The sequence below is a fragment of the Cynocephalus volans genome, chromosome 3, assembly GCF_027409185.1.
Source record: "Cynocephalus volans isolate mCynVol1 chromosome 3, mCynVol1.pri, whole genome shotgun sequence".
NCBI lineage: Eukaryota > Metazoa > Chordata > Mammalia > Dermoptera > Cynocephalidae > Cynocephalus > Cynocephalus volans.
The window spans coordinates 137,565,226-137,813,778 of NC_084462.1; the positions used below are offsets into that span (position 1 = coordinate 137,565,226).

Genomic DNA, 248,553 nt, shown 5'->3' on the forward strand with positions numbered 1-248,553 from the left:
TATCAGCTAATTCCCAGCCTTTGTTCAAAACTTCCCCAATTGTCCCCCAAATGTCTTTTATAGCTAGTTTTTCCAACCTGGATGCAACCAAAGATCACACATTGCATCTGGTTGTTATGTGCCTTTTGTCTTTTTTAATCTGGAACAGTTCCTTCTACATCTTCTCCTGGCCAGTTATCTTGGAGAATGTCCCTCTTTCTGGATTTGTCTGATTGTTTCCTCATGCGGTTGCATTAAACATTAAAACAAAAAAGTATAGTGATCTGTGGTGTGTGCCCTCCCTCCTTTCCATACAAATGTATGTATTATATATTGAATGTTATATATATGTTTATATTATATTTATGTAGGGTTCATTCGCTCCCTCCCACCTCACATACCCTCTTTTCCTCTCTCAAATAATCATAGTTAATAATAACATCTATTGAACACTCACTATATGCCTGGCACTGTTTTAAGGAATGTAAGTGTATTTACTTCTCATAATAACAACGAGGTAGGTTTGTTACCAATAAAACTGAGGCACAGAACAGGAAGTGACTTGTAAAAGGTCACAGGACTAGCAAATGATGGGACCGGGTTCTGAGACTCAGAACTCTTGCTCTAGAGCTGGCTTTCTTAACCACAAAAATAGAATCTTACCAAAGACATTTGTTTTAACTTATCTTCCTAGGCCAATACATATAAACTTGACTCATTTCTTTTTGTCCCCAACAATTTATAAATATTTTCAAACATACGGAAAGGATGAATGAATTAAACAAACACCTACTCACTACCTATATTCTACTCATCCAATTAGCATTTTGCTGTGTTTTATCACATACTAATTTACCTATCCCTCTATTCATCCGTCAAACTATTACATTTTTGATGCATTTTTTTTCTCAACTATAACTCACTTTAAAAAATAGGTGCAAAAAATTCATAGTATTGAGGTTCAATCATTTATTTAGACCCATTCTTCTCCAGAATTGTTACAAACAATGCCGAAATTACACTTATACATTAATATACTTTATAGTAATGGTGCTTTTACTTCAGTAAGGTAGATTCCTAAAAATTGGTTTACCAGGTAATCCAAAATAGGATATGCCTAACTTAGTAGATACTGTAGGATCGCTTTCCACTAGCATAATGCCAGTAGCAAAGTCTCAGAAGGCCTGCATATCTTCTTTTGTCTTATTACTGCTAAAAGAAATATGAACTTAAAACACACAGACATAGAGTTCTCAGGATGCTTTATGGATACAAAAAATATCTAGACATCCTGGCCCCCACTGGATATCATCAATGTTTAAAATTTTTCCTATTGAAACTATTCACCCAATGAATACTAGCTCAAAAGGCAACAGATCCTTAGTGTCTTCCTAAATTTCCTGGCAGAATTGCTGCCTGCTCTGGTCTCTCTCGACGCTATGTTGCCTCTCCCTAGACCCTCCTCACATTGATACATACGTATGTACGTGTGTGTGTGTGTGTGTGTGTGTGTGTGTGTGTGTGTGTGTGTGTGTGTGTGTGTGTGTGTGTGTGTGTCTGCCAGGAGCATACCTTGGGCTCCCTGCAAGAAGCTGAAGAGACCATGCCTCTTCTACCTTTGCGTCCTCTATTTGCCTGGCACAGTGATTTAGACTCAGTAAATACTTCTTGTTGAATGAATCAGTAAATGAATGTAGGAGAGAAGTCCAGAAAAGCAGATAGGGGCCAAATCCTGGAGTCTTTGCATGCCAGCCCAAAGAGGCTGGAATGTATTCAGTGACTATTCAGAAACCACAGAAAATATCTGAGCTGGAGAGCAGGACGATCAGAGCTGAGGCAGGGATACAGGACTAAGATAAGACCCAGGTAGGAAGCAAAACAGGCTCACAAACTGTTCTTGAGAATTGAAGATCTAAGTTTACAATGTAGTTTTTGTAGGACACTTTCTAAATTTAATTTTAGTCAGCAGACCTGAACTCATGCAGCATTTTGTTTTGTTGTCATTTTTTTTTTACTTATAGTAGAAAAATTAGAAAATACAGAGAAACAAGACAATAATTCTCAGTAATCTTACCTTACAGGGAAAATCACCCGTAGTTACCATTTTGGTATAAATCATTTCACACCTTTTCCTATAATATGCATTATATATGAAATTTTATTTACATATTAAAAAGTTATATATACATCATGTGGACCTTTTTGTTAGATAAAGACACCATCTATCTTCAACATTTCATCTGAGGACCTGAAACAGCGCTCAGTATATATTTATTAAATAATTGAATGAATGATAATTATTCATTGTGCAGACATTTTAATACTTTTGCTAGTTCATAAAGCAAATAATTAAAGATAACAGTTCTAATGCCTCTATATCCAATTTATTTCTTCTGTTTCTTTTATCTTATCACGTCTAGAAGAAATATGAATTTAAAATACACAGAAATGGGCTCCTCAGGATGCCTTATTGATACCGACAATACCTAGACATCCTCTTAAGCAGTGTTTTATAAATATGGCACCAATTTATCTGGAGTTAATAATCTTTGAAACATCTGAACATTTGAGTTATCTGACCAAAAATATTATTCACTAAGAAACACCAATTTCTTCCCTTCCCAGATTCTAGGGAGGAGAAGAGAAAAATAATGTTGAGAATGTTAATTTATTTGATAATCTGATCTTTTACTCATAGAGTACCTTCTGGTTAGTCCACCATTGTGTACTCAGTGCCAGTACTTGGTGTACTCAGAGTACTCAGTATACTAACTGCCTAACCCAGTGCCTGGCACAAAGTAGGTGCACAATAAGTATTCTTCAGACGAATAAGTAGAAATACTGTAAACATAGACATAGTAATATCTCCTTTATCCTTTAATGAAAGGATATTTTCATTCCTCTTCCAAGTGATCTGGATATTTAGCAGTTGTTAGCCACTTATTAATTATCAATAATAATTGGGTACAGGTTCATATAGGAAAAACCCACATTTAACACAAAACCTTATATTTAGCCGATGATATTACTCCCCTTACTTTAGAGTCATGACCTCACTCTGAGGAATAGTGAGGCCTCACTGGTGGGTTTTATCTCCTCCCTTCCTCATTAGGAAAAAGGCCCAGAGGTAAGGGAAGTCACGGGAATTGTTAACCTACAAAAACGAGGAGACTGGTAACTCATGTCATGCTCATCTTTGTTATGTCTCAGAGTATCCTGAACAGTGACAACTCAGAAATTAGCTGTCTTTTCCTAGGTCAGTCTGTTGTAAGAACTACACTCTTCCAGTAGGTGGCACTATTTTCTTTCATCAGCATAAGTACAGTTCTTTACTATTTTTGCCTCAAGAGGTGTTTTCTTTGTTTTTGTTTTTAGTTTTACTATTCATTTAGTAAGCTGCAGATGACAACAATAAGTTAATGAAACTGATGTTTCTTTCACTTTCCCTTACAAAATTCACTCTTGGGGCTTTCAAAAGCCCTAAATAGGGAACATCTGCTTTGGCTGCGGCTCTTTTCTGGGTGAGGCACATACATAATTACCGAGGTAAGACCGTACTCTAATCCCCCTCCGCACTTCCTTATTTATAGACGTTAATTCTAAGGACTAGCTAATGGATAGTAATGTCTTGGAGAAAACGATCTATCAAGACTTTCTGCCTCTACAGTGATAAAACAAACCAAAAATAAAACATTAACTCAAGAATTCTTGTTTTCTAAATAGGGCAAAATATTCATTAAATTATGCAGATACCTTTCCTGGATGGTTAATAATAAACTTTTTTTATTCACACACCCTATTTTAACGGTCACACCTAAATTTTTGCAGCTCCACAAGACTTTTCAATACCCTACCAGATGGTTAGGTGCTCTCACATGTCTGACACGACCTAATGACTGCAGAAGTAAGAACTGAGATTCCAGGGACATATGCTGGAGTTGGAAGACGGAAGTGTTAATTAGTGGAAAGATATCTTACATACTTTATATTCAAAATACTGTATTACCGAGAGCAGGGCAGCTGGGTCTGAAGCATGCGCCTCACTCATTTCTCAGTATTCTTTTGCAAACAAAGCCTCTAGTTGCTGGAGAAAATGCCTCTGAAAACGCGGAGATAGTCCGGATTTGGTCATCAAGTCCTCCTTTTGAATATTCTATTCATATTGGAAGGTACAGCGATGTTTAGATTTTAGGGTATTTTTAACCAATCCTTTACTTTCGAGACTAGCTGTGGGCACTTTTCCAGCCCATATTGCGCCGCTAGGCCTCGGCGCCCACACCCTCCTATCCTGGCCTGCGCCGCGGGGATCTCTGACGCCCCTGCGTGGCCTCGGCTCTTCGCACTCTTGAGATTCAGGTAAAGGCTGCCGGCCTGGCGACTCAGACGTGCTGACAGGTGGCCTTGCCCCGCCTCCCTGTCGCCCGGGACGGCGCTCGCCCCAGCTCCAGACCCGAAGGCGCAGCCCGCGCGCCAGGCGTAGCTCCCGAGCAGGTCCCTGAAGTCAGGCCGCCTCCCCAGGACAGAGCGAGGCGCCGCAGGGCGCGGGGTCCGCCGCCAGATTCCCCGCAAGAGCAAAGGGCATCCCGCGCTCGACCCGGGCCGAGCGACGGAGGAGCCAGGCACTTCTCGCGCTCCTTGGACAAGGGCGGCACGGAGCCCCGCGCCCAGGAACGTCCAGCCCAGCGCCCTGCCCCCCGTCCTTTTCCGCCCTTTGCGTCCGCGACCCGCAGAACCCGTCCCGGCCCCTAGCGGCAGGGACTTCGGGTGTCTGGCACCCGCGGGCCAAGCCGCTCTACCACCCCGGGCCCCAGCACGGCCGAGGGGTCACTCAAGCCGGCGAACCACACTCCTAAGGACGAGCAGCGGGTGGCATTACCGCCCCTGCTCGAGCGCTCTCCGGGTCCCTCCTGCCCGGGATCCGGTGACTCGAGCGCCCCGGCCCCTCCAGAACACGCAGGCGGCAGCGGAGAGGAATTCACCGCGACCCCTCCCGTTCCCCAAACTTCTTCGCTCTGTTCCGCGGTTCCTCCAACCCGACCCCTCTGCGCCATCCGGCTCCTCCCACTCCGCTCCCCTCCCCCGTTTCTGGTCCCCACTAAGGAATCCGTCCCCCCCTCCGCCGCCGCCCGCGGGGTCCGGGGATCCTCCCCCCACTCCCCCCGCGTGCGGCCGCCACCGCCCGGGTTCCTCTCCCCCCGCTCGGGCGCTCCCTGCCAAGCCCATGATGTAATGGTGTATGTTAATCAGTAGCATGTGGGGAGCTCCGGCTCGGGCGGCTCAGTCCTCCGCGAGCCGACACTGGAGGCAGCAGCAGCGGCGGCCGCGGCGGCCCCGACCCGCAGCGCCCCACTCTCCCAGCGCCGCCCGCCCCGACGGCATGGCCCGCAGCCCGCGCTCCGGGCGCCCCCAACCCCGCTGAGAGCCGCCGGGCCCGGACCCGCGTTGGGGCCCCGAGCCGCCGAGATGAGCCGCGCCGAGGTGAGCCTTCCCTCCCTACCGGCAGGTCACTGGGGGTGGGGGATCCCCTTCCCGGGGGCTTCTTCCTCCGAGCGAGAAGTTCTGGGAACCGGGAATCGGGATGCTGGGAATCAGCCGCCCCTCGAGGGCTGAACCGATGGGCTCTCCCCGTTGGCGGCGGCCACCAGAACTGGGGGGTAAGACCGGGGGAGTCCCCGAAACCGAACTTTCTTCTTTACGGTCGTTGGGGGGCGTGTGCCGGCGCCGCCGATCCGCATTCCTGGCGGAGCCGCCCTGCCAGCCGGGGAACCGCGCTGCGACTCGGGCTGTCCCCGCGCGCGGCATGCGCCCCGGGGCCGTGCCGCCTTTGGCCTGGGACGCGCGGGCTGGGCGCTGGGCCGGACTGACCCGCCCGTAGGCGGCGGCGGCGGCGGGGGCAGGATGTCTAAGGCACACACGCACACGTCTGATGGCTCCGGGCGAAGCGGGCCCTGGGAGACCTCCCGGGTGGGCTGGAGCGGCGCGGCGCTGCGCGGGGGAGTCAGGGCTCCGGGCTGCGCCGCCACCCGCTGGGCGCTGAGCTTTGGGTGGGGAGAGTTTATTTTTGTCTCGAGCTGCTGCCGCGGCTGCTCACGGCCTAAATCCAGAGGGGCGCCTGGCGGTGGAGATGCTGGCTGTTGCTGTAGATGGAGCTGCAGCCGCTCGGCTGCTTCTCTGGGAGGAGGAGGAGGAGGAGGAGGAGTGGGAGGAGGAGGAGGAGGAGGAGGAGGAGGAGGAGGAAGGAACTCGGGCTGCCGCTGCCTCCGCCTCTGCTTTGCATTAGCCCCCACCCCCACCCCCGCGCCACTTCGCAGCCGCATTGCAAGTTTTCTGCTCGGGGAAGATCTGTTGCTGGTGCTGGCTTTCGCAGGCACAGCCCCCGAGGCCACCCCGGGTGGGGCGTGCGGGGAGCACCAGCAGCTCGCCGCGGCAGCAACAGGAAGCCGCAGGGTCGCCTCCTGTACCTGGGAAGAAGGCTTCTCGCCATTCCCCGAACTGGAATAGCCCCTCTCCCGCATCCGGGTGCAGAGGGGGCGGCCGGAATTCGGGGGACCCAACCTTCCGCGGGACGCCGCCTCCCCCGCTCTCGCCCCCCTCCCCGGCACCCTGTGATGCACTCGTCCCCCGGGCGCGCTCCTTCGCTGGCCGAGGTCTCAATGCAGCTATTTCTCTCGTTCCAGTGGTGATCGCCGCTCGAGAATGCGGGTGTGAAGGGTCCGAGCTGCCACCCAGCGGGGAGGAGACCCCGGGACGCCGGAAATCACCATCCCGGAGCTGCGAGAAGAGGGAAAAGAACATTCTTCATTCAGTTGTGTGCCTTGTGGGGGATTTTTCTTTTTTAATCGTTATTTTTTTTTAAAAAAAGAAACCTCTCGGCGCTACTGTCTGTCACCGTCTCTGGGGAAATCAGCCCGATCCACCGAACGTAACTGAAAGTAGACGAGAGAGGCAGGGGCCGAGGCAGTACCTGCAGCGTCCGGGCACCAGAGCCACCTTGGAACAGGAACGCGGCTCCGGCGGCCGCGGGGCTGCGGCTCCGCCAAACTTTGGGGCGGGCGGGGCGGGCTGGGGCGCCCAGGGGGCTTTGTAAACGGCAGGCGGCCCCCTAATCATGATGTTTCGCGACCAGGTCGGGGTGCTGGCGGGCTGGTTTAAGGGCTGGAACGAGTGCGAGCAGACTGTTGCGCTGCTGTCGCTGCTCAAGCGCGTGAGCCAGACCCAGGCCCGCTTCCTCCAGCTCTGCCTGGAGCACTCGCTGGCCGACTGCGCCGAGCTGCACGTCCTCGAAGGCGAGGCCAACAGCCCCGGTAAGTGCGCGGCCGCCGCCGTCCCGCCTGTCCCCCGCTTCCCCGCCTCGGGCCCGGGCCCGCCCCCGACAGCCGCTCCGCCGGGACCCGGACGGCGCGGGCCCCCGCGGCCCTGGGCATCTCCCCCCACGCCCTGATCCCCGCCGCCCAACTACCTCCGCTGGCCGCTTTGGGGTCTGGCCCACTGTGAACTCCTTCAGTCCATTCCGTGTGGTAGCTACGGTAGCATGAATGATTGATTTTTCTCTCATGCTGTTTCCTGGGAAATAAGTAAGTCAGGTCACGTAGAGTCTGGATTTTCTGGGCTTTCCCCCTCCCTTCCTCTTTTGGGCAACGTGGCTCGCTGGATTTCAGCAACACATGAAGAAGCCCGAGACTGCCCTTCAGAAGCCAAGCTTGGATAAGGCTGTGTAAGAAATACATGAAAATCCAATTTTATTATTCGTGCTTCCCCGTGGATATTCTGGTTTTAGAGTTTTGTCTTCAGAATAATATGTAGGTGACGCTGCAGACTATTAAAATGATATTTGCAGTATGTATGTTTATTATGTGGTTACACTTACCAGTCATGACGTTATCCATATGGATATGGATCTTGTAAGAATGGTTTTTGTAGAAACAGCAGACGTGAATTGGGTTCCTTAATGCTTTTTGTTAGGAAACTTTCCTGAGTGGAACAGAATTGTTTCATATGACCCTGCGAGTTTTTATTTACAGACACCTCGAGTAGTATGTAAAGTGAGTATACTGTGAAGGTCCAGCAGTTTGCCATTTGCTAGCGTGGGTGGTGACAGACCGAAATTATATCCTGGGGGGTAGGGAAAGGCTAGGGAATGGGGGAAAGGCCTGATGGTTGTGATTTTGGACAGGGGAAATTCTTCAGTTCAGGCTGCTGCGGGAGGGTGCACAGAGCCCCCACTGTTTATGCAGAGAAAAGAATGCGGGGTTCTCTTCCAGCTGGTCCATGTTAGAGCTGCAAGCCTGCAAGGCTCGGCAGAGGTCTGGGCTGCCATTTGATAAGGTCCAGTCCAGGGCAGCAGGGCCTAGGAGACATTAAAGTGAATGCGCCCTCAGAGCAGCAGAGGAGGGCAGGTCTCCTTCTCCCTCCTCTTCCCTGGTATGGTGCTCATGATGCTGAAAACACTAGAATGGGATGTTTCCATATATAGAATCATAGGGTGGAAGTGACTGCTGGAAATCCTCACAGTCCTTTTCCTGACCACACAGGACTGCACCCAAAAGATCCTGCACTGCCAAGTATGGAGGGCCATGCTGAGGGAGATTCCATTCATCCCAGCCTAACAGCTCTTACTCGCAAGGGTGGCAGTGGCAGAGCCCCCTTTGGTTGAACTGCACATTTATAAATAGCTGAAGGGCCATCCTCCTTTATAAGGGTGCAAAGCATAACTAGGGTAACTGGTGATCCACTCTCTTTGCTTCTGTCCTTAATGTCAACTGGTAGCCTGGTTCACCTGCTTGGTTTTGCTTTCTCAGGTTTGACAAACAAGGTTATATAAACTTTTGTATTTTATGGAATGTAGAGTATTTAAGTACAGTCATTTATGTTGAATGCTTGACATCAGTCTTGTAGGGACTGTTTAAACTAATGATAATTCACCTTTAGGTTACTCAAATGTTGGAGCAACATTTTTTCCCGTTGAGTAATGCAGAGGACTTTTCCCAGCATAGTAACCATCAGGTTAGTAAGTATAGCAATTAGATGTATGGTATGAAAAAGAAGTGGCTTAGGTTTAAAATACTGTAATTTAATAAGCCTCCCCCTCCCCAAATTGAACTTATTTGAGTTTTGTGAAATTGCTTGGTAAGTTTTTCCCTCAAAAGTTTTTTGCAATACTTATTTGTATAAGATACTTACCTGTTTGTGCTGCTAAATGATATAGATGTACAAAATATAAAACCATTATGTAAGATAGCAGCTACTTTCTGGATTAATCTTTCAGCCTAGACATTTTGCCTGCATGGAAACCTTTGTACTTGTTTTGTTGTGTGACCAGGACAGAAATTCACAGGAGAGGTCATATGATCGTTTGATTTACTTTTGAAGTAGGGGGATCGTCAGGAGCATCAAGTTTTGTCATAGCATACCTCAGTCTGTGAGGCGGCTCTCTACATATCTGGAAGCCAGCCAAGAACCAGGAAGGGGACAAAAATACCCACTTAGCAAACGGAGTAGATGGAACAAAAGTCCAGGAGAATACTTCAGACCCTCTCTCAGAACACATTTCCTCTTATTCTAGATACAATCCTGACTTTTTTTTAATTGAAAAATAAGCCATAGTATATTAGGGGTAGCACATTTAGAATGGGGAAAGGGACTGCTGTAAGCAGCAGTGAAAAGTGACCCCTGAGAGCCTGATAACTAGGAAAGAGACAGAAAAACTATAACTTTAAACACAGGAGTTGGAACATAAACCCTGAAGGCTTGGGAATATTAGTGTAAGAACTCTCAATCGATCCTGCAGGCATCACTCTATAACAACATAAACCAATAATTGCTATTTACCATTAACAACAGTGAACTATCAAAAGGATGCATTTTTAAATATACCCTTTAGGAAGATAGGGAAATGTTCAATATACTTTGGAAATATTTACGCCCAAGGTAATTAACCTCCAAAGCTCTTTTAGTGTGTAAAGCTCTTACCAATTCAGAAAACTAGGCTGTGCAGAATGACTCATTCATTGGATGGCTGAGATTTCCTGTACCAAAGTCATCCTGTATCACTTTATTTTGTAATCATCAATTAAAAACCCACACATACATTTCTTCTAGTGTTTAGAGATGTTAAAACTTGGTAAATGGGAACCAAATTCATATCTGGGCTTGATCTCAGTATAATAAAGAAAAAAAATAGTATGAACTTGACTCTGTGTTTTACAAGACTGACATTAAATAGAGAGATATCCTACACATTAAACATGGATTATTGGAGATCCATGGGAGATATTTTGATACTAACTTTTCATTCTCTTTAATTTATTGAGAATCTAGTGATTCACTTGTTCATTCTTTGCCTCAGGTTCATGGTCATTGGAGATCCAAAGAAAATGGTTGAATCAGTTCCTTTAGGTTTATTTGTGTGTATTTTTCTTTTTCACTCCATATTTGGTCAGCGGGTAGGGTCATGATCAGCTAAGCAGAGGCCTATTTTCAGAACCTTCATAACCTTAGGTAAGGGCCCCTCAGCTTCCAGTGCAGGTTAACATTGAGACTTCTGGCCAGTCTCTTTGGAGATGACCATTTGCAGAAAAAATGCCAAAAGAAAAAAATAAGGGGAAAATGGCAAAAATGGAATCCACTGACTTTACCTGCAGTTCCCAAAAGAAAAATAGGTTGTGTGGCATCATTTATTTATGATTTTTGTCATTTGGACTTGAAATGTATTTTTTAGTGGAAACAGTATAATAACTGGAGATTCACAAGTTAATTCACAAAGACATTTATCCCACAAAATGGGGCATATTTTGTGGGGAAATTGTGTATATTTGTAGTGAATACATGGCAAAAAGATTGTTGCTATACTTAAAATTAAATACAAGAGAAAGGATTATCTTTAATGGTGGTGCTTAAGACAAAAATCATTGTGGAGATGGGTGAGAACTTGTGAGTATATGAGGCTACTTCAAAAAGTTCATGGGAAAATTGTATTAGACAATAATAGGAATCTTTCCATGAACTTTCTGAAGTACCTTTGTATTTGCCATCATTACAGGATGAAGATGTTAGTTCTATGATTTTTATGGTTTTTGGTTTCCATAGTACAGGTATGCCATCCTCTACCCTGACCTGCTTTTTTAGATCACAAATGGAGTTAAAAAGAAAGCATAGAAGAGGTTATCGTGATGATATGGATAAGATCTTGTTTGTAGCTCTTTCATCATTTATTCATTCAACAAACATTTTCTGACTGCCTCCTATTTTCCAGTGTTATGCAATGGTAACTTACTATATTCCAACACCTGGTACCTGATAGATACTCTCGGTGTTGAGTAAATGACTAATACAACATCATTGGTGCTGAAGTATAGATACAAGAATAAAAAGTATGGGGGAAAGGTACCCAGGAGCATTGTGAACCTAGCAGCTTAATTGCCTGGGGGAGTCAGGAAGGACTTCACTGAGGAGGAGATATGTTTGAGTTGAGTGCTGAAGGGTGAACGGGAGTTGATCCGAAATGTAAAAAGGATTGTAGAGAGTGAGAAAGAAGGCACTTTCCAAGCATAAGGAATAGCGTTTATAAAAATATTGCTTTGTGAAAGGGACGGGTTGTGTGCAGGAAATGGTGAGTTCAGAGTAGCTAGAAGAGTGTAGAATGCTCTAAGAGGCGGAAATTAGAAACAGAAGCAATGGGTGTGCAGAACTTTGCCAGCTGAGGAATTTAGAGTTGATCCTGCAGAGATAGTAGAGAACCCAAGCAGACTTGTAGGCAGGGTCGTGCTGAGAATGAAGAGGGAAGAAAAAAGGAATTAAAAAATGAAAGGGGTGTGTGTGTGTGTGTGTGTGTGTGTGTGTGTGTGTGTGTGTGTGTGTGTGTGTTTGTACATTTTGGGGAAAGAGTTTATCTGGTATGTGCATGATCCTCTGAGAGGCAAAAATGGGAGAAATGAAGCAGTTTGGTTCAGACAGTTTCCGTTTGTCCATCTGGTGGCATCGTCATCCCAGGGCAGCTTGGCTGCTGTCAGCACTGTTGTATGGGGAGAAGGAAGGATTGAGACAAAGAGGAAAAGGAGGTATTGTCCAGGAGGCCATTTATTTATGTCCAAGAGAGGGCATAAGTTGTAGTGGATTCTTATAGATTTTAAAATCAGTCAGGCTGGACTAGTCAATTAATTTCTGAGCTTTCGTTTTCTCAACTGTAAAATGGTGATGATAAAACCTTGTTTTTGCCCAGAAGTTACTTATTAATGATCCAGCAAGGATCTTTCTATCCCTCAGGTTTAAATTTGCCTCTAATAAATATGGAATTGATATAAACAATATTTTCCTAAAAGACCAGAAATTTTTTCACGTGAAGGATTATCAAGAAGAGATTGGGGATGACTTGGCACCCTGAAAAGATATGAGTCTACTGGGCTCCACCTTCTACATTTTAGCTCTTTGTTTCACTCTCTATCATGTTGGGTCCTGAAAAAAATGCAGTCCTGACCCAATTTTCCCAAATAACTTGTGAACCCTTTTTTTTCTTCAGTTGGTGAATGTGAAAAGAAGAAATCATTTTGTAGAATGAAATATATAGGGGTTTTATATATGAAACTCTTTTCTCTTAAGATATTGTCATTTTCTTTGGGTTGGTCTGGGATGACTGCACAATTTGCTGATTGTAAATTCCAGCAGGTCATGTACATTCATACTCTTTGTTGTGAATAACTTGGATTTGGTTGTTTAACTTGGGTGCTCAAGGGCTTCAGCGACTGAGGATGTGTTATAAACAGGCCCCATCAAAGCAAGTAAAAGGCAGACAAACTTCACAGCAGTCAAATTGGTTTGTTTATGTTTAAATAAACAGACGTGCAAACGAGGGCAAAATGAGGGCTGGAAGAGCTGAGAAGTAACTGAAACTCCGCAGCCTATCCTGCAGAAGTGTAATTCTAAAGAGAATTGACAGCACCAAAGAAGAAAAATAGCTTCTCTTTGGCCTGAGGAGAAATTTACAGGTTTTCCTCTTTGGATGAAGTACCATGTATAACTCATTGCTAGAAAGGTGTGGTGCTCATAGAACTCTTTTTCATATAATCACTACTTTGAGTTTGTAGCCTGTTCCTTCCTTTTCATCCATCCCAGTCATTCCTTCCAAGGCCTTACTGAGCTCATCCAATTCACATAGATTAAGATGCAGAATGAGATGTCTCCTCTGAGCTATTTTTGCTATTTTTTGCTTCCATGGAAGCTGCCTGAGGCAGGATTCTCCCAAAGAAAGCAGACCTTTCAGAACAGGAGCCAAGCTTTCTCTCTCCGTTAGTTAGTGAAGGCTTGGGCCTTGCTCTGAAGCCTGCACCCCAAGAGCCAGCTGGGAGTTTAGAGGAACTAGCCTGCTTTTACATAGGAGCATGTGACTCCTGGGGACTCAGAACCTAATTCTAGGGCTTTGTTCCCACTGCACATATCAACATTTAATACGGTTTTCTTATCTTAGTTTACTAAGAAAAAAAAATCAAACAATCCAGTGGGTTTTTTTACACAATAGGTAATACTATTATAATGGTACCTGGCAAAAAGTATTCAGGGAGAAATTGTGGGACCAAGTTCCTCAGCACATATAAATTCACCAAATACCCTGGGAGAAAGTTGGGTGCTCTGTTAAAGGGTGGAATAGGTATAATAATTCTTCGCAAGGAGCTTACACTTGAGTGGTGGAGGCAAAACAAACCTTTATGTAATAATTAGACTATAAACAGTTGCTAAATGTTATGGTTCTGATTTGAGAACAAAACTGGAGTTGAGTGAAGGGGAGAGAAGAGGGTGGTTTGGGTAGTCCAAGAAGGTGAATGCAAGAAGGGAACTTCAGTGTGTCATTTGAAACAAGTGCTTTAGGGCTCACAAGATCCTTGCCTTTTTAGTACGTCTAATGCCAGTTCATTAAGTAGACTACACACATAAGGGGACTCCGGGCATGTGCCATGTAAAGGGCTGAGTTCCTGGGCCTTTAAAGGATGAGTATGAATAGGCTAGAGAGAGAGGAGTATGACACATGTTGTCCCATAAGGAATGATTTCTTGGCGTGTTCGTAGGTCAACCCAAACACTTTTATGATTCCTAACTTATTTAAACGTAGGAAAACAAGATACCTGGTCACCTAATATTTTCACCCCTCTTAAGCATCTGTACAATTATGAGACTTAATAATAATTCTCCTGGCTCCTCCCACTAGGATACTTTTGAAGGATAGTTTGATTGGAACCAGTGTTAAGCAATAACATCTAAAACACAGAGGAAAAGATAAAAGTGTCTTAGATTAACCAGTTCTTCTCAAAGTTTAATGTGCATACAAATTGCTTGGGGATCTTGTTACTGAAAACTCAGATTGAGGAGGTAGGGCTGACCTCCTGCATTTGTAATATGCTTCCCGGGGATGGTGATGTTGCAGGTCTGTTGACCACACTTCAAGGAGAAAGAACACAGACTATTAGAGGTGCGAGGTAATTTAGAGGTAATTTGGTGCTGTGGCTTTCAAGTTTTATGGATGTGTATCAAAAGATTTTTATTTGCAAATAAAAATGTACATGAAAGCTTATGGGGAGTGGATGCCCCACCCCCTCAACCCTGACTATTTAAGCAGTTTGAAAATCTGAGGCCAAGCACAGCAGTTTTCCTAGCTTCTGGAGCAATACATGGGTTGACAAAGCTGTGGGCAGCAGATCCAAGATTGGAATGTGCCACTTTGCTATGGGTTAAATGTGTCCCCTAAAAGTTCATGTACGGGAAACTTAATTTCATTGTAACAGTGTTAAAAGGGTGAGAAATCCTATTATGGTAATTGAAAGGTGGGGCCTTTAAGAGGTGATTAGATTGTGAGGACTGTACTCTTGTGAATAGGTTGATCCATTCATGGAGTAATGGGCCCAATTCTGATGGCTTTAAAAGGAGAGTAAGTGAGCAGGTTAGCTCTCTTGCTCAGTCCATTCTCACCATGTGACACCCTGTGTCTTTGTTAAGAGACCACCAAGAAAAAGCCCCTCACCAGATGTGTTCTCTGGACTTTAGACTTCCCAGCCTCCAAAACTGTAAGCAATAAATTTCATTTCTTTATAAATTACCCAGTTTCAGGTATTCTGTTATAAGCAACAGAAACGGACTAATACAGTCTCCTCAGTCAAATGCTCTTTCCACCATCTCAGCCTCTGTCAACCTATTGGAACCCTCATTTAGGGACAGGTTTTAAGTGGGCCCAGAAGGCTCCAGTGTTAGGATGGGGATCACTTCTCTTTTGCCCACCTGAACTTGCTGCTATGAGAAAGGTCATTTCAGAGTCTCTTTTTATAGTTTTGTGGTAGCTTCACATGCAGAGCCAAGCAAATCTTCCTTAGCTCTGGTGGCACACCTCTTTGGAGGCCAGAGCCAGAAGAGGGACAGGACAGGATGCTTCTGGTGAACACTCTATGGTCAGTCCTAACTAGTAATGCACACCAGGCTCTCTAGGTGCTTTTAGGCCAGTTTGCCCTGGAAAATCCCCACAGGTGGTTTTACTCAAAGGCTATCTCAGGAATGCAAGCGTGTTTCATATAATGGAATCATAGACTTAAGAAAATCTTTTCAAGTTTTACTTACACATATAAGCACTGAAACAGGTATGGTTATTACTTTTGTAGTATGACCACTCATTAAATTATTTGAGCATTTTATATACTGCTTTCAGTAAGAATTCATTCCCTCGTTCTTTGAACCATCTCTCACAGCCTGCACCAAGTCTGGGATTGAGGAAGGCAGGACTGGGCTCTGTTGTAGCATTTCCCTGAGGTTTTTGGACGTGCCCGTGCTGGAATTTCCAGGCATTCTAATGATCTGTGTCCCATGGAAAATGAGGCTCCAGGAAAGATTCTTTTTTTTTTTTTTCCCCTGGTGCTATGGACTGTAAAGTTGAGCTGGAAAGAGCAGGAATGTTAATTCCAGAGACCGGATGGGAGAGATCTCTTCCTACTTCCCCAGCACACTCCAGTAAAGCACAATCATTGGAATTTCTGAAGCGGCTTATCCTGATCTGTCAGTAGAATTCAAGTGTTTACGTGCACAGCATGAATACATGCATGACATTGACTTTCACTGTCTACATTTCTGTCTGTGCATGTGCACCAAACATGTGATTTAAACAGTTAAAATGTGTGACTAAAATGGCAATGCTGAACTACTTTTGAGTTTTTGAAGAGTGGTAAAGGAATAGGGGAAATATCAGAAGCCTCAAGATAAGTAATGTTGTCTCAATTTGAAAAAGAGAAAAGGAGGGAGAAGGTATGTTGTGTACATTGTAAAGATCTGTGAAGTTAACATAGGTCCTGTGCAAAATACCAGAAGCATATTTAAAACATGATTTGTGAGCACTGGGACGAGGAAATAGGAACCCGCATGGGAAGAAAGGGCCACAGAGAATGAACGTCATTCTTTCTGATGGGGGAGTGGGCAGGGAAGCGAGATAGCATTGACTGAGAGACTTCTGTGTTCTGGGCAGATCACAGGAATTCTGATGGACATCCCATATCTAAGTTTCAGCATGGCCTTTGCCAGAGCCCCTATGTCCTTATGAGTCCAGTGGAGAAATGGGGCAGGCAAGAGTCTAGTTGTGTGGCTTAAGAGTGGCTTTGGTGACTGACAGGTCTTGCTCTGGCTGCTGTCAGCCTGAAGGGAGGTTTCTGGTGCTATGTTTTGGGGCTCACGTGTTCAATGTTATTAGTCTTGTTGACAGAGGATGACTTCAGCTAGAGTCCCCAAGAAAGCAGAGCCTGAAGCAAGGGTTGGTGTACAGGTGGTTTATTTTGGGCACAGATCCTAAGCGACAGGAAAGGGGGCTAGGAAGAGAGAAATAGGGACGGAGGAAGGGCCAACACAGGCCAATGTTATCAAGTTGGACACTGCTGTGGGCGGCTGGAGCTAAATCCATAAGGATCCTCTGAGAGCTATGCGGAATGTGCCTCTCAAGTGGCAGAGGACAGAGGAGGTGGGTGTGTATCCACTGGTTCCCCTCTTCCCTTCACTGGGTTGTGCCCCCAGTACTGAGTCCTTGCACTTCCAGGTTTGTACATGTGTGAGTGCTGAGCCGTTTCTGCATGTGTCTCATGCTGTGGTGTCAGAGAAGCCCCAAGGCAGAAAGCTAGAGAGAAGTGGTACAACTGAGGCAGGGTGCCGTCAGGTTGTGTGAAGCTGCTGGTCACAGCAAGGGCTGCAGCATAAGCTGAGCTGAGAAGGTGTGTTTGTCAAAGCTATGGATGAACCCAGAGGGATAACTGATGGCTTGATAATAGAATGCTGATCAAAATATTTGAATATAACAGGGTGGCATATTAAGCACCAAAGCAGAGCTCCACATCAACATCCCCTAAACCTAAGTTAAAGGAGGCATGGCTCCTCTAACTTAGCACACATGAAAAGGACTTCTGGCTTTTAGTAGACTAAGAGCTTAAATGAATAATATCACAATATGCTTGCCCCCAAAGCCACTAAACAGAACAAGTCTGTTCTGTTGGCCAGACTGTCCTAAGAGTCTGGGGTGCAGTTGCGGGTATGTACTGTGAGGGACAGGGACACGTCGGGCTGTGACCAGAGAAGAGAGGATTGTGGGGCACTTGAAAACCAGGGTGAACTGAGAAGATGAGCAGAGAATTGTCATTGGTTAATTGGAAGGTTGGCTTGGATCCATGTGGAGGACAGTGGGTGGAAGCTGCAGTCCATTTAGCCCAAAGAGAAGGAAAACTTTATAATGATTAGAGCTACCTGAGCAATGTGAGTGAGCTAAAGAGGCAGTGGCTTGGGTCTCCTCGGGGTGCACGAGCCTTAGCATTGGGCCGTCACAGGATAAGACTGGCCCCTATTTATTGAGCACCTGCTGTGCGCCAGGCACCCTACTGAATCATTTGCATACATTATCTCTTTTCTTCTTCCCACAAACCCTGTGAGATGAGGCAGGTAAGAGCTACCATGATTCCCTTCGCCGGGGACTTCGGAACCACTGTGTGCCTGCACTGTAGGGACTCAGCACCTATTTGTTTAGAAAAGAATCCGCAACCTCTTGGATGACTTCCAATGTTCCTTCTGACCTTAAGATTCTATAACTTCTGTGAATCAGGAATAACAATAAGAAACCAAAACTTTGGAAGCAGAGGAGAAAGAGAGACAATATGAATGAATGAATGAGTAAGTGATTGAATAAGTGGTCTTAAAAGTCTTCTTCAAATTATTTCCAGTGTATTCCTCCTGTACTTCTTGGCCTGTTTGGACCACAGATTTGTGGCTTTTTGTTTGTGAAATACACCTATAGAGTGTTTTTCAGTTCTTTTTTGAAGTAGGCAGTGAGGTCAGAGTAGGTCACCATGATGAGTAGGGCTACCACGTATAAGAAAAGATGTAATGAACTGAATTAAATCTTGTTTCTTTTAGGTTACCCAAGAGCAGTGATAAACCCTAAGTGTGCCAGTCATTTATTACTGGTAACTCATAGGTGTGGTCTAAATCTAAATCTTTTTTGTTCTCTCCACGTAGTTCTAAAAATGACCATAGGACACTCTTCCTATGGTAATAGTTTCTTTTCTTTCTCTTTGAACTTTCTGTGTGTCGAGCAGACAGCTACACGCACACACAAACACTATATCCATTACTGAATGGGTAAATGATGCAGTAAAGCAGAACTAGTGGTTATGAAAGTTAAATGCAAGGTATTGCAATAATTAGATAATGTACTTATCATCCAGCACACAGTAAGTGCTTAATAACTGGCTCTAAATTATGTAATCCCACAGAGTAGATATTATCCATTTCACAGATGAGGAAACTTAGGTTCAGAGTGGTTGAAAATGTGCTAAGGTCACCAACATGTTTCTGATCCAAAAGCCCATATTGAGTCCTTGCGTGACTTCTGAAGATCTATTCCGGTACTTCGGTAAATAAAAATGTTGGTGTTTAAAATAAAAATATATTTAACCTTGGAAGACTTCTTTTCAGCCTGTCCATTTAAACATCCCTCTTATTTATCACATTTTAATCTTAGGTAGCTTGATATGGCTTGGCTTCTTTTTTTCCACTGACTTTTTTTTTTTTTAATTAAGTGAAAGGCATTGATTCAAACATTTCCCTTCCATGAAGGGAGATTCATAGAATGGATGCTTCTGCTACCTCTGCATGAATGGGCAGAACTTGGGGAGGGAAACAGACTCTGCAAACTGCAGAGAGGAAAGACTAAGGAATGTGTTACCTAATAGCACATGGCATTCTTGACTTTGACAAACTAGGAATCAGGATCAGGCAAAGCACCAACTTAAGGGCTGTAAGTTAAAATGAACTCTCCCATCGTTTGTAAGTGGGAAATTTCTGAATATTAGTTTAGGAAAACATGTTACAATCGGTATGAGACTGAGTTCTACTTGTTTCATTTTCTAGCAATATAAAATTAAGGAGGTGGAAGAGACCTTATCTACTGCACCCCTCTGTTGAAGATTTGAGAAGACTGAGGTGTACTGAGGTCTGCTAAGGGCACCCGTTAGCAAGGGAAGGGCTGGTGTTACGTTGTGGTTTCTCAGCCACCTATGACCTAGACTTTGGTGTGCCACAAATTCTCATGGCTGACTTGGCTGCCACATTGAATAACTTTTTGTGCTGGGAATGAGAGATGCTCTATTTACCTGAATTTCAAACACTACATTCATTAAAATGGCCTTCTTGAAGTCATTTCCAGGCACTCCTCCTTTTTATTTCTTTACTTACAATAAAGGACAGATTTGTTTTTATTGGACAATGACCAGTCCTCACTTTGAAACTGCAGAGAGTTATAGTGTAAGGAGGCTTGGCTTGATGTTAGCATCTTTTAATCACAGTTCCAGCAATGTCCTCTTGGTTTAGGCAGAACCTCACTCAGCTACTCTGAAATTACCCTAAATCCCAGCGGAGACCTGGATCTCATTCATGACCGCCCACTGTCTGTGGGAGGAGGTTTCGTGAATTCATTGGTTATGCAGTTTCTAACTAGGTGTTTATTTGCATGGTGGTGTGGACCAATCAGGAGTCTCCTCACCCACTAGTCTCCTCCTGAGAATATTCCCTGACCCCTCAGGACTTGCTAGCACCCCGCATGTACCTCTGTGCAACGGTAGTCACAGGGTTTTGGTCTTGTTCACCATCTGACTGGACCACGTCTTAGTCACTTTTATCCTGCAGCACCTAATATCATGCCTGGCACATAAGTGATCTTAGTACGTTTTTGTTGAAAGGATGAATGAATGGGTACAAAGACATCTATCATAGCCCCAGTCTACAGGGGTTTATCATCTAGGTTGTGAGAAAAATCTAAGTGCATTAAGATTTAATATTAAAACAGGACATGATGAAAATCCTCAGGCTGTTACCAAGAGGTATGTGATAAAGGCCGGATGAAATAGATGCTGTTACTTTTCGGGCCCTTGCAGAAGACCTGGGTTGGGTCTTGGCATCGTCACTTGTGAGTATATTGTTACCTTATAAAAATTATTTAGGTTCTCTGAGCCTCAGTTTCCTTATCTGTGAAATGGAGTTACCACTACAGAAGTCACTTAAGAAGGCTATTATCAGGATTATGTAAGTGGAAAGTGCTTTATAAGCTGTATCATGTTATGCAAAAGCGGGCTGGCATTATTCTCAAAGGACCAATTGAAACAATGGATAAAAAATGCAAGAATGTGGGCGTTTAAAAGGTCCCAGAAAAGATAACCATGGTTTCTTTTTTAGAGCTTTGCTTTGTTAGCAAGAGCTGAAATAAACACATGGTTCTCCTGATGAACACCAACCACCACTGGGCCGGACTGAGGTCTGGATCTGATGATTTAATTAGGACTTTAAGCTGTATGATCTACAGTCCCTACAGACTAGCCTGTCTGTAACTTGTCAGTTAGATCACTGAGTATAATCTCTTAAGTATGAAGGACTCAGATGTCAGTGCTAAAGAATTTCTTTTGGGGAAAGTTACATGAAATGTTATTTTGTGACCGTTGTACCCCTGATAAATATTTCAATATGATGTTCCTGGAGCCATCTAAAGCATGCCATAAGGATTCAGTCCATAAATTGGTGGTCTACATTCTTTAAAAATCTGTGGTATGTGTTATTATCCAATTTAACAAACACTCAGTGAGAAACCTTTGAGTATTTTTGTGTCCCTCAGCTAAACAAGAAAATAATTACTCTTTGCTTTTTATTCTTTAATATTATTTTCACCTTTACCTTTCATTGAACACGTGTTAGCTGGAAAGGTTGCTTGTCCGTGTTCTTTGTGGTGGTTTGTTTTTTTTTTTTAACAAGACCTCCCTATTTTCACATTTTCTTTTTTGTGGCAGAATGAGCTGTGTTAGCACATTTTCCAGAGTATTGTGATATTTGCAGATGATCTGAGCATAGTTAAAATATTGAAATTCTGAGCTATAAGGTCAAACTTGAGCCTCACATATGATTCTGATATTAAGCTGCTGGTGGATTATATGGAAATAATTGTGGTGTATATATGTTTAGTTTTCAACATTTTGATAGGAATAATTTGGACAAGAGTTGCTGCTGCTGGTTTTTTGTTTTTTTTTTTTTAAAGACTCTCCTACATTCTCATTGAGAGAGGGAAAAACTACCAGCCTTAATATAGGTGGTGCTTGGGTATTTTGTTGAACTCCACAAGAGTTAAAATGGCCAGTGGTATTCATCAGCTGTTCAGTCCTTGAATAGAGCAGATGTGTTTGTGTGAAGGCAAAGAAGGAGGTGCCTCGTCATCCCCTGAGCTCCCACACCGCGTCTGCACTTCACTGGCTCAGTATTTAGCACACTGGATTGAATTTACAATGTAGTTGAGCTACTGGTCCAGGGTAAAGGAAACTACAGAGATATGATCACTAAATGCAACACGGGGTTCTGGATTGGAAAAAAATATCGCCATAAAGGATGGCATTGGGACAACTGGTGAAATTTAAATGTAGACTTTCTAACAGGGGATAATATTATATCAGTGACAGATTTCCTTATGTTATAATTGTACCTTGGTCACATCAGGAAGTGTTGTTATTACTAGAAGATGGATGCTGACATCTTTAGGAGTAAAGAGACATAATGCCTGCAACTTACTCTCAAATGGTTATATGTAAGGTGACAAAGATAAAGAATTAGTGAATCTTGGTGAAAGGTGTATGAGAGTAAATTGTGCTGTTAATTTAACTTTTGTATATTTTAAAAGATTTTTTTAAATAAAAAGTCAAAACTTCAACCTTTTAATTATGTTTTTAGAGATCCTGCCCTGGAAAGTTGGCTCCAACAAGGCAGGTCCTGTGCTTTATCATCCTTGAATAAGATTGCCAGAGAATTACAGGACCCCAGTTAAGTTTGGACAGAAGATACATCACAAATAATGGGGCGTACTTAATTTGCGGTATATCTTCAATTCAAATTTAACCTGGGGTCCTATCTTTTTATTTGCTGAATCTGACAACCCTGTCCCGAACCAGTAGTGCCCCAACTAGCAGCAGAGTGAGGGGCACATAAGAAGTGTTTATCTGATATATGGAACTAATGACACACCTTTTCTAATTCTCTTCTGTAGTTTCCTATCAGATAAAACCTAGTGTGTCTGAACATGGAACTGAGACTTTACCTGTAGTTGGATGTAATCTTCCCCTTGTCTTTTTCCCTTTGACTTTTTTTTTTGGAGGGGGGAGGGGACTGATTTGAATTATCTCCATTTCTCTGTAGTTGATAGAGTCAGTTCCATTACATTTTATATTAAGTTACCCACATCCTGACACTCCTTGACAGTTTTAAGATCTTCTTCTAGCACACTTGAGTAGAATGGATACTGGAATCTATTTTGACAGCTGTTGAAAATCTAGGCTGTTGTTACAGGAGGTTAAAGAGGTTATTTCTAACACTGGTATTACTCAATGAACCTTTTGAAAAGGTGTGTGCACTGTTCAGGGAAGTTGTATTTTATAGAAATTGAATGATTTTGGTTTTCACAGTTAAATTATCAAATGTAATGCTCTTAAGAATTATACACCTAGTAATATTTTTCATTAATTTTCCCCACTAATGTGGTGATAGTACATTACAATGTTCTCAATTACCAGTGCCTTCTAAAATGCAGGTATAGGGTCTTTAAATACAGCTACTCTATTAAGTCTATTGCCAGCTGCCCCATGGATAACCTTCCCTGTGAGAAATTTTGTAAGGAATGAATATTTATAGTATTTTGTTGTTGAGCTGCTAGAGTGGTCTATGAGTGTAACAGGTGGCTTCAGTTGGCCTGCGTTCATTGAAATTTGATTCAGATAAAGCATTGCATTATTTTATCATCGGAATTGTGATCATGTGCTAGACTGACTTCATTTTTGGCAAATTGCATTTCAGTGTGGAGGTTTGGGTTTAGGGTGGGGGTGTCTTGCATATGCAGGAATAGGAGAGCTTTACAGATAAGACACAGCAGCTGAGAGATGAAACATCCAGGGTTGTCTTTATGCAGCAGAGCAATTTTTATCAGAGGAGCTGTTGTTCTCCTGGGCTTTAGGTTTAGGGGCAACTGTTCAGATTAACCCTTTAGACTTGAATTTTCTTTGATCTCAGGTCCAAAGCATTGAAGAGGGCCCTGTTAAATTAATGGTCGGTATAGTGCTTAACACATAGTAGGCATTCAAAGTAAAATTTGCTCAATGGAATGAACTAGGTAATTATGTTTGGGTTATTATTTAACTTCAATATGATTTAATTACTTGAAAGAGAAGATCTTTCAGTTACTTCCCTTTACCCAATTGCTTGGCAACACAATTGTTAACATGTTTTCTGATTAAAATAAATGTTCCGATCTAAGTTTACACTAGATGAGATTATAACATAAAGAATTAGAAGCATTAAATTGATGAAATGAAATTTGACACACAAGCTATTTCTGAGAAGTCTATTTTATTAAGTATACTTTCTCCTGTATCTGAAAAAATTTATCAAATTGTGCAAATCAGGTCCTAGCAAATTAGGTAGAGGAGTTTTTTAAAAAGACAAAATTCTTATAAGAATTACATTTCTATTGTAGAAAAATTGAAAAAAGAAAGGAAATCACGTAAATAAAACCTATAATCTTATTTTTCATTTTATTGAATATATTTAGAGTCTTCTTTCCTACCATGTATTTATTATTTCTTTTCACAGAGATACACAAAATTAGGATCATATGAACATATTTTCCAGTGATTCTGAGGGACACATATATTATGTGTATATGTTGTTTGGTGAAAAAATATATCTAAATTGCCTTTCTAAACTTAGTATGTCGTTAATATTTTAATGCATCATCATAAATTCTTTTACAACAGTATTGTGACTGTGTAGCATTCCATGGAACGGCTGTGCCATAATTTGTTAAACCAAACTTTTACAGCTGGACGTTTCATTTAGTTTTGTTTTGTTTTTTAAATGCTGTGATAAACATGATTTAAAAACATGATTATTACTTTAAAACATGCCTATTACTTGAGGATTTATGCCTGTAAGTGTAATTTATGGATCATACTCATGTATTTTTAAAATTTTACATTTATAGTAACCTTCTGAAAGGTTAGGTCAATGAATGCTCCTGTGAACATTTAAGTATATTACTTCTTGTACACTCTTTTCTACAATGGATATTGTTAAAAAACAGACAAGAGAAACCCTTGCTCATTATTTTCAGGTGCATTTCTTTGATGATACTTTTTTATATATTTATGGTCCAGTTGTAGCTTTTATCCTTTACTTCTGTCTCCTTTTCCATTAGAACATTTGTTTTTTCTTATTAATTTATTAGCACTCTTTGCCATATATTTGGGATTTTTCCCATTTTTGTATAGTGTGACTTGATGTCTGAAAGTTTTAAATTTTTATTCAGTCTATTGGCAGGAAAAGGATTTTTGAGAGGAAATGTTGTTTCTGTCAAGAGTTTACCTTCTCTCCCTGTGTAGTATCATTTAGCTTTCTAGAAAGAAGAGGTAGCTGCTCAATTTTAGTTTAATCCTCTCAGAAAAGTTTTAAGTTACTAAAATTTATAAGTTTATATATTAAGAATTAGAACATTTCTGTATTTGCCTTGTCTGTTTGACCAGTATGTCAAAGAGCTCAAATTAGTATTTTTATCCTAGGAAGTTCTCATTTTGGAGTCTGGTCTCTTTTATACCAACTTAAGACACATTAGAAGTGGGACAAGAGTCAAAATGATAAATGATTCATTGTGTGTGAAATTTTCTAAAGACGAGTAATTTACACACTCATCTACCAGGAATGCCTAGGGATGGGGATGTGAATGACTGTGACAGGTCATTCAAAGCTGATGGTTCTCTGATTCACAGACACCCACTGGGTCAAAACGCCTCATGTTTTCACTCCACTGTGTCTGAATTTTGTAGCCATATGTGGTAAGGATACTTTGGTTGGATTTTTCATGTTGACATTTTTTTGGTTCATTCTTTATCAAATTTATGTTATCCATGTAAGTAGCAAGACTGAACTACTAAGCAAAATTATTTAATAAACCAAGCAACATTAACATCATTGGAGCCACCACTGATTCTCTATGTGCGAAGCATATATGTCCTTCCGGGAGGGAATAAGGTGACTTGTGTCATTCATTCGTTCACTCATTCACTAATTTTTATTTTGTGCCATTCAGAACTCCATTTTTTGTAAGAAAATATATATTGTTTTAGAAGTTGAGGATCCAGCTATATAGAAGACATAGTCCCTTCCTTAATATTAAGGCAAAGTCCATTGCTTTGATCTGTTTTGTGCGATTTGTTAACATGACTTTAATTTTCACGTAAGGCAGGAGTTCCCTCTGATCAACTGCTCTTGCCCTAGATGCCTGCATGGCTCAGCTCTTCACGACCTTCGGGTCCCTGCTGATATGTCTTCTTCTCAGAAAAGCCTTCTCCCCTATCCTCTCTGAGCCCCTTACCCTGAATCATTTTATTCATAGCATTCATCACCACATGACATATCACATTACGTATTTATCATCCGGACTCCCCCCTGAATGTTAGGAACACACAAAAGGAGGGTGTTGTATTTTGTTGACTACTTTTCCCCCAGTATCAAACACAGTACATGGAATATAGCTGGCGCACAATAAACATCTGTTGAATGAATTAATTCACTGAATATTTGCATGCTTATGATGTGGCTGGCACTGTAGGTGGTGATAAGTGCTATCAGAAAAATAAAGCAGAGGAAAGTGACAAAAAGTTCTTCAAAATGTCTAAAGAAGGGCCTGGATTATAAAGCTGGGGAGACACGGACAAGGGAAACTTCCTTTCCCTTTTCTCTCTCCTGGTGTGTTTGAGTCATCCCTCTCCCCTCCTTCCTCGCTTGCTGTGACCACTCTGTCAGGTGCACTGGGTCCTTCTAAGGAGTGACATTACATTCTTTCCACGACCTTCCCACTTGAGTGGCATGAAAACCCAAATGTGGCCAAATCATTAGCTGTGTATTTCCTAGACTACCAGGTAATGGTGCTTCCCAGTGCCAACTCCTTCCCGAAGTAGCCAAAGGCTGCCTTAGGGTTTGAAAATAGTCAAATGTTAGTAAACGTTCAAGAATGCATTCATTATAATTTTCTTTTTCTGCTTTAATAATCACATGAACTTAAGTTCTCTGAGAGATGAATTTTAGAGACATTTAAGAGTTTTAAAAGTTAGAGTTCCTTATTTCAGACCTTTTATTTCCCTCAGTTGCTGAAGTGAGTTGTCATTCAAGCCTTCCAATATCTGGATCAGGGTCTGTCAAGGGCAGCACCGAAAGAGGATGGATGAGGGACTGTTTTTGGCTATCACTGTGACCGGTTTTTAGCACAGGATGACAGGGACACCCAACATCCTGCAGTACAAGAGACAGTTGTGTGCAAGAGAAATTGTTCTGTCCAGAAAGCCAGTGGTGCCCCCAGCAAGAAACACTGATTCTAGCTCTATCCCAGTGGTTCTCAGCAAGGGTGGTCCTAGCCTCTAGGGGGTACTTTAGAAATTTGTGAGTGTATTTTTGGTTTTCACAGGATTAAGAGATGGTTTTCTATTGGCATTTAGTGGGCAGGGCCAAGGATGCTAGAAGTCCTGCAGTGCGCAGGGCGATTGCCCCACGTGCCACTCGACTTTCGAATGTCCGCCAGGCAACAGAGAAGTGAAAAACTGATTGATAATCATTGGTGCCTAGAAACAACTCTGTAAGCAGACAGTGTTTTTTGCACAATTTAAATGGAGGAAAGCCTGTATTTTGTTTTGCTTAAGACTTTCCCAAGAGTCATTCCCCATGTTGGCATCATTATTTGTGGTTTTGAAATTGGCATATCAGTCCACATGCACAGCTGGTCCATTTGTAGTGACTGTAGCCGGGGGGCAAGGATCTGACCACTGCATTATGTCTTCTAGAGATCTTGTGCCTGGACATTTACATTGTGTAATGTATATTACATCACTCTAAGTTATTTCCCTTTTATTTCTCCTTTGTATTACAGCTAAGTCGTAACACTGATGTATTAAAATTATATGCAGATTAGGTTACATGATCTGTGCTTCATTTCAGGATTGCAAAGGGGGCATGGAGTCTGATGGGGTTGAAAACCTTGGCTCTACCCTAACTTTGCAGCCATATTTCTCACCACTCTGCTCCAAGAACACTGTTTCAGCCAAAGTGACTTGCTCTGTGTGCGTATTTTCTTTTCCTCCATGTGTGCCTTAAGCTCAATCTGCCCTTCCTGCTCCAAGTTCCTCTCATCTCCTCCTCTACAAATCCCACCCAGCCACAGAGCCCGGTTCCCCGGCAGCTTTAGGAGGTCGTCTCTCATCATTCCTCAACTACTGCAGTTCTGTGACTTTCTCATTCTTTGAACTACCCTAGCACTTGTGCGAACTCCTCATTTAACACTTAGCTACAGCCTGGTAGAATTAAGTATCTCTTTACATTGAAGTTGTCTCCTCAAATAGCTTAGTTCCTTTTGGATGGTAATCTTGTCTTAGCTTCCTTCTCTCACATACAATGTCTACAAATGCTTTATAGATAGCAAGTTCACACTCCTTGTCTGTGCTGTCCTGTCTTCTTTCCTTCCCCAAATGTGTATCCTTTCCTATCTGTCATCTTGCTAATGACAAAACTGAAACATTTTCATTATTAAGACATTTTTAAATACAGAGAAATCAAAGAAGAAAAGAATAATCATCATTGATCCTGCTACCCAGAGCCCCACATTGCCTACCATTTTAGAGCATTTCCTTCCAGCCTGTCTTCTCTATTTTTACATATGTTTTAAACAAAACAGGGATCATGTGCTTTGTATAGTTTGTATTTTGCTTTTCTTTCCACATTTTGCTTAGTTTTATATCAAAGGCATTTTCCTATGCCGCTAAATAGTCTTAGAAAACATGTTTATATAAAACATTTTATGGAAAATTTTAGACATACAAAAAATAGAATGATATAATAAACCCCTAAACACCCACATTGAGCTTCAATAATTATCAGCATTCTGCCATTCTGAATATGCAGTTTGTAATGGATGCATATCATTCCATTGTTTGGATGATACATAATTTATTTAACCATTTCTCTGTTATTGAAAATTTAGATGATTTTTAGTTTTCTGTAATTATAAATGCTTATGTTTTTGTCCTTCTGTTCATAGTTCTTATTCTTGCTTCCTGGAGAAGCTAATTAATTTCTTCATGATTAAGTAATTCTTGATTATTATTAGTTTCATATTCTGGAGTGTTTAGTGTAGTTCATAGCTATGGCTGGTTTCTTTGTCATTTTTCTTTTCTCCATTCATCAAGTATTTCTTGTATTCGCCAGAATGGGCCTCCAACGAATTATAATAACAAGTTATGCTTTTCTATTCATGTTTTAGAGAAGATAAAACTGAAACTGGCAATGTAAGAAGATGGCATTTACTTTCTAGATAATTTAAGGGTCAAGCCAAGAAGTACTGAGAAAATGATTTCAGGAGAAATAATGTCTGGTAAATTATAATCTTTTCCCTATGGAAAATTATTTTACAAATGTTTATTTTGATGGAAAAACAGCCTCCTTTTAAAGGCTGAAATAGTGACCATCTATACTACAGTGCACTTGAAATCAATATGTACAAGTGTTTTTCTCTAGCTGATTTTTTTTTTTTTTTTTTTTTTTTTTTTGTCCTTTTTTCGTGACCGGCACTCAGCCAGTGAGTGCACCGGCCAGTCCTATATAGGATCCGAACCCGCGGCGGGAGCGTTGCAGCGCTCCCAGCGCCGCACTCTATTTCTCTAGCTGATTTAAATTTATATTTTAAGAAGTATCTTTGGTTTTAAAAACACCCCAGCATATTTAAATAGAGAAATGCATTCAGCTTCTCTTTTAAAAAGGTCCTTTCTCAGGCAGTAGAGAGAGGTGGTTTCCTTAGATCTGGCCTGGTGTGAGCTATGGGAGAATGAGCCACGTGGTACCTTGTGGAAGTGAAGGAAGGATCGCTGTTGCCCTGTTTCTGATGGGATTTCTTCTGCAGTACCTGCTGAAATTTCCAGACCAAATCATAATCAGGAAGATGACTCATGTGCCTACCTACTCTAAGAAGATGTCTTTGTTACTTCTATTACACAAGTAAAATATGGTTGCTATTTTTACAAAAGTAGATTTTCAAAGATGTATGATATAAATGTATAACTTAGAAAGTAAAAGTCTCCTATAACCCACAGCCCTCCCGATTAGATAAATACTGTTGCAAGTTCTATATATGATCATCTTGATTTTCTCTATGCCTATCTTAGCATACATTGTCTGTATAAGGTGCAGAACAAAAATGCGACTTTTAAAATTGCTAGTATTAATTAGATAATTAGTGAGTGTTCAGACTACATATAGTTTCTCCTGGTTAGAGGTAAGATGATAGGTACAAAGAACAAGACAGAATTTGTTAGGTATGGAAAACTAGCAAAAAGGAAAGCTTAAGGAAAGGAGGGAGTAAAAACCCAAATTTTTATCATTATTCAGAGGTTAAATTTTTGTAACTGAATCATATCTAATAGTTGGTTGTACTTTTTCCCTTGGGAGTACATTAAAATAGGGACTATGACAAGATGACTAAATCATGAATGAATTTAAAGTATTAAACTAGTCACAGCCATACTAACATATCAGCAACTTGTTGGAGTTAGTTTTTGCATTGGAATCTAAGTGACAGGAATGTGCATTGCTAACATTAGAACTCTTTCCTTTTAATTTTGGAAACACTGCAAATAGTGCATTTCGCAAGGCCTGTGTCCAGTTTAGGGCCAACCATGTATGATTAATTATATTGCTATCATAACAGGAATTTAAATAATGAAGACAGTGAAATTTTTGCATGTGAAATCCCACTTCATTCATTCATTCAAAAAATACCAGCTCTGTGCCATGAGTATTAGGAATACAAACGTAAAACTTGCCCCTGTCATTCTCTGGTGATTTGCTAACACTTTTTCATGCATCTGGAATACCTTCCTATCTTCTGTCTGACAACTTCCCTCTCATCTTTCATGTCCCAACAGAAAGGTCACTTCTAATGTCTAGGCTTTTTAGCTGTACAACTGTCTTAGCAAATCCCTTGTTGATGTTCTCACATTTAAACACATCTCCACTAGAGCCCTATCTCATTGTCTTATAAGTATACAACCACACAGATGTTTAATTCCTTGAGGCTGGGTTCTCTCATTTTCATAGCCCCAGAGTCAGAATGGGCGCAGGGTTAGTACTAAGTATTATTTGTTAAATAAGTGATTTGATGAACTAAAACAAATCTAGTAAGGTTGACTGAAATCTTTACATTCCTAACTACAATGTAAGGAATCATGGAATAGCCTTAAGAGGAGAAGAGGGTCATTCTAGTGTCCCTCTTAATGTAGATTTTTAGTGTGTATACCGGATACTTAGATACTTAGATTGAGTAGGGCACTAAAAGTGTTGAATGGGGTTAATTGGGAGGAAAAGATTCAATACAACGTATCTTAATGGTACATCTCATTCAAAATTGTTTAAGATTATTAACCTTCTTATGTGGGCATTTCAGGAAAACATAAGAAAAAGATCTTTGTTCCTTGGAGCACACATAATTTTTATTTTTACTGGGAGGGTACTGATTTTAACCTTCATGTTAAATGTTCCAGAGTGATTTAGAAATTAGAGTTTATGAAAGGTAAAGAAATAGTATCTTTTCAACCTAGAAAAATGGAATCAAGGTAGCCTCACTAGTGTATCTCTTCCATCTATGGAATTAGATTCACTGGTCTGGAAGGGAGGGATTTTGGTCTTATTTACTTAGTATGGTTGCTAGATCATGGTATGTGGTGTGGAGAGATGTGTCAGTTATGTCTTAGCAGGAAAGAGATGGTGTCTTCAAAAGAGGGAATTGAGAAGACTTAAATAAAGGAGCTACTCACAAAGACATAGGCAGGTTTTAGGGAAATCAACAAGAGATGACAAAGCAGCTCAGAGTAAACAGCAACAGAAAGCTATTACCACTCCTAGTCCTAAAGAAACAAGGGAAAAGAGAATCTATTAGAACCTTGTAAGTGGTTTACCTGTAGGAAAAGGCCACCTTTTTTAGGAGCCGAGGCCTTAGGCAGAAGATTGCAGCTACTGCCAAAGCAGCCTGGCAGGAAGAGAGCCAAGGGGGTGACTGTGCCAATCTTTCTCTTTTCCCTCCCCTCAGTTTCCTGCTGGCCATCCCACTGGCTGACCCAGATGAACCCCAAGAGAACAGGGAGCCAAGAGATGTAGTTGGAGGGGCAGCCTCCCAGGGCACAGAACAGGGTGGAGGGTAAATCTGGAGGCGCAAATGGAGAATATCTAGCAAGAAGGGAAGAATTCAGGTTCTGAAAGGTAGCCTTCCCTGTTTATAGCATACTTGTGTACTTTGAAAGGTTGACTTGTGTGCTTCATTTGTTAGGATTTTATTGCTTGTAGACAGACCCCTAAATCAGATGTAATGAAAGGGAGCCTCACACAGAAGTATTTTGTTTGGCGTACACAGTGTTTTCTTGAAAAAGGAAACAAACAAAAACAAAAGTGTGCACGGGTATTGGCTTTGGGGATATTCACATCCAAATCTGAGTTTCATACTTCTCTTGAAAAATGGAAGATTTGGCAGCACTGTTCCTACAGGGGAACAATTTGCTAAGCTCAATAGGAGCTGCCCCTTCAGACAGCTAGGGACCCTCCACTTTGCCTCAGTCCCCAACACTCCCTATTGTGGTCTTAAACCCACATTTCTTCTGTCTGGTCTCTATAGACATTCAAGTTCATGGCCTCTGGCCTCAATAAGGCAGTTGAGAGAAAGAAGGACAGATGAGTCGGCTTAATCTAGAAAGAGAGTGAGCTCTGTCTTGGAAGATGTGCTGCTCCACAAAGGGAAGAAAGACACAGGGAGACTAATCTCATTCTTGGGGCCATAATCTGAAACTTTGACTAACCAGGAGGAGGTTTTGCAGAGATAAATGAAGTTCGATTTGATTCTTTTAGGTTGGTCTCAAAGTTTACCTTTAAACTTTTAATTCTTTTCCATAAAACAAAGATCGCTGAATGGAATAGATTCCAAACTTGTTTCTTATTTCAGTGAAAGGCCATGCTAGAGAAAGAGAAAGGCTGAAGTGGGGCAGAGGGGACTTTGAGCAAGAGGGGGATTGAGGAGACTCTGGAAATGGGGAGATGAACCTTTTTACTCTTTGGCCCCCTCTTTCTCTTATGAGACGGCATTCTCCAAGTTGATCCTTCGTGCCTCATGACAAGTGAGCACATGTGGGGTCTGAATGAATGAGCTCAGAGGAATTCTCCTGCTCTTAAGCCTAAAGGTTATGGGGCTCTAAGTTACTTTTTAAAATTCTGGTAAAATATATGTAACATGAAATTAATCATTTTAACTATCTTTAAGTGTACGGTATAGTGGCATTAAGTATATTCACACTGTTGTGCAATCGTCACCACCACCCATCTCCAGAACTTTTCATCTTCCCAAACTCCCCATTTGCCCCTTCCCCCAGTCCCTGGCCACCACCATTCTCCTTTCGGCCTTTATGATTTTGAGTGCTCTAGGTACCTCATATAAGCTCTTTTTACATGCAGTTATAGTCCTGGGTCATGAGAAGGGAAGGGAGCCTTTGGAGTTTATTGTAATTTTAGAGCTTATAAAATATATGGGAAAATTTTTTGAGATAGACCTTGATGGGGCATTGCCTGAACCCCATGGAACAGGGGAACATCTCCTAAGCTTGTCCTTATTTCTTTAGAACAAATTCCTAAAAGAGGAATTGCTGGGGGTGATGCATATTTAAATTTTTGATAGACATTCCCAAATACTATACCTGCTTTTAAGACTTTTAATTTCTATTGTCAAATTGCCCTTTATATTATGGAGTAATAACCATGATTTGAAGAAGTGAGGACTCAAATAAGAATATATATAACCCAACATAAAGGCAACCTGTTAGTTGTTAATGACAGAAACATTACATTCTTATCTGCTGGCACTGTCCATTATAAATAATCTGAGCACTGTAAGTTTTTATTTTTAACTATAGGTAAGATAGCTGAGGCCCACAAATTTTTCATTAAAAAAAAGTTTTTTTCTAAACTATGAGATTTTTTAAAAATACTGTACTGCTTGGATTGCATCAAGAGAAATGGGCCCTATTGTCTGTGATGAAGGATTTGGTGTTAGAAGAGCTGAGTTCCAATTTTTGCCTGACTTTCTCTGACTATATGATCTTGGACAGGTCGCTTGGCTTGTCTTAATCTTCTCATCTATTCAGTGAAGAAAATGCCGTAATTGACTCATAGGATTATTGTAAGAATTAGATGAGATAAAACCTTAGGTGAAAATACAAAGGACTTTGTAAACTACAAAGCGATATACAAATATGCTTATATCATTAGTAACAAGAGTAACACTGTTCCTGAAGTTTTCTAGTATAGTTCTTTCTGATTATTCTTCATATTACAGGTCAATTAGTTGGGTGGACATCTGCTTAAAACTCAGTGCTTCTTTTCTTCTTAAAACATTGGGATTTCTCCACCTGAAATAAAAATTTTGGAAGAATTTATAAACTTGGAGTCTTAGGCCCTGGAGAGAAGGGACATGTATTCCTGCACACACCCAGATCATTAATCCTACTTTTAATTCTACTCCAAACCTTGTACCACATCATTTCCTATTGCCAGACTGGGATGAGTAATGACAAACTTTTGGCAGATCAAATTTCAATTTTAGAATTCAGGAAACAAAGCTGTGTCCTGGCCTTTATTTCTCCTTTCTAAATTATAGCTAAATGTCCCTTTTCTGTTGGAGGGCAAGTTAGATGCCTGGTTTCTGCCAAAGCAAAGGAAAACCAAGCCTCTCCTCCTTGAGAACATCACTGTTATAAACTCAGGCAGTGTGATGAGGCAGCTACTTAAGAAATAATATGTCAACATGAACTGCCCCACACCTGAAATTAGGATCCTTGAAAGGTATCTTCCAGGGTTTTGTTGTTATTACTGTTGTTTTTTTTTGCAGGGGGTGGTGGTGGTTATTTTTGGTTTTTTTCTGTTTGTTCCTAAAAGATCTTTATTAAGTTCATCCAGTACTTCCATTGACCCAGCTGCCTGGAATCCAGTGACTGTCGACAGGATACAGTTTTTCTCAGAATTTGTTATTCTCCTGGAACCACACTGCAGTGTCTTTGTGATTGAGGTAGCCAGCAGGTAACCCATGCCCTTAATTTTCTAGACTGAAATTCTTTTTCTTTGTTGTCCAGATCTTTGAGTGTCTCCCAAGTAACTGTTTAGGATGTAAAGGATCTTAAGAGCTTGCTATTGAGAAATGATATGGGTCCTGCCTGTGGGAGCCACCATTGAAGATGAAAGCTCCTTTTCTGGTGAGAATTCAAGGTAGGACCCTTTGTTTTCCTAACAGAACATCAGCCAACAGCACTGATATGCTGCACTTAAAATGCTCACCAGCAACCTTAATCCTTCCTTGAGGAAGACAGTCTGTAGGGCAGGTTAATCATCAATGATTCTAGGTTCCCCAAGAGTTACCATTTTTTTATATTAGCACCAGAAAACAGCATGCTTAGACTACATGAACTCAGCTATGCATAGATATGCCTTCACTGAGATGCATTTCAGTATTTGGGCTTTGGCTTTTACCAACAGTTGAAGGAAGAAATGGCCACTTGGCTTTAGCTGAAATTGCCGTTTTTTGTTTCTTAGCGTATTTCATGGAGGGACTGTACCATAAATTCCTCTTTGAGCTTAGCAGTATAAAATGAATGGTCCTTTCTGACAAATCCATCTGCTTCCATACTTATGAAATTGAGAATCTGTAACCTATCGTGTTTCCTTTTTCGCTTTGGTTTCCTAAATCTCAGAGCCAAAATTAGTGCTTCAGTACAATGACTTTCATCTCTGTTTCCTGGTAGTTATCTCCCCTTTCTTCCATGTGGATTAGCTCTTCTTTTCTTTTTTTCACCTATCCTGTACATGTGTTTATTTTAAGCCATTTTAAATCCGTTATGGAAGTAGGTAGAGACCAGCTTATAAATAAAACGGTATCACCCGTATTATTGTCACAGTCACATTATTGATTCAACCTTGGTGTTAGTCTCCTGTTTCCCGCTGAACTTCTCCTTTATCCTTTTTGATTCATTCATACTTGGATGGGGATGAAGAACAGGAGTGTGAGCAAAACAGGAATACAAGCCTCAACAGAGACCCGGCAACGCTTTGAGGTATAAGTTTATAATGCCTCCTATACAGATATTTTCATTTTCATGTAAATCAAAGGGCTAGCACTTGAATTAAGTACAGTATAAGGGTTAGAGTAATTAGTTAGTGGACTTTGTTGTGGTTACACAGTGGACTACATGGCCGAGGGCTCTCCTAGAGGCTCCAGTGTTAGAATTTATAAAGCACTTTTTAATTGAATTTTGTGTCTGGGTGAAAAGAGTTGCTCTTTTAGGCAGAAACTAAGGCTGATGACTTGGAGAGAAGACTGACCCCTCAGACACTTTATGTCACTGTCCATAAGAACTGATATGGTGCTGGTCTTGTAAGACTATAGTCTTGCTAGAGGGACTTGAAGACTTTGGGGTAAAATGACAGTGCTAGGTCACTGGAGAAAGAAGAAAACTCCAAAGGCATCTGGCAATAATGGTGGAGAGAAAGTTGAGGAAAACAATATAGAAACAAAGGGGAAAACAAGAGAGAGACAGCTGGATCCTGGGATCCAGTTCATACCAGGGACATCCTCTCTTCTTCTTTCTCGCTGGACCCAGAGAAGGCTTCTGGTTTAGAGGGGGGTGCAGGACTGGGTGGCCATAGATTAGGTAACAATTATGGAATCAGTGCTCCCTTTACTTGGAACATCTTTCAGGGTCTGGATCATTCCCTTACGATGGAGTGGGAAATCACTATACAGAGGGGAAGCACATCAATGTGGTGCTTCTTTATTTTCATCCCAGAATAATTTATTTGGCTATTGCTAGAAAACAACCACCACCACCACCCAGGAAGGTACAGACTGTGTGTTTCAGGGATGAAGATACTTCCTTTTGTGTCTGTTCTAGTCAAGCCTCTTCTGCTTGTATGGGATAGAAACCAGCGTAAGCTAGCTTAAGGACATGGAGGTTTATTGCAAGAACACAGAAACATTCTCACGGGAGTGACATGAGACTCCCCTGGGAAGAAACCTTCCCAGCCTCAGGGGAGCTAGAATAGAGACGCTTTGGGGATTCAAGACAGACACTTTGTGTCGCTTTCTCTCTCAAGTCATTGTGTCTGCCAGCCTAAATGTCTGGGTCCTTGTTGCTTTAAGTGCAGACTTGGGACCTGTAGCATGGACATCACCTGGGATTTTGTTAGAAATTCAGATTCTCAGGCCCCACCCCAGAGCCACTGAATCAGAATCTGCACTTTAACAAGACCCCCTGGGATTCTTTTGTACATTAGAGTTTGAGGAATGCCAGTGTAGGTCCCTGGCTACTTATAGAGTTGTTCCCTTTATTCAGGTGCCCAGCCTAATGTCATTATCTTGGATGAGAAGGGTGGGCAGGGTCGTGAACACAGCATGGACACAGCTGGGGCTGTGGGAAAGGGAGGCCACCACAGGCACATCTCACACAGTGCTGAAGACCATTGCTGTTGTAGCATATCTATCGGGGCCATGGTGGTATCCAATTACCACAACAAAGTTGATAGAGAAATCTAGGGATTTATTTAAAAACAAAGAAAAGTAGTTATAGTGCCATTACTACTTTGAAATGTCACTGTTTTATTTATTTCTTGCTTTTCATTAGCCCAGAGGTAATTAAACCTGAAAACAATGTACAATATGTATAATTTAGGCAGTTTTATGAATATGGATTTTTAATTCTGATGTGAGTTCTCCAGTGATTTAACAATAGCTAGCTCTTGCCTCAAGCTAGCAGAAACAGATCAGTGCCAGCACTTACAAAGCCTACGGTGCCCAGCTCTGGTTGGAGTCCAGTGTGCATAGCTCTGGCTCCCACTATGCCCATTAGCCTGCCTGTGAAATTGATTTTTTTTGAATGGTTGTATAGGCATTTGGCCAATGGGATGATTGAGAAGATTAGTCCTGATTTCAGTATCACTCTAAGAATAAGTAGTTAGACCATTCAGGACCACTGTATGTGGGTCATTCATTCATTCTAAGGGACACCTAGGGTTCTTCTTCTACATTTGGTGCATTCAGCATCCTAGAGGGCATTTTTTTTAAAAAAAAGAAGTTTTCTACTTCCAGCATTTTACTTGAATTCTTTGTTCGCTTAGCCTGCCCTTGCTGACCATAGTTGTTTATAGTATTATCAGCCATTTGCTCCTTGCTTGGCTGTTCCAGTTTTTGGTATTTCAAGGTGCTATTCTAGAAAGAATAGTGGATTTCCACAATCCCTTTAACTAGAATATCTCTTTAAAGCATATTGTAACTTTTTCTCTGAATTTATTGAAGACATACAAATTAAATGTGTATCTTTACTGAAGCAATTCAGATGATGGGAAAGAGGCTCTTGAATCAAGAATGAAAGGGAGGACCAAGGATGGTGTTAAGTACAGAGAGGTTTAGAACCACTCTTCTGACCTACAAAATGAATGTCCAGTGCTAGGAAAACCCACAGCTCTGATTGAGAGTTGATGGCATGTTGGTACAAGATGGAATTTTATTTCTGGGACCTCACTGGAAAACCATTATTTGGTCTTCAATCTTTTGTAGTTCTGAAATTTTATGAACTCTCATTAGCATTGTTTATAAATCCTAGATGAAGAGAAAAAGGGCTCCCTGCCTTAAATTTATGTTCTATCTACTAAGTACTTTTAAAGTTTGAGTTTCCATTGTACTTCTGATCTTTTAAGAATTATGAAATCTGGGCCGGCCCCGTGGCTCACTCGGGAGAGTGCAGCACTGGTAGCGCAGAGGCCGCAAGTTCGGATCCTATATAGGGATGGCTGGTGTGCTCACTGGCTGAGCGTGGTGCAGACAACACCGAGCCTGGGGTTACAATCCCCTTACCAGTCAAAAAAAAAAAAAAGAAAGAAAGAAAAAGAAAAAAGAATTATGAAATCTATCACCCATACAAAAGAGTATATAATATTTATGTACCATTAAAGATTGACGAGATAATGCCCCTGTGCGTACCACACAGCCTGAGAAATAGGTACATTACCAGTGCCTTTGAGGCTGTCTCTGTGAATGTGCATTTCTTGACTACTTTACATTTGTACATTGCAGTGTTTTATTTGTGGGCGATTGTATCAGTGAGTACCAAGTCAGAGTGGCTCAGCCATTTTTACCTTATGCCCAGATTCTTTTCAGATTCCAATCTGTCTGATATTGGACTTCAAAAAAGTTAAATTTTACCACTTAAAACTGATCTATAACAAGCTAATTACCCTGCTTAAAAATAATAGTGTTCGTGGTTTTATTTCCCCTGTTTCACTTGACAATGACAGCAGTGGTGGCTTCCCTGAGCACATGATGAATATCTGTCAGCTTGAGTTTCTGCTGTAGAGAAGGTGAGCTGCCTGTAAGCTGAAAATCCACCCAGGCACTGGAGAAAGCGAAAAACCAGTAGAGCATAACTAATGGAAACTTTCTTTAAATCATCAGCATTAAATCCGGATAAAGTGGCAGTATTTCCTGGGTGTGTGACTGGGGCATTGAAGTTCTACTCTTTCATTTCTGACATGGATTATTTGTTGCTGCTGAAGTTCCAAAGAGCCATGATTGGATGTATATATTTAAAAAATACGTGCTTTGGTGAAAACCAGAGTTTTGAAAAAGACAGAGTAAAGGACATTCAGTAGTCATTAAATTGCATCATTTAAAAACGGGCAGGGAAACCTCATAGTGATGCAGAGACATGACAATTCTCAGGAGGCCCCATGCAGTGCCTGTCCATCCTGCTGAAGGTTTGGGCTCAGGGCCAAAGGCACTGACGCTTTGTAATGTAATATTAATGGCTATAATCATTTCTATATTGCTCCACTGTTGGGCATTTGATTTACTATAATTAATGTTGTCATGAACATCTTTGTGAGAAAAACTGTATTTTTTTTTTTTTTTTTTGGTGACTGGCCGGTATAGGGATCAAACCCTTGACCTTAGTGTTATCAGCACCACGCTCAAACCAACTGAGCTAATCAGCGAGTCCAAGGTGTATTTTCTTAAAATGGATTGGGGCATTAAGCATGCATACATATATATATTACTTTAAAAAATATTTTATAGAATTATCACTTTCTACAACAGATTTTTTTAAGGAACCCATATATTTACAGCCTCCTTCTTAAATAGTTAAAAGCAAGTTATTCTCATTCCTCTGACCGTTCTGGTGGAGACAGACTAGAGTCTAACTTAGAATAAAACAATAATAAACCTATTTCAACAGGTGTTTGCTAGGTGCCCATTTTTAGGACTGTTCTAAGTACTAGGAGAGTGAGGAAGTTGTAAAAAGAAGTTTAAGGAGCAGTTTCACCTTTTAGCAGATATGAAGCATGTCCTTTCTATTGGAAGGAGAAGAACTCAGACATCTGTGCTGGTGTGTGCTGGTGTGCATGTGTGTTGCACTTGTTTTTGCAATGATAATTCCGTGCCATGGGCCTGCTTCATCTGGTTTCCAGTAGTGAGAGTTCCACAATGGAGAGCACCCTGCCATCCTGACTGGCCATCACAGATTCATATGGCATCAGTGTTTACAAGCTGTTTGCAAAGTGTTGCCTGGCGCTGCTTAATCTGTGACATGTGCCTGCGTCCCATGCACCCCCTGTGGGAGGCAGCATTGAGATTGGGGAGGGAGTTTGCCTGCACCGTCAGGCTGGGGGTGAGGCACAGTGACCTCCAAAAGATGAAGGGACAGGCCCTGTGTGGTCTCCTTGTTCTAGAAGCCATCACCAGACCTTCAGCATTCCTTCAGCACCTTTCTTTGTCTTTTCATAATATCTGTTTTAAAGATTTAGTTTTCAAAGTCCAGGGAGATTTAGAAACTTGGAAAGTTCTTAATTTAGCAAGCTGCATGGTATCTGGCTCTTAAAAGTTTTTGGCACTCTGCTCCTTTAGTTTGGTGGCTGGAGAGAACCTCTGGGTTGGCCTTTTTTCTCCCTGTGGAGATGCTGTGAAAGGTGTATTGTGGTCAATACATCTTCTCTTATCTGCCAACTCTGTCTCTGGTGCTCCCCAAGAAGAGAAAGAACCCTAGTCTACCTCAGAGGGAAATTCTTCCCCAGGCTGTGTGATCTTTCTTGCTTGGTGGGGAGGCAGAGGTAGGGATCAGAGAGTGGGGTTTCCCACAGGGCCAGCGGAGATTCCGCAGGGCCCGAGGGAGTGACTCTTACCAGAGCAGCGATTACCACTAGACTCAGGAACATGAGGCCTTGCCAGAACAGGGCATAAGGGAGAGGCAGGATTTTAGTTATTTCAAGGTTCTCAGGATGGCAAGTGGTGCCAGCGAGGGAAATAGGGTCTAGAGCTGAGGTCCGAGAATGGAGCAGAAGAGCATGCGTGGACATTCCTGATGCGCAGCTGACAGGTGGGGCTGGAGCTGTCTGAGGAATGAGGTTCCTCGTGTGTGATCATGGAAGGTAGATTTGGTTTTCATTTAAGAAGAGGCACTGGCTGAGGCTGTGAGAAGAGAACTGAGTACTGGGCAATGCCCTTGGTCAGGAGATAGGAAGACATGTAAGGAAGAAAGAGGAGACATGAAGTTAGAAGTATAATGCCATCCTGAAAGCCAGGAAAGGGCAAGCACTTTCAGTCAACAAAAGTGACTTATCTCAGTCGAGAAGTGAAGAGAGCAAATCATTTGAATGGAAAAGACCTGAATTTGAGTCCTGGGCTTTGCCACTTAACTGTGTTACGTTAGCCAAGTTACTGAAGCTTTTTGGACCTGAATTTCTCGCCTGCAAATTAGGGATGATCATAATACTTTCCAAACCTGACCTATTGTAATGTGGATCAGAGAGCTAATGTATTGGAAAGCACTTAGTACACTGTAGTGTCCTATACAAATCTTAGAAAGTCTGCTTTGAGTTTCCGTGTCTCAATCCAGGTCCTCGTGTGTCATGATAACTATTCATTTTTGTTACATGTTGCCTCATTTCAAAGATTCCTGTTATATCTATGTTTTATCATATTCTCCCAAATATGTATTGAAAGGAAGTGGGGCATAAATAATAGGAAATAGCTTGCCTCTGTAACCCCCGGGAAATATTGGGAAACGCTAAGCTAAGACCGGTACGGGCAGGGAGGATGCCACTTTTGTTCAATACTGGACATGCTGTGCCAGCACATAGTAGGTGCTGAGTTAATAATTGTTGAATGGATATTTTGCTAAATTCCGTGAGCAATGGATTTTGCATTTACACTAGTTGGGAAAGGGAGTTATACTCAGAGCAACCCAACATTGTATTTTTAGTGAGAGAAGAAGGCTATGACTTTCTTAGGTGAAAACATGGAAAGAATCATAGATTTAGAGGTAGAAGGGACAGCAGGAGAAGCAAGGACACGGTCTTAGTATTAATCCCATTTTAAAGGGGAGATGCCTGCACCCAAGGGTGTGGAGTAACTGTGGCTGGACAGTTAGCAATGGAAGAGAGGGATGAATCCAGACCATTTGAGATGATGTTAAAGTTACTTAATAAGAATAAGTAAAAGGCACTTTTTACAAGTCAGAATACTTTTGTTGAAAAATGAATGAAGGTAAACTATTTTATTCTTGGTACCTGTGGTAGGCAGAATAATGGTCTCTCAAAGATGTTTATGTCCTAATCCTCATAACCAAGAAAATGTTATGTTTCATGAAAAAGGGGAATTAAAGTTTCAGATGGAATTAAGGTTCTTAGTTGACCTTAAAATAGGAAGATTATCCTGGATTACCCAAATGGGCTCAATGTAATTGCAAGCGTCCTTATAAGTAGAAATGGGAGGCTGAAGAGTTTATGTCAGAGAGATGTGACATGAGAAAGACTCAACCAGCCATTGCTGACTTTGAAGAAGGAAGGGTCCATGAGCCAAGGAATGCAGGCACCTTCTGGGCTAGAAAAGGCAAGGAAATGGGTTCTCCCCTACAGCCTCCAGAAGCCCTGTTGATTTTAGTCCAGTGAGACCCATTTTGGACTCCTGACCTTCAAAACAGTAAGATAATAAATGTGTGTTGTTTTAGCCACCAAGTTTGTGGTCATTTGTTACAGTGGCCAATAGGAAATAAATATAGTGCCAATATGGTCACCAAAGTGAGGCTTTGTCTACTCCTGATGGTCACCTCTGAAGAATAATGTAATTTTTGGAATCCAGATGCTTTCACGGAGGGCTAATGGATGACATCTGGAGAGGAAGGTGAATTTAAGAGGACACAGGTTTGAAAGAAATAGCTGTAATTGACTAGTGCATCACTGCAGGCTCCTCTTGGCCACACTGTACTTTTTCCCTCTGCCACGTGGTTACTCTGAGTGTACTCTTCTTGACTGTCAAAGAAAGTAGTTGCTTAAGGCCTTGATGAGTCAGACTGACAGTAAAAGTTAGCAAAATCACTGAGAATATCTTGTTGGAGTATTTAAACTTGCTTTCAGGATCTAAAATGTTATTGAGGCGTTGAAATAAAAGTAAAATCTCCATCTCATGGTTTTCTTTTCACAATAGACATTTATTGGCTCTCTGAAGGAGAGCTTTTAAAATTATGCTTTCTTCTTTTATTTGCACTGCTGATACTAAGTCAGAGCATTTCAGGTGATTAGGTGATATATGCTGTGTTTCTAACTTTCAGCTAGTTAGTGAATTCCTTTTTGTCTTTTGATGTTTCTGCAACTTGGTTTTTGTTTTTAATTATAAGTATGACCCCTCTCTTCCAGAACTAGATCATTTTCTTCTATTTTGAATATTTAATAAAAGTTTTCAAAATAAAAGTTTTTGTAGCATTTTCTCTTCCTAACAAGCTAGGGCTCATTTCTTCAAATTAGGATGAAACTGAAATGTGACCAAATCAGCATCTTCACTGGAAGTGATGAGAATGTATTTCTACAAAAATATAAACTGAACTTTACAATGTAAAGGAGGAACAAAGTCGTCTGTCAAAAAGCAACTCCAGGCCCCAGAGCTCACAGAGTACCCATTATAGTCATCCCAGAAAAGCGTTTTCTTTACCAGAGAACTTACCAGCTAGCTCAGCCTGGCACCACAGCAGGCTGACACTAGCTCTTAGTATTCTCTCCACTCGGGGTCTGAAAAGTATTTATTTTTTGGTACATTTCTCTGATCTTTGGTCAGTGCCTCTATAGCTGGACATTGCTTACAGCTAAATGTTTTCTGTAATAAAGTTAATTTCTGAAACTTAATTTTTTTTTCTGAGCCAAGTTGCTTGTAACACTAAGTGACTGTTGATAGTCTTGCTACTGTAAACGTTCATTCTGATATTTTTTAAAAAGTCAGACAGGACAATTCTCCTGTGAAGTAGCAGATAGTCAATGATACAACAGTTTGCATTTGACACAGTCGTACAATAGCTCAGCTCCAGTGCATTTTTTAGGGGTGAGTGTGGAAAAAATAAGCAATGAAAAGCACTCCTAGCCAAATGGAAAAAGAGATAGTTTTGATTCTCTCTCTCTCTCTCTCTCTCTCTCATTCACTCTCTCTCTTTCTCTGAACAGCAGGTATGCCCAAATCTGTAGAATTAAAATAAAAAGCTATCAGGACCCATGATAGGTTCAATTTTTTCTAAGGTTTTGACTAATAATAATGATCAAAACCCAGCAGGTTGATAATTAGAATTTATAGCACATTTAATTTGTACATTAAAAACTATATTAATTGTGATTACGCAAGGCTATATATAATAATGGCATAGAAATATTGTACTTTATAAAAGAAAGCTTTTGAATCTTGGCTGGGCACGTGTCTTAAAGAAAAAAGCTGAAAATTTCAAAGATGAATTAATGAAGAAGAATTCATCTTAATAATGCCATAGCTCTCTTCCCTTTTTACCCGGAGAGTCCCATTTATGAATAGTAAGAGCAACAACAGTGATGCACATATTCCTTCTTTCCCCCACAAATGGGCTTTGCGGCTTGGCAGAGCTCTGTTCTGGTGAGGGAGCAGCACTCAGAACACCGGTGGTCTCCTGGAGTGGGCAGAAATTCCCTGGGCAGCCCCCGGTCCCAGCAAACTGCTTGATCAACCTTTACATAAAAATCATAGCCTACAGAAGGCATTTAAAGCAACTCTTCCTGATGCTAGCCTTTTCCCCTCTGGTTTTCCCCTCTGGGCTCCTGTGACGTGAAAAAGAGAACCTGACATACTAGATTCTGCTGACATACTGAGTCTGATGGGAAATGAACCAGTAGTAAGTGCTGTCATTGCTAATGGTTAGCATAGACAGATCTATTCACCCTATGGACAGAAACCCTCCGATCGTGCCTCCACCTTGATTGAACCCAGATCTGCACACCGTTGCTGAGGTGAGCTGGGTAGGCAGTGATGGGTGCCTTCCACCGCTGGAGCAGGGTTTCTGTTGGTTTTCAAATTGCATTTATGAATAGCACAGGGTATAAATTGTTACTTAAAAAGTCGGTTATTTCTGTTTGCAAAATAACAACTAAAAGTTTATGTGGAATTTTTTTTTTTTTTCAAAGTAAAGCCTTTTTTTTTTTTTTTTTGGTTTAGGTTGCATATAGTTAGCCAGTTTCTTCTAATTTTTCCATTTCCTTGATCCTGTCCCTTTAATGCCCATATTTTCATGACAGAATACCATCATTTCTGTATTCGCTCAAGTATGATGAACTCATCTGCATATGTCTCCAAGTCTTCGTAGAGTCATTAGACGCTCTTTCCTGCTCGATATAGTTTAGGCTGTTATTAATTTTTATCTCTTATTTGAAAATCTCATCTTTCTTTGAATGTGAATGTCTTCATTTCCCCTAATGCCTATTCAGTCAACTCTAATTGCTATTTCTTCAATCCAGGGTCATCTTCATTAGTCTAATTAGTGTAGAAGCCTGTTTCCTAAATGTGCTAATAGCATGAAAATGACATATTTCCATGTCCTTTGTTGTGCTGTGCTAAGAAACAGACAAAGAAAAATTTGTACAAGACTGAAAAACATCAGTCATCTTGAATGGTCCATTCCAGGGAGTTGCACACACCCTTATCCACCTGGGTGTCAGGGGTTAAAACTGGCACAGAGGATGGTGGGAAGACTACCCGAGGCAGTCAGCAGCAGAAAGAGCCACAGTCCTCAGAGAGAGTAAAAGGCAAGGAAGGCAGATTTGCTCACTGATTCCAACAGGAACAGGGATGCATGCAAGAGCAGAAGGCCTGGGTCAGGAGCTGGGTGGAAATCGGAAGGAGGTGGGAGCAAGTTGGGATGAAATGAAGCCGGTAGTGGGCATTGCTGCAGCTAGAATGGGGTGCCCGATTTACCTCTGTTGGTAAGTAGGTTCACAGTGTGCAACATGCCTGGCTGGTTTAAAGGGCTGGGGCTGGTTGTGAACAATCATGATGAATAAAAATGTCTTTACAATGTAACCAATGGTGTTCACATATTGTTGAAAAAGTCACCCTCTCTGAGCTATTTGGACCATTATGGTGCAACTATTATTCCCAGGCCCTGGTTCAGGCCATTTCTCTGCACCCCTGCCTTACAGATAGATGATGAGATGAATAATTTGTTTGCACTTGATCTGTCTTCCACTCCTTCTTTATAAGGTTATTTCACCTTGTTCCTTAAGTTTCACATAGTATCGCCCCAACTCCACCAATTACACGTCGTAAGACAGTTTGTACCTTTAAAGCAGAACTTCTCATAATGTGGTCTGGGGAACTCAAAGGTCCTTAGAGCCCTTTCAGAGACTCCCCAAGGCCAAACCTATTTTCACAATGATACTAAGACATAGTTTGCCTTTTTGCTCACAGTGTCTCATGAATGTACAAAGTACAAGTTCATCCATAAGGTTTCAGATTCCATGTAGCAAGTAACCTTTAAGAAACAACCAGTTGTGGAGTTTTGGTGTCTGCAAAGAAGAATGTCCACAATATTCTGAAAAGGCTATTAAAATACTTCTTCCTTTTCTAACTACATTTCTGTGAGGCTAGATTTTCTTCTTATACTTTAACCAAAAGAGCATATCAAAACAGATTGAATGCAGGAGGAGATATGAGAATCTAGCTGACTTCAATTAAGAGAGACATGAAAGAGATTTGCAAAAATGTAAAAACAGTGGTTCTTCTCACTGAAGTTTTTTTCCTAGAAAGTATAGTTATTTTTCATAAAATATATAATTGTGCAAACATATAATGCGGTTATTTTAAAATAAATCAATGCATAAATATTTTGAAAGTTTCTTGGTTTTAACTTGTAATATGGTTAATCTGGATAGATATAATGCACATAAAAATTTGGGGTTATCAATAATTTTTAAGAGTATAAAAGGATCTAAAGACTAGAAAGTTTGAGAAACACACTCCAAAGTAAATATTTGCTTGAATAATGCAAAAGTTCAGTTTGTTTAAAGACATATGCATACCATAAACTCTGACATTAATAACAAAAGTGACTTGTAAAAAGCCCTTGTCTGGGCCTCTCCTTTCTTCTGTGCCAGTGGTTGGTGCATCTTCTTTCTCTTTCATTCCCTTACACACCAGCTGAATCCCCATAATTTGAATACCTGATGTAAGTCTTATATAAGCATGTGGGAAACATTTAATTACTATTTATTCTCTTTTCATAAATGTTTCAAGTTACCAATAATACTTTAATAAAGCAAGCAGTTTTGCCCTTTTTGCCTAAGGGACACAAAGCTCTAATGATCAGATTTCATTGATTCTAAGTTATTTCTCCATTAAAATAAAAGCCAAAGTATCGGCCCCCTAAGAGGAAGATCAGAGAAGGCCCATTATTTCTCCTAATTTAAAGAGAGAAGTTGTGACATGGACAGTGGCTGTGTGATTGTCTGATAAAGTTCTAGAGTGAGAGGTGAGAGCAGGGGTGGGGTCTGGTTCTCTTGAGTTCAGCTCGGTCATCTCAAAATATACCATTCTTACTGTGTCACATTTCTTTGGTAGAATGCCCACTGTGTGTTCGAGAAAGATTAACTACCAAAAGGGTGTGTTAGACACCACGAATCTAGTGCAGAGAGAGGTGGAGCGGAAGTCAAGAGTCCTGGCTCCCTCTCTTGGACACCTTGGACCTTGGACAAGTCACTCAACCTCTCAGGTGCTCTGGTCATCTGTCAATGAAGACATACCCACTTGGGTAGGTGGGGGGTGTCATTATAGTTTACAATGTAATTTTTTGGTACTTTATCTCATTTAATTCTCACAGCAAACCTCTGGAGTAAGTAGGGCAGATGTCATTACTTCCATTTTGCAGTTGAGGAAATAACTGAGATTATGTGATTAGTGAGTGATAACACTTAATCCTATTCCTTTTCTTAACAACACAAAACCTCTGCCAGTGTTTACATGAACCACAGTCTCTTGGCCCATGAGAAATACATGCTAAGAGCACAGGAGATGCATTTGATACCTGAAGTCGGAATTCTGAATTATTTCATATGGAAATATTGTTACCTGTGGTTCTTCACAATTGGTGATAATGTACATACTACATTTCAGGAGCATTGTGGGCTAAGTACATATTTGTGGGTCAACCCAGGCCCCTGATCACACACAACTTATTTGTAAATGGCGTTTTAGAACACGAAACATTCTGTAATTGAGTACTGCCTGTACTCCATTTTAATATATATCATTTTTATTTTGCGACTTCCTTGAAATAGATGGTATTACTAGCATTTTAAGTATTGAAATGTTACTTAAAGTGAAAGCAATAGCTTTTAAAATATACTATTTAAAAAAGCTTTACTCCATTATTTTATTATATATAGGAGCCTCTGCTGTCCCCACAGAAGGCAGATTTAATTATATAGTAGGAGTGAGTGGGGAGAAAATTCTCTTATCAGAAATTTCCTATATTAAAATTTCATTGTACTCCATTTCCTTTTAAGTAAAATTTACTTGTCTTTTTAAGTGGCTATATAATTTATGGTGTATCCCCTGTGATTCTGTATAAAATCATACACTATTTCTAAAGGTAGCAATAGGCAAATAGCTGCCTCTATTTAAGTTTCTTCTCAAGAATGAAAATATAAACCTTCCCATAGGAAAGATTATAAATTGCCTTCCTCCCTCTGCTCATGCACATTTTATATCTGTCTTTATTGTTCTCTTTAAAACCATTCAGTGTTACTCCACTTTCTTGTATTCTGGGGAAAGAATCTTTCCATAACTGTGGAATTAAGTGGCAATGCCTATTTTTTCTTTTGATTCTTTAGAACTTCTTAAGTCTTTCATGAACAGGCACGTCTGCAAAAAAGATCACATAATAATATACTATGCTTATTTGTCTTTTTTATTACATTAGAAGCCTATTTTGCCAGTTAGGACTTCGTGTCATTGTATGAAGCTGTGTATGTCATGGCATCTGAGTGTGGCAGGCTCCCTCCTGGTTGAGGCCCCAAGCTCCTGGCAAGATGATAGCTCAAATCATCCAAAACAAATTGTTCTGCTTTTAGATAACCAGATATAGTTAACAAATCTCCCTTATTAGCACAGTCCATCACTTGATAATATGGAAACCTAACTGCTAATAACTCCTTTGGTTAAGCTACATTTCTACAGAATTAAACTTACTATCATTGACTTATTAATGTAAGTATTTTGTTTTTACAGTTCAGAGCTTTTTAATGCCTATTTTGTCACCAACTTTAGTTTATTTTTACTCCGGTTTTCTGAAGTAATAATGGATATTTCGAGAATTCTGAATTTTCAAAAAAATGTAAAATTTCATCTTATAAAGTAGAAATGGAGAAATAATGTCCTTTAATTGCAAAAGAAGAATTTTGAATGTTAGCTAGTGAAAGCTGAAGAAGCCAGGACTGCAATGTGTTTCCAGCTGATATACCTTTAAGGGTAAAATTTATCGTTGTTTTACTTATGTGTCAAACAATTTGTTCGAGACCCTGACGAATAGCAAAAATATATTTACAAACCAAGGGATTTTTAAAGGTTTTGAAATTAAATATTTAATTAATGTGGTGATGTTTAAATATGGTAATATTCTTTATAGTACTATGAGAACAAAGGAGGGAGCATAGATGGATCGTTCATTTTCTTGAGATAATACTTTCCACAGGATATATGTGGTATTTCTTTCTCAACTATACATGAAAGGATTGTGTCTCCCCAAACACATGGACTCTTTCAACAAAAAATAAATACAACTGTGCATTAAAATATGAAAATGATTAATAAATTACATTACAAGCACATGCAAACGTGAATTACTATTATGGTAGTAATTTCATTGAAAGCACTAAGCCATTTTCTTTACTCAACGATGTGAGTTTAGGTTAGAATTATACAAGGAAGAACCTAAGGAAGGAAGACTTCTTTCCTTTTTTTTTTTTTTTTCAGAGAAAGTAGTATAGGAAGATGTTTGAGATTTGGCCAGTTCCCTAGAGGCTTTACATTTTTTGTCTTCTATAAAGTTGAGAAAATGAACTAATGTCTCATATTCCATGTTCTGATACTGCATGCAGTCATTCTGATCAGTCCATTAGATTTCATGATTAATATTAAGAAGTCATTCAACCTCTTTTTCTATTGGAGTTCTGACTGCCACTGCTGTCACATCATCTACAGAATTAATAGAGTGGACCTACTGATGATAACTTTAAACTAGACCTGGATCACCATTCAACACATGTTCCCATGACAGTTCTTTTCTCTGCAACTCATAACCATGCCTAGCTTGTACATTTCTTGAAAGTTGGTACCCGATTTTAACCATGACGTAAACTACGTTTTCACCAAGTTTATTGATAACTACACTGTGTGGGAAAGAGACTCGAAGCCTTCCTGTCATCAAGAAAGATGACACCTTTTAGGCCTGGCCCTGAGTTATTGGAGGAGATTAGTATGATAGAATTTGTTCTTGAAGGAGCCATTCATTTATTACCATGTTTTTCTTTCCCCCAAGGGGTTTGCAATTGACTGTGCCCAAACACTATCAATCTGTTGGTGAGAAACATTGTAAAAATACAAAATTAAATGCTTTCAACTTGGGTAAAGTGGCTTCTAGTACAAATCAGATTAAAATTGGCATAGAGTTGTGTGGTATTGCTGATATATTTCCAGTGGTGTGCTGCAGCCTGCTCACACCAGCTCCCATGAGCCAATTGTGCACAGATTTTCCCAACTATACTTTCAATGGAGTCACCTTGGTAGTCTGAAATCAGCCATATTAGGAGTACGAGGAAAGATTTGTATGATCTTTTTGTTCTGCTTTTTCCATGAACTTTTGGAAGTACCCTCATATTTACACCAAGGAAATTGGCACGTGCTACAGATCCTTCCCTCCACCCTCTAAGAACCAGTTGTCAAAACATTTACCAACACAGTATTGCTTTAAAACCAACAGATAAAGAAATTTTCGGTTTTTAGATTTTAAGTAGTATCTACTGAGGATCGATCACAAAGGAAATATCAAGTGAGGTTTTAGACTTTGAGAAATCACAGGTTTAGCCAAACTACCTCCACCCTAATATTTATCAAATCTATCTTCCCTTCAAACTTGAAAATAAACAGGAGAACTTAAGCTGAAGCTAGAATAGATAAATATGTCTTTGAGTATATTTTTAAATGTTTGTTTGATTTAATAGATCCTTCTGAGGACAGGTCTTTCTCCAGTCTGGAGGGTTATTAAGTCACTAAGATGAATTTCCTCAGGTCTGCTTCTTGCCTGGTACTCAGAGAAGTTGGCCAGTCACTGACAAGATGCTTTTCCTTTCCCTCTTTTCTTGTTGTTTGTTTTATTTTTAAACTAACACTTGTTCTTCAGGAAATTACTTACTCAAAGACGTCTTTTGTGGGAAAGAAAAATGTTTTATTTCACTATTTATTGGCTCGCTATAAAGCAATGTAATTTCTCCTAAGGCTAACTATATAGTAGGGCTAGCAACACGTAAAAAAGTCATGTCCTTAAAAATGCTGAAAAAATATATTTTTCATATAGAAAAGTAAGGAAGAGCCCCTTTATTGATCAAATATGTCACTTCAAATACATTTTGAGAGTAGATTTATAGAATCATTTTCAGTGTGAAAACAACTGCCATCAAATAGGTTTTTAACAGTGGTTTCAAAGAGAATGAATTATAAATGGGAAAATTGCTGAGAATGATAATCTACTTACTGATATAATTCATAGGTAATTATTTTAAGTTAAAGTGCTAATTAGCCCAAATCAGTTTCTGGTATTCGGATAAGGCTGTTATCAAGAGTTTGAAAATGATAACAACTTTCTTCCTACCCTGTGTTAAATTATATTTAAAATTATTTGATCCCTCAGAGGCAGGAGGGGTAATCTTGAGCTCCTGCCTTCTCATTTACATTCTTCTTTTCTGGCTGTGTATCTGTAAGATGCATCTTAGCACTCGGTGCATTTTACATAGCAGGTGTTCTTTCCCTACGTAACATATACTTGGAGGGAATGACTAGAACAAGCTTAATATAGAGCACATTGAGAAATCAGGGAAAGGATCTTTCTTTGGCTGGGGATAACCTTTTTTGTTTTAACTGAAAGACAAAAACAGGCAGGAAAGTCAATTAATTTTTTAAAATACTGCTTTCCTTTGGACTTGGAAGATTTTATTCTTCTTTCATTGATCTCAGGAGAACTTCCACCAACTAGATGACCTTAAATTTAGCATTTCTTCCACTAGCCATCCAACTAGTACTGTCAGCTACCTTTAGGTGGGCATTACATATATTGTATACATACATATATATATACACATATGTATATATGTATATATATATATGAGCCATATATACGTTGTCTCCTGAGGTCGGCATTATTATAATCCTCGTTTTTCAGATGTTGAAATGGAGGGTTTGAGAGTTTAACTTGCCCTAGGTCTCACAGTTAGCAACGTAGAGTCAGAACTCATCTGCGCAGGGGCCTAATATCAGTGCCCACTTCACAGGGTTGTTGTGAGGATTAAAAGAGTAAGCAATTGGAAACTGCCCAGGACAGTGCCTGGAACAAAAATAAGCACCATGTAAGTCTTAGCCGCCATCAGCAGCAGCAGCAGAAGCAGTTCAGTCCCCAAATCGGTGCTGCTATAAAATGCCCTGCATAAAACGCCAGGTGAGCAGAACAGTAGTGGCATTCCTTCCTCCTCCCATGGCTGTCGTCTACCCACAGGTTCCCAAAATGAGGCAAATGATAATAAATGGCAAAGATGCATATGGTGCTGGCCCTACCTTGCCAGTTGAGAAACAGCTTCTCCAGGTATAAGGTAGAGGGTTTGGGACTGTTTTTAGGTTTGAGCTCTTTTTCTTTAAACTGGAATTAAACCAGGTAGGAAAGAAGTCTTAAGGAATATGTGCCAAAACTATGGTGTTTTCTGAGCAAACTTATTTATAATTTAAAACCTGAACCCGGAAAAAAAATCCTCATTCCATTTATTTCTCGTTATGAACCACTGGAGTGTGATGTCAGGGCAGGTGGCAAGGAGAGAGGAAGGGCTGACCTCTGAGGGCTGTTGTTCAGGCGTGACCTCTAGGCAAAGGTTTGGTGCATTTCAACTGCCAGATTTCCTGTGTGAATTTCTAAAATAGCAACTCTTAAACTCAAGCAGCACAAAACAGAGTAGTCTTCCCTCACTAGCACTCATTGCAGAGTGCTATGTGAAGGAAGCCCATGTGGTTAAAGCCGAGACGGCTGCTGTGAAGCAAGCCCATGTGGTTAAAACTGCCTGAAAACAAGTGTGTTTGCAGAATGCTTTTGTGAAGTGCACCAGCATTCCTAGATCCAGACCAGACCCTCTCTTTCTTTACCAAAAGAAGTAGTAGTCCCCTCTACCCAAAGAAAATAAATGTATCCCCTAACATTTATAGGACATCGATGTGTTGTCTGAGAGAAAAAAGAGGAAATCTTCAGAATTTGAAAGCATGTCCAAGCACAACTAGCCTTGTTTCTGTTACACCAACAAAACAGGGAGGAGAGTGTTTTGGGGAGAAGCAATTTATCTCTCAAAAATAATTTTTATTCATTGTGTATTTTTTGTGTTATCCATAATATATGAAATTTAGGAATAACGAATATTTCTTCTATAAGAATTTTTCTCTGGAGAAAGGGAAGTATTTTGTTGATTAATCATGTATAAAAATGTGCTAACTATGCATAATCCCGGGATTTTGATCAAAATAATTAATTTTCTTAAATGGAAATAGTTTTATGGTAGTGACATTAGGATAGGGCTTGTTAATGGGGAAAGAAGCATTTGTGTTTATACTAATATTATGATGTTTTTGTTTAAATTAGAAATTAATCTTTCTGGGTTTGTTATTCCGTTATGTCAATTTTCATGTTTTATTGAGAAAGCAATAATTATAATTGTATCTCTTCCATTTTGTGTTCTCATTATCTAGTTCTTCTTAGAGAAAAATTTTCTCAAATCACCAAGCAGCTACTGGAGGGACTGACGGTTCAGGGTCTGTCAAGGGAGGCAGGATGTAGGATTATGGTGGGCCTCAGATGTAGGCTTGTGATGTTATCTTCAAATAAATTTATACATAAAGTTGTACTTTGTGCTAAAGGCATTGACTTGATAAATATAAACCCATAAAATATGCCACAATTTGGGTTATTCTGCCTTCGTACTGAGGAACTTTAAAAACGGAAATAGCCCAGGTCTCTGCAGACTGAGCTTTATTGATCTGTTCTGAGTGCAAAGGGTGGTGATTCAGGCTGGGAGAAGACTCCTGCCCCTGGAAAAGCATCTGGACCAAGGAGTCTCAATCCTGGCTGCCTCTGGCAATCATCCTGGAGCTTTAACATTAGTAATTTTTGGTCCAGTCTCTGAGATTCTGATTTAACTGGCCTGTCATGAAGCCTGGGCATTCGGATTTTTGCTCCTGAGATGTGTGTTCCATGCATCAGCAGCATCTGCCTCACCTGTGAGGTGTGCAAGTACAGAACATCAGGCTACACCCAAGCACTACTGAATCAGAATCTGCATTTCAACAAGATCCCCAGCTGGATTGCTTCTCCCCAAAACTCTTTTCCCCTGATTCATTGGTGTATCAGGAACGAGGCTAGTTGTGTTTGGACATGTTTTCAAATTCAGAAGATTTTTTTCTCTGAGACAATGCATTAGACAGGTATGCTTTTCATAACCCTCTTAGGCTGACAGGCCCAAATGTCACCTGAAAATGGAAGTGATTTAATTCTGTAGCTGAATAATTAATTGATCCAGAGACTGCTAGAACCCATTGCATTGTGTCTAGAAAAGGTCTTTTGTTGTTTTGAAAACGCAAACATCACTGCTGCTGAGGTCATTTCTATAAAAGCTGAATTTGTTGAGTATGGTGAGGGTCACTCAGGAGCCCCATGAATGTACTGTAGATTCTCAACTCAGCAAATTTAGATGAAGATAGAGTGAAGAAGTTGCCCTGGATGTGCCATGCTCCTGGGTCCAGTCCTTAGTGTGATTCACCAACATACCTGGAATGGATCCATCTCATAGGGGTAGACTCAGTCAGTATCCCAGTTCATGAGGCAGAAACAAGCTGTGGAAGATTTACAGTGAGAAACAGCATTGCCGCAGGCATTTCTCTCCTGCAGGCAGGCAGACCTGGATGAAAAGGCGAGTCCTAAGCAGAAGGCTGCTTGGCGAGCATGGGATCAGAACAGGGGAGTTAAGTGAATGGAGAGAGTTGATGCTCTAGTTTTTCTGTCTCCCCCACTGGCCTGCCAGCCCTGTGAGCAAGGACCTGTTCTGTTCGCTGCTCTTCTCTCAGCTCCCATGAGCACGCCAGCCCTGCTGCGGCTGGCACGGTTCCGCCAGTGCGTCCCCCAGCAACCTCCTTGCTCTGTGTTCCCATGGCGGGTCAACTCTGTTTCTTTTGAGATCCTGACGGGCTGGCTGCTCTTTAGTCCCATGAGGCATCTTTGCTGGTCTATTCCAGGTATTGCTTCTATGTTTTATCTCTCAGAAGGCCATCTTATTTCTCCCATTTCCAGCTTCTTGGTAGGGCGTCAGCGTAATCCTCATGGACTTTCCAAACTGATTGTAGTACCCACAAAGCCCACTTCCATTTTTTGAAGGCCCAGAGCAGGTAGGAGAGCATTTACATTCACAGCTAAGACTGATCCAGATGAGTGGATATTGGGTATGGGGTAGGGCCCTAAATCTGTCAATATAACCAATAACTGTGATAACAACTCTCTTAGGAAATACCTTGGATGTTCATGAGAAAAAGGAGGAAAAGCATAAAAGATTATTCCAAATTAATAATTCTTGGCCACTGGAAAAATGATGGATAATTCTGTTGGTGGAAACAAAGAAACTAAAAGAGGGATCAGCTGTGGGGGGAACAAGGATGATTTGGACTTGCCGAATTTGAGGTAAGATGGGCATTACATAGAAATGTTCTGAACACATTTGTGGGATGACAACATGGGAGGTCCTGGTTACTACTGCAAAGCCTCTTTGAGAGTTACTTGGCCTGAAATGTTCTTATTCTTCCGATCCTTCCTGAAACATCAGAAGAAAATGGACTACAGCTGCCCAGGGCTCCTCTTCCTCTCACTTGACGAGGAAGCAAATGAGAAGGCTCTTCCGGTTTTCATAAGAATTTAGCATAAGAAGACAATCTAATGGATGGTATCAGAGAGGAACTGGTTTGATTTCACTCACTCCTAATTGATTGCCATCATGTCCACTCCAAACACAGTGTGCAATGTGGGAAGGAAAAAAACATCAAGCACCACCGAATGGCACTGTACTTCTCCTCTGGAACCACCTTCGTAGACTCTTATTGCACAAACCCGTCTGAGCCAAGGAGCCCAGGTATCACCAGTCTAAGACCTTTTGGATACCACCTGTTTTGACATCTGTTTCAATGCTAGCAGAATGATGTGCTCATCGAAGTTTGGAAAAAAGCCTACAATTGTGACCTAGAAAGTGAATGTAGTTTTCTCTGTGAGTCACTTGTGACTGTTAATAAACTTTCAGAACCGAACAAACTGGCAACAACAAAAAAAGTTTTACTTGTATAGTTATACAATTATCCTCAATTACTAATTTCAGTGATGAGCACCACAATTACTTTATAACATAAGGGAAAGCCTGGGAAAAGAGATTTTTTACGGGGGGGGGGAAGTAACCACAAATGACTAAAACATGAAGTATATAGTAAAGATATACAGTAATGTTTTTTTTTAAGTATCAGAAAAATAAATACAGCCTTTTGGGATGCTTTACAAATGAAAGGACTTTGTCGACTACTAGAAATCTTTGGAACACAATTCTGAGTGATGGCAGTAGTCAGTCTGTAAGCTCTACAGGATAACTAAGTCATGGATTTGGTTTCCCTGTGTTCTCTAAACAGTATACTACAACTGCCAAGACTGAGCATTTCTTTTTTTGGCATTTAGCATTTTTTGGTGGATGGTTCCTCTCCCTGCCCCCCTACATCCCAGAAAAGGTTTTCAGGAAATTAGGCAACCCCCAAAATTGCCAATGGGGGCAATTCTATTTTGCTAATTCTATAAATATTTCTGTAAACTTGACTCCAGCCAAACATAATTTGGGCAATTGGAGTAATGGGCTTTCCTGCTGTTGCGTACATTCAGATCGAAAGCTCTCTGACTTGCTGAGCAATTACACCCACGTTTCTGCCTCGCAACGCTCTGTCATTAGTCTTCCCTACACTAGGTGTGAGGTTGTAGGGAACGTAATGTAAATATTGCTGTTCTGAAATTAGCGGCGTGAAAGTTCAGCAGTGAAAATCGCAAGAATAAGTCTCCTGCCAGAACCTGCAAAAGCCATTTTGATTTGTGAACCCGGATACGGCTTGTTTATTGACAAACTGTGGTTCTTCTGATTGTCAGGTGAGATATACAAAATGAGATGTTAAATCCCTTCACACCTCTTTAAAAATCTGTCCTCATGTTTGCAGGTCTTCTTGGAGAAAGGGCCCCATCGTTAAGTGGTTGCCAGTTTGAAATGTATAGTACAGTACTCAGAAAGTACCTACGGAATAGAGCTGCTACACATTAAATTCAAAGACACACCATGGATAAATACCATGCAAACAGTAACCAAGAGGGAACTGGAGTAGCTGTAATAATAACAAAATAGACCGAAGATAAAAATTGTTACTAAAGTAAAGGAAATTAGAGATCTTTAATTTATTATGAAATGGAAGGAAATAAAAACATGAAATCTTTGAATTCCCCTGTGCAGCTTTGTTCATTGGGAATGTTCGGCTTATGACTAACAGTCACTCTTGCCTTAGTTCCCCTACTTTTTTCCCCGTTCCATCCTTCCATACATCTTACCTCTAAATTACCTCTAAATTATCTCATTCCAATTTCATATCTCTTGACTTCTGCTTTAAAACTTCCAGTTGTTTCTGAAGCACACTAAACAAAGTCTGTATTTAGCACCTGACCATGCTTGGTATTGACTGTGGGTCATACTTACTGGATAGCAACATAGCAGCACTTCTGCTAGTTGTGTGTGAGCATGTGTGTGCATGTTTGTGCATGTGTGAGTGTGTGTCTGAGTCCCTTTGTTCTTTTAGACCCTAAGTTCTACCAGGTCAGGAAAGGTAGCAGCTCTGCTTTTATTAACATCCTATTTTAGCACCTGTTATAGGGTCATTAATACATGAAATGTTAGGCGTTGGAGTTGATCTCCTCTCCATCAGAAATTCACTTTCCACAGGGTACCATATTTCTTTCAGGCTAATCTATATTTTAATGGCCTCTAAATTGTCAGTTGAGATGGCAATTAGTTCTAATTTAGTGTTAATGCTATGAACATAGAGTAAGAAGCTAATTGATATGGCATGCTACCAACTAGAATGTTATGAACTAAAACTTCTTATCTCTTGCACAAGAGTGAGTGATCTCTCTTATCTCTTGCACAAAGGTGCCATATAGGAAGAAGAGCTGCTTTGCCTATGGGGGTTCTATACCTTGCGGATGCATTGCTGATTGCTTGATGATGACTGACTGCTTTGATTTTCCAGGTTGAACAGCTCTCCCTTAAACCTACTTTTGGAAAATTGCTCTAAAAACCTATATGGCGTATTTGGTTAGCACATTTTTGTTTTCATATGCATTTGTGAGGAGCTCCTATGGAGGCTAAAGGGTATACAAAGCAGGAGAACATCTATTCTCTATGTTCAGCACAGCTAGATTCTAGTAGAAACTGCAGTCCATTCACTGAACCGTACTTAATAGCATAGGGAAGACTTTCACGTATACGACTTCATTTGATGCTTGTAGTAATTGAGACCAGGGCAGGAATTATTACACCCATTTTAGAGCTGAAGCAACTGAAGTTTAGGGAGGTCAAATTACTTTGTGATTATTTGGCTGATTGAGTGGTAAAGCCAAGTCAAGGACTTGAATCTTCTGACTCCTGCACTAGAGTTTCCCCCGATTGCATCTTATTTCTCTGATGTGTTATCCATATAACCTTATTGTGTATTTCTAAGCAATTGCTATTCCCTTACAAATTCAGAAAAATTACATAATTATAACTCAACTAACTCCACCTTTTTACCTCTCCACCCCCAGAACCTTGAGTTAACATATTTTACTCCAGTACTTACTCTGTCCTAGCTCAAGCTTAGAAAAACTGTCTTGGAAAAAGAGGTGAAAAGGACAGAAAGCAAAAAGAATCAGGTCGAGGGTACTTCTGACTTTTTTTCCTAAAGAATTTTGTCTCGGTTGCTAGCCTAGGATGTCGGATCTAAGGTTAACCCAGACTAGTTTTTCAAAGAGGCAGCCTGTCACTTACACCTGCTGCTCCATGGCTTGTCCTATCCTGGAGTAGCCTACCAGAACTTTCTTTGGTCCATTCATTAGAGTATCTAGCACACAAACAGTCTTAATCCCTGGTTTGTGTGTTTGTTGACTGTGATTTACCTTTTAGATAGATTCCTCAGAAGCTCCACCAGAATGTAGACAGGAAAACAGAAACATGAAAATCTAACGAGTCAGCTCTGCTTTGTGTTAGCAGCTCTGTGACCGAGTGGGTGGAGTAGAAGTCATTGTCGGAGATGAGATCTGTGGCTTCCCCACCAGTTTCTTTCATCCTTCTTTGCCCTCTTCTGGTTCCTTTAAACCCCTGGGAGATGAGAGGGCTGAAGTTCTATTTGTGTCTCTCCCTTAGTTTATTTGTAAACTGCAGGTCAAAAAGTAATATTATGTATAAAACCTAGTTCAGACAATTGCTCGTTTCATGCAGAGAGAGGGTTTTAAAGGGAATCAGCTGACTTCCTGACTTGCTGAATGAAGTGTGAGTTTTAGTTTCTGTCCCATTAGGAAATGACATGTGAATAGAGTACTTGTATAAGCAGGCTTTTATTTTTGTCAATGGTTGGAAATTTGTGAAAAAGAGAAGAGAGGTCTGTTTATTTTAGCATATCAAGATTCCTTTCTGTGACCCAAAGGCAGAAATGGGTATTTCTGAGTCCTTTGGTGGTCTTGGGTCCTGAAATCCCATTTCCTCTCCTCTCCTTCTGCCCAGAGTTGTTGAATTGCCATAGCAACATGACTCCTTCCCCACAACCCTGTAAGATTAACTGGATACAGATTTAGCAGCAAGTCAGGCCGAGATCAAAATCCAAATATAGGGCCCTGATCACAGAAAATGGGAGGCCTGAGCCAGGGCTGCTCTGCAAACCTCCCTCAACTGCAAGTGAAGTGACAGGCATTCTGCCCTGCTGGCTTAGGTGGTGCTGCGCTGAGACCCCATCAGCCATCAAGAGCTTGACTGCCACTCCGCAGATGGGACTGCACTCAGGAAGGGAGTTGGATAACCGCATGGATAAAGAATACTTAGTGCAGCAGTGTAACCCTGTAGCAGATAAAATTGCTGGCGCTCTGAAAGTCAATCATGAGACTGTTGGGCAAGCAACTACAGAGTTAGGCATTGAGTAGGTGCTATAGGAATAAATGTGCTCTGTCACCAAGAACGCTTTCTAAGGGGGTCTTTGGGATGGTGTGAACGGTGATAATGATAATCATAGCAGCAATTGTTCATGTTGATTGAGTACTTGCTATGGACCAGGCATTGTTCTAAGCACTTTATTACTCATTTAATCCTCCTAACAACCCTTTGAGCTAGTTGCTGTTATTTTACAGATAAGGAAACTGAGACACAGAGAAGTTAATGAACATTATGTAGTTCTTCAACATTATGTAGTTTGTAAGTGGCTGAGCTGGGATTTGAACCTCTGCAGTGTAACTCCTGAAACCAGGCTCTTAATTCTTGCATAGTGCCTCTAACACATCTTTACTTATCCTCTTCAGAACTCACAAGTAGAGTGGTCAAGAAGAAACCTTAACTGTATTTTTTATTTACTTAACATGTATATTGTTATAGGTAGAATTGTGTCCTCTCCCTGAAATGTTGAAGTCCTAACCCCCAGTATCTGTGAATGTGACCTTATTTGGAAATAGGGTCTTTGCTGATATAATCAAGTTAAGATGAGGTCATTGGGGTGGGCTCTAATCCAGCGTTACTAGTATCCTTATAAGAAGAAGAAAATACCATGTGAAGAGACACACACAGGAGGAATGTCATGTGACACAGAGGCAGAGATTGGAGTAATGTAGCTACAAACCAAGGAATGCTGAGGACTGACGGCCACCACCAGATGCTAGGAAGAGGCAAGGAAGGCTTCTACTCAGTGTCTCAAAGGGAGCATGGTCCTGCTGACTCCTTAATTTGGGGCCTTGATTTCAGACAACTGGATTTGCTTCCAGAACTGTGAGACAATCAATTTCTGTTGTTTTAAGTGACCCAGTTTGTAATACCTTGTTATAGCCACCCAAGGAAGCTAAAAGTATGTTCTTATTGTGCCCACTTCAATTAAGACTGAGGCACACAGAGTGATACATGAACATTCTGCTTTATCTCTCCTTTCCTGTCTTATTGCTAACTGCTAACAACAATTTGTCTCCTTTCTATGCCCATACCTGTTAGTTTTTACATAATGGGCCTATATTACAGGCATTTTCCTGCAACTTTTTTTTAAAGGTTACTGGTATATCTTAGAGATCTCTATGTCTTTAACTTTACAAAAATTTTAATTGTGGTAAAATATACATAAGATTTTCCATCTTAACGATTTTTAAATGTACAGTTCAGTGGTGTTAAGTGCATACATGTTATTGTGCAACCATCACCACCGGCCATCCCCAGGACTCTTTTCATTTTATAGAAATGAAACTCTGTATTTGTGCATTGAAGAGTAACTCCCCATTATCCCCTCCCCCTGGCAACCACCATTCTACTTTCTGTCTCTATGAATTTGACTACCTTAGGAGCCTCAAATAAGTGACATCATACAGTATTTGTCCTTCTGTTTCTGGCTTATTTTACTTAGCATAATGTCCTTGAGGTTCATCCATGTTGTAGCAAGTGTCAGAATCTCCTTCCTTTTTAAGGCTGAATAATATTCCATTGTATGTATGTACCGCATTTTCTTTATCCACTCATCTATCAGTGGATACTTGGGTGGCTTCCACCTTTTGGCTATTGTGAATAATGCTTCTATGAACATGGGTGTACAAATATCTCTTTGAGATCCTGCTTTCAGTTCATTTGTGTTTATACTCAGAACTAGAATTGCTGGATCATGTGGTAATTCTATTTTTAACTTTTTGAGGAACGACCATGCTGTTTTCCACAGCAGCTGCACCATTTTGGATTCCCACCAACAGTGCACATGGGTTCCAATTTCTCCATATCCTTCCCAGTACTTGTTATTTTCTGGGTTTTCTTATTCTTTTTTTTTTTTCGGCTGGCCAGTACAGAAGTTGAACTCTGAACCTTGTTGTTTTCAGCACCACACTCTAACCAACTGAGCTAACTGGACGGCCCTGTCTTTTTTTTTAATAGTAGCCATTCTAATGGGTATGAGGTGGTATCTCATTGCCATTTTTTTTGCATTTCCTTAATGATTAGTAACGTTGAACATTTTTTCACATGCTTATTGACCATTTGTATATCTTCTTTGGAGAAATGTCTATTCAAGATCTTTACCATTTTTAAAATCGGGTTGTTGTTATTGTTATTGAGTTGTAGGAGTTCTTTATGTATTCTGGATATTAACCCCTTATCAGATATATGTCTAAGTTTTTAGCTGTTGATTCTCTCTCCACTAGCTGAGAATGCATGGTGGGGTGGGGAGGCATTGTAGTCCCATGTCAGGCTTCTAGTGATAGGTTGTATCAAAGGGTATTTCACTCTGGCAAATTTCCTCCCAAGGGAAGCTGCATACATGAGTCAGAGTTCTCCAGAGAAACAGAATCATAGGATGTGTATATGTGTGTGTTGGTGGGGAGTGTGTATAAAATAAGAAATTGCCTTATAATATGTATGGTAAGGAATTGATTATGAAGGCCAACAAGATCTGCAGGGTGAGGGCTGGCTGGTTAGCTCACTTGGGAGAGTGCAGTGCTGGTAACACAAAGGTCAAGGGTTCGGATCCCTGTACCAGCCAGCCATCAAAAAAAGAGTAAAATAAAATAAAGATCTGCAGGGTGAGTCAGCAAGCTGGAGAACCAGGGGAGCTAGTAGTTTAGTTTCAGTTCAAGTTTGAAGGCCTGAGAACCAGGGAAGCCAATGTGCAGTTCCAGTCCAAAGGCCAATAGACTCAAGACACAGGAAAAGCTGATGATTCAGTTTGAGTCCAAAGATAGGAAAAAGCCAAGTCCCCCTTCAAGGACAGTCAGGCAAGAAGAATTCTCCCTTACTTGAGAGAGGATAAGCCTTTTTGTTCTATTCAGGCATTCAACTGATTGGATAAGGCTCACCCACATTAGGGAGAACAATCTATTTTAGTCAGTTTACTGATTTAAATGTTAATGTCTTCCAAAAATATCCTCATAGATACATCCAGAATAATATTTGACCAAATATCTGGGCACTCCGTGACCCAGTCATGTTTACATATTAAAATTTATAATCATAGAGCACTAACCAGTGATGCTTTCTTCCTCTGCCTCTGCTAATTAGTTTGAAAATGAAGAGCATCAAAGTTTTCCTGTAGGTTTTGTGATTTGGGTTCATAATTGAGCTCATTCCTTTTGCATTTGGAGGTATGACCAGACAAAGCAACTCTAGAGGGCTCACAGTGATTGATTTGAGGGCAGATGTTCTCCATAGCACTGTACAACCTCAAAGAGGGAGTTTTCCCTTTACTGAACCAATGACAATTTTTATAATGCCAGGTTACTTAAATAATGACTGAAACTTTATAGGTGCTCATATAGCTTTTCTAAATCTCTTCTGGTTTTGAGACTTGAGCAATTTTCTTTTCCTTTCATAACCTCACCACTTCTTGCCCATTTCCTGGTCCTGTATGAGCCTAAGTGAAATCCCTTGGGACCTCTCATTGTGAATATTGCTACTTCAGAATTCTGACTTTGTGTATTGATGTTAATACCATAGTAACATTCTTTGAGCCCAGATCTCAATTTTTCATTCCAAGAAACTTATTTGTTGGTCTAAAGCATTAAAAACTTTTGTGTGTTTTTGGTAAAGAAGGTTCTTACTGTTTTACCTCTTCAATTGTCTCAGCTCTTCTTGGGCACTAACTATCATTATTTTATTTAGAGTTACTATATACTAGGTAGTATGTTAAATGTTGGGCTGTGGCACTGAATTGTACATACACAGCCCCTGTCCTCATGGAGCTTACATTCTAGTGAGCTCTGGTGAGCTTACTACCTAGTACAATAAATATGCACTGCCTCCTCCTATCCCACCACAAAGAAAAACTGAATAATTTTAGACAATGATAAGATGACATACACTAACAAACCATTTACTATTAAATACATAAAGAAAATATGGCAAGTGATGTGATAGTGACTTCGGTGTACTCTTTTTTCTTTTGAAAAATCTCAACCTAGCAATCAGCTTGTTTTTCATTATTTAGTTCTTCGAATAGGCAGTATGTGTGTGTTTGTGCCTACACAACGAAAATCAAAAGCACAGAAGAATATGCAGTGAAATGTAAGTTTTCTCCTGCTAGCCACCTGTAGTTTCTCTTTCCAGAGTAACTACTGTTTCTTATATATCCCATTATTTCCTATATGTCTCTGTACAAGTGTACTTAAAAAAGTTCATGGAAAAATAGAATTGAAAGATATATATGAATCTTTCTATGAACTTTTTAAAGTACCCTTGAATAGATGTATACAAACATATATACAATTTGTATTCTTAACAAAACCTCTAAAACTTCAAGAGATTAAATGCTACCCACTTGTTAATACTTCACTTTTTTTCACATAATAGTCTATCTTGGAGATCAGTTCATATCAGTATGTATATAATGCCTTTTTTTTTTTTTTTCTGATGGCTGCATGGTATTCTACCATGGGAATGTGTGCTGGGAGGCAGTACAGCATAGAGACCAAGAGCCTGGGGTCTGAATCCCTGATTTACCACTTTTTAGCATATCTTGGGTAAATTACTTAAGTTCTCTATGCCTTACTTAGCTTTCTCGTCTAGTACAGGGCTTATGATAGCACTGAGTTTCTACGGTTGGTTTTAGACACATAGAAAGTACCCAATGCATAGAAAGGACCTAAGTCTGTTACTATGGATGATAATTTATTTAAGGAGGCCCTACTGATGGACACTTAGGTAGTTGCCAACATTTTGCTATTAGAAGCAACGAGAGCAGTGAATAGTCCTGTAATATATATTATTGCACTTATGTATAAGTTTATATTTAGGTTAAATTCTTAGAATTGCTGGGTCAAATGGCTAGGTATGTACATTTAGGTTGTACCAATCCACAGTCCTAACCACAGTGTATAAGGGGGGGTATGTGGGGTGAAGGCAGGGGGCTTCTTTAGTTTGGGTGGTCAAGGAAGGCTATTCTGCAGATATGACATTAAGATTAAATCCTAGATGATGAGATAGAGCCAGCCACCCCAGTAAGATCTGGGGTCACAATAGCTGGGGCTAATAAGCTCCAAGGCAGAAATGGCCCTTGAGTGTTCAAGGACTAGAAAGCAGGCCAGTGTGGCTGAAGTCTGGCAGGAGAAGGATGGTGCCAGGCTGTGAGTAGGACAAGAAGACAGGGTTTGTATAGACCGTTCTTAGGACTATGTTCCAAGTGCAATGGAAGACATTAGAGGGTCTAAATGTTGGTTTATAAGATCACTCTAGCCATGGGGTAAAGTGTAGATAGTTGGGGGCAAGTGGAGGGAGGCAGGGAGATTAATTAAGAGCTACTGCAGTTACTCGTGCCAGAGAGCGTGGTACTTGGGTGCCTAAGGTGATAGTGGAGATGGAGCAGGTGGAGCCTGCTGACTTTGCTGATGGATTGGATACAAAGGACTTGGATGGGGGCAGGGGGAGAGAGGGGACTCAAGGATCGTGATACCCTTTTGGCTCTGCCATTTACTGAGGTGTGACCTTGGGCAATAATCTCTCCTCTCTGTGCTTCACTATATTTTATCTATAAAATGAGGAGAGTAATTTCACCATTCTCCAGTGGTGGTTATGAATAAATGACTTAATATATGTAAAATTCTTGGTAATGCCAAGTAAATGCCAGCTATTATTATTTATTGAGATGGTGAAGACCGGAGAAATATCAAGTGGAGATCTTCTTGTCTGTCTTGTCTGTATCCTTAGCATTTGGAATAGTATTTGGCACATAGTAGACAGTCATTAATATTGTTGAATAAAAAGAATGAATGAATAGAAATAGGAGCCATGGGAAGGAAAGTGGGATTGAGTGATCGACAAGGAAGGCTTTACATTATCTATATTATATATACACACACACATATATTCAGAGTGTGAATACACTCACATGTTATTTATAGAATTAAAAATAAATTTTAAAAAAGTTTTTAAAAATACAGTGACAGTAACATTCTTAGCAGTGTCAGCAGGGCTCTCGGGAGAAGTTGCAACCAAGAGCTAAGGTTTGGGGGTCCTTAGTTCTTGGTCCCTGTGCCCTGCTGTGCACTCAGGGCACATCAGTTACATCAGTGGAACCCAGAACCTTGTTATTCAAGAACAGTTGCAGAGAAAAATGAATCTCATTTCTTAATAGTTCACAAATCTCTTTTATAATTAGGAGCAGTGCCTATAAGACATAAAACAATCTGAAGAATTATTCAACCAATGAGAAAATTAGCTTCAGCATTGCAAATTAAACCACGAGGACCTGAAATTCCAATGATCCTATTACAGCATACAATTGCCAAACGTTCATTTATTCACTCCAGAAATGGTTACCAAGCAACTGTGTACCAGGCACAGTTCTAGGCACTTGGGATACACCAAACAATAAAACAAGGATTTCTACCCTTGTGGAGCTTATTCCAGTGGGGGAATGTGAGGAGACAGAGAATAACAAGCAGCACCTAGCATAAAACGAGTAACTCACAGAGTATGTTAGAGCTCATAAGTGCTATGGAAAAAATAAAAAGTCAGGCAAGCTAAGGTTGATTGGAGTTTTGCAGAGGGTTGTGTGGTGTGAGCCTCATTGAAAAGGTAACTTTTGAATGGAGATGTTAAGGAAATAAGGGAGCTTTCATTTGCACTTGAGGGGAAGGTTGTTCCATGCACTGGGAACACCCATCACAAAGTCCCTTAGGTTGGGATGTACAAGGAGGCTGGTGTGACCAGGGTAGAGTGACCAAGAGGGAAGGTGGTGGGAGGCAAAACCCAAAAGGTAAGTAAGAGGGAGGGGTAGCAGTTGGACACCTGGAATCATATAGTAGTAGACTAATGGAAGGCCTTTGGCTTCCCTTCTGAATGAATTTTGGAAACATTGCAGGTTTTGAGCAGAGGAGTGATATGATCTGACTTCCACTTTAAAAGGAGCACTTTAGCTGTTGGGTTGTGAATAAATTTTAGGAGGGCAGGTTTGAAAAGCGGGGAGACCTGTTAGGAGGCTGGTAGAGTAAGAGAGACGATGGTGACTCACACTTAGCTGATAAAGCATAACAGGGGGAAAGTGGTCAGGCTCTGGAGGGATTTTGAATGTGTCTTGAAGGTAGAACCAGCAGAATTTCCTGACGTGGGAAACCGGGTGTGAGAGAAAGAGAGGAACCTAGAATTGCCCCTAAGTTTTTGGCCCAAGCAATTAACAGGATGGAGATGCCATCAACTGAGATGGGATGGGCAATGGGCTTGTGGGGGAAGTGAATCCAGTTTGGGACATGTTGAGATTGAGATGCTTTTTATATCTCCAGGTCCCAGTGTTGATTGCACTTGGGGATATAAGTCTGGAGTTCAAGAGAGAGTGATCAAGGGTGGCGATAAAAATTTGGGAGTCGTTTGCATTAAATCCCATCTGTGTGACACAAGATTGTATGAGCTCACCAAGGGAGGGAGGGTAGATAGACAAGAGGCCAGGACTAAGGACTGAGCCCTTTCAACTCAAGAGGCAGGGAGAAGAGTAGAATTAGCAGAAGAGGTTGAGTCCAAGCCACCAGTGAGGCTGGCAGAAAGCCAGGAGAGTGTGGAGCTTTAGAAGCCAAGAGAAGAAGGGGCCTCGAGGAGGAGACCATGATGGGCTGTGTCCACAGCTGCTGAGAGGTCAGCCAAGAAGAGCTTTGCCCTCTTCCACGTGGGGAAGAGGACCAGGAGTTGGCACCATGTGTCAGCACAGAGGAAGAGTGAGAAAGAGGCTGTGAGGACACAGAGCTCGCCAACAGCATCCTCGAAATAAAAAGGAAGCATCGATCAGTTCTGGCTTCTCAAGACAGAAATGAGCAGGGGTGGAAGGTACTTTTGTAAGTGACCAAATGATGTTCCTGTGACCATTTTTTGACACTAGTTACGTTACATTGCTTCTAAATGGTCTTTTGGGATCCCCGGCAGATGAAATTTCTTTCCCCTTTGTTTCATGTGCCTCTCAGGATCTCTTGAATTCCTGAAATTTTTATTAAGAATTCCTCATACACCAATAAACAAAGTTCAGACTCCATAGCCTCTCTGCTAACACGTTGCTCTTATATTTATGGAAAGTCTCCAGCTCCAAAATGGGTCAATTATTGTGCAGAGTTCCAACCTTGTTAGCTTTTTGCCAAAATGGTCACCGTCCCGTCCGTTCTTCCTTCCTGGAAGTGATATAAATCTCTAAGTCTATTTTTGCCACAAGGAGATTATGGCACAACATATGGAGTCCTCACACTCCAAGAGCAGAAGAAAAGTCTTGTCTTTGCTTAAGCAAGCCTCTTGGTGAATGCCACAGGCTCAGGGCAACTGTGAATCCTTGTGATTCAGGGGGGCTGCCCCAGGGAGCTGCAGCACACAGAGCAGCTGGTCTTGGGAGCTTTCTAACCTGATGTTCCCATGAATGCTGTGTGTGGAATTTCCCCCATTTGTCATGCTGAGTTGGCTCCTCTACAAATCCTATACAAATCCCTGTGTACATTAATATTTTACCTTGAGCCAGGGCAATAGAATTCTAGAATATTGGCATGCTGAGGGTGAATATTTAGGGATGGGTATTGTAAACCTCTAGCATTGCGAGTATTCCCTGTCATAAACAAAATAAATGTGAAAGGAGAGGGACATTATGATAAATTTTCAAAAAGGCTGTTTGTCAGTTTCCCCCTTTTAAAGGCAGATTCATCCATAAGTCCTTGGTTTAAAAGCAGATTCATCTATAAGTAAAGCAGTTTCCATTACTATTCTTTGAGCAACAAGAGAGGGTTCTCTAGGACATTAAACCGGTCATTTATTGTACTGTTTCAGGATACAATGTATTTTGAGTTATCATAGAATCTTGAAACTAATTTATATTATCATGGAAGCTATTTGCAATACTTTCTAGCCGGGCTAGAAATTGTAAAGTTAGTTTTATTGTCTGGATCCAGGGTCTACCGATGTTCTAGGAGAGTGGACATTTGGCAGTTCTATTTTAAATGATGTTGTTGAGAAGACATTTCTCCCTAAATTAAACAGGTTGATTTTGCTTTTTGGCACTTACTATTTTTAAAAATCTGACTAAGTTTAGGTTTATTACACATAGGGCACAAATCCCATTTGTCTCACTAGACGCCTGAGTAGGGTTGGCACTCTAAAAGGAGAGGACGTGGTTTAGCAGATCTGTGGACCATGCCACTTGGTACTTATTGACCCTGACAAATTACTTTAATCCCTCTAAGCTTCTGTTTCTTTATCTCTATTGTGGGAGAAATAGCCTTCATGGCAGAGTTATGTGAGAATTAAGTAAAATATTACATGTGCAGTTCTTAGTACTGGGTCTGTTGCACGGAGGCCTGGAAGAAGTGGCAGCTGTTACTATTATTGCTGCTGCTGTTGCTGTCTCCTCTATAGCCTGCAGTCCTGAAGATGTAAGAAACGTGGTGGTTGAGCCTTGGTCAAGTATCTCAGCCTCTTTGCTTCTCATGTGTCCTACACCCTTGTCTAAAACATCTCGCCTCATCTAACCCAACCAGGGTTAGGGGGAGGGGACGTAGGAGGGGGGAGGAGGGAAACCAGCCTCTTAGCCACCACCGGTTGGGCCCTTGAGGCTGTGGCAGGCAAGCTGGCCTGTTAGGGTGGGTGGAGTTTCCCTTCACCTACTTTTGGGCTGGCTACTCTCACACTCAGCATCTCGCAGCACTTCTATGTCAAGCCTCCATCCCATGTTCAACCATGTGGTTTGTAGAGTGTTTCCCCTGTGCTTTGAGATTTCAGACAGGGAAGCTCATATCATTCTGCTTTTGTTTTCCCCGGATGCTCGTGGTGCCTGCTACGTGCCTACCTCCATTAGATGTTCTGAATGTCAAGTCAGCGTTGATTGAAGCACACACACTCACATGCTTCCAGTTCCTAGGTATTCTATGTCTGTCTAACTGACAAGGATAGACAGAAGAGATCTTACATTTTACTATTGACAAACTACTGCCTTGTAAAATCCCAAATCCTTGTTAATTCTACTTATTTTCAATAGGATATGTCTGGCCAAAAAGTCTCCGTGGATTGCTAGTTAAAGCAAAATATTTGAGTTTGATAAAACATAACCTTGAGATTTTGTGTGCAGTGTGCCTCCAAATCCCCATCTGCAAAACTGCTGCCCACGCAAGTCAAGGAAGAGAGGCTTCTCTTGGCCTTCCCCAGCAAAACAAAATAAAACCCATGACCACGGCCTCTACTCCTTCCTCAGAAATGTTTTCTCTCTCCCTTCTTCCCTCCCTCCCTCTCTTTCTGTCTGTCTTGTGCCATGGAATTTCCATGTTTGACTCTGGTTTTGTAAATCCGTTTCATAACCGTACAGATCTGAAGCCTATCTCTGAACTCTCCTGTCTGTGTTTGGGATATAAGAGGTCCAATTGACACAGAATCAATTATTGATTGATTTAGAAGAAGAAAAATACAGAATCGCAAAGACATTGTGAGAATTTACATATCTCATTTTGGTTCATTGTTTCTAAGACAATCCTGTCTGGGACTCGCTGCTGAGGAAACCTGTTCCCAGCGGTGAGGGCTCCTGTTTCAAATCTATACTGCTCTGGTTTAACTGTGGAGAAGCTGGCAGTTTTGTTTGCAGACTTTCTGATTTTCATTAGCAGTCTGGTGGTAACAGCAAGCTTTAGCTGTTGCCTCCTGTCATTGCTCTCAGGAATGGTGCTGAATACTCAGAGGTGGCACAAGGCTTGGGGGTGGCAGCGGCTTCATCAGCATGCCCTCACCCCAGCCCTCAATTGTCACAGCAGCAGGTCCTGCCTCCGAGAGTGAGAACATTGCTGATTAGTGTGCCTGGTGCATCGGGCAGGCTGTGGGGAAATATGCCATGGTACATCTCTCTGCTGATTTCCCAACAATTACACTCCCCCTGCTCCCTGCTGGCCTTCCCCTTGCACACAGGCTACGTTTTGACTTCCATTATAGAGAATTTCCTTTTGGTCTTCCACACTGGGATTCTTGCAGGTTTCTAACTTCCCTCCACCCCTGCTCTTGAGCTTCACCTCTCTCCCATTCCCCCTTTCAGTCCTGCTGAATAAAAGCTCAGCTTTTACTTCCTGATGCTTTTATCCTCTCATTCAACAGTCTGTTGAAAAGAAAAGTATGTGCTCGCAGGGAATTCCACTTAATAAGGAATTGAAGTCTCTAGGCCTTAGTTTGTTTTATCACCTGTAAAATGGGGATAATAGTATTACTCTCACCTCATAGGGTTATTGTCAGGTTGAACAAGAGAATACATACCAAGTGCTCAGAATAATGCTGGGTATATGGTTATCACTCCATAAAGGCATTGTCGTCAGTATTTCCTTCCTCACCAACATTTCTAGGCATACGCTGGGTCTGCAAGCAGGGACCACCTGTACTTGTGATATTTTGATTATGTGTCAGGCCCTACAGATCACAACCCAAGTCTCCTCTGAAAGTCATTTAAATTTCTCCTTCTAATATTCTGGATTCTCAAGGAATCATCTTCTTGCCCCTTCTTTTTTGCACTATTTCACTACACTCATTCATTTACTATATTAGATTTTACATTTTATAAATGTTACTGCATTTAACCCATACAACAACACTATGAAACATGGGGCAATTACACTCTCCATTTCACATATGATATACATTTCAGATCAGAGAGAGTACATGTTTTACTCAAAATAACCAGCCAGTAAGAGGCAAACTTGATATTCAAACCCAAGTCTTCTGACTCCAAGTCCATCATAGTTTTTTTCTATGTGGAACCATTTTTTTGTGGAGGACCAATGACCTTTAATTTTCTATCTGGGCTTTTTTTTCAAGAAGTCAATAAGTTTAAAGCTCAAGGAAGGTAGATATTTGTTCTAAGTCTCTCACTATAATGCACGTATCCAGTCTTCTACCAGCATTATGGCTTAAACCAACTTACCAGATTTCTTTCCTGACATCTCACTGAGGGCAGGGGACTAAGATCATGATAATGTGGATAAGGCTTTGTCTAGGCTGGAAAAGTAACCCTAAGGGAGTACAATACTAGGGGACTTATTCAATGAGGGGGGTCACCAGGTATACACTGGGAATTGGAGGTGGGTAGAGGAGACACAAAAATGGGAGCTGATGTTGCAAAACTGACATAAACTGTGCCCTCAAATTAGTCTGGCTTTGGCTTTCCATAGAAGCATCCTTTTGAATCCATGTGGCTCTGTAACTTCTCATCCCTGACTCTGTCATCAACCTCCAGGCAAATGCTTTCCCTATTATCTGGATAGGATATCAGTAAGCACCAAGTTTGTTCATTTGTTAGTTCGTTCATTCATTCATTCATTCAACATTCATTCAGTACAGCTGTGTGCCTGGTACTGTGTTAATCACTGAGATAACAGGGATGAAAGATCCTATGGAGTGGATGATCGAGCTTTCCAGTTCCAGCTTGGGGGGTATGAGGAAGAAAGGGGAAGGAACAGAGAGTCAGAGGAAGAGAAAAGCATTCTGAGTCAAGGGAAAATGAGCCCGCTTTAACCAAGCCTACAAACCCTACATTTCCAAACATGGTGTCATCAGCCTGTGAGCATAAATAAATATTGGGAGATGCGTCACACAGTGTCACTGGTCCACCAGAACCCCTGAATGACAGAGGACTCGGCAGTGATCCCAACATGTGGGGCAATAATGGTGCTTGGAAAGCCCTGAACTACAAAGGAAACTAGATCTCTTTCCTTAAAGGTCCAAGGCGATTTACTGACTCAGCTGCATCTTTAGTTCCTCTAATATTTGGATAGGAAAGCAGATATTCAATAATAAAGCATTGAATCAGCAAGGAACTTGCTAAAAATAATTAAGACGGGCTGAGCCCGTGGTGCACTCGGTAGAGTGCTGCGCTGGGAGCGCGGCACTGCTCCCGCCACGGGTTCGGATCCTATATAGGAATGACCCGTGCACTCACTGGCTGAGTGCCGGTCACGAAAAAACGACAAAAAAAAATAAAAATAAAAAAATAATTAAGACGACAGACAAGAGCAGGGAAGATAGAACCCACTCCAAGAACTCCATCCCCTGTTTACCCTTTACTTCTCTTCTTCAGCAGTCCTGATTTTGAAAAAGAAGAACTACAGGGAAGGGGAAAAAAAGGAGTACTCCCTTCAGAATTGTTTACCTTAATTGAGGAACTCCATGAGAAAGTGCATGGTTGGTCTAACTCCTTGCAAATACACTGACTGTGCATCTTCTCAGCCCAGTTGTTGGTAACAGCAAGTGTCTGCCTCATGCCCTTGATTGTTTGGTTTCAAAATCCAAAGCTCTTCTTTTGACTTTGTCACTAAAGCAGACATTGGCAAATGTCAGACCTTTTATGGAAGTACCAGCCTTAGGCTAGGAAGCCTCTTAGGCCCAGAGATTTACAATGTGAGCTCTCAGTGGGTTGTTGTTATGGGTTCCGGCAAACATTTTTGAATATCCTGGAAATGCCTTGACAATGGGTTTAGATATTTTAATTTCTATTTAAGCCACTAGGCAGAGGCTGGTATGCTCTTTGAAGTTTTGTGGTGCTATAAGACACTCAAGAAATATGTGTTGCAAAGTATTCCAGGTATGTTTAAATTGTCAGTTATTGCCTATTCTGTTTTGACTTCAAAGGATGTTTTTGTTAAGGAGGTCACAGCGATTTGACTGACTTCTTTACTGAAGAGAATAGTGGAAAACTACCTTCCTCAGATTTGAAAAGAAATTAGTCACAGGGGTGTTTTGCACTTTTAGCTTAGAGAAGAGAGGCCTTTCCATCAGTGGAAAGGAGAAAAGAGAGGATCTAGTGGAGGGCAGGCCAGGCAAGGGGCTTCACACTGGGCCGGGAAGGAAGGCAGGCCCAGGAGGGAACACTGAAACAAAGTCTCCTTGTGGGCAGCTGGAGAAACAGTTAAAGGTCATTTGGGTGATCTGGAAATTTGAGAGCAAGCCACTGGGAAGGCCTCTTGACTACCAGCTGTGATTCAGGATAGGCTAAAAGCAAAGTGTATCTTTTGTTTAGGAAGCTTTGGCATTCCACAGTGTTTTCACACACATCATCTCAGCCCTTACTGCTGGGGAGAACTTATCATTGTCTAAGGTTACTAACTCATGGTGAATGCAAATCTTCTCAAAGACAGGCACTTCTAATCAAATTTTGGGGAGGATACCATAGTTGTAATAGAGTAAAAACAGCCGGGAATTACTGAAGAAGGTTCTAAATTGTACCTAGTTTATTAATTTAAATGTTGATGGACAACAGCTAACTTTTCTTAGGCACTTACTACGTACCAGGCACTTGGCTACACACTTGACATAAACTAATTTAATCCTCACAACTTTTTTAAGTAGGTGGATGTTTTTAATTACCGTATTACACGAGAAGAAGAAGGCACAAAGAGGCTACGTGCAGTTAGTCACACAGCTAGTAACTGGAGGAGTCAAATTCGGGCAGAAATTCCTCAGTCCTGACCTTAGCCCTCCCTTGCATTTCTCTGCCTCTGTACCATACAAGCCCTCTGCATGGACCACTGGAAGTTCAGGGTTTGCTTATAGTGTTTAACTTTAGTTCTAATGGACTTAACGTTTTTGTAAAACTGTAGTAAGTTCATCAGTATGATTCAGATGTTGGATTAAACACATGAGTGGTGTGCCGAACATGTGATGGGCAACATGAGAGGATAAAATAAAAAAGAGCATAGGCTGAGAAGCCTCAGAACTGAGGGTGAGCCTTGCCTTCAATATCAGTAAATTTGATGGTGTAGGAAAATCCCATCACCTCTCTGGGCCTCAGTGTCTTTATTTGCAGTGTGACTGAGTTGTACCAGATGAGGATCTACTGTCATCTGATAATAATACACTCAAATTGTAAGAAAAGCTAGCTGAAACTGCTACCTAAAGTTTTTAAGTGTCATTTAATTTAATGGATACCAAAAGTTGATGGTCTCCTAATATGGATTTATTATTTTTAAGCTAACTTACTTATAACTACTGCAGTTTGAAAAATTATGCAAAATAGGTACAAAAATAAATTTGAGGGCTGAGGAAGGGGAAAAATAACTAAAAAAATAAACAAACAAATAGATAAATAAATCTGAATAGGACCCAAGGATTTAATGTAAAAAAGTTAGTTTTACTTCTCTACAATAGCCCCCACCGCACCCCTGGGTCCCACTGCTCAGACATAGCTACTGTTAAGTTTTCTCCTTTCAGAAATTGGAGCCATATATAGGTATGCAATATATCTTTTACATGAATTCATGAAAGACTTTGCTAGTTTCTTGAAATTTTATCTTAATTATAAAAACAATGCATGGCCATCTAATTCTTGTTTTTTTAAAAAAAAACTTCAAACAAAGCCTGTTTTTAAAAAAACATAGACCTTAAATTTATGCATATTGAATTTTCCTTCCACTAAAAAATGAATAAGGCACTCTGCTGGAGAATATATTTGAATTGTGAAAATATAACTGTCAACATTACAGAAGCATAAAAGTATTAAAATAAGCTTTCATTTTGTTTTGGATCTTTTTAAAAATGACAACAAAAGTCATTTAAGACATTTTTGCTTATAAGTATTTTCTTGTGATTATTCAGGTTTTGAGTTCCAGAATCCTTCTCTATTTTTCTCTGAATTTTGACTGTTAAGAAATGTTATGTCTTGAGAAACATCTGAAGACAGTTTCCTGTATCTTTCCTTTCTGTTTGTTTTTCATATAGTTGGTGGGATTTTGTTACATAATTCCATGATTCCTTTGCTTTCCAAAATAAATTAAAAAAAAAAAAAAGAAGTGTTAGGGGCTTTCCTAAATTAGCTGCTTTATACTTCATCCTTTATATTGTTAGTCTATATCTTGTAGATAATAACTCTTCCTATAAAGACCAAGTAAATTAAACCATATGATTTTGAGCCAAGAGTATCCCGCATTCTACGTGGTAGATAAAATGAGTGATTCTGGGTTAGTTTTCTCACATGGCCCATCTTTTCGGTGCCTTAGAGTCATAGAGGTCCCACTTCCTAAGTTCTGTTTAACATTATAAATGCTTCTATTAATTCTTGTGTCAGGAGTCAAGTCTTAGTGAAGAAAGCCGAATTAATATTATGTGTCAATACAGGTGAGAGCCAGTTGAAGATTTTTTTCAGTATACCTGTCCAAGAGGAGGCCTAATGGCTTCTCTGCTGGAGCTGCCCCAAATAGAGGGCACCAGTACGTCCCACACTTTGGCACCAGAAACACCCAAAGAGTTGTGCGAACACACATTGGTGGGCCCTGTCTCCAGAGTTTCTGATGCAGTAGGTCCAGGGGCCTGAGAATTTGCAAGTTTCCAGGTGATGTTTCTGCTGTTGGTCCAGGGTGTACACTTTGAGAACCACTGGCCTAACACATCTGGAAGCCATAGCAAGAGAAGAATGGATGACCAGTTTGGCAGAATTAACCTATTGGCTTTTGGCTATTGAGGATATATAGCCACCTCTGAATTTCAGCTACTGAAGGCAGTAGCATGTTTCTCCAAAGATGTGGAATGTGTGTACACATTTTTTTTTTTTTGTCCACTGGGATGACGGATCTTTGAACGCTCAACACAAAATAGTGCCCACATGTGCTTTGAATTATAAGTCTTGCTTCTCCTTATTATTGTTTTGTTTTTCAGATTTTTAAAAAGACTGGTATGATCAGTTGTATCCTGCCCATTTAACTACTATCCACGTTTCACTTTTAAAATGAAATCATACTTCTTGCATTTAACTAATGGAAACATATTCACCTTGCCAAGCAAGGTTCCATTATCCCTGAGACAAGTTTCCAAAGGACTGGAAACTCTACCCAGTTTTTATACAAGAAACAGAATGAAATGTTCAAATTTATGTTACTCTGATATATATTTTCCAAGTTTTAATATTTAAGTAATACCTATTACACTGTATCTGAAGACACTCATTTGACTCTGTAAGATAAGCAATTATATCTGGGATTTCTTTTCATCTTGTTTTAATCTTCTCAGGAATTATTTAAGTTTATCTTATTTATAATTATTTAAAATAATTAATATATCATCATCATCATCATCTAACATAACGAGGGGTCATCATATATGAACCATTGCTAAGTGATTTACAGGTGTAATATCGTTTAATTATCACTACTCTCCAAAGGAATACAGTTATTTTCTCTCTTTTATAGATACTTAAACTGAGGATGATGAGAGATGAAATAACTTGCCCAAGTCCCTGGCTAATAAGTGGCAGAACAGATCTAGGCCTGGGTAACTCCAAAGTCTAAATGCTTTCTGTCTATGTTATCACTCTTACTAAAACACACTTTTTAAAGAGTTTTCTGTGCTTGGCCCCATGAAATATTGGCTCTGCCCCCAAAACCATTCAGTCTAAAATAGTCAACCTTACTGAACACATAGTAAAAGCATAATAGCTGAGCAAGCATTGAAAAAGGTATTAATTGAATATTAACATATATTTACTCTGCACAGAAAAAAAATTTTATGAAAGGAAAGTTATGTTTAGTGAGCTAGGGTGAAGGTTATTTAATCTATCTTTCCCTTAAAATTGGGGTAAATCTCAGGGAAGAATGTTTCAGGAACTCATTAAAATTGAAACATGAGGTCTTAGTAAAAATTAGATTGAAAGGACTTGTTAGGTATGGGATTTATTTTGCAGAAGATTTTGTTGTGTGAGTTGAATGAATTTGCCAGAGCGGGTAGGTTTCAGCACTGTCCAGTAGAACTTTCTATGAAAATGGGAATGTTCTATAGCTGTAGGGCAGCCACCAGCCACATGTGGCCATTGAGCACTTGAAATATGCTTAGTGCAGCTGAGGAACTGAATTTTTAATTTTATTTAATTTTAATTCATTGAAATAGACACATGTGGCTAGTGGCTACAGTACTGAACAGCATAGGACAGTAGAAAGCAGTAGGAGGATTAAATAGGAGGCTGGAATGGAGGCTGACAACCCTAGACCTGAACTTGGCTATAGAAAGAATCTTTTGTCAGGACTCTGGAAGGGTACTTGTTACAGCACTATGAGGAAGCTAAGGGGCAACTGGAGGACAGATGGGGTTTCAGCGATGAGATGACCGTGACAGGCACAAGACTGAACAGAGGGAGGATGAACGAAGGGCGAATTGAGACTTCTGTGGTGGGGAACGTGGTGGGATTTGGCAGCTGACTGATTGTGGGCTAAAGGACAGTGGAGGCTGGCAGCTATTTCAAGGTTTCCAGCCTGGTAATGAGGGAACAGCTCCCTTTCGCAGTGTCTAATTTGTGTTTGGCAGAGGGACATCTAGCTTGAGATACCTTGTAGACAGAATGTGTATCCTGAGGCTGTATCAGAGCAGCAGGTTGGTTGATGGATCAGTTTAACATTTGCATGGAGGTGGTATTTAATTCACATGCACAGATGATATTCAGAGTTGTGTGTTTGAAAAATAGTAAGAAAGTCAGTGTGACTGGAATGGAGTAAGCAAGGCAAAGTGGTAGGAAGTGAAGGTGGAGAGGTGGCTTTGCAGGCTGCAGGGCCACCAGGAGTTGTGCAGGTCATGTAAAACTGTGGATTGTGTTCTAAACATGATGGGAAGCCTTTGGAAGGTTTGAAAAGGAGAAAGAAAGAGTTTCATTGAAGTTTGTAAATGACCACTCTGCATTACAGTATAGAGAGTAGTGAAAAAGTAAGAGAGGGAGGGAGCTGGGAGTGAGGTTGTTCCAGTACACCAGCTGATAGATGTGGTGGCTTGGACGAGGACAGCAATGGTGGATGTGGAGACAAGTGGTTGGATTCTGGAGACATATTTTGAAAGCACTGTCAACAGGATTTGTTGTTGGATGAGATGTGTGGTGTGAGAGAAAGAGGGAAGTCGGAGCTGGTTGTAAGGTTTGGTCCTAAGCACTTGAGGGGTATCATATATTGAGATGGGAACACTGAAGGAGCACCAGGTTTTCATCCAAGATTGAGTTTTGGACATGTTAAGTTAGAGGTATCTGCTAGACATGCTAGTGGGGGTGTCAAGTGGGCAGTTGAATGTGTGATGCTCGAGTTGTCTCATAATTTGGTGAATTGTGGTTTATTAAGATTTTGAGGGGAAGGAAGAAGCCAGAAGAGATGAGAAGCTGAATGACAGGGTATTCAAGAGTGGGACAGAGGTTTGAGGAAGTGGGAAGTCACAGAATCCCATTTTGGAATGGTTGAGTTGACCTAGGAGAGGAACATGCCACTCTGGTTATGGTGTTGTTGAAACTGAAAAGGTGTCTTTTGAAGGGACCAGCATAGCATGGTGGTTGTCACAAAAGCCCACACTAGGAGGCTTTGGTATAGTCCTCAAAGAGGGGAGAAGGTGGGAGAAAGAGTGGGTGATAGAGAATTTGAGGTTTAGTAGGGTGTCAACACAGAAATGGGGTAAAAGTCAAGCTGCAGGAAAACTTTGTCATAGTGTAAGTCAATTGGTGTCTGCTCCTTGTGCATGAAGGTATTTTGGGGCCATTTAATCAAAATTGCATGCCTCAGGGTTGAATAACAGAGTGGGAAGTGTTGATTTAAATTGTTTTTTCAAGTGAGCATAAATGTCAAAATTTAGGAGAACTGTATTCTGAAGAAAGAGTCATTTATTTTAGAAAGGGGAACTTTTTTCTACTTTTTCTCACTTGCCTATAAGTATTTGTCACACATAATCATCTTCCCTACTTTTATAAATGTAGGATTTCTATCTTATTTCATATTTTTTTCTATGAAAATGGCCAGTGTTGGTATATTTGGTATTCGCTACTACTCTATTTGGACTTTTAGCCATTAGAATATTAACTTGAAAAAAAACAAGATTTTCTATTATTGCTACTGACTTATAATGTACCAATAGACAATATAAGGGGTCATGGAAAACTCTTGCTTAGGGAATGGAGATTATTCCAGAGAGAATTCTCTTATCTTCCCACTTACCTCCTCCTTTCTAGTTCACTAATCCTCTCCTGACAAAGTCAACAGAAGGGGGGAGTGAATGAAAGTGAATTAAATCAATCAGACTCACAACTTGTTAGCAACTCTGATAAAAGACTTGGGATAGAGGGTTTACATATTGTTTATAGATAAACCTTTACACGGTTTATTGATTCACCAGTCCGTCCTGTTCCTGAAGCTGCATGAATGAATTCTTTCCATGAGATCTGTATATAGAAGAGGATCCCCGTGTTATTGACTAGCGATTTCTCCTGTCTTGTATTTGTTGGGATGGTCCCATTGTTGAAGATCTCAGGACATTAAGCAGTAGTGACTCAATTTGGTCCTCTTGCTGTTTCATTACAGTAGCTCCTGCAACTGAGCTATGGTTATGCCTTGTGGGTTGGCAGTAGGAAAGAGGACTTCCTTCTGACACTTGTGCTCAAACAGCTGTTTCTCTTTCTCCCAAAACATCAGTTTCCCCAGGCCCCAACTGGTTCTTCCCTGCTGAGAAGCCAAAATATGCCAAAGTCACTGCTTGACCAAGTTCATCCTGTGAGTGCAAATGACTCTGATGCCTTTTCCTCCCACCGAGATTTTCCCAACATAAGCTTTTATCCTCTTTGTCAAGAGCTTATTTTGTCATCTTGCTTCCCATCCCCTATAAATACTCTGTTTTTTCCCCACCAGACTCATAGAACAGAGGCATGCCTCACATCAGATGCTTGCACTGAGCATTCTTTCAAGCGTTTTTTACTTGCTTGACCTTTCAGTGATTTTCTTTCATCCCTATCAAGATCTCCATACTGAGGTCCTGGAAGGTCAGAGTAAAGTAAAAGATATTGACTGAATGCTTTTTTTTTTTTTCAGAAAACCAAGCACCTCGGTTTCTGTATGTCTGCAGAGGTTACCCAGGTTGGTCAGTGACCCTGGCCACGTATCTTCTGCACTCTTCCCTGCAAGGGTTGGAGGCCCTGGTGGCAGGAAGGAACTATGAGTAAGAACAGCCTGAGTGTTAGGACGAGCTCAGATTATCTTAAACTTTTTTGCCTTTCACTTGGTTTCAAATTCCCCAGGACCTGCTGTAGTGACTTATTTCATTGCCTCAGAATACTAGGGGTTTGGAGCTCTTTAAGTCACTTACAGAAGGGACTCGTGATTATGGTGCCTGTCAATTTGCTTCTTATTGAAATGCCTTTTACTGTAATGCTCAAAGTGAAGAGGAGGTGATGTGGCCACAAACGGTGACATTGTACAAGCACGCTTGACTGTCCGTTGGGAGTTCAGCATTACGTTAGTCATTTCATAAAGTGAGCACATTCCCTACTTCTCTTCTGTTTGACAAGTTCCATTCTCATTGAACAGATTTTCTTCATGGGAGGTAAGCTTATGCTTTCTAAAGATGAATGAGTGCCTTGCAACTAATGGTTGGTATGTTAGAATTTAGACACAAAAGAGTTCATTCTTTTAAAGAACTTACAAGTAACTATGCACTACCCACAAGACATTTTGAAAATAACCTCTTCTGAATGATTAATATTTATATGTAGTCATGCTGGTATCTTATTCTGAGATTTCCATGATATAAATATTGATGCAATTTCCTTTAATAAAGGAATAACATATATAGTCATATGCCACATATCAACGTTTTGGTCAATGACAGAAGGCATATAGGATGGTTGCCAGAGCAATAGGCTGCACCATATAGCTTAAATGTATAAGAGGCTGTACCATCTCGGTGTGTGTAAGTACACTCTGATGATCGCACAATGACAAAATCACCTAACGATGCATTTCTCAGAATGTATCCCTGTTGTTAAGTGACACGTGACTGTGTATGATCTCAAGTAGTAATATAATCATCACAGAGTAATGCCTGACCAATTTTTATTTGCCCCCTGAAGGCACCCCAAGTTTGGAAGGGCCACTGATGTTTTATTACAGACAAATAGGCTCCTTGACTATGGCTCTTATATAGACATCTGAGGAACTGCCACAGCAGCCATCCTGTTGCTGGCTTTACTAATTGCATTCACCATCCAGAACATTATTGCTTCTTAATTCATCTAGCTCCTCTTTGCCCCTCTTTTCCAAATGAGCATTTAGAAGATGAATTACACTCGAGTTAGCGTTTCTCCACAAAATCACACTGCAAGTTGTAGAAAGAAAGCCAGACATTTGTGCTTCTGCACCTTATCTTAACTCCTAGCCTGAGCTTACACCTCTTAGGATCTGTATCCACCTCATATAACTGTCTGGAATTCTCCCAAAGTCCCTTCTTTCAATAGACCAGAGAACTGTGGCATCTGAATGTATCCTGACCATATAGTAAAAATGGTAAAAGAATTATGTGGCCAGATCCCTAACCTTTCCATTCCTGTGCTTTACAAATTAATAACAGTGATCTACAAGTGAAAGAATGTAGCTAACCAGTGTCATTTGGGATCTTCTGAAGTAGTACGGAAACTCAGCATTCTTCAGACCAACTTGTGGCATGCCAGCACATTCCTCTCCGATGAGGTGGAGGAGAACTGGTGGCCGGGCTGGGATTTGTAGGACTGGGGTGGAGAGCTGCTGTTTAAAAATACATTTAATTATATTCCTTCTCTGCAGTAACATTGATACCATTTTTAGCCCATTACAAATACTGTGATTTTCATTTAAATCATGTCTATTATCTTATTGACCTAGTTTTTATTTTGTAATCAAAATGTTCTATTTCTGGATAGCTTAGCCCAGAATCTTTTTTTTTAAAGGTTATGGACTCTTTGTGCAGTTTTTTCCTTCCATATCTGTATACAGATGGGCTGCATCTGTGTTCACACAGTAAAAAATGGAACTGTACTGTTCTCTTTAAACAAGTGGGTTTTCTCTACTTCATCTCGGACTCTTCACAGGGACACAGTTGTCAGGATGCCACCGGACCTCACATCTGGTAACTTTTTTGGTGAATGGATTTTGGTGGGAGAGTTAAGAAATCCTATTTCTATTCAAAATGAGAGGTAGAGGTCCCGATTCTCTCTCTCTTGGTTTTTGTTTTTTGGGTTTTTTTTTTTTTTCCTTCCATCTTTGCTCTTTCTCTGTCCATCTGCCGTTCCCTCTTCTGAGCCTTCTCTCCTTTCTCCCACCTCTCCCACCATATGCCCTGAACCTCTTCCAGCCTTGTATCTGTTTGTGCTCTCTCACAACTTCTTGGGTGCTCATAAGATCCCACTTATTTTAGTCCTTTGCCTTTTCTGCATTTCTCTCCCTCCTGTTCCCTTCCTTCTTTCCTCCCACCTTCTCTTTCTTGCTCTCAGCAATATAGGCCCAGCTCTCCATCTCCTGCACTGGCTAGAAGCTCACCCTGGGCAGAGCCCCACCAGAGAAGTTCCTGGGGCTCTGTCCCATCAGCTGTCCTTTACCACTGCCTAGTCAGGGCCTCAAGACCCCTGAGGAACTTCCCACTTTTCCTCTGAGGCTTTCCTTTAGTAACGTTTCTCACCATCCTTCTTGACACATGACAGCAGCTTGTGTTTTCTCCAGGCGATGGATAGCATCAGAGAACTTTAGGATTCACTGTGACTGGCCATCTTACTTTGCAGGCCAGGAAGCAAAAGACCTGAGAGTGATTTCCCCTCACATTCCACCCCATCTCCTGACGCCTGTTTTGGGGTTCCCTTCTCACCACCTCTTTCTTAACCAGGAAGTCTTACAGGTGCTGTATCTGGTACCTCTTAGTGCTCATTACTTTCAATCCCCATTAGCCCTCTCAAATACTGTTTGGTTTAGAAGTATTTTAGAGTAACTGAGTCTTCAGTGTATCACTTTACGGCCTAAAGAAGAGACAAAAGATGAAGTAAGAGTCTCTCACTGGATTGCTGGGGATTTTCTCAGGAATGATGTTTTGCTCCAGGTCATTTCTGTTGACATATTCGTTCCAAAGAACCGGTAGATGACTATGACATATAATATTCAAGCTCGAGCTCCTTCCTGCCTAACTGGAGTCTCCCTTTTAATCAGGAAACCACATTGAAAGCTGTGTACTGAACTCTGCCCAGCATGTCAGCTTGGCCAGGAAGGACAGGGAATTCCTACTGGTAGCAGCCACTGGGGACTTAGGGAGTAACTGGAGGTCATATACGAGCTTAGCAGGGCAGATAGCAGCAGCTCACGGTGCCTTTCAGCTCACTGGGGTTGTCTTTTTGTTTTCTACATTCCCACTCTGGTGAGGTCAGGCAAAACCCAGGGCACCAGCCCCCTGGACCAGTGACCCCACACTTTGGGATCTAACAACCAAAAAATTGTTCTTAGTTGAGGAGGCTCAACAAAGTGTTAGCTTTTATCTAGGAAAGTAAGGATATTAAAAACAGCAATGTTAAAATTGTTATATAATGTTACAATCCTTTTATAAAAGGAAAGACATTTTAACCTCAGAAGTAGGAAGAATATAATCTTAGAATAAAGGATAGTCCTCTATCCTGTACACGTATAGCTTCAGGAAAAACTCATACTGTATTATTTCAGACTTTTCATGTGTAGCCACAGGCCAGCAAATATTGTAGTCACAGAAGCAGTGTAGGTCTGTGTTACTCAGGAACCACCAGCCACTGGCAAGTCCCTGCTCCTCTCTCAGGGAGAGTACAGAGGATCCGTGAAGAAGGTGGTATATGTGGCTGCTCATCAGTGTCTAGCATATCCACAGTCAATGCTTGCTAAATGACGTTTATTTTTATTCTCTCTTGGATAGTTCATATAGCAGAGAAGTACATTAGTCTGGATGACTATTTCAGGTTGGATTTCAAGGCACACTGCTCTTGGCCTTTTTTCATTGGACACTAGGATCTGAGCTTCAGCTTTGCAGACCTGAAGCTTGATTTTACCCGTTACCTGATGGGTGACCTGGAAAGCCTTATAATTTCCAAGCTCACAAGAGGCTAATCCATAAAAATACCAGTTCATGATTTAGCAGATAGAAGATATGCTTGTTCAAAGACCACACTGATGGATCAATCTGCTCACATCCCATGTCCTCCCCAGAGGCGGGGAGAGGTGGTGTGGATGCAGGGTGGCAATCATGGTGTCCACTTGCCTTGAGGAACACAATCCAGCAATGGGAACTGGTTGACTGGCCTTATTCCAGCAGTGTTAGAGAAGAACCGTTTTACTTCACTGACATTGTTTTCTCTCTCTCCCCTTTGGATCTCTCTTTGCCGAGAGGCAGTAAAGTCTAGTGGTGAGTGGCTCAGATTTGGGAGCCAGAATGCCTGGGTGCAAATTCAGGCTTTACCTCGTACTAGTTCTGTGATATTTGGCAATTTATTTGACCACTCTGTCACTCCACTTTGTCATCTGTAAAATGGGGACAATGATAACATTTGCCTCATAGGTTTGTTTTGATAAGGAAAGGAGTTAATACACATAAAGTACTTAAAAGAGTGTTTGACATATAATAAGTAACCAATAAATATTTAATATAATTGTTACTAATGTTATTGAGAAAGCTAGTTTTGTGGCGGACTTGGAGAAATGAGTAAGAATCAGACAGGCAGAATCGGTTAGCTTCTTACCGTTTAACTTTCCCTATGGTAGAATTCAGCTCTGTACTAACCTTTGGTTTCCATTTGTTACCCTTCATTGTCTCCATGGATCTTCCAATTATATCACTCTGTCTAGATTGTTTTCACTGATTATGTTTTCAGTTGACTCTTCCCTTTGATATGATGCTGTCAATGGCTTCTCTTTCCAAATATACCTTTGGAGAGGCTTCTATTCGTGGTGTGTGGACCTGTCAGCTTCTCTTTCCTAGGTCACTACTTTTTTTTTTTTTTTTTTTTTGGCCTTTGCTCCTTGAGTTTGGACTTTGACTTACTAGCTGGTGTTAGGAGAAGCCCCATAGCTCTTGATACACCAAGCATGAACCTGTCTGCTAGATACTGAGAGATGCTGAGACACTTACACAGGTGTTCTTCAAAATAAGCAACAAGAATAATATCTAGCTGATTGTGTGACTAGCTTTTTATGTGCTTTCTCATATATTTTGCCAATTCCATAGGGCAAAGCAACAACTGACCTGATTTTTTTCCATTTTTCCATCCCCTGGAGAAACTTAACTATATTACAGTGGAAGCCAATGGCAGATTGACTGGCATTCAGGATGCCTTTTGTAGGAATGTGTGCATTCTATCTTATCTGGTGATGTGTCTAACACCTGTAGTGTGATCATATTTCAATTTCCTTGATAAACTTATAGTGATAAATCATAGTTAATATTGGCCATTAAAATATTTTCCTATAAAATATTCCAGGTACCTTAGCACTGAAGCTAATTAATCCACCCACCACCTATCTTTGGTGTGATGAGAAACTTTAACTGATAATCAGCTCAAATTTTCCTTCTGTAACACTGTCAATGTACACATTAAAGACTTTTTTTCCCCCTTCACAGCTCTGTTGCCCTCCTGTCCCTCGAAGGACAGGTTTCCTCCTTGGCTCTTTCCTCACTTTCCAGCACAGCTGGAATTAACAACGTGATCAGGCTGTTGTCTTTTTTGTTCATTGCCAGTAAAGAGATGCTAGGTTTACAGGGAGAAGAGGAGAAGACGGCTGGAAGCACTGATGATTTCTAGCTTTGTAGTAAAGGTTTTCTGCACAGAAGGGTTGGAACCTACTGTCAATATTGTGCTGGGTTTTCTGCTAAGGCGCAGACACCTGTCTGGTCTTGTACAGTGGCACAGTTCATGTAAAATGACCACCAGACTCCAGCCTAGGGGCCAGCTGCACTGGTAGGACAGGTCAGCAGTCCTGAGCAAGTGAAAATTTTAAGAACTTCATATAAGGACTGTTCAGAGCAGCCAGGGAAGAGCCAATCACCTCTCTGCTCACCCCTGGAAGTGAGGATGTCCTCTTTGGGTTCTGCTTTGTAAATGCTGATCTGGATAGTCTAAAGATTACTTGGTGGTGAGATTCCATTCATCAGAGCTCAGGCTCTGCCGGTGTGAAGATATCCTTAACAGTAACAGAGCAGCTCAACTTTAGGATCTTGAAATCAAGAATATTCTTTAATTGAAATTTATGAAGTATGTGTGAGAGGAGCTTAAAGAAAGAATGTAATCATTTGGTATTCCAAATAATTATAAAGGTCAGGGTAGGGTGGCAGAGCCCCCAGACCTCCTCCTGTGGGCTCAGCGACCCCTCATACTACAGATGCTGTACTGTAGCCTCAGCCAGCCCAGAGTTTCAACCCTCTTCTCTGAGCAAATGATTGCCAAGTCCCACCGCTAGCAAAGTCCCATCCTGAGCCCAGGACCCATATATCCAGAAGCTTGTTTGACATACTGTTCTGAGTAGCCATCTGACCTAGTCACAGCCAACCTGGGCAACAACAAGAGCCTCTTTCTTACCCTGCCATTGTTGCTGACCTGACTTCCCTGTGCCATTTGTGATAATCCACAGTCACTACAGCTTAGCACCTCAGAACCACTCTGATTGCCACGTACACCTGGTCTCCAAATGCGGTCATTCCATCTTCCCGGTGTTCCTCCAAGCCTCTGTACTCTGCTCCCATCATAATGTTCTTACTTTTCTATGCTCACTCTTATATCTTCTAACATTGCTGTTGTCATTCATTAGAAATCAGACTGAGAAATCAGCTCTATTACTGGTTGGGCACCCCTTGCAGAACTCAGGTGTACCACTGGCTGGGCCCCTCCTACAGAACTCAGGTGTACCACTAGCTGGGCCCCTCCTTCCGAATTCAGGTGTACCACTGGCTGGGCCCCTCCTGCACAAGCCATGGAAACGGGCCAGGCTGGTGCTCAGAACAGGATGACTCTGGGCAAGCTCACGGCTTCTCTGAGGCTCAGTTTGCATACTCATGAAGTAGGGGTGCCTGGATCACAGGGTACTTGAGGGCTTAATGTCATGAGGAAGGAAATAGACTAAACTTGGGATCCAAGACTATATCCTAACTCTGAATGTCTATTATATAGAAAAGAGATGTTTAGGATTGTCGTGGCTGCTTCTTGGTCCCTTCCAGAGGCTTTTCCAGCCTTTTTCATGCCCAGGCACATGTTCACATTTGTTCAATGCACCGAGGTAACCCAGTATCCTGGGCCTTGCTTGGCTGCTCAAGGGCTGAGGAGATCAAAATCTCCGCAGGCAGGTAATGCCTTCCACACGCATCGTGTGTGGGAACTCAGTCTCATGGCTCCTGAGAGACCTGCCATCTTCCCTGGGGGGCAGGGAGGGTCCACTCATTAAGGTCTATCTGTCTTCATTTCTTCCTTCTTTCCTTCTTCCTTTCTTTCTTTTGCTTGTGTGGTTTGGCTTTTGGGTTTTTTGGTTTTGCTTTTTGTATTTTGTTGTTGTTGTTGTTTTGGTTTGTTTTGCCCTTTTATAACCCTTCCTTCTACCTGAACTGTGAATAATTATCTGATGAATCTTTATTCTTTTTCTCATCCTTCAGCAAACATTTACTGGGGTTATTCTGCTTGGTGCTTTGGAGGAACAAAGGTGGGTGGACATCCATCCCCGCCAACCTCCGGGGCTGGTAGTCATGAGATGGAACATGACACCTAAAAATGAGGAAAAACCCAGGAGCCCAGCTGTTAGAGCGCAGGGTGACTCTGAGCTCTGGGAATTCAGTTTGGAAACTACCTGTGCTGCATCTTTGCCTGGCCCACCTTGGAGCCCTGTATAAAGAGTATACTGAGATGGAGTTTAGGGGCCCTGGTGTCCTCACTGGGGGGTACTGGGCCTCTGGAAATAAGTCAAGATGCACTACTGTGTTGTTCAAGGATCACCTTGTTTCCTTTTGTCCTCATAGGAGCATGCAAAGTAGATATTACTTTTCTTCTCCCCACATTTATCTGAGAAGCTGGGCCATTTGTTGCAGGAAGTGATGGGCCAGGGACATAAGCCCAGGCAGTTAACCACTCAACCCTCCACTTCTCTCTAGGTTCATTGGCCCTAGCACAGAGTTTTGCCACAAAGGGTCTTCTGTTTGCAAAGAACAGGAGAAAGTTCATTCTAATACTGAGGAGTGTTTCTTAGAGAGTTTGTGTGGAGCAGGAGCCCAGGGGGCTACAAGTTCCCAGGAACAGGAAGATGGTAGATGAGGACAGGTAGTAGACAGACCACCTTGATGCCACCAGTGGTGAAGAATCCAGTCATCACGACCCATTTTCCAGTTTGACTTAGACATCTGGTGTGCTCTGGGTGGGAAGACTGGAGGAAACATCAACTTAAGAGTTAAAAAAGTTTAGAGTCTTATTATGTCTTTTAAGAGCAGCGCCCTAGAACCACATTAACATAGCCATTTTATAAGGTGAGACCCATGCATAATTTTCCACCAGCAACTTCAAATGGCTTACATTAGACTTGATATCCAAGCATATTTCTCCAGTCCTTTTAGCCACAGAATTATTTATCTGGTAAAATCTGAATTTCTGTGGGTGGACATTGAGAGCTCAGTTAAGCCAATCAATTATACACTATTCAAATGTCTTTTTAGTTCTCAGAAGGGCTTCCCCCCCATGGACTTGATCAGTGAACTCCTGTCTCATGAGTGCTGTGAACAAGGTAGAGTGAGAGGCACAGCAGACTTTGAGTCAAAACACCAGAGTTTTAGACCTCAGGCAAATCACCTGTTTTTTCAGAGCCTCAGTTTCCTCATCTGTCAAGCAAGTTTGTAATAATAATGGTAGCTTTAAAAATTTTGGAAGTGCTTTATAAATAAGAAAGCGTGATGCAAATCTTATCTTTGGTTTATATGCATTTTAATATCTGAGATAAGGATATAAATTTACTTACTTTGACAGATTAAAATAACATAGAATAAAAATTCTTTTTCATACCTATACTTAATATGTATAATGTGGAATCTGTAGATTTCTGTGGTGTCTTTTTATTCCTGAAGAGTTTAAAGCTCTGCCCTTTGTGAGTCTGCCAAATTTATAAATCTGTGATTGGTTATCCAGGTGGTTAAAACAGAGTGCTAATGAGCAGACCACTGAAGTAGACCCTTTAGGAATCTAGCCCAGAGTTTTCTATTCTGTGAAGATAGCTACCGTCCTAGTCAGTGCCAGCATTTGGATCATCTGCCTATGCGTTGACCTCAGTCCTCCTTGAACCTCTTAGTGTGGGTCATGGATTCATGCCTTGTGCATGCAGGTTGGCTTCATACCAATGCACAGCCACAGATCGCACCCAAAGATTCACTCATCTCTTCCCAGATGTCTGCTATTGGTTGCGAAAATCTTGGAGGGAGAGTATGGGTGACTGACCCCGTATCTGTCCCCACTAATGGAAAAACATCTCCAGATGGCCTGAAGCATCTCTGTTCTGAGGACAGTAATTTGCATTAATAACTGTTTTCCGGCAGCTGAATGCTGATCCTCTTAGAAAGCAGAATTCACAGGCGTGCAGGCCAGGTAACAGGAGCATATTATTGAACTCAGTGCCTTATCCACTGTCTGGGAAAAGATGTGTTCAGCAGCATTGAGATCGGCAGCTGCCATTCAAACAAGGAAGAGCCAAGAGCAAGGGACTGGGGCCAGAGGAGGTGGTCAGATCTAGCAGGCAGAAGGGAATGTCAGCCACAAGGACACTTATCAGGGTTTTTCACTGCAGCCACATGTGGCAGTGGCACCTCTTCAAACATGCCTCTGGCAGGTGTTTCATCACTAGGTCATAGATGGGAAACCCAAGCATAGTTAACTTAGGTGACCTATTCAGCCCAGAGAGATCAATGGCTGATTGGAATGATACCTGTGGATATTCCACTCCATTTAGTCAGAGACTTGACAGGGGTGGAGAGCCCCAAGAGCCAAGGCTGAGTCTTTGCCCTTCCTCTCGTTTCACACAAAAGAGTGTACAATTATTGAACTTATTGGTGGAGACGCCTACTGGCTGGGACATTTATTGATGCCCTACATCCCTCACACGGGAGGGCCCTCCCGACCATTCTCAGCTCCCTGGGCACAGGGGGTGGAGCTGCTAACACTCCATGCCATCCCCCAGAGAGGTCTTGGACACCAAAGGGGATGCCCTGGCAAGTTCTGCCAGGATTTCCTGTGCTGCTGGGGCAGCAAACCAAAGGTCACAGACTGCAGACGCACAGCCTTTGTTGCTCAGTGGAAGTCCCAGCCCACAGGGGTCCAAGTTAATTAATCACACTGGGAAAACTACGCCATTGATGTTGGATGTAGCAGGATGAGAGAGAAGTGACTGAACTAAGCTGCCTCGAATCCTTCATGGAAGTAGACAGGATATAAATAATAAATCATAAATAAATAAAAATGCAAGAGTTAAATAAAGGCCCTTAAAATATACCATTCCTCACAGCTGCAAGTATTTCAAGGTGGAATTATCCAGTACATACTTGACATTGAGACTGGATCCAACCTCAGGTACCTTTTATCCAAATATTTCTATCCAAGCCCTATATAGTAACAATAATAAGTAAAATGATAGAGGTCTAAAGTACCCAACTGGCAACTAAGCTGATTTTTCAACCCAGCCAGAATTTTAGGGATTCAAGTTTTTAGTCAAAGGATCTTAAGACACGATATGAACCTCCACAACACATGGAGCACTAGGGCCATCAGATAAGTATATATTTTGTCTTTTGGTTTTTCTCTGTTTATCATGACTACTTTTTCTTTTTGTCTTATTTATGAGGGGATCTATCCAATAGTCTGTAAGATAAAAATTGAGCAGACAAAATTACTCTTCAAATCCTTGGAAAAGCATCAGGTTAGAGACCAACCTGCCATCTCTTCATACTTCTAACCTGGTCGTTGTTTTCACTCCGGCGTTGGAATAGATCATTAGCTATTTCTTTGGTTCAGCCTCAGGTGAGGTACAGTAAAAGCTCATTTCATCCACTTACCAATTAACCTGTGCTCTGTCTTCCCTCTGATGAATGAGCGCATCAACCTTTATCTTGATACACTGAGTCAGCTGCTCTCTAGTGATCCCTCCCACTTGGCCCATGAGCTCAATTGGGAGCCCATTGAGAGCTGTGTACTCCCAAACCTGTTCATGCCAGTTGTTCTTGTTCTGTTCAAGACGTGTAACTAAATAGTATTTAAACAGATGAAATATGAATGTGAACAGGAGAGCTGTTTCTATGAAAACTACATTGTTTCCTTGGAAAGACTTGTTGATGAATTTGCTAAAAAAAAAAAAAAATTGAGGCCAAATTAAATATAAACAAGATAATTCTAAAAGATTGAAGAGAAAGTCATAAAAATCTAGGCAGATTCTGCAATCAGGTTGCTTTTCAGCTTCCTTTGGTTTTTTTCTCTTCTTTAAAGAAACTAATCCTAAAAATCATAGCAAATTTCCTAGTTTATACAGAAAAGAGAATTGGGAATTCCAGACAGTGGACCTGTCTTCCAAGACAAGGCATTGCCCCTGTACCATACACACACACCACACACACACACACACACACACACACACACACACACACACACACACACACACACACGCATATGTTTAAGGTATGGGAATATCATTTTTATGATTCCATGCTTCAACCAGTTTTTTCACATTAAATGACTGTCAACCCATCTTGCTGGACTAGAGGGTTTCTTTTATAGTGGCAACAGTGGCTGTGTTGTATGAAATATACATGTCTACTGAGCATATCAAGATGCTTATACTATGCAGGTTACAGGAGAACTGAGTTGGGCTGATGAGAGGGCAGACACACATCTCCCTTATCATGCTCATCTGGGACACGTGCTAATTGAGGGAAACTGTGGGCAGAACCATGTCTACGTGCTCTCACTATGCACTTACTCCCCTTTCCCTCCCCTTCCTTCTCTTCTCCCTCTCTTCTCTCTCTTTCTGCCTCCCTAAGCGATGTAGTTCAGTTCAAAGAACTTCAGTGCTCCTATGATCTGACTCTGAAATAGATAAGGGAGAAACCAGTTGGAGTTGAACAAGAGAGTATATTTCAAAGTATTTGCTCCATGAAAGATATGATCTTTGGCTTTAAAAGATTTTAAATATATATTTAATTATGTGAACCCATACGTTAGATAGGAAGAGTAAGTTCTGGTGCCCTAGGGTGACAGTAGCTAATATTTTATTGCAAATTTCAAGATAACCAGAACAGAGGATCTTGAATGTTATAACCACAAAGAAGTGATAAATGTTTAGATGATAGAAATGCTAACTATTCTGACTGGATCATTACACAATATATGCACGTATTGAAACAACACGTTGTACCCCATAAACATGTACAAGAAAAAAAAAGAATTATGTGAACCCAAAACACACACACGAAATTCCTCCAAGTAATGTGTTGATTTATTAAAATGTGACATGCCAGGTAGTTGAGGAATACATCTGTCTCTCATGAAGTGAGATCTGGATGTAGTGAAAGAATTCTTATTTGAAGTCTCCTAAAATCCAATGTGTTTTAGGTCATTTTCTATTCTCTTTGGTCTGAAAACATTTTGGAAAGACCTTCTTATATTTCTGTGCCCTGTCTAGACTTTATATCAGAGCACAAACAACTGCAGGAAAGAATGTGAGAGTGCCTGTAGATACTGGAACATGTTAACAGAGGTATTTGAGAACCCTCAGGAAGAATAATATTTTACAGTGAGGTGGTTGTTATCTTTCACAATAAAAGCCATATGAATATGCTGTAGTTTATGCTAATGTGGAATGCTTAAAATCATAAAACAGGTATGATTATTGGATTCCTCTTCACCCAGGGAATGCAGATCTCAAAGATAAGTATGCCAGAACATGAACTCCATGGAAAAGCATGCATCCACCCACCTCCAACAACAAGAGATCTTCCTTCCTTTCAATAATAGCTCTTAGGAGTTTAATTTGGGTAGAATGTGAGGTATTTTATTCTAAAGCATAAACCAGATGCTTCTCTCAAGTTAATGGGGAGCAACTGATAGCTGCCAGATGAACTAGAAAAGAAATGTTGCTCTCTGCAGTTCTGGGCAATACCATAATTTACTGGCATTTCACCCAAGTAGACTGTTAAGATGGATGGATTTGTCTTTTGTCTCTCAGGGCATAGATCCAAATTCAGAGTAGATGGTGGAAAAGATGGATGGCCACAGAGATCTCCAGGTGAAATTGGTTGGATTTCCTCAATCCTCATTAATTCCTGGTTAGTCACCATCCGTCTCCATGTTCTTTAACATTCTGTAACGAACCCTGATTTCTGAGGATTTTCTGGGTCTAGAATAACCAAAATGTGCTGATTAAACTCAGAACAGATTGAAAGAATTACTCACCTGATGTTTCAGGCATTTGGAAGATAGGGGCCATCTCAACCTGCAATCCCGTTTTCCTTACATTTAGTAATAGCAGGTTTTCTGTTTTCGTGATACGGAGACTTAACTGGGCAGTGTATGAACCCCAAAGCTCAGGCAGTGAGTGTAAGGAAAACATTGTTTCCACTCCCGTTCAGGAAAAACCTAGTAAAAGAGAGACTTTCTGGTTCTTACATTGTCTGAGAGAGGCTGGTCAGCCCAGCTACAAATGAAACAGAAGAAGAAGCAGGTGACTTGAGAAAAGCCCAGAAGTGTTCTGGGCCACCGAGGTGAAGAGGGGACACCAAGATCAATGGAAGGAGGGACCCACAGGAAGTACTCAAAGTACTCAGGACAGCAACGCTGTGTGAGTTTACTTAAAACAATGGCTGTGTGAGCTTCCTGGTCAGTGAGTGGCCTGATAATAAGTGGTTCTTACTTACCTCTACGTTAGGGCAGGCTTAGCGACGTAATTGTTTTGCTCACACTGGACACTCTTCTGCTCATCAATTTGTATTATTATTATTTTCATTGTAATTGTATCAGCCCCATTCTGAGCCAGATGCCATCAGTTTATAAATAGTGTGTATTGTATGAGACACTTCCCTAATACTGACAAACGGTTCCCACTTCAGATGAGAATTTATGTGATTGACAGTGAGTGTTAACCCTTTGGTTGCCATATGCCTACAAACACATAAGTATTCCCACATGTTGGAGAAATGGAACATGCCAGCAAACTAAAAGCTGGTAAATCACAGGAGCTTAAGACCCTGGAAGAAAGTGCCCAGGAGGCATACTCTTAGTTTTAAGAAAAATTAAATGTGTGACATTTTTGGTGATTCTTTTCTTCACTTGAGCAGAATGACAATATTTTAGTAGTCAACCAAGAGATAAATCAAGATTTAAACCAACTTCTCACCTTTCATGCAAGGCCTAACCTCAGTAGTTATTAAAATAAATGGGATTTAAATAGATGTGGAAGCCCTTATTTTATTTCCAATTTCACGCTCTTCTATTTTGCAGTACAGTTTTAGATGCATTTGTGAAGGCTGATCGGGGTGAAAACAGCCTGAGAGACAGCTGGAAGGGGAACAGGTTTTCAAGCCCAAGACAATGTCCTCAGCTCTGGGTTCAGCTGTTACCAACTCACCAAGTGACCTCGGCCCATTTCCTGATCTTGAAAATGAAATGATAATGCTTACTGCATTTTTGGAGATGGAATAATATCTGTGTTCAATACCATTGGTGGCCTCGGGCTGAGAGTCTGAGAGTATAACTTCTCTTCCCTTCCTCAGGGACTCCATGTGTGTATAAGTCAAGCTTCCAGGTCCAGGGAGGGCACTGGCTTTCTTCTCTGCCTGTCTACGCCTTTGTTAGACACAGTGACCAGGATGGACAGGACCCTGGGCGTGATTGAAGAGCCCAGGGGTGGAGAATGCTGTCCCTCCACCCCCTGCTGTTCACCTGTGAGCACCGGCTCTCCCTCTTGTCTTTCCCTGCACCCAAGACAGATGACTTTGGGGAAGGTTCCACAGCCCCCTCTCTCTGGCTGTCACAGGCTGTGTGTTTCACTGATAACTGACTTCCAGCTGGATAGCAATTCTTCAGTCACGACTTTCCTCACATCCGTTACATTATTTTCTAGGTCATGTTACTGAGTCCTTACCAGGTGTCAAGCACTGTGCTTGCACTTCACTTATGTCCCCCTCTTTAAATGGAGAGGGCCGGGGATGAGAGAGGCTCCAGGAGCAACCTGGCTGACACAGCTGTTTGGTGGTGGCCTGCCTCCCGCCTGAGCCTGAGGACGCTGCCTCTCACCCTCTGTTTTCACACCTGCCTGTGTGCAGTTGTCTTCCAGCTGCTCCTCTGCCACCCAGTCCTCCTGCAGGCCACCACCAGATTTATCTGCCCGTACCACCATGCTGATATGATTTCCGCCTCAAAAACTACCAGCTGTTCTATTGCACACCAGCCCTCCACAAGCTGACCTTGTGTTTTTTTCTGTCCTGCCTTCCCAAAACCAGTTTTCAAATATAGCCAAAATGTTCTGTTTACTAGTTCCTAAGTACGTCTTGTGCCTTTGCACGTTCTCTTTCCTCCATTTGCAATAGCCTCTCTTCACCTGCATCTCCCAATCTCCAAGCCACCCTTCAGGGCTGAGCACAAATTCTGTGCCTGTGGTGCCTTCTGAGACTGGCCCAACTCAGAGCCATTTCTCTCCCCTCTGAGTTTTTGCAGTACATATTGTATAATCACGCAGATGGCATGGTAGGTGAGGCCTGGCAGTGTTCTTATTTTCTATTTGTCAAGATCCATAAAAGGATCTTGCAGTTTACAGGTAAAAAAGCCCCAGAAAGGTTGGTGACAGTGTTGGGACCAGAGTCTGGTTTCTCCAAATCCCAGACCAGTGATTTTTTCTACTGTAGCTCTTACCTCTGCCCTTCCTTGAAAGGTGAGAACTGTATCCCATCTGTATTTGTTTCTATTACTATATAGCAGATATTCAATAAATATTTGTTGAAAGACACAGTAAAGGAAATAATTAATAATAATAGCTAATTCTTATATGGCACTTACTGTTTTAATTTAATCCCCTTCTAGTTTACTCCTTATCACATCCTTATGAAACAGGTACTGTTGTTATCATGCCCATATTACAGGTGAAGAGAACGAGGCAAGAGAGGTTAAGTAATTTGCCCCAGGTCACAAAGCTAGTGAGTGACAATCAGGGCATGAACCCAGGGAGTCTGGTTCTTCCTTCTCCACCGTCTTACACTGCAGGGTCAAGAAGAACGACAGACAAGGAAGCTCAGATCAGCACCCATGATGAGAGAGCAGAGGACATTTAGATTAGCCTACCATATCTTGAGGAGAAACACCACTTATAAGCCATCCGTGGGGAAAGCTAAGGGGCTTGTACAGAGTTAACATGCCCCCAACCTGGAGTCTAGTAGAGAAGGGGAAGGTTGCCGTGTTCTCCTCAGAGGCCCCTCCAGAACATGTGCTTTCCATGAAACACTCGTGTAAAGAAAACAGTCACAGCCTGGAAATCACGACTAAAGATGTGAACCAGATGTGTCAAGTTTGGCCCAAACAAGGTGATAGAATATGTAATGGGGGCTTTCATCTTTAAACGCTTCACTCCTTTCTTTAGTCCACTGTTAATGCTGGTTTTTAATTCGGCCCCCGGTAAGTGCTGGTGTCTCTGCTCACAATTGCACCACTTTTCTTGCACACAGAAAAGTCTGTCTTAAACATGTTGTGAGCTTCAGAACATGTTAAAGAAAGTGGGCTATCATTTCGTAGCATGGGAAGGTTTTGCCGGTGTGTAGGGAACACTTTGCACCAAGAATCTAGAGTGAACAAATAATATTGCAGATTCGATGAATCATCAGAGCTGAATCATGTTTAAGTGTATGTTGCATTTTGAGGGATTCCCTTCTCCACCCCCCTATTCCCCCTCCCCACCGCTATGTTTCTGCTGTGTAAAAAAAAAAAAAAAAAACATTGTTGCCTCCCAGACCAGTAAAATGTTTTTGTGGCCATGTTGTGAATGCATGGAGTGTTTGTTGTGGCCCAACTAAGACAACTTTATAGATTAATGAAAAGTGATTTATTCTTTCCTCCGAACAGAACAGTGAGTTCTCTCTGCCTGTGTGACTCCACGTAAATCTGTCTGGCCCCATCCCTCACCCCCCCAGACCCATCTGCACTGCCCTCTTGCAAATCTCTTGGTAAATTTTTGTGATCACTGTCCAGTCTATTCCTAGTCATTAAGGACTCTCTGAGCTATGTGAAAGTGGGTTACTGTTCATCTGGTTTTTTGGAAGAGTAATGCATGTGTGAGGGTAGCTTTGCACTTAAAAGACCCAATCACAGAGTCCAGGAAGTAGAGAATGAATAGGCCCAGGTGACTTGCCTTTCTTGGCTCCTGCAGGGCTGCAAAAGGCTTCACTGCTGAGTCGTGGATGGAGCCAGGCCCACCCCGGGTGTGGCAGAACTGGGTTCAAGCCTCAGGGCTATGTTTTACCAGTTTGTGACCTTGGCCAGATGACTTAACCTTTCTGAATTACAGTTCCCATCTGTAAAGTAAGATAAGGCCTAACTTACAGGGTTACTGAAAGAATTACAAACACAGGATGCAAAGTGCCTGGCACATGGTGTGTGATAACTGGTGGTAGTCGCTAATGCTGTTGCTGCTACTGTTGTCGTCACTATCATTGCCACTACCTCTACAAGGAGCTCTTGTGTATGGGAAGACCAACGGGAATTTGACCACTGCTGCCTCCCGTGCTCATAGGGCACAGCTTTCATCTTCAAGACTACCTGCATTCCTTACCTGTAGCAGCTGGAATCCCTCCCAAAACAGCAAAAGTAGACATAAAAATTGCAGCCACATAGGAATGAAAACAAAGAATGAAGAGTTTGCTCTCTCCAGCAGGGGATCCCTTAGCTGAGTGGATTCCTTTTTTCTTCTTTCTTCCCTTCCTTCCACCCACAAATATTGACTGGCGCCCACCAAGCACAAGCAGGGACAGAGTTGAATCAGACATCTGTCCTAAGGAGCTTACCATCTACAACGAATGATGAAATGCCCATGACTATCTCAAAAGTGAGATAGAAAATGGTTAGATTATTAAGAGAGGTGCCACTAAAAGACTACGGAACTTAGGGGGAAGGAGAAATTAACTTGAGCTGGAGGTAGGACATGCAGGTGCTACAGAAGAGGTGGCCTAGTATCATCATTGTTAAGGACACAGATTCTGGGGATTGAACCCTGACTTTGCTACTTATTTGTTGCAGCTCCTAGAGGAAGCTAAGTCACATCTCCATGCTTCTGCCTCCTCGCCTTTAAGGTGGGGATGATAGGGTTGTTATAGGCTTAAGTGAGATATATGAAGTGCATGGAACAGCACCGGGCACACAGTGAGCATTATGTTAGTGTTGGTTAGACGGATTTGTCAAAGGACGGGTATGGATCTGCCCTTCAGGCAGAGGTGGGCAGTGTTCTTCCAGATGGAGGGGTTGCGTGAGCCAAGCAGACTCTGGACTGAGGCATAGGGTCAGGGAAGGTGAGAGGTGGGGGACAGCAGCTTGGGACAAGTGTGGTGGGCCTGGAGTGTCAGGCCCGGAATCCTGGACTTTACTGAAAATGTGAAATGAACTCAGTCTTCTAGAATCCCGCAGTCAATGCGTGTGAAGCCAGAATCTGAACCTGTCTCAGGGTCGGTTTCTACATCTCAGTGCCAGGGAACATGGCAATGAACCAGACACCAGCAGGCACGAAATTGAAGCTTGGATTATCAAGGCTCAACACGTAGGCCAGAATTGACACCTCAGGGAAGAGGTGCAGCAGAGCCCTAGCGGGACATAAAACTGAGTGGCAAGAGGAGGGGAGGTCTGCCCTGGCATTGGGGGCTGTGCAGGGCTGGGGGTAGGGGGTGGGAAGGGAGGAAAATGTCACATCGTCACCCCATCTAATGCTTCCTTTTCAGATTATAGATTTTTTTTTCCTTCGGGGTATAGTCAGCTGTCATATTTTTGTATTTGTGGGTTTTTTGTTTTTTTTTTTATTTTGGGGGATGCATGTGGATCGCTTGAATATAATCATTTTTACTCTCCCTGAAAGTGGAGGATGTACTAGGGTGGAGGGGAGGTGGTAGTGATTAAACCTGAGTGTAGGAGACTTTATTTTCAGTCATCATAGCTGTTGTGCTTTGTCATGATGTGGAACCTGCCACCTTCTGCCTCCTCCATGCAAATAGCTGGGATCCAGTAGGGCCTTAGAAAGGACTGACCAAAGTTCAAGGACCCTTGAGAGGATGCCCTGTCACCTTGGGATTTGTTTTTAAATTAAAAATCGGAGGGTCTGAACATTAGGTTTGATCTACTTTCAACTTTGGCTATGTAAAAGCTATCATCAATTTTAAGAAAATCATTCAAGTTATTATAAGAGGATAATACTATTTTTTAAGTGTCATAGGGATGTGGGGCAATTCCGAAGACCACAGGCAAATCTTTTAAAATTCTTTTTGGAACAAGGTAGTACGCAAATAAATCTATATATGTACCAAATCAAGGTCAATTACCATAAAATGTCTATCTGTAACATGGGAACAAAGAAATGACAAAGTGCAGCTATAAAGTAATTTGTTGCTCTGAACCCAGCTATGCATCTTCCCACGAAGTGACTAAGAGTGAAATATCACCGTATTAACAGTTAGGAGAACGATCTTCTGGCCCAGGCTACATTTTGCCTACATTAGAGGCTCACCGGAAGAGATCTTGAATGATCTCCAGGGAGGTGCCTGGGCCGTTTCTCCAAGGTTGCTTCACAGGCTTGGAAGGTAGACAAGCACAAATTTGTAAATGATGGGAAGTATTTGCTGATTTGGACTTACAGGCATTTTTTTCATAGTCCTCCAGTGGCTCTTTGTCAGAGCACTGTATTCCAGGCTTGGAAACCATTATTTAGCCATCACATCCTTGCTGAAGAATGAAGTTTGCCCCCAGCTGCCTGAGAGCCGAGTCACCCCAGACTTCAGTGGGAGCAGCACATGTTTGTCAAGAGGCAGGATTTGGCTCATTCACACTCAGGCCAAAAGGGCCTGTTTAACATATTATGTAAGAAAGAGTGAGGTCATATAAATAGGCATGGCTCCTACCTTGAACCAAAAGTCATCCTTATTTGGTGCTTCCAAAGTTAGAAAACAATACAGGCAATGAAAGCATTCTCAGGATCCGTGAAGAAATAATGGCTGCCTTGTACTCGACCGGGGGTTTTGTGATGTCAGCAAAGTAGGCTGCCTGCTGCTTTTAGCACTTGAAGTTTGGACTGGTTTCATTTAACCTTTCAGCTGCTTAGAAGGAACACTCTGGAAGTCCACTGAATCCTCACCTGCTGTCAGGATGCCTGGGCATCCTTGGGGTGAAGCTTTACTTCGAGGCCCTGGGTGCTGGGGTGAGGATAAGGGTGAGGGGGCTCAGCCGCCCCAGACCCAGCAGCCCCGCCACTCTCCAGGGCCCTTGGGCAGCTGAGTCTAAGAGAAAATAGCACAGCACTACTCCCAGTCATCATATTGGCTGAGCTGAAGGTGGATCAAATTTCTGTCTTCTGTCGGTGTAAACAGTAACGGCCATTAGTCTCAAACTTCAAACCTCGGCTCATAGATGTGAATTGGTTTCTTTTGCAGACCTTAACTCTGGAAGCCACTCTTCCCACTTCCTGAAGCATCCGATGCCTCTCTCTGAGCGTGTAGCCTACTCTCTGAGTCATGAAAAGCCGGGCTTGGGCACGTATGATGAAGTGGGGGGAACGATGAAAATTCATTCACTTCTCCCCTCTGGGACCTAAATCCATTATAGCATCCGCTTGAATCCAACAAGAAATGCCAAAATATGAAAGTGTGGCACTCTCATTCTTTTCCACGGGAAGAAGAATTTATGCAAAGGAGGCCTAAGTCCCTGCAGAGTCTGCAAGAAGCCTGGCAAGAAGTTTGTCTCATTTAAGAAGTAAATATATTCAGTGGCAGCAAAGATACTGCCAAGTAAGTTTATTCCATTTTGGAGGAGAGAAAGACAGGAGTTTTGCTGCTCCTTTAAGCTGTTTACTGCATATAAATGTCTGCAGTGAGGTTCTCTAAGCAGCTTGTTTAAAACTTGACCTCTTCAGCAGCCCGAGAGTTTGTGAAACAAAAGAGAAAGCAATGGATAATTGATTCCGTTCTCTAAAGGCCCTCCTGACACTGAATGGATCTGGCTTCGTTTCTACCCTACAGGTGTTTAGTCTGTGCCAGCAGGAGGACACAGATGGAGACTACCTTTCTGCAGATGTCTTTAAATGTCACAAACATGAGAAGAAAATCCACTGACTTTCTTATCATTTCGACAAAGCAGTAGATCCCTTAGCACTGATGTAACCGTGCCCCAAATGATACTCAAGTCAATGGAGAGGAAAAAATTTTAAAAGGCAGAGAATCCCCTACCACGGAGAGCAGCTTATTTTATGACCAAGAAGCCACAGAACCTTTGTGAAATTTTTGCTTTTTGGTGAAACTATTCTTTAGCCACACTTTCGGTCTGACTAAGCAATAGTGTAAGAACATGAGAATACATGTTTCAGCAGTGGAGAGCTTCAAAGTCTTTAGTTGGTTACTAAATGTGAGATTTAGGAACTCTGTGATTTAATCAAAATGATTGCTTCTGGTAGCAATTCAATAGAGTTGTCATATCAAATTAAAGTTTTATCAAGTTTTGCCTGATAGGGATATTCACCATCCTGGATACCAACACAGTATGTGTTCACTGCCTGTATGAAAGTGAAGCTAAGTCACCCTGCAGTATAAATGAGGTCACCTTAATCAGCCTGTTTTAATACTCTGTGGCTATGGGGACATCAGAGTTCCAATGAACAAGTGAGTAGCCTGTTAGGAAGAGATCACAGTAGAAAGTCCTTGCTTGCATGGTTTGGAAAACTCAGTTCTTCAGTAAGTGTCTTACACAGGCACAAACCTTAACCTAAATATAGAAGGCTAAGAAAGAATCCTTCCATGGGAGGGCTCCCTTAAATTAGCTCAGTTAATCTAGTCATCTGTGTGTGCTGACTCGTGCCTTAACATCAGAGGCCAAATCCAAAAAAAGAAAAAGCTAGCCCGTGGCTCAATACTCAGAAAGATGTAGAACAACTGTACCATTCCTGACGAAGGAGCCACTAAATACCATAGCAGGTCCGTATTAGAAGAGAAATGCCAACTCCTGGTAATCACCCCCACTAGTAACTTCTCATTTTGGCTTTAAAAGTGCCTTTGGCATATTCAGATTTCTCCACTTTTTATGATTGTGCTCAGTTTTCAAATCATCTTATGGTCCTGGTTTCAAACTTCAGATAAGGTCAGAAGTTCTAGAAAGGTGTTAACCATTTGATGCATTTGGTACTTTCAGTATTTCCACCTTGACAGGAAATTCCTGGGCTTTCAAAAATATGCTAACTTCTTTATTGTTTTAAAAGATAGTCCAAGATGGCAGTGCTCTATCTAGGCCATCACCTCTGAAACATAGTAAGCAATTCTCAAGAAAGTGTAGAGCTAAATCGATTTGGACTCCAGTTTCCAGAACTGGAATGGGGAGAGGGAATATGACAGGATGCAGAAGAGGTCCCCACAGTCTAGATAGAGCCTTGCATTATGCATTTTGCTTCCCACTGACACCAGAGATTCATTCATATGGTCAGGTTTGCTGTCCCTGCTGAAACATTGAACATGTTCTGCCTGAATCCTGGCCACGTGTTTCCCTTATTTTGTTATCTAACTTGTTATATACTGACTTCTCGTTTCTCTGTGAAAGTCAGCTCATGGAAGACATTTGAAGAATAGGAGAAGGTGTTTGAAGTAGTCCAGAGGTAGTGTTCTGTGTGATAAGAGGGCTGTGGAACTGTCCTTGAAAATCTATTATTGATCCTAGCAGTTATACTACACTTTGTAGTGTTTGGGTAACCAATTTGGTCATGGTGTTCATAGGTTAGAATCCCTATAATTGGAGATCTGTGTTCTTTGGTGTCTTTGGAGAAATGAATTTTATGAATGTTTCCATTTAAGAGAACAAAACAATGACAACAATAACAAAGCCAATCCCTATTACCCTACCTCCTCCACGCACATAGTACTCTGACGTGGTTTATTCCTGAAACTGACTCATTCAGCTTTTCTCCTGGAAGTTGTCGGTATGTACGCCTGGTTAATGGAGAAAATCCGTGCACTGCCCAGGCTGCACAATGCCCTGACTCATTCTTGGCATTTCAGAGGCTTTGTAATGGAAATTGTAGTTCCAAGCTATAGTTCTTACCAAGTGGATATGTGAATATTAATGATACAAAGCAAAAGTCTCTGAGGCTCCTGCATAACTCTCACCACAGATTCAATGTCTGCTTGATGAAATAAAGATTTTTATGGGGCGGATTGTTCCTCTCCATAACCTACGCATGCTTGAATACCACAATATTGTTTTAATTAGTCTTATAAAGCACAGTAAAATATTTGGCATTGGTAAAGGAGGGAATTCTCTCATATGTTGGAACTTTGGTTAAAAGGACATTTTAAATTAGTCCCCTGGGGTTTGCACTAGTATCTGAATGCTTTTTAAACAGTCTCTAATGTCCTGTAGCCAATTCTCATTCATTCTTTCTTTCTTTTATCTCTATCACTCTTTCGGTCTCTCTGCCTATTTATCTACCTACCTGCCTGCCTACCTGTCTATCTGTTGTAGTGCATCTATCACTAGGTTCATGGCTGAGGCTCCTATAAAACAAAAAGCAGATATTAACAAAAGAAAAGTACACATATTTATTTAAATATAAGTTTCACATGACATGGGAGCCTTCGGAAATGAAGACACAAAGAAATAGGGAAACCTGCATATTTTTATGCCTGGGTTCGATGAAGAATGGACAGTCGTGCCGAAGTACAATTGGAGGATGAAAGAATATGATCTAATGGTAATAAACTGGAGGGAGCTGAGCAAGCCCTGTTTGTTCAGATTCTTCTTGGCATCTCTGTGTCTTTCAGGGTGAGGATCTTTCTTTCCTCCAGGTATAGGTAGGGTACCTCTGGATGAAGATTTTATGACCTGCTTCAGGGGAGACACTTGAGGGGAAGGTGAGAGTGACCTTCTGCCTCTATTTTCTTGAATGCCAAGGTGCCATACGTTGAGCAATCACTATCTATCATTGCTGGAAGGGAGGGAGAGAGGGGGCAGGTAATTACATGGTCTTTTGAGAGAAGCGTGGACAATGGAAACCATGGATAACCCAACCCTTTACGTTCTTTTATGTTACCTTCTTCTTAACCCAATATTCTCCCCAAACTTCTTTCAAATGTTATTCCCCTTTCTTTGTTCCTTTAAGATTTAAAAAATAGTAAATAGCCAAGAGATAGACAGAAGGAAGAAGTGGGGGAAACAAGGAAGACAGTTATGAGGATATTTCAAAAAAATCACGGAAAGATTTGTATTAATTTTCGATTCTATTTCTCCACAAACTTTTTGAAGTGCCCTCAGAGTTCAAACACTTATTTCTTATTGATTCAGGTTTGAATTTTGTGTGTGTGTGACAGACTGGTAGGACTTTGGGGAAACTCACAGATAAGCCAGTTTCTTGTCGTTCTTGGAGATAGGGCAGAAGGTCAAGTATTTAACATTGTTTTTTGGTGATTCTTTTATGTCTACAATATATTGGGCCAGGAGTATTTTGGAGTTACTAATTGGAAAGTAGACATTTAGTAGGCATTTTCAGCAAAGGAAGAGAATGAGCAATATCCCTTATAACTCTGCCACTTTATTCTAATCCTGTCCTCTCTAACAACAGCTCCCTGCTATGTGCTCTTAAAACACAAGTGCTAATATTATGAGAAGTGAATTATATAAAAAGCAGCCTAATCTCTTATAAAAGTGCTAAAAATACCAGTCTGCAAACAGGAATGTTTAAGCACATTCTTCCCTTTCCAGATGATGGAGGATGCCAGGCAAAGAGCAGATTTCAGTGGCCACCCTAAAGCCTGTGTGGGGGCCAAGGTTTTAGCTTACAGGAGTAAAGATCTTTAGACAAGAACATTCAAAGTGACACTTAGATGCATAAACTGTTGGTTTCCATGTCATTCTTTAGAAGTGGCTGGCAATGGAGGAATATTATGTATATTTTTTCATATGAGGAAATTAAAGCACAAGAGATTACACTCCCAGACCTAGAACCTAGTGCTGTGTCTCTGAGGTCCTGTCTGCATCTGGGAGGCAACTCTGAACTGAACCTTTTGTATTGCTACTAACCACATGGCAACCCTTCCATCTGCTCATTCTTATCAAGTCTGTCTCAGAATGTGCAAAGAGTAACACTTCTGTCTGAGAGTTTTCAAGATTTGACATGAGGATCCCTAAGATAGGACATGATGGGATGGTGGCCTGGAGGATTTGTAAGCAAAATGACAGTGGGACAGGTGTGTGTGTCCAGAGAATGTGGAGCGTGTGTGTTCAAAGTCCCACTGGGGTCACCCTCCCTTATCCTCAGATCACAGATGGCTCGTGCCCAAGCCCCCCCTCCACCCCACATTCATTCACTTGTTGTATTTGCTGAGAAAACTTGCAGGCTTGTCTGAGGCTACGTACTTCATACAGAAATCTTCTCTGAGACCTCATGTAGTTGTAGAATAAGAGCTATACAAGTGAAAAGTAACAGTGTTAGTTTTACAATAAGGCACGGTAAATTGGGCCACTTAATTGACACTTATTTTTTAATACATCTGCTGTGGAGTTGCTTCTTGACAAGATGGTGTAATTTTCAGATCTGTGACTGAAAGACTTGGATTGTGTATGTTTCTGAACTGTGAGCAGAGATGATGTTTAGGGTTGTAAGGTGGGTACTGGAGATTTATTTCCTGTATGATTACTTTTTGATATGGTTATTTTAAGGGAAAATTAGACGTAAGTTACTTAAATTTAGCTATATTTGTTAAATATCCTTTTTGGGTACATTGAAAAATGACTGTTAGTTGAAACAAGATCCAGAAACCTGTTTCAGCACGTTCTTTGGTTTGTAGTGTTATTCTAAGAAAACTTAAAGTAACCAGCATCCCTGATAGCTAGTGAAGTAATTTATATTTTTACTTTTTATTTACTTATTTTTTTTTACTTCAGAAACTTCTTGCCATGTAGAATAAAAGAAACCTCATGCTTTTAATCTTTTCAGAAGATATTGCCAGCAAGAGTGTTGTTATTGTTAGATGATCATAATGGTATGTTCTGGATTCTCTTCTCCCTTTGCCTGACACACCCAATTCACTCACACCCCACCAGTGGAGCCAGAGAGAGAAGAATAAAGCAGTGACTTATTTGCTTTCAGAATCTGATTCTGTATTGCTTTAGAGACATGCTGGGATTTGCTCTTAAACTATTATTGAATTTCTAATGTCCATCAAGGTTTAGATTTCTTTGTAAGAAGAGCCAAGAAAACGTAAGTGAAACTGTCAGTCCATGCTGTGCAGACCTTTCTTCCAGCAAGCATTAGCTTAGCCTCAGCAGCAAAAGGACGTAGCCACCAGCCTGGGAACCAGAAATTAGGCTATGCAGAAGGCCCCTTGGCATATCACTTCACCACCGAGAGGCTCAGTTTCCTCCTCACCCACTGGTCATGCTTGTTTGGAAAATGAGATACAACAATGTTTAGAAAGAGATTTTGCAAATTTTTAAAAAGTAAGCCACAGATAATATATATTAATAAGTCAGGAACTAAATCAGATGTTGAGAAGGTAAATGTAATTGTGTGTATCGATCATTATATTTGGGAGGACACAGGTAATTTTGGAAAAGTTCTTATTTCAGTTAGCTCTTGATGAAGTTCCAAATAAAAAAGTATGCAGGGAGACTGTTTAGCAGAGTTTCTTTAGTAAGAATTACTTTGTTTAAAGTAAGAATTAGAAATCTCCCAAAGGACAAGCAGCAGAGTTAAGCTGTGACAGACCACTGCCCCAAAGGATGGAAAGATTTATGGCCAATGCACTATCCTGCTTTAAGATAAAATAAACCATAAAATAATTATGCTGTCTTAACGTGCAATGTGTGGTTACAGGACTGACCTTACGGGGAGTGTAATGGTGAAGTTATGAAGACAAGCCTGAGGTGGCTAGTCCATTAAAGAGGCATGTGGTTCAGGAATCTCTGGATGAAGAAGGAGCCGTGTTCTCATCCCACAATATGGCCTTTAATATCTGGGGTCATGGGGAGTCTGCTGCATGCATGGAAGGATCTTGAGGCATGAGTTTTTAGGGGAAAAGTCTGTATGTCGTACTTATTCCCGTGACTCAAAAAGCAGCAGGAGGAGCTGGGGGTTGCTCAGTTCCATGTCAGCCTCCTGCCTCTACTATTCCATTCCATTTTCTCTCCTCTCTGGCCTTTCTACCTTGCTTGGCCATGCCTGTATAGGAGGGAGTCACAGAAAACTAAGGTGGTTTCCCTGAGGCTGTTGAGCACTGGTACCAGCAGGAGGCACATGACAAACACATGCGGTATCCAGGTCCCGAACCCTCAAGTGGCACCCCTCCTTGCACGCATCCCACTAAAGGCTCATTTTGTGAGTCTCTGACGTTTCCTAGTTCCTGGTAGCCCTGTTGATAATAGTATTTGCTGATCATTAGCTATATTTTAAGCGTTTACTTATGTATACCCCAACTTGTTTCAAAAAGTATTTAGGAGAGAATTTCTGAGCACATAGTCAAGTTTCCAAGACGTTCTGCTCTAGATCTGCACTCTGACTTTGGCTGCATTCTTAAAAAAATAAAAATAAAAAAGATAATGTAATAGAGGATAAGCATGTACCAAGTGAAAGTGTAGAAGGAAATGAACAGAGACCAAATTCCCTCTCTACTAACAACACAGGGCAGCCCAATTTTCAGGCATTCAGGGACTTACGTTTAAGCAATGCCGCCTCATAGGGAGTAGGACTGCTGCGAAAAAAGCAGACGAATGAACAAGGGCAAAGGCTGGTTTCAGTGTGGCTGGCACCTGGGGAACCAATCCTGTGTTCTCTGCAGCCAGCATTTTGTTTCCTTCCGTTGCAGCTGCCACACAGTGCTGCCAGAGGTGGGCTCTCCCCCGGGAAGCTGTGTACCCAGCCCATGCCCTGCCTGGGTCTTGAGGGACAGAGGTGTGCGCTGGTGCTCTGGCCTCCACAGGCTCAGGGGCCTTTATCTACAAGTCTGCAGAATATTAAGAGAAGGCTGTCATCTCTCGGAGTCACAGAGTCATCTTCCTTTCAGGGTACCCCCCAAGGAGATGGAATAGCAAGCAGATGATATCTGATCCCAGGATAATCCTTGTCGGGATGGCTAAAAACACAGGCACAAGTCATTGCGAGGTAGGACAAAACCTGAGGACAGGACCATGCCAGGCTTCAGGGAGGGCCATGAAAACCCCCATTTCTGTCTCAGAGACCAAGTGGATGGCAGTGATACCTGAAACCAGCACGGTCACATGGGATTCCTAAGTTCTTTACTAAAAGGGCTAGTTCCAGGAAAGTTTGAAGAAGAGTGCTGATCGTGACATTGGAAATCCAGAATAACCTTTCCTCTGATAAAGTCATAACCTTCCGTGATTCCTCATTGACAGTCACTTCTCACCTTGATTGATTCCTACATCAGAGTCACAGACTCATCCTCTACCTGGCAGAGCTCCAAACACACTCCTTTATCTCCATGTTTTAAATCAGAATATTTAGATTTCTTCCTGCAGACTGACTGTTTCATGAGAGAGAAGGAGAAGGTGCCACAAGAGTCTTTTTGAAAGAATTCTTTAAGGGGTCATTTGAGCCATAAAGGAACCAACTTTTTATCCTTCAAGGCAAATGGCTTTTATAAGCCCTTTGATTGAAGTCTAAATGGTTCCACACAGAAAAATGAGAGGCATGTCTCTAGGTATATGCAGGTGGGCACAGCCTTCTAGTGAGTGGTGGATGTATGAGATCATGTGTATGGAATCCCTAAAGCCAAAAGATTCACAGAAAAGGGAGTTTCCAAATGCCATTGTTTCAAACTTCAGGCAGATATTGGCACAGAAAAGAGAGTTTTCTAAAGTTGACCTATTATTGGCTCAGGATATTCATAGAAAATCCAGAGTCAAGAAAAGGAAGAAGGTAGATGTTTCAAATCAGGCCTGGTTTTAATTTATATGTGGTTACTCTAAGTAGTAAGTGAAACACACACACCCACCCCTCCTATACCCTGTCCCAGGCATAAATTTCTCACCCATTAAAGAGGAATCAACTTTTTTTAAGGGTACCATCTTAAGAGTCATTAATTTAGCAAATTAACTGACATTGCTAGAAAAGCTCCATGCTTGTTGCCAGTAAATATTTACCAAGTTAGTGACACTTCCAACAGCACCCCAAAATCACTGGTCTACTTCCAAAGGCTGAGCAGCTTACTTTCAGGAAATGGATTACTCACTGGTGGAATGAGACCAACACCCAAGCCTACTCAGTTTCAACATATTTTAAAATGCAAAAGGGAGCTTTCTTGCCTCAAACTTTCAAACCTTTTCCAGATGGACCGAGGCGGGTGAGCTCATTGTGAGCCCAGGGGGCTGGCTTAACCCTGGGGCTGCATTCGTTCAGCTGCTCCTAGCCCGAGCACCACCGTGGCGATGGCCACAGACTCGTGGTGGGTTGCTGGTACACGGCATCCCCGAGTGCCTGCCCCATTTCCATTGCCACACACCCATGAGAAACAGGGGAAACCTATGGAAAGGCCAGAGTGTGCTCAGCTGAGATGCTGCCCCCTCCCCCAATTGCCTGTGCTGGTTTCACTTCTCAGCTGCAGCTGCCCGCAGCTGTCTGGGAATGGAGCTGGGCCTGGGGAAGCAGCGGCCGGGGTGGGGGTGGGGGTGGGGGGTGGCACAGTCTTTATTCTTCCGGACTTGGACCTTTGCCCTGGTAGCCAAAGCAGGCAGCCACTGGGCCTGCTCTGTGCAGCTTCTGACTTGGAGGTTAAGCTGGGTGCCTCGGAGCGGGACCCTGGGGAGGAGGCAGCTGAGCGCAGCCCATTGTTCCGTTCTGGGTACCAGGTTTTCAAAGAGACGTTAAGTGTATCCAGAGGAGGAAGGCCAGAGGCTGCCGGGGCCTAGAAATCATACCACCTAAAGATTAGGAGAAAAAACTGAGAATTTTTAGACTGAAAAAGAAGATTTAGGGCAATGGCTATCTTGTAAAAGGGAGAGTAGATTTATTCTTCCATATATTTTTATTGTGGCAAAATAAACATAACACAAATTTTACCATTTTAACCATTTTTAAGTATACAGCTCTGCGGCATTAATGACATTCAAAATGTTGTGTGATCACCACCACTCTTCATTTCTAGAACTTTTCTAGAAATGGATAGTTTCTCACAAACAGAAACTCTGTACCCGTTAAACAACAACTCCCCCTTTCTCCCTCCCCCCAGCCCATGGCAACCACCATTCTACTTTCTGTCTCTACGAACTTGACTTCTCTAGATACCTCATGCAAGTAGAATTATCCTATATTTGTCCTTTTGTGTCTGGAACTGACTTAGCATAATGTCCTTGAAGTTCCTCCATGTTGTAGCCTGTGTCAGAATTTCCTTCCTTGTTGAGGCTGAATTAAATTCCGTTGTATGTGAGTATATCCCACATTTTATTTATCCATTCATCTGTTGATGGATATTTGGGTTGCTTCCTCCTTTTGGCAGTCTACTGTGAACACTGGTGTACTAGAATTTGTTTCTAGATTTATTTTTTGTGGTTTCAGAAGAGCTGACCTTAGCTGAATGGGTAGAAGTTGCAGACAGGCGATTACAGCTTCAGTGATCCCAGCTCTCTTTGATGATGGAAGGGCTCACCGTGGCTGAGAGTAGATGAGCCCGGGTGACCATCAGGGAGGAGTGGTGTGGTGGGGACGCTCACAAGTACAGGGGGGACCAGTACATCTCTGAGGCCCCCTTCATCTCCAGAATTCTGTGACGCTCAAGGCAGAGGGGGTGTGCACCCTAAGGACAACATCTGGAGAAAGAGAAAGTGGTGTTAGATCAACTTCAGGTTCCTGAGCGAGGAAAGAGGGAAGTGGGATGGCAAATTATCTACCAGGCAGGAGAGGGGACTTGCTAAAATGTCTCTGGCCTTGGACTTGAGATTACAGGCGGATGCTGCTGTGAGGCTCAAACAAAGGTTCTGAATAGTTTGAGGGAGATCTTTCCAGAGCTGTGTAGAAGGCTTTCTTGCACTGGTCCTGGGGGGAGGGTGGTGAGTCCAGTCTCTTCAACACAATTCCCTCATGTCTGCCCAGAAAGAAAGACTGCCCCCTCCAAGACCTGTCTGAGCCCTGTCTCTGTGCAGGTATGCCCAGTCCAGGTGAGCGGGTGGGCAAAGGCGAGGATACTGGATTGGGCAGTTTCAGGGGTTAATGTCAACTGAGGTGGGTATGCCCTGGGCTCTAACACAATTAGCTTCATTCTGTTACTGACAGTTGGGGGTTTTCTTATCATTAGTTGGGAAGGCCTAGCCAGAGAATTCCAGTATTCCAGAGTGAGTTTAATTGTGGGTGATTTCATTCTGCTCTTTTTATGTCGAAGCCAAGTGCTTGCGTCATGTAACAGTGAATTCAGGGAGATTTTTATTTGCATGTGAATCATAGCTTTTCCAGCTGAATGTCACTTACTTGGAATTTTTGTCTGATTTTGTTTTTGTTTTTGTCTCTTGGTGTTTTTCCATAAGACTCTTTGGCTAACCAGAAAAAAAAAAAAAAAAAAAGTAGAGGAAGGGCTCAATCTGACTGAAGCAGGGTTTGAGTTGGCAACTCAAAAAGGAGAGTATTATAAATGTGAAAAAAAGAAAACGGATGCTTTATTTTGCTTCAAGGGAGGGACTGAAGCCAAGTCAAATTGAGAGCTCTAATTTGGGAATAGTGTTATTACAGGTCATTGGGAGTTGGTTACGCGCTAAATTGGGAGGCCAGTCACATGAGGAGGCAGCAAAGGCGGATCACATGGGGGACAGTTGGGGCACTTTTACAATGAAGTTTTATTTTATTTACTACACGGTTGAGATGTACTATGTCATGTTGAGAAACCAAGTCATCTCATTGGCTGGTAATTGTTCCCTGTTGTGGCCCATCAGTTGTTTCAAAATGAGGCAGTTCTTCCAATATGTGTGCTTTCTGCGGCTTTATTTAGGTACTGGAATCTGTTCAGTGATTAGTGGAGCAGGCCATGTGCTAAAGGTTATGTATCTGACCTTCACCTTCCCCTTCATATCTTATTGCAAAGGGCTTGCTTCCTTTCCCTTCAAAGGCTCTACCCATTTTAGACCCCCAGGGTTAAGACATTCAGATGACTTTTTAAAAATGTGTGTAAAAAGAAGTGATGAACTGCATTTTTTAGATTATCTTCCGTTTCCTCAGCAGTGTTACTGTAAATGTCAGCTGGTAAAATAAAAACAAGAAAAGATGGATTCTGCCCCCACCACGGCAGTTATGAGCACACTAGTCTTCCTACCCTAAAACTGCAGACTTTTGACATTCTTGGCATCTTGAGGAGGACCAGGAAGGATTGTGTATGGTAAGCTGCTGATTTTTCTCAATGAATCTAAGTTGGCTCTCTTGAGGTCTAAAGCCCTGATTAGTTTGCCGGGTTTGAAATAAAAACAGTACAAAACAAAGCAGCCCAGAAAGAATATCTAGATTTCAGTTAATTCATTTCCAGTGCAAACAAGTGGTGGTCATGGTCCTAAACGGGGCACGTTACTAAGTCTGTGACACAGAGTCTGCTGGTGCTGCCGAAGCACGTGGACCGGCGATGCTTGTGATCAAGGTTAGGAATAGAAGGTGCCTGGAAACTTTCTATAAAAGGCAGCCAGGTCCCCTGGACAAGTGGTCAGGAAGCTTTGGCACTGTTCACGGCCATACCAGGCTGCATGACCTTGAGCAAGTTTCTCCTTGCCTCGATTTCCCCTAAGTACCACATTGGTCTTGGGGAGGGAGAATAGGGATCCAGGAGGTATTTGGGATGTAAGCTGTTATCAGATAAATGAAGGGAGCGTGGTGTCATGGGCCATGTGTCCCTGCACAGGACTGGGCTGCTTGTCCCTTCTCAGGCGTAACCAACTGTGAGTGATGCCTCTGACATCACAATGCCCAGCAGACACTCAATAATGACTAGCTGTGCCCAGTGGACATCAGAGGAGAGAAGAAAAGGAGGAGGACGAAGTGTAGATGGAGGAGATGGAGCAATCCCTTATGTGACCATTCCATCAACTCACAATTTTTCACCTAACATCTGGTTCAACTGTAATGTGCTCAGCTCCATACAACCTGTACAGCGTATGTGCCCTCCCCACCAAACTCAGCAAAATAGTATGGTCCTCTAGTCAAGAGTATTTTGGTCCTGTCGCTACATGTCTCGTGGTTCATCGTCAAACCAGCGAGTTGATACTTCTTCACCAGACGGCTCTCCGGAGCTACCGTTTAGAGGTAATGTTCTGGCGCCACTGTCCAGGTTCCCCTGGCTTCCTGTAGACCCGTCCCAGCCCTCCTGGAAGCAGCACAGAACCCCGGGGACCACGTAGTGGTGGTTTGGGAGGGTGAGTCTATGGTGAAGATGCTTTCATACTGGAATGCTCACCTTCCTGTTATTCATGAGCCATCCAGGCTTGGCCAGACTTTGTTTATCATTCTTATGGCACTTTTAAATCCCAAATGAGCCAAATCTCAGCTTTCCTATCTGTACTTAGAAGGAGCTATTGCCCTTTTTAACTGGCTGGATTGCTGTGAACAGAAAACTTGAGAGATCAGCCTGGTCCTAGAAATATTATGACATGTTGTTTGCTTATGTTTATTGTTTTTGTTTTTGTTTTTAATTCAACAACTTCGTCTTAAAAGCAGATCCTTGCCACTCTTTGAACTGATTCCTCCTAGCTCTTCTCTTGGTAAGAAGTTGTTTTTCCGACCTGATTTCACACCAGCCTTACCTGTTGATCATCCATGAGCTGGAAATTGGAGGCCATGATTTTTGCAGTTCCTTCTACCAGTGGTTCTCAAACTTGAGCCTGGGCCCGAGTCATCTGGAGGGCTTGTTAAACACACTTTCTGACTCAGTAGACCTAGGGAGGGGTCCCATAATCTGCATTTCTAACAATTTCCTCCTTTACACTTTGTGAGCCAGTGCCGTAGACCTTTCGGGTGTCCTCCCCGCATGCCTCCCCATAGGAAGGAGCGCCATGGAGCCTCATCCCGGTCCTTTCAGTGATGGTGATGGTAGCTAACAATTATATAGCTCTCGCTGTGGGCCGGATGATGGTCCCATGCCTTACGAAGATTAAATAATTCAAACATCATAGTAATCTTATGAGGGATCTCATTTCCCAGATGAGGAAACAGAAGCAGAGTAGCTAAGTGACCTGGCCAAGTTCACACAGCTAACTCAACGGAAGATCTAGGCTTCAAACCTGGACAGCAGGGCTAGGGTCTGTGCTCTGGTTCGCTGTGCTTATTGTCTTTCTTTTCATTTCCCCTCAAGTCACTTAGAACACCCGATATTCCTACAGTTCTTGGAAGTGAATGCCTCAGAAAGGTGCCCACAAGACAACCGAGCACAGGTTAGGTACTTAACAGCCAGGTCTCTTGGGATCTGAGTCTGCAGCGGCTCGGCTACCCCACCTGTGTGTCTATGTGTAAGTAGAGGCAGGAAGAGGGGCTTGGGCCTGTGGCCTTATGAGGGCCGAGGGAAGGGGGCTGATGCGAAGATGCTGGGGACGTCCTCTGAGAAGAGGCCAGCGCCCCCTTCAGCTGGGGCCTCAGTGCCCCCTCAGCATTCTGCCCTGGTCCAGAGGTTTCTGCTGTTGATACTTAGCACCCTAATCAGAGAGGCGGACGACACTGAGTGGGAACAGATCTGCCGTGTCGTCAGCTGTGACAGAAAAGTGCAGGTATCTTTTTGATCAGTCTGGTCTAGCAAGCCCGTGTGACCTGCACCGACCTAGGCTAGGGCGAAGGAGACAGCTCCATGGAAGACACTGGCCCTACCCGCTAGGAGCCAGCTGTCTGTTTGGAGAAAAAGACTGTCACACAAACATGCCAGTCACCGAGCTCAACTGTGGTGGGAAGAAGGCAGGGAGGACCCGAGCAGACAAACCAGATGTGGACAGGGAGGTGGGTTCATGGATGATGACGGGGCAGGAGGGAGAGGGTTTGGATATATATGGGGCATATCTGCAGCAGAGAGTATTTAATTATAAATGTAATGATCTCTTTTAAGATTTAAACAGTCTAAAGTGAAGTCTCCACTGGTAGGTATAGTGTTAATGGATCACATTCTTTGTGTTTTCTGCTAAATAAGGTGTTGGATGCTGGCTGCTGTTCTTGGCACTTTAAAAAATAGGTTCTACTCCAACAGAGTTGCCTATTGGTTCTAGAAAATGAGGCCTTCTCAGAGTATTTCTCTACCCCCCTAGTCTGATTCTTCCCAAATTCTTTGTATCGCAAACATTTCTATGTGTACAAAACTTTCCCCATGGCCATCTCTGATGCTGCAATCCCCACTGAAAAGGACACATCCTAGCACTTTGATAAGGACCAAAGATAAATACCTGATGGATTAATAGATGCCTCTACCTCCAAAGGTGCTGATGTGGAGCTAGATTAAAATAAAACAAAACAGGCCACTGCTGTCCCTTCCCAGCTCAGGACCAGTGTGGCTAGAGGTTAGCCTTGTCTTTCTCCTCACTGGGCCATGCCCCCTAGACCCTGAGGGAGGGCAGGTGGTCAGTTTCCAAACTCCCTGGAGATATGTACCTCTTGCCACTTTGACCTTCCTCCATGGAATCCAGAAAGGAGCTCCATCTAGCCAGGTTTGTCCACTCTCCAGCATCTCAGCAGTGATGTTGCTACTCACCACAGAGCATGTGGGTCACCTGCCTGGACCGTGTGGGTCCACAGACAAAGCTCCAGTCTGTCCTCAGCCCTGCCAGCTGCGTATGCTCCTCTCCATCCGCTTGGTTCTTTCTCCTTCTCCTTGCCCTTCCCCTGCCTAATCCCTCTCACTGTTTCTTGTCTTCCTGTGTTGTAGAATTCCACATGACATGCTTGAGACTCAGGAAGGATGAGCCAGGGCCCTTGTCCACAGGCATCATTCCTATGCGCTCTGAGCTCTTGTCTCTTCTGTAGCATTTCTACCAAGTCAGCCAAAGCCAGGTCCTTATCTGGTCAGTCCTCCTGGTTCTGGTCTAGCCACTGACCTCCGGGTCTTCTTAACTTCACAGCAGGATGCCCAGAAGGAAGGAAATAGCCTTGACCATTTTCACTCCTGATTAGAGAACTGCTGCTTCACCATCATCCTTCCTACCTTTACTCCTTGTTACCACTGCACTGAGGTGGTATTTAGAAAGAAGCTCCCCATCTCAAAAAAATCCAAAAAATCTTATTCTGATTTCATCAACAGACCTACTAACCTGAAAATGAGTTTGGTGCACAGGTGAAAATAAGGTATCTTCTACCACTTACCTTTGCATACATTCCCAGCGATAGCTCAGGAGCAGAACTAGGAAGGGAGGTGGGTGTGCCTCTGATTCCTGCTAGGGCTGTGCCTAAGGAAGACGAGAGAGTGGGACTGGATGTGTTCCAGCCTCACCCAACTCCATCCTTGTACCGTTATCCAGGCCTTTCTTTTCAAATCCAGTACCAGTTAACTTGTGACCATGGATTTGAACGTCCTGCCTTGACACAATTATTCATTCTCTCCTCCATAGAATAATTTGTACCTGTGAGTATTTTAGATTTCTTACCTAAATGAATGATACATAAATTTTACTGTCAATATTTCCATCATGTATATTTTGGGAATATATATATGCTCTTCTTGGTGACAATATTTATATAGTTACACAGCACACCACAGGGCTCTTACATTCACATTTAAACTCTGGATTTCCATCTCTTGGGATGAGAAATTTTACCTATAAATTGTTGAGCAACTTCCTCATTATTTTAGAAAGCATAGGACCCGGTGACTTAAAAGTCCCGAGTCATTTAAAGTTATTGAACGGCTCCCTGGTGTCAGGGTGGAACTTGTTCACTCTGGCTCTTCCTGACTTCCTGAGGTTCATAAACCTATTGTGTGAAGTGGCTATTGTTTAGGTTGGTCCTTCGGATTGAGCATGAGCTATTCTTTTGTGATTTGACCTGTTTATAGTCCTCCTGAGATACTCCTCTGTTGACTCTGCCTGAACATTGCCAAGGTTTTGGGCCTTGGAGTTCTTCATTAACAAATATTATTGCAATTAGGCTGCCCGGATCACGGTGTGCTGCTTTGGGGCCTCCCGTTTCTAGTGCTTCTGATAAGGCCTAAATCAAAGTGCAGTAGTGCAGAGCATGGTTTTCTCCTTTGCAAAGTCAGTGTAAGGATTGCTCATTCATTATTTTAAGATACTATTGGAGAGTCACTTTGTGGTGTGTGTGGGCTTTTGGCAGTGGTGGTCTGGGAGTGAGAGCCGTACTGAAGATTATTTAGTGGAAAAGCTTCTTGCTTTTAGAAATTTACAGCCTCTGAGGCGGTTTTGGTATAAAAAACTAGCCGAATGTGGTTTGCAAGGATATGTCTTGTGTTTATCAAAAGTAAGGTAACATTTTTTCACCTCTAATTTATGTGACTCTTTGGAGTAAAACCCATTCCTATGAGGTTTTACTAAAACATAGTCACTTAGCGCCAGAAAAATTCGGACATAACAGTCTTAACACAACCCCATTGCATTGGTTTTCTTTTATTCTTCAACAGATGTTTGCAAAAGAGTTGAATTAAATACATTTAATTCTGCTGTCTCAGCCTCTCAAATCTTTTTCACAAAGATTACTTTAATTGGTTTCAGTTACAATCAGGAAAAGTACCCATTATGCTTTTGTTTTCTAGCATGTGGGGGAATTTTCCATCTTAAACAGAATATTGAGAAGGGGGATGTAGATAAGATTTTGAAAATTGAGCTAATCATTTTATTTTCCTCTTTTACACATTCCTGTTTTTATTTGACTTTAAAGTAATCAGAATACTGCAGAGTCAAATGAGGAAAAGGTGACTGAACAGTTTTTGTATGACAGGTGGTACCTGCTATTTGTAGGTCATTCAGTCTATCAATCTTCATTTAAAGGAAATTTCTAGGAAATACCTAAGATTTGGGGTAAGAAAGCCAAAAGTCTAATAATAAAGCACTATCAAACAAAATGCCAGAGGACAATTTTATATAGCCATTAACAAGTATAATTAATAAGGAAATGTTAATGCATGGGGAAATGGAGAGACACCATCACTACCCTCACGGAGCTTACATTCTAGTGGAGAGAGGCAGAAATAAGTGTGACCTACAGCAGGTCACATGGTGATAAGTGCTGTGGAGAAGATAAAGCGGGCTGAGGGATTCAGGAGTGTAAGGTGAGGGGATGATGTGGGCAATTTAAAATAGCATGGACAGAGAAAGTCTCACTAAAAGGGTGACATTTGAGCAAAGACGGAGCTGAGAGAAGCTGAATGTGTGTCTGGGGGGACAGTGTTCCAGGCAGTGGCAGCAGGAAGTGCAGTCTCTGAGGCAGGTGCATGTCTGGCATCAGGGAAGCCAGGTGCAATGAAATGAGCAAGGGGCACTAGGAGGGGTGGGGACTAGATCATAGAGGGACTAAAAGGCTATCACAGGGACTTCGGCTTATACCCAGAGTGAGAGGGGAAGCCATTGGGATATTTGATCAGGGGAGTATGTGACCTATCTTCTAGTTTTGAAAGATCATTCTTTTGTGATCACTGTTATGATTGGTAATAGCCTATTGGTTAGGGGGAGAGGTGGAACACAGGAGCATGACAGGAGGTAGTCAGGTTCTGGATGTATTTTGAAGATTCAGCTCACAGGGTTTGCTGGCAGATTAAATACAGGATAGGAAAAAAAAAGAGTCAAGGATACACCAAGGTTTTGACCTGGGCAACTGGAAAGATGGAAAAGTGGTTTGCTGAGGTAGGAAGGAAGAGCAGAGAGAGAGCAAGAGCAAGCATGGGTTTGGACACGTTGACTTAGAGACCATCTGCATGGACGTGTCGAGGGTGCCATTGTATGTGTGAGTCTGGAGCTCTGGGGAGCGACCTGGGCTGGAAATACAAACGTGGGAGTCATCTGCATACTGACAGGCCAGAGGTCAGAACTGAGGCAAGTGCAGGGAGGAGCTGGCCTGTTTTATGTGCTCTCCGGAAAGGGTGACCTCAGACTCACAAGAGTTGGTCATAGCCAGGAGGAGAGAGAAGCCCAAAGGTGAATGCCACCCCTGACTAGAGCCCATGGCTGAGACCTCAGGACTAGTTCCTAGCTGTCCTGAGTCTTTCAGGAGCATGGAGCCCTCCTGGAGTGCCCAGCCATGCCAGTACCCGAGGAGAAAGTAACTGCACATGGAAGGTCCCCATTGAAGAGATGACCAGATGACTCTGGAGTGGTAAATGGGTCATTGTGGGTGTCTGCAGGGGGCAGAGGATGGCCAGGTGCCTGGGAAAGACCAACACCTGCTGACCTTCCTGCTCTCAGAAAAGGCTATTATAGTTATAATGGGCTGTGGGTCTGCTGCAGAGATCCCTGCCTTTTACAGTGAATTCAAGGGGCAGTAGCATTTTCAGGTGATTTTTGCTAAGTAACAGGAAGCTCCTTCTATTAGTTAACTTTGGCTGTGTGACAAATTACTCCAAAATTAATGGCTTAACATAATAACAAATATCGCCCAGTTTTCGGAGAGTCAGGGGTTTGGTACAGCCTAGCCAGATAGTTCTGGCTCAAAGTTTCTCACAAGGTGGCAGTCAGGATATTGACCAGAGCTGGAGAAGCCACCTCCAAGGTGGCTCACTCACATGGCTGGAGGGTTGGTTCCGGCTGTTAGCAGGAACAGCTAACAGAACATCCCTGTCCCTGTGATGCCTGAACATCTTTGTGATTGGTGTGGCTGGCTTCCCCCCAAGCTAGTGAACCAAAGGCAAGGTAGGAGCTGCAATGCCTTTTGTGACCTAATATCAGAACGCCTCCACCACACTGTAGTGGTCACATAGATCTGCTCTGATTCAGTGTGGGAGGAGAGTACACAGGTGTGGACATCAGGGGCAAGGATCAATGGGGGCCATCCAGAAAGCCAGCAATCACCCTCCTTGAAAACAGGGAGAGAGAGTTGTATCTTCTCAATCTTTGTATCTGTTCAAAGCACCACTTGCAGCTATTGGGGCTCAGAAACTCCAAATTGTCTGAGTCCCCCATCATAACTGGTCTAGCCCACATCTCTTGCAGGGCTCCACCAAAATATGGGAATTCTTCTCCAATCACCTCTAGTTCAAAAGCGTACCTTGGGAGACAGAAGGCAAGTGCAAGTGCCAACACAAGAATCCCAGTGTTTGCCATGTTAGTATTTGCCATTTCCCCCAGTTTTTCAGTTGCCCCATGTCAGCTCACATCCCTACCAAATGCATGATGTGTGGTGTTATGTTTTTGAGTTGTGTGGAGTTGCATTAAATTTAGAAGACTTCAGAACATGATGTGTCTAGGATTGAGTTTGTAATACAAATTCTTCTAAGGAGCATTTGACCATTTAAGACCCACTAGCATTCATTCCTGATTTTTAGCAATTTTTTAACCAGTCCTCCTTGTGTGTATGCACTTTAGTTCCCAGCCATTTCTTGCATGAGCAAATTGCCTAAATGAACTTGTGAGAAACCCTTTTATGGTAAATGTTATTAAACTGAAAACAAGGGTATAATAAAATAGCAATTTAAGGGTAATTTACTAACAACTGAAGCCCTTAAACATTGACATGCCATTGTGTAGTAATAATACCAGATTTGGTATTTAAACATACTCTTTGTCACTTCAAGAATCACTGGGACAGTTCCTAATCCTCATGGTCTTTAATTATAGTTCTTTTAATTTTCTTTTTTACTACCCCTGTTTCACTGGTTCGCAAATAATAAATCATTAACTTTTACCCACATAAAACATCCAGCAAACTCCTACATCTCTGCTCCTTATTCAGAGAAGTAATAGATAAAGTACCCAGAGAACATAAGACAGGTGAGTTGGCATCATTGAACCTTGCAGTTCGTGGACTGCAGTTTTCCAGACTGTTTCCTGAACAGGTGATAGTGGGGTGGCTAATGGTAGAGACTGTGTCTCAGAAGTAGTCAATTAATTGAAAATTATGAGGATTCCTGGGTCTTCCCCAAGGAGGAGAATCTGTTGAATACAAAGCTCAGCAAAGATTCCTTTGCTCTCTGGAAGGTGGTATGGATGTCACAGAGAAAGCCTGCCACAAAGGCAGGACCTAACCAGTGTGTAACAAGTCCCCACACGCAGGATCTGGCTTCTATCTGAAGGTGGAGACACTCACACTCATCGGTGTCCTGGGGATGCTCATCCTGAGAGACTGACTCATACTAAGTAGAGAGCAGGGAGGTAGACCCTGCAATGCTGGATTGTTAATGTGCCATGAGGAGCCATCATCAGAGAGACCAGACGTACTCAAAGTCCGTATAATCAGCACACATTCTCCCTGTACGTAGGCCTCCACAGGAAGCCAAATCATAATCAGAAGCCATTTACTAAGTTGCCCTGAAAAGTCGTAATCACAGAATCTGGAAATACCTCGAGTCTCTATGAACAGTTTATTCTCTCTCTGAAGATGCCTGGGGAGCTAGAGCATAGTCTAAAGGTTGTTTGGTGAATGTGTAATCAGGACCAGGGCGGCTAAGTGAGGTGAATGTTTAGGGGCAACAGGTTAGCTTCATGGGTCATCTCAGAATGGGAACGACTTTGCCAGAAGGACTGAGCTATTCAAAGCCAAATGGTGAAAATTTTCTTTTTCCTGGAGGGGCACTTGGATAGTGTATTAGTTACCTTTGGCCACATAACAAATCACTCAAAACTTAGCAGCTTTAAACAATAAATGTGTTATCAACATAGTTGCTGTGGATCAGGAATATGAGTGATTCTGGCTCAGGGTTCCTCGGAATGTTGTCTGGGGTTGCGGTCATCTGAATGATTAACTGGGCTGAGAGATATGTTTCCAAGATGGTTCCTTCACATGACTGGTGAGTTGGCAGGGGGCCTCAGTTCTCCCCCACAAGGACCTCCCCATTAAGTTGCTTGAGTAACCTCACAACATGGCAGCTGGCTTCCCCCAGCATGCGTAAGTAACCCAAGAAAGAGCAGGGCAAAAGCTATGATGCCTTTTATAACCTTATCCATGAAGTCACTCACGGTCATTTCCACTACATTCTATTTGCTGGATGTGACTCACTAAATCCAACCTGCACTCAAAAGGAAGAGAATTAGGCTCTACCTTTTAAAGACAGGAGTGGCAAAGAAATCGTGAACATATTTTAGAACCACAGTAGGTGTCACCTACACTGTCTCTGTAACTCCTTTTTCTTACAGTTCCATGGCTGACCAACTCCTCTGCTGACCCATGTACTCTATTAATATATTTGTATTATTATATATAAAACTATTACGTATTTATCCATATTTATTTATAATTATATGTGTTATATATAATTATGTAATATGCAGTTGTGTATTATAAATATTAATATGTTTAGCTGTGGCCAAGCCATTCTAGCATGATCTTTAATATGTATCTTGAAGCTGATTTGCCTGCCTTCATTCTGCCACCTCACTAGCCAGGGGACTTGGGGCAAGTTGCCCCATCTATCCCTCTGTGTCCTCATCTGTAAAATAAGGCTAGTCACAGGATCTTCCTCATAAGCTTCTTGGGAGGATTAAATGAGTAATTAAGTGCACAGGGCTTAGAAGAGTGCCTGGCACATAGAAAACATTCAGAGCTGTTAGCTATCAGCAGTGGCCTCTGTAGCAGTGGCAGAAACAGTTTGGTCCAGTAGGTGTAGTTGGCCGTCAGAAAACAACCTTATTTCCATGTTCCCAGTGGTAGTAAACAAAAACCATTGTTGTCTTCCTGGCTGCACCACAGCCCTGCACCGTCCAAGTCCTGTCCCGAGGATAGAGGAAGAACTGTTTCAGCCTGGAAGGGACCCGGGCCAGCGGCCTCTGGTTTTCCTTCCTCTTCACTGTGCTTTTCTCTCCTCTGAATCCCAGGTTAATCCCTGGCAGAGAGCAGTTTCATGGAGATGACATGTTTCGTTTGCACTCTGAGTCCTATTCACGTTTTTTGTTCCTGAATTTTTTTTTTTTTCACAGCTGACCTTTGCGGAAGGGTAGAATATCCAGACAGGGAAATGACCTAGCAGAAACAGGAGTTCTTCCTCCTTGTAAATTCTTATTAAAGATTATTCCCACATTTTATTTTTAAATGTACATTTTCAAGGGTGTACAATAGCTTCCTTTGATTAGGATTGGCTTATGGCATAGGTTTATCTTCCTCTCAGCCCCTTTTGCTTCTTTCCAGTGCCTCTTGGGCCTAATGAACAGATTTTATCTTTATTCTAAGCATATTTATCATTTCAGTCATGCCTGTTGTTTGCTGAAAACGTACTGATGAGAAAGTTAGATTTGGTGTTTTCTTCATTTCCAGAGCTACTTTAAAAGGAAGGCTATACCTAGGGGAATGCTCGAGGGTTGTCTTGTGTCAGGTGGCAGTTAGCTAAATATAGAGTCAGGGAACAAGGAGGGACCTGCTGAGGTCATCTGTGCCCTCCTGCCTGCCTTCCCATCCGAGTGTCTCCAGCCCTGTGCTAGCCGTTTCAGTAGCCACCAGCCACATATGGCTTCTGAGCACTTCAGCTGTGGCTAGGCCAGGTTGACATGTGCTGTCCGTGATGAAATACACCCTGGATTTTGAAGACTTAACACACACAAAAGATGGAAAAATGTCTGATTAATAATTTTATATTAAATACATGTTGAAATGATAATATTTCGATATATTGGGTTGAATAAAATACTAGAATTAATTCCACCGTGTTCTTTTTACTCTTTCATGTGGCTACTAGAAAGTTTAAAATTCTACACATGGCTCACATTATATTACTTCTGAATGGTGCTGCTCCAGACCATCTAGCTCTGTTATACAAATCCCTAGCACAGAGATTCTAGAGGCTTCCTTGGTGACTCTGAGTCTTTTATTATTCTGGCAGCTCAGTTCTTCACCTCATCCTATCTTAATCTCTCCTGCCTCGGTTCGGAGCCTTCTACTTTAAAAAGTTGACTCTTCAGCATCACCTGATGAAATCTCCACTTGAAGAGAGTGAAACGTCTTTTCCTATTGTTATAAACACAATAACTCCATTTTCTTTCACCTTTTCCAACTCTTTGGTAATTTTTAATGACTTTCCCTGCATCGTTCTCTGATTTCCCTATGTTACTTTTAAAACATGGTATCCAAAACCACCCACATCACTTTAATGTGGGTCTGCCTAATGCAGAGATCGGTAGAAGAAGTTACTTCCACCAAGTACTTGATCGGTCCTTTTGATACTTTACCTCATTTAATCCAAAAGCACAAGGAGGCACAAGTGCTGTTTGTACCACTCTTGACTGGAGAGACAGAAGCAGCTCAGAGAAGTTAAGTAACTTACCAAGATCCCACCACAAGTTAAGTGGCAGACCTGGGGTTGGTACACAGGTTTGCCTGATTCCAACGCCCACGCTTGTTCATGATACACCATCCCTCTTATGCTGATACTTTTTTTGAAAGTGTTCTTTCCTGTGCTCTTGAGAGGCCTTGCAGTACAGCCTGATGCATTTGTAGCTTATAGTCAACAGTGACCCTTAGGCTTGTTCTGTTATGTGTGTTCCTAGCTAGAATTGTGAAGCCCTTCTGCTAAATTCTAGAAACCCCTTCCACCCGTGCAGATATTGTGTGAAAGCCAGGACTGCCCAGCCCTTAGCCCTTTAGCATCATCAGTGGACCAGAGGTGAGGTCTCCAGGTTTCAGGGATGACTTTTCTGGAAGGGAGTTTCTTATACTGTGGTCCCAGAACCTATGGATAACTATCAACGTCCAGAACAAGATACTTCTTGAAAGCCAATCAACACAAAGTGCATTGTTTAGATTTTGAGTGGGAGGGGACAGAGGGATCCTTGTGATTGTGTTAAAAACAAATCTTCACATGAATGAAACTTGAGGACATTATGCTCAGTGAAATAAGACAGTGTCACAAAAGGACAATTATGATTCCACTTCTCTGATGTACCTAGAGTAGTCAGACTCATGGAGAAAAAATAGCATGGTGGTTTCCAGGGGCTAGGGGCAGGGGGCAGTGCAGAATTGTTCAACGGGGACAGAATTTCAGTTTGGGAAGATGAAGTTCTAGGGATGGATAGTGGTGATGGTTGCACATCATTGTGAATGTACTTAATGCCACTGAACCATACACTTAAAATGGTTAAAAATGGTCAATATTATGTGTATTTTACCACAATTTTTTTTTAAAAAAAGAAAACAGATCCTCACATAAAGAAAAACAGCCTACTTAGCCTGTGTGACCAGCAGTGCACCTGGAGCTGAGTGTTGGATGCTTGCTAATCCCTCCTTTGACCCCACAGTGGTTCCTCTGAATCAGCTTCTTAGGAGAAAGGTGCAGGTTTACCCAACCACATGAGGGGAGTCCTGTTTTTCCTGACAGATTTCTCCATCTAGGGAGTTTTACCAATTTTATACAAATGCCTTTTCCAGGATTTGAGTCACTTTTCAATAGATGTCTGGGTGAGGGGAGGCAGCCTCACCCCAAGGACTCTGGCAGGTGGACCCTTGTTACATGCACTTTTCTATGGAGTTTCTTAGTCCTTGTCCCCTGTCTATCTGGGGGTGGGGCTAGACTTTGCTAAGAAAGGAAGCATGGCTGTGAATTCCATTTGTTTGTACCAAAATAGTCATTGCCTCTTTGGAGATGTGAATGAGAATTAGATTGAGCACCCAGACATTTAAGAATGTTTGATCTGTGTTTCATTGAAGTCCCTGGGCCCTAGAAGCCTGAGGCCAGTTATCCAATCCAGTGCACAGGCTGTTTGGAGAAAATTTAGCCAGGGTGCATAGATTGGGAATCTAATCCACAGAAGTTCTCCCTAGCGTGTGGTGTTTGGTGTCTTTGTGGGTGTATTTGCTCATTTGCCCTGTATATTTTCCTTCTCAGGAATCATTAACCAATGGCAACAGGAATCCAAGGATAAAGTGATTTCCCTCCTGTTAACTCACCTGCCTTTGCTGAAGCCAGGAAACCTCGATGCAAAAGTAGAGTATATGAAACTGCTGCCCAAAATCCTGGCGCACTCTATTGAACACAACCAGCACATCGAGGAGAGCAGGCAGCTGCTTTCCTATGCTTTGATCCATCCAGCCACTTCGTTGGAAGACCGCAGTGCTTTAGCCATGTGGCTGAATCACTTGGAGGACCGCACGTCGACCAGCTTTGGCAGCCAGAACCGAGGCCGCTCGGACTCTGTGGATTATGGGCAGACGCACTACTATCACCAAAGACAAAACTCCGATGACAAGCTCAATGGGTGGCAAAACTCTCGGGATTCTGGGATTTGCATCAACGCCTCCAACTGGCAAGACAAAAGCCTGGGGTGTGAGAATGGCCATGTGCCCCTCTACTCCTCCTCATCCGTCCCCACCACAATCAATACGATTGGAACCAGCACAAGTACAAGTAAGTCGCCTAGAAGTCCTTTAACGCAGTCTGGTTTGGTGGCTTGCTTTGTGTGGCATGTCCGGCTGACAGTGTCTGCTCTGAGCACCCTGTGACCCTGGGAGAGAAGGGCTGGTTGGAATTGGTAGTGGGAAAGGGTTCTTTGGAACCCATATTTGTTGCTCTTTGACTCTGGAACGATGAAAATGCTGGGCAGGTAAAAGTGATTAATGGTAACCAATTTGGGTTACAAACAGACCAAAAACAAAGAAATAAGCGAGAAAGAGAATAAATCGTGAAAGAGGGAAATTTCCACAAATATGAATGGCTTTTACCCACATGTCTTTCACCCTGGGGTTTTTGGATTTGCTGAGACACAGAGTTAACGTGTGATTCTCTAAACCTGATTCTAACCCATGGTTAACCAGCCCACCTCGTGGGCTTTGTGCATTTTCTTTTTCTTTTTTAATTTTTTTCTTTTTTTTTTCTTTCTCTTTTATTTTTATTTTTGTTTTTATTTCACCCTGGAATGTTCCCTCCCCTTGCACTTCCTGGTTTTAATCCCCAGCTGTCAGGGAAACTTTTGCTCCCGACCAGGAGGAGCAGGTTTGCTAACTGCGAATGCTGCTCTGTGCTGTGGTCTGGTGTGAATGCTGTGGATCTCCTCTCACTCATTGTGACCCCTTAGGAGAGAAGGGTCAGGTCCTGCTTTGTGGGAGGGAGAGCAGAGGCCTGTCCTCCACTGTTTTGACCACTGAAGCATAGTACTGTGCCCATAGCTGGGCACTGGGACTGGGAGTCCTCTCTGTGGCTCCCCACTTAGGCTGAGCAAAGTGATAAACACACCTTTCATGCCTGTAAAACAGCAATGGGAGAGGGGGCCATCATCAAACTGTATTCCTTGATGCTAGTTTGAGTGTGTCCATGAATACAGTGTCACTGCGAGATAACTTTCTTAGGTAAAACTTTTGCAATTAGACCTTATGTGCCTGTCAACATGCAGGAACCTCCAGTTAAAAGAGATGAGAGGACTAATGTTTGGCAGTGAGGTCTTCTTGGCCTGTATATACACTTGGATCTTCTGGCTCCTGGGCCTCTTTAAATGGCTTTCTCAAATACATAGGAGTGTTGAAGTAGAACTACATTAATTGCAACAGTAGCTTAGTAGAATAAACAACGAAATAATTAAGATACTGCATTGATATTGCTATGACATGAGATTTTTAAAATTCTTCTTTTGATTTTTTACATTTAGGTATTGGTATCTTGCATATTTGGGGAATTAGTTGATTATTGCATCATTACTTTATTAGGTAAGAGGATCTGATGGCAGTCAGTCTCTTTCATAGCCTAGTAATCAAGCAAGAACTATTTTCACTAGCCTCTGTGACATGGAGTGATGGCTGGGACTATTAAAGCAGACACATGCAGGCAGATGACAGAGTATATTGGCCTGAGTTTCCTGGGTCAGTGATGGGATCTAGTAATTCTTGTAAAACTTTTTGATAGCTGGGAAAGATGCAAGCTCTGAACCACTTGCACTCTCAAAACATGGTCTTTTGGATTTTAAGGGGTTGTTTTATGCCATTTGTCTTGAAATTAGCCTTGGCTCATCACACATTCTCATCTACTGATTTATACATTCGAGGTCGGGTCATGACAAGATTAGTACATTTAAGATGGTCATCAGAATGTAATCAGCAGGCACTTATTTCTCACTGTGGCCACCCAGCCCAATGGAGGGAAGGAAATTTACAGATGACTGTCATGGCCTTCCTGAGACCTTTGAACCCCTTTGTAGTACTTGAGCTGAAAAGTACTCTGAGGTTTAACCAGATGACTAGATTAGATATCTCTGGAAGAAGAAAGGGGTTGGGACCCTCCTTCAGAGTATCAGTGAAGGAGATGAGAACTTAGATCTCTCCAGAAAGTTTCATTCACTTAGGCTATGTCCACATTTGTATTTCAATAATATCTCTTTAACAAAACATTAATGCACTGCTGTGCTCCTCAGCATTGTCGTTGTGGTTCAATTGTGTTCAGCAAATGACTTTTGGGTCATTGGTTTCTTTGTGCCTGTATCAACACTAAGCACCTGGGAGGCAGCCTAACCAGTGGAAAGAACAAGGACTTTGGCATCACACCCTCCTAGATCCAAATCCCAGACCTGCAATTTGCTAACTACAACCTGGCCAAGTTATTGAACTTCTCTGAACAAGGTTCCTCACTTGTAAAATGGGAACCTTCGAGGGTTGTGATGAGGATAAAGAAGATTTTGTAAACACCCAGCCCTGGCCAGAGTGGCAACAGTAAGCATCAATAGATGTCTGCCAGGTGAATAAATGAAAGAAACTGGGGAAGACAGGATGGAGCAAAGTGCTAACACTGATATCCAGAGTCCGTGCCCTCATTTTCAGTCCTGAAGGTCACCTGAGATAAGCCCCTTTCCCTGAACCTGGACCATGCAGAGTAGTCCGGGGGCCTTGAACATGCATGTGTCCATCCCACTGCAAAAGAAAAATGGGCTGGACTTACAGCTTCTTCTATCGCACTGGAGAGCTACCATTTTTAAACTCTTTCAAAGTGAAAAAAAAAAATCTGCACAAAACCATGTGATTACAAGAACTGAAGTCAATTAGTGCTACACATTTTCAAATTATCAGCCACATAAATGACAGTTAATGAAGAGTAACTAACTAGAAAACTGCCCCCTTACAGTCTTTATTTTTGTTTTTAACCTTCAGTTATTCCACTGGTATTTTGTTCCTTTGGTCATTTTATCTTCAGCAAAGTGCCTTAGCATTCATAGCTTCCTCCCTATATGGATTCCAGATCATTCAACTGCCCTGCACATACATTCTATCAACCAGCTGTGTGTCTAGCACTGTGAGTCCATGAGAAATGTAAGGAAGCCTAAGACACCATTTGCACTTTCAGGGAACCTATAATATAATTCGAGAGAGAAGACATAGCAGTCTCACAATTAAAAATTAAATATCCCTTTGTACCAGACTTATCCATAGAAATTTCACATAACAATTCATGAGTTATATCAAAATGCAGTAAAATAATACTCTAAGAACTGCCACAAGGTACATAGGGTTGAGTGTCAGTTGAGTGGGGTCTATACTGTAAGTGCTGTGAATGTACAGAATGGAGAGACCCTCGTGAACTGGAGAGTCAAGAAAGCTTTTGCAAAGGAAATGGGAACTAAGCTAGGATGGAAAGGGGAAGAAGAATTGGAGTAGGGGGCACTTGGGGTAGGAATATGCATTATGTGCAAAGGGATAGAGGCTATAGTGTGCAGACAGGGTTGGTGGACAGTGAAGGGGAGGGAGGGGCTCACAAAGGAAAGGAAGACAGTAAAACCAGACTGAGGGGAGGGATCAGAGAGGCCCTCAAAAGGCTGAGCATTTACACCGTGGGCATGGAAGTGACCTGAGCAACCCCATACTGGGGGGATTGGTTGTCTGTGGGCAAACCAGATGGATAGCAAGTAAACAGTTGTGAAGTAATAAAAGTATCATTAGGATAGGAGCAGGTACAAAGCAGAAGGAATGGATACTAGAAATGTTCCTAGGTGCAATTAGGATTAGGATTCTGTATTGACTTAGACATACATTATTGGTTCATTTACTTGTTCATTCACTTAGAATATGTTTATTGAGCACCTACTGTATGCCTGGCCTGCTCAAGGCATTTGGGACACATCAGTGGATAAGACAAAGTTGGCGCCCCTCATGGATCTCGCAGTCTAGTGTATATGAATTATAGTATACAAGTAAATTACACCACTCTTTAGGGATTGATAAATGATATGGAAATAAGAAAAAGAGTAAGGTAAGGAATCAAGCCTAGGTGGTGAGGTGGTTGTAGTATGAAACAGGGTGGTCAGGGTAGACCTCATTGAGAAGGAGATGTGTTAGCGAAGACTTGAAAGAGGTACGGGAATCGGGAGGAATGAGTATTCATTCCAGGCAGGGAAAAAGCGAGAGCAAAGATCACAAGACAGAAGAGTGCCTGGCTTATTTGGAGAAAGGCAAGAAGGCTGGTGGCTGAAAAGGAGTGAAGTAGACAGTGGTAGGGGAGGTTGGAGAGATAACGAGGAGGGACAGATCCTTATAGAGCACCACAGGCCACTGCAAGGACTGTGACTTTTGCTCTGGTAAACCAGGAAGCTATTGTAGGAAGCTGTTGGAGATGCATGACATGATCTGACTCACATTTTAAAGGGACCTCTTCAGCAGCTGTGTTAGGAAAGATCATACCAGGGCAAGGACAGAAACACGAAGACCAGTTAAGAGGTTGTTGCAGTAATCCAGACAAGAAATGTTGATGGCTCAAACCAGAATGGCTGTATCAGAAGGGTGAGAAGCAGTCAGGGTCTAGGTATATTTTGAAAGCAGAGCCAACAGGATTTCCAGACAGAACGAATGAGGGTGTAAGGAGTGATGTTTTTTGCCTGAGCAACTGGTGTTGCTATCAGTTGAGATGGGGAAAATCTTTATCAAGTAGAGTAGGTTTGCGGGTAAGATCAGGAGTTCAGTGTCATATATGATGAGTTTGGCATGTCTATTGGACAGTCAGGGATGTTGGATAGGCAGTTGGATATATGGGCATGCAGTTTGGGAGAGAGGACTGATCTGAGATAGACATTTGGGAGTGACCAGCACACGGGTGGTATTTGAAGCTATGAGATTAAATGAGATTACCAAGGCAGGGATAAAGAACAAGAAGAAAATTAAGGACCCTGAGCCTGGGAACTTTAACCTGAAGGCTGGAGAAAAGAGGGGGAATCAGTAGAGGAACTAAGGAGAAACCATCAAAGTTGGAGAAAACTCAACTATGTGTCTTGCAAGGCAAATGAAGAGAATGTTTCAAGGAGAAACGTGATCAACTGAGTGAAATGTTACTCATAGGTCTAATGAGATGAGGACCAAGAATTGACCATTGGATTTATCAAGGAGGTATAATAGAGGTAAACTGAGTGCTTAGCACATGATAGGCATTTAAGGGATGAAGAAAGCTGAGTTAATGATTCCAAAGAGATTAATGACAAGATAGAGAGATGAACCAGCTACAAGCTTGACTTGGGGTGTATGTTGATTTTAAGATATTGGTGCCTTGAGGTGGAGAAAAATTTTGTTTAGAAGGGATTAAAAATAGGTGATGGGTTCACACAGAGTTTTTGAAGGTAACTAAGGAGTCTAAGAGTAGGGGCAAAAGCTAAGTCCTAATCTAATGAGAATCAACCTATTTTTATCCATTCAGAGGTGAGAGTATCTTTTATTGATTGCAGAGGTTAAATCAAGTGAGATCTCAAGGACATTTGAGCAGGACTTTTCTTCCATGAGGTAAGAGAAGAATGGTTTGGGCAGGTTGAGAAGTCTATTAAGCACCATTTTGGATAGCATCAAGGCACTTCAGGAGAGAGGGAAGAATGTATTTTTCAGTACCTTGTTCTTCTTGTAAGGCTACTCAGGTGCGTGATGACTGAGAGCAAGAATGTGCAGGTTCTTCATCATGAGCCTGTGGGACCAGAAAAGACCAATGTATTGGCTGTCGCAAACCTTACACAAGGCATGGTCAACTTTGTTTCAGACATCACAAGCAATTCCAATGATAGGGTGCATAGAAGTTGGCTCAGTCTGAAGTCTGCTATAGAAAAAGTAAGCCATTCGGGAAAAGAGTTAAGTATTTCCTGGCTTTCTGAGGAGCCTGCAGAATTCCCTTGCATGGAGGTCAGTGCCACTCCATTTGCCCCAGACTGCCTTTCATTTTCTCCTCTTCACTGGTGGACTCGGACCTGGAAGAAAACTTTGTGCTGCAGCTACAAATGAAATGAACTTGTTTCTATTCAAATCATTGCAATACTTGACTTTTCTTAGCGTTCCTTACATTTGGATTTGAAAACACGCTGACTTTTGCTAGCCCAGTATGAGACAAGAACTCAGAAACTTTGGGTACCAAAATTAACCCAAAATGTTTCATTTGATCTGTGCACTTCTACAGATTCATGGTACAGCTTAGAACGTTAGTATTTATTTTATTAATATCAATCGATGTTTTTCTGATGATAGAAATGATGCACTTTTAAAATTTAAAAATTTGGTAGCGTAGGCCATAAAAAGTAAATGAACAATGACAGCACACACCTACAGAGTGTTTACTATATCCTGGATACTGTTTAAAACCCTTTACATAAATATTAACGTATTTAATCCTCATAACCCAATGATTGTTATCCCTATTTGACAGATGAGGAAACTCAGGGATGGAGAAGTTAAGGAACTTGACCAGCATCATAGACCAAGTCGTTGAGCTGGGATTTGAACCCAGGCAGTCAGGCCGCAGAATCTGGCTCTTATCCAAGTTACATGCCTTGCCCTGCTAATCCAGTCCTCAGAGATTGACTCAGTGAGTTGCTAGTGGACTCCTGTTTTTCTCTGACCCTGAATTTGCCCCACGTAGACCAGCCACCTACAGCTTTGGTGGTCTGTACAGCACACAGACCGAGACCTGCCTAAATTGCTGCTTTTCTGTGACTCCCTGCAGCAGAGGAGCCACTTGTGGGCTTGCTTTGCACTGAAATGAACCACACACCTCAATATCAGCTCTTAGCATTCCGTGCTGCAGACTTTGGTCAACATGTTCACCTGCCCTTCCTGATTATGAAATCCTTAGGGACAGGGGTTGTGTCTTCTTTATCTCTCTTTCCCAGCACCTAGAACACTGTGTGGTTCAAAAAGTCACAGAAGGGGCCGGCCCCGTGGCTCACTCAGGAGGGTGCAGTGCTGGGAGCACCAAGGCCACGGGTTCGGATCCTGTATAGGGATGGCCAGTGCGCTCACTGGCTGAGCGTGGTGTAGACCACACTGTGCCGAGGGTTGCGATCCCCTTATCGGTCAAAAAAAAAAAGTCACAGAAGTTTTGGAGATGGCAAATTTCTGGCATGCATTCAGCTGCCACTGTCCCACAGCAGAGCACCTCTGTTCACTAATGGCTATCTCTTGCTAGGCCCAGGTGTGGCCTCCGAATCCTCCTCGGTGTGCCCCCGTAGGAAGCCACTATAATTCAGTAAGAGATGGCATGTGAGCTGAAGCTTGTCCGCCCTCCCTGTCATAAATGTTTGCTGAACAGTGGGGACTTAATAAATTTCTGAGCTCACCAGGCAGATGTTGATGAAATAATGAATTTCCAAAATAAATGAGAAAATGTCCCTAGGAATTCACTAAATATTTGGTAATAATATTGATTATTTAGCCTTCTGTCATAATCATCAGAGTGACATTGTTACTCTTGCTCCTTTTGTGACTTACTTTACCAAATCAGTTTCAAAACTAACAGACTTTTAAAAGCATACTGTGATCTTGATTATGAAGGTAGTTATACAAATTTATACATGGGATGAAATGCCATAGAGTTATACACAAATTCACACCAAAAAAATTAGTACATATGAAAACTGCTGAGGTATGAGTAAGGCCCATAGTCTCGTTAGTTTTGTTGTATTAATGTCATTTTGCTGGTTTTGATAATGCACTATAGTTATGTAAGATGTCACCTTGAGGGAAGCTGCATGATGGGTATATGGGACCTCTCTTTACAATTTCTTGCAGATCTATAACAATTTCAAAATTAGAAGTTAAAAAGCCAAAATTACTTAGAGTATCCAGTGCCTGGATTTTGGGGGGAGTGGTTGAGAGGTTACTTCTTGTTGGCCTTCCTGGGTGGAGGGGTCTTTTCCTTTATGGAAAGGATTTCTGCTAGGCCCCATAGAGGCAGAATTCAGAACAAAACTACTTCAGCAGGCAAGGTGAGGGGTGGGAGTGAATTTCAGGGAAGCTGGCTCCTTTGGGAGCCCCGATCTGCAAATAGAAAAAGTCCTCCATTTCTATTGGCCCCTTAGGCAGCCAGCTCTTCCAGACAAGAGAGATCTGGCAGCTTTTAGGCAGGCCAGACAAGAAAAGACACCTCTGCAAGTGTCCTCGTAACAACTGAAAAGGAAGGACTAGGCCTGAAAACCCTGATTCTGTTTTGCGAGCTACAGGTCATCCCCACCCTAAGCCTTTGCAGCCACGGGTGTAGTTTGGAGTTCCTTTTAAATTTTTATGGAATTATTTTGTCTTTCGCCAACGGGCTTTCTTTTCTCGGTGGAAAATTTCTTCCTCCCCAAAATCTAGCCAACCTGGCATGTAGCTGAAAAATTCCATTATTTCCTTAACCCCTCATTTGCTCTTCAAAGAGGTAACTAACGCAATAGTTGGTTTGCTTCCTTTGAGAAGCATTTATAACAGCTGGCATGATATATTTTTAGCTTTAGCTTCCTTCCTCTTTGGGGGAAACTTTTTTTAGTATGGCACTGGCCTTCCTAATACATGCTACGCTTTAGAGATGGCTCAGTGACATCTCAGAGGACCCAAGGTTGCCACTGACTAGTCCTTCTCTCCTTTCCAGTTGTCCAAGGTTTTACGGGACAGTGTTGTTCCTCACTAGGCCTAGTGTTTATTTTTTAGCCCTTAGGGAAGAACAACCAGAAAAACGCTAGAGTAAGCAAGAAGCTTCCTACTTCATGGTGCATGGGACATGGCACTGCTTGGGAAAAGGTGAAGACCTCCTGAGCTGCTTGCACCTTGGTCAGGAGCCTGTGCCATCTGTCCCCTATCTGGGAGGAATTTTTTGAACTTAAGGGTAATTAAACACTAGATGAACTACAGAGGAAGGCAGTTGTGTTCGCATTCTCCACCATACTTTAAAAATAGGATGGAAAAAAAAATAGGATGGATTCTGGCTAGAATAAATGGCTTAAGTTGGACTAGTCTAGAGGAGAGGCGGAGGTAGGGAGATGAACAAGACAGCATCTCTAAGACTCTTTTTGAGCTCGGTAGTCTCGTGATTTCTATTATTGCACAAGATTTAGAGTCATAGACTAACAGCAGCTGCTCCACAAAAAGACAAGAAAACTTTTAAATTTGCATTTACTTTTTTTTTTTCTTTCTCGCTTTTAAGATTTCCAGGGGCAAACTCAGGTCGCACTAAAGAAAGATGTATCATAACTGTAGCTTATATATGTCTTTGATGTCTTAACCTCAAGCAAATTAAATCCCTGAATTTCATGGTTTCATGTACCAAGGTGAGGGTAAATCTTAGTGGCAGCAACTACTGTCAATTCGGACTCTATTTCCTAACCCTTAAACACTATCATTCCTGCTATGTCCCTATCCCCACCCTAGCCGGTAACATTCTGTTAGGCAAAATACAGCTTCAGGAAATCTCAGGCATAAGTCGATTAAGAGAAGGGGATGGGGAAGGCGATGTGAGATAGGCAGGAGTTTGAACATCTGGAAAATGCTATAAAGAGTTTTTGGGTTGGAGAAAGGCTAAAACTCCCAACATGCTCCGGGATAGTCATTCCTTGCTAAACGTCTGGACTATTGCCATAGACAAATTTCGTGGCTAGAACTAGAAAGTGGAGCCAATGAGAGCTCAGCGTTTGCTTTTGAGATTTGTTTCACAGCCAGCCTTACTGAGATGCTTCCTTTTGGAAAAGCCCAGCAAAACCCATATGGAGCTAAAAGATTCCTAACAGGTTATTTTATGCCTGAGTGATCAGCTTTGCACAGTGAGACCCTGCTATGCAAAGGGAATTATAAGGCTGTGAGTGGTGTTTTGATATTCAAGTTTGGGTATAAACAATGAGGCAGTCTTGATCAAGGACATGGCTTTAGAGTCAGACTACTTGGTTTTAAAATCCAGCTCTACCAAGAACTAGGTGTATGGCTATGGCTAAGTTACTTGACCTCTGGACCTCCCTTCATAACTATAACAACGGAATAAACAAATTTTCCTGTTAATTGATTTGATCAGGCTGAGTAGTTGATGTGTTCATTGTAATAGCTGTTTAAAGCAGGGAATCATAAAGAATAAAACCTTAAACATATTATTTCAACTTAAAACATAAATATGTACATTCATTTGCAGTCTTCTGTGTAGCGTGATGGCCCTTTCTTTGGGGATAGGGTCCCTGACATGTTGCTCTTTGTCTTTCCTGCATGAATCATACCCTTAATGCATTATTGTCTCTGATTTTTTCTTTAAGCAAAACAGGAATTTGAAGGCATTTGCAAAAACAATCAGAATCTAGATTCTGGTCTTTATTTTTAGCTTAGAGTTATCTCACTCACACTAAATTCAATAGTAAATTTTTAAGCAAAAACAATGTTTCTAAAGCATTTAACTAAGTTTTTGTACAATTAACTTTTTATAACTCATATGTCATCATTTCTGTAATACTTTTTAAAACCGTGTATGAAGGTACGTCAAAAATTCATGGAAATATTTGTATTATCTTTTAATTCTATTTTTCCACAAACTTTTTGACGTACCCTCATATTTACAATAAGTACAACTGGCATAAACAGGTTTGGGAACAAATTCAAATGACCCTTGGTACACCTGCAAGTCATCTGGGGGGAGAAGAAAGGCACAAGGTCCTGGAGGAGCAGGTAAGCCATGAGCATCTATAAGTTGTTTAAAGGTCAAGCAGAGTACTTGGTCCAGCAAGTTGGTTAAGTGAAAATGAGTTAAGAAAGCTTCTTAGGATGGTTGTGAGGATTAAATGAGAAATGTGTTGCCGTGGATCAAACGTCACCACAAAACTCATTGAAGCTCGATCCCCATTTTAACAGTTTTAAGAAGGTGGGAAATCAGACTATAGCAGTGTTTAAGAGGTGATTGGATCATGACTATACCCTCAGGAATGGATTAATCTATTTGTGGAGTAATGGGTTAATGGTTTAGTAGATTGTCACAGGAGTGGCAGTCGTGGCTTCATAAGGTGAGCACGTTAAAGAGCTCTTGTCATGCTTGCCATGTGATTGTCTGAATCACCACGGGGCCCTGTAAAGAGTTCCCACCTTGAAGAAGGTCCTCCCCAGATGTGCCCCCCGAACGATGGACTTCCCTGCTTCCAAAACTGTAAGAAATAAATTTCATTTATTTATAAATTGCCCAGTTTCAGATGTGTAAAGCCTTTGCCACTAGGAGATGCTCAACAAATGATAGCCCTTGTTATTATTACTGCACCTGTTGTTAATGCTGATGATAGCAAAGGGCTTCTTTCACCAGCTCAGGCTCTGCAGTAAACAATGGTTGAATAGGACCCCTGGGGCAGCCCTATGACAAAGCTATTCTAATATGCTAAATTAAAGTCAAGATACTTTGAATCAGACAGCTTTCTACAAATACCAGTATCTTCTTAAGGATCGTTTCAGTGATATATTTTACAAAATACCTTTAAATGTACCAGATTTTTTAAAAGGAAGAATAAAGAGTAAGGTAAAAATTTGTTGATGTTGGTTCTTTGGGATCTATTACTAATAGCAATTTTTTTTTAATTAATAATAAGTATATATTTAAATTTATAAAAATGATCTTTAAGTAGCAGAATAGGACTTTAATAGGGATAAATGAGGCTATGCACATAGATACAGGCCAGGGAAATGTGGCCAGTTCAAGAGTATAGAGTGTTTGGAAGAAAAATAATGTGCCATAGTGAGAAGAGCAGTGATTGGCAAATTCAGTCCACTTTTAACTTGGAGTGTGATCTTAAACTCTTGGGGACTCCCACTTCTTTATGGAGGCTGGGCTTGGGTGACCCCTAACCATTTTTCTTAGCACATTAATTCTATGCTTCTAGGGTAGAAAAATCTCCAATTCACAGAGCATGTGTGATCATCACATTGGGGTGGGGCGGGAGAGCAGAGTGAATGGCTGAGAGAGGTGGGATGGTCAAGGCCAGGGAGAGGTCTTCCTGCTATATTCAGCATTACTACACACTCAGTGAAAAAATCTGATATGATTTTGTTCCCCTTCATTTTAAAAAGAATGTGAAAACCAGTAACTGCTACCTGGAGTGTGAAACTGAGAAGTCTGGTGAGCAAGGGTTAGGTGGGAGAATTACTGTTCACTCTACCATCTGAAGTGAGTACCATGTCAGGGCCATGTATTTTCTATTTAAAAATATATAAAATGAAAAAGATATGAGGACGTTAGTGAAGAGAGAGGAGGAAAAAGAATATCGCAAAAGAAAAGACAGGGTGACTTAGACTGGAGTAATGGTGCTAAATAAGGAGTGATTTGACAATTTAGAAACATATTAAAGTTTAATAGGAAAGATACTATCATGAGTTCCTTTGTCTGTTAAAAAAAAAAAAAATACTGGTTAAAGTCTTGATGATGAAATTCCAGAGCATGCTGCAATTATACATATGGATTCTCTATCTTAAAAAAAAAAAAAAATCAGAGGGTCACCAGGTTCAGTTGCCTGGCATCCAGGTCACAGGCCACTTGAAAGCAGTTCTTGCTCTGGGATTGTGGTTTCATCATAATGGGATTCTTTTGGAAGAAAAGTGGACTGTTCAAGCGTTCTTTGTTTTAAGAAATCTGATAAATTTCCAGCATGTTGGTGGTTATTCATGTACCACCAAGTGAGACATTCCTACAGTAGAAGCAGGAACATGCAACCTTGGGGCTATCTCAAAAACTATTACCCATTTTGGATTTTTTTTTTTAACGCAATGTTTGCTATACCCAAATGAAAATAAAATTAGATGTGTATCCCTCAGAGACTGAAAGGCAGTATCTGATTAGCATTGACAGATAGCTAGGGCACCCAACACTCTCTTACAGAGCCTGGATATTAAACTTCCTTAGAAGGAAAGGACTGGCTGGAAGAGACTATTAAGAAACTGAGTGTACTCTCCTTATCTATGGTTAGTATCAAGGTGAAGCATATGAAAGAAAATTCGCACTAAAGAGATGTCTCATTTTATGAGTGGGTGTATTCCTGACCAGTTGCCTGCAATGACCTTTTTTGGGCTCAAATTATTTTCCCATTGACTAACACTGTCGCTGAGGGTATGAATTGTCTTAGTTGCTACTTAATCTTCATTGGCAGGAACTCTTCAAATCTGGGGTTAAGGTCTTTGGTTCCTGAGATTCTCTCTCAAAGTTAATAATCTATGAAGTATTTGCAATAGCACATGTTGAAAGAATTTCTGCAGGTGGTTTTTGCAACATGTATAACAGTCTTCTCTGATTGTTCTCTGTACATTGGGATTATTGAGGTGGCTCTTGCTTTGCTGTTTTTAACAAGCCCCATTTATGTAAAGTTGGATGGCCAATAGGTGGAGGCTCTATCACCCCCCCTCCCAGTTGTGTTTCTACATGAAGAGAATGCAGCCTTCCTGAATACACTCAGGAGCTGGACAAAGCAGCTTACTGAGGAAAGGGCTTAGCTGGAATGCTTAGCTGGAATGCTGCCTGGGTCTCCATCCACTGGGTGTATTGGGAGAATGCTCACGACTGGAGCATGCTTGGAAAGTTGGCAGAATGCTGGTGTGGTCATTAGGCCTTAGAGCGATCGATTATGAGAAAGAGAATTGTTCACATGTGTTCATCATTATTCAAGAAATTATTTTGTGCCTGTGATATTGTCATTGACCCTGGTAGGTTTAGCAACATAATTTTAACACCCCCACTGAATGTTATATGCAACTATGAATCTAAAAGTCAGAGCTCACCACACAAGTACAATAATGGGATCTCTGGATAAAAATGACCACATTTGTGCATTTGTTTTCTTTTGGCAATATAGTTCCAATTTCACCTGAAATCTTAAAACATTCTGTGCTAAACTTCAAAGTCTGAGAGTTCTTGATTCCCAAGAGCGTCTCTATTTTGGGTACGAGACTGACAGTGTGATAGAGGCCAGCCAGCTAGTCCCTAAAGTGGATCTGAGGTGCAGATCTTCAGTTCAAGGTAAACATTCATTGCAGAGCTTACTGTTGTTCAGGAATGAGTATTGTTGACACGCAGAGAAAGTTGATGTCTTGCAAGCAAATGATGTGTCGCTTGAAGGCTTTCTTTTCAACCTATGAGATTTGTGAAGAAGAATTTAAAGCTTTGTATGGTCACAGTTCTTTCCTCAGTTTTCTGTTGGTGATCTCACTCTCTCCCTCTGTCTCTATAGCTAGAGACAGCTGCATAATTTTTATTTGCTTCTAGAGCTATTCTCTTGCTCCTCTTCCCTCAGCCACTCGATCTGTATGCAGTTCAGAGAGCAGACTAATTGTGGGGTACTAGAGAAGCAGTTGCCCAGAGAAAAGCTCTTTAAGTGCTCCCCTGGGATGGCTCAATGCTGGGGGCATGCTCGTGACCACCTCCTCATTCACGTCTACTTCTCTGCATGTGAGCTGCCTTCCATCCTCATACAGTTGCATGAACAAACTTTTTAGAAAGGTCAACACAAGGAATAAATGCTTTTTCTTAAAGAATAGAGCAAGTAAAGGATTTCATAATTACTTCACTACTGGAAAAATAGCCACAAAAGGGCCAAGAAGAAAGATATGTTCCTGTCCTTAATCAAGTCTTCGTATTTTTGGATGCCCCTGCAATGGCTTAGGATCAAAAAGCTTTACACGCTCAGGGGTTGAACTTTCAAACTGGTGTGACTTCAAGCAAAAGGGCAGCCGAAATTCCTTGACCTAGGAGATTGCTTTTGGCTACAGGTCGGTTTTTTCCAACTCCACTTCATCATATTGGGTAAATGACTTACTTCTGGAAATGTTAACCCCTATGAGACCACTCTGCCCCCCTAAATGGCATAGACTGAGAGAAGTGAAGCATTTGCTGGGGCTGTTTGCTTAAGAGTCATGACTGTAAGAGAGAAGGGTGAAAAGGAACACCTTTCCCCTCTGCCCCTCCTACTTTTAGATCAATCAGCTCAGACTCAGCCTCCTGGTATTATCGAGATTGGCAAGGATTTTAATGGGCTCTTGGGTGAGGTGTCAGAACTCTAAAAGAAACCTGCTTGATACCCAGTTTATCTTCAACTTAAAGCATCTAAAGAATCCCAATGCCAAGTGTATACAATTGGAACTGGCAAAATTTCTACCTCAAATGAGTCCATGATGGTCATGAGGGTCCCTTTGGGAATCATATCCCTAAGCCCATGACAGAGTAGAGTTGAAGTCTTTCTGCAGAGCTGGAGAACTTTGCTTTTTCTTAAGTCCAGTAATTCAAAGACGAGTCTGACTTTCCAGAATTGCCCCAACTCTGATCCACAACTCCCAAATCTAGCAAAAGAGGTGGCCTGGTTTCTAGGACTGAAGGGAGAGTTGAGACAAATGACCCCACACTTCTTGACATTCCCTTCTTTGTTATACTCTCACATGTTCAGGAACATGTGCCAATTGCACAGTGCTGGCAGAGTTGCTAATACACTGGATGGCAGAATAAGAGTCTAGCAAGGGCTCAGGCAATATCGAGTTGTGGTTCAGAGTACATGCTTTGGAGTCAGATTCACCTGGGTTTGCATCCCAGTTCCACTGATTACTAGCTGTGTGACCTTGGAGAAATGCCTTACCCCTCTCTTGGCCTTGATTTCTTCAACGTACAGAGGGGATAATAAGCACTGCCATAAGTCACTGTAAAAGTTCTCTCTGGGTCTAAGTACAATCTTTTTCTTGAAGATACCCTTCCTGGAGGCTTCTAACCTCCTACTGCTGTCTGCCAGTTTCCCTCAGTCTAGCCCTCCTAGTCTAAAAACTTGTGTTTCTTCAGTTCTAGGAAATTTTCTCAAATTTTAAAAATAACTTCCTCTTACTTTCTGTCTTCTCTCTTTCAGGGACTCAGAAAATAGTTCTTCTCCATTGGTCCTCTAATTTCCTTAACTATTCCTCTCCTGTTTGGGTTTTTTTGTTGTTGTTTTGTTCTATTTTCAATCTTTTTGTTCTACTCTCTGGGTGAGTCTTATAACGTTATCTTCCAAACCTCCCATATAATTTTAAATCTCTGCTATCACATTTTCAGATTCTGAGAGTACTCTCTTGTTCTTTGAATATTCCTTTCTAATGTCTCAAATATTCATTTCTAATATCTCTGAAGATATTACATTTGATTTTTGGAGTTTTCTTCTGCCCCCAGTTTCTTTTTCTGTTTGCTTTGGACTCACCTCTCAAGCAAGAGGCAGGCCTCAGTTATCTGTTGATCCTTGCCTTTCCTTTCATTTAAGAGGAAGGCACTAGAACCATGTGTGTGTGTGTGGATTTCACCACAGGGAGATCAGCCTGGCTGTTTTTTGGTAGTTCACACAGATCACCATCTGTAGTTCTTTCCTCATGGACTAGCTCATTTCCTCTTGAGGAATCCTACAACCTCCTCCCAGGACACACAGGCCTGGCTGTCAAGGTTCTAGGACTGTTAGGAGAAAGGTGCTAAGATGACAGTCACCTGGTTTTGTGAGGTGGCGGGTGAATGTAAGGGTCTCCCTGTACCTTAGTCATACTTTCTATCATACCTCCTATTTTCTTTTCTTTTTTTTTCTGTACACAAACTGCAACCCCAAAGCAGATCATCTACAAATGGGTTAACACCAGATTCCCCAAAACTCCTATTTTTGGCCCCTCCCTGCACTCTTGCCTTCAGAGGTGCTTGGTCTCTGGGTCCTTAGCCGCTTGGAAGTTATGCAGCATGAACCGTCATGCTTACCTTGCCATAGGCATATGTGTCAACTTTCTTTGGTCTACTGAGTCAGTTCTCCCGTGTCCTGTTTTCCAGCTTTCAACATTTCGTTGACTTCAGTGATCTGCTGATAACCTTACCATCGCCTGTCATTTTCTCTTCTGCATTCTTTGTCTTCATGGGTTTATGCCTTTGCTATCATTTTAGTGTTTCCAGAAGGAACAGAGATAACATCTGCATAAATTGGCAGTCTATTTTAATTTGTCTAATTGTTTATTAGCCATCTCTCCCATTAGAATGCAAATTACAAAAGGTCAGGACCCTAGTCTTGCCACAGTATTTCCATTGCCCCAACACTGCCTGGCATATTGTAGAGGTTCAGGAAATACTTGTTGAATGAATAAATGAGTGAATGTGTGCATGAATGAATGACATGTATGTAGATCTCGTTGTACAACCGCTACAGCTCAATAATAACTATTTTATTCATAGTTATTTCAATCTTTGAGGATTAGGTAGTGAAACCAAACTTTATGCTACTCAGAGCCGTTGATTTTGAATGGGGGTAAATCTGTCACTCTTAAATAAAAGTCTTTAATGGGGAATGTCTGAAATATTTTACATCCCCTAGAACTCCCTCTTCAAGCTCTCCCTTTTCCTGACAGTGATCTTCCCACCATGGCTGTCGTTACTAATGGACTGCTGTTCTGTTTCCATTGCCTGTAAGGCCTGCGTTTGGGAGGGCAGAGCCTGCCTGAGGATCATTTGCCAGGCTGAAGCAGACCTGACACCAGAGCTCCGTTCTTCCCATTCTCAGTGGCACCTTCAGCCCACCACCTACCTTCCACCTACCTTCCCTCAGCTTCAATTGTCGTACCTGGAAACTAGGCTGGGGAGAAGAGAAAGATTGATTAAATGATCCCTAAAGTTGTTTTCAGGCTCTAAAATGACAGATTCTGCAGTTCTGCTCAGTTTAAAATGCTAGTAAATAATAGCCATGTCTGAAGCCCAAGTCTTACAACAGTGACATCCCTGTGGAAATGCCCCGTGTTTTCAAACGACCAATTGGTCAATTCATTAGATATAGAATTTAGTAGATAAGTGATGACTTCTAGTAGTCTACCTATAGATATTCCAGTTGAAAACCTCTGCCTAAATGTATTTCCATGATAAAAATCCCAGAATTAAATAAATACAACCCCAACTGATTAATAGGATTAACTATGATGGAGAAGCAAGTTTTCCATGGATGGGGACTTTAGCTGAAGAAGGTGTTACCTTTTCATCAATCCACAAACAGCACTTGACTTCACATCAGTGATGACAGTCTCTCCGAGCAGTTAGGCAAAAATGAGAGGGTCCTGTGGTATGTCTTGAGTGATACGGCTAACAGTGCTGGATGGCGGATATGAGGATAGGTATACCCGTGCCCAGATGTGGAACATCCCAGCACAGTGTGAAGGTGTGACAGCTCTGGTTCTGGAAAAATCCCAATGGCACAGAGTTGTTTTTTGGAGGCCCTGGTTCCTGCCATGTTTGGGTTACACTGTTTAAGCTGCTGAACAGATCCATAGGCCTCAGCATTTGGGTCCTGCAATGTCTAACTCTGGTATTAAATGTGGGATCATGTGTTTAAATCACAGACCTATTTTTCTACCCCTCTGTGTCAATGATATTGATATGAAAGCTAACGACCCTTGATATGATACTTATGATGAAAATCAAACATCGTGGTTCTAGTCTTAGCTTCAACATCAACTTTCGGTTGAGTGACCTTGGACAATTGCTGTATCTCTCTAGGCCTTTGATTCCTTCACTGATAAAATGGCGAGGAGGGTAGATTGGATGACATTCGTCTAATCATATTTTAAAAGTCCCTTCCTGCTCTAAAGTTATGGAATTTGGAGATAATTCAGGAGTAAATAAATGAGGGAAACAAATGACAGTGTTACTGACAGTTGCCCGTCTTCTGAAAATAATGTTTCTGGAGGAAGGGCTCATGAAATGTAGACCATCATTAAAATTCTATCAGGACCAACTCCACTGGGCACCTGAACAGCAGCAACATCTACGTTTCAATAAAACATTGGCCTTGCTCTCTACCAGTTTTCCTGAGGGCTCGACTCAGGAATGAAATTTGGCACCTGGTGAGTCAGAGTATTTATTTCAGGGGAACCATTCTTGAAGCTCAGCTTTTCATTTAGGGAAACATTGTGGTTATCTTACATTTTTAAAGGAAAAAAATTTTTTAGTTTGTTTTTCTTAAGACTGCTCCTTCTCCAGAATTTAATTTAAAATAAAAAGATCCTGGTTTGGCTTTTTGATGTAGATGCCTGCCTAACTCTGTCCTCAGAACACCCACACAAGACCAAAACCATAAACTTTATGAGCCATTTGGGGAAAGTGCAAATGGAAAAGAGATACTTTCCATGTGATTGAGCAGGTGATCTCTAATTCAGTTATAGGTAATCTTTATGCTACTCAGAGCCATGGATTTTAAATGATTACATGGACTAGCCAACTTGCAGCCAGGAAAACAATGTGTACATTTACCACAGAAGCAAGGGAAAATAGCTTTTTTGACTTTCCTAGAGTTCCCTGAGACTGTCACTCTAAAATGGAAGGCCAGTATTCAGAAAGGCACCTCGGCCTGGGTATTACCACCTCCTCAGAAACTCTCGTTAGTCCTTGAGATACTGTAGCAAATTAATTGAAATTGAAATCACCTAAAATTTTTACTTCCTTCAGCAATTCTTCACCCTCATGTAAAGTGTTACTTAGAATATTAACACTGCCTTGAGGCTCCTTGCTGCTGTGTTTCTAAATGATACAGGTGATGGCTTAATAAATAATAGGAAGTACTGTTCACATCTGTGCAGCCCTGTGTCTTATGTATACTCTTTTTGGCATCTGTAGCCCTAGTGACTAGTACAGTTCAGTGCCTTATACATAGAGACACTCACTAAGTGTTGAATGAGTGAATAAGTAAGGAGGTTAGCTTTTAAACTCCTTTCTGGAAGGTAACAACTAATATTTTTTCATTTCAAAAACATCATCCCCTACATCATCATAGTGGGCCTCCATCATCATCCTTCCTAGTGTCCAGCATCCTTCCTAGATGCTCAGCAAATATTGGGTGGATGAATGGACGGACGGATGGATGGATGGATGGATGGATGGATGGATGGATGGATGGATGGATGCAGGGAGCTTCCATCTCATGCGATCCCCACAGCAACCCTGGGAATTAGGCAGAATAGGTATTGACATTGTTGTAACTATTTTCCAGATGAATACACAGAGGCCCTGAGAAGATAGTGGACTTGCTCAGGGTTTAGGGTATTGAGTGTTCTTGTCAAGATCAATAGTCTAAGCCCAGAGTTCTTTCTGTCATGAGCAGCAGTGTGGCACTGGGCTTCAGAACTCAGGCTTGCAAGTCAGAAAAACTTGGTTTTGAACCCTGTCCCTTGCCACTTACTCTCTGTCTAGTTTTTGGCAAGTTCTTTACTCTCTCTGCACCTCAGCTTCCTATCTGTGAGATGGGGGCAGGGGAGGGTAATGATAGAATCTACCTCATAAGGCAATAAAGGAGGATTAAATGGATCAATGTGTATTCATTTTCAGCCAAGTACCTGACACACGGTCACACTGGCAAATGGTAGCTGGTGCTGACGTGTTCACTCCTGTGTGACAGTTCTGGGAAAGACAGTCCTCAAGGGTGGGTCTTTTGGTTCCCTTTGGGGGAATGACAGTACAGAATCCCCAGCCTAGAGCAGGTAAGAAAAAAACAGCAAAGAGTCAGAGAACTCATTCATTCACTCACCCTTTCATGAGGGCCTAAATGTGCAGGGAAGACAAGAGCATCGAGAGAGCCAGGAATGGGGACGGATGATATAATTTAGTGCATTCTGTTCTCCAAAATCTAGCTCTTGGTGGGCAGATGGCAGCTACTTTCCCCTGATTCCCTAGCTGGCTGTTCTATTGGTATTGCAAGGCAAACTTTTTAAAATATGGAGAAGTAAATAATGTGGGGGAAATAATATCTCGTCCAAATGAGTTGAAGTGTAAGAGAGAACCACACTGCATAAATATGCTAATAGCATCACAGAACATTGGCTGTGGGAGGGCCTGAAAGACCATCCATGGGGCTATAATGGCTTCTTAAACATTGTGCCCTCAGCTTTTAGAGCGTGGCCCATGGTGGGCACTCGACAAATGTCTGGTGAATGGATGACTTCATCTGCTCCAACCCCTTGTTTTGCATACAAAGAGCCCAATGTCACCCAACCACGTAATATGTTCTCAGCCTTAATTTCTTAATGTAATGGAGGTACTGAGAATCTTCAATAAGGATTTCGGTCTGTCAGTATTGCTTACAAATGTCAGGACAAAGAGAATGTCTCATGAGGCGTTCTGGGCGCTGAAATTTAGTGGAAAAGAAGGTGATTCACATGACCTGACCCTTCAGAAAATAGACATGAAACATGAACACTTAAAATGTGTGGGAGGAGAGGAAAGACCAAGTTGAGTCTGAATCAAAGAAAAAGCCTGACTGGGGGCAGAGGGAGCAAAGTCTGTCAGTTAGGTAAGGATTCTGAAAGAGAAGGGTGAACAGTCTCTTTGGTATGACAGACCATGGTGGAGGTAGTGGAGGTGGAGGTGGAGATTTACAATTTATCCCTTGTAAATCTGTAAAACACTATCAAGTAATCAAAAATATTCTTTCATGCCACATGCAGTATGCTGAAAATGCTGCATGAATATCATTAGAGGAGGTAGCACTTTGAGTTGATTTTCCTATTAGCAGTGTTTGTTTATACTGGGTTATTCTTACTCTAACAACTAATAACTAATATTTCTATAGTACTTTAAAATTTTCAAAACACTTTAATATACATGGGTACTTAAAAGTTTGTGGGCAGATTCATATTGTCTTTTAATTCTGTTTTTCCACAAACTTTTTGAAGTACCCTGTACATTATGTGATTAGATTTTTTCCCCAACAATCCCATGATGTATGTACTAATGGGGGAAAGTGAGGCACAGAAGGTCACAGAATTCCAACTCAAATCCTAAATTCTTTTCGCATCAGCAGGCTGCTTTGGTTTTGGCTGATGCCTACCCCAACATCAATAGAACAAGTATAAGCCAGCATCTTATCTGTGCATCTTAACCTTGAGTGTGCCCACAAATCTCCTGGGATCTGATTAAAATGCAGATCCTCATTGAGTAAGTCTGGGGTAAGGCCCAGGAGTCAGCCTTTCTAACAAGATCCCACGTGATGCCAATGCGACTTGGATCTACAACACAATTTTTACTATGTGTAAGTCAGTTGTGCTCTTACTAGCTTAATTTCCAGACTAAGAGAAGATGTGCCCAGAGCTTTCTGCAGTGAATTCACATTCAGAGGGGGCCTGAGGCTGAACCCTGAGCCTCTCTCTTTCTGCTTAGCAAGAGTAAAAATAGCTACAACAAGAAGCAAGCACTATTGCTCAGGAGTCAAAACATTTGTCTTGGGAGTCTCCTAGAAATCTCTACCCAGGTATGATTTGAGTTGGAACTATGGTACCAAAATATCATTTTATCTGGAGAGCAGGGCAAGAATGATAAAATCTCGAGCTGAAGAGCCTGAGCAGAATTTTGTATGTGAATCCAAAGCAAACAAGATATTGGTTGGTGGGAGAAGTGATGATTTGTATTTTGTCTTTTAAAAGCCAGTTGGAAAGTAAACAAGATGCACATTCTTTGGGGGCATCTTATAGTGATCAGGCAGAAGCAGCAGCTGACCCTGGGAGGTGTGGTATGTCCAGGATGTGGGACAGAGTTTGGGGGAAACTTTGAGTTAGGAAGACTGCCCAACACAGTGGCTCTCAGCCCTGGCTGTCCTAGGTGCATCTAAAAGTACAAATACTCTGACCCCACTGCAGAGATTCCCAGTAACTTGGCATGGAATGGGGCCTGGGCATCAGGATTTTTTTTAAAGGCTTCAAGGAGTTTAAATATGCAGTTAAGGTTGAGAACCACTAGCCTAAGAGAAAAATGTTGTGGGTCACAGGATGGGAGGTGGATTGAAGAGTTTATATCAATACAGATGTATAGTCCTTCCTAGTTCTTCACAGTCGGTACGTTCTGTAAAGTAGCTGTGAACACCAAATTAGCAAATACTGAACAGCTGCTTCTAGGGGAAATACAGGGTTAGGTTCCCATGAGCCTCCAGCCACAACATTTTCTGTCTTCCAATCAGTATATAACACTTTATGTGTGTTTCTACTTAAAGATGCTTTATTTGATATATACTCTTGATTCATTAGTGTTAAACTCACAACCAAGAACACTACTCATGCCTGGACGAGGCTTAGATAGCATATCCCAGCTTTCCTGCACTTAGAGACACTAGGCAGAAATTCAGCATGTGCTTGGGGCCCATTTTAAGCAGCGAAATCACCACCAAAAATGTGGAAAGCATAGCACTAAATAGACCACAAAAAAGACACTTGTTTATGGCATGAGAGCTGAAACAACACTGCTAGAGCATCGCCTTGTTCAGACTCAGTTAGGAGCATGCGTGTGAGGCAATTCAGATTTGTGGCCACTCTGCTCATGTCTGCAAATGGCCAGGAAAATGTGGTATTGATTTTGGAGCTGAAATGAATCTTAGCAAGTAGATGAATTCACACATAAGGAACCCGTGGATAATGAGTATATAAGACATGTAACAGACGAACACACATTATGCAGTTTGTATGACAGGGAGCAAAGGGAGCCCGACCTCTGTCTCTGAGCTGGCGTCTGGGCTCAGGCTAGCCCTCCCGATGGCCCTCGCAGCCCTTGCCACCGGGGGCTGAGGCTCCAGACAGCCCTCCCCGTCCCCTATCCAATGAGAAGTGAGTGCGGTACAATTCCTGTCCTGAAACTGGAGCAGTCCTGGAGGCTGAATTGTGCCAGGAACCTCGAGCTTGCTGTGTCTCTGGAAGTCTTTTATTGCAGGACTGATTTATAATACCCGAGTAGATGAGTTGAGAGCAATTACGTCAATGCTGTTTCTCTGGGGTGGAGAAGAACAGTACGGTTTAAATGAAAAATGCAGTGCCAAGTCAAAACTTCAAATCGTTGTGTGTAATTACAGACCACAGTAAATCAATTTTACAAACACAGTACCAATCTCACCGTGTTCCAACACCCATAGGGTCAGCTTGTGATGGTTTAGAATTCAGGAAGAGGCCGAAGGTGAAGTGGAATCCGGAACTGGGGTGTGCAGAACCTCAAGAGCTTGTCTTAAATCACATGGTAATTCAATCAAATGTAATTAAGAAGCCAGGAGAGCCTAAACCATCCAATTTCTCTTAATTAACAAAAAAAATCATCTAATTAGCAGTGTAAGCTCAAATTGTGGTTTTTTTGAATGGTCCTTTATGTGTATTGTTCCATCTGACATGTAGATTGAATGCCTTAATGAAAACAAGAACCAATGTCCTAATCAGTAAATTGCCCTGCTAGCCACCATGCTGAGAAGCTCCCATTCTCATTCCTTTATCAAGGAGCTAAGTTAAGAATTAGTCAGGACTACATAATACATTTCTAATTATTTATAACCCTTCTCCTAACACTAGAAAGAGAAGAAAAAAGGTTGCTGTTTGATCAAGGCAAAGTTTAGGGTTTCACATGCAGAGAAATCCTGGTACAGTCCGGCGTTTGGCTGCTGGGTGGAGGCCCTGTTGGCAGCAGGATTGAGGCACCCTCCAATGATGCCAGTCCTTGCCGAGTCAGTGCCGTTTTGAGAGCCACCTTTTCCTGATATCTGGGAGCTTTTACACTCCATTGGCAGTAAAGACCTTGCCTGTGGTTCAGCTCAGACAAGAGTCAGCAGACAAGGTTTTAAAATAGACTTTATTAGCTCCTTTCAAGCAATTGACTGGCTTCTGCTCATGACAAGTGTTGCTGGTGGTGACAAGGTGTAACAGGATACCCCGATGATTTGCTCAGCAGTTCTAGCCATGGCCTTGGGACCAGTGCTCTGAGGGGGTCTTGGTTGCTCAATCATGAAATCCTGGCTCTTTGCATTTACAAACTTGGATTGTCTTGCTGGTCCCCATGCTCAGTTAGCAGCCTGGGGATTGTTAAGCACAAGATGGACATTGCCTTGCATAAACTTAAGAAGCACTTCCTGGGCAGGCATGCCAGCTGATGTAACAGCAGTTACAATTTGAGAGTTATCTTTTGAGAAAGGGGTAGGAGGGAAGTTTTGTCATCAGACATCTATCTTTCTGAATTTCTCTGTTCTCTCTCTTCCCTAAACACAGTGACTGGAGCAGTTTTATGGATCCATTGGAAAACTGAAAATGAAATATCTGCTTAAATCACTCCTGGCTACTTGCTTAACTTCATTGTTTTCTTTACTTGGTGTCATAAACAAAATGAATCAAATTCTGCAATTCTGTCTAAACTTATTTGTGAACATCTCTTCACTCTGTGTGTGGATAGAAATTTATGGACAAACCTAAAAGTTAAGTACATATAAGTATAACTGTAGGTACAAAAAGAAGCCATGCAGGAAAGTAGAAGTTAACCCAATATGCAGCAGATTTAGAAATGACTGAGTTGATCCCACAGTCCCTTGAATTGACCTGAATATCTGCTTCAGTGGTGTCAGATTACTTCCATTGTTGATGTCATCTGTTTGGATAGAATGGGACGAGAGGATTGGAGCAGTTTCCTTTTAGGACTGCTTGATTTGAAGTTAAAATTGTGACTGAGATTCCACTGATTTCTATTAAAAGTATATATTGGCTTCTTGTCTAACTTACTTAATAAGTAATGACAATGTAAAGTCAAACAGCAGTTATCTAAAATAGATTTTCTACTGGATGACACCCAGTTTTGCCATTATAGAAACTGACAAAAGAGGACAAATGAAATGTACCAAAGATTAATGCAGTAATAAAAGTCTGCCAGAAACATTCTAATTTATTTCTTAAAAGCCCAAATGTTGAAGTCATAATGTGAAGACAGAAACATACTTTTTTGCTCTGCCCAAAGGCTGAGCCATCTGTAGAATAATAAGAGCTGGCCAATGACAAGGAGTCACAATACTGGAAGAGCCTCTCCAGGTGTTTTTCCCTGCATCAGAACGCTTTTGTCTCAATACTGTATGAAAATGAGATTTAATGGGGGAAAGTGAGATTTAGCCATGTGTATTTGTCAACCTTGTCGTGATCTTCTTGGCCACTTTCTCTTCTTCTAGAATTGTTTGTTTTGTTTTGTTTTCATAGGCAAGTATATACACTTTCTCTTCACAGAAAGCGTGTGGCTTCCTCCTTGGGCTTGTTGGGAACATCCCGTTCACCAGCCACATCTTTGCTTTGTAGCATGTTCTCTCTTCTTCCCCTGGAATGAGGTGGAAGCCTGTTTGGGGAAATCATCTTCTGGTGTCCAGATGTTCTAAGCACTGGTTTTCCAAACCTTTGGACAAAAAGCAGAAAGCATGCGGAGTGGAGGCTTTTAACTTTCCAGATTTGCTTTTAATCTAGTCCCTGAAGCAGTGCTGGCAGAGCATGTTAATTTTAACCTTAGGAATTAATACTCCCCTCTCCCCCGCCCCCTTACACAAATCTGTACATGGCCATAAATGTGACTGGTGTTATTTTTTTGCATGATGTCACTGATCCAACACTCTGGTTTTGCATTTTTCAAAATGTATTCTTGCAGTACTATTAATCTTTTCTTCCCCAAAGATTCCCACCACAGGGCCTCAGATTACTGGTTGTGGCACCACAAAACCAACGAAAGAAGAGGAGTCCAGAGTCTAATGTCACTACTGAACCTTCCTTAAAATATTGGCTTTTTTGTTTTTGTTTTTTTTTAAAGCAAATGCCTATACAAGTAGTGTTAGCAGAACTCCATTCTTTGACAATTGAAAGCCTTTAGTAGTTCTTAGATGCTCCGAAACCAGTGTTCTCAGAAGAAATTTGTGGATGGAACCTGAAACATGCCTGATAAGCAAGCCTAAACCTAAGGGAATGGACAGAAACATTCCCCCCACTTCCAATTCCCTTGGAACAATCGCCTTTTTTGTAGCTCACAGTGGACTTAGGTTTTTCCTCTCTAAACTTGAGAAGTATCAAAACATCTCCTGTAGCAAAACTTAAGAATTATATGTTGCAAACCCTCAAATTGGTGTTTTCAGTAAAGGTTCTAGTGATACTCCTGAATTTCTTTGGGGGGTGAGTCTAGAAAATAGTGTTAAAGTTTACCATTAGCAACATTTAAGTAGAACACTGCTCTGCTCTGTCATAAGTATGTGGATACAGAGCATATATCACATGAGTTATAGGAAATTGGCCAGGACCTTTTAATTCAGGAAAGAAGTTCTAAGTTATTATTTTAAAATAATATGCAAATACTTGGTCTCCTCATTCTACCTTTTAAAATCCCTAAATGAGAATGTCTTATTTTTGTTAAGTTTAGTTGTGTTAGCTATTGGATTGAATTCTATCACGTGATTACTTAGAAATTTGAAAATTTAACAAAGCATTTTTTTTTCTGTGAGAAAGGCAGCTTCTTGAATTAGAAATGAAGAAACTAGCTTAGGAAGAAAAAAGATTAAAGTTGCAAATTATTTCTATGTGGCTGGACTCACAGGGCACAATGAGAACCCAGTCTTGGGTTGAGAACACAGGTTATTTAGTTTGGTAAAAAAAAAAAAAAAAAAAAGGACGACATTAGTAATGTGGGAATATTTAATGCCCTTACTCAAAGAAAGACAAATTTCTGACACCATTAGCAGTCTAGATTCTAGACTCTAGAACAAAACCCTAAGCCTGGAAATAGGTGGAAAAGCACAGTGGCAGCAAAGAGAAGGAATGGTTGAATTGAATTTGAGGAGATAGTATAACTGATGGCGTGTAGCACATGAGTTCCTGAGGCTCCCTGTATGCTCATGAAAGCCTTACTCAACAAAGACAGCATAGAGCACACAATAGCCTCAGTCAAATGGAAGTCCACCAGACCAAGAGTATGTATGAACCATGTGAGTTCATAACTAATATACAAAAGTTGGAGTCCCCATTAAAACGATCGTACTTCAAATCTGATAAAAAAAAAAAAAAGACAAGAAGATCTATGTACTCAGCATAGATCTTTTTAATTTATATTAATTTAAATTAATTTATATTGTATTAATTCCAATATCCTCTACATACATATAAAAATCATTCATAACACAGTATTGTGTCCACAAACAAAGCTTGGTACACATAGGGATTTCATCTCTTTTCACTATCCTGGGAGCCACAGCTCACAGTTTGGGAAGTACTGAATTATATTGTTTCTCTGGAGGCTTCCAGCTCTAAAATGTTAGTAATCTATGCTCATAACAATAATTTTTAAAGCATACATTGCATTCAATGTATGAATTTAAGGAGAGCAGAGAAGTAAGCAATGTGTCTTTGAAAGGTTTCTATTTAAGTTTGTTAAGATAAAGTTTTGGTGTAAGAGCTGAGCTTCAGTTATCTGAACTATTTGCTTATGTGGACCACTGCTCTCCTTAACAATGAGGTATAATATTTAACCTGACAGTGAACCAAGGAGATCGTTGGGCCAGTATCCCAAACCTTCCTCTAACCACAAACCCTGTTATTTCTCATATTAGAAGGCAGAAAATGTAGTTATACTTAATTTTCTTAAGAGTCAGAAATACCCTGAAAAGTCTGTTCCTACATCTTTCAAATAAATTAAAATTGAGATGAAGTCAAGGCTGGTCAAAGGAAATGAGAAAGAAATCTGAATTCCAGGGTTTCAAGAAAATACTTAGAAGAACAGAATCCAGAGCCAGGTATTGTATTTTCCCCTAAAAGGCATTGAAAGGGGTCTCATTAAAGATGCTGGGAGATGAAAAAGAAATCATAAGGTTAGACAGGGTCAGAGAAGTTGGCTGGCCCTGAACAGTATGACTGAGTTTATCGCTAGATTATAGACCCTCTGTACTCCCATCACGCTGTTCAACTGCTGTACCAAGATTATTTTTAGCTGCTTTTTCCATATCTCAACTGGACTTACTCAATACTTATTATTTACTTTTGGTTCACTTGTATTTGTAAATGTTCTAAAAGTTACAGTGTCCTAATGACAGGTGTATGCATACATACAAATGTATAAATGTGTACAGATCTAAAATTTCTTGCAGAGATTTATAAAAATATAAGAAATATTGAATCTATACTGTACACAATATTTTTAGTCTCAATGTTTCAAGAGCAAAAGAGGCACAATTTTGCTTCCCTGGGTTATTTTTAGTATGAATTTCAATATAATGAATCCATCCTGAAATATGCTGTCCCTCTACTCGCACTATTAGAAAAGTCACAGATGCAGTACAAATATAGGAACTTGCCAATTTCTAATGTGTGTTCAGATTTTTAAAAGACATATTAATTCTGCAGCATTTGAATATTACCTTTGGGCAGCTTAAGTCTGAATGAATCGTTCACCGTTGTCTACGGCACAGCAGTCAACAAGCAAGAACATTTAAAAGCCTCTGGCTAGAGGCATTCTGGGGCAGCTAATACAATGCTGAAAAGCTTCTCAGAAGCCTGTTTTTACTGCTCTCCCCTCCCTACTTGTAGGAAAAGAATTTTTGTGTGCCTGACTGTCCATATCTGCTACATTTTGTCACCACTTCAGATGAATTTTCTGTTAAAAAAAAAATGGGCAATGCGGCAACCATTGATACTCTGCTGCTCACCCCCTCATTAATTCCACAACTGCGTGGCCTGTTTTCTTGCAGACTCTTTCTGCCTGTGACATTTATTATTTCCTCCGCCACTGTATACTCCAGCACAAGAGTACTCCAGCACAAGAGGGAACCCCAAAATCAGCATTGTGGCCACCACTGCCTAAACCTGAAGATTTATCTTCACCCCACAGTGGCACTGTTGGCAGATCACCTGTCACCTGCATCAGTTTTCTTCCCACAGGAAGAGAAGCCTATACTGCCTACAGGCCTCAGTTCTTTTTGGAGAAATGAGGCATTTGCCCAGCACAATTTTTCTTTGATTTAGGTGTGGCATTCAGCCTGGCTCTAAACCCATGGCCTTTTCTGCAAATCAGAAGCTTAGCGTCCAGCATTATGTTCTGTTGCTATGGCAGGTTGATTCCTAGGGAGACATTCCTTAGTTTGGTGGCAAAAGCGGGAATCAAGGGGTTTTCTTTATGATATATAGGGGTAGGACTTTAGTAAAAAGTCATTGGGAAAAGGTCCTGACACCTTGGGTATGGCTGATTTTTTTATTAGACAGAGGCAGAGGCCAAGTGCATGCCATATCCCCTGTGACTTCAGTTAAGCTCAGGAAAATATGAAGAAATGAGTGCGGGTTTCTATGTGCAAATCCCTATAAGCCTGTTAAGTTAGGTAAACATTTAGTTCCAATATCAGTAGCCAGTGGAGTCCTCGGATGCTGACAGCTTCCCCAAGGATACCCCTCAGTGGGAGAGGAAGCATAGATTTTAAGAAAATTTTAGGTGGAAAGAAGCAAATTGGTTCCATCCAGTAATGGAATTCAACTGCTACATATGTATTGTATTGTTCTCAGCATCCAGAGATGGGGACTATCCTAGCAGTAACCACCCATGGTTATCCATTAGTCATCTGTTCAGTTACCACCTCTAACCAGCCTAGGTGCTGAGGGTTCCACCAGCTCTGAGCTGTGTGTCCCTCTTTGGCAAATCCTGTTCCTATGGTTTCAGACTCACTCAATCCTGGCTGTGCAGAGGAACCCTCATTTCCACTTGGGCACACCTGGCCGCACTAGTCAAAGCATCCACCAGACACTCTGAAGTGGTTGCAGAGGTACCAGAAAGCAAAGATGTGTAAGCTGGAATGTCCAAGCACTCAGGGCAGCCCTAAACAAGTCTGCCCAATTTTATATAAATACTTAGACAGGCATGAAATGGATTTTCTGGATGTCTGGCTTTTCTTCCTATTGGCTTCTCTCCTCATTTTTGCTGCTGCTTCCTTTTTATTTTTCTTCTCTGCTTGTTTTTTTTGTTTGTTTGTTTGCTTGTTTTTTTCTTTTTCTCTTGCTAAATCTGATCCAACCAGGTAGCAATGCATTTTCCAGGGAGCCTTTCAAAATAATTTCATCTCTAGTTTATTTAGTGAAAATGCAGGCTATTTCAGCCCATTAGGGTCAATTTTTTTAAAAAAAACACAATGTCTCCTTTGCATATATTTGAGTTAGATGATAATTCTTTGCCTTTGATAGAGTCTACCCAGATTAAAATTTTCTTAGGTTACAAATATTAAGCTCAGCAGCTTTCTTATTATTAATAAAGGAGTTTCTAGCCCTTCTGATCATCTTCCCTTTACACACAAGTCTGCCCTTCTGGCCACATGAGGCCAAATGGAAACACTGACAGCAGAGTTATGAGCTCTGCTGCTCTCAGGGCTTGGTTCCTGCCAGCTGACTGTCAGAAGCCTACCCCCACTTCAACTGCCCCAAACACACCTTTTGGCAAAACCTAGCCTTTTGACTCTATCTTTATCTTTTTAAATAGGGGCACAGTGATCTGCTTCCCAGGCCTTTATGCGGGTGCTGCCCCAACAGAAATTCAGTTTAGCAAAAAGTAGGACCTCTCACCAATGGGATGTCTGGTCTGCTTACCAAAAAACACAGAACGCCAGCAGAGAAGTAGTAGCCTGAACTTGGGAAAGCAAATGCCTCCTCAGAGGGGATAGAGCCTGAGACAGAATTTAACGGCTTCCCTGAAAAATGTTTAAAAATGCACGTGGCTCAATTCCATGTTAGTACAGCAGCAGTCAAAATAAACTGGGCCTGTCAGGAACTGGTGCTGAAAGAATGTTATGAATAGACTTATTTTGTAAAGTTGTCGCTTTACACACCCAGAAAAACCATCCAAGGGTAACGTCGGCTCCTTCAGCATTGATTTTGGTTAAATCCCTCCCTTGAATGACTTCAATTTAATTTGGCTAGTTATGTGAGTTTTGTTGCTTTTTCTTAGTTTTCTGGAAAAGATATTAAAAACAGGGGCTACACAGATGTTGCCCACTGTGTGGAAGGGCTGAACACGCTGGTAACAACCATCCCAGCTTACTAAGAGCGACCCACTGGCTTCTCAATGAAAGCCTTGTTACTGGAAGTGTTTGCAGCCTCAAGTTTGGCATTATTAACCTGGGAGGCCAGGGGAAAGAATCGGCCCTTTCACCCACAGCTGCCGCATCCCATACCCTGAGGTCGTGTTAGTACTGGGGCCTCTTGCTGAGCCTGTACCACCCTTCAGAGGTGACAGTTTCCTATTCCTGGTTGAAACGACTAATCTACCTTCCTCCGGTTCAGCCCTGCAAAGATCCCAAACGGTAACCAGCCTGCCCGCCCTTCAAGAAGTCCTCTCTGACCACATGGGTAATGTCAGATCTTGTGTTTAAAGAAAAAAAACAAATTGTCCAGCACATGTTCTTTTCACTTTTGGCAGATGGCCACTTTGCCAAGCTGCCAAGGCTTGCCTGATTTATGGGCCCGCTGCTATGAAGCCTGATTTCTACAGTTAGAACTGAAACCAGGTCCAGACCCGCAAAGGCTAAAGCCAGATGCATGGGCACTGTCGGCTTGGCCTCCTTGGAGAAACGCAGCCCACGAAGAGGTACAGACAGAGTCCTTTTAGCCACCCAAAGGGAAGGCCATGTCAGGCCTGTATTCCACCCGCTGTGACTGCGGATGGAGCTATAAGTTAGTTAGCAGTATCTCTCAGGGTTAAAAGGTATTGTGGGTTCTTCTGGATCCCAGGCTAAAGGGGGGGGAATAACCTATTTCATTTTATTTTTTTTTCCAGTTCTCTCAGGCCAGGCACATCACAGCCCTTTGAAACGATCTGTATCCCTTACCCCACCCATGAATGTGCCAAACCAGCCTCTAGGACATGGATGGATGTCTCATGAGGACTTACGAGCTAGAGGACCCCAGTGCCTCCCATCCGATCATGCCCCCCTGTCTCCACAAAGCAGTGTAGCCTCTTCAGGAAGTGGTGGGAGTGAACACTTAGAAGATCAGACCACTGCTCGTAACACATTCCAGGAAGAAGGTAGTGGTATGAAAGGTGAGTGACTAAATGAGAAACCACTGGGAACAGAGCCCCCTTTTATCTGGAGTCCAAAGGGTAAAAAGAGAGGTAGTCAGCAAGAGAGAGGGACTCTCCCCACCCCCACCCCAGGCCTATGTCTTCGACCTGTCCCTTTCAGAACTCCAGGGTTGACCATGGCAGAAGGGGCTCAGATTCCACTCAGGGCTTCTTGCCAAAACCTGGGAAACAGGAACCAGAGCAAGAGATGTCAAATCTTTTTTTTTTTTTTCTAAATGCGTGGACATCCATTAAATGACTCACAGCTAAGGGTGATAAGCTCTCTGTCCGTAAAGATGCTGAGCTGCTCCAGCCTTCTACCTTGTTGCTGCAGCCAGGGACCTGTCAATCGCTCAGAAAAATATTCAGAAAAAGACCACAGGGTTGGTTTGTTTGTTTCCTTTTTTAATCACTCTTAATGCAGAATTGCAATAGACCTTTCTTTCTCTCTCCCTTTTTCTTTAATATCCAAAGAAACCTTTAATCCCTTTTCTCTGCCTCTGTTTAAAGGACATGAAAATACCACTGAGAATCTCTGACAGTATTTTAATCCTGATACAGATTTGCATCCAGGTGATAAAGGCCTTTTGTGCAGCATAAATAAGTGTTCCTACGTTGCTCTGTAAATCTACCCTCTTCTACAGATGCTCATCGGGAGATAGAGATTTCCAAATTACCCATGATAGGTTCAAAGAGGATACGTGCTTTCTGTATTTTTAGACTGCAGTTGTTCAAGGGCTAGGAAGTCCTTAGGGAAAGATGCTCATCAGGGACATGCTAATAACAACTGTAGATGGTGAAACAATAACCAGTCAAGCTCAGGGACCCCAGTGCTGAGGGGAGGCTCTGAGAGCGCCCCCTTTGCTAACATTAGTAGTCCTGGGGGGTTGCTGTTTCTGATCGTTCCCTTGAAAGTGATCAGTGTTGACATAGGAGGCTCTGTTCCAAGTCTCCTCCCCCACGGAAGCCTGGCACAGAGAACGCCCCCATGACTGTCCAGGTGCCAGTGGTAAGAGGGTGCCAGCTGAAAAGCGGAGACTGTCAACTGGGGAATGAGGCTGACGTTCCTTGAATCTTCCTCTAGGCTGCTCAGGCCTGTGTTCTCCCCGTCCTGCCCCCTGTCCCACGATGGCTCTATGCTGAGTGTCCAGAGGAGTGACTGGGGTGTCTTGACATTTTCCTCTGGTGATACTGATGGGTGTTTAAAGGTATTTCACAGGCAGCCTGCTGACAAAATGACAGTGGCTCCTCTTTCTCTTTCCAAGTTTTCATGGAACTGTGTCATAATTCTGGAGAACTAGCAAAACCCTTCCTGAGTTTATGCTACATGGTTATGAGTTCAAGCAGCTGAGCCCCAGGTGGTGGGCAGCGGGTGAGGCTCCGCCATGCTCCCTACGCCTTGCTTGGCATCTGTCACCGGGCATCAAAATACCTGGGGGACCGAGGGAGGCTAAAACAGCCGTTGCTTTGGACTGGCTTCTTTCTAGGTGAAGTTCAGTGTCTGGATGGCCTGTTTCCAAGAAAGCACGTTGAGGTTCTGCTTGGTAACTGTGTGGGGAGGAGGAGGCGTTGGCCTTTGTGTTGAAAGAGAGGAGGATCCTGTGGAAAGGCCATTCATCAGGATACAGATCTCTCCCAGGGGAATGCTGATGCTGCTGTCTGGGTTTGGGGTGTTTATTTTCTTTCTTTCTTCCTTTTACTTTGTTTTCTTTGTTTTCTTTCTTTACTTTTTTCTGTTTTTTTTTTTTTTTTTGAGACCTTATGCACACCTTAGATATTCTCCCAAAGGAGGTACAGGTATGCTCATTGTGTGCTGGCATTTTGCAGTGAGAAATGAATAAAAATAACAGGTTTTTAAAGAGAAATGAATGAGAGAAAAATTGAATAAATGTCCTATCCCTGTTTTAGGATAAAAGCCAAAATATTCCAGAGTTCAAGGAATATCCTATATATGTTTATTCAATTCCTTTCTTTAGAATTAGTAAAAATTGTCTGCTCAGAGCTTATTCAATCAGAAAGTGACACAGACAAGATCTCATATCCAAGATCTTTTTTATAGGCCCAAGAGATGTGGTCAGGAAACGGGCTATTTGGTGTCCGGATGGAACAAAGGACGCTCTTGTATGTATCTCCACCTTCTTCTGACTTATTGATCTTTCCTTCTCCCAAAGACCTGGATTGGGACGTTTCAAGTTGTTAGCAAATTAAATGGCAAAACACATTTGAAGGAAGGAACATTACAGATGGTGAAAGATTCTGTTTGTGGAAAAAGTATATTTGCAGTTCAGCAGACAGGTCAGACAGTAGAAACATCCACACCCCAAAACGCTAGCAGTCCAGAGTCACAGGCCGGTGTTCGTTAAACACAAATGTCCCTTCCTGAACCCTGCTGCAAGACTGCCACTGCTAAGGACTCCTCTGCCATCAAAGATTATTCAAAAATGGCCTCCTAGGAAGCACCCAAGAAGGAGCCATAACGTACCCTATCCCAGGGGTTCATCATGTCATCTCCATATCTAAGAGCTTCCAAATTAGCTCACACTTTTAGAGAAATGGAATATGAAACCAAGTGATGTGCTTCTAAAAAGAGCCAGCTCTTCCTTGTGGATCCACATTCTTTCCTTCTAGTGGCTCTTTGGCAGGAGCATCAGCCCTTATGACTTGCTAGTTCACCTCGGATGCCATCATCTCACTGCTATTTTTCTAATTTATAAATGCCTAGTTTACAAGAACAACAAGAAACCTGAAGTAGAATTTGGAAGACTTCCCAGATCTACAGGGAATATGTGTCGCCCTCACCTCACACCTTGGGAAAATAATAATAAGTCACCCTAATTGAGCTGGATTCAGTGTGAATTCATCTTTCTGGCCAACAGCTGTGCATATGGCTGAACCGCTGTGTAGTTCATCCATTCCTTTCTTTCCGTCTAGATAGATGAGCCAGGTTTGACTACACTTCATCCCTTAGGAATGTACCTCTTGGGTCAAGAATGTGGAATCAGTCTCACAGCCCAGCATTCTTGCTCTTTTTATTTTGCACGTGCATCGATCTAGCCCTCTTTTCATCTTGGTGGTAACACTCCCTGCCAGGGATCACCACTAAGTTCTCTCCCAAGTAGACCAACTCCTGCCATCCCCTGCCTGCACTGCTTCACTTTTCCTTTTATACCTGTCCTGATGGTTTAGGTCAGCTTCAAAGCACAGATTGAATGTCCCTTGGAGTAGGGGTCTCAGGCTAATACCTCAAGTGAATGAAAAAAATGAGACCAGCTACTCCCCTTGAAACTAACCCAAGAGAAGTGGGAAACTGAACTGAAATATAAACTTTCCTCCTTTACCATTCCCTGTGGAGGCTACTGGTTATACATATTTGGACTAAATATGCTGCTTGTGGTTTCTAAATTCAGTTGTCGTTGTTCTTTTCAAAAACGTCACTGTGACTTATCCTGGGGGGAACACTCTTGATTCTCTCTGAGTGGGTACTCAATTACAATGTCCTTCTTTCCTTGGGCCATGCATGACTGTGCTGCACTCTCTTACCTCTTCTCTCGTACAAAGGCTTCAGGTGGCAGAGAAGAGAGAGAAAAGACATTCCCATAATTTCCTAGAATGAAGAGGAAATGTAGAAGAGAAGTCAATTGGTGGAAGAAGCACATTTGCCCTTATATTGGCATCATGTCCTCAAGGAGGTTGTATAAATCCAACATCTGAACTTATACAAATACAGGCTGCTGGTGACAGATGTGGCTGTGTTACACGGGAGCAAAGAGAAGGGGAGAGTGACCGATTCCCAGGTTCACGTTTGTCCTCATTCAAATCAGTTGACTTTTTTGAGCACCTGCTGAGACAGGTTTTGGACTAACTAGGTTTTGGGGAGACAGAGGTATTGTTCCTGCCTCAAGAGACTCACTGTCACATGAGCAAGAAGCAGGTACCTGATGGAGGTGCATGCTGTGACACTGTGTTCTTGCAGACATTTGCCTTGGGTGGGGGCAGGCGCGAAGGAGGGCCCTAACTCCCTCCTTCAAGTCAAGGAAAGTTCCTAGAGGAGAGGCCTGGAGCTGAGTCTCAGAGCATGATTACAGGTCATCCAAATGTAAGGTGAAGAAAAGGCATTCTGTGCAGAGGCAACAGCATGCATGAAAGCACGGTGACAAGGGAGCTCACCCAAGTGGACCCAATGGTTTGAGAGTGAAGGGCACGTGGGAGAGGGGCCTGGAGAGAGAAAATCCAGACCCCAGGACTTGTGAAGGATTTTGTCTTTTATCCTTAAGCTGTTGAAGGAATTTCCACAGCAGAATGACCTGCTTAGATTTGCATATTAGAAACAGGACACTGGAAACAGTGTGGAAGATACATCAGAGCAAGGAGGGATGGGGGATTCTACCTTTGGAGGCCAGCAGAGAGGTGGAGGGTATTTTGGTAAATGAAGAGGAAAATGAAGTTGGACCAAGGCGAGAGGCAGTGAAGATGGAGGCCGGGGAGCATCCACAGGGTCTTCATGAGATAGAACTGAGAGGGCTTGCTGACTCACGGAACGTCGACGGCGATGGGGCGGGAGGGCTTTAGGACGATGCCCGGGTTTCTACCAGGGCTATCTGGATAGCCTGTGGTGTCATCTACAGCAAAGGGTATATAGGAGAAGCAGATTAGGGGGGACAGTATGGGACGTGTGAGCATGGGAAGCGGTGGAACGTTCCAGTGGAGGAATGCCAGCCTCTTGGTGGCCCCACAGTGTACCACGCTCTTCCCTGGCCCAGCCTCCCCACGAGCCTTGGCCTCTCCTCACCTGCACAGTTTCAGCATTATACTTTCCTGTAGCAAAGTTCATTTGGGGGACTCACAGATACATGGGTAGAAAAGCCCATAGATTTGGGCTCCTGGGAAATGGGGAGCTCTGTGACTTTCTTGTAGCTGCCTGTGTTGGAGGGACAGAAATTGGCCAACTGTTCCTCTTGATATGAGCTTCAGCCTCCACATTACAAATGAACATCAACTGGGTATACTTATGATGTGTGGCATTATGTTAGTACAAAAATATAGAGGTAATTGGGACTGATGTATTATTTGTATGTAGACATGGTGAAAGTAAAAAAGAAACCTTTGGTTCCAGTAACCTTGACAGAAACAGCAATTAAGAGTGGAGGGGCCATTGGCTGTGAAAATATGTTCAGTTTGCCCTTTCCAGAGAGTCTTTCTTAGATGAAACTTGGTCAACTTTTTCTCTCCATAGCAAAGGAAGTATATTGTTGACTCTGAAATAACCATTTTGGGGTTTTGAGTTGATTTTGAAATGTAGGCCTTTGAACCTCTGCCTCTCTCAGAATGAGATTAGAAAAATTATTAAGAGGTAAGCTCCTTTTTTATGAAGAAGGAACCTATCTGACCTTTATAACAAAGGTTATGGATAAATTTCTGGGTGACAGCATGGGAGTGACACAGCCCTATGAGGGGCAGGCACCCTTTTCAGCGTGGCTGTCAGTGAAACTATCATTATTTCCTGAGTGTTGGCTTTCTAGGTACTATCTTGAATTCACTTAACTTAAAGGCCAAGATTTAATAACTCTACTTTATTTTCTTTATTTCCGAATGCCAACGTGTGCCCACCGTGGGTGGGCCCTCATGGGCTCAGAGTTGTGCTGACTCTTCTCAGACAAGGCTGAGAGCCCTGATGTCTTTGAAAAGCAAATCCCTGAGATTCCTCCAAATTCTAAAGTTCATGAGACTTTTCACCTCTGTTCCTCACCTGGCATGTGTCTTCAGAAGAAGTGCTTTAAGGATGGTGCAGGCACATAGAGAGCAGCTTTTAAATATGGAACTCAGCCACTGCCTGATGATGCGAAGCAGGCTGCCTGCAGAGGATCACTTGGGAGTGGCACAGCTGATGGAAACTGCAGGGGAAATCTAACACTTCGGAGTGGGTATTTTACCCCACACTAGGCTATCTCTGGGCCTTCCAAGACCTATCTGTGCTCCCCACGAGCATGGAACCCCTCGTAGAGGCCACCATGGACACCTCCCAGGGTCAAGTACATATGCAGGAGGATCCAGCTCTGAAGGGACTAGAGATTAAGTTTCCTTCTTTCTTTTGCTCAGAGGCTTGAACAGAACTGGGCCACTCATTCTGCTCTGGCCGGAAATAAATACAGGCTGCAGTAACCCTTATGGTGTTACTAAACGTCTGCTCTTCATTTTTGAAAGGAACGTTTTCCCTCTCATTTCAGCGATGAAGAGTCAGTACCCCCTGACCCCTCAGTTGGCTTTCCTCTCCTCTCCCACAGAGACCATGGATGCAGGCATATCTTGGAGGGAGGGAGCTTTTCGAGATTAGCCTGGCTTTCTGTGGTGATGGGAGTTGATCTTCCGTCTACAGGTGTCAGGACCACCAAACGAGAGCCCTCTTGTGGGACACAAGGCTGTTCATGCTTCTCTTCTCCAGGGGTGCCTTACTCCCTGCCCTTCCTGTTGCTTTCCACCTGGGACCCTTCAGCAATATTGGTCCCGTCTTTCTCTCCTCCAGGGCTTCCTCACTTGTGGATCGGGTTCTGCATGGCCTGCAGCAGGCATTAGAGAAAAGCAGCTCAAGCTCAATTGGAGCCCCGCTCCTGTGCAAGCTTGTACACATGACAAAGCTGCCCTGTAGCTGATTTGTTCAAACTCTAAAAGGGAAGTAGAAATCAGCATAATTTAAACTGGATCCCATTGGTAAAGATCAGCAGGTAAATAAAGAACATATACAAGAGGATGTAGCACCTTATCAAAAATGGCCAAGTGGACGGCAGCAAGATCTAAAAGGTGTTTCATGCAGGGTGGAGACCATGGCATGGGGGCTTTCTCCCCAGAACTCCTACCTGTGAGTTTCCTCTTCCTGCACCTTCCACTAAATGCCCGCCACTCCCAGGGCCCCCACGTGGCTCTCCCCCAGTCTTACTCCATGCTCTTTGCCTGAGTGATCTCACCCACTTCCATGGCTAAACAACCACCGTGAGCTACTGACAATGCAAGTTATTCTCCAGCTCAGACCTCCCTTTGAAGACCTTGACCAGTTGACTTCTCCCCCACGTGACCCAAAGTCAGTGACTCATCGGATCTGAAATGGAGCTCACCACCTCTCCCTGCTCCCCAAACTTGCTGCTACCCTGTGTGTTCTGCCTCACCAAGCCTGAATCAAAGGAACCATCTCCAGTTCCTTTCTCTCTCTCGCTCTCTGCTCTTCCCTGATCTGCAAGTACTGTCCATTTACATCCTTTCCTTCTCTTCTGCCACTCTCCCAAGCCATCTTCCACATGGCCTGGCCTCCACCCCAGCCACCCTCCAGTCCAGACTTTGCATGGACGACCATCATCTTTCCAACACACTCATCTGATCGTGCTTCCCCTGCTCACATTTTAGCTTTTTGTCATCACCCACAAGATGAAGTCTCCCCTCCTTGTTTCAGCATTACATATCTCAGTCATCTGACACACACACATACACACACCCGCTGCCTATTTTCTCTTTGCCTCCTTTGTCACTAGCCAACCTCCACCCTCCCCCAAGTGCGTGCTCTACCCTGAAGACTGTTTTGGCTCTGTGCTTGGTTTCTGTGCTGTTCCTGCTTCCTGAGATGGCTTCTTTGATACGGTCTGCCCAGTGAACTACAAGTGGCTGCTACTTTGAGGCCATTCTTCATGCCTGAAGGCAAACCAAAATGCTCATTGTTCTGTGCTCCCCTAAAACTTTGAGCATACTTAGCACTTTTCCTGCAGCTATTATAATTTTTGCGAGTGAGTCAGCCATTCTCTCCAGATTAAAAGTTCTTCCATGGCAGGAGTATGTCTTGCCATTGCCTGGACCCCATAGTAGGTGATCAATAATTGTTGAGTGAACAAATATCAGGATTCCCACATTTGACAAGAAAGTCAGCCCAGCACATAGCAAAAACATCTTTATCTTTGTCACGCTGCATAAGTGAGTGACTTTCTAGTTTGGAACTTCCCTTGTCATGTCTGTCAGGAGCAGCCCAGGTGAAGTTAGATAGCTGTGCACCAGCCAGAGGTGGGAGCCTAGGAGGTGTGCGTGCCTTCAGTCCCATATGAGCTCCTCCAGGATACACCTCTGCTTCTCCCGTGCTTGTCTGTGTCTTCCAACCATAGCCACTGCTTCACAGAATGAAAAAGGAAGGTCTGAGGTTAGCTTAGGTGATTCTTATCATTGCATCCAACAGTGTGGCATCTGGACCATGGGAAAGGACCTGAGCTTTTAGTTAGAGTTTGTCCCTGGCCAACATCTGACAGAATCTAGCATCCAAGTCATTGGAATTCCTGGCTTGGGGGAAATGAAGTGGTGAAGGCTCTCAGTTCTCTGGTTTGTTTCCCTTTTAATAGTGTTTTGTTTTAATTCCTGGCAAGGGAAGGTGCCTTGCCACCAAACGGGAGATGAAAGGTTAGTAGGCTCTGTTCTTAAAAACTGGGATTTCCTCTTCTTTGTTCATCAGTTCTCCTTGCAGAAAGGAGAGCTCTTTAAGCACATGGCACCGAGCTGGAGACTAAGGTACTTGCTCTAAAAGCAGCAGCCACCTGTGCCTGCCTCAAGGAACATATGGCCAAAGGAGCCTACCTTCCCCAGGAATGCATCCAGAAATAACTCTTAAGGAAGGCCCAAATCATCATGTTTGGAAGTTGTAGAGGAGCCTTTTCCAAGAAAACTACTTCCAGTGACCTGCATTTTGACTAAATGAATGAGGAAGGCACTTCCATCCCTCTAATCAGGAGAATTGTAGTTGTCAAAATAGTTTTATAGACAGGAACTAGCACTGATTGAACTGAAACTTGCCAACCTGAGACTTGCACCCCACGCTTCCTGACTCTTAAAACACCATGATGTCACCTTGGCTTATGAAGCACCCAGTTTGCAACATTCAGGAGCTCAAGATTCTGTTTGTTTTATCAGCAGTGAATTTTGCCTGATTAAGCTGTTGGGCATTCAGTGAAAATTTGGTCCATGCGATTGCTCCATACTCTTTTGTGGCATTGGGCTACCCAGACTTCGCTGAATCACAATCATTGAGTTTTCCGAGCACCGACTTGGGACTTCCAAAGATGTAAATAGCAAACATGAAACCTGGTGACAAAGTGGTAACATGTAGTTAGCCTGAAAGCCAGAGCTGTAGTTAAGATCGTTGCTGCTTACTCTGTAGAAGCATTAGCATTGTTTTAACAAAAGAAAAACAGGGTGGAGAATAAAGTCTGGTAAAATAGCTCCAGGATGTCACAGGAGGGAAAGTACCAGACTCCTGAGCTGGCACGTTCTGCACTTTTGATCCAGCCACAGAGTGAGCTGAGGAGGAGAATGTAAGGGGTTAGTACTGTGTGCCTGGGGAAGCCTGTCTGTTTGTGGTTAATGATGGTCCCAGAGGGACTCTCCACTTGTCACGGCAGCATGAAGGGCTTCCAAGCACAGAATGATTTCTAGATGGAGAAAACCAAGTTTGTTCTTAAAATGCCATTGAATGTCCAATTCTGATTGTCCAGAAGTTCCCCTTCATTGGCCTTCATGTTACTGCAAATCAAGAAGTAACCTCCCAGACCCACTCTCCCCTCCTGTATCTTTGAGTTGAGGAAATCATCCCATACCCACATTCCCTAAACCTAGGTTTGGTTCACCCAGGAGGCCAGGCCTATTTCATCAATTCTTATTATTTACTCTAAACACTGAAAAATTGGAAGGTTCCCACTTATTTTGGAATGTGTGTGTCCTATCAGTGCCTCAGAATAAAGCACTTAGCAGTTGATAGTGTCTTGCAATCAACGTGGTTAGTAATGAATAATATACTTCATAGAAAACAAGACTAACATTTACCCAATGCTTTAGCATTTCAAAGTACTTTGCAAAAACTGTTTATTCAGCCCTACCACTGATGGGCTGTTTGGTCCTTATTTTACAAGAATTGATACAGTGTAGGAAAGATCTGGAAATCAGGAGACCTGGGTTCTAGTTCCCATTTCACCACGTACTTGCTCTGTGATCTAGGGTCAGTGACTTAATTTTGCCATCTCTAGAATGAGCTAGGGGTGGGGGAAGATGATTCCAGAAACTTTTCAAAGATCCCGGCAACTCAAAAACTGACTTAAAAGAATATGTTCAAGTGCTTTGTTTTGGTTGTACTTAGAAAGGTAATAATTCTCCTGTGGATTTTCAATACAATTACTGTTTCATTTTCTTAACTCGAGAATCCCAAACTTGGAGGGTATTTCAGGTGTGCTTTGGAATTTCTATTATACTATGATCTAGCCAATCTTTGGACCTTTCAAGTCCTGATATTTTTTTGGTTGACATTCAAGGGAAGAGTCAAAGACACATCCAGATACATTCTATAACTTGGAGAAACAGTCAGTGGGCACACTCCGACAAGAGTGAAAGTTTTGGGCTACAGGATGCCCTTTTTCCCACTGGGGTATAGGAAGGCAGAAGAACGCTCAGGCTGGGAACTACAGCAACTCCACCCATGGGTGCAACAATTGCCTGGTTTTCCCATTGCTATGGTAGCAGCAGAAACAGCATGTGGAGATCGTTGCTGAACCTACGACAAAATTATCTTGAGGACGTAGACTTAGCACATCCTCAAGATGTAGTTTTAACATTTTAGGTCAGTCCTTTCCAAACCAACAATGAGCTGGTTTATCTAAAGCAGCGGTTCCTTGCCTTTTTTGGGGGGGGGGGTCATGAACCCCTTTGAAAATCTTACAGAAGCTATGGATGACCGTCTGCCCAGAAAACTACCCATATATTCACAAACCGGGATATAATTTAAGGGAATTCCTGTATGCCCTGAAGCCCATGGACCCCCAGTTAGCAATCCCTGGTCTAAAGTAGAGGAAAGACGCCCACCAGCAGGAATGTCAGGGCTGGTGTGAGTCCATAATTTGCTGCCAAAATTAAACAAGTAGTAACATGACGGGTTTTTTTTTTTTTCTTTTCTTCCTCTGACCATCACCCTCTTTCCTTTCCCTATTCCCACATCTTTTGTCATCTCTTCTCGTTCCCTCTCATTTCTCCCCCCATCTCTTGCGCATCTGGCACCACAGATGTTCCAGCCTGGCTAAAAAGCCTCCGCCTGCACAAGTATGCCGCGCTTTTCTCCCAGATGACTTATGAGGAAATGATGGCCCTCACCGAGTGCCAGCTGGAGGCTCAGGTATGTGCTTGAAGTGACCGTTCCCTGAGAGGGTACCTCAGGCAGAACCTGAAGTTCAAGTCCCGGACAGACCTTGTTTAGACCCATGCCTATACCCCCTGGTAGCTGCCCTGTTCTAGGAACTGCCAGGTGCTGGCCAGGGTTCCATGGTGAGTAAGGCTGGGCTCTTGCCTTCAGAGTCCAGCAGGAGGTCGAAGACCACAGATAACCACAGGGCAATGAGGTGAGACAGAGTGTTAGGAACAGGCGTCACCTAAGTACACTCTAAAAGTTCCAGGGTGATAGGGAGGAATCTGTGGAGTCTCCTAGAAGAAGTAACATTTGACTATGGCCTTCAAGAGTGTGTGTCCCTGCTTTTGTTTTTTTGTCTCTCTCTCCCTCTGCCTGACAATGGCTTGGTTGGGGAGTGATGGCTCTGTTGTCTGTTGTCTGGTCCGGTTACAAATCAGCTAACTTCTAACTGGACTGGTGCGTAGAAGCACCAGGTCATGCCTCAGGCCTGCCCCAGTGCTCTTCCAAAATTATCATCAGGCTGGTCTTAGTGTGGAGTAAATTGAACAAAATATTTTTTTCTTCTAACCACTTGAATGACAAGGGAAAATCATTGAGAACGAGATTTCCCCAGGTCTCAGTTTCACTTCCCTTCTGCACACCATAAAAGGACAAAGGTCTTCCCCCTTTGATGCCTTTGAAAGACAAAGGCATCTTTCCCCAAGGGTGGATGCCAAAGGCCTGTCAACAGAACCCCTAAAACTAAGCATGTTTCCTATCACGCTGTGCTCGGAAATAGATCTGACCATCTGACCAATGTCTTTGTTTCCCTTATTTAAAATGCTATTTGCATGTTTCAAATTGACCTCAGTTTCCTTTGAGCAGTGATTTAAAAGAATTGGTGGTCTGAATGGACTAATAATATTTCCCCTGCAGGAAGAGGAGATGGTACCATCTGAGACATGGCTGGTCTGGATGCACACCTCCCCAGAGATCACTGATTTCCCATTGCATATTCAGTACCCTCAGTTAACCTCTGCAGGCCTGGCTGAATACCAGTATTGAGACACAAGACAAAGCCCAAAGTCACTGCACATTCTCAGAGAATGAAAGGCACTAATTTCAACTTCCTAGCATTTCTCCCACCACTTTTTGGATCTTGATTGCTCCTTGAGATCCCAGGAATTGATGAGAACTGTTTCTAAGAGCATTTTTGTGTTTGGGTCAGAGTTGAGAAAAAAAAAAATCTAAGTCATCAGTTGTTCAACTGTAGAAAAAACAAGAAATAATTGACACAGAGGGCAATGCCAGAGGCCAGCACAAACTTTTCAGAGTAATTTAATTCACTTGAACCCAAAGTGAAGAGTAAACAGAAATACACTCCCAGTGTTTCATCTTAGGGAGTGAATTCATTTCTCCTAATTTTTGTTAGTAAAGGTGACGTCACTGGTATTCTCATCCTTTCCTTCTTTGAGAGGGATTCTATGAAATAGTTGCAAGAAGTCACCAGACATTTGTATTGGAGACCTGACTTGAGAAAAGACCATCTATTGGGAAACTTGCAGTGTCTGTAATCGACAAGTTTAACTAAATCCTCGGGCTCACCATTGCTACCCAGTTAAGAAGACAAAACCCACAACTCGAACTGTGAATCCTAATTATTTACTTGAAGTGATGACTGAATTATGGATTTGTTTCCGATTCTAGTTTTCCTTAGGGAAACAAAAGAAGGGCTGCAAACTAACAAAAAATTCCCCGTGTTTTATGACACGACATGTGGATGGTCCTGGGCTGCCAATCTCCTCCAGATGGGTAAACATAGGAAACATCTGAGAAAGCCATGAGTCACCATATGATAGTGGAGCCTGCAGGGAAACTGAGAAGGACTGAAAAGATGAAGCCAGAAAAGAGAAGGGCAAGTCTTAAAAATTATCTTTTAGGACTCTGGAAAACTTTCATCATGGGTGGTATAATTGGCTATTCTGTATCTCTCTCCCTTGAAGGTCACAACCAAAAGACACAAGCAAATATGTAGCCAGGTGGAGGTAGAATATTTAATAAGAAGAGGTTGATAACAGTGGGTACGAATGAGAGAGATAGATGGATATTGACCAGCCTGTGAACATGTAGGAACAAATGCTAAAGTACTCAATAGCCTCTGAGAGTCTCTAAGCTGATTCTTAAAAGTGTGTTTTTAAATATAATTTGTATTTAATTACAGAATGTTACCAAAGGTGCAAGACACAAAATTGTCATCAGTATTCAGAAGCTTAAGGAAAGACAAAACCTCCTGAAGTCTTTGGAAAGGGTAAGTTATCACTAGGCAAGGGAACCTTTCCACCTTTGTCATGGGAAAATGGACCAAGGAAAATTCTCAGTGGGAAGTATTATCGGCAGACCTATAGAGTGTGTTATGTGGCTTCCTCACCAAAGTCAGAAAAAATGAAATGATTTTGAAGTGAAGTTTCCAGGTTATACGCGCTTCTTTGTAACCTGACGCTGCAGTGTCCTTAGGCCCTGGGTCCAGGCTGCCGGTGACCAGCCGTCCCAGCACTCTGATGGAGTGCCATCGAATGCACCCTTTCTATGTGCATCTGCCTCTGCCTTGTACGCATTCATAGAGTAGCACGGTGTTCATCCCACAATCTGAGGCTGAAATGTTGACCAAATGGTGTGGGACAGATACAAGAGGGCTTCCTTCTTGCCATCCAACCAGCAGAGGATCTGGTTTTGGGAAAAACTGCCCCCAGCATGACAAACACCAGCAGGAACACTCCAGGTTTCAATAGAGAGGACCAAAAGCGTTTAGCAGACAGACATAGCTGGCTCTCTACAGAATAATTTCAGACTTTACCTTAACAATAGAATGGTTCCCCATGACTCTGTTAGGAAGTGTCTCAAAAATGCTAAATGCTGGGGAAAAAAGAGTTTATTCCAGTGTTAAAAATAGCTATCAGCTGCTCTCTCTTTCTTTTTGTGAGGCGGGTGGGGAGGGTTCTCTTCTTACCTTTGTATCTCCGTGTCATCCTGGTAACAATATCATTTTTACATTTAGTGGCTATATGATTTCATCTAAGATCCAAAGCAGAGCAGGCCCTGTTTCACATTCAGGTGAACCAGTGTTGCCTCGGCTCCGCCCCGGAGGTGGAACTCTTGTGCGTTGGTGTTGAGAGGCGCTGGGAGTGGCGGGTGGGAAGTTCTGTGTATTGGCAGCCTGCAGAGCTTGAGTGCTAACCTCTTCTAGTAATCCCAGGGAGCCTTTGGAAGCGGGGACAAAGTATTGAGATAGGTAGGTCTAAAGCAAGTTTTGTGAGCACATAAACATTTTAACAGAGTAGGAATTTTTTTAATTGTTCACAAAGGGGTGTGTGTGTATATAATCTTATATACACTATGAAAAGTTATATAATGCATATCACGTAGTATATGTTATATGTATTTATAGAATTTACATATATAACTTTATAAGAAAGATTTCCTTTTAAACCTCTGGATGGATAGACAGAGGCTACCCAGTGCATATCCATGATTAAAGGCCTATTCTTAACTAAAGTGAATTACAAATTACAAGTGAACTATCCAACTGAACTTGTGGTGATGGTGGTGGTTCTTAATTTTTTGCTAACTCCTTTACCAAGCAGCTTGTCTAACTGAGTGATTATTGCCATTTTTTTTTTTTTTTTGTGACCGGTAAGGGGCGAGAGTGCCGCTGCGCTCCCAGCGCCGCACTCTTCCGAGTGAGCCACGGGGTCGGCCCAGATTATTGCCATTTTTAACATAAGAAACCATTCTCTTTTGGGGAACATTCAAATGGCCAATTTACTCCATATCTGTATGAAAAACATTTTGCGTAAGGATTAGATTGTTACACGTTACGGTCAAAGAGTGGTTCCCCCTTATTCTGGTCCTTCAGGAATTCATTCATACCCTCCATCACTGAGGAAACACACCTGAGAGACAGAGGGACTGAAGTGCTAGCTTTGTTCCCTGCAGCCTTGGGCTGAAGTTGGTGTGCAGAACACTCTGGCAACAAGTAGCACGGTGACCGTGGCATGCCATGTACTTTGATTGTGGCCTTGGATAAGTTGAGGATGTTTTCTGTGTCCAAGATTTCACACCTAAAATAATATTGACTCCACAAAAATACCTTCTGCCTAATTCTCTGAGATGGGGAAGTTAAAAAGATGCCAAATGTAGAACAAAACACAACGTCAGCTAATGGCCAAGAGGAAAGCAATAGTGAGTTTATTCATTTTGACTTTGGAGACAGGAAAGCTATGTCTGTAGAAGACCAGGCTGAGCTTGCTCCTGAACATCCAAATGTTCAGACACCCTGTGTGCCATCTCTTCAGGAGCTGATGGCCTGGGACGGGTGACTCAGCCCCTTGCACTCTCCTCTCTTCTCTGGGACCCCTGCTTCTCCTGCTCTTCAAGGGAGGGGATGTTCATAATCCATTACCACTGGTGGCACCAGGGACAGACTCAACACAGCCATTTCTCAGGCATTCACAGACCACCCTCAGCTGATTATGATGTTGGAAATGCTGTCATCATGGCCTGACCTGCTTCCAGCATTCTTACCTCACAAAGAACTCAGAGATTTCTAAGGAGATATCTGGGACCCCGCCCGTGGCTAGCTCACAGTCAGCAGTAGCTGCAGAGGAGCTCCACATCCAGAGCTCTGCCATTCAGTTATTGAATGCTCACTAAGCAGCTGCCTTTGGCTCGATTTGCTCATCCACTGGAGGCAAACCGTGAGTAATACACGGTTCCTCCCCGTAGGGAGTCTGGGATGTATGCTGGGACAGATAGATATGGTAGCAGATGATCACACAGTCCAGTGTGATCACTGTCACCACCAAGGCAGGTAGGGGATCTTCCTGGGATAAAACAGACCACCCTGCAGTGATGAGGAGGGAAACCTTTATAGAAGCTGGAGGCTGGCTGGGAGACTCGTTAGGAGACTGTAGCAAGTCTCGATGGGACCTTGAACCACAGCAGAGGCAGTGAGGACAGAGGATGAGAGGTCATTTACAGGGAGTCCAGTGGTTGTCAGGAGGCTTGTACTTGGGTGTTATGGTATTTGGGGACTGAAAATACAGGAGGAATTACTTGGGTGGGAGAAGAGAGGTTCAGTTTGATGGGTTGAGTCTAAGGTGCCTGTGGGACACCTAAGCAGAAATGGCAAGTCAGGGGCAAGAAGAATGGATCTAGAGTCCAGGAGCACCACAAGGGTTTGAAAAACCCAGTTGCGGGTCATCCATGTGTGATTGGTGGTTGGTATTCCCCAGAAGTGTGTACCCAAGTCCTAGGAGCTGAGGACAGACCCTGAGGAGCACCATAGGTGTGGAGGAACCAAACAGTAATAGAGGCTGAGCCCACCCGGAGGGTCACAGAGAGTGTCTGATGCAGGGATTCCCATCAGGTGCTGTGGATATGTCACATACAATGGAGAATGGCCACTGTCCCCTGGAATTGGCCATCAGCAGATCACTGGTAGCCATAATGAGAAGGATTTCAGGGCAGTGGGAGGTTACAGAAGTGGAGACCCGGGAACCAGGGAGTGTGAGCTGGTGGTGAGGCCACAGGGTGCAGAAGTGTGGGCTTCTCAAGATATTTGGTGGAAAGGGAAAAAGGTTAGAATGGTCACTGGGGCCGATTTTTCAGCATTTATCTTTAATAATGAAAATGTTTCCATGTGCTTTTATTCACTGTCCTTCCTTTTTGACTGACTCCCAAATTTTGAAGCACACACACACACACACACACACACACACACACACACACACACACACACCCCTCACACCCTCATTCCGTTCATTTCTGCTTGAAGGGAGAAAAAGGCCTCTCTGTAAGCTTATGCCTTTTCTTCAGAAAACCCAGATCTTGTCCTCTTGAGTTTAAATCTGAGACCTTGGTTTCATCAACTGCTGCAGAGAAGCAGCAGTTAAATTTAATAGTATTAAATACTAAATATTTCCTGAGTAATAATGCCTTATGCTAGTAAGGTGCATTTTATACTTTTAAAAAATGTTTCACGCAACACATTGTACACCACAAATATGTACAAGTAAATGTTAAAATAAAAATATATAAAATAATAAAAATTTTAAAAAATTTTAAGTGTTCATAAAAATTCTCAGATTAAAAAAAAAAAAAATGTTTCATACATATACCAGTGCCTTTGGCCGTTACCACAAACCTCCTAAGGTAAGCAGGACAGCTGCTCATATCCATGCTTTAAGCAAAGGACACTCAGGTGCGTCCACACTCCTGGGCAAGTCAGTTCACACGCAGCCCTGGAGACTCCGGCTTCACCCCTGGCCCCTCTGAGCCCTGCCCTGCTCGGCCACGCAGTGTCTTTCCATCCCTCCCTCATGCTGTTCCTCCTGTCCGCAGCACACACAGTAGCAGTTAGGAGCCCCTCTTCTGTGTCCCACAGCTGCCGTGCAGACACCCCTTCATCCCATGTGGATCCCAGAACTGTGAGCATCCTGGGGCGAGGATTAGATGTTTCTGTGTTCATATCCCCGACGCATAACAGTGGCTGACAGCAGGGCTCAGCACTGACTGGGGAATGAAAGAGGAGTGGGCGACTGGCTTTCAGTAGATACAGGAGTCCCGTCTGCTATGTGAGAAATGCGAATTCTTCTGACACCAAAGGAAGGATGGGGCCTGGCACACATTACGCAGGTGCTGGGGACACTTAGGCTGCTCCGATCTGTTTTTTCCAGATGGTTTGCACCTTGTGTTGTCACATCCCCAGGGAAAGCACTATCCCAGCCTTGCTCTAAAACCTGTGACAGCCAGGCCAGGGCTGGGTGGTGGGACAGGAATCCCCTTCTGGAGTGCCCGCTGAGCGTCACTGCAGTGCCATGCTGGACCGGCCTGACCTACCTGCTTGCCAGTGCACTCTTCGACCCAGCAGCCTGTATGGGCTCGTTAGTTAATGGACAGCTTCCTCTTGCTTCTTTGTGTTTATAACATAGGATTATATTTTTGGTGTGAAGGATCAATAGAGACTTGGGTGGATTCCCTATTTTTGTTAACACGGAGAATTAATTTCCACAGCTAGTTGAGGCACTAGGCTGAGTTCCTTCTTGGTTTTTTTTCTTTTCTTTTTTTTTTTTTTTGTCTTTTTCGTGACCGGCACTCAGCCAGTGAGTGTACCGGCCATTCCTATATAGGATCCGAACCCGCGGCGGGAGCGTCGCCACACTCCCAGCGCCGCACTCTCCCGAGTGCGCCACAGGCTCAGCCCCCTTCTTGGTTTGAGCACTCAGTGTTGAGTTCGGGAATTCATTTTTAAGAGTCAGGAACATAACCCGGTGGTCATGGTGCCACCCCACTGATGCTGGCATAAGCAGGATTTGGCTAACTGGTTGTAAGCCAGGTGCTATCTTTGAGACAGTGGCTTAAAGTCTATGAGGGAAAAAAAAACTCCATAGGATTCCTGGGAAGTTATATTTTACAGAAAGTGTTCAACATTACTCATTATGGTTATGGTTTCTTTTTGTGGTGTGGCTGCCTGCAATAGGAGAAGATAAGATCTGAACTCAGGGCATGTATGTTTCCTGTTTTTAGGAGTTCAGCTCTGAGCAAAATCTCCTCCTCTCACCACTAACTATAGCAGCCTTCCTGCCATGTGACAAGAGCAGGCATTTGACAGGGTGTCACAAGCACGTCATCTCAGTGACAGTAGCCACATGCAATGGCATGGCAGGGCTCCATGTGATCACCTCAGCTCAGTTTGCCCAGTTCCCCCTCATGAGGAAGCGTTATCCCTTTCCTCCTTTTCTCTTCCCCCACTCAGTCACAGGCTGGATGAAAATGTCAGTGCCCCCCACAACCCAGGTGCCGGCTGGGCAGTTGGCAGAAACTTGAGGTAGGGGCCCCCCAGTTGGCACACAGTCGGGTCTCCTGGCATGGGTCGTCTAGCTTGCCTCCATGTGCCCTGCCTGCTCACATCACCAGGTCCAAAGTCCAGGAAGCAGTCGTGTGATGGCATCCAGATTCTGGGAAAGGGCCAGTCCCAGTCCAGGCAGAAGGGCAACTGGGAATGGTCAGGAGCACACCCCAACTCATGCACGGGGCCTGCCAGCCCTGCTGTGGCTGTGCTCACCACAGCCATACCGCCCTGTTTAGAAGCACGGTGTAGACTCTCTGAAGCCCTCCGCTTTAAAGGAAAAATGGACTCTTTCCCCTAAAATAGCCTGGACAGTGGCCCTGGCCAGGTTTGAGACAATTCTGGTGGCTAATTAGAATTTCACTTTTGTCATAAACCCTTCATGCCCACTAACCTAAGGCACAATTCAGGCTCCACTTCCAACCCCCGCCCCAGACAAAACAGGTTCCCTCCAACAACAGGGTGTAGCTGCTGGTGTCCTTTGCTGCCCACAATTGAAACACACACATCCAAGGCTGCCATCCTCAGCTTTTTCCGATCGATTGATTAGAAAGGTTAGGGTGCAGAAATGATCACATTCCATATGTTTGTGTCTCCTGACATCATCACGCCAAGTTTCCTTGCTAAGAGAGGATCCCAGGAATGGAGTGGGTACCCATGCGTCAGGCTTTTTAAATTATGTCCTTGCTATTCTGGACTCTCTGAGTATTGACTACTTCATTAGTAATCAGGGTCCTGATTGTCAGTGTTCTTCCTGGCCCCAGGGAGAGCTTTGCCTGCATAAACACTGGGGGCAGCATTGTGGCAGAGGGCCCAGCCCACCCTCCATGCCAGGGAAGACCCCAGGCCCCTGCCCCAGCCATGCTCCCAGCCACGAGCATCTGGGCCTGTCCTGCACCTCTGTGAGCATCTAGCACACAGAGACATGTCTATCAGAATCAACTTTCCTTCTTTTTTCTAATAAGTAATTCCCAATATATCAAACTGCATGTGCAGAATGATCCGATTTTATTATCCAACATATAAAGACCTGTGTATATTACTTACAATTAATATTCTTTCCAAAATGATCCTTCTAAAACATGTCACTCCCCTGCTCAAAACCTGTTCTGGTTTCCCATCTCATTTAGAATCAATTCCAGCATCTCTGCTCTGGCCTGCAGGGTTGGACCGAGGTGGCCCCTCGGGCCTCGTATCCCACCCCTCTGCCCTCAACCACCGTGCTCTGCCATAGGACTCCTCGCTGTTCCTCACACGTGCCCACCTCAGAGCCTTTGCCCTCACTGTGCCCTCTGCCTGGGATGCTCTTTCCTAGGATCCTCCTGCTCCAGTGTAACCCCTTCAAGGTCATCCCCTCACAGCAGCCCTTGGCATGACATATACATCCGATGGTAGGACGTAAACTCCCTGAGGGAACCGTAAAGGCTATTGTGGCTGTATCCCCATGCCTCACATCCCTCTGCCTGGCATGGTGCATGAAGCATAGGCGCTTTCAACACATACTTAGTAATTTCACAAAGAAGCACATAATACGGTGACAGACACTGACCTGCGGCTTTACAAATATTGACATCGTCACAACCACCCAATGAGGCAACCACTATTGTTATCCTCATGTTGTACACAGGAAACTGAGGCACAGAGAGGTTAAGTCATTTGCTCAAGGTCACACAGCAGTGCCAGAATTTGCACCTGAGCATCTGACCCAGAGTCTGTGTGTTTAATCACTGCCCTGTGCTGCTTGTGTCATGGGCTGAGTGGAGTTGCACCTGAACAGGTTCTTTCATCCAAAACAAATCATACACAGGACACAAAGCCGCCCTATGACCCAACCTTGTTATACAACACCTAAGGTATGTGAATGCAAAATACGTAAATGTGATTTAAGGAAATGCACTGAGGAATCCAGGAAAGAAGAATGTACCATACTTGTTTTAGTGGTCACCTCTAGCCAGTGGGATTTTCAGGCACTGTATATTTTCCAGATTTTCTACCTGGGCTAATGTTAAAATGATAAAATCAAATTGGTCACTTTTCTAAGAAACTTTCTGAGGAAGGGACCAGCAGCCATGAACCTACCTGGGAACAGCTGGAGCCCGGGGGGCAGGCGTGGGGGTGGGCGACCCGTTCCCGAGCCTGACGGTGGTCTTCTCCCTCTTACCATGCAGGACATCATCGAGGGGGGCAGCCTGCGCATCCCACTCCAGGAGCTGCACCAGATGATCCTGACTCCCATCAAGGCCTACAGCTCCCCGAGCGCCACCCCCGAGGCTCGCCGCCGGGAGCCCCAGGCCCCGCACCAGCCCTCGATGATGGGCCCCGAAGGCCAGGGCCCTGACTGCAAAGACAGTGCCGGGGCCACCGGGGCCACGGCCACCCCCTCGGCCGGGGCCAGTGGCGGGCTCCAGCCACACCAGCTGAGCAGCTGTGATGGGGAACTGGCCGTCGCCCCCCTGCCAGAGGGGGACCTCCCCGGGCAGTTCACTCGCGTCATGGGGAAAGGTAGAGCCCGATTCTCCCACTTCCCCCTTTTCTTCTCTCTAATATCACTCACCAGAGCTGAGCGTTCCTGAAGGGCTTCCCTGGGTGCTGGATAAACTACTTGTCAGAGCAGACATCATCAGCTCCATCGTACAGAAAAGGAAAGTGCACTCAGAGAGGTTAAGCCATTTGCATTTGAACTCCAATCTCTTTGACCCCTGAAGCCCACTCTTTAACCCCCTGGCCTTCCTCTCCTACGCCCTCAGGCCAGGGATGCTGGACCCCCTCTCAGAGTGCTCACTGGGCCCTTGAACCCTGGGGGAGGGAGGTGGGATGGACTCTAAGGAAGATGATTCCAGGAATAGACCAATCACTCAGTGGCTGGTCCCCTCCCCAAAGCAAAAGTGACAGCAAATGAGTGAAAAGCTGAACAGGCATTGATGCCTGTAGCCCAGAGCCCAAGGGTCTCCCTGTGCAGGATGTCAGGCCCTTGGCCCCTCTCCCTCACCCCTGGAAGTATTTCCATATGTGGCCATGATCTAGAGAATTCTCAGCATGGAGCTGTTTTGTTCACCTTCTCTAGTGTCTGCATTTATACTCTATTCAGGGTTGGCCCACCATACGAAATGCTCTAGTACTGATGGCTTGTGTTTATTTAGCTAGGACTATGTGCCTGGCACAGTTCTCTGTGCTTCACCTATGCAGATTGCTTAATCCCCACATAACCCCATTTTACAGAGGAGGAGACTGAGGCACAGAAGCTAAGTAGCCCCTTAAGCTTACACAGCTGATGGCAGGGCGAGGATTCGAACCCTGCCGTCTCTCCACCATCTACATGGTTACCACCTGCCTTCTTATAAGCTCAAGAGAGAGCAAAGTTCAGTTCCATGGGATTGCTCTCCTTTGCTCATAGGAGATAAAAACCCGAACCTAAGGAGTCACTTGTTATCTGGTCCCTCATTGCTACCTCCACTACTCTCACCACGTTCATTGTACACTCCAGACATCATATCTTTGAGCGCTCAAAAGTTTGCATATTCTCTTGCTTCTGAGCCTTTGTGCATACTTTCCCTCTGCCTAGAACCTGGGCCCCAGCTAGTCCATACAAAGCCTTAATGTGCTTTCCAAAATGCCATGCTGTCTGGGGAAGCACTCACCTTGGAGTGCATTTATGCAGTACACAGTGTGCACATCTGCATGTGACCACCTTGCCTAGAACACGCTTCCCCTCACCCCATTCTCTTTACCCATGTCATGCCTCCTCATTCTCTAAGTCCCATCTGAGTCCTCACGTGCTCCAGGAAGGCTGCTGATCCCCCGGGCAGGGTGAGCACCCTTCCCACATGCCCCACAGCCCTTCCCTTTCCTTGTCTTAGCCCAGTTCACACTAGATTGCAATTGTCTGTTTCGCTGTAGCCCTGTTAATCTGCAGCACTGTCAGGCCACTTTTAATAGCCGTAAAATACCTACAGTGCCTGGCTTATGGTAGGTGCGTGCTAAGTATTTGGCACACAAATTGAGGGATGACACCAGTAACTAAAGTTAGCCTTTACCATGGACTCTCCAAGCGCAAGGGCACCATGGCAGCACTGCCTGTACATCTGTGGGTCAGGGTTTGACTCGCAGCATGGTCCTCCAAGTCAGAGCACCCTTTCTACGCGGACTACCCTCTGCTTTCCCTGCAGTTCAGACCCTTATGTCCTTATCCTTGAAAATGTCCAGTATTGGACTAATCTGTGCTTCATGGCACATTTCCAAGAAATCTTGATTTTTTTTAAAAAATGTGGTGAATGCCAGCACTTTCCCTTTGGGAGGGGGAAGCAATCTTTTTCTCCTTTAATTTTAGACCATTTTAAAGATCCAACTTTGTACCAAAAGAAATGGATACCTGAGCTTTATAGTTATTTGCAGTGATATCCCTCTCACCCCCATGATGTCCTAAAAAAGACTTGAAATCGTAGAAATCTGGTTCAGCAGGAGGTGACTCATAGCTTCCCTGGGAGCTCGATGGCTGGGGTGGGCCTTTGCTCTCCTGCTCCCCACCCCCACCCCTTAGCTGTGCTGGAGCAGGACAGGTTTCCCCACCAGTGAAGACTCAGCCCTGCCCAGCCTTTCGGGGGGCAGCTGCCTGAGCATGTGGTCCACGCCTGCTTCCTATGAGGAGGTCCGCAGTGGGCTCAGCCCGCAGGAGACCCATACTCCTCTGGCACTGCTTCTGCTTCAATTTTCACTACTTTAAAAGAAATTATTGACCTAATTTGTGGTCAACATACACAATTCAAATTAAATACAATGGTGGAGAGTGAAAAACAACCCTTCCCTCCAAAACCCTGCTATGTTCCTCCCTAGGCATGGTCACTATTAAGTTTTGGGATATCCCCTCAGAAACTTTATCATCATATGCAAGCACATGACTATCCATTTTTACACACCCATAGGTCTTATTTACATTCTCTTCTGCAGATCGGTGTTTTTTATATGACACGTTCGAATTTTCTATCCATACAAAGAGCACCATCTTATTCTGTGTTGACAGTTGCATACTATTCCACTGTATGCCCTAATTAATGGATACTGAGGTGGTTTTCAAGTTTCTGTTATCAAAAACAATGCCATACAGAAAACCTACAGGCTAAGACATGGGATAAGTGAGATTCTGAGACAGGCTTTCACGCAGGGCTGGGAGAGGAAGTAATTGCTCATGATGTCCAGGTTTCAAGCCTGATCTACATGAGTGCAAGATGTTGCCACTCTCTGATTGACTTCTTCTGTCCCTCCGTTTCCACCATGGCCTTGTAACCAGCACCACCAAAGTGGGAGCGTGCTGGCCTTCCCTATGAGAGCAGGTGTGAGAATCCAGTGCGTGTGCACACTCCCCGCAGACTGACTCTGCTGTCTACATTAGCACCGACTTCGTGTGTAGGTGAACCTGTGTGTGTATAAATGTGCACAGCACTTTGAGAAAATAACCCTGCAGTGATTGAGTAGCAAGTTTCCTGCTCCTGTGCACACCCACACGCCCACAGCCTACGAGGTGCCAGCCTCATTCCTCCAAACACAAGCGCCACTGCCTCTCCACCTGGCAAGAAGTGCGCGATTCATTCATAAAATTAGGGAGGCTGCTCTCTGATGGTGGCGGGGCCTTTGATGCTTTTGAAACCCCTCACATAGAGCCACTTTCAAAGACAGAGATTGGACACTGCTGCTCGTCCTCTCACAAGTGTCTCTGTTGGCGCGATTGCAGAAGGCTTAATATAGAATGGTATGACGGGAATGAACCCAAGGGGCTTCTCAGGCAGGGCTCCCGTAGTGACCGAGCCTTTGACTTCAGTGGAATGAGGAGCCTCCTGGCCATTTTTGTGAACCTTACGTAAAGCCACAGGCACACATACCTCTCAAAATACTGGTCCTGAAAGGGAGTCAGAGGCAGATCTCAGAGGTTAGAATGGGCGTGCATTTTTCTAACTCATCTTCTTGTTTTTTTCAATTTAGTGTGCACACAGCTCTTGGTCTCCAGACCTGATGAGGAAAATATAAGTTCCTATTTACAGCTCATAGACAAGTGTCTAATTCATGAGGTGAGTAGTGACAAGTTTTATAAAACTGTTTTTCTCATTGCTTAGAAATGGTTCTCAGAGTTTCTGTGATGTGATCATTTTGGTTTCCAACAACTTGTTTTTGAGGGGTGGATGGTCACCAATAATAGCTTGGGCAGAACGAGGCTATGGCAGCTTCAAACCTAAACACAGCTTGTATATTACTTTGGTGTCCAAAGGTTCACCCAGACTGGGAGCTCTGATGTGAGGGCAAATGCCTGAGAGAACTTTTGACTCCAGACGAATCCCTGGATGACCAGGCCTAGGGTGGTTAACACAGAGCCCTGCCTCCTAGCCCTGGGCATTCCCAAGTCTTTTTAAAATTTTGTGTTGAAATGGTTTGCCTTGTACTTCAGGGAAACTGATGGGAGAGAGCAAGCGTGGAAAAGAATGTGCATGGACTGATGGCTGTTCTGCTGTGTTTTGATTTGCAATTTTTATAGAAATTGTATCTGCCATATATCCTTCTGAAGGACTAAGGTCGGCTGGTGCTGCGCCTGAGGGACATGCAGGAAAGGGTGTTGTGCCTCAGATCCAGGACACCAGTGGCTCCCAAAGAGTTCCAGAGACAAGGTCTAGGCTAGAGAAAATTTGGGACCAGATAAGCCAATGGTGGTGAGGTCTTTTGAGAAAAAAAGGACCCCAATCCTCATCACCTTTGCTGTGCTGGCAGCCAGAAGGAACACCGGGAGTCCAGTGGCCCCAGTGAAGAGAGATGCCCCGACTGTGGTCTGGCCCCTTCACCTGTCCCCTTCTCCCAGCCACCGCACGGGCACTGGGCTGTGGAAAGTCTCATTCAGTTCTCGGGTCCCTCCTCCATTTCTGTGGTCTGTCACTATCCACCACTTGCAGACAGGCGTATAGTCTCTCTCTGGGATTCCATCCCAGCTACTCCTTCCCCACTCCCCCAAACCCTCATTTTATGGTTTCTTCTCTCGGCATTGTGAATTCCTGTGTGCCCCAGTTGCTCCAGCCAAGGCTCTCTGTCATGGTGTGAACACAGAGATTGGCTGCCTAGGTTGGGAGCTCAGACACGCCATCCTCTGAAATATTTAACTGTTCCAAAGTACTGGATTTTTCACTGAAAAAAAAAAAGTTATAAATTTTTCTCTTTAATGCTTTCCCCAGTGCAACCAGGTGCTGTCTGATGGTGGCCAAAGCCTGTCCTGAAGGGCTTATTTGTATATTTGTTCCAGGAAGGGACAAGTCCTCCTCCCCACAAGCCCTAACTAATCCTTTTCTATTTCCAGTCCTGACACTGGACTTGTTTTGGCCAGCAAAAAGTAAAAGAAGGCAAGAACACCTTGAAGAATGTTACAACTCATTTATTCCATAATGCCTGTTGAACCTCTCGGCCCTGTCTCTACATAGGTAGCTTATGGTGTGAGGGTAGTGGGTGAGACAAAAAGAAAATAGGCCATCACATACGTGACGATAAAGCCTCTGATAAGGGCATCCCAGGTGCCCCAGAGCACAGAGGAGTGGTGGGCATCTAGCCCAGAGCTGGAAACAGGGCATTTCCTCAGAGGAAGCGTCTCCAAGCTGAGACCTGCAAGGCAAGCTGGAGTCTTGGTGTCACGGACTCGGCTGCGGAGGAAGCAAAGCAAAGAGCACTCGGGCAGAGCAAGCGGTGTCTGGAGGGCTCTGTGTTTCCTGGGGGAGGAGGACATCTGGGGGTGGGTTGGGGCCGGCGGATCAGGGGAAGATTTAAGCTTCTGCTTCCTCTCCCACACCCACTCTCAGCATTAAGCCTTCAAGATACTGGAGGACAAGGTACTTTCCACACCTCACATCAAGTCAGCTGAGCCCATGAGACAAAAATAATGAGTCTTCCAGCTGCCTTTGTTGAACAATGCACAGGCTTCCTAATTGGTCTACACCAGCCCCGGAACCCTGGCCTGACGCTTCTCCCTTTCCTGCCATCCTGCATGCCCTCCCTGGTACCCTGACACCTGTTTTTGTTTCTTCCACCTTTACCTCCCTGGCAGCCCCAGGCGATTCAGTTCCAGGATGGCGCCGTGTGGCCTCATCTCCTGCCGATTGCCATAGAGGGGGCCTCGCTGACAGGAGTTATGGGCAGGAAAGAGCTCGTGACATGTCTACCTGCCTGAATGCATGTCAGGATGGAAGGGCCTGCTCTCTGCTTTGGAAGGGAAAATGTTGTGCAAGGCTTTTTATTATTATTTTAGTTTGAGAAAGAGAAGCATCTGGATATTTTTCCATAGCCTCAGGTTAGTCTATGTGGGCAGAACACACGCTCCCCATGAGGCCCCATTGAGGCGCGGTCTCCGTCCTGGAGGAAGGTTGGCTGGGCTCAGTGAGACAGGACTCCCTTTCACAGCCCGAACATGCCGTTCCCAGCTGGCTGGAAGTGGGGAAGGTGTTGACTAAGCCGGGACACCTCCCTTCCTCCCCAAGGATGAAGGGACCAACTCCCTAGAGTAGTATAAGGAAGGGCAGGAAAGTTCTGAATTTTACTTCTAGCCCATTCATTTCGATTCCTGGATTATAATCCCAGACCTCCCGCCTCCTCGCTGTCCTGAGGTGGTTCTGAGAAGATGGGCTCATGCCTCTTTATGAGCCTTTTAATCCAGCCACATAAACTGTAGGACACATGTCCTATCTTCCTCCAGACAGACTTATTGGTCTGGGCCTGACAGGAACAGAGGACTCTGAAGTGGCTGATTGGCGGTGTCTGGGTAGTCTGTAATGGTGGCATCTTCCCTTCCCCTCCAGTCCCTAAGGAAGCTGCTCCCCAGCCCACCCTGGGGTTGCCAGCGGAGGGGGCTGTGATGCGATATCAGGCACCATAGCCAGTAGTGCGTCCCTCGTAATGGAGCAGCACGCTGCACACACCGGAGCTGGGGCCAGCCCTGACCGAGCTCTAGCTCATGCTGTGGCTCCCAGCGGAGCAGGACCAGCACCACACTCACTCAGCCCCACCCAAGGGCTTGCTCCTACCTGCAATTAAGTGAGCCTGCCGCCCCGGCTGTTGAGTGGAGGAGCTGGCCTCTCTGTGGAGGTGTAAACATTTCCATCTCCTTGGATGCTGTCTGCCACCATGGGAGATGACATGTATATAATGACGTCCTTGGGAACACATCTATAAAGTAGGCCATTTACTCCTCTGTCACTTGGAAACGCAGGCCAGTTGTCCTTCGGACTGGCTCCAACCAGCTTAGTATTATAGTTTTGAGACCTTGAAGTCCTTTGATTTGTGCTGTTTCTGGGGCTAAAGGTCATTGTTAAATACCAAATGTGATGAACACTCATATACCACCTCTAAAGGCCTGGTCTGTGCAACAGAAAAATCCTGGTTAGCACATCTGTGAGCCGCACATATGGAACCGTTACTAAGCGCTTGTCGTGTTTCATTTCATTTCATTCTCACGACGTCCCTTTGAGGGAGGTATTATTCCTCCATTTCAGTTTCTAGAAGGAACTGAGTCTGGGGTAGAGAAATTTGCGTGACGGTGTGCAGGGATTGCAGCCCTGCCCCTCTGCAGCCAGAGCCTTCCTCTGACCCACTGTGCTGGACTCTCCTCCCCAGGTCATCTTGACCAGCAAGCCTGAGTCTTGTGTCCTCACTCAACATTTGGCTGAGCAAGTCTATCAAAAACAGAATCTATCCCCTTCCTTTCTTGATCAGTCCAGCAGAAATGCTTGCCTTTTGCCCAGTTTTCAAAGGTATTCATGTATAGCTGGACACCCCTCGAGCATCACCAACAAATGAGAAGGACCGTGGAGGAGAACCACGTCTTCACATTTTAGCCATAAAAGCACCCACCACACACCAGCAGGGGCTCTGCACCTCTGTCACTAACGGGGCACTACGTCCTTTAGTTGGGTGGCCCCCTTGACGAATATCCTTAATGGCATCTAGCTAAGGTCACTCAGGACGAAGGGGGTTGCAAGTTGTCGATAACGTTTCCTCAGTATGATTAACGTCTTTTTGCTTTCATCCACAGAGCTCTCCTGTGTGTAGGTCCTTAAAGATTAAGCATCATCGGGAGAAAATTAAGCTGTTATTTTTTTCTCCATTTAAGAAAGCTGCTTCCTTTATGGGAATTAGTCATTTAGTCTTACTCTAACAATATTTTATTACTGCTTAAAGGATTTCATGCCTTATTGACAAAACTACCTGGGAAGTTATCAGTGTTACTGCAATCAACCAAATCTGATGGATTTCCCACAGCATGTCTTCTAGGCCGCAGTTTTAAGCACTTGACAGGGGATTCATGTATTACATAGGGTCCTCACCATCTAGAACACCACATGTCCACAGTGTACCTACAGCAGAATCACCACGACATTTGCTACAAACACAAAGTCCCTAGACATCCCTCCAGACGTATTAAAGCTGTCTCCTGGAGTGTGGGAGGGGGCCCAAAATCTGCATTGGTCTCTTTGGGTAATTCTAATATATCATGAATTTGAGAGTTCCTGTCTTGGGGACTCATAACCCATGTAAAGTCCTTCCCAAAGCTGTTGTGAGTACAAAGGCTGTTGGCAAAAGGACACATGATATAGATGAGAGCATGTTACATACACAGCAGTATGCAAAACATCTCCACACACCAATTTTACTAGAAAAGACTTGAGAAGGCATCAGATCTACTCATTTTCCTGAACTTTAGACAAGCTTTAGGTCAGGACTGGTGCACTGGGGTTTTTGTAGGGCATGGGACGCCTTAACTGGAAACTTCTCAGTAAAGTCCTGAAATACAGAGAATATTCGCTATTCCCTGAAGCCCTGCAGGCCACTTGAGGGTGACCACATCATCATGCAGATTGATTTTTGGAGTGGTTTAAAATTTCCATTGATTATGAATATGCAGGGGGCCTGCAAAAACCATAGTGTTCAACCATCAATTTTGCAATTCATTCTTGGTTGATAAATAGAGTCCAGAGTGAAGTCAGGAGGAGGGGGGTGGTGGGTGTGGATCTGCCAGAAATGAAACCAAAACCAAGGGTTGTCAAAAGCTTAATGCATGTACCTTACCAGGCACCTCTAATGTCAAATCACTTGAATTTTCAGTACAGGCGGCTCTCAAATTAAATTGGCTGCTGTTTGGACCAGGTTGGAAACAGGTGAAGAAAAAGCAACTGCAGCGACTCTGGTGTTTTCCCCCATTAATTGCATGTTTCTCCCTCTAATGCCAGGCTGCGTCACCCATTTAAAAGTCCTGTTTGTTTTTGCAGGCATTTACAGAGACACAGAAAAAAAGATTGTTGTCATGGAAACAGCAGGTGCAGAAGCTCTTTCGGTCTTTCCCTCGGAAAACCCTTCTAGACATATCAGGATATCGACAGCAAAGAAAGTATGTTGGGATTTCATTCTTTGTAATGCACGGTGGTTCCCTGGTGCCTTGCTGCCTGCCTCAGTTCCTGGGGCAGGAAGATGGCAGGGCACCATTCCTTGTTCCCGAGGATGCCCTATGGCAAGTTCCAAATCACATTCTTTAAACAGGTGGGGTTGGGAAAAGGCTGTTAGAGAGCGTTCCCAGAGGAAGAGCTGAATGAGCTTTTGTAACTCAATTTATATTGTCAAAATAATGGTATTCGTCCGGATAGGCATCCAGAGGAGAATGCGGGTATATGGTTTAACAAATGCCAGCAAAACACTTGGTGGTTTATCTGCAAAGGGACACTCTGAAAAGACAAAAATGGGTTGTTCTATGAGCACCTTAAGTGGTAGTGTAATTTTTTTCTCCTTTCTAGCTGCAGACAAGCTAATTATAGTTGGTGGCAGGGTAAAGAGCCCAATGCTAGTCTATTTTGGTCTGAGCTGCAGTCTAATAGGGAAGCAGTACCATTCTTGATTTTTCATAGTACTTCAGCTTCTTGGATACAGTTAAAAATAAGCCTGGTTGTACTTTAGAACCCATTACCTTAATATGATTTTAAATTGAGGAATCCAATTGCATATTAAAGGTGAATTGCCGTGAAAATTTGCAGGAGAAAGTAAAGGCTGGAGGAAGGGTTGTGCTACGCCTAGAACAATGAAATAAGGGAAAGATAATGCAAACATTCTGAAAAGTCAACATTCTATTTTACATTTTAAAACAGGAGCCCTCTAAATAATAATTTCTTCACTTGCACCTAAAAGGTTCTGAATTCATTTCATTTCTCCATGCGTATGTATAAGCTCTGCCTATGTCATTAAAATTTTTGGCATTTATTTGCGTAAGTGTGCCTTAAAACATCACTGCTTTGTATTACTTAAGGGAGATAAAAGGCCAGTTGGAGTTTTCGAAGAGTCTTTATGAAAGATTAATTTAAAAATTGAAGTGCTATCACATTCCAGCATATGTAAGTTATTTATTAAACAAACATTTATTTAGCACTTACTATGGGCCTAGTGGTATCCAAGCACTTTAAAAATATTAATACATGTAATCCTTGCAACAACTTTCTGAGGTAGAGCTACTATTATTAACCCCAGCTTGCAGATGAGGTGGTAGGCAGTGGCATTCAGGGTTTGGACCAGGCAGGCCAGCACCAGCTCCGTGCTCAAACACTACGGCAGCCAGGCGACTCTCACTGTCTCAGGCTGGTGTGCAGAAAAGAAGGCTCAAGCAAAGCAACACTCATCATCGCCAGCTCCCTGGCCCGAAGCCCTCCGGTGTTGCCAGCCCTGGTGGGTTGGCCCGGATGATGAAAGTCAAGGCCTACTCCTCAGCCTCCTGCTGTGGCGCCTGCCACCATCCCAGGCACTCTCCCTTCTTTTAAGGGCAGCAATACCTCTCCCAAGTAAGGGGAGGAGGCTCCAGACCCCTCTTGCAGCACCAGGCCCTTGGGAGACAAGTTTTAAGAGGAAGAGACATTCACAGGTTGAAGATGAAGACAGAGCACTCTTTGCTTCTCCTCCCAAAAGTCCCATCCCCTGCCTCTGTCAGCCTGTTTTGTCCTTGGTCCACGTCCAAGAGCCCTGCTCAGGGCAGAGCAGGCGGCATTAACCTCGACATCTCTAGAGTGTTATTAATGAACCCTTGGATTGGGCTACCCCAAGGTTTGCCAGGTTGGAGCCCCGATGGACTTCTTTTTATTGATTAGATAAGAATGAATTCAATCACCGATTGTGGAGGTTCAAGTGGATGTTGCTAAAATGCTAGAAAATATTTTGTTCTCATAAGTATTTCCTCTGAGATCTTTTTATGCTATTAATTTGCTTTGAAGACCTGTTTCTCCAATAATACAAAGATAACTGCAGCCAGGCCCCTGCTTGGATTATCACAAATCACAAACTAATGGTTTCTTATTAATGTTATTTCATCAAAGATTTTTCATGCATTTCGATGTAATTAAATCAATTAGATTTTAAAAGGCAGAGGAGTGACACAGATGAGCAGAGCAAGAGAGAGAGGAAGACTTACTCTTGTCACTTTGTTCTCTCCCCAGAAAGTGTGATGATTTCATTAAGCCTAGCAATCTTAAGTAACCTAAGTGTTCACTCCAGCGGCCAGCAGTGGCGACCCTCAGCACATCTGGCAGGGGCCCACCATCAAGGGAAATAGCCTAGCCAAATTCCCCCCGCCCCTATCACGTCCTACCCCCACAGTGCTCCGGGTTCTACTCTCCTTCCCCATACAGCCGACTCCTAACTCCAGGAGTCCCTAGAGCCCTCATTTCTCCAGTGACTAAAGTGTCCCAGAACAGAATCCTCTGCCCACATTAAATTGCTTAAGAATACCATCTTGCCTTCCTGGAAGCACGAATCATTTTAGCATCACTTATTGACTGCTCTATTTTGCATATGAAATAACTTTTTAAAAATCCAACCAAAAAGAAAAATGAAAAAAAGCTATCAGCACTAAATAAGGAAAAATCTTAGCAGAATATTGAATCATCTACCAGGTGGCCAAAATTTCAACTCCAGACACCAAAAGACTAGTTTTCATAGTTGAAAAACAAACACCACTTGGTCCTTGTCTCTTCACCTGTGACGTATCGCAGATTGCCCTTCTCCAAAGGGTGTCTCTCGGATCCCATGAAATTACTTCTGCCCCTCCTGACCCTAGATCCTTCTTTCAATCCCAAAATCTTAGACTTTAGTAAAAAGAAGGAAAAGGAAAAAAAGGGGGAGAAAGGATGAGATAAACAGACCAAGAACCCATTAGTGTCCTCCTTACCACATTTAAGTGACCCTCTGACAAGAATCGAGAACTCTTTCCTTGGCCTAAAAAGCCTGGAAGTAGAAAGCCCAGAATTCTTTTCCATGCCCCCCTCCCCCTAGGAAATTTAGGAATTCTGGGGAGAAGAGAAATGTTTTCTGAGATCTACCGCACTGCTGGCTCAGACACCCCCGCCCCCCACACACATACACAACTCTCTCCTTTTCTCAGGAAGTGACTGTTTGGCAGGCCCCTATCGTCCTCCACTGGTTAAGCTACGTCAGCCCTGTTTCCCGGAGTCTCCTCACAGGCTTGGTACAAACCTCCCTGTGTGGCTGGAAAAGCAAGTCTGTTCCATCTTGTGGCCATTGGAGGTAAAGCATTTTGACTTAAACATCAGTGAATGACTAAAGCTGACTCTTCTTGGAAAGAATGCGCTGGTTCCTAAAACCCTGCTGGCGGCTGTGTAACCTCCCAGAACCTGAGGCACATTGGAGAGTTCTTCTGCGCTGAGGTCACCCGACTCAGCAGGGGCGCCGGTCCCCAGAGGCCTCCCTGCATGGACCTAAGAGAAGCATGGAGCCTCTCCAGCGTTGGTGTGGCCTGCCAGGCACGGAGGGCCTGTGGAGCTGGGAGCAGCCGTGTCCTAGGTCCAGAGCACTTGCAAACATCATCATCTCTCTTCTCAGATCCCTACTCTCACACTGGGAGTCCAAGCCTCACAGATGGGGGCAGCCGTCCCATTTGGAGAGAACCATCATATGGCAGAGACTGAGTCATTCATTCATTCATTCCATTCACCTGCATTCACTGTGCCAAGAGCTGATTCAGGCATGGGACATACAGGATTGATGACAGATACTGTCCTTGTCATGGAGCTTACGTCCTCCTGGGGCTCGCAGGCCACTCTCTCCAAGTCTGCCACACACACAGACTGATCAGAAACAGACTATGATATGACAGGAGGAGTGCTGGGACAGGAGCCAGACCCAATTCAAATCCTCTGCCACTTTCTTGCTGTGTGGCCTCTTGAAAGGCACATGAGTGCTCAAGACCCCGTCCTCGTCTGCAACACCCTGGGTCGGATGCAGCGTAGAAGGCAGAAGAGCGTGCTGGTTAACCTTCTGGGCTCATGTTGCAGTGCTGCCCCCTGCTGGCTGTGTGGCCTTTGCAAAATTATTGAACTCTCTGTTCTACTTCTCCAGCTGTAAAGGGAGAAAGTACCTACATATAGGGTTCTTTAGGATTGAAGAATAATGTAAAGGTCCCAGGGCAGTGCATGTGATACACACTCTCTGATGTTAGCTGCCGTTTTAATCATAGTCCCTCCCTGGCATAGAGCTTCTCGTAGGCCTCATAACTATCAAAATGTGAACAGGCCCCAAGAAGGCATCCCACAGGCAGCCTGGGGCCGGGAAAGGGCTGAGGAATGACTGATGGTCTCTTGGTTCTTTATCTTTGCCCTCACAGTCGTGGCTTTGGCCAGTCCAACTCCCTCCCAACGGCTGGTTCAGTGGGCGGTGGCATGGGCAGACGGAACCCGCGCCAGTACCAGATCCCCTCTCGGAACGTCCCTTCCGCCCGCCTGGGCCTCTTGGGCACCAGTGGATTTGTCAGCTCCAACCAGCGCAGCACCGCAGCCAACCCCACCATCATGAAACAAGGAAGACAGGTTAGCTCTGCCCCAGGGATGAGGGCTGAGGCTTCAGGACCTCCCCTGGATGATCCCAAGGTGAGGAGAGAGGCCCGAGGGAGCCAAACTGAGGGACAGTTGTCCCCGTGCCTCAGAGGTAACCAGTGTTGATTGCATTGTTTTTCTGGAAGACAAAGCAACTCCAGGGCTGTGCTTATGACGCTTACATTAACCTTGGGGACTCTGCATAGGAGGGCCTTTAGAAAGACCTCACCACATCCCAGATCTGGGTTCCAGACAAGCCTAGCATTTAAGGAGCTTTCTTTGCTTTTTTATCCATGGCAGATAGCTCCTTTGTCATGGTTCCAGCTGTGGTGGTGAAGCCACAGGACAAGTCTGAGAGAGGCTGTCAGCAGGGGAGTCAAGGCCAGGCTGTCCAGAGGTTCCTTCTGTGCAATTCAGAGCTGACCTCTCTGTCAGGGCTCCTCACACTCTAGCCCTGTACCCACCTTCCCAGTGCCTCCCACCCGTGTGCCCCAGCCTTGTGAGATTCTGCAGGTTGGGGCTGGGATTGGAGGAACACAAGTGAGTCTGAGGTTCTGTGTTCTCATGAGAAACGAAAGGATGACAGATTGGCTTAAAAACAGGAAAAATGCCCAAGCCAGCCAGGCAGGATTCACTTCCCAGGGAAAGGAGCACAGAGTATCAGAAAGCCCCACTTTCTGACCACTGTCCCCAGCCCCAGATCAGCTCGAGAGGAAGTCACTGCTTAGGACACACGAGCTCAGTTGTGCCAGCCAGCTCATTGCCCACTAAGAGGTATTTTCTCTCCCCCTCGCTCTGGGGGAGAATCTCAAGAAGAAAATCAAATGAGAGCCCTGAACTAGTTTGTATTCTTCATTACAAGAATTTATAGAACTCCCCCTATTTCCTAGAAAAGTGACAGGAAAAGCAAAAGCTACAAATGGCATATAGAATTTTGGAAACAGTAGGGGAGAGGGTGTCCAGATTAACCTCAGGCTTAGAGCAAGGCTGGGGCTGAGGAGAGGGTGGATAAAATAAAGAGTATCTGGCCCCACTCTCTTTAGGTATGTATATAGGTAGCACTGGCCTGCAAGCCAGAAGTTAGCAGAGTTCCCCGGAATATTTGCCTCCTGAATTCCGGCTGGTGGCTCTGCTCCCCCACCCCTACCCGAGGGTGTGTGGACTAACAGGCTCGCCTTTTGCGTCTCTCACCAGAACCTTTGGTTTGCCAACCCCGGGGGCAGTAACAGCATGCCAAGCCGCACCCACAGCTCAGTGCAAAGGACCCGCTCGCTGCCCGTGCACACTTCTCCGCAGAACATGCTGATGTTCCAGCAGCCAGGTAGGGGTTTCTGATCTCTCACTTACTTCTCCCCTTGCCACGGAGGCGAGGCCAGGAGGCCAAAATAGATGCCCTGGTGAACCCAGCCGGAAAGTGCTTAGCCTCGACTGTCACCACGCATTCTTTCGAGCTTATAGAAGCCTTTCCTTTTTTAAACTGTGCCTTGCCAGCATGAATAGCGGCTGCTTGGCTGGGAGCCAGAGCATGGAGCCCCAGAGTCGGTTGCAATCTGACGGGGATATTTTTGATACTAGTCATATTTCTAGACTGATTAAACCAGAGATATCACCAGAGGGATTGGGGGGGAGGGTGGGCATGGGAAGGGCTCCATGTGGAGTGTGTGTGTGCAGAGAAAATGAGAGGGAGACAGAGAAAGAGAAAATTGACTGTGTGGACACTGAGAGACCCTCCCCCTGGCTTGGGAGTGCCTTGCAACATGATAGCTTTACTTGGTTACAGAGCAACTTGGCACACTTCAAGTCAATTTCACCTTCACCGTGCCTCCTAAAACAGAGTAGCCGGAATTAGAGCCAACAAATCTTGACCCCTCTCTGTGCAGGCAATGGCCTCTTAGACTCCAAGAGTAGTACGAAGCCACACAGGCAATAACTGAACCTGTCTAGACGTCCGCCTCCCCAGGTGGGCAAGCCAGAGATGGTTTTGTACCTCTAGGAAAATACCCAGCCTAGGCAGCAGAAACAGTCTGTAGAGTAAGTCCTATAGGAGTTCAAGGAAGACGAGTGTCACTGTGGCCTGGGGTGGGCAAGGGAGTTTCTTGGCATTGGCACTGAACTTCGGGGGACAGAAGGTGAGGGGTGGAAAAAGGGAGGGCAGAGTTACAGGCCGAAGGACCCCAGGGAGCAAGACTGCAAAGGTATAGCGTGCCGTGGCATGTCGCAGAAGCCATGGATGGGCCGAAGGGTCTGGCTGAAGTGGCAGAGACTAGACCAGGGGAGCTGTAAGGAGTATGGCCCGTGGTGGGCACTTTGAATCCGAAGCTGAGGAGCTCAGACTGGCTACTCTGAGCAGGGATCCAATGTTGAGCCAGGTCAGACAGGAGTGTGCCTGAGGAGTGAAGGGGAGGCCAGGAGCAGGAGGGTGCAGAGGGAAAGGACCCACCATGGGGGAAGGCATGTCAGGAGAGGAAGCAACAACCACAGGGTCCAGACGCCTGTGCAAATCGCTTCTTGACTTCCAAAGCTCTTCTTATTTGCTCACTTTTGTTTTAAAGCTTCTTTTCTCTGTTTTGATACTTGTACCTATTTTTCTTCCTGGGAAGAAATTCTATAAAATTTGGGAGTTGTGAAGGCCTTTTCCCTGGGTCATTTAGTCCCATCCTGTTTTCGTGAAAAATTATGTTCAATCCATTCCCAATAAAAAAGAGAACCTGGACAAGATTTGAAGACATCCTGGGCATGAGGAGATCTTCCACCTTGAATGAATAGTTCACCCTGACCTCAGTCCCCGGGCCTCCCAGGAGCCCTAGCTTCCTGAGTTTTCTCCATCTTAGTTGGGATAACCAGGCCCAGATAGTCCACTTTCCCAGAGCTGGGCCACACTGAGCACTTTAAGTCTGTTGATTCAGACCCTTGACCCACACCTTTGTTTCCCTTTCACTGTTTGACAGCAGTGTCGAGAGGCTGGCTCAGCTCAGAGCAACCGTGAACCTAAGGTCATTTTCACCCTCTTCACTCGATGCCTCTTGTTCCCATGGTTAAAGAATCGAATAATACAGAGGGGCTGGTAGGGAAACATGACTGCTCCTCTTGCAGCCCACAGTCCCAGGCAACCACTTATAACAGTTTGTTTTCAATGTTCCTGCAAAGTAGTTACCTGCAAGTCTCTAAATCACATGCTTTGCATACTGGACCTAGAACTCTGGAACCCTAGAGTTGTTTTTTTCAATTAATCTCTCACCAAGCATTATGGACCCACTTCCAGCAAGGCCTTAATGAAATACAGCATTTCTAATAATGGCCAAAGCACAGGAAGAAGGCTGCTCCAAATTTCCTGATTGCAAATCAACTGGTGAGTGCTTAGCAGGAGCCCTCCGTGTCCTGCCCAGCACATCAGCACCACGCTGGGTGGCCACTCCTGGGACATGACAGTGAGGGTGAGGCAGGGCACAGCCAGGACCCAGGCAAGTCTCTGCCAAGGGCACAGGCCTGCTTCTCCTCAGCCTTTGCCCAGGGCTCCAACAAATGCTGGTTGTCAAGACCACAGGTCACTGTGAGAACTTTTCCTTCTTCCCGAGGAGGCAGCCTCCTTCACAGGGACAGCACTACCAACCTCCAAGCCAGGTCCAGACAAAGGCCCGTCCTAGAGCCAGAATCTCTTGGGCCTGTCCATACCAAGCAGCACAACCTGGTGAGCTACAGAAACTTCTAGGGGCTTGCAGCCAGATGTTAGGACCAGACTAAAAACATCATATCAGGACAGCAGAAATCAGGAAGGCAAAGAGTGGCTTTCATCTTTACACAAACAGCAGTAATAGTGAATGCAATGTGGAACAGAGATGCGTGACCAACCCAAAAATAAATACTCAGAAAAGTACTTTACAGTACAGTGTGGTGTTTTCCTCCTGCCGCTTGTCTTCAAAGCATCCATTTAAAGCAAATCTTGAAGACAACAAAGCATTCTAAGGATGCTTTGAGTCTGTAAACTTAAAATAATTCCATTAAGATGATGGAAGACTTTAAATGCCTCCAGAGAACATAGAGAAGACTGGGGATAGAACAGCCTCCAGTTGCATGGCAGTTGCTCAGCCTCCTTGCTCAGGTTTGCATGATGCTTCCTTCTTTCCCAGATCTACATAAACCACGGGCCCCTTGGAGGCCATCTTGGGTGGTTTTTTGCTTTATTTCCACACGGACAAGTTTTAGATGCTTCCCAGGACAGCCAGGAGAGCCATCCAGTGACTGTTGCCTCTGACTGGCCTCTGCAATGAGTAAGAAACACTTAACAGCCCTCCCAGAGCATGGGGGACAAGGTCTGACACACTCACCAGGAGGTGACTTGAGCTCAAAACAAGTGTGGCCCCCGGCAAGAATGGTCATGCTCCTCACAGAGGCAGGGTGTTTTCCCAACTGGAAAATTTATCTGGACATTGCTCGGACAGTGATCCTTGATTTTGGAAGCAGCTCTGTTCCTACTGAACTGGGCTCAGTTGCCCTTGGGATCCAGGCAGAGAGGATTTTGAAGTGGCTCTGGCACAATGCTGGGAGGCCACAGAGGTTCCTTGCTACATGGGGGGCTTGATGGGAAAGGGCAGAGAGGCCCAGAGCAGGCTTCAAAGGAAAACCACCCAAAGGGTAGGCTGGGCAACCTCACAGGGCTGTGATCTGGGAATCTCATCCTTCCCTTGCACAAAACCACACACAAACTACCTCTGCTACCAGATGTAAGATAAATAAAGTGGCATCTTACATGGCAGCGTTTCATAGTTGACCTATCTGTCCACTACAGCAAACTTCCCTATGCACCAGCTCATGACTGGGATTCTTCCACCATCAGAATGCTGTGTACCCAGGAGCACAGTGCTCTAGTCTGTTAGCGTCTATTTCCTCCTCGGTGTAAGTGAGTTTCATGTTCCTTCCCGAGAACTGCCTTTGGAAAGAGTGGGGAGAGGAAGAGTGTCATTGGTGCACTGGGTGTGGAAGGGGCTGCCATGTGGAGGCAGTCACCAGAACAGGGAGCCACTGAAAGTGTTGATAAACATTTCCTCCTTGTCTTCTAATAAGCTCAGGGGATAGGGAGCTGATAAATGAATCAACTCTGTCACAGTCAAGAACCCGGCTGGGCCCGTGTCCCCCTGTCTCTGAGAGTCAACTTGGGGCAAGATGGTACAATATCATCATATACTATATTCTACCCATCTGTCACCACCATGACCATCTCTGCAGTCCTAGCTTGCCTGCCACGTGGACTCTCGTTTTGCTGCCCACACGAGTTCTTTTCCTTTTGTTACCACCCTCCTCCTTTCTTCCTGGTCCCCACCTTCCCTTGTCTCCCTTATTCCTAACCCATCTCACCACAGCACTCCGGGTCCCCTTCCTGGTCAGCCTGTCCTCCCTGCTTTCTCTCCTTCCAGCAACTCCACTTGTCACTTAACCAGACTCAAAGCCTTTCTAGTTATTCAACAGAGTATCCTCAGCTGTCATTGGCAAAGTGGAATTCTGAAGGTTTTTCCTAGAATGCCCTGGCTTGTTTCTTTTTCTAAAGTCCTAAAAAGAATTGGCCCCTTACCCAGTGCCTTGGAGAGAGAGAGCTGCAGAATTGCACCCTAAATGTCACAGATGTGAGACCCAGCAGCATTAGTCTGTTTCTGCCGAGTACAAGCCACGTGGCCTCCTCAGGTGGACCCTGCAGCAGCACCTCATCAGGGATGGGTAGCTGCTCCCTTCCAGGATCTTCTTGACCCTGGGCCTGAGCACTAGACTACTCTGTATATAGGACTTTTGAAAAGGCACAATTAAAAAGTCCCAAGTCAGCCTAGGCTCTGGGAATCCCAGAACAGGGGATCCTCACTAAATACTAGAAGGGTCGAATGGTGAGGAAAAGAAGCATCTCTAGTACTAGAGGTGTCATCTGAGCTGAAGAAATAGGCCTACTCTGGGCAACAGCACAGACAGCTCAGTCAGGGAGGCATCTTTCCTTTTTGCCTTACTGAAGACTCACACTATGTCTGCCTGGTCTGTTACCACTGGGGGCCCAGGATTAATAAGGTGAGCCCTCGGGTTTAGTGAGAGCTATGGCAAGAGTTGGCCCGCTGGTTAACGCGGGCCTGTGAGGCAGGAGCTGCCCAAGTGCCCCCCTGGGGCTTTGGTACAAGCTCTGCCCACCAAGCCACACATAGCTGAGGGTTTCTAACCAGAGACGGAAGCTGCTGCCTGCCCAACTGGTCTCTTCGTATGTGCAGTGTGATGCCACGGATCTGTTTTTATCAAATACATAATTAAAAAGTCACACTATTAGGAAACTCTGCAGTGTGAACATATGGGCTTCTTCTAAGACTTGGAATTTTTCAGAGCCGCTCTGAGAGTGGTGGGGGTCGTGGCTCCCCAGCGCCGGAGTGAGGAACTGGGGGAGAAAGAGCGAGCACACCAGCTCTCCCCTAAAAGAGCAGCCGGGAAGGGCTGGAGATTCTGGAGCGGAGAGCCCTGCACTTCTCAGCCCCCCTTTTGGAACACGCAATCCCAGGCTTGGAAAATGGCATTTTGCTGCGTATTGGCAAGAAATCCTGCAGCTGAAACATTTCTCTCCAAATGTCGAGCATCTTTATTTATCCAAATCTCTCCACAGTGTTTGTTTAAAGGGGAGCGCTAGAGAGTAAACTAAATCTTACAATGAGCATATGGATGGCTATAATTGCTGAGGTTTGTTTTTTTTTTTCATATTTGCTAACTAGCTATATATAAAATTGTGTTTCTATTTTATGGATTTCACACCCTGAAGGCTGCTAATTTTTGCATGCATATGATTTTCACATGAATGGATGGAAATACTCTTTCCTCTGAAATTGTCTGATTGCCCCAACCCTCCTCTAAGAGCAACTACTGGGTGGGGGTGGCAGAGCCTCCTGCCATTCTCCCCGGCTCCCAACTTCCCTGAAAGCTCAGGTGGCCTCCGTCCGCTCATGAATTGGCACGGTTTGTTTTCCAAACCCATCAGTGCTGGAACTTGTGTCAGAAAGAACACTGTCTGCTCCCCAGTGCCTTCCATATTGATCCATTTTGCCAACCTTCTTTTTGAAAATTTTAAATAACAGAAACGACATCTGCCTCTGAATTAGCCAGTAATGGGAAACATAAATTGCAGAGATCTTAATGTATAGCTAATCAAGGGAAACAGATACTTCAGTTTAGCCATTGGTTTCAACTTCCTGTCCCACCAAACCACCAACCTCATTTCATTTCTCGCTCTCTGGCCCCAGGTGCCCTGGTGGAGATGTGGAAGAGCAGGGAAACGGCCTCAGGTTTGGGCCCCAGGATGCTCTCCCCACTTGACAAGCAGCAGAGCCAAGGCACAAAGAAGCGAACAGCTTCACAGGGTCACACAGAAAGGCAGAGGCAATGTTGAGTCTTCCCAGGCGCACGGAACATACCCCACTGCTGACACCTGTTCTGGGACTTTTTTCTGCCTCCCCTGTAGGACTCACAGTTCTTAGCTGTCAGGCTTTCCTTCTACTCTTGCTCCATCTTTTTCTTCACTCAGTTGACATGTGTGAGGTGTGCAGAAGGCCAGGGCCGAGTGTTACAGGAGATTCAGAGAGACAGGAAAACATCGCCACTGTCTGCTGGGTGCTTCCAGGTAGTTCAGGACATCCAAGGGCTCTGCAGGATGAGGAACAAGGAGGTGCTATCAGTGAGAGAGAGGGAGAGAGGAGGTGGCTCCCAGGAGGAGCCTGGGACATTGAGAGGGTCCATACGGCAGAGGGACGTTGGCTGTGGTCAGAACGTTCACAGCATTGGTTCGGGGAGTGGGAGCCAATCCCCTACTGCTCATGGAGTAGAGGTGTCAGCCCTTCCCTCAAATGTGTTTGGAGATGACAGTCCCTGTGGTGTGCAGGAGTGCACCAGCTCTAACATCAGACGTGGGTCTTGTCCCAGCTCCACGTTAGCTGACTGTATTAGTTCGTTTCTGTTTCTTTTAAAAGAAATACTTGAAACTGGGTAATTTATAAAGAAATAGAATTATTTCTTATATTTTCAGAGGCTGGGAAATCCAAAGTTCAGGGAACACATCTGATGAGGGCCTTGTTGGTGAGTGGTGACTCTTCACAGCAAAGCAGGTGTCACATGGCGAGAATGGCAGGAGCAGAGAGAGACAGCTTCTCACACTCTTTCCTTTTAAAGCCGTCATAACCATGCCCATGACCACCATTAACCCATAAATGGATTAATCCATTCACTAGGGCAGGGTCCTCACAATCTAATCACCTCCCAAAGGCCCCACCTTTCAATTGCCATAATAGGATTTCCCACCCTCTTAACACTGCCACAGTGAGGATTAAGTTTCCAATACATGGAACTTTTAGGGACACAATTCAATCCATAGCACTGTCTAGCCTTCATGAGTGATTTTGCTTCTCTGAGCCCCACTTGGGAATTGGGCTTGTTGGGCAGGTTAAGGAGCCGCACATCTAAAGCACCTGCACAGTCTTACACAGAAGAGCTGCTACCATGCTATGGGTTTCCTCCCCAGCTCCTTGTAATGAAGCAGAAATGTGCCAGGCCCAGTTCTGGGCACAGGGAGCAGAAAACAAATCCATGGTATGTCAGATGTTGGGGAAGGGTATGAAGAAAAATAAAGCAGGGGAAGGGGGACCTGTGGGGGGAGGTACTGTTCACGTGCAATGAACAGAAAGTCCTTTCTGAGGAGACAGCAGAGCCAGAGGTGTGAAGTCAGGAAGAGCACTTGCTGTGAGAACTTCCAGGGACCAGCCCTCCAGGAAGGGGGGAACAGCAGTGCAAAGGCCCTGGGTCGAAGAGGGCCCCGGATGGAGCAAAGAAAAAGGGAGAGCTTACGAGGACAGGGAGGTAACAAAGGGCCAGATGATGCAGGGCCTTGCAGGCCGTGGCAGGAGGCTGCCTTTTACTCTGATGTGAAGCCAGTGGAGAATTCTGAGCAGAGGAGTGACAGACTATGACTGTGACCCGCTATTTTTAGTCACCAATTTTCTTCCAGTGGACTCTGTGTCTCACAGACCTCAGAGGTTGGTTGAACCTGCGTGTAACTTGTCCTCCGTGCTGGCCCTGGCAGTCCTCCTAGTCTTCCCAGGGAGGATCACCAGACCCTCCTCCTGGCAGGTGGAACCAGGTGGCACTGTGCACACTTTCTCCTTGTCCTCTGAGTCCCTGTCACCAACATAACCCTTTGTCCCCTGCAGAATTCCAGCTTCCCGTGACTGAACCTGACATCAACAACAGGCTGGAGTCCTTGTGCCTCAGTATGACCGAACACGCCCTGGGAGGTGAGTGTGTCCTTCCTGCATATCCTCATCACCACATGTCTGAGAGAACTGCTGGCTATCTGCTGTCTACACTCTGGCAGTAGCTTGGGGAATGGGAAGGGGACAAGGAGGAGTAGGCAGGGGACAGGGACAGAGAGTGGCTCTGGGGTGCTATTGGACTCTCATCCAGCTGCACCACGCCAAGCAGCCACTGTGCTCTCCTCCTCCTTTTTCCAGGAGATGAGTCAAGGACCTGGGACCAAAGCCGTTTCTCTGTCCCCAGAAGCTCCACCCACAGTGCACATTGAAATCACACCACCACAGTTGTCCCAGCCAAATGCCAGGAGCTGGAGGAGTCAGGGACACAGACGTGGCTTGTAGTGGGAACACCCCCTCCCCCCCACAGCACTGGATGCTTTGCTTCTCGGCACCAGATCCCCCAGTCTGTTCCAAGCATATCCCAACTTGCTCTCAAAATAGAATTTTTGAACCAAAAATCTCCACTTGTTTTTATATGCCCCTGTTGCAAATGGCTTCAATGACGCCTAGAGTTCCAAGCAGTCTGAGGTGTCCTTGGCCATGTGACAGGGACAGGTCAAGTTGGATGCGCCTGTATGTCCACAGCCCAAGTCAGGAACGTGGGCTGTGGTGTGCAGGGCTGCAGCCCCACGGCAGCTCACAAGAGCAGCTGTGCTGTCCCATCTGTTTGGTCTGAAGCCCTGCCTCGTCACAGTAGCCTTGCGAGGCCCTCAGCACCCTCCTGGTGCTAAACAGGCACTTTTCTCAAGCACAAATATTTGCAGATATTTGGCAGGCAGAGGAGGGGAGAGTGGACGTCCATGCCCTCCTGCCAACTTCTGGGAGGCTCTGAGTCACGGAGACCCGGGGAGGCCTCCTGTGAGCCTTCTTGATAGCCCTCTCCAGTCTGGACATGCTTACCCACCCACTGGGCTGTCCACACTCCTGAAGCCAAGATGTGCTCTCTCTGGCAGCGGTGGGGAGAAAGGCTACCATCAGCTACCACTCCAGAGAGACTAAAGGGGGGTTTTAGTTTCTGCAAATACAATCATAATCTGAAACCAAATATGAAACAGATAAATGCTCTTCATGGAGCAGAGTGGAGGGCCCACCTGACGTGCACCCACCTGACCTCAGTCCCAGGAGGGAGCTGCAGGCCTGCCTGCCAAGACCGCTGTGATATCACAGGGCTTCAGACCAAACAGATGGTGGGAAGGCACAGCCCTTTCCGTGACTTCTGCTGAGGTTCCAGGAACCCCATTTGCAAACCACTACTCTCTTTCTTGGCCATTGTGATTCTAGAAGCTTCATAGCATCATCGGGCCATTTCTGGTACCTCTGGTGGGAAGGGTCACGAGCTCCTCTGCTTCACCTTACAGAGGAGGCGGGATCAGCAGCCCCTAATGAACAATGGGGGAAAAACCAAATGTCCAGCAACCAGTGAACACGGATCAAAAAATATGGGATAGCCAGTGGAATAGCTTTCAGCCTTAAAAATGAGAGAAGTGCTGATACATGCTACAGTGTAGATGAACCATGAAGACGTTATGCTAAGTGAAACAAGCCAGACATAAGAGAACACGTAGTGTACGATTCCACTTACATGCAACGTCCAGAATAGGCTGCTCTATAGGACAGAAAGCTAAGTGGTCGCGAAGGCCTGGAGGGAGAGGGGAATCGAGAGTGACTGCTAATGGGTACCAGATCTCTTTTTGGGGTGATTGAAGGTTCTGGAATTAGACAGTGGGGATGGTTGCACAACTCTGTGAATATACTAAACACCACTGAATTGTACACTTTAAAAGCATGAAATTCATGGTATGCGAATATCTCAATTTTTAAAAAAGTAATGAGGGGCTTCATAGGGCCAGAGTTAGGACAGCTGCTGGTCAGCCCTGGAGCTGGCACCTGCCAGAGCTCTGATGGGGGAGGGAAGCCCCCCCAGACCCTGAGGTGAGCTCAGCCCACTGCAGGCAGCCACGTGCTCTGCTCCCCACACGGGCCGGTGGGTGGGAACTCGGCTCAGCCGTTCACTGTCTCTGAGAGTCAGAAAGGAGAACTGACCTGCTCCCCCAGGACTTGATGTATCTCAGATAATTGGCATCTTGGAAGTTCTTATCAAATTGCTAACATTATCATCATTAGTAGCAAGAATACCACATTCTCTTTACTAAAGGAAGGTTTTCATTAAAAGACTTCATTTTTTTTTTAGCCTGTTCTTCTATTTTTACAGAAAGTTTCTCTGAACTGATGGGTTTTGGCTAATGTTTTCATCTTGGTAATCTCCTAAGCCTTTTTATCGTTGTGTTTTTTCTCAATAATCCCCTCTGGTGGGAAGCCTCATAAGCAGTTTCCTGAGCAGAGAATGCAAATGCAGTTCAGGGTGGCCTAGTTGGGCACAGTGGTGGTGCCCTCTCACTATGACAGCACCTCTCTGCTGTCCAAGCCCTTCCAGGTGCCAGGGAAGACGACCTTGCTGGGGACACAGTGCCAATGAATTAGGTCATTTTATGGCAACACGAATAACTAGGGAGAGGAAAGTAGAGTACAAGAGGGTCTTCTGTTTGCAGCTCACAGTCAGAGGAAGAGGGTATCCGAGTTCCTGAACACGGCGTCCCATTCTAAGTGACCAGTCCATGGGCCCCTGGGTGCCCATCCTTTTGTGCTGATCTCTCTGCTCTCTGTCTGCTCCAGTACTGCTACCCTCCTGGTGCCAGTCTAACCCACTTTTCTCTGGTCTTCCCTTTCCATCTCTTCTCTCCTCTACCCCAGGCCCCTCCGACAGAACCGGTGAGGACGCCCGAGTGGTGGGTTACCTCTGCCATCTTGCTTTGCGAGTCTTTATTTAAGGCTGTCATCAAGCTTTGTTGGGCTTGCTCCTGGTTAGTGGTCCCAGTGCCCAGGAAGATGCAAGGCCAAGCCTGGCCATTATCTTCCTCATATACCCATGAAGAGGCCAGAAAAGCCCTGTGGTGGACTCAGAGCTCCTCCCTGTCACTCAGGTTCTCCAGCTGTCCTTGGAACACCCTGCCACTCCCCTCTCATACCTGAGTTCTGCCAAGTGAAAAGAAATGCTCCATTGAGTAGACCAGGTTTGCAATATTAGGGCTTAGACTGGGATACATTTGCTGGTGTTTAGACATCAGCGAAACCAGGGAGGCACCCTGTATCCTGCCTTTAATGGTCACTGAACACAGTAATTTCCACTTCATATGAAGGCTAATTCATGCCTGTCTCTGCTAACTGGATAAGCCCCTTGGCAGCTCTGGCATGGACCAATGTAGGGGCCTCTTAACTGATCCTCCTGTCACCAGCCTTACCCTTCTTCGGGTCATCTGACACAGCTGCCAGAGAAACCATCCAAAAATCAGATGTGGTTACTCTGCTGCTTATAATTCCCCAATTGCCTACATCCAAGTTCCTGTTCAAGGTACACCAGGCCCTTGTGGTCTACTTCTGGGGACTCTCCTAGAATCCACGTGTAAGCAGATGGCCAAAAGGGTTGGGCAGTCATCTGCTCCCCTGCTCTCTGTCTCCCTCATGGCCTCTCCTCTCCCATGTGCATGTCCTCCACTTTCTCTGTAGCCTTGCTTCTCTAATTCTCCAAAGTGTAGATGTGGCAGATCCTCGGTGGCCTCAGCACTCCCTCATTTCCACAAGATCTTTCAGCTCCAAATGCCCACAGTGTCTACCTCTGGTGTCTCTGCCTTCAATCAGGTTCTCGAGACAGAGTATCTGGATGAGTTTGGGTGAGATGCAGCCATCTCCTTGGTTGTCTCAGCTGTGTCCAGGGGCCAGGGTCACAGTCACTTTGTCCCCAGTCTTTCACTGAGTACTGGGGGTACGAGGGAGATGCTTCCAAGGAAAGGGATGTGAGCTTGACAGGTCCACCTGTGTCCCCATCGCAGCCCCTGCCTGGCTCTTCAGCCCTATCTCCTGCCGTTCCATTCCCCTGTCCTTCCTCCTAAACCTCCGAGCCACTCCCAGCCCTACCATTCCGTGACCTGTCATTACGCCTATGCATGTGCTGTATGTCCTCCCCACCCTCGTCCTCGCTTGGCACACTTTTCTCCTATAAGCACCATCTACAGAAGTCATTTTGCATCTGTGACACTGTTCTTGACTTCCAAGGCCAACTTTAACGTTCCTCCCTCCATGCTCCTGCCATCTTGATGCATATTCCTTGATAGCAATTATCACTCACAGCATCATCTGTTTACATGTCTGTGTCCTGCCTAGAATGTAAGTACTTGGAAGGCAAGGATTAGGTCTTTCCATCTTGGTTGCCAGGCTCAATATGGCTCCTGAGAAAAATAGCTATTCCCCAGATACTGAGTGGGAGGTGATGTGAGGGCAGGAAGGAAGGAAGCCTTTGCGTGTCCTCGGAGGCTGGGAGGCCTCGTGTGCGTGGTGCTGGTGTAGGTGAGTACGAACAGAATTGTTTCACTCACCTGTGCCCGTTGTGTGTGTCTTCCTCTCCCAGACGGGGTGGACCGGACCTCCACAATCTAGAAGCTGAAGATGAGAGTGACCGCGCTGGCCGTGAAATCGACTGCTGCGGGTCCAGTGTCAGCCATCTTCGGGGTTGCACAGAATCCTCCAAGATACTTTGCAGCCTTTTTTTCCCCTGGTCCCTCTCCCATTTTGATTTTGTGAGAGCGTAGGTCACCCTTGTAAACATATCAGTAGACCTGAGATTGGTTACTTTGTCATTTGTTTCTGTCATGGGTTGATTTGGTGTGTGGGGTGGGGAGGGGTCTCTAGGGAAACATGGGACAGGGAAGGAGGTGGAGGAAATGGATGCAAGTGGCTTCCTGGATGGAAAGGACAAAAAAAAAAAAAAATGTACTGCCAGGAAAGAGATAGGAGAGACATAGGGGGAGGCAGAAGCCCCAGCCCTGGGGAGCCTCGGGCTTCACGGTCAGCCACAGAAGGACATCATGGCTACGTGCGACCAAAGCAAGATGGCAACTTGCCTTTTAATCTCTCCCCCTGATTGGATTTCCCCGAGGTCCCTGTTTGAAACAGCCCCAGGAGAGGGCCTATGGCATTGGGGGCAAGAAGGAAGAAATTCCCTCCAACAAAATTTCAGATAAACTTTGATTTGTGTATTGTTTACATAACAATTTTAAAGGGTACATAATGTGTAAAGGGTTTGGGTAGAATTTCTCTTCATACTATGGTTTTTGTAAAAGATTTGTTGTTATGGATTCATTGTTTTCCTCTGTTTTTATAATAGCAGCAGGGTTGTCTTTTGCCAAGCTCTGCCTCTTGGGAGGGTGGACGCGATCACTAGGCCTGAGCTGGCCTGAGCTGTCTCTCACCGTCGGGTGGGAGGAGCACGTGGGTGGGTTCGAGGGACGAGGATGTGTCTGGAATGAGCGCAGCATTGGGCGAGGGCACAGGGAGGACGGCACCATGTGATCAGTTATGGGTTTGCTCGCAGGGCACCCAGAGAGTCTAAAAGAATCCTGCGGCCTCTTTCTGTGCTCGATTTGCTTCTCACCCAGAGTCCTCCCTTCCTTCCCACCCTACCTGTGGGGCTCCATCCTGTCACTTCCGGCCTTGCTCCACATACACACAGATGGGTGCACGTTCCACTGGAGGAGAAAAGGCAGGCATGGACGGTTGTCCCTTGCAAGAGGTCTAATACCCAGATAATGAGAACAGAGCCTTTACAGTAGGGATGCTCGTGGGAACCTGAGCCTGGAGGCTGCATCTCCTCCGCTCAGTCACAGCTGAGGAAGAGGAGGAGAGAAAGGCCCAGCAATGGTGTATAAAGGGTCAGTCAGCAAGTGTCAGAGAGAACATGCGGGGAGACGTGTGGCCCACGCGGCCCAGCCCCACCGTCCAGGGTGGGCAGTGAAAGAAGATGTTGGAAAGGTTAATCTCATGATGGAAATGACAGCTCTGTCCACACAGTGTAAGTCAGGGATTTGCTGTGCTGTTGGCTGATTTATCCAGCCACGCAGAGGGGAGGGAAAAAACAGTCATTACATGGTGAGAGATTAACAAACTATGGTATCAGAAAGTAATAGGTCTATCTCTTAAGGGTAAGAAAGACTACGTTTTGGAATTTGATGCAGTGGAGGATATGGGATGAAATCAAAGAGGAGTGTGCTCTGCACTGGAAAATTAGGTTGTGTAAATGATGGTATGAATCCTCAGCCAAAGGCAAGATCAGGGAGATGGTATAAGGCCTGTTTATCAAATGGATGAGTCTGGTTCCTTTTTTTCTTCTTTTTTTTTTTTTCAGTGAGGTGAGAGTCAACATTAAAGACATCAAACCATGAAAATCACTGCACTCGCTTATGGTTAGTTTTGGGTTTTTTTTTTTTAAGTTAATGAAGTATGTACAGATTTCAAAGGCTTAATAAGATCCCGACACATTTCTTTTACCTTCAAGATTAAAAATATATATCCAACCCACCCTTGGATGCTGCAACAAGGTGTTTGAAGTCCTTTTGCAGTCTAAAAAGGTGAGCACCCTAACCACAGAGAAACTTGAGTGAGCAAAGAAGGCTCGTATCCACAATTTCATGCATTGCATAAAAAAAGGGGGACAGACCTCTCCTTGGGTGACTAAGTTCTAAAGATGCAAATCCATGTGCAGAAAGAGACAACATCTTTTACTTGATTTTTTTTTTTAACCAAGTGCCATTAGCATTCATCCTCCACATCCCTTTTCTAAACAAGCTTAGTGTTACTTGGGGAATGTGTTAGGATGGATTATCACATGTAAGGCAGGAAGAATAGGTCAAAATGTTGAAGGCCAAAGGTGAGACCAGAAGGTTTGAGAATGTGTTTTTTGGATGCTAAGAAAGTTAATGAAGAGGAGAAAAAACAATGGTATTACACATCTTATTGAGAAAGGAGAAAGCATTCGGATCTGCTACAAAACACGTATCTATTCATACAGACTCGTGTTATTCAGATTGTGAACACAATCACATTAGCATGAATCCTTTAAAAGGAAGAAGACCTTAAAGTATTTGCAAATCTGAATTTCTATTTATTCCTTCACTGAATATAGAAACAATGGTTATCTGATTATTAGAGATATTATTTTGGATATGTTACTTATTAACTCGCTATGGCTGGTAACCATGATAAAGTCTGTTATTAATAACAACATAATTCTTTTTTTAAAAAAAAGAAGAGCTTATTTTTCATTGACTATGTATAGATCTATCTACTTAGTTGTGTTTTGCTATTAGTGTTTTAATTTTTTTTTTTTTTTTTTGGTTGAGTGTTCTGATAAATTTTAGGAGCCTGTCCCCACCTTATTTTGAGTCCTGTGTTGACTGCAGGTATACACCTCAATTTAAAAATCCTAAAGCAAAAGAATTTTATTTATAAAAGAATCAAACAGTTGCATGCATAAGGCTGTGAAGTCAGATACTTAGAAATAAAGCGGCAGTGCCTTTTTTTGTATTCCCCATTGACCCCCAAATGCAACTGTTTTATATTAAGTATAATAGTAAACAACTGAAAAATCACAGAGTAAAATCTATTTCACTACATGTGTTTTTTCCCCCTTGTTCTGATTTATGCAGTGCGTACTTGGCATCTCTACACTGTCCCAGGGACAGTGGTGTTCTACAATATTATTACCATGTATGATGTTTTATTGGTGCTTTTTATTCATAGTGGTTTCTTACCAGAAACAGTAGGAAGAAACACATGAACTGTGTACACGACATGAAACATTGCTGCTGATATATTTTTTTCCACATGCTTTTGAGTTTCACGTTTTAAATGAGAGCCAGCAAGCAAAATAGACACTGCTGGGTCAGACTGCCAGGGGTGGCTGTTTGCACCAAGCTCTCAAATCCTGTGTATTGATGGTCCTCTTCTGGTACTCAGGATTGGAGCTACAGCGAGGCAGGACCCCTCTCCCATTCATTTGAAGAGACACTGAGGAAAACAAGGTTTTCTTTTGAGGTGTCGCTGGCTGCCTTGTACAGAATGGGAGCTTTCTCCAGGTCTTTTGTTCTTCCACACCTTTTGTAGCTATTGCCGGTGCAAGGTTTGTAGATGCATATTCCCTGAGAGCCTGGGCTGGAGGGCTGAGCTGAGCTGAATGCATAGGCTTGCAACCAGAAGAGCAGTGAGGGGAGGAAAAACCGGCCCGGCTCCAGCTTGGGGCAGGAAGCAGCCTACCCAAGGCGCTTAGGTGTGCCTGTTACAAGAAGAACCTACAGAAGGATAATTTGCACATGGAGCTGTGATAACACTAATGTTGATTTTTTTCTACAAGTCATCAGAGATGTTTGCAAAGTGAGTTTTATTTTTTTGTAATTCCTTTATCTTTACTTAAAGGTGAATGTGTATTCCTCTGGGAGGAATAGGAAGAAAACAGGAATGTTAATAATGTCGAGCAGAAGACTTCCTCCCTTATTAATATATAACCCTCATGTATTTATGCCTAATGTAAGCTGACTTTTAAAAAAAGCTTTCTTTCGTTGCATGCCCTGTGCAGGCATCCATATTGTACATGCATGCCTTTCGTCCTGTCTTCCTGTATAAAGTTAGTGAACAAAGAAATATTTTTGCCTAGTTCATGTTGCCAAGCAATGCATATTTTTTAAATTTGTCATATATGAAAAGAGCATGTTTGTTACATGTAAAAGCTTTACTGATATACAGATATACTAATGTTTGAAGATGCTGTTCTTTGCAAGTGTACAGTTTTCAAATGTTGTTACCAGTGAAACACCCTTGTGGTTCAAACTTGCTACAATGTATTTATTACTCATTCCCTCCCATGTAACTAAGAATCATGGCTATATTTCATATCAACGTTATATTGAAAGTGAAGGGAAATGATTAATACAAGGTTTTGTAACACTGGTGTGTGTGTCTTTTTTTTTTCTTCTTTTTGTCAACATGATTGATTAGAAAACAAGAACTGAGTCTTAGAAATAAGCCAGCAAGGAAGAACGAGCATGAAATTCCTAAGTATTCCCATCTGACCATTCTACACAAATTACATGTTCAACTATGAGCTGCTTTATTAACAGAGTCGGAGAGGGGTGTAGAAGTTTAGGCAGTTTGATCTGTGCCCAGAATAGCCAATAAATGTGTCACCTGACTTAGGAACACATTTCTAAATGCAAACTCTAACCTTGCAGATATACTGTTTATAGTTTGTTCTCCACCCTCACTGCCTTTGAAATATTTCACACCTTAACCACAGCAGAAAGAAACAGCGTACTCCGATCCTTGGGCTTTTACCTACACATGGCTTGAATCTCACTCTGATACTTCTAATTCCAGTGTGGTATATAATATATACTAATATAAATTCTAAATATTGTGTCGGTTAAGCATATGGCTGGAGAGGCAAACCTGAGTTTGAATTATGATTCCAGGATTCTCTAGCTATGTGATCTTAGAGAAGTTACTTAACCTCTCTGAGCCTTGGGTTTGTTTTGTTTTTTGGCCTATGATATTTAAGGTTTATATAATTAAACCTCTACTCCAAAAAAAGTAAAAACAAAAGAAAACATAAGATATAGCAGTTATTGCCACCATAATCTAGCAACCCAAGAGTTCTCTGAGGCAGCCACAATCTGACTTTGTAACAATGACCACTCAGTGACTCCCTTTTTGCCAGGCTCAGCTGCTTAAGAGACAGGCAAAATCCAAATTGGTCCCTGGAAATATAAAGAAATGCCTCAGAAGCTGAGACAAAAAATGAAATTCCTCGTAAAGTTGAGTTCTTATAACCCAAATGAGCCATATCTCAGAGTGTGAATGTAGTATTATACGGGGAGGAGGGGAAAGTGTACAAGAGGAAATTTGAGTCACTTTGAAGTGCATGGAATGAGGGTAAATCTGAGAATTGTAAGATTAGAGGAGAGGGAACATGAAGGGCTCAGCGCAGTGCCTGAAATGGGGTTGGTTAGTGATTTTTATCAGCAAAGCTGTAGCATTTGCCAGCAACCTTTGTAACGGAATGTTCAATCCTGGAGAAAAGGTTACCCATACAGTAAAGCTTTTAGGACTACCCTGACAGTCCCCTCCCACAGAGAGGACTGCTTTAATTCCATTTCATTTATTAAAGGGGAGTGATTAATGCATATACAGCATGACGGCTTGGAAGAGGCTGTGGGGGCGTTGAGCCAGGGATCCAGAAGGGACACGGGTGTGTCTTATCGACTCGTACTCTCCATATGAATGGAGAAGGAATGAGGGGGCAATACCAAGGGGAATCCAAACTCTTATGAAAGTACCTTGGTTTGTTCCCTTGGACAGTCAGTACACCTGTCACTGGCCCTGACTCCTGACCAGCCCAAGACCTACTGTCTCCAAAGGTTGAAGGGAGGGTTGGGGGACAGCACTTCTATTAGCAAAAATCTCATCCCTCAGAGCCTAACCCTTTCCTAGGAAAATATGGAGCCTTTGGGTGTATCTGGTCTACCCAGAAGCACAGTGGTGGTGCCCACACTTTGCCATTTCCCCTCTTCCAGGGCAGTGCTAACACATTCATCATACACCAGCTCTGAGCTCACAGAGACCGTTCCACACACTTCTACATGCACTTCATTTTCTATTTTCCACCCATATATCTCAACACTTAAAACACGCCCCTTCCCTGGGCACTTCAGTTTCTGGATCCTCAGCTGCAGTGCTGGGACAGGGTCACCTGGTACTTCTCAAACCATCTGTGAATTCCAGTTGTGGTGCTCTTTAGTTTTTTCCAATTCTTATAGTCCAATTCTTTGGTAAAATACAATAACGATGAAATAAAAAGAAAACTTACAACCCCCCTGCCCCTGCAATATGTCATTCGATTCAAAAGACAAAATTATTCTGTCAAATTGTTCTAAAGTAGCCGTACTCTGGCTTCCTAAGCTCTAGGGTCAGCCTGCAAAAGTCAGCATGGGAGACTGCCCTGTGGAAGAGACAGTGGAATTCCCCATGCCAAGTCCCCCTAACCCAAGCCAACAAGGCCCTCAATAGGGTAAAGATGCGACCTCAATTCTGAGGGATGCCTAGGAGTTGGCCCAAGAAGGGTGAGTGATTTGTGCACAGTCATTTCTAACGGCTGAAAACAAAACAGTTGTGTAAGGGGGTGTGGGGAAAGAAGAGGAAGGCTAATAGGTAATGGGACTGGTGGTGGGAGGTTAGAACCCAAACCAGCAGCCTTTGGAAATGGGTCAATCATTAGAGCACTGTTTGCAAAGCAATTCTGTGGCTGTAGGCTTCACCCCGCCCACCTAGTTTCTGGTCCTGATGGGTTAACAATGGAGAGTGGCTCGTGTGTGCGTGTGCGTGTGCGTGCGCGTGTGCGTGCGTGTGCGTGCGCGTGTGCGTGTGCGTGCGTGTGCGTGCGTGCGTGCGCGTGCGCGTCTGTCTATACATTTGGGACACAGGTATGTGAAGTGAGAAAGGTGGGTGGGGTGACTGGGAAATTTGGAAACTGGAAAAACGTAAGCATGACTTCTCAGTTATCACTGAGGAGCTCCACTGGTGCAAATGACTTTTCATGATGTCCTCCCAGGCTTCAGCCCGGCTCGGTGGCTCCGACCCACAGCCTTGTCCATCAGGCTCTTGTCCGTAGACATTGACTTGCTTGTGATGTAAGCCCCGGGAATTCAATATCTGAGAATTTCCTCCATGGAATATTTTTCACTCTTAAGCGGTTTCTACTTCAATTTTTAAAACCAATGGAGAAACATTTTGGCAACCTTATAAAGTTTGTACTTTATAAAAAGACTACTTTGTGTTTACATTTGACTCAGAGCGCATGTTTTTAAATAGCGTGTTGCACAGTTTTTTGAGGTTTTTGCTTTTTAAATCCAATCCAGAAGAAACAAAATCAGTGCTTCGGTGAGTGTAACGGTCCTACCAGCGCCGTTGGAACTCGAGACAGCCGAGAGGCTCTGGTTAAACCCTCCTGTGGGAACCACGACGGGGGCTGGGTGTCTCTCTGTTTGCGCCAATGTCCTTGGGAGATATTTCCAGTTTTCCATGCCATAAAATTCTTAAACAGGCTCAGTTAAGTGAGGTCAGATGAACCTACAAAACCCCAAAATCAAATCTGTCCAAATGGACCTGAACACTTTGCTTTCTGTTATATTTATCCCAGATCTGTTCACTGGGAAGAGGCTGAGCATTGATTTCTTGTCCCTGACTAAGTTCCTGTCAGCACTGGCCTATGACATTGTTATTCATCCAAGATGGGAGATGTACAAAGACAGCAAATCGTAGATGAGAAAAGCAAAATGCATATGTGAAAACAAATCATCTCCCCACGTCTGTTACAAATGCATCAATCCAACCCCAGGGCAGAGAGCACAGACCCTACATACTTTCTTTTGTTCCTGTGCTCTGAGGGTCTGGACTACTTCTCTTCACCGACCCCACTTTGCTCTCCTAAGACACAGAGTCCAGGCCCTCACTCATCTGCGGTTCACTGAGTTTGTCCAAGGGTGCTTCTAAAGAGCTCATATTCTACCCATCATATTCAACCCCAAAACACAAAGATGTAAGGAGGCAGTCCCCAGGTTTGCAGTCCTTCTTGCATGCAGGACTTCCTGAGGATGGGGTGCTGACCAGCAGGACACCTGGAGACAGGGGATGTAAGCAGGAAACAAGCACCAGGTTCTTTCTGGAAATGGCAGGCAAAGTCCAGAATTATAGTGAGGCCTCTTCCTGACGCCCACCTGAGGGAACACGAGATACACCAGCAAAGCCCCTGGGGTCCTTTCAGTCTCTTAGCCTGAATGATATGAGCCCTGGTGTCAGGGTGTCCCTGGGCTCCCTGGGGAGCCTTCCGGCTCACTGCAGAGGGAAGTCAGACACCATCCAAACTGCCCAGGTCCCTCAGAGGAAAGAAAGCAACATCAAAAGGACGAAAAGCAGGAATTATTGGAGAGCCTCAGGGGCGTTCTAGATTGTGGGGCAAGAGAGGACATGGGAGTTTGAGGAACTGAAAGAAGAAAATATACGACTGGAATTTAGAATGCAGAGAATGGAGAGTGGAGGGGGTCGGGGTGGGGACTGGGGATGGAGGGGGCCTTTAAGAATGGCCATTAGCCATAAGGACTCTGTCTTAAGGACAATCGCTGCCCTCGTGGGTGAGTGAAATGATCAGCTGTGAGGTTTGCTTTGTGGAACAGGGAGGCATCAGTGAAGAGTCTCCCTCCGTCCCCTCCCCAGAGACACCCAGTGTGCTTTCCTGTGGACCCACCAAGACGTGTTTTATACATATGCAAACACTGATATGTTCCCCCTTTTTACCTACATAAGAGCATACCACGCACACTGTTCATCATGTGGTATTTTCCTTTTTTCATTTAAATCAATCTTTGAGGGCTCCACAGGCTCCATTCTGTGGATTAACAGAACTTCTTTAACCAGACCCTTATTGGTGGACACTTAGGCTGCTTTTACTCTATTACAAATAATGCTCTAACGAGTAAGTTGTACATGTCATTTCATGTGTGTGCCAGGGTTCCCAAGTGGGAGAGTAGGATTGCTGGATTAAAGGGTATTACATCGGTCAGCGTTCTCCAGAGAAAAAGTATCAGTAGGATATATATAGAGAGAGAGACATTGTAAGGAGTCACTCAATTGTGGGTCTGGCAAATCTGAAATTTGCATGCCAACAGTCTGGGAACTCAGGCAGGATTTAATATTTCAGTCTTGAGGCACAATTTCTCCTCCCAGTAACCTGTTTTTGCTCTTAAAACATTCAACTGATGGGATGAGGCCCACCCATGTCACCAGGAGTAATCTCCTTTGTTAACCACATCTGCAAAACACCTTCACAGCAGCACCTAGATTAGTGTTTGATTAAATAACTGGAGACTACAGCCTTGCCAAGTTGGCACAAGAAATTGACCATTACAGGTATCATTTGCCATTTTGCTAGGTATTGCCAAGTTATCTCTCACAAATTTATACTTTCAGCAGCAAAAGATGACAGTGCTTTATTTCCCGTACTCTTGGCAGTTCATGTCTCACCAAACTTTTTTATATCTCCAATGAGTAGAAATACTATCAGCATCTTTTTTATTTGCATTTCTCTTGAGTGAAGCTAAGCATCTTCTATGTGCTTCATACACTAGTCATCTGTCTTTCCCTTTGAACCATCTCTTCATACATTCTCTCACTTTCTCATTGGGTGGTTAGTCTTTTCTTATCAATATGTAGAAGCTCTTTGTGTAATGTGGAAATTAACCTTTGATCTGTGATATGAGTTACAAATATTTTTTCTGAGTTTTGATTTTTGATTTTAGCTATGGTAATCTTTGCCATAGAATTTTTTTTTTCTCTTTTTACGTAGTTGAATTTCTTAATCTTTTCTTTTATAGTATCTGGATTTTGAATCATATTTTTAAAGGCCTGCTCCACTTTACGATATACTATGTTTTCCTTCAGCACTTTCATGGATTCACTCTTTTACCTTTATGCCTTTGAACCATTCTTGGTATAAAGTACGAGGTACTGATTCAATTGTATTTCTATGCAAAATAGCTACCCAGTTGTGCCTACGCTGTTTACTGAATAATCTATCTTTCCTCTACTGATTTGATATATCACCTTTGTAATATACCAACTTCCTCTATGCATTTAGGCCTATTTCTGGACTTCTGATTCTTTTTCATCAATATGTCTGTCTATGCATGTACCAGCATCCCCATTTAGCCATTATAATCTTAAAATTTATTTTAATACCTAATAGGGAGATTTATATTTTAGGAGATCACTCTGACTGCATTTTGGGGAAAGGATTAGAGGAGAGCCCAAGTGGAGGGGTGGAGCTCCACCAGTTCAGACAACCCACAAGCTCAAGGCTGTGGGAGCAGGCATAGGGAGAATTGCACATATCTGTGAGATTCTTAAGAGGTAGCATCATCATGATTGATGATGGACCAGCTGAGGGCCTTCAGAGAGAGACTGAAGTACCCAGAATGCCTCCAAAGTTTCTGGCTTGAGCAGCTGGGAAACTGGTGTCCCATTCACCAGGGAAGGCGTGGGCTGGAGGTAAGGGTAGCAGGTGGAATTTGTTATGTTACATGACCCACTTCATCACCCCGACAAGTCACCTGGGAGAAATACCAACTAGCTAGCAGTTATGCAAAGACTATTGTGCTAAGCCAAAAAGGTCTGTATTAGATTATCTCCACTTTGCATATGGGGAAACAGGCTTAGAGATGTTAAGCAATTTGTCTGAGACCATAGAACTGGCAAGGCAGGGGCTCAAATCCAGGTCTGTCTACCCCAAATCCTGCTAGGAGGGGACCATGGCAGGCCATCGTAGGCCCTGGGGACCCCAAATGAAGACTTGCAGTAAAGAGACTGTGATGATTCTCCAGGCCTTTCCTTTCCAGCATCTCTTGCAACCAGAGACACAAAGTTACTTGTAGGCAGAAAAATTCTGTAAAATGACTATCTCAAGACATGTGTGCAAATATGATCCCTAACTGAGGAGTCTACATGGTTCTAGGTCTTAAGCTATCTGCATATGAGAGTCACCTGGGGAGCTTTAGCAAATACTGATTCCTGGGCTCCTTCCACAGAAACTCTGACTTAGTTGTTCTGGGGACATGGCCTGGCCCCCAGGTGATTCTACTGTGCAGCCAACCGTGATGACCACACATTAGGGAAACCACATCTCCGTTACTGACAAGCTCTGAGTTTAAACGCTTCTGCGGTATTGATAGGGACTGAAAGGCAGCTGTTTCCATTAACTCATTAGAGAACAAACAAAAGCATCTGACCCACCCCATTTCTGTGTTCTCTACCTACAAGGATCCTCTACACCAGGCAAAATAAGCAGGGGGGTTTCAGCAGGCTCAAGCCACCTCTCAAATTTCTCCCCCATTGTCTTGCAATGGTGCTTGCAGTGTCTACCACAAAGACGCAATTTTGTAAACTATGTGTACTTTAATTAGGTTAATGAATTTTGTTCCTTGGGATGCCTACCATATTAGCTGAGTGATCCATTAGCCAGAACTCATCAATCTGATTACCCATGTGTCTGCCAGTGTAAGTTAGATTATACTGCACCAACAGACACCCCAAAACTTCAGTGGCTTGAAACCACTAAGACATCATTCTCACTGGGCTGCATGTCCATAACAGGTCAGCTAGGACTTCTGCTCCATAAGGCTCCCTCTGGAGCCCAGGCTGGCACAGCTGTTGCCAACTGGAGCATTGGTATTTGCCACGGTGGAAGAAAAGGACGTGGTTTCCACCAGAAGTGAGATGTGTCACTTCTGCTCACACTTGAGTTACAGCAAGTCACATGGCCACATCCAACTTCAAGGGAGCTGGAAAACCCAGAAGGAGATGCAGAGTCGGATGGCAGCACTAATGACTGCCACCCTGTTTCCACACCCTACCTCCCAGTAGAGAGCAAATGAATGGCTCAGGACAGCTAAGGTCCTAGGGCCCCTGTCTGGCCAATGTCCATCCCCACTGTTGGGGGACGTGGGCCCATTACAAAGACAAACTCTGATCACTTTACCTGGGTTCGCTGCTTCTCTTCAGGCCCTCAAAGTCTGGAGAAAGCTGAAGTGGCATCATCCTATGAGGTCCTGTCCTGGACGGCTGGGGGACCTCCTGTTCCATCCCCACATGCTGCGGAGTCATCAGGGTCTCAGGTCCAGTCCCAGCCTCACCTTTATCCAACTCCCCTCCTCTGTTAGTTCCCTTTGGACTGTGAGCGGGCCAATTTCTTTTATCATATGTCTCCAGCTGGGCTGCAACCTGTGGATCACTCCGACTTCAAAGACTCAGAGGCAGACTGGTGTAAAGCTCTGAAAGGGGCTTTCATGAGCAATGCTCTCACCTTCAGGGGACGTTTGAGGCTGCTCTGACTCAGTCTCCCATTCAAAGGCTGGGTTCAGTGGAGAGCCAGCAGGAAGCCAGCAAACCTGACCGTTTGAGGGACTGACTCAAAAAATTAAATCAAAAGAAAGAGGTGATAGAGTAGCAGACGTCCCTGCAGTGGCTCCCCACCCACTTCTACTGCATGCACGAGGGAGTGAGGCAGCTTAGGCTCAGCCCCCTCCTGTCGCTGTTGCCAGAGGCACTGGAGGTCTGCGCTGCTCCTGCAGTCTCACAAGCTCCTTTAGGGAAATAGCTCACTGGATCCTTGATCCTCAGCAGGAAAGTCCCTGCCCAAATGTGCCCCCCAATTTGGGCACATTTTCAATGTGCTTTGCTTTTCATATTTGTACTGAATAGGGCACTCCTTGCCCAGGACTCTGGAGAAGAACCTGGAAAACTAGAAGCATAGGCCCATTTCATGATCACGGTATCTCCCCTGCCAGGTAAGTATATAGGCCCATTTTGGGATCTAGCTTCCTTCACCTTTAAATGGGGATATCTTCTATCTGGGTATCTCAAAAAAGTGCTGCAAGCTGGAATGGACTGGCTTCAAATCTCTGGAGCTATAGAGCCCAATTTGCTGCATTTGGTTCCCAGCTCTGCCACTTACCAGCTGTATGTCCTTGGGTGAATTACTTTGCTTCTGTGTGCCTTGGTTTTCCCATCTGCAAAATAGGGGTACTACCCAATGGGATATTCAGGAGGATTAAATGAGTTGATGTATGCAAATCACCTAAAGCAGTGCCTGACACATAGGACATGATTTTGAGTGTTAGCAGCTGGTATTATTATCATCATGATTACAAACCTCAAGTGCTGTGCAGTTCACGCCCGTCACCCAATGGCAAGAGTTATTAGCTACAAAGTCAGAACTTCGGGCCATTTCTAGCACCCACCCCAGCCTAGAAGCACCCACGAAACCCAGGTATCCTGTGGACAGACTGTTTCCCCATTCAGAATCTACAACCGTTGCTGTAGCATCCAACTTGAAGGCTGGATCCAGACTCTGGAGCCATGAGCAACCCAGGGGCTGCTGAGAAAAAATGTCTTCCAGTCTCTCGTGTCCTCTGTGACTGGGGAGAGGGAGGCAGACAACACTGACACAGCCTATATGAGGTGCCCGAGCCAGCAAGAGCTGGGCGATGTCATCCCTCAGGAAGAGCATTTGGAGGGTGATGAAGCTAGGACTGAGAATTCTCCAGGGGAGTCTCCCTCTTCTTGCCCTCCTGAGGTTGTTAATAAAGATGGAGGAACAGGATCAGTCCAGGGTGGAATGGAACAATTTAGGAATACAAAGCATTCTGCAAATACGAGGGGCCTTCAAAAAGTTCATGGGAAGATTTGTATTATCTTTCAATTATATTTTTCCATGAACTTTTTGAAGTACTCCCATATAAGGTACAGGACCTTGGCCTGATTGCTCGGGCCAAGAAGCCTGGGGCAACTCCAATCCATTGCAGGGCAAAAAGGGACCCTGCAGGCAGAGGCTAACTGACCTGGAACTCATAGCCCAGGCTCTTGCACACTCACACATATGTACGTTTGTACGCCACACATGCCCATGCATACACACACATGCACACCACACACCCTGATGTATACCAGCCATGACCACAGATGCTCATGCACACCACACAGCCATCCCCAGGATTGTTATGCTGGTTCTGCCACACTTTGGGGAACTACAAATCCCTCCAGGCCTAACTAGAACCAATTAAGCAACGTATTTAGTAGCCTTAGCAAGAAGGGAAAAGGTCACCTTAGACATTTTCCCTGGCAGCCCTAGAAGAGGTTCGAGAAATGAGTGGGGAAGCGATGCGGCAGCGGGCGCCCTCTGGTGGACAGCGTCTTCCTACTCAGCTCTCTCTGGGGAGGTAGCTCTGGAGCAGCACAGCTCAAATCAGCAGGATTTTGCTGTGCCCTGTTCAGGTGACCAAGATGAGAAAGATGCGTCCTGGCCCTCAAGGCACTCACAGTCTCTCAAGTCACTGTCTCCCCTAGCCTGGGGTTAGCAATCTAGTCCGAGCCATCAAGCTGCAGGACCTGTACCTTACAGTTGCAGAATGTTTCACATTCCCAGTGCTGCATCCCATCCTGGACCTCTCGCTGATCCTCTGCCTCCGTCATTTCCTACCTCTTTGTGCTTGATTAACAACCTCTCTCCACACTCCTGTGTTAGTCTGTTTTCTCTTGCTTATAACAGAATACCTGAAAGTAGGTAATTTATAAGAAAACAAAATGTATTTCTTACAGTTTTGGAGGCTGGGAAGTCCAAGGTTCAGGGGTTGCATATGGGAGGGCCTTCTGCTTTGTGGGGACTCTACAGGGTCCCATGAAAACACAGGGTATCACATAGTGAGGGCTGAGGAAGAGTGCATTTCTACATGCTTTCTTCCTCTCCTTATAAAGCTCCCAGAACCACTCCCTGATAACCCATGAAACCATTAACCCATTAATCCATGAATGGATTAATCCACTCATGAGGGCACAGTCCTCATGATCCAATCACCTCTTAAAGGCCCCACCTTTCAAATACCATATTGTGGACTAAGCTCCAACAGGAGCAAGGGAAGAAGACAACTCCAGGAGAATTCAATGTCCTTCCCTGGTATCAGAATGGGTAAAACCTATATATGATCAATAAACAATCACGGAAGCTCTACACACTGAATTCCAACTGTGTCCACATCCTGCACAAGGTACTTCTTGTCCATTGGTTTACATCTTGATAGCAACACGTGACTTAAATCTTATCTGATTTCACAGATGAGGCTCAGAAAGAGTAAGTGGCTTGCCCAAGGTCACACAGCCTATAAATGCTGAGATTTTATTTAAATTTACTTTTGCGTGTGTGTGTGTGTGTGTGTGTGTGTGTGTGTGTGTGTGTGTGTGTGTGTGTGGCTGGCCAGTACATGCTTTATTTAAATATGTACAAATGACACATAGCTCAAATTTTCAAAACAAGACTATAGTGAAAACATATCTCCCTCCCATCACTGTCCCCCAAGTTCCCACCCCTGGGGCAACCTTGGTTTCTAGTTTCTTGTGAACCTGTTCATATATATTCTACACATATAAAGGAAGTCTTTTTTAAAAGCACAAAGGCTGCATAGGCCATAGTATCCTCACTCAATAATATTGTTGGTAACCATTCTGCAGCAGTGAATACACTGGGCTGCCTCATTCTTTTGGAGTCCGTGGTACGAAATAACCACATGTCATTTAACTCACCCACTACTGATGGGCATTTAGACATTGCCAATCTTCCATTATTACAAATACACTGCAACGAACCTCCTTGTACATATATCCTTTCGCACAAGTGGAATTGCTGGGTCAGAAGATACATATGCATTTGTGACTTGGACAGATGTCATCCAACCTCCCTCCATTACAGACGTACCAACTGACCCCCGTAAGTGGAGAACAGAACCCAGGACTTCCTGACTCCAAACCCAAGGCCATCTCCCCCACAGCCTGTGCTCCATGCAGCCAAACCCCCAAAGTTGTGGCTAAGATTTCACCAGGCAAGTACCAGATGCCTCTGCCAGAGCCTGATCCAGCAGCCTCTCATAAACCACCCCTGGGGTACCAGGTTGGGTGCAGGAGGGGAGTCTTCCTGTCTTCAGGAGTAGAATGTCCAGCCAGCAGTAAGCAGGAGTTCCTGGACAGACAGTGCCCTTGGGAGACACACCTCAGCTCCCCAGGCAACTAAAGGTGGCAGAGAGAAAAAGGAGAGAAGACCCAAATAACAAAAATTAGAACTGAAAAAGGTGATATTACAACTGATACCTCAGAAATACAAGGAATCAGAGACTACTATAAACAACTATATGCCAACAAATTTGAAAATCTGGAGGAAATGGATAAATTTCTGGACACACACAAACGACCAAAACTGAGGCAAGAAGATATAGAAAATCTGAACAGACCAATAACAATAAAAGAGATTGAAGCTGTTATCAGAAGGCTCCCAGCAAAGAAAAGCCCAGGACTGGACAGGTTCACTGCAGAGTCCTACCAAAACTTCAAAGAGGAACTGACATGAATTCTCTACAAACTATTCCAAAAGATTGAAACAGAGGCCATTCTCCCAAACTCAGTCTATGAGGCAAACATCACCCTGATACCAAAACCAGACAAGGATACATCAAAAATAGAAAACTATAGGCCAATATCCTTGATGAATATAGATGCAAAAATCCTCAGTAAAATACTAGCTAACAGAATACAGCAACACATACACAAAATTATACACCATGATCAAGTGGGATTCATCCCAGGAATGCAAGGTTGGTTCAACATACACAAATCAATAAATGTGATACACCACATCAATAAAAGCAAAGACAAAAACTATAAATTAATTAATTAATTAATTAATTAAGGTGGCAGAGAAGTGGCCCATGACCCCCGACCTTCAAAGCCACAGCCCCTCTCTTGGCCACTGTCCTGCAATCTACACACACTCTGGCCTCTGCTGAGAGGAAAAGGTCCTGTTCTCAGGGACCCCTTTGTCCCCACTTCACCAGACACTGCTGGATGAGCCCATCTTCCTGTTGTTTACTACTGAACAGCGTCTACCTCTCAGGAGCAACAGCGAGAAAAGACTCCAGAGTCTCATTTCTCCCTTACGCATCCTCCTCCACTAGAAAAGCTCCCTTTCCTCTTTCCCTGTCCCTCACTAGAATTAAGGGACACTTGGTCTAAGCTAAGCAATCTTAGTTCTGAGGGGAACTGGGATGTGTGGGAAATAGTGCCTTCATGAGCAAGGCACAGAAGACAGTCAGCCAGGAATGCCTTGCTACACATGGTAGCAAGTAGGGAGTTCCCCAAGGGGCAGGAGGGGCAACAGTCCCAGACAGCCTGCTCTGCCCACCAGTCTTGGGGGCTATGGGTGTCAGGGAAACCCAGCTGGCTCCCACTCAGCACCCAGATGGAACCATAAATGGAAATCTTGGAATGAAAGTGGGCCTGTAAAGCCATCTGGACAGGCAGGTAGGAGAAGCCAGGTGACCAACATCACCACACCCTCCCAGCACCCAGCCTGTGTATCAGGCATGTCATCTACTATCAGTATTTCAGGCAAGCACCCTGCAACCTGATTGGGACAAGTGTCATCTTTCTAGTGCAGATGAGAGAACTACACAGCTGCAGAGCCACAAATCTGGCAGTATTTGAAACCCAAGGTCATGTCCTAGAGACTGCCCAGTGACATCATAGGGATAGCCCCTGGGGACTACTCCAGATATGGCCCTGCCTGAGACCCAGGTCGCTTTTACAATGCAAACAGTCAGCCCGACTTGGTGCTGCATTTCTCTTGTGAGTGTGGGTTTCCAGAAGCAGAGCTCCTGCCAGCTTTCTTTAAAAATGCACACGCTCCTCTGACGTGTGTACGTGTAGCTCCTGCCACCAGGGGAAATGATGACCTCTCAACTGGGGGAGAGAGCATAGGACTTGGCTTGCGTAAGAAATTGTTGTTTGCCCAGAAATCATTGTTTATTTTTCAGGCAGGATAATGACATTGTGGTTATAGCTTTAAAAAAAAAAAAAAAACCTTATCAATCTCATACCTACTGACCTGTCTATGGGTGAAATAATATGTCTGGATTTGATTCAAAATAATATGGGAGGAGTGAGGCAGGTAGCGATGAAACAAAGTCAGCATAGGTTGGGAACTGTGGAAGCCGCGCTGTGGGCACATAGGAGTTCATGATGTGAGTCTATCTTCTTTAGCATATGTTTACAATGTTTTATGACAAAAAGTAGAAGGAGGAGGAGGAAAGAGCAGCAGCGAGCTTGGCAAAATGCAGCTCCTCAAGTCCCTGCACCAGGGGTGCTGGGAAGCTGAGGGCACAGGTGGGGGATGTGGCTGAAGCCAGAGGCCCCCTGGAGCAGCCCCTGCAGAGGCACCTCTGTCGGTTGTCCGCCACCATTTAGGCCACACTCGGCCCCTCCATGCCATGAATACGAATTTCCCCAGGCTTGGCCTATTCCTTCTCACCCTGCACCACTGTCAAGATCACAATAAGAGTGGCAGCATCTACACACCCAGCCAATTTAATCTTTATTAAAATCTTCTTCATGCACAATGTTCCCAATTTGTTTCTTTGTTCCTGGTATCTGGAGTTGCACGGTTTCTGATATTCGACTTGGAGATCAAGGAAGTTTGACTGACATGCCGTGCTGACAAAAAGCTAGTATCCATATACTGAAAAACCTAGTCCATCCAGCAAGAAATATCACCCCCGCAGCCCAGGATGCTGCATTTGGTCCACCTCCGGGGGGCTTCCCCATCTGCACAGCCCTGACAGGTGGTTTTCAGCATGGCTGGCAGAGGCTGTGGTCTGTCACTGCAAAGATGTGAGCATCCCAGGACTGGGCATTATCACTACTACTCTGGCAGGCCCAGAACACAACTGAAAATTAAATCTGACTAAACTGACTCATGCTTGTCACGTAGAGCGGAGTCTTCCCTTGTGTTCCCAGGGCCCCAGAGCTGGCAGAGGTGGCTCAGGGCTTCAGCCTCCATGCCCCTCCCCAACCCTTCAACTAAAGCATCTGTCTCCTTATCTGCTTTACTTATTGGGAGTCTAAGTACACCTCTTTTATTTTTTAAGGTTTCTGCTTCTTAAAAAAAAACCTCCAAATTGTTTTCAAGTTTGAAAAGCACTGACTTTGATATATGAACAATAAATTGAAAAATGTGGCCAGGGAGGATGTACAACTGGAACTTGTGGGAATGTAAAATGGTAGAACTGCATTAGAAAACAGTTGGCAGTTTCTTAAAACATTAAACATACACCTACCATGTGATCCAATCATTCCACTCCTGGGTATTTGTCCAGGAGAAATGAAAGCATGTGTTCCTATAAAGACCTGTACAGAAATGCTTGTACCAGCCTTATTTGTAAAACCCCCAAACTGGGAACAACCCAAATGTCCATCCACAGATGAACTGGTAAACAAAATGTGGCAAATTCATGCAAAGGATACTGTTCAACAATAAAAAGGAACAAACTATTGATACATACAACAACATAAATGAGTCTCAAAATAATTACATTGCATGAAATAAATTAGACAAAAAAGAATACTTAGTGTATGATTTCATCTATACATAATTTTAGAAAATGCACACTAAACTATGGTGACAAGAAGCAGATCAGTTTTGGAGTCTGTGCTGGGGAAAGGAAGGAAGAGATTACTGAGGGGCACGAGTCAACCTTGAGGATGAAGTTCCCTCCCTCCACCGTGAGGATGGAGTCCCAGGTACCTCCATATGTCAAAATTCATCCAATTGCACACCTTAAACATATGCAGTTTACATCAATTACGCCTCCACAGATTTGTGGGAGTATAATTTGTGGAGGGGTGGAGGGAATGTTAAAGGAGGAAAAATAATTATTTTAACAAAATTTGGTCAGGAAAAGGGAAACCTCCATGAACTGGGATGGAAAGTCATCAGAGACTAGGAGTCTCCTCCGTCGAATATGTCCCCTGAGTCCCACAACATGAGCAACGCCCTGCTGAGTGCTGTAAGAGACACAAAGCTAGTGATGTAGCTGGGAAAATCAGACACACCAGCCACCACACAGCGAAATGACAGGTGTCTGGCGAATATTACCCAGAGCTGCAGGAGTTATGACTTGAGTCGATCAAAGAAGGCTTCCTGGAAGAAGCAATATTTGAGTTACGTCTTGAACATGTAGGAGTTTGAAAGATGAAGACGGGGAAAGAGGTGTTCTGGGCAGAGGAGGTGGCCTGAAGAGATGTGCAGGTGGAAAAGGGCCACTTGTTAACAGCATGGGAAGGGAGCCCATCTGGCAGCAGCAGTTTTCAGGGAGGGGAGTGAAGGGAAGAGATTATGGATGTCGAATGGTGGAAGATGACAGACCCTGGATTTATGTGGCAGGCAAAGGTGAGCAGAGGAGAAACATGGCTCATTCATTAATTAAGCTTTTACTAAGAAACTGCCATGTGTCACATCCAATGCTGACTCTAAGGATAAAAAGATGGCCAAGATATAGCTCCTGCCAGCAGGGCATCAGCCTGGCAAGAGATTCTGATATGTAAACCCATAAACATAATCAAATGGTTTGGTGCTTTCGGCAGTGCTCCTAAATTCTTTTCCAAAATTCTCTTACTTGAAGTGATAGACACCCAACTCCAATGGGCTTTAGTAAAAAGAGAAATTTATGGGCTCACAAAAATGAAGGTTCAAGGGGGCTTCAGTATTGTCAGGTCCAGGGCTTCCATCCCTGTCCCCAGCACTGCTCCCTCCATGTCTCTCAACCCTGTTCTCCTCTGGGCTGGAATCATTCTTAGGTCGGCTTTCTTTATAGGGTAGCCTGAGGATCCCAGCAGCTCAGTCAAGGCTTATGTCATACTTAACTAACGAAAGGTCTTCTCCTTCCCAAGAATTTCAACTAAAGTGCTAGAACTGAACCCCATCACCTCTGATTTTCCTGGCTGGATCATGTGCTCCTCCCTAAGCAACCGCTGTGGCCAGAGTGATGCCAGCTGTGGTTGGTATCAGCTCCATGCCTGACGTGAGTGTCAACTCTACCATGTGGGCTGAGCCAATGCGAGGAGCCTTCTGAAGTGCACAGTGTTGGCTATGAAACCCAACACCCCCACGCTCCTTTTCCTATCTCCATTTTGGAGGCTAGAAAAATGGTATGCTAGCCTTCCCCATTTCCTTCGCAGCTAGAGAAAACCTCAACACCATTCTGGTTGATGAGATATAAATGGAAGTGTGCCGGAGACAACTGGGAAAACTTTGGCTTTTCTGATAAAAAAAGGACAAGTAGAGATTGTGCTTCCTTCCTCCACTCCTCCCCTCGTCCTGCCCTGAGTGCAGATGCAGTGCCTGGCACTGCGGGCATGAGTGCAACAGCGCTGGATCAAGGCAAGCCACCACCCACCTTCTGACTATTGCTGTGTGGGTGAAATAGAGCCCTGTGCTTCAGTCACCCTGCATTGGCTTTCTTGTTATTTACAGCTGAGTGCAGTCCTGACTTACCCATTCCCAGAGGAAAGGCGGGGTGCTGTTGTCAGAGGAATGGGGACTGGGGCTGGAGAGGCAGGAACATCTGCAGGAGTGTGCAGGAGAGAGCAAAGCCAAAAGAGGCTGCAGGCGGGGAGGAGAGAAGCACCTAAGCAGCCCAGGCCAGGGACACAGGGCACACATGCAAGAGACAATGAGAAGAAAAATCAGTACGTTTTGTTAGGGAGGAGGAAAGAGTGAGGAAGGGGTCGATGATGAGGGTTTGAGTCTGGACACCTCAAAAACCTTCAGAAGCCCCGATCAAGCAATAGTAGCCACGAGCCCATCCCCGTTCCTGGGGCTATTGACACACGCAGAGACAGAATGACTTGGACCCAGCCCTAATGGAACCAGGAGGACATCGCCTTCTCCCAGTCTTCACATGGGCAACCACCAAGCTCAGGGGGTCAGGTCCAGCCGAGGTGGGGGAATTCCTACGAGTGCTGTTAACATCTTTCAAGGTGAAGAAGAGGATCATCACAGCAGGATAAGCCCTGCCATGAAGGTAACCTGCTCCCTGAGTTGTAAATTGTAAGCTGTAACAATAATTGTACATAATTGTAGCTTGTAACTATAAGAGTATTTATAAGGCACATAACAATAATAATAGCTTTTACTGAGCTTTTACCTGGTTCCAAGAACTCAACTCACTAAGCATTCTACAAGTATCATCTGATTTAGTAATCACAACAACACTATAAAGTATTATTCCCATTTACAAATGAGGAAACTGAGGTTCTGAGACGTTAAGTACTATCCTGTTTGCACAACTGGTAAGCAGCAAGACCAAGAGTTAGAGGGGTCCCAGGGCTCACTCTTTCAGTTCTCTGGGTCCCAGGGCTCACTCTTTCAGTTCTCAGGGTCCTGCGTGAAAAGATGCTTTACTGCTACCTTTGATGTAGCTGAAGTTAACAAAATTCTCAAGGCCATGTTTCCCATTTTTGCCTGTTATTTCATAAAAATCAGAGACCTGGTTGTCCTTCCATCAGCACCCTCCCAAAGTAGATAGAACAGCCCTTCTCCCTTATGCTCGTCACCATGTCCCTGGCAAGGCCATGAAGGTGTAGAGTAGGGAACTGTCCAACCATCATAGGCTACCTCCATCTGTGAAATCCAGTATTCAGGGTCATTACTACATTTTCATCGTCATCCTAGTAATTAGTATACATCGAGTTCTCGCCCTATCTTTTTTTTTAATGTATTAACTAATCTTCACACAATTCCTTGAGATGGATACTGTTATTATCTCATTTTAGAAACAAGAACTAAGGCCTGGAGATGTAAATAACCTGCCAAACATTACCCAATGAAGACCACAGCTCTCGGGTAAGAGGGTCTCCCACTTTGCTTACACACAGATCCTGGGACAGAAAACAAAGATTGACACCCCCAAGATGGAGTGGCAAGTAAGTCTCCACAATGGCGTCTATGAGATCAGACTCTGTGATCTTCACTTGCCATATTCAGCCCGCCGTTACCCCACAGCACCCCTGTCAGGACTGGGGGTCCACGCCTGACTCCTCAAACATGCTCCAAGTCTGTAAAACACACTTAGCTTCCTGCACACACCTGTTATTCAACAGCCCCTCTCATGAGCCTGAGCAGTTGTTCAGATGCTGATTGACAAAAACTAAATCCAATAAACCCGGGGAAATTACCTTATATTATGAAGATCAAGTCAGAGCTACAAGAAAGCTCTAGGAAAAGCGCCACACAGTTTCGCTGTTGATCAGTGAAACTGATCAACCAAGCCTCCAGATTCTTCTAGACGGCAGTCCTCCTCTCCATCGCAGCCAACTGTGTGCAACACCCCACCCCACCTCAAATCCTCTCCTCTGACTCCACTGTGAACTCAACACCAAAAGACCCCAAGTCCCTTTGCAGCAAGGGACGTAATCCATGTCACAATGCTGCGATACTCTTAGCCTCTAACTCTCAGGGAGCTATGGACTGCCAGGATTATCAAATCAGAAGACTTTAGAGCTCACCTATGCCAAACCTACCTTCTCCACTGTGAAAATCTTCACTCCTGTGGCGTTATGTTACCTTCCAGGGCCCTTTTCTTCAACTGACTGCAGTTAGCTTTGGCTAACTTCCTTCAGAGTCAAAAACCCAGGATGAAAGATGCAATTTGAATTCCTCTCAGTCTCCAGCACCTCAGTAACAACAGGCACTCGTGTTTAACTCTCCTGCTGACTGCCTCTCTTGGCTTATGTATGCCTATTTTGGATTCTGAGGACAGGAAAGGATACACAAAACCTCTACTCTCCTTCCCACATTCCAGGTAACAATGCAGTTTCTCTCCCTCCTCGGCAGCTCTTCTGGGAACACCTACCAAATGGGGATGATGGAGGGGCCATTCTAACCCAGCCATCATGGCTGGAGGGAAGGCAGCTTCTCACACTACCTGCCTTGGCTGGAGGGAAGGCAGCGTCCCCTCAGACTTTACAGTCTCCCAGGCCTTCCCCACAGCCCTGCTTTCCTCCTCATAAACTCAGTTATTGCAACTGGCAAAACACTTCATGGTTTTTGTCTTCCTACAATCAGATCCACTTTGGACCTTCTAAGTGGAATGAGTTGCACTAAAGTCATTTTTGTATCTTGAAAGGATCATGGGGGCTGGCCAGAAAGCTCAGTTGGTTAGAGCATGGTGCTGATAAAGCCAAGGTCCAGGGTTCAATCCCTGTACCAGCCAACTGCCAAAAGGAAAAAGAAAAAAGAAAGGAGCATGGAATATCAGCTTGTCCTCAAAGACCAGCCATGCCGCCCTGCATGACTGCAGGTCAGATTCAGAGCACATCCGGTGCCTACAAGGACCAACCCTCAAATCTGGCGTCCCTTCTCCTCATCTAGTCCTGTGGGCCTGCATGCTTAGAAACAATAGAAGCCTGGCAGTATCTACACTCTTAAACCACGACTCGACACATTATCCACCAGTCTCATACTCAGAATATCAACACTGCATCAAATGCTCCAGTTACCTCATCGTTGAAGGGAGCAGATACCACAAACTCCAGTGAAGGACGTCGATATCTGATGATCTGCGTGAATGAGGGGAAGGAAAGGGGAGTGACTGTCTGCATCATGAAGCCACCCATGCCTCCCGAAGTCCCGCATCATCCTCCATCTGGTTCTGCCCTGCTGTAGGCCTAGACGAGCAAGACGCCCTCAGATTGGAAGGCCCACTCAAGGATGATTGAAAACAGACACTTAGGAAGATTGGTTTCGGGCTCTGAAGGCTAATAATGCTTCTCTAACTGCCCTCAGCTCCCTGGCAGCACGCCCCAATTCCATCTTTCTAAGTGACAACTAATGACACTTAAACTCCACCGTCAGGAAGCAGGGAGCACAGAATATCCCACTAGCCAATTACCCCCAAGGAGAAGGTTTAACCTCGTGTGAGCCAAGATATTAAAATTAACAAGATGCTCACTTTTCGCCGATCAAACTGACAAATATATTTTAAGTCGCAATAAAAGGGATCCATACACAGCTGGTTAGAAATTTGTACAAATTATCAGGAGGATAATTTAGCCATATCAATTAAAGTTTTTTTTAAAAATGTACTAAACTTTGACATAAAGAGTAAACCTCAAGGAAGTTCATTACAGCAGTGACTAATATGGCAAAAAAAATTTGAACTAACCTAAATGTCATATAACATAACAGAGGACTGGTTAAATAAACTAGAAGGTGTCCATATCATGAATGATAGGCAATCAAAATGATGATGTAAGAATAATTTAAGACATGGGGAAGGGCCGACCCCGTGGCTCACTCGGGAGAGTGGGCACTGGGAGCGCAGTAGTGCTCCTGCCGCGGGTTCGGATCCTATATAGGGATGGCCGGTGTACGGTGTGGGGCGACACTGAGCCAAGGGTTGCGATCCACTTACCGGTCACAAAAAAAGACAAAAAAAAAAAAAAAAAAAAAGACATGGGGAAATGTTTATAATTCAATGTTAAGTGAAAAAAGCAGGTTACAAAATAGAATCCTATTTTTTAAAATTATATATATAAACGCGTGGGTGTGTGTGTGTGTGTGTGTGTGTGTATCCTAAAACAGATCCTTCAAAAGGTTAATAGTGGTTATTAATGGTGGGTTATGGATGATTTTTATTTTCTTTATTGTGCTTTTCTATATTTCAACATGTTCCATATCAATGTGCAATAGTTATGATCAGAATTTTAAACTCTCATTTTCTAAAACTCTATCGCTGTCAAAGGCGCATTTCTAGGGTTCTTGCCAGTCTTCATTTTGAAGGAAAGGAAAGAAGGAGGATGCCCTACACTCACCAGGACACTTCAACAGAGGTGAGATGAATGGAAATAGTGGTAGAGAGGATAGAAATCATGCAGCTCTTGATTTAACTTAGGAGTAAAAACACTTGGCAAAAATAGTCATGTGAAAAGTAACCACTAGGACCCACGCACCATGGCACACTCACACAAAACAAATTACAGCTCACAGCTATGCAAGATCTGCAAAGTGCTACAAAAGGGGCTATGTAGGTGGCTTAACGATTAGATGTCAATATTTAAACTCAACTCATTGTTAAAACGAAGGACCACACTGAAGTCTGACCCCTGCATGGTCAAGTGTTTCATGGCCTGGTATGTGTCGTCCTCCCTGTGAGGGTGATGCACAGAGCCAGCCCAATGCCAGCCTGTGCAGTCCCCACAGGTCAGTCTGGGTCTAGCGAAGCACAGCTCTTTCCCAGGAGATGGGTCCTAGCTTGCGGCAAGCCCACAAAATGCAAAGAACACACTTGATTACAGAAAGCTTGATTAAGAGACATTACCAGTCTGAAAGTCCTTGTCCCGTCTGGGTACAGCCATGTGTCCCATCATACAATAAGTGCCAGAAGGCAGTTCTGGAATTCTCCTCCACATTCTTCTGTTTAATGAAGATGGGGATTGGCTAGGCCAGATTATCAAGAGCCACCAGAGGATGGAGCTCAGGTCTGACCTTGGAACTGGACAGGACAAACACAACTACTGTGCTGCCAGAATCTCCCCCAAGGTGGCCTATAAGCCCTATGCAGAAGTGATATGGGGCCCACCCTACCTGAATGTGTTGAAAAATACTCTTCGTCATTGTAGAGAAGATGTGTTTAAAGATACTAATTAAAGAGAAGGGATTTCACTTTCCCAGCCCATCCCAGGAGCCCAGATCAGGGAAGGTAGAAGGCGTCCTTTCAGAGACAGGAGCAGGGAAGGCCCATGGCCTCCAGATGCCCCAGTATGTTGAACACAAGTAACTTCCCAGCATAGCTAGGGGATTACAGAAGAGCTACCCTGGGATAGTGACACATGTGCTAAGTCCCCACCTGAGTGGACTAAGGGGGCCGTTCAGCTACTGCCTTGCTCTCTAGTGCTGTGCCCTCAGGCTCTAATCTTTGTGGGTCCACCAGGAGCCAAACTCTAAAATGGATACAGATGGTCTGACTGGAGAGAAATGGGAGAAGGAAGTCCACTTCCAAGTCCAGCTCAGCCGCCAAGCACCCATGGCCCTCAGGCCATATTGTAGAAAGAGAAGTGCCCCCTGAAGAAAAACTGCCATGAGAGAGAAACTGCCGGAAATGCCCCCAGCCCCTGGTGCCACATATCCCAAAGAAGCATCCCAGCAGAGTGAAGCCATTAGTCATTCAGCAAACACCTGAGCGCCAGGTGAGGGACACAGAGGGTGATTCAACCAGGCCCCTTATGGCTCAGGGCCAAGGGGTCCAGGGAGGGCAGGATGGCAGTTTCTGATCTTCCCCACCCCCACTCTATTAGCCATGATGTTACTGAGACCCCAAAGGTCCTTTTGCTCGCCACTCAATAGCCAATAATCTAGAGACAAGAGTTGATGTAAGGAAAGGTAGCCTTTAATCAGGAAGCCAGCAGCCTGGGGAAATGGCAGACTTATGTCTCAAAGACCATCTCAGCCTCTTCCAGGTTTGCCAAAGGGTTTTACAGGAGTCTGTGGTGGAAAGCTGATTCATGGTGACCAAGCAGGGACGTGCAGACACGCTTGAGTGTTTCGGATAATCATCAAGGAACTTCCCGGGTGGGAGGTGACCAGCATCACACTTTTTTCTCCATGGGCTCAGCTCCCGTTATTCTCAAATAAGATCAGGTTAGTAAGCTAGTAAAGAATGGCCATCCAGGTTAATAATTTTTCTCAAATTATTTGTGTACAATTTGAAAGAAAGAGTCATTGTGTTCTGGCAATTAGCTGCAGGCTACGTGGTTTGGGTTACAGGAGAGAACAAGTTTTTAAATTCAAAGGTTTAACAAAATGGAGTTACTTCTGTTCAGGCTGTCACAATAAGACTGTAGACGTTCAATATACACTCATATACAAACATGGGTATGTACACACACAACCCTACCATCTAGGAAGGGAAACTCTGCCTCTTGCTTATAACCAAGTTACCCCATTTTCTGACCGTAAAAAGGAACAGCAGGTTTCCTTTGAAGGTTTCAAACCTTATTAGCCACAGTGGGAAATGATGCTTTAATGGGGCTGTGATGGTCTCAGCCTCTGGTGTCTGTGCACGCAGCCATATTACTTAGCAACACCATAGCCGTTTAGGTTTAATTTCCTAGCTTGCCTGATAAGGAGGCTGCAAATGTAATTTGTGATGCCACAAGCTGGGCAAACTCACAGGGCTATTAGATGAGTCACTGGGTGATCCAGGCCACTGTGCCGAGCTCCGCAGAAGAAGAGAAATTAACTCTGATTTGTGAAGTTGATACCGCCCAAGCGGACACAATTTTCCAAGTGTCTGGGAGCTACGCTTCCTTCCCTCCTGCTTTCTGGTTTGATACCATCATTTATTAAGGGAAGTTTCACTCACCTCTCAACCCCTGTTAGAATCGTCTTCCAGCTTCCTGAAATCCTCATGCAAACTCAAAGCCCGGAAAGACCAGACAGGTAATAATAATAATAACAACAATAATAACAGCAATAACAATAATAGCTAATATTTTTGAACACTTAGGAAATACCACTCTAGTGCTTTATATAAATTATCTCTGTTAATTTTCCTAACTCTGAGAAATAGGTACTACTATTATTCCTATTTTCAAATGAGGAAACCAGGACGCAGAGAAAAAAGCAGCTAGCCATAAGACAGCAGAGAGTAGAGGACGTGACTGCTCACTGGATAGGACACACTTGCCAAAATACCTAGCTGTCATTCAGTGCCAACCAACATTGCTATATCTTTCGCTCTTCTAAAAGAAGCAGGAAATACAGATTTTTATATAAAATCCCATGAGTTTTAAACATAAGCCTCTAATTCAGTTTCATAAATATTGCGTGAACAAAACCAAACATGACTGCCAGTCAGATTCGCCCGTGGGCCACCAGTTTGCAACCTCTTCCTCATTTAAACAAGTAAGCATGCTCATCTATAAATACACTCTGATTTTATATTTCTGCTTCCATGAATGGCTGGTGTCCAGCCCTTTGATCGTCCCTCCCTAGCTGTATCCCTCCTACAGCCTCAATGGTGGCTCCATCCTTCCATTTGTTCAGGCTAAAAATCTTAGTGTCTTCTTTCAACCTCACATGCAATCTTTCAACAGATCTTGTCTGCTCTACCTTTAAAATTATCCCACAATTTCTCCACTTTTCACCTCCACCCCCTCTCCCCCAGACTACCTGGTCCAGACCACCATCATCTTACCTGGATATCATGAGCCACCAGCTATCCCCCACCTTCTCCCACACCCCATTCTCACCAGAACCTAAGTCAGATCCTGCCTCTTCTCTGCTCAACCCTCTCCAAGGGCTCCCTTCTCACTCAAGGAAAGTAAATGTCCTAAATGGCCCACATGGCCCTTCATGCCCTGGCCCCACCTCACCGTCTCCCTCCTGCACTCCCTGTGCTACAGACACAGTGCTTCCCCCTTGCTGTTGCTCAGATACACCAAATGTGCTCCACCCTCAGGGCCCAGGCCCTCACTGCTCACTCGGGCACTCTTTCCTCCCACCCCATCTTCTTGGCTCCTGCCCTCCCCTCACTTGCTGTGCTCCATCTCCACCTCGTTAGAAATGTCTTCCATCCAGAATAGGAATCTTCCCATTCCTTGCCCTTATCACTTATCACTACTGCACACCGTGTATTTATCTGTGCATGGTTGCTCTCTCCAGCTGGAATGCACACTCCACAAAAGTAGGGAATCTGTTTTCTTCTCTGCTATCCCTAGTGTCTAGAACTGTGCCTGGGACATAACAAAAATTCCTTACCTATTTGTTAAATAAATGAAAGAATGAACAGTCCACACGATGGTCCCTCATGACAGACTGCTCCACTCTTCAGTTGTGGCATGTGCCTTGGCCTCACCTTTTCCTCTCACTCTGTAGGTACCTGAGAGATAGGAGGCCTCCCCACTAGCTATTATCACCCCCACCATGGCCACTGCTTAACAACACGAGCTCAGTGTGGTGCTGGATTGATTACTGGCTGAAAAATGACAAGGAGATGATCATTGCTCTCACCAACCTACTGTGTCAAATAGTAACTTGTGATTTGTGTGCATCTTGCTTGATGGATAGAGCAACAGCTCAGTCATGGGGCTGAAGAATTTTATAATTACTCTTGATGGAACATGGCAGGTTTTGTGTGAGGGTGAAACATTTTAATCCTTAATTATAAGACTAGATAAGAGGGCTTTACTCGTTTATCTACGGAATTTGTGTATTTACTTGTTGGCCTTATTTTTATCTCTGTATTTATTTGAAAGTTCATATATCCTAGGAAAGTAGATATGGCTCACATAGATAGGAACAGAGAAATATTGGTTGAATAATTCCAGCTCCACCCAGACCCTCTGAAAAGTCTGGAAAGAGCTGCAATATTTTGGTGTGGTTTCCATCCAGGGGTGCCATGGGTCACCTGCACCCAGCACAGCATGGTCATCTCTCAGCAGCATCCAGATACACCTCCCTCTAGGGCAAGGCCTGCCGCAATTAGCCACGGATGGTGCCCTGGATACTCATCCTTCCTTGGCCACCCAATGTTCCAGCTCAACAAAGAGGGTTAGCCAGGATGCCAAGATGCCAAAATGGCCCTTGCCAAAGCTGAAGCTTCCTCAGGAAGGGAGCATAGCCAAGAAGGCAAGAAGACATACACATGCAAGGGAGGGAAAAGTTCCCATCTAGAAGTTCCAACACTAAATCTCATGGAAGAGGATCTAGAGGTGTGGACGGAGGTGCAGCCCAGTTCTAAACAATGAAGGTGGGGGGGAGGATGCAACCAGACCATTTGTCATTTGCTGAGGGACCCAGCACATGAAAAAGCATCTCTATTTGTCTACATTTTTCGTATCCCACAGTCTTTCTCTCTCAACATCTTTCCACTGTTGTCACATAACTCTCAAGTTGATGTATTTGCACATACCCTTTCACCACTGCCCACTCACCCCAGCTACTCCACTGATAGAGCAACAGGATATTATCATGGGGGTGTCCTCAGCTTTGCCTCCCCCACCAGCCTGCCACAAGGAAGCCTGTAATTGCTAGTCTAATTTCCCCTCCACCTCCCTTCTCCCAGAGAGAGAGGATCTTTTCTTCTGAAGGGAGACAAGTCAATTGACATAACAGAGGAATGGGTGGGGGAGGGGAGACGAAGGCAGCAGACAGGAGAGCTTGAACTATGGAGAGGGATGTTCTGGGGCAGCTGGAGGTAAAATGGAAGTAGTAGACAAAGGCAGGAGGTTCTAGCATTGTTTCTGTGATTTATGAGATGGGATCCTCCTCACAGTTTAAAGAAGTCTAAGCAGGAGTGACATGAGCAAGATGGCAGAGTAGGAAGCCCTGGACCCTCGTTCCCCTCAGAAACACACCAACTCAGCAACAATTCACAGATAAATACCCTTAGTGAGACATCTAGAAACTAACTGAAAAGCTCCTGCACCCCAGGCAAATGCAAAACAGATTCACTGAAGCCAGTAGGGAGATTCGAGACACTCTCCTGCCAGAATCCCTAACCCCAGTGCAGCACTGTGTGATCAGAAAGAAGCCCCTAGCTCCCGGCTTCTCTGAGGGGAACAAAGGGGTTGGTTCACATGTCCATAGGAATAGGAGAAAATATATGTAATCCATACGAGGGTACTTCATGGAAAGATTCATACTATCTTTTAATTCTACTTATCCACGAACTTTTTGAAGTACCCTCATATATCTGATAAGAAGTTAGGTTCTAAAACATTTAAGGAACTCCTACAACTAAACAGTAAAAAACCAATAATGTGATTTTAAAATGGGCTAATAACTTGAATGGACATTTCTTCAAAGAAGATATACAGTTATATGAAATGGCCAATAGGCATATGAAAAAAATGTTCAGTGTCACCAAATATATCAAAGCCCTTGATCCAATGTGCTCCAAATGTGTATTTACATTACATGCATCCCTCCCTAGACTTAAGGACAGGGCAGTCGCACTCATCTTTACACTCCAACATGCAACACAGTGAAACCCAAGGGAACAAGACCTGAACAAAGCCACTTAAGGGAAGATCTGTCCTCCCCATCAATCACTACTACTGGAGACAAGGAAAGAGGCTGTGCTGTCTCCTGGGTAGTACTTTCCAGGCAGACAGGACCTCACTCCTAGGGCTCACCTGGTCTGTCACCTGTGGGTGGAGAGAGGGCCCGACCTCTATGAAACCTCCTTTATGTCAAACCCTTTGAAGCTTGTGGGATCAAGATGTCCAATTCAGCTCCCCTGAACAAAGAGCCCAGGTCTCTACATTTGTGACCTCCTGTAGCGTTTCTACCTCTGGTATGAAATTTCCAAGAGTGAAGCACTCAATGAAATATAGCTTCATTCACAGGGATGTTTCTATATTTAGTAAAAAGAAACAGGAATAGGGAGGGGGAGAGAAGAATCATGAAGTTTAACTCTGTAAGACCCACCAGGACCTTTAAGCCCTCTAAGACATAATTTCCATAGTTGTGAATGCTGGGGGAACTGGTGCTTACCTACTCCACATACAAGGACAGAATTTCTGTCATAAATTCCTCTTTGCAGCCCAGATGGCTGGAGCTCTTCGCTATGCATGAGAGGAAACCACACAAATGTGTTAGATGTAGAGCAGGGGTCCACAAATACCGCCTGCTGGCCAAGTCCTACCCACCACCTGTTTTTGTATGGCCCATGAGCTAGAAATGCTTTTTACATTTTTTAGTGAATGAAAAAAAATTTTTGTGACCTAAAAATTATATGAATTCAAATTTCAGGGTTGGTAAATAAGATTATATTGGAACACGGCTACATTCATTTACACATTGTCTATGATGGATTTCACAAAGCTGCAATGGCAGAGTTGCATAGTTATGACAGAAATTGTGTGACCTGCAAAGTCTAAAATACTTACTATCAGGCACTTTTCAGAAAAAGTCTGCCAACCCCAATCTAGATAGAGCATCAAAAGCCTGTGAATTACAGAGAAATAAAGATGCAAAAATTTAGGCCAAAGAAGGTTGGATAACAATAATGATTCCTTTATTTCATCCAAAAATTCACATACTTTTATCCTTTTTTCCCAAATCATCACTTTAGTCGTCACATTCAAGGATATTTCAAATAATCATTACCGACACCATACTTAACCTTATTTTCTTGGTTCCATATACATAGATAAAGATATGGATATAATTTTCACTTTTAACAAAGTAAATAAAGATACCTAATTTTTAAAAAAATTAAATAGTGACAGACAGAAGGGTCATATACTTTAAGCAAGAGTCCTTTGTCTACTACTTCCCACCTCCTCACTTAAAGAGACAACTACTTATAAGCTTTTCAGCTGTTTCTCCCGCAGTTACTTAACTAAAAGTTGTGCTTAAATTGTTCTTTCTCAATTGATTAATGTAGATGTTATCTAAACTGTGTGATGACAGATGAGCATTGAACTCAGACTCCTCTTTCCTCCCAGGATAGAGATTCTCAACAAGAACCTGCAAGTGCTCCTGCCCAGCCTCAGGACTTTGCTCAGTGAAAGCCCAAGAGATAAAAGTGGACAGTGGATCAGATTCTGATCTACCTCTAGGGGGAAGCACCCTAAAAATCACAGCTAAAACCTCATGTGCTCATTTCACAAATTTGGGTTTAGAGCTGACTTATAAGCAGGAGCTTTCTTATTACAAATGATGCCACAATGAATAATCTTGTACACAAATGTCATTTTCGTACATATACAAATACATCTAGAGGATAAATTCCCACAAGGAGAATTGTTGGGAGCAAAGGATATATGCATTGATTATTGTTTGAAATGGCAAATATCTATATGGGGTCTTTTAGAATCTGATCTTCTTTGTTTATACTCCATCTATGGCCAAAATGTGCATGACTACATGCTAAAATTAAATTGTATATTCTATGCATCATGTGTGTTAATTTTTCCAGGCTAATTGGGGATTGATTATCATAAACTGTATTTCTTTCTGAAGTACCTCCCCACGCTATATTTGCCTAAAGACAGTCCCTCCTAATTCCACCTGTCGTCTGCCTCTGTACCCCACACTGTTGCTTACATCCTCCATACTGTTCATGATCTCCTGAATTCCAACTCTAGCAATGCTCTACCTTTAGCAGAAATGATGACTCATAACAAAAGGCAAAATCCACATTGACTTCATTGTAGACCAATAAGAATTCTGACCCCGCAAAAGGAGCCAGCCCGGGTGCCAGGGTGACTTGGATTACCCTGACTGTGACAAGCAGGAAGAATATGCTCGTTTCTAAGAGAGGGGGGTTGAGAGGGCCCCTTCTCCCGGAGAATACCTCCACTCAAAGAAAATAAAATTATTCTTCACTAAACGGTACTTAGAAAAGTTAAGCAGTCCTTTATTTAGATAAAATCCCTTTTAGAAATAACTTAAGCAAAAGACTTTCAGTCTGCCCTTAGTGTGAAAACCCTATCAAGCAAAATACTATTGCCTCAACCCCACAAGTAGTGTTTCTAAAAATTAGTACCAGCTTTGTCAAAGACAGAAGTCTGTGTGCTTATTGCATTTGGCAGCTTCAGAGATTTGATTTTCACTGAAAAAGTTTTGAAGTATTGGATGACCAGAGAAATGAAAGAAACATCTGCCCCATTTCTTCTAGGAGAATATCTGCAATACACTTTGAGACCAAATTTAATAATGAATGGGTTAAAAGATTCTGACATAAAGCTAGACAATGAAGATACTGCCCACCTAGTAATATGTTACATTTTAAAATTTAAAATCAATGCTGGTAAGGAAGTATGAGTTAGTAATACCTTGCCAGGAAGAAATTTGTAGTATGTATGAGGACTTTTTAAAAAGTGAAGGGGATGAGAGTGAAGGGTGTGGTTATAATCAGGTAACGTGATGGATCGTCTGCTGTTAGAAATGTTCATTATCTTGACTGTGGCAGTGGATACAGGAACCTACACAGAAGACACAAGTGTATAGAACTTAATACACACACAGTGAGTACAAGAAAAACTGGGAAAATCTGAGTAAGATTGGTGTATTGTGTCAATGTTAATACTCTGGCTGTGATATTGTACCACAATTTTACTAAATATTAGCTTTGGAGGAACCTGACAAGGTATACAAGTGATTTATGACTTGTAGCTATATGTGAACCTACAATTATCTCAACAAAATTTTCAGTGTGAAAATGTGAACCTGCCAAGATAAATGAGGTGCAAATCTACACCCCTGAGTAAAAGAAGAAATGAATTTGTGTGTTACAAAGATTTTAGCTATAAGACAGGATATGAGAGGACAGCCATACACTGCGGGGGCTGGAAGAGGAGGTAAATAGTTCATCTGAGGATGTGTATTCTTGTTATTTATGGAGGGAAGAGAGAAAGGAGGGTGACTTTTTTGTCCCAATAAATCCATACCTAGAACCCTATCCTTTGGAAATAGAGATGTTCACTGTAGCGTTACAATAAAACACTGGAAACAACTTAAAAGTCCATCATTATGAAAATAATCAACATGTGATATTTATACCATGGAATATCACGTAACCACTTCGACAAAAATACAACATAAGATCAACCAGTATAAGATACCAAGATACTTGGCCGGCCCATGGCTCACTCGGAAGAGTGTGGTGCTGATAACACCGAGGCCACGGGTTCGGATCCTATATACAGACGGCCGGTTCATTCACTGGCTGAGCGTGGTGCTGACACCACCAAGTCAAGGGCTGAGATCCCCTTACCGGTCATCTTTAAAAAAAATAATAATAATAAGATACCAAGATACGAAGGGAGGGAAAGGCTATGTGGACTTTAAAGTATCCAAAGTGTTATAGATAGTTATGCAGGGGAAGGAGGAGGCAAACACTGGAAGAGCATATATCAAAGTGCTAATAATGGTCTCAAAAAAGAAATTGGAGACAATCTGGGAGAAGGCCTATGGAGAATGAGAATGATATGATATAAAGTAATCACTGTGAATTTCTGGAGGTGTGATAATGTGTGGGGTTTTTAAAGTCCTTACTCCTTATCCTCTAGTGATACATACTGAAGTAAATACAAATGAAATGACATAATATCTGAATGGATTTGCTTTCAGTACTCCAGAAGTGTCCATATATTATTTGCACAATTTAAAAAGGAAGTAAAATAAAACAAGTTAACAGTAGTCATTTGGGGGCTATGCAATTGGGTAACCAGTCTTTTTCTCTATACCTCACTATAGTTTCTAAGTTTTTTATGATGACCAACTGTACAAATCAGAAATAAAAAGTAGGATATGTTAAGAAAAATTGAGCCAGAGAAGTAAATTATTTATACATAGGTAATTGAAGTACTGATTATATTAATCTGGAGACAGTCCCTTTTAAAGGGCAATTTACCTTTAGACTGATCAACTGAGTAGTTGCAGATGCCCTTAACCGTGGATGGGGGAAACCGATCGCTCACAGAGCAGTCCATACAGCTGTTCTCCTGCCCAACTACGTGGGAATGAGCCTAGCGGCTTCCCGATGGGTTCCATGAGTCTGAATCGTTGTCAGATACAGTTATTACGCTAGTAGTTCTCAGCTGAGGGATCTCACCAGAATAATTAAGGACAATTTTTTTTTCAAAATACAATTACAAATATCAAAAAGGTCTCCATAGGGTGTAGGCACATATGTTGTCTTAAAGTTACCCAGGTGATTTGGATAGGCACACATTGTCAAGAATTCCTGATTTAAACAAACAAACATATATATATGTTGGTACTTCAAAAAATTAATGAAAAGATTTATATTAACTTTTTAATTCTATTTTCCCACAAACTTTTTGAAGTACCCTCGTGTGTGTGTGTGTGTGTGTGAATTTGCTTGTATAGCTTGTACATACCTGAAATATTTCTGGAAGTATATGTAAGAAGGTGGTAAATGGTGGCTTTGGGGAAGAGAACTGGGTGGCTGAAGACGAGGGAGAATTTTCACTGTACTTATTTATCATTTTGTGCTTTTTAAATTTTAGTCAAGTGCATGCATTACCAATTCAAATAAAATGAAAAGTACAAAACAAAAACCAAATTTTAAAAGAGCCTCTGTTTTAGACACTCAGCTACCCAGAATCCAGTTTTCCTTTGTTAAGGTGACCAAAGTTCTGTAAAGTGGCCACATTTTTTGTGCAGATGTTTTTGCTAAAAAAAAAAAAATCAGAGAAACAATCTAATAGTGACTTTAAAGGAACACTAGAAAAACATAATGGCTCTTACATTTTTGATAGTTATAGAGGCCACTTACCACTTTAGAGTCACACATTCTACCCTTAGGAAGTACATAAAGTCAGCCTTCATAGAGGAGATAAGGGTTTTCATTCGGGGATAAAAATAAAGAATTTCATAAAATATCTCTGATGATACCAGTTGCCTGGCTCACTTGGGAGCAGAGATGGAGATAAACTTTTCCTCAATATCCTTTTGTGCTTTTTGAATTTTGTGCTAAGCACGTGTATTACAAGTTTAAAAAATATTGTTTTTTTAAAATTTGATCATTTAAGACTGTGTGACCATCTGGGAGAACCCCCTCTCCCACTCCTGCACGTCTGGGCACCTGCCCTGGGCTGAGGCTGGGCTGCTCCAGGGGCCTCTTGGGTTTTGGTAAACAAATTTAACCCTAATTGTTTCCTGGAGTTGTACAGTGTGCTCACTGGCCTCTTCCAGACCCACAGCTTCTCCTTACCATTTGTGGTTTCCATTTCACTCTTCCTAGAAACAAAACAGCCCTGTATGCCCAATCTTTGCCCTCCCCCACACTGCCCAGGCATGCCATTTCCAAGGACATGGAGGGGCAGTCTCCTGAGCTGGTCTTTTCTGTGACTATCTTAGTGATGCATAGCCCCCTACACCTTTCCACCCAACAACTTCCTATCCCTGTCCTGCTACACGGTAGGGAGTCTTGGACCTACATTGTTTCTTTATTTATGACCTTGTTTAAAGAAAATAAATATCTCCCAACCTTTAAAAGAAAAAAGACTGGGTGACCAGATGGAACTACAAGGTGACCGACTCACACTTCTCTCTTAATTACTCCCAGCAGTACCTTTGAGCTCAAGAGTAGAGGTGATTGCATAAGTCTTAAAAACTGTGGGGGCACAGACTGACAGGGGTCAACTGCAGAAGATTAACCAGCTGCAATGGTGAGCTAGAGGTGATCTCATGGGCTGGGACCACCAGTTAACAGGAAAGAGCCACAGATGTATAGTAAAGGCAGGAACTTCTGCTCTTTAACCCAGTGGTGGGTGATGCAAGTCATTTAATCCTCCCTGACTCCCAATTTAGTCACATAAAATGGAAATATTCTTCCTCATAACAACTCTTCCAGATTGGGTGTTGGGTACCCATACATACGCACACACACTATGAAATCTGGAAGATTTATCTTCCATCCCCAAAAAACTAAAATGCAGGAAACATAAATTACCAGTTTTAGCGACTCAGGTTTTCACATTGACTTTAATCTCCTTTTCTACAGTGTTCTAATTTAAAAGGCAATGAGAATTCATTGTTGACCTATCTATACTTCAAGTGCACAAGACACTTTTTATTTATAATTATTTTTTAAATATTAAATTTATATGAGAATTCTGTTAACATAATATTCGACTATTAACATAAGAAGTCATTCTCCTCCCACCCCTTCATTAAGAGGTGATTTTGACAACTGGTAAGCAAGAAAAGGTCAGATGAGATTTGGATACAAACTTCAAGTTTATGTACTCCCTGTTCACAGGTAAATCAACTTTCAGAAATTCCCAGAAATGAGTCTCTAAGTGAGAAATTTTGCTCTGAGATTAGTTGTCCTTGGTTGAAGATATTTTCCGAATGACATAAAATAATTCCGTCCCTGCTCCTCAGAATGGTTTTAAACTGATTTTTATTTTCTAGTTTTCCTTTTTTCTAATCAGCTTATCCCTTGGTTTTAGAAGTAAAATGGCCCTGGAAAGAGAAAAATCTCCATAGAGAAAATTATCAGTCAAGATAGAATATGGCTGTAAAAGTTAGCATCATCACACATATCATGGAAAACCCCACAAAAAGACAAATCAGAGCAGCGTTGCAACACCAAGGTCAAAGATTCGGATTCCCATACCAGCCAGCTGCCAAAAAGAAAATCTCATTTGCCTATTGGTTCAGCATATTTTCAAATGTGGGAGGATCCAGGAAAAGGGGGGAGAAGAAGAAATCCACATCCTCAACTCAGGAGAAAATCAACAGTCCTGGAGGAAGTTCTCTCACACACACAGATACATCATCACAGGACTCCCTCACCACAGCCTTCTCCACACTTACCAACAGTCAAACCACATTTCTCTGGGCAGCACAGTCAGTTCCAGAAGTTAAAGGATTTCTCAAAAGGTCAAGGTTGTGGACACATTGCTCAAAAC

At 43.3% G+C, this 248,553-nt stretch overlaps 1 protein-coding gene across 4 annotated transcripts; it reads left to right on the forward strand.

Moving 5' to 3' along the window:
* Nucleotides 1-5,240: 5,240 nt before the first annotated feature.
* On the forward strand, nt 5,241-213,628 carry SAMD4A (sterile alpha motif domain containing 4A). 4 transcript variants are annotated; one of them, XM_063091946.1, is made up of 13 exons: nt 5,241-5,457; nt 6,657-7,283; nt 127,393-127,911; nt 160,258-160,521; nt 171,609-171,718; nt 173,931-174,017; nt 181,784-182,117; nt 185,589-185,674; nt 190,895-191,013; nt 195,277-195,538; nt 196,679-196,805; nt 204,694-204,777; nt 209,258-213,628. In XM_063091946.1, exons 2-13 carry the CDS (start codon nt 7,088-7,090, stop codon nt 209,284-209,286), a joined length of 2,217 nt encoding a protein of 738 aa, XP_062948016.1. In that variant the 5' UTR covers nt 5,241-5,457; nt 6,657-7,087; the 3' UTR covers nt 209,287-213,628. The 4 variants fall into 4 exon arrangements, with proteins under 4 accessions (XP_062948016.1, XP_062948019.1, XP_062948020.1 ...); XM_063091948.1 differs by having other exon boundaries at nt 5,242-5,457; nt 195,277-195,478; XM_063091949.1 differs by lacking the exon at nt 160,258-160,521.
* The last annotated feature ends 34,925 nt before the right edge of the window (nt 213,629-248,553 follow it).

What these genes read in the sequence shown, in the direction of transcription:
- SAMD4A (XM_063091946.1), top strand. Translation starts at nt 7,088, where the DNA reads ATGATGTTTCGCGACCAGGTCGGGGTGCTGGCGGGCTGGTTTAAGGGC. An exon ending in ACAAGTGTCTAATTCATGAG is followed by an intron (nt 185,675 to 190,894) that starts GTGAGTAGTGAC and finishes TTGTTTTTGCAG; the next exon opens with GCATTTACAGAGACACAGAA. An exon ending in CTCCCCTGGATGATCCCAAG is followed by an intron (nt 195,539 to 196,678) that starts GTGAGGAGAGAG and finishes GTCTCTCACCAG; the next exon opens with AACCTTTGGTTTGCCAACCC.